The 288,358-nt window shown below is 42.4% G+C and overlaps 1 protein-coding gene across 1 annotated transcript; it reads left to right on the forward strand.

Annotated features, from left to right (window-relative positions):
- The first annotated feature begins 8,536 nt into the window (after positions 1-8,536).
- LOC126260435 (uncharacterized) lies at positions 8,537-206,514 on the forward strand. Its single transcript, XM_049957764.1, has 4 exons — positions 8,537-8,914; positions 126,432-126,536; positions 144,073-144,275; positions 206,421-206,514. The coding sequence occupies exons 1-4, from the start codon at positions 8,537-8,539 to the stop codon at positions 206,512-206,514; spliced, it is 780 nt and encodes a 259-aa protein (XP_049813721.1).
- Positions 206,515-288,358: the final 81,844 nt, after the last annotated feature.

The raw sequence follows: 288,358 nt of genomic DNA on the forward strand, positions 1-288,358 counted from the left end.
GCCAGTTAGTCTGCTGGGCAAATAGAAAAATTTATCTACTACTATCCAATATCCTAAAAAAATTCTCTCGTCGTTAACCGATTTAATTCGACTACATTAAATTAGCAACGGCGGCCGAAGTTTTCCGTTATAAGAAGTCGGCCTCATTCTGCAAACAGACTTGACAATGAGGGCAGAGGTGTGCACTGAGGTCCAGCGCATACTCTTGGCCTCGGGGTGGGAAACTGCCCGTAAAAGGCGGAAGAATCAGCAAAATTCAACGGTATGGCATGCAGAAGGCAATGTAAACCACTGCATTAAAGATACAGGACACATGACAAGTGATCTGCAACTAAAAAAGTGTCATTATGATCTCTCCATTGGCCAAAGATTCCGGACTAGTCCCACCATTCGAATCTCCGGGAGGGGACTACCAATGATGATGTGACAACGAGAAAACGATTCAATAACCTAGTAAAAGATAATGTTCTACGAGTCGGGGCGTGGAATGTCAGAAGTTTGAACATGGTAGCGAAACCAAAAAATCTGGAAAGGGAAATGCAAAGGCTCAATGTAGATGTAGTGGGCGTTAGTGAAGGAAGTGGAAAGAAGTCAAGATTTTCTGGTAAGACGGGTACAGGTTAATATCTAAAACAGCAGAAAATGGTATGACTGGAGCAGGATTCGATATGAATAGGAAGGTAGGACAGAGGATGAGTTACTGTGAACAGTTAAGCGGTAGGGTTGTTCTTATCAGAATTGACAGCAAACCAACACCGGCAATAATAGTTTAGGCATACATGATGACGTCCCAAGCCGATGATGAAGAGATAGGGAAATATGTGAGGGTACTGAACGGACTGAAGAGACATGTAATGGGGATTGGAATGCGGTTGTAGCGCAAGGAGTAGAAGAAAATGTTAGGGAGAATATGGGCTTGGAGAAAGGAATGGGACGGGAGAATGAGTATCCGTGTTCTGCTATAAATATCAATAACTAACACCAAATACTCTGTTCATCAGTCTCAAGAGGAGGATGTATACTTATAAAACGCAGGGAGTTAAAGAAGATCTCAGTTAGATTACGTCATGGTCAGGCCGACATTGCTAAATCAGATATTGGAATGTAATGCGTACCCAGGGGCAGATATAGACGCTGCTCACAATTTGGTAACGGTGAAGAGCAGACTGAAGTTTAAGAGACTAGATAGGAAGAATTAATACGCAATGAGATGGGACACGAAAGTACTAGGGAATGATACGGTTGAAATTCCGTAAGGTTATATAGATACTGCGATAACGAATAGCTGAGTTTGCAGTTCAGTTGAAGAGGAATGTACATCTCTAAAAAGGGCAGTCGCAGATTTTAGAGACAAAAACTTAGGTACAAGGAAGTTAACTGCAAAGAAACTATGAGTTGCAGAAGAAGGACTTTAGTTGATCGACGAGAGAAGGAAATACAAAAATGTTCAGGGAAATTCAGGATTACGGAAATACAGGTCACTTAGTAATGAAATAAATAAGAAGTGCCGGGAGCTATGGCGAAATTGATACACAAAAAACGTGAAGAAATTGGAAAAAATGGTTGCCAGAATATAGAAAAGTCCGAACAACTTTCGGTGAAATTAAAACCAAGAGCGCTAACATTAAGAATGCAGTGGGAATCCCACCGCTAAATACAGAGGAGGAGCGGATAGATGGAAGGCCTCTAGGAGGGGGACGACTTGTCTGATGGCGTAATAGAAGAAGAAACACCAGCCGATACGGAAGAGATAGGGGATCCACTGTTAAAATCAGGATTTAAAACAGCTTTGGGAGTCTTATAATCACATAAGACAGAAGGGATAGGTAACATTCCATCGGAAATTCTAAAATCATTGAGAGAAGTAATAGCAAAAAAATTATTCGCGTTAGTGTGTAAAATATATGAGACTCGCGATATACCATCAGACTTTCGAAAAAAAAACATCATCCTCACAATGCCCATGATTATAAGAGCCGACAGGTGCAAGAATTATCGCACGGCCAGCAGTCCATGCATCAGAGTAGCTGACAAGAATAATATACAGAGGAATGGAAAAGAAAATTGAGCATCTCTTAAATGACGTCAGTTTGGTTTTAGGAAACGTAAAGGCACCAGAGAGACAGTGTTGACCTTGCAGTTGGCAATGGAATCATGACTAAAAAGAATCAAGACACGTTCACAAAATTCTTCGACATAGAGGAAACGTTCTACAACTTCAAATATGGCGCAAAATGTTCGAAATCCCGAGAAAAATGGCGGTAAACTACTAAGAAAGATGGGTAATATACAATATATACAAGAACCAAGAGGGAACAGTAAGAGAGGAAGAGCAAAAACGAAGTGCTCAGATTAAAGGATGTAGGGTAGGGATGTAGTCTTTCACCACTATTATTCAATCTGTACATCGAAGAAGGAATGATGGAAAAAAGAAAGGTTCAAGGATAGGATGAAAATTAAAGGTGAAAAGATATCAACGTTAAGATACGATGATAACATTACTATCCGGAAGAATAATTACGGGATCTGTTGAATGGAATTAACAGTCTAATGGGTACAGAAAATCGACCGATATTAAATGGATGAAAGACGAAATCAATGAAAACTAGCAGAAATGAGGAAAGCGAGATATTTGTCATAATTGGTTGTTCAAAATGTTCAAATGTGTGTGAAATCTTATGGGACTCAACTGCTAAGGCCATCAGTCCCTAAGCTTACACACTACTTAACGTAAATTATCCTAAGGACAGACACACACACCCATGCCCAAGGGAGGACTCGAATCTCCGCTGGGATCAGCCGCACAGTTCACGACTGCAGCGCCTCAGACCGCTCGGCTAATCCCGCGCGGCCATAATTGGTGATCATGAAGTAGACAAAGTTAAGGGAATCTGGCACCTAGGCACTAAAGTAGCCCACGACGGACGGTGTAAGGAGGAGATAAAAAGCAGACTGGGACTGATAAAAAGGTCATTCCTGGCCAAGAGAAGTCTACTAGTACCAAACATAGGTCTTAATTTGAGGAAGAAATTTCTGAGAATGTAGGTTTGGAGCACAATATTGTACTGCAATGAAACACGGATTGTTGGAAAACAGAAATAGAAAAGTCTTGAATCATTTGAGACGTGGTGTTGCAGATGAAAGTTGAAAATTAGGTCGAATGATAAAGAAAGGAATGAGTAAGTTCTCTGGAGAGTCGCCGAGGAAAGGAATATATGGAAAACACTGACATGAAGAAGGGACAGGATGGTAGGACATCCGTTAAGACATCAGAGAATAACTTCCATTATATTAGAGGGTGTTGTAGAGGGTAAAAAGTGTAGAGGAAGACAGAGACTGGGATACTTCCAGCAAATAACTGAAGACCTAGCTTGGAAGTGCTACTCAGAGATGTAAAGGCTGGCACCGGAGACCAATTTGTGGAGGGCCGCATCAAACATGTAAGAAGACTACTGACTCAAAAAGCAGATTTACTTTTGTTGACGTTCATTTTGTAACTTCTTTTCAACACAGGATCCACACCTTAGAACTTATCTTCCTGGTACTTTCCTATCTCTGCAGGATTACAATTTTATCGGCAGCCCTCAATCCTAGGTCTAATAAGAAGTCATAAACCTGGCGAATCATCTGTTTACCTGCCTCCAAAGTATAGGTGAACTAGAGATGAGAAATGGAGCGAGTACGAGACCAATGTTGACGCTATTAATGAAAACATACACCACACTGGTGCAATTATCTACAACACTGTAGGATATTTACAACATTGTTGTGTGTGTTTTCATTCGTAATGTACAAAGTATCCCACCAAGAATCGATGGAACAGTCAGTCAATGCAATATTCACGGTTGCATACCTGAGAAATCAAGACACCGCTGTTACCTCAGTGCTACTCGTCGACTCGTTCCCGCTTGAATCAGTTTTACACGATGAACAAAAGTCTTCAAGAAAGATTATAGTCTATGAAGCGCTCCAAGCGTACTAGGCCCCAATTATACACTTTTACAAGATCATGTCGCAGCGTGTTTAAAAGATACACGTTAAGGGGCTCCGGAACGCCCTATACTTGCAATGTTAAAATAACGCTTATAAATTACATCTTTCCTCACAAAGTATTTGAGGTAGGAAGTTGAACTTTTTACAGATTATTTATTGGAATATGGGCTACAACTTAACACAGGGTTTTTTCAAAGTTTTAGTTCAGTTATTAAAGATGATTTTTTTTTCAATTGTAATGAAAATTCACAACATTTTTTTGCAATTTTTTATTTATATATTCAAAAATATACAGTTTTTTGGAAAAAGGCTGTGTTAAATTATGCAGAAGGTACTGTGTAACATTTACTGAAAGTTTGAAACAAATATGTTTGGAAGATCCATAGAAAACATGTAATTAGTATGAGAAAATAAAAGTTTTGGGAATCGAGCGACAAAGATTGGATTAACTTTTTAGTGCATTCCAGGTCCATAGGATGGATTATCTTCATCCTCTGCAAACTCCTCCTCCAGCTTCCTCTTGTTCCTCCTCCTGTTTACTCTTGCTTGTATTTCTAGACTCTTTACAGCCCTGTCTGCAGCCGGAAGGCGTTCCTTGTCTAAAGCAAGCATCGCTCGTACCATGTTAGAACCTATCTTCATTCCCATATTTCTAAATACCTTGCACTTTACAATGTTGCCATCATTGAAAGTCGCAACAGCATCATACACACCAAAGTGGAGTGTTTCTATTCCAACAAATACAGTCTTGGGGATTCTCGACCATATAACACTATTTACACTTTCATTGGGGTTTTGAGTTTTTCCGTGAATACACTTTTTCAACAGTTCAGGTGCTGCTAAGTCTCTGAAAATAGGTTTTATCACCTCCATTATTGCATGAGGCAGACTATGCTTATGAGTGTACACTTCACCAGTTAGCAATCCTTTGTTATACTTACACCAACTGTCTTCTTCTTTGGGACACAAGCTACACTCCTGGAAATGGAAAAAAGAACACATTGACACCGGTGTGTCAGACCCACCATACTTGCTCCGGACACTGCGAGAGGGCTGTACAAGCAATGATCACACGCACGGCACAGCGGGCACACCAGGAACCGCGGTGTTGGCCGTCGAATGGCGCTAGCTGCGCAGCATTTGTGCACCGCCGCCGTCAGTGTCAGCCAGTTTGCCGTGGCATACGGAGCTCCATCGCAGTCTTTAACACTGGTAGCATGCCGCGACAGCGTGGACGTGAACCGTATGTGCAGTTGACGGACTTTGAGCGAGGGCGTATAGTGGGCATGCGGGAGGCCGGGTGGACGTACCGCCGAATTGCTCAACACGTGGGGCGTGAGGTCTCCACAGTACATCGATGTTGTCGCCAGTGGTCGGCGGAAGGTGCACGTGCCCGTCGACCTGGGACCGGACCGCAGCGACGCACGGATGCACGCCAAGACCGTAGGATCCTACGCAGTGCCGTAGGGGACCGCACCGCCACTTCCCAGCAAATTAGGGACACTGTTGCTCCTGGGGTATCGGCGAGGACCATTCGCAACCGTCTCCATGAAGCTGGGCTACGGTCCCGCACACCGTTAGGCCGTCTTCCGCTCACGCCCCAACATCGTGCAGCCCGCCTCCAGTGGTGTCGCGACAGGCGTGAATGGAGGGACGAATGGAGACGTGTCGTCTTCAGCGATGAGAGTCGCTTCTGCCTTGGTGCCAATGATGGTCGTATGCGTGTTTGGCGCCGTGCAGGTGAGCGCCACAATCAGGACTGCATACGACCGAGGCACACAGGGCCAACACCCGGCATCATGGTGTGGGGAGCGATCTCCTACACTGGCCGTACACCACTGGTGATCGTCGAGGGGACACTGAATAGTGCACGGTACATCCAAACCGTCATCGAACCCATCGTTCTACCATTCCTAGACCGGCAAGGGAACTTGCTGTTCCAACAGGACAATGCACGTCCGCATGTATCCCGTGCCACCCAACGTGCTCTAGAAGGTGTAAGTCAACTACCCTGGCCAGCAAGATCTCCGGATCTGTCCCCCATTGAGCATGTTTGGGACTGGATGAACCGTCGTCTCACGCGGTCTGCACGTCCAGCACGAACGCTGGTCCAACTGAGGCGCCAGGTGGAAATGGCATGGCAAGCCGTTCCACAGGACTACATCCAGCATCTCTACGATCGTCTCCATGGGAGAATAGCAGCCTGCATTGCTGCGAAAGGTGGATATACACTGTACTAGTGCCGACATTGTGCATGCTCTGTTGCCTGTGTCTATGTGCCTGTGGTTCTGTCAGTGTGATCATGTGATGTATCTGACCCCAGGAATGTGTCAATAAAGTTTCCCCTTCCTGGGACAGTGAATTCACGGTGTTCTTATTTCAATTTCCAGGAGTGTATGTTGGGGATTTTCATCGTCTTTATTGTTTACAGTAATAACACATACCTTTGGCTTCCCAACATTTCTCCTTTTCTTAAAAGCCTTCAGAGGATTTCTAATAACTTTACTTTTACTCATTATTATACTTCAACAAAAAAGAGACTCAAGAAACAGAATTAATTACGAATATTTTCGAGATAACGACAGAGTAAATAAACATGAAACAATCGACAATCACACCAGCCATATATATTGAACCATCACAGGTTAGCCACAACACATACTTTATCTCACATCACTAAAATGTACCTGATGAACACGGACGTTAATAATAACACCATTTGACAGCAGTTTAACAGCGCCACAGTGGGTCACGCCCATGTAGAACACACTTCAAAAAAAATTTAAAAATAGATGTAGTCTTCGCAATTGAATAAATTATATATCTATTAAAAGGTAATAGTTTGCAGATTCAGAAAACGCAAAAAAGTAAAAATTGAACTTTTCATGATTTTGAGCCTTTCCGGAGCCCCTTAACACATTGTACCGCTACTAGCCTAACATGTCAAAGACATGATTTCGCATTAACGTATCATTAATTATGGCTCTGAGCACTATGGGACTTAACATCTATGGTCATCAGTCCCCTAGAACTTAGAACTACTTAAACCTAAGGACATCACACAACACCCAGTCATCACGAGGCAGAGAAAATCCCTGACCCCGCCGGGAATCGAACCCGGGAACCCGGGCGCGGGATATCATTAATTATATATGAAATTTACAAAGATTTAAAAACTTCCGTGAAAATATTTACGAAAATTGTAGTATACTCACTTGGTCATAAAGCTCCTTGTGATAAAGAAACGGCCGGCCCCGATGGCCGAGCGGTTCTAGGCGCTTCAGTCCGGAACCACGCGACTGCTACGGTCGCAGGTTCGAATCATGCCTCGGGCATAGATGTGTGTGATGTGCTTAGGTTAGTTAGGTTTAAGTAGTTCTATGTTCTAGGGGACTGATGACCTCAGATGTTAAGTCCCATATTGCTCAGAGCCATTTGAACCATTTTTTATAACGAAACGAAGATAAACAGAAACAAAACTCAACATACGGTAAGTGCAACAGAAAGCAATATGGCACACTCTGCACTCAGAAATGTGACCACAGCAGAGAGCTACTAGCTCGCGCATGCGCAGTGAGGCCACTAGAACTGTCCCTACACCATTATACAGAAAAAAGCACTGTCTTCAGGCCACGAGTGTTCTACCGGGACCATCCGACCGCCGTGTCATCCTCCGAGGAGGACGCCGATAGGAGGGGCGTGGTGTCAGCACACCGCTCTCCCGGTCTTGACCGAAGCCGCTACTATTCGGTCGAGTAGCTCCTCAATTGGCATCACGAGGCTGAGTGCACCCCGAAAAATGGCAACAGCGCATGGCGGCTGGATGGTCACCCATCCAAGTGCCGGCCACGCCCAGCAGCGCTTAACTTCGGTGATCTCACGGAAATCGGTATATCCACTGCGGCAAGCCCGTTGCCCTGATTTCTTTTCCTTCAGAATTATCGCGCGTCGCTACTAACGCGATCATAATAATCAGTCCGTTCACACTGTAGACATTCGCCATTCACGCAGCTGGTAGTTAATCGATTACAAGTTCGTTCATCGTGTAAAGCGGGCACTACTGAAGCATGCAGGAGTGTGTCATCAGTGGCGAGCCTTGAGTAACGTCTACGCATATTTTAACTTGCTAGCAAAATCGTAATTGCGACGGAATCCTGAAACAATGTCTTATGAAACAAATAACAGACGACTTGACAGGTCCACTGGCTTGACAAGCTTTGTATGTTAAGTGACGAGAGACGCCAAGTTTTATTAAAGCTTTTTCCTTGCTGTGATGATGAGGTGCCCCATGTAACAGCAAAGACAGTTACGACTTTATCACACTTCAATACAGGGCCTTATGATTTACTACACTCCCGTCCACTTAATTCTTTGTATTGTCAGTGTCGTAAGTTGTATTATTTTTATATCATTTTCATTTACTTTAATTGGGTATGACAGTATAACAATTAATCTCGTATCCTGAGAACTGTGTTATTGTGTATCTTTCGTGCAAACAACTTTTTTTAATGCTACTATTTTACAGTTAGCCTTCGGCAAAAGCATGGTGCAGACGGAATCGTGGCTGCCGCGCATCGTAGCAGACAGCGACCTGGGCGACATCCTACGCGTTCTCCACTTGGCGGGCACCTTGAGGCCACCAGGGACAGGAGGCGCCGCCTTCTGGACGGCCAACGTAGCCACCTTCGCCGCAGGCGCCATGTTCTTCGCGTCGCAGGCCAGCGCCATGGCCAAGATCGGCACTTCCGACTTCGACAGCTTCGTCTTGCTTCTGTGCACCATGAACACGGCTGGCGTCTATGTGCTTCGGCTCATACACTTCCACGCCCACAGTCGCATCATACACCAGCTTGCTTACCAGGTACTAGTGCGCTCAGACTTTTCTGCTTTTATTGTTCTTATAGAGGAGCGCATCTGGATGGTACTTTGTGAACAGCTACGTTAACCCCCTCCACCTCCCTCTATTGGCGTTATGTTCTGGATCCATCTGGATATAAATCAATGCTCTTCCACTAAACGTGGCAAGTGTCGAGTATATTTTCCTCTTCGCTGATGATGCAACTGTCATTGCGAAAACGTGGAACGTAATGTACATACGTCAAAGAAAGAGTTTCATCACCACGATTCCGAAAGTTTCGGAACCTGTTCAGAAAATTGGAATAGATATAAACATAAAAATCATTTCCGCCCATTTTATTGTTCGTGAAAACGATACATTGCATGTTGTACCACCATAAAGAGAAACCTTCACAAGTGGTGACCCAGATTGCTGTACACACCGGTACCTCTAATACCAGTAGCACGTCCTCTTGCATTGATGCATGCCTGTATTCGTCGTGGCATACTATCCACAAGTTCATCTAGGCATTGTTGGTCCAGATTGTCCCAGCCCTTAACGGCGATTCGGCTTATGTCCCTCAGAGTGGTTGGTGGGTCACGTCGTCCCCAGGCGTGTTCGATAGGGTTCATGCCTGGAAAACATACTGGGCTCTCTAGTCGAGCGATGTCGTTATCCTGCAGGAAGTCATTCACAAGATGTACACGGTGGGGGCGCGAATTGTCCTCTATGAAGACGAATGCCTTACTAATATGCTGCCGATATGGTTGCACCATCGGTCGGAGGATGGCTTTAACGTATGGTACAGCCGTTACGGCGCCTTCCATGACCACCAGCGGCGCATAATGCCACCCCAAAACAGCAGGGAACCTCCACCTTGCTGCACTTGCGTTCAGCCTGACCAAGTGGCCTCCAAACACGTCTGTACCGCGCCGCATGGTATCGTGGTTCCAAAGATGGACCTCACCATGGACGGCGGGAGTATAGATGTGCATCATGCAGCCTATTGCGCACAGTTTTAGTCGTAACACGACGTCCTGTGGCTGCTCGAAAAGCATTATTCAACATGGTGGCGTTGCTATCAGGGCTCTTCCGAGCCATAACCCGTAGGTAGCGGTCATCCACTGCAGTAGTAGCCCTTGGGCGGCCTGAGCGAGTATGTAACCGACAGTTCCTGTCTCTATGTACTTCGTCCATGTCCGAATAATATCGCTTTGGTTCACTCCGAGACGCCTGGACACTGCCCTTGTTGAGAGTCCTTCCTGGCACAAAGTAACAATGCGGACCCGTCGAACCTAGGCATGGTTGAACTACAGACAACACGAGCCCTGTACCTCCTTCCTGGTGGAATGACCGGAACTGATCGGCTGTCGGATACCCTCCGTCTAATAGGCGCTGCTCATGCATAGTTGTTTACATCTTTGGGAGGGTTTAGTGACATCTCTGAACAGTCAAAGCGACTGTGTCTGTGATAGAATACCGACAGTCAACATCTGTCTTCAGGAGTTCCGGTAACCGGGGAGATGAAAAACTTTTTTTGATGTCTGTAAATGCTACAACTAACAGGCTAGACAGCAACATCAGCACAGTGGCTTTCAGAGAACAGATTAACCCTTAACTGCAACATAATGCAATGCATACAATTTCTGACATGGAGCTCTTGTAAAAGTGAAACTTTACTGTCCTACGTTGATCACACACTGAATAATGTCGGTCGTATTAAATTTTTAGGTCTGAGGCTAGATGGAAGGCTTTCATGGAAATATCACGTTCAAGATCTTGTGCGTAAACTGAATGCTGTGTCTTCCTATAAGAACGCTCTCCCTGACACTGGAGCATAATTAAGTACACTCACCAATGTATGTTTTGCTAACTGTGTATTACTGTAATTGATGCATACGATAATAATAATAATAATAACCAATGTGTTCTTAGAACAGGTTGTTGAAACTGATCTGCTGTGTCAGTTCGTTAACTTCGTGTAGGCTGTTGTTCAGGTGTCTCAGAATTTTAAATCACGCATCTATGTTCATATATTCCATTATGGGATTTTTCGTTGACAATAATGACTTACTCAGAAGAAACTGCAACATCCATACAGTGAGCAATTGAAGGAAAAACGGTATGAAGCGTTGTGCAGGAAAATGTTATTATTCAGCAGGTTTTATTTTCAGTAACCTTAAAGCTGAAATGAAAAATATCATTGACGAACCCCAAGTATTCAGGTACATGTTGAAAGATTTATTTGGGGCATATGCCTTCTCTTCTGTACCTTAGTTCCACTGCAGTATTTGAGAACTTTTCTCAGTAATGTTATATTAACACACATACTTTCTCCCAATTTCTTTCTTATTCCATTAATTCTTTCTTTTTCTTATAAATTTTCTCATCAGCATCCTGGAAACTGCATATTGGCTCAGTTTAAATAAATGAAGATTAAGGATTTGAAATATATCTCTTCCCACGTATTTCGCTGAGGTCATCCTATCACGGCAAGAAAACTGTTTTTATCATCAACTAAGCGCAAACTTACTGAAGTATTTGTTACTTTGCGCTTGCAAAAATTCAAATTACAGTGTTTCAGCTGAAATTAAGAAGTTTGACAACGTTCTCGGAAACGCGTTCTACAGTACATTCTTGTGCTGTGTTGTTAAATATTTTCTTTTGTGAAACTGTTCAGCACTCATTTGCAGCAGACGTTTCGTTGAGAAACTGTAGGAGATAATATTATTTCTATCAGTATTTTTAGCTTTAGTTGACTAATTATTTTCCCACTTTCACTTTAATTTCAAAATAATCATCAAGATTTATGTTGTACACTTTTCAGGCCTGTTTCCAATTGCATTTGCTTGAACTTAATTTACTGCATTCGCATCACTGTTATTTCGTTTTAGCACCAAGACTTCGATGTTCAGATAAATAATTATAGTTTCTGGATTGAAAAGATTGAAATCCGCTGATAATCTTCGTTGCTAGAGTGCCTATTTGATCTCGATAGAAACGTTCCCTGCTAACAACCAAGATCCCTACCATGCCTATGAGAAGAAAAAAATTCGCTATACTGTAGGTTAAAGTCCATAAATGGGCTCGCAATACAACCTGTAGATGTTAAATAGTGATCTACACTAGTAAACGTGTAAAGCACCTTACTCTCCGGAAAGAGGCGGTAAGACATCCGTAACCGTGACTGCCCAATCGCTAGGGCTGATCTACAGCTCACGGCTTATTTGTTGTACCCATGTCAGGCGTAGCCTTCCGAGGATATGATAACTGATAAATGCTCTCCATGCAATGGTACGTAACAAGGTGTATCTTATATCCCATCTTGTATCGATCACTGGTCCGACGATCTTTTAACCACATTGTCATCAAATTAGACCTAACACCGATGATTTAGAATCTGTACTGGAGCGACACATTCAAGATTGATCGATGTCCTGTTTTATCAGCGTTTGGTGCCGTTTCTCGATGGATTAGTTCATGTCATAGAGAACCGAAAATCCGGGGCCCCCAACTGTTGAGAAATTACCAGTCGTCCTGTGGACCCATTATCGTTACTCTCTTGAAACAAAAAACACACCATTGAATAGTAACTGCTACTTCATAGGAAAGCCTGCTCTGTTCCCAGTTCACCGAACGAACATTTGGAAAATTCTTTTTCACAGCTAGAGGGCGCGCGAAATAAGTTGAGCTGTACTTGCTCAGTCAGCGTTGGAGGGGACAGGACAACAGTAGCGGTGAAACCTCCATTGTGACTACTACTAAGCAGTCAGGAAAGTGTAGTTCGGTAGCTGAAGCCAGTGCACAAACGTATGTCTTGCTTAACTGGTAAGCTACAGCTGTCAAGCCTGTAAAGGATGATCAAGATGACCAATAATTCGACAAATAAGGAAGTTCAAAGTCGCTAGCTTCTAGTTAGAGTATCGAAGAAGGAGTAAACAAAGGATCAAGCAAAGCAAAATAAGATCAACCACGATGGCAGCTAACTCTAAATATAGATAAATGTAAATTAATCCAGATTAATAGGAAAAATCCTGTAATGTTTGAATACTCCATTAGTAGTGTAGCGTTTGACACAGTCACGTCGATTAAATATTTGGGCGTCACATTGCAGAGCGATATGAAGTGGGACAAGCATGTAATGGCAGTTGTGGAGAAGGCGGATAGTCGTCTTCGGTTCATTGGTAGAATTTTGGGAACATGTGGTTCATCTGTAAAGGAGACCGCTTATAAAACACTAATACGATCTATTCTTGAGTACTGCTCGAGCGTTTGGGATCCCTATCAGGTCTGATTGAGGGAGGACGCAGAAGCAATTCAGAGGCGGGCTGCCAGACTTGTTGCTGGTGGGTTTGATCATCACGCGAGTGTTACGGAAATGCTTCAGGAACTCGGATGGGAGTCTCTAGAGGAAAGGAGGTGTTCTTTTCGTGAATCGCTACTGAGGAAATTTAGAGAACCAGCATTTGAGGCTGACTGCAGTGCAGTTTTACTGCCACCAACTTACATTTCGCGGAAAGACCACAAAGATAAGATAAGAGAGATTAGGGCTCGTACAGAGGTATATAGGCAGTCATTTTTCCCTCGTTCTGTTTGGGAGTGGAACAGGGAGAGAAGATGATAGTTGTGGTACGAGGTACCCTCCGCCACGCACCGTATGGTGGATTGCGGAGTATGTATGTAGATGTAGATGGCAAGGAAGATATCTCTTTAAAAAAAAGGGATAAAAACACAGTATTGCGGACGACGTACCTTACTACCCACACTCTCAGTATATTGAAGGAACGTATGTCACATGGAAGCACCCTTCTTCTTCTTTGCCCTCTTTCTGTAGTGATGAATACTCTATTGGGTGATTCGAGTGACTGGAATAATTAGATATTCCTGCGACCCTCTCAAGTACCATATAGCTCTTAGTGTGATTTTTCCTTCCTTGTTTGCCTCTTCCGACAGAAAATTAATGACAATGAATATAGTTATACGTTCTTTGTTATGAAGAACTTTCATACCTTGTGGTGTGGGAAGACTACTGTGTCATGCTATGTCCACTGTCCAACGACATTACTGTGACCACCTGTAAAAAGCCTGAATAACGTCGCTTTTCAGCGCGAACCGCTGCGAGACTTGCAGGAAGAGTCAGTGAGGTTCTTATGGAAGGTACCAGCAGGGATTTGGAACTATGCCGACTCCAGTGCCGTGCCAGCTGCGTTAGATTCCTCGGTTGTGGAACCAAGGTGCGAACAGCCCGATCGTGACGGTCCCACAAATTCTCGACTGGTTTTTAATCCGAGGAGTTTTGCGGCCAGGGGAGTACTGAAAACTCAAGCTAGTGGTCTTAGAACCAGACACGTACAATGCGAGCTGTGTGACACGTTGCATTGCCCTGCTGGTTAATGACATCTTGACGAAAAACAAGCTCTGTATCAATGGAGGTGGTCCCCAAGGGAAGATGCATACTTATGTTGATCCACTGTACCTTCCAGAATGACTAGGCCACTCAGGGAACGCCACAAAAACATTCCCAAGACCGTAACGCCCCCTCCTCCAATCTGAAACCTTCGACGACTGTCACAGGTGTTTTCCTTCAGACGTTTCGCGCCACACACGCCAACGGCCATCCGTCCCTGAGAAGCCCACCTGCATCCACGCATAGTACGTCCAGTTACGATAATGGCGTTCAAAACCCAGCCTTCGCCGCTGATGAACAGCAGTCCGTACTGGTTCATGAACAGGGCACCTGCGGCGGAGGCCCATATGGGGGAATGTATGCTGAGAGGTCGCTGGGGAGACATTGTTGATAGCCCCCCCGGCTGATCTGGCAATCAGTTGCCCAACAGTTGTACGTCTATTCGCCCGCACGCGTCCTCCTAGCTATCGTTCACTCCTGCCATCTATGGCTCGTGATGCACCACAGTTGACTCTGCATCTGTTTTGGGTAGCGCCATTTTGTCATCCGCAGTGTACTTTAACCACGGCAGCACGCACACAATTTACAAATAGCCGTTTCAGAAATACTCCCACCCTTGGTCCGGAAGCCAGTGGTCACGCCCCTTAGGATGTCGTATAAATTACTTCCTTTCCGCATTACGACGACAGCATTGTTTCCCACTTGCTCCCCACACAAATTATATATCCTCCACTGCCAGTGCTGCCACCTGCCGACTGTGAAGTCGAGCATAGGCGGTGGTCACATTCGTGTGTATTAAAGAGACAGTAACGAGAACGCTCGATGTTTGCATTTGGACAGGCGACAGTAATCTCAGGCACGGCGATATCCTATCGTCCAGTGTTTGGTAGTGTGAGCTCCACTAATCAGTGTAACACAGGAAACACTGTAGCGTGAATGCATGCACTGGTTCGTCTGAGAAGGATGTCATAAAGCTGTTGTATCCTCTCCTGAGGCTAGATGGGTCATAACTGTTGTAACTGGTCCTTGATATCCTGTATGTGGCCAATGACATGGAGTGGATGCCTGAGCTGGTCCCTCACATTTCCTATTGGGCATAGCTATATGAATACTGAAACTTCCTGGCAGATTAAAACTGTGTGCCGGACCGTGACTCGAACTGAGGACCTTTGTATTTCGCGGGCAAGTGCTCTACCAACTGAGCTACCCAAGCACGACTCACGCCAGGTCCTCACAGCTTTACTTCTGCCAGTACCTCGCCTCCTACCTTCCAAACTGAACAGAAGCTGTGAGGGTGAGTCGTGCTTGGGTAACTCAGTTGGTAGAGCACTTGCCCGCGAAAGGCAAAGGTCCCGAGTTCGAGTCTCGGTCCGGCACAAAGTTTTAATCTGCCAGGAAGTTTCATAACAGCGCACACTCCACTGCAGAGTGAAAATCTCATTCTGGAAACATCCCCCAGTCTGTGGCTAAGCCATGTCTCCGCAATATCCTTTCTTTTAGGAGCGCTGGTTCTGCAAGTTTCGCAGGAGAGCTTCTGTTAAGTTTGGAAGGTAGGACGCGAGGTACTGGCAGAAGTAAAGCTATGAGGACGGGGCGTGAGTCGTGCTTGGGTAGCTCAGTTGGTAGAGCTGGTAGAGCACTTGCCCGCGAAAGGTGAAGGTCCCGAGTTCGAGTCTCGGCCCGGCACACAGTTTTAATCTGCCAGGAAGATTCATAACAGCGCACACTCCGCTGCAGAGTGAAAATCTCATTATATGAATATTGCTGACCACAAGAGTACCTCAGCGTCACTCACATATTTCACAGAGAAACATGCGATGTGTGGACGAGCATTATCCTGTTGGAGACTAGCACCACGATACTGTCTTATGAAAGATAATACTTGAGGACGCTGGATGTCCATGGCGTAGCGGTGTGTTGTAAGACTTCTCTCAGTCACTACCAGCCATGATCTCAAGCCATGACCCAATGGCTTCCCACATTCTGGCGTCAGGAGTACACTGTGCCTCTCCAAAAGATTGACAGAATGGGATCCACAGGTCGCGGCCGAACTCGCTTACGATGGTCTCCCAAGCTAGTGCAGAAAGGCAATTAATCGCTGAGCACAATGTGGCGCGATTCCTCCATATTACATACTTCCTGGCCGTAGCACCACTTCGGAATAACATAGAATGTTCCAAGGAACCAGGGAATAGTTATTTTCTCTGGGATGGAAGGTGTGGATATGAAGGGCTTACGATGTACTCGGCGCACAATACAACGATCCTCACTGGTGATGGTCTGACGTCGTTGACCGCAACCTTGTCAACGATTATGCTTGTCATCATGTTCCCATCCATTCCAAAACTGGGCTACTGTCCCATCAGAATACACCACAAAACTGAATATCGCACGATTCGATCATCCGGCCAAATGGTGACCCACAATGATGCCCTATTCAGGTGCTTATAGCGCTGTCTCACACGAGTATGTGGCATCTTCTTCACAGTGATCACTCAACATCTGTAGCTGTTCACGTCCTCATCTATCCTAGCAAGCCTGGTAGCAACATTAAATATGAACAACACTAATGTACTCTGTTGGTAGTTTTACCTGTCACAGAGTATTGCAGCTCTTATCATCTTACCCGTGATTTCAGTGCATCTAATTGCATCCCAGGGCTTCTTTTTATCACTCTTCTTACTGGCTTCATTCTTCCCGTTACGAATACTTCTCTTGCGTCAACCTTTTCATTTCAGAAGAGTACTTACAGTTAAAGACCTAAGGTATTTGTTGGATGTATTACAATCCCTGTCGTCCCCTACAGATTTTGTCCTCTGCAGTTCCCACTAATATCATGAAAGTTATTTTCTGACGTCTTAACAGGTGTCTTATTAACCTGTTCCTTTCTCTCGTAAGTATTCTTTATATGTTCCTCTCTCCGTCAAATCTGCAGAGATCCATCTCATTCCTTACTTTGTCAGTCCATCTAACTTCCAACATTTTTCTGTAGCGCCCATCTCAGATTCTTCGATTCTGTTCTTTTCTGGTTTCCCACAGTCTATGATTCACTACCATACATCGTTGTATTCCACACGTACATTCTCAGAAGTTTCTTACTCAAGCTAAAGACTATTTCTGATGCTAGTAGATTTCGTATTAATGAGATACCATCGCAGAAACTTTTTTCGTCCCTTGCACTGGGGTCAGATACCCTTCAACGTCTTCATATAGCACATTATCATATCATGATTTAAATCACGTATTCTTTTCATACGAGCGGTATCGCGAGAAGAAATTAACTTTCTGCAACAGCCTAGGCAAACTGAACTAGCAGATTACCACTAATAGCACCAGTACCTTCACACGAGAAGATGCAACAACATACAGAATAATCATGGGTTTTCAAGCTATTATTACGTGAACATTCGAGAATAAGTGTCTATTGCCGCACAGGGTTTGTAAACCACACTGTCCATTGTCTATTGAAAATTCCAGACCTAAGTTTTGCTCAATCTGTATTTTTTGTAAGTTATTGCTTAATAAGAAGACAATGTCACAATGTCACTTAAGAACATATTAGTATCTTTGTCCTTTTCCCTCAATAATTTAAGTCAACTATTTTTAAAGTGTACTCCACACGCTCACTACATTGTAATAAAACTGTTTTTTTAAACCACGAAGAGCTGGTATTGAATAATACATTAACCTGCTGCATCTAGTACCTCAAGGGATAGTGCGCGGCTCGCAGACACATTACACGGTGTGAGATGCTAACCGAGACGGCCTTGTCAATGAAAATTAGTTTCAAACGACACTGGGATAGGTGCTGTCTGTGAATGCTGGTCTATCCTAGCTAGTTTCCGAGAGACTATTGCGAAAGGAAATGCATGCAGTTGCATGCAAAGGATCAAATGGTGTTTAGAAATGATAGGCTAAACACAGTTGTCGGTGGCGTGTTTGTTGCTGTCAGAAGTAGTTCATCTCGTACAGAAATTGAAGTGGATAGTTGCTGTGAGTTAGTATGGGCAGAGGTCATTCTTGGCAACCGGAATAAAATAATAATTGGATCATTCTACCCACCTCCCATCTCAGATGATACAACTGCTCAAAGATTCAACGAAAATTTGAGTCTAATTTCAGACACGTACCGACTGATACATTATAGTTGGTAGTGACTTCAATTTACCCTCGATATGTTGGAGAAAATAGTTGTTTATATATGGAGGACCGTATAAAACATTAAAACATCATCTGAAATTGTGCTAAACGCATTCTGTGAAAATTATTTCGAATGATTAGTTTATGAGCCCATTCGAATAGTAAACGGTTGTGAAAACACCTCTTAACAACAGCTATCCTGAGCTAACGACGAGCATCAAACTGGATATAGGAATTAGTGCACACAGGCTTGTCTTAGCGAGACTGAATACCGTAACTCCTACGTCCATAAAAATAAATGAACTGTTTCTATTCAAAAAATGACGCCTTCCTGAAAACCAATCTCCACCCCTTCCAAATCAACAGTGTAAGTATAAACCAAATGGGACTTGAATTCAAAGAAATAGTTTACAGAAATTGAGAGAGTTATACCAAATAAATTAACGAAAGACGGAGCTGATCCCCCGTGGTACACAAAACAGGTCAGAACATTGTTGCAGAAAAAAAGAAAGAAAGCATGCCAAATTCAAACGAACGCAAAATCTTCAAGATTGGTGATCTTTAACAGAAGCGGGAAATTTAGCGCTGAGTTCAGTGCAAGATGCTTATAAAAGTTTCCACAACGAAAGTTCGTGTAGAAATATGGCAGAAAATCCAAAGACACCCTTGTGGTATATAAAATATGCTACCGACAAGACCCAATCAATGCCTTCTCTGGGCGATAAATACTATCAATGACAGTGCTGCTAAAGCGGAGTTACTAAACACATCCTTCCAAAGTTCCGTCTCCAAAGAAGATGAAGTAAATAGTCCAGAATTGGAACAAGAACAGCTGCCAACATGAGTAAGTTAGAAGTATGTATCCTCGGAGCAGTGAAACAACTTAAATCACTTAAGAGAAGCAAATCTTTCGATCCATATTCTATACCAGTTAGGTTCTTTTCAGAATATGCTGATGCAATAGCTCCATACTTAACAATCATATAAAACCGCTCGTTCGGCGAAAGTTTCGTACCTGAAGAGTGGGAAGTTGGACAGGTCACACTAATTTTCAAGAAATGAAATAGGAGTAATCCACTAAATTACAGGCCCATATCCTTAACGTCGATATGCAGCAGGATTTTGGAACATATATTGTGTTCGAACATTATGAATCACGTTGAAGACAACGGTCTATTAACACGCACTCAAATTGGATTTAGGAAACATCGTTCTTTCTGAAATACAACTATCTCTTTACTGACAACAAAGTGTTGATGCCATCGACAAAGGATTTCAAATTTATTCTGTATTTCTAGATTTACTGAAGGCTTTTGACACCGTACTTCACAAGCGGCTTGAAATCAAACTGCGTGCTTATGGAATATCGTCTCAGTTATGCGACTGGATACGTGATTTCCTGTCAAAGAGGTCTCCTTTCGTAGCAACTGACGGAAAGTCGTCGAGTGAAACAGAAGTAATTTCTGACATTCCCCAAGGTAGTATTACAGGCCCTCTCCTATTGCTTATCTGTATAAAATATTTAGGAGACAATCTCAGTAGCCTTCTTAAGTTGCTTCCAAATAATGCTGTCATTAATCGTCTAGAAAAGCCATCAGAAGCTCAAAGCCAGTCGCAAAAAGATTTAGATAATATATCTGCGAAAATTGGTAACTGACCGTAAATAACGAAAAATTTAAGGTCATCCATAGGAGTGCTAAAATAGGAAGTAGAGATTAGTGTTTCACGTCCTGTCGACAACGAGGTGATTAGAGACAGAGCACAAGCTCGGATCCTGCCATTTCGAAAGAACCATCCCGTCATATTTCGTAAGCGATTTAGGAAAATCACGGAAACCTTAATCAGGGCAGCCGGACAAGAATGCATTGAAAAAGTTGAAAGAAGGGCAGCACGTTTTGCATTATCGAGAAATGGGGTAGAGAGTGTCACGGACATGTTACGGGATTTTGGGTGGAAATCATTAAAACACAGACGTTTTTCGTTGCGTTGGGCTCTTCTCACGAAATTTCCATCACAGACTTTCCCCTCCGAATGCAAAAATATTTTGTTGACGCCGACCTGTATAGGGAGAAACGATCATTATAATAAAATGAGGGAAATCAGAACACCTTAGGTTGTCTTCCTTTCCTCGGACTGTTCTAGAGTGGAATAATAGAGTATTATTAGTGTGAAGGTGGTTCGGTGAACCCTCTGCCAGGCACTTAAACGTGACTTGCTGAGCAACCATGTAGATGCAGATGTAGATTTTGTATCAGTGACCTCGCATGAGACCATAGCACATAATGAAACGTTAACCACCACGACTTCATTGTGCAAAACAACACAAAGTTGACTGTATCTGACAGGAGATGTGTAGTGTTACCCGAACAGATAAGATTTTGCCATTTTCGAAACCATGCAAGGCTTTTAGAGCACCAACAACCCAACAAGTCATTCAACCAGCAGTATGTAGAGTGTGTAATGCAGGTCGTAGGTGGTTCTGTGATGTTTTCAACGTGGTGTATTTGAAACGTCCCCTTTGAACAATTATTACAGGACTGTGCTTAAACTGACACACAATATTTTTTTTAGCGCAACGCAATCTGACTTTAAATAATCTCTACAAGAGAATGGCCCTGACTAACATTAACCTGTACTTTTCACAAATCACTTACCTCACGAAAATCTTGGTTACTCCCACTACTGCAATACAGCAAGTGCCACTACTGCCAGCTAAATAAAAGATTCAAACTATGGAAGGCACTAACTACTGATAGGGATAGTTAGCAAATGAAAGATATTAATAGAGAACAAACGTTGTATTTACCTTAATAGTCATCATATATATATATATATATATATATATATATATATATATATATATATATATATATATATATATATATATATATAGCAGTTCATGACAAATTTCAAAACTCCGCCATCTCTCTCCCCACATCCACCACTGCTGGCGGCTCACCTCCAACTGCGCAACGCTACGCGCTGTTCACAGCCAGCTACCTAACACTACAATGGCGAGTATTACAACAATGCAAAGCAGCCACAGACTGCACACAGCACAGCCAGTGATTTTCATACAGAGGTGGCGTTACCAATAAAAAAACCTAAACAGCCTACTTACATAGCCCCCATGCTACCCACAAAAAATTTTACAAATTTTTTTTGGGCACTGGCCAATACATATTTGTTAAAATTTTTTTCACAATTACAATAACAAAGAAATCAAATGCACACACTTATTGATACAATGTTGGTCAAAAGCTAAAATTTTCTCACAGTCCATAAAGACAGTCCTGATCGTTGAATTGCAGTGTTTTTCTCAAAGACTGAGCAGTAAAAGACAATGCACGCAGACGTAGTGGATTTCCATGCAGTCTTGAGGTAGTAGTGTTGTCCTTCCAACGGAAAGACAGTGCTGACTCGACATGCAGACAGGTAATGGGCCACAACAGAGTAAACCCACAGCAGAGTCAGTCGACGTTTTGAAGAACATTGGTAGGTAGGTCATCACAGAGTAGACCCACTGCAGTCCTTGTAGAGATGGCCAGCAGCCATCTGCTGCGACTGTGCAGGTGCACAATCACCATCGAAGTGTCTTGCGGATAATGTAGCAAGTCCATAACCACCACTTGTGCACTCACAAAGTTTTTGGAATTGTCCTCAGAACCAGCAATGCTGTTATCCAGTCCCTTGCTGAATTATTAACACACATGCAAACAGTGACAGTCCCTACTTCTCACATATTGTCCATATACTATGACCAACAGAAACGTGTGCAGTGAAATGTAACTTACAAGGTAATAATATGATGAACTGGTGACAATTACAATTTTATAACAGAAGAATACAATTACAAAGGTACAAAATACATCATTAAAGAGCATAACAATACAGATAACATTTGTAGTACAGGTTTAACAATAGAATAGAAATAAACATATACATCAGTGTTACAAAAATAATGACATAGTACATACATAAAGATCAGAATAAATTTTGAAACATCAACTTCACACATGAGCATTAAAACAAAACAGAATAAATAATGTCTAAACATCCTTACAAAGAAAATGACATATTATTAATGCAAATTATATTTGAGGATAACAGTATTCCTCATCATAGTGAATGTAGCTTAGTATTAGAAGAGAAAAAAAATTCTATGAAACAGTACACAGAGACAGGAAGAAAACAAATACACATGGGTACACAAACACATAGTGGGATAACACAAGGAAAGGACAGGGTTTCTTTTACTGCAGTATTTTGCAAACAAAACTTTCTTTACTTCTCGGAGATCTCCCTTCGTTCCTCATTATTTCCAAAAAGTCCTATCAATACCTGCTTTCTCTGCTCTGTTCATATTTCTTTCAAAATAATTACGGATCATTGTACAATACTCATTTTGGCCCAAAACGTTCATATAACTTCAATGCATTTCTTTCCATTCATCACAACTAGTTTCTTATATAGTCTACCCCCTCTTAAGCTAACTTAAATCTACTGAGCTCAGATTCTAAACTAAGGGACGAGGCAATGCAGCAGCACATAAAACAATTAACGCAAACAGCAATGACAAAAAAGTGCAGATTTGCAAAGGAAGCAGCATTTTAGAAATCAGCGAAGCAATTGCAATATTACGACTAATATAAGGCAATGTGCAGCAAACAAGAAAAATAAATCTGGCTTAGCAGAGTAACACAAATTAAAATTCAGTAGCACTATGCCTGGCAAACAGCATAACTTATACCTAAACATGACAAAGTTCAAGCAGAAAAAGTATTACACTAAAAATGGCCATGTCTAATACCTATGTCACATCTTAACACTAGAGTGATGCATCACAATTTATTCTACAAAAGAAATTAACAAGTACTTGAAAAGAAAACTATGATTGCAGTTCCTGTGAAGGTAAATGTCTTTTTGTGCTCCTCATTTTTTTTGAAAAAATTATTATCTACTCGATCTGTAGACAGAAAATATTTATATTAGTACATCTATAAAATTTTATTTTAACCAATGCTGCAGTGCAGCTAGAAACTAGATATCAAATGAAATAAGCAATTACGCAAACCAAAGCATAAAAATATCATAAGTTAGTAGACATTTCTCGGTTTCCAACATCCTTTTTCACAAACCATAGTCCCTAACTTCTATTCATTATTCATATACATATAAACACGTAATCACATTCCTTATATAGCATCAGCTTATTGATCATAAACATACCTCAACAGCATAATACACATCGTCGTCGTAAAAATAACATCATAACACCTCAGTCAAATCTCAAAAACGTCGTAGCTTTCTGCAATAATTTCAAAACCCTAAAACATATTCTCTGCTCATTTCAATAGTGTCATCTACCTCAAACGTACCTTAAAAATCATGATCTCATACCAAATACATCATTCAAAGCTCTCATAGTACCACAATGGCTCCGAAAAAATATGAACAGTTCACAAAGTACAGACAAAATGCAATTTCATAAGTGTGAAGTTATTCAACTGTGTAATTACGTAAACATCTGTCACTAATGCAGTAAAAAAAATGTTTATCTCTCAGTTAAATGATCAGATAGCTGTGTAATTTGTGTGTTAGAGATATATGGTACCGATGTGTAAAGTTGTATAAGCAAATACCATATTAGCTAGGGCTCCTTGTGCGTGCCAAACACATGGTACACAAAGTAGGCGTGTACCCCCCTGAGGATTAATGTATAATACCCTCAGGTGATACAGATTACAGCAATGGAATGAAATATATGACGGAAAACCCTTGTATCATTGCACTTCAAAAATCTTTAAAAATAAATATTTTAAGTACAAAATCAATCACTCAAATACGTGTCCTGTAGCGCTAAATGTGCGTCTTGTTGCAACATAATCTCTGTGGAAGTCTCGTAGTTATCGTCCTCCGAAAGCTAAGTTCTGCAGAAGTCAATGTACTTACCTCATGACAAACAAAAGTGAAATGCTTTGTGTATAGATATCGTAGTTATTACGCTTATTGTTGTGATGAAGAAAGTACTGTACTGTAACGTATTGTTGTGCCACGAAAAAGGCTGTCTCATTGTTGCTATACCACAAAAGTTACTACTAAAACATGTTTTTCTTTCCAGAAGAATTCAGAAAACTGTGCAGATATAAAACAGATACACCGCAAAAGCAACATTGTAAATTGTCACTCATTAGTAGCGTCGTGATAACATCGTGTAGCTGTCACATAAACTAACCTCTGTGTCATCTGGTATCTCTCAGAAAGCACTTTAAATCCAGAATGTATTTTCAAATATACCAAAATGTTGCATTAAAATCTCATTAACAGTACTGGTAAATGTTCTAACTATGTGAGCCTTATAGTCGTTACGTAATCGTGGAACTAACAAGCAAGAATGTACAAATACAACACTGTGTCGTCTGTTCACTATAACAACACATTCGTAATTTCTGTTTAAATAAGATCTCTTGGTTCTTGACTGGATATTTAACTTCAAACATTGTTGCTTGTTAACAGATTCTAAGTCTGACAAAGCCTACTAGAAATGTGAAGTGAAAAGTTTTATGGCAAACACAAAGTTAAAAAGCAGATTATCTCTCAATAAACGGTTTTACATGTGAAATGTGCTGTAAACTTATACTCTTCCCAGTACTCAGACTTTCAACTGAAAAGCAATTATCAAGCGGTATACGTCGGTAAAGAATACTGGAATTTTTCTCAAGGTTAGCGTCTATGTTATTTTTCTCTGAGCCAGCGGGCGCACGCAGCTGCCTGCGGAGCGCGTCATTGTCTGTCTCTTTGTTGGCGCGCGTCGTTATTGGGATTAGGAGACCGAACTTCTACAAATTCGCCTTGCCGAGAGGGCCCAGCTCTGTTATAATCCCGCCAGTTCTGATGAAATTCAGGTCTGTCGTTACGATCATATCGTCTGTCGTCATGTCGGTAGATGCCATAGTTTCTTTCTTGTCGGTCATGTGGTGGAGAATTTCTCCCTGAATCGTAACTGCGCGCTGAACTGTTGCGTCTTAAGTTATTCTGTCTCCCCTGATAATAATAGTTCTGGTTACCATATTGTCTGTTTCTATGATTGTCTCTGTCATATTCATTACTACGGAAATGTGAACTTTCTCTGTTGTTATTACTCTGCCAGTGGTTGTCATACGGGTGGTGTCTGTTTTGGTCACGATTTGTGTTGTGAGAATAGCCTTGTCGCGTCCAGTTATTATTTCTTTCATCGCGGAATTGCGACGGATGTGATCTGTAATTGTTGTGCTCCTGCGTTCCGCGATTGTCAGTGTCAATTTCCAGTTCTTGTAACAGTCCCTGAAAAGCTTCAATGTCGTCTTTGCGACGTCCTGCTAAAATAATATGTCGTAAATGTTCAGGTAATTTGATTAAGCAAATGCGGATGAGTTCTGAGGGGCTGTATGGGTTTGACAGGTACTGATTCTTGTGCAACATGTCTTCAAAATATTTCACAAGACTGGAGAATTCAGATTGTTCGAAATGTTTCATCATTATGATGCCATGTTTTACTCGGTCTTGTGTGGCTTGAGACCAATATGCTGAGAGGAAGGCATGGTAAAATTCTCCTTCACTATGGCAATCGTGAATGACCGATCGCATTCTTACAGCTGGTTCATTCTCTAAATAGCCACACATAAATTCTAACCTGTGCTCCAATGACCAGTTGGGAGGAAAACAATGAGAGAATTGATGGAGCCATGCTTGTGGATGAATGTCGTTGTCAGAATTCTTAAATGTTTTAAATTTACGTGTAGTAATGAACAGCTTATAGTCAAAATCATCATGTCGGCGAGTCGCATAGCGGTCATTGTTACGTCGTGTCGGCGGTTCCATCTCAAAATTCGGTGTGCCTTGCCAATTTCTTTCATAATTTCCGAAGTGTCTTGTGTTATTATTTTGTGGTTGTTCCGTATTTCTATGTCCCTCTTCCCGTTTTGGGGCGTGAGTGTCCTCTGAAATACGTAATTCTTGTATTACCTGTGTCAGCTGATCTTGTACTTCGCGGATTTCTCTTTGGTGTTGCGTATTAATTTGATTCAGATTTTGTTTCAGTTTCCTAATTTGTTCGCTCTCTTCTGTGTCATTAAAGACTACCGGTTTTGTGACATTCAGATTGTCATCTACCTTCGTAGATAAGTTAGTGAACTGATCCGAAAGTTCGGCTACTTTCTCCGATATTGAACACATTTCCTCAGTGTGTTTTTCTGAACCAAGTTTCAGAGTATCTACTGTGTCCTTTATGTTTTCCTGAGTTTTTGCAAGTTGCGTAACCGAATCGGTAGATGCAACTGAGTCAAATTTAGGTTGCAAGGTCTCATGATTTTCGTGAACAGTAGTTTGCAGTTCTTTTATGGCTGCTTCGTGATTCTGTAGTGCATTTTCATGCCGCGAAAAAATAGGTTGGAAATGCTCACAAATTTGTGTTTTTACGTCATTACAGACTTTTTGGCATTTCGATTCGATGTTATGTAACTCAGTAGTTAAATTTTCACGTGTTTGTTCAACCGTGGAGTCTAACTTTTGAAGATTTTGTTCCATTGTGTCTAACTTTTGAAGCATTTGCTGTGTTTGTCTCTGATTTTGTTCCATTGTGTCTAACTTTTGAAGCTTTTGTTGTGTTTGTCCCATTTGTTGTATTAATTGTAATAACAATGCACTGGTGTCTGGAACATGTTCCTCAGTGCTTTTCGGCAGTGAATTTGCACCGGAAACATTCACATTTTGACAAGCTGAAAATGTGTCTTGACTTATTTGAGAAAACAGTGAGGATCAAAAACCTGAATCTACAGTATTTGCGAGATCGTGTCGTGTCATTTCGGATTCCTGAGGCGAGCTATTGCCGACCGATCGATCGATAATACTTCCCTGTTCACCAATTGTTTCACTGCCTACGCCATTGTTTGCCGCCCGCTCCATTTCCCTATGCACAATTACCATGTTACTATGTTGAACATTAGTTAATTCATTACACAGTGGCGCTAACACAATGCTTTCGTCTTCGCTGTCATTTCTCAGTTTACATTGGAGCCTAGTGTTACGTTTTTCACACGCCATTATTGTCACAATATTTCACACGACAACACAGAAAAACACAATTTGAAGAGCAAAAATAGGAAAACACATTAACATGACACTGAAAATAATATCTAGTTAATTGCAGCTGCGAAATACTTGGTGCAAATCTACATGCATGCCACAACTGTTTTACTGTACAACAATGAAAGACTGCAACTACACAAGAGATTTTCTCTACAATTACGCGCTAGCAATAAACAAAATCTACACTAATTACACAAACTACAAGAAAAAAATCAGAAGATTCCAGTGAGGTATCCTAGGCTAAGGGTCGACATATGAAACGTCCCCTTTGAACAATTATTACAGGACTGTGCTTAAACTGACACACAATATTTTTTTTAGCGCAACGCAATCTGACTTTAAATAATCTCTACAAGAGAATGGCCCTGACTAACATTAACCTGTACTTTTCACAAATCACTTACCTCACAAAAATCTTGGTTACTCCCACTACTGCAATACAGCAAGTGCCACTACTGCCAGCTAAATAAAAGATTCAAACTATGGAAGGCACTAACTACTGATAGGGATAGTTAGCAAATGAAAGATATTAATAGAGAACAAACGTTGTATTTACCTTAATAGTCATCATGTATATATATATATATATATATATATATATATATATATATATATATATATAGCAGTTCATGACAAATTTCAAAACTCCGCCATCTCTCTCCCCACATCCACCACTGCTGGCGGCTCACCTCCAACTGCGCAACGCTACGCGCTGTTCACAGCCAGCTGCCTAACACAACAATGGCGAGTATTACAACAATGCAAAGCAGCCACAGACTGCACACAGCACAGCCAGTGATTTTCATACAGAGGTGGCGTTACCAATAAAAAAACCTAAACAGCCTACTTACATATTACGGTATCATAATTTGGGCCCACTGATTCGGGCCACCAAGAACATGAATATGGATGTTTATTTCAACAATTTCGGTGATCAAGTTTTGCCCTTTTTTTTCATTTTCATGATGAGAACGCTGAGGACTCTCACATTTTCCAAGATGACGACAGCCGTCTTCATGCATACCTTTCAAGTGTCACGAACTTTAAGGCACCATATGGCACCTAGATTGGCCTGCTAACTCATCTTTTATTAGTCCCATAGAAAATGCATGGGACTTTCGGGTCAGTTAGTGCAACGTAATAGTCGGCAACCCCACAATTTGGTTGAGCTGCAAGATCAGTGAATGACTTCAGCTTCATACAGTATAACCGATAGCACTCGTGGACTCGCTTCGTCGTCTAACTGACAAGAAACCCCTTGAATGAGAGGTCGCAAAAGGCCGACGATGTTCATAACATTCGACGCCCCACATGATGTCTACTACGCAGCCACAATACTGACTGTTAATGGCAACAGGGCGTGGCACTGGAGGTATCCAATGGTGAGCACAGCATGCAGCTACAAAGCGTAATTGAACTTCTCAGTCAAGGAGTAACTCACAACAGTGCTACAGTGGTATAGATGTTGATAGAAAGCAGAGCAATGACAACGATTAACAAAGCAAACATTGCATTATATCCACAATAACAGTTGCCGAAATTGACATTTCGTCAGAAAGGAACCCAAGGAACTTAGCAAAGTGAGAAGGAAATCTTAGCGTTCTGCAAGGTGAGTCAGTGGAATGAGTGTTGTCGTACACACTCGACTGTGCGGGAAATGTAAATGAGGAGTACAATAATGATGATACGTTGTAACCTCCCAACATAAAAATAATTATTATTATGATATTTAATGTAACCTCCCAACAGAAAAAAATCTTGTTTAAGTTCCCAAAAGAAAAATTTCTTTCCAATAATAAAATTTCAAGTTTTAATGTGAACTTCCATTAAAGACTGACTGCATATCGAGCTTAATAAGTTTTGACGTCAGCATCGCTGCTTCATGGCCCTGTGAAATCATCCTGAATAAACAGAAAAATTCTTGCCTCACAATGATGTCGCCGGATAACGCTATATATATATATATATATATATATATATATATATATATATATATGCTCCTATAAGAAATTTTTGGCACAGCCCAGTGCAATCCTGGCCATTAGATTTTCATTTTTAGGAAAACAAGTGATTTTCTTTTGCTTAATCAACATGAGCATGCTAGGGAAAAATTTGTAAAATCTTTAAACTCAGGTAAATGACTGGCAAAAGTTTTCTTCAGAACAAAAGTTATTATTGAAACATTGCTGCAAGCAATTATATGGGACTTTAACATTACAATTGTGGTTAAATCAGTTATGGCAATTAACATATGCGCGCGGCAACAAAGAACAATAATATTTTTTTTTACTTTACACCACATCGCTCGGGCACCGCCATCGTTCTGCACGACCGACCCAACACAAGTCAACCGCTGCACTGCCCTGTCCGAACTCCATAACTGAAGTGCCCTGCGCGAGCCACAAAACACGACTGCTGTCTGCGAGCTACTAAACTCGACTTACTGCCAACACTTCTCTGACCTGCGATTCTATTGTAGCATAGATATTCCATATCACAGGCAGCATGTGATCAATCCATCGAAATTACATCTGCTCAACTGCGCTAGCGAATAGTGATGAACCCCTTACAACGTGCTTAACAAGTGGAAGCGATCTTGAAACAGGTATCGAGCCATGTAGTTTATCTTATTTGACGTACAGGGATTCACAAAACCCGTCTTCAGTTTAATGTAATAAATGACAATTGTTGTCCAAGGAGCAGTTATTGTAGGGGAAGGCGGGGCAAGATGGGGAAGCTAACTTTAAACCCTTACAAAAGGGACAAAAATAACAAAATTCAAGTAGGTTTCATTATCACTTGTTTACTTAACCATTGAATTACAATAGCATGCAATGAAACCTGCAAACGTGTTACATTTAGTTAGAAATATCTCGATCTGAAACATAAACTACCAATTCCCCGTCTTGCCCCATATGCGGCGTAAGATGGGGAACTAGCATGAATTCATCTCTAAAGCTTAAATAAGGACTGGAATAACGAAATCATGTGACGATAAGGTTTCGAAACATGGTTCTGCGAATTGTAGAATCAGATATTACATTTTATATAGGCCTCCTACTTTCACATAGTACACTTTCTAACAAATCGAAAAACCGATCTACAGCAACTCGATTAAACCCCATTGCTCATGCGATTGATGTGGCCTCTGGTTTTCGTATTGTTAAGGTAGCATTTCGTGCAAGAAACCCATTTAACCAATCTCTTCCAGCAGATTTGGCTGCAGTATTAAATGGATGTTTGATGTTGTTTTGTTCAGCTAGCTGAGAAACAAGTTCACAAAGTTCTTTACGTGTTAGGCCAAAATACTGTCCTTCCATCTGTGTTAAGTAGTCTTAAGTTCTGCCTCTTGTTCTGGGGTAAACACACTAGTGATTGGTCCTAACCTTTTCACAACTGTATAGCCAGGATTAGCACTTTTCTTTGCCACACGTCGTTCAATCGTTGTCTGTGGCACGTTGAACTGTCCAGCAGCCCTGAAAGAACCCATATGACTTTCTATAACAGCATTTACAGCGCCTTCGATTGACTCCAATGACCAATCTTGCCTATACGTTTGTCGCCGATACTTGCGAACCATCTGAAATAAAACACGTGGAACGTACTATTGAGTAAGATCATGCCTGGTAATCTATATTATATAGTAAATACCATATTTCCAATCAGTCAAAAAATGGCTCTGAGCACTATGGGACTTAACATCTTAGGTCATCAGTCCCCTAGACCTTATAACTACTTAAACCTAACTGACCTAAGGACATGACACAAACATCCATGCCCAAGGCAGGATTCGAACCTGCGACCGTAGCGGTCGCGCGGTTCCCCACTGAAGCGCCTAGAACCGCTCGGCCACATAGGTCGGCTAAATATCTTAGTCGTTTACGGCAAACTATCCTGCCTCAAAAGTGTGTGACACTGCAGTTCATACCTCCTGATACAGCTGGACAAATTCAGCATCTTGATGTTAGTTTTTTCCATGTCTACAAAATATACTATCGCACTATCCGCAGCAACGCGTTTAAGGATAATCAGTTTGACGATAAGCTCCAAGACAGGATGTTTCACATTCGGTTGCGTGCCGTCACATTCATTCAGTTCTCATCACCATGTTATACCAATTTGATTCTATATGCATTCCTTAAGAATGGATATCTAGCTGAACGTCCTGCACAGTTTACATCTCCAGAGGAATTGACCTTCGATCTCGATGGTGCGAACCCTTCAGAACATTGTGGCGCTCATTTTTCCATACGATCACCATGGTGAAAGTGAACGGTTTGTTTTGAACATTTCTTGCATTTTCTGTCGCCCACTTGATGCATACGGTGAGTCATCAGCTGCTAATATTTTTCTTGTCGTAACTGTTAACATAACACTTTCAAATAATCTATACTAAAAACTGAACTTCCGACCTCGCACTCAAGGGGTTCCTTGTGAGACTGAGGCTTGTGCGCGCCTGCTTACCGAAGTGGTCAAAAAAATGGCTCTGAGCACTATGGGACTCAACTGCTGTGGTCATAAGTCCCCTAGAACTTAGAACTACTTAAACCTAACTAACCTAAGGACAGCACACAACACCCAGCCATCACGAGGCAGAGAAAAATCCCTGACCCCGCCGGGAATCGAACCCGGGAACCCGGGCGTGGGAAGCGAGAACGCTACCGCACGCCGAAGTGGTCAGCGCGGTTCACTATTATAATGGAGAACCTGGGTTGAAGTCCCGGTCTGCCACGTATTTTTTCTTGGTGGGAGGATAGGAACAGGGTGCAGTCAGCGTCGTGATGCCAGCTAAGTGTGCTCACACAGCGACCTTCCATACCACATCTGAATGACGCCACATGGCAGAGGATGACACGGCGGCCGATCGACATCACGTAGCCCTCAGGATCTGATCGCAGAGAGCTAAACTCAATTTTACACGATATTAGAGTGATGTCTTCTCGTGGTGGCTATTTTTTTTTCGGTATGCATATACAGTCATAGGAAAATGTAAGGTTCCAGTAAACATGAAATAAGGCATAGGACAACAAGCACTAAACGAGTGATAAAAAAGGTGAATTCTATCATTTCTCAGACAAAATTAAGAAAAAGAGAAAAAAAGATTATATTAACAAACAAAACAAAGCAATCTTTTATATGGAGCGGAATCATGGGAAACGATACAATACGATGAAAAAGAATTTGTGGTCTCGCAAATGGATTTTTTGAAAAATTGTAGAATTTCAAGGCGAAATAAGATTCCGAACAAAGAAATGAGGAAGTGAATGAAAATTCGCTCGTACATCACCTAGGAGATGGAGAAACGACATTTAAAGTGGTATGGACGTGTGATGAGAATGCGGGATGAAAGATCGCAGAAAGAAGTACTTTGTTGGAAACCTCTTCAAGAGAAAATGAGGAAGACTCTGTGTAGAATGGAAAAATCAAGTGAGGAGGATAAGCAGTGAAAATGTTGGAAAAAAAATTCTACAAGGATCGTGATGCTTGGATAGCTCGTTGCGGGAAACAGCCTCAAGAGGGAGGCAGAGACTACGTGGGGTAGCTGTGCTACAATATATGTCTGGAAAATACATTTTCAGTGAGAACCGTGTAACACTAACTACAATGGTAAGACAAAACATTATGAACACTGCACACCGCGACGTTGGGTGCCGCCTGGTGGTGATGGTGGCACGTGACGCGGTAACAGAAGTTCACTATGTGATCAAAAGTATCCGGACACCCCCAAAAACATACGTTTTTCATATTAGGTGCGTTGTGCGGCCACCTACTGCCAGGTACTCCATATCAGCGACCTCAGTAGTCATTAGACATCGTGAAAGAGCAGAATGGGGTGCTCCGCAGAAGACATGGACTTCGAATGTGGTCAGGTGATCGAGTGTCACTTGTATCATAAGTCTGTACGCGAGATTTCCACACCGCTAAACATCCTTAGGTCCACTGTTTCCGATGTGATAGTGAAGTGGAAAGGTATAGGGACACGTACAGCACCAAAGCGTACGGGCCTACCGCCTACCGCCAACAGTTGAAGAGGGTCGTAATGTGTAATAGGGAGACATCTATCCAGACCATCACACAGGAATTCCAAACTGCACCGGGATCAACTGTAAGTGCTATTAAAGTTAGGCGGGAGGCGAGAAAACTTGGATTTCATGGTCGAGCGGCTGCTCATAAGCCACACATCACGCTGGTAAATAACAAACGACGCCCAATTTGGTGTAAGGAGCTTAAACATTGGACGATTGAACAGTGTAAAAACGTTGTGTGGAGTGACGAATCCCGGTACACAACGTGGCGATCCGATGGCAGGGTGTGGGTATGGCGAATGCCAGCGTGTGTAGTGCCAACAGTAAAATTCGGAGGCGGTGTTATTATGGTGTGGTCCTGTTTGCCATAGAGTCGGCTTGCACCCCTTGCTGTTTGTCGTGGCACTATCACAGCAAAGGCCTACATCAATGTTTTAAGCACCTTCTTGCTACCCACTGTTGAACAGCAATTCGGGGATGGCGATTGCAACTTTCAGCATGATCGAACACCTATTCATAATGCACAGCCCGTGGCGGAGTGGCTACACTGCGATAACATCTCTGTTATGGACTGGCCTGCACACCGTCCTGACCTCAATCCTATAGAACACCATAGTGACGCTTTGGTACGCCGACTTCGTGCCAGGCCTCACCGACCGACATCGATACCTATCCTCAGTGCAGCACTCCGTGAGGAATGGGCTGCCATTCCCCAAGAAACCTTCGAGCCCCTGATTGAACGTATGCCTGAGAGAGTGGAAGCTTTCAAGCCTAAGGGTGGGCCAACAGGCCAACACCATATTGAATTCCTGCATTACCGACGGATGGCGCCCCGAACTTGGTAAGTCATTTTCAGCCAGGTGCCGGGATACTTTTCTTCACATAGTGTGTGTGTAAGCGGAACAGACACGGAAGGGTATCAGCTTGGCGAAGATATGGTCTAAAAATGGGGAAACATATTAAGTTAAGCGATTTTCGCAAAGGGCAGTTTATTATTACGCAAAGCGTGTGAACGAGCATTTCGAAAACGGCGAAGCAAGTCGAATGTTGACGTGCTATTGTCGTGTGCATCTACGGAAAGAGATAGGTTAGTGAAAACCACTTGTTGTCTCCACAAACGCCGTCATCGATGCGAACGGCGGCTCGAAACGTGCAGAGCGGCTTGGATGCACGCTGATGAGAGAAGTATTATGCTATGGAAGACATTCTCCTGCGCTTGCATGGAGCCTGCGGAAGTAACACTGCGAACCATCCCTTCATGCTTGATGTCTTCCCTGATGCCGATGTCATCTTTCAGCAAGATAACCGTCCGAGTCTCGGAGCCATAACTATGCCACAGTGGTTGGAGGAGCATTTTAGTTAACTCATGTTGATGCCTCGGCGACCAAATCCGCCCGATGTAAATCCTGTGGTACGCATGTGGGTCGCTATCGGGCACCATCACTGTGTACGCAAATCAACGGCCCGTTATTTACGCAAGCTACATGACCTGTCGTCGACATCTAATGCCGCATACCTCCAAAAACCTGCTAACAAACTGTCCCTGACACGCAGAATCAGTAGTATATTTCGTTTCAAAGACGGACAAGCATGCTATAAAGCAGGTGGTCTAAAGTTTTGACTCATCAGTGTATATAAGCAACATATTCATGGCAATGATGCTGTAGCCAAATTTCTTGGAAAGCCTCTGCTTAGAACTGTCTTCGTGCAGTAATGGCCAGAATACCAGAGTTACACACATACTGGACGAGGCAGCTAAGATATAACGAGTAAACGTGTCTCTAAGCTATAACGGAAAGTGTGACGAAATTTCTGACACATGCAAGTAATTTTTTAAGTTTAGAGCATTCGAATTTCAATTTCTCTTGAGTTAGATCATTTGATCCATGAATCTTAAACAGGGTAGCTGACACTCAACAACCTCGTCGAATCCTTTGTTGGCATGAAACCTTCGAGACAACCTATTACCTTGTTTTATTCTTTATATTGAACCATTAGACAAATTTTCAAGAGCCCTTATTAAAGTGTATTCTATGTTTGAGCTGTGTACTTTGCAGACCCTTTGTAGGGGAAGGCGGGGAAAGTGGCCACTCTCAGCGAAATTATATTTTCACCAAACTACGGCTATCAATAGAAGCTCACCGCCTACATTTTTTGAACAGACATATTACAATGTAATGAATATTAGTAAGTGAAACTAAAAATAATATATAGCAGCTATATGCATTTTTCTGAAGGCTTACTACGTGGCCAACCTTTCCCTACCTAGAGGAGTAATGTGGTCAGTTCCATGGCAATAGGTTCCCATGTTTGTTGTTCTGATTTTCGGACATACGTTCTAGGCACCTTATATCCTGGTGTCAGAGACACTACCAAGCCCCTTGGCAAGATCGTTTTCAATCGTATTTTTGTATTAGGCCACATGTTACAGAACGGAGACGGTTTAAAATTATATAAATTAATTTAGTAGATAGAATGACATGCGATAGCGTTTTATATGAAAGGGGTTGGATGTAAATCTAAGTATTATGTGTGACATATGGAAGTAACTAACCCTTGAAGTCACTTGACCAATTTTCCCGACGATTAATGTGGCCACTGTTCCGTCTCGGACACCATGCCGGCATTAGGGGTTCACAGATGAAACTATCAAACAGGAACAAACAACAATGAACTGAGTATTACTCTAAATGTGAGGTAGCAAGACTAGTACAACTTACTTACGTTACAACAGACGACTGAAAATCAGGAAAGTTTTTATTAAAATATAATGGAACAAACTTCTTTTCTCAGGCTCACTGACAACAGTGATGGGGCACATTAAACTAGTCTGACCATTTCTCGGTAGGCAGCAGCACTATTCAGCGCAAAAAATATCCAGTGGCCGCTTTTACCGTCCTGGCCATTTTACCTCACCTTCCCCCATAAGGACAGTATCCTGTGTCGTGTGAAGATCTACAAACGTAAGATGGTTTTCTTGGTTGGTGGTTGATCCATTGGTATCACTTGTTTCATACCAAGCATCCTGTCAGTGCAAGTCCTACCAGATCTGGTCACAAATTGCACTTCTTTCTCTTGATATTTATGTGCTGATTGCACCAGTTCTCTGAGAATTCTTCCAGACAAAGGATTTGTCGTACTTATTACTGAAATGCCTCAATAATTTGCACATACCAATATACAGGGCTATTACAAATGATTGAAGCGATTTCATAAATTCACTGTAGATCCATTCATTGACATATGGTCACGACACACTACAGATACGTAGAAAAACTCATAATGTTTTGTTCGGCTGAAGCCGCTTTCAGGTTTCTGCCGCCAGAGCGCTCGAGAGCGCAGTGAGACAAAATGGCGACAGGAGCCGAGAAAGCGTATGTCGTGCTTGAAATGCACTCACATCAGTCAGTCATAACAGTGCAACGACACTTCAGGACGAAGTTCAACAAAGATCCACCAACTGCTAACTCCATTCGGCGATGGTATGCGCAGTTTAAAGCTTCTGGATGCCTCTGCAAGGGAAAATCAACGGGTCGGCCTGCAGTGAGCGAAGAAACGGTTGAACGCGGGTGGGCAAGTTTCACGCGTAGCCCGTGGAAGTCGACGAATAAAGCAAGCAGGGAGCTAAACGTACCACAGCCGACGGTTTGGAAAATCCTACGGAAAAGACTAAAGCAGGAGCTTTACCGTTTACAATTGCTACAAGCCCTGACACCCGATGACAAAGTCAAACGCTTTGAATTTTCGGCGCGCTTGCAACAGCTCATGGAAGAGGATGCGTTCAGTGCGAAACTTGTTTTCAGTGATGAAGCAACATTTTTTCTTAATGGTGAAGCGAACAGACACAATGTGCGAATCTGGGCGGTAGAGAATCCTCAAGGATTCGTGCAGCAAATTCGCAATTCACCAAAAGTTAACGTGTTTTGTGCAATCTCACGGTTTAAAGTTTACGGCCCCTTTTTCTTCTGTGAAAAAAAAAGTTACAGGACACATGTATCTGGACATGCTGGAAAATTGGCTCATGCCACAACTGGAGACCGACAGCGCCGACTTCATCTTTGAACAGGATGGTGCTCCACCGCACTTCCATCATGATGTTCGGCATTTCTTAAACAGGAGATTGGAAAACCGATGGATCGGTCGTGGTGGAGATCATGATCAGCAATTCGTGTCATGGCCTCCACACTCTCCCGACTTAACCCCATGCGATTTCTTTCTGTGGGGTTATGTGAAATATTCAGTGTTTAAACCTCCTCTACCAAGAAACGTGCCAGAACAGCGAGCTCGCATCAACGATGCTTTTGAACTCATTGATGGGGACATGCTGCGCCGAGTGTGGGAGGAACTTGATTATCGTCTTGATGTCTGCCGAATCACTAAAGGGGCACATATCGAACATTTGTGAATGCCTAAAAAAACTTTTTGAGTTTTTGTATGTGTGTGTGCAAAGCATTGTGAAAATATCTCAAATAATAAAGATATTGTAGAGCTGTGAAATCGCTTCAATCATTTGTAATAACCCTGTATATCCTTTTCTGTAAATGGACGACACTCAGGCATTCTTCCACTGATCCGGTATAGGAGCGGCGTTTAAGAAATTATTTATGCATCAGATCAAGGCTTTGAATAGCTTCAGTGTTCCGTACTTGATGCGTTCTGCTGTGTTTCCTTATGGTCCTGCAGCTCGCTCACTTTTTTTTTTTTATTAGTGTACGGCTCCCTCAAGTTTGAAAAGGTCAATGTTTTTCTCTTCGCCTTCGACTGATATTCCTGTTCGTGAAATAGATTTATATTCGCCCTGTTTTCTGTCCGTAATTCCTCACAGTCTCCCTATTGCTTTTTTGATATTAATATTATACTGGTGTGATTTTCTCCTTTGGCATGACTCTTTTAACACATTACCATGGTTTAGCGTATCTTGTTCCTCCTAAACGTTTATTTATGTCATTGCACTCTCTATCCCGTATTTGTCTTTTAGCTGCTGCAGTTGCTTGTCTTGTCGTTCTCTTCAGTTCCATGTAGTTTCCTTCATCTTCCTCAGTTTTACTAGCTAACCATTTTTATAATACATCTGTTTTTGATCGACTAGTTTTTCTATTTCATTATTCCACACGGTTTCCTACTTCCGCTGCTACTCTTTGTACCAAGAGCTTTCCGTGTCGCCATTTGAGCGCTAATTATTATGTTTGGATTCACTTCGTCTACAGCCTTATCTGTTTCAGCAAGTGCCCGTTGAGTCTCTGTTGATAGAGTATTCGAGTACTGTCATGTAGCAAACTGCCTAAAAATGGCTCTGAGCACTATGGGACTTGACATGTAACGTCATCAGTCCCCTAGAACTTGGAATTACTTAAACCTAACTAACCTAAGGACATCACACACATCCATGCCCGAGGCAGGATTCGAACCTGCGACCGTAGCGGTCGCGCGGTTCCAGACTGAACCGCCTAGAACCACTAGGCCACCCCGGCCCGAAACTGCCTAAACAGCAACTCTTATTTATAATTTATTCATTGTACTCATCTGTTTGTATACTTCCCTGCTTCTGATCGTGTAAGGAACTGCTTCTTTAGCTTTGACTAGGTACTGGTCTAAGCTACTTGTAACGCCTCTATGGCTCTACTGTTATCACTACACATTTTCGTGTTCTGCTATTACGTGGTCACTGACTGATTTCCGATGTATTGTGTATTGAACCATTGCATTAGTGGGGATTTCTTTGACTGTATAGAAGCCATTCAGTAATTTAAGCTCATGACTTTGATATACACTGCTGGCCATTGAAATTGCCACACCAAGAAGAAATGCAGATGATAAACGGGTACTCATTGGACAAATATATTATACTAGAACTGACATGTGATTACATTGTCACGCAATTTGGGTGGATAGATCCTGAGAAATCTGTACCCAGAACAACCACCTCTGGCCGTAATAACGGCCTTGATACGCCTCGGCATTGAGACAAACAGAGCTTGGATGGCGGGTACAGGTACACCTGCCAATGCAGCTTCAACACGATACCACATTCCATTAAGAGTAGTGACTGGCGTATTGTGACAAGCCAGTTACTCGGCCACCATTGACCAGACGTTTTCAATTGGTGAGAGATCTGGAGAATGTGCTGGCCAGGGCAGCAGTCGAACATTGTCTGTATCCAGAGAGGCCGGTACAGGACCTGCAACATGCGGTCGTGCATTATCCTTCTGAAATGTAGGGTTACACAGGGATCGAATGAAGAGTAGAGCCACGGGTCGTAACACATCCGAAATGTAACGTCCACTGTTCAAAGTGCCGTCAATGCGAACAGGAGGTGACCGAGACGCGTAGCGAAAAAATGACATTTTGCCATTCGTGCAACCAGGTTCGTCGTTGAGTACACCATCGCAGGCGCTCCTGTCTCTGATGCAGGGTCAAGGGTAACAGCAGGGATGGTTTCCGAGCTGATAGTCCATGCTGCTGCAAACGTCGTCGAACTGTCCGTGCAGATGGGTGTTGTCTTGCAAACGTCCCCATCTGTTGACCCAGTGATCGAGACTTGGCTGCACGATCCGTTACAGCCATGCGGATAAGAAGCCTTTCATCTCGACTGCTAGTGATACGAGGCCGTTGGGATCCAGCACGGCATTCCGTATTATTCTCCTGAACCCACCGATTCCATATTCTGCTAACAGTCATTGGATCTCGACCAACGCGAGCAGCAATGTCGCGATACGATAAACCGCAGTCGCGATAGGCTACAATCCGACCTTTATCAAAGTCGGAAACGTGATGGTACGCATTCTCCTCCTTACACGAGGCATCACAACAAAGTTTCACTAGGCAACGCCGGTCAACTGCTGTTTGTGTATGAGAAATCGGTTGGAAACTATCCTCATGTCAGCACGTTGTAGGTGTCGCCACCGGTGCCAACTTTGTGTGAATGCTCTGAAAAGCTAATCATTTGCATATCATAGCATATTCTTCCTGTCGGTTAAATTTCGCGTCTGTAGCATGTCATCTTCATGGTGTAGCAATTTTAATGGCAAGTGGTGTATATCTATCAGTCTATCTCCATGTGGTCCCATTATTGTGCTGTTTGTTCTTCGACCTGCTTAACTATTTAAATCCCCGAGTATGATGATTTCTCTAGTCTTTCCAAGCTTAGTGGTTTGATCATTAACATTTTCACAGAACTCATCTTTGTTAGTAGTTCATCTTCATAGACTGCATACAAACCCAATTTTGTGACTGGAGTTTGAAATACATTCATATTGATTCGTGTGATATTTTTAATTAGAGATTCAAAATCTGTTATTCTGTGTTTATGCTTTTTATTTATCATGAAAGAGGGACCTTTTTTTCCTAACACTCTCTTACATTTGAAGTTCCACTATTGAGACTCCTGTTCCATAGCAATTTTCGTTAACAATGTTATTCATCCGAATTTGAAGGTAAATATTGAGGATTTCCAACAGGCTGTATTTGCAATTATTTAGGAGTAGAATTTGAAAGCACAGGTAAAGATGACAAGAAATTACAAAACCAATAACTCATGCTAGAATATTGATCTATAGCGTTATTGGAATCCTCTGGTGTACCGAAATAGAGAAGAAATGGAAACTGTGAAACTACAATTAATAGTTCCTTTTTATGCATAGCAGAGACATTGAGAGTTACAGAGAGTAAGAATGAAGAGGGAGCTGAGGCCACCAAATTGGATTTGTTCAGTTGGTCATTGGAAATATCCAGAAAAGAGAAAATATCTAACGAACAGGTTGTTCATTTATAAATGGGCGTAGAAGCGTCACAAACGTCTAACATCGAATGGAAGCCGTTAATGTGGTATCGTCACGTTCAGCAGCCGGCCGGTGTGGCCGAGCGGCTCTAGGCGCTACAGCCGGGAACCACGCGACAGCTACGGTCGCAGGTTCGAATCCTACGTCGGGCATGGATGTGTGTGTTGTCCTTAGGTTAGTTAGGTTTAAGTAGTTCTAAGTTCTAGGGGACTGATGACCTCAGATGTTAAGTCCCATAGTGCTCAGAGCAACTGCACCGGCACTGAAACGGAAGACAAGTCCGAAATACTGAATTCGGTCTTCCGAACTGTTTTCACCGCAGAAGATGGTAACACTGTCCCTCCTTTAAATCATCGCACGAACATCGAAATGGCAGATACTGAGATAATCGATCGCGGAATTGAAAAGCAGCTACAATCGCTTAGTAGCGGAAAGGCTTCAAGACCAGATGAGATACCTGTAAGATTCTATAATGATTATACGAAAGAACTTGTTCACCTTCTGGCAGTAATTTATCGTAGATTGCTTGAGCAACCAAATTATTTAGCGTATGGCATTTAGACACAATTGTTATTACAATCAATATGCAAAATTGTAATAATTTGGCATTAGATATTCTTACAGTTATTACAATAGTTATACAGAATTATACAAAATTACACATAATACACATGTTACAGTAGTTATACAAAGTTATAGTAGTGTGGAAGTAATTACAAACAAACATCTAATGAGTTAATATATGCTATTGATTCTGGAGTCGCCATCAGGAAATCTTCTGGGGTCCCATCATAGGCTGTCCTGGGGCAGTCTTCTATTATGTGCTGGATAGTTTGATTTTCTCCACATTGACATAGCGGCGATTCTGTCATGCCCCACTGGTAGAGGGAATAGGCGCATCTGCCATGTTTAGTTCTAATTCTGTTTAAAGTTGCCCAGGTTTTGCGTGGTAAGTCAAAACCTGAAGGCTTCTGGGAGATACATGGAAGTTTGCTGATGTTCTTTAAGGACCATTCTTGGTGCCAGGCGCTGGTTATGTTGAATTCTTCCTCTGTTGCAGATGTGGCTATTGCGGTTCTGATGGGTGACCTTCTGGAGCGGAGGCGGCTTTGGGTGGCATCTTCAATATTCTCATGGATGGGTAGATTCCGATTGCTCATTATCTTTTTGTACTCTCTTATAAGAGCGTTTGTGCGGCGTAGGTTAGGGGGTGGTATGTGGCTTAGTACTGGGAGCCATTCCACGGGTGTAGTCTTTATTACACCAGCGATCATTCTCATTGTGTTATTGAGCTGTGCATCGATTCTATGGGTGTGGGGGCTGTTTAGCCATACCGGCGCACAATATTCGGCAGCTGAGAAGACGAGACTTAAGGCTGATGTCCGTAACGTAGTAGCTGCCGCTCCCCATGTCGTTCCACAGAGCTTCTGTATAATGTTATTCCTTGTTTTTAGTTTCTCTGCTGTTTTCATTAGGTGATCTTTGAAAGAGAGTGTTCTATCGAGGGTCACACCTAGGTACTTTGGAGTTTTAGTGTGGGTAAGCCATGTGGTCTCGAATTTTATTCTGAGCTCCCTCTTAGCCGCTTTATTGTTTAGGTGAAAACATGATACTTCTGTTTTGTTGGCGTTAGGTTGCAGGTGCCATTTTCGGAAATATTCTCCCATCTTCTCCAAGTCAGCTGTTAGGGTCTCCTCTGCCCCTTCAAATGACTGACTTCTCGTTGCAAGGACCCAGTCATCGGCGTAGCCAAACTTCTTTGATCTTGTTTCCGGTATGTCTGCAATGTAGAGATTGAAGAGGAGTGGTGCAAGCACCGATCCTTGAGGTAGGCCATTTTTTAATTTCCTCGGTGAACTAATATCTGAACCCATGGTGACTTGGATCGTTCTGTCATTCAGCATGTTGTTTAGTAGGCGAGCTGTTAGTTTACATGGGATTATGCGGAGGAACTTATAAATCATGCCTTCTCTCCAGACTGTGTCGTAGGCAGCTGACAGGTCTATGAATGCTGCAGAGGTTTTAAGCTTTCTTTGGAACCCAGCTTCAATGTACGTCGTGAGTGAGAGAACTTGATCGACACAGCTGCGGTTTGGTCTGAAACCTGCTTGTTCGATTGGTATAGCATTGAGTATTTTCTGGCAGATTCTATTGTAGATGAGCCTTTCTAACAATTTATATATTACTGACAGTAGTGCTATGGGCCTGTAGCTCTTCGGTGAGTTTGTTGGTTTCCCTGGTTTTAAGATGGCTATTATTTTCGATCTTTTGAGGTCACTAGGCACATTACCGGTTTGGATGATGTCGGTGAAGAATCTCGCCAGCCAGAGTTTTGTGTATTTACCGCAGTGTATCAGGAGTTCTGGGTTAATGCTGTCGAGTCCTGGTGCTTTCCCTGGCTTGACCGCTTTGAGTGCTGTTTCTATTTCTTCGAGTGAGAAAGGGAGAGCGTATTCAGTTTCTATCGCCTTATTCCTCAGATTCCTGAGTTCTCGTTTTATCTTGATCGTGTGTGCTCTGTCACTAGGGGCTCTGGACGTGGCCACTATATGAGATGCCATGGTGTTTGGGGAGACGTTTGCTGTCTGTCTTTGAATAGGTGCTCCACTTCCTAATTTCCTTAACAGGGTCCATGCTTGTCGGCTTGAAGTCTGGAAATTCAGGCTCTCCATTGCTTCTGTCCATTTACGTTGTCTTGCAGTATCAAGACTGTGGAGAAGGTCATCGGCCAGTTCTTTGTCGCCCGTCTTGAGGAAGCGCTGGTAGAGCTCGTCACTGTTTTTGGACCACCCTGGGACATACTCTCGTCGGTATCCCCTAGGGATGTGCTTCTTGGCAGTGCTTATTAGTGCTCCGATGAATCTTCTATAGTTTTTATGGGTAGGTGGTATCCATCCTAGACATTTATCAAGGTCTCGAGAGTACTTTTCCCAATTTGCGTTCTTGAAATTCCATCTGGGGCAAGGCATGGAAGTCACCAGTGGGATTTGGCTGCCAATTTCAATAATGACTGGTCGGTGCTGGCTATGAGGAAAGTCGCACAGGACTTTACGGGTAGCTGGTAGTGGTTGGTTATTTCCGTCAGTTGAGGTGAAACATAGATCCGGGTTGTATTCCTGCTCCCAGGCAGCTGATCTGAATGTGTAACGGTCTTTCGCATCAAAGATAAGGTTAAGATTTTCATTTTCAGCCCATTTCACCAAGGTTTCACCATTAGCATCACACTCCTTATATTTCCACTGTTCGTGGTGGCTATTGAAGTCTCCCAGATAGATTGCTGGGTGAGGTTGAGCCTGAATTACTGATCTTGGCCATGGAGTGGTTGGAGGTTTATAAATATTTGTAACGGTTACGCTCCCAATTTTTACTGTGACATTATGGATTCCATCACCTGACGACGTGGAGATAAGGGAGGCATTTTCTATATCATGTCTGATGTAGGTTGCAACACCATGGGTATGGTGGTAAGTGGCACCAAGTAATTCAAATACGGGTATTTTGCCCCTTTTCCGCAGTTGTACTTCAGTACTACAATGTGTTTCCTGAATGGCGATCAGATCAATGTTGTCTTTCTTCAGTAGTTTTGATAAGTATTGGCACTTAGAATAGCTTATGCTCTCTATGTTGAGATGGCAAATTCGGACCGTAGGTCCAAGTTTCCTTGTTGGCATATCCTTAGGAGGACGTTTTTTGTGTCTTCTTGCATAGTCAGGAGAACCTTTCACGGTTTGTCTGACTGCCATTATGTGCTAGCTCATTTAGCGTTACCCGGGGTGCACCACGTGGAGGCGAGCTAGCTTTACACCCCGAGCAACCAAAGTTACCTAACAACTGGAAAAGGCAGATCCACACAATTATAGCCCTATACCGTTGACGTCAATCCGTTGTAGAATTGTGGAACATCTTTTATACTCAAGAATTGTGACATCTTTGGAAAATGAATATCTCCTCTATAAAAATCAACATGGATTCCGCAAACAGAGATTCTCCCACTGTTCCTCCATGAGATCCACAGCGCAGTGGACAATGACGCTCAGTTGTATGCCGTGTTCCTTGATTTCAGTAAGGCATTTGACACCGTCCCGCACTGCCGTTTAATGAAAAAAATACAAGCTTACGGAGTATCGGAGCAGACCTGCGTTTGGATTCAAGACTTTCATGCAGATAGAACTCAACACGTCGCTCTTAACGGAATTAAATCGACAGATGTAAAGGTAACATCCGGAGTACCACAGAGAAGTGCGATAGGACCGTTGCTGTTTACAATATATGTAAATGTTCTAGTAGAAAGCGTCGGATGCTCTTTAAGGCTATTCGTAGATGATGCAGTTGTCGATACCAAAGTAGCAACGCGAGAAGACAGTAAGAATTTGCAGAACGACCTGCAGAGAATTGATGAATGGTGCAGACTCTGGCATTTGACCCCGTACTGTACAGCTACACTATTGATGACAAACAGCTGGAGACAGCGTCTGCCGTAAAATATCTAGGCGTAACTGTACATAGCGACCTTAAGTGGCATGACCATATAGAACAGATAGTGGGAAAAGCAGACACCAGACTCAGATTCATCGGAAGAATCTTAAGGAAATGTAACTCATCCACGAAAGAAGTGGCTTATATGGCGTTTGTTCGCACGATTTTTGAGTATTGTTCATTTATATCGGATTCCAATCAGATAGAACTGATGGAGGTGATAGAGAAGATCCAACGAAGAGCGGCGGGTTTCGTCACGGGATCATTTAGCTGGTGAGAGAGCGTTATGTTTCAAATGGGTCTGAGCACTATGGGACTTAACATCTGTGGTCATCAGTCCCCTAGAACTTATAACTACTTAAACCCACCTAACCTAAGGACATCATACACATCCATGCCCGATGCAGCTTTCGAACGTGCGACCGTAGCGGTCACGCGGTTCCAAACTGAAGCGCCTAGAACCGCACCGTCACACCGGCCGGCTGAGAGAGCGTTACGGAGATGCTAAACAAACTCCATTGGCAGACGTTACAAGAGAGGCGTTGTGCATCACGGAGAGATTTACTATTGAAATTTCGGGATAGCACTTTTCAGGAAGAGTCGGACAACATATTACTCCCCCCCCACATACATCTCGCGTATTGACCACGAGGAGAAAATTCGAGAAATTAGAGTCAATACGGAGGCTTCTCGACAGTCATTCTTCGAGGGATCAGATAGTTGTACCGAAAGTACCCTCCACCACACACCATTAGGTGGCTTGTGGCGTATGATGTAGATGTAAATGTATATCCTACAATCTCCCACATATTTTGTTAAAGAGGTTTGAAGTTATCTGTGTAGAGTGGTGGGACATCAGTCATGTTGGTATGACGTGTATTTCCTTATGCACAGTGCAATGCCTTCCAAGAACTCTGCAGCATATCTTTTGGGATCTGTAAATACATCAGAACTTAGGAAAATTAATTTACCCATGACTTGTAAACTATGCTTAATTCACAAATAAAATCTTGCATAGAAACGCTGCATCAGATAGCAGTATTCGTGAACACAATATGGAAATCAGAAACCGTTTTTGAAGGACATCGCCATGAAGCTGTAGATAAAGTTCTATAGACAATGTTGATTTGGAATATAGTGTTCGAAGAACGCTCCTTTGGCTGACGCGACTCGCATATTGCACCCTTTTCGTAGTTATTTGGATTGTACGTTACCGTTGCTAAAGTGTTAGTTACGTTTCTCTTGTCGATTGCTGTTATTATTTGCTTCAGCGTATTCTTGTAACATGTCGCTACAGTAGACACTGCTCTGTTCCATATCGCTGGTAAACTCGCCCGACATCAGTCATTTGTTTTTCAAAACATCGTGTGACTGCACCGTTCGATAGGCCAGTGTGCGTTATCTTTGTGCCGTCTAGCGTGATATGTCTTCTTTTGCTTCAGGGACTTTAACCTGCTGGAGCCAGTTAGAGCCACTGTGTTGTCACAGGAAGCAGACAGTCTTGGTCTGGCGTTCATATGATAGTCACTCTCGCGCTGATTCTCACATTGTGTGGAATTGAGGTGGGAGTTCTGCTGCCTCACGATACTGCTTGATACATCTGGGTGACACCGCAACCTTCTGTAGGCTTTATTCATACATTTTGTTCACGTTCCACTTACATTTCCTGTATACTTTCAAGTAATGCTTAGTCTGAATAACATTTTGTGTCGTATGTTTGTTAGATTTACAGTGAGACTTTAATATTCTTTTGTGATCCGACTATTAATCCATCCCTAAACATCAGTGCCATTCAACATCTCTCTCTTTCTCTCTCTCTCTCTCCCTCCCACCTCCCCTCTCTCCCTCTCTCTCTCTCATAAGAGCTGGGACAAATATTCCATAGCATTCATTTTAAGTCTCCTCACATGATCATATAATATGCGACCTTGTACTACTCTGGTACTGAGGAATTGTATCTGTATATGTAGGGTTACCCATTGTGTACGAATGTTTTGAACTTTATAATATCCATTTATCACATCTCCTGAGCGCATACTCCTTGCATTAAAGAATTCTCTTCGTCAATGCGACTAAGAATGGCTTGATTTCCTCATGGGATCTAGTGCCTTTTTCCTATATTATTTGTTTCGAGTGAAGAGCACTTAATAAATTTTGCAACACATACACCAGCTACTTACCTTAGTATTTTCCATAGAACAGGTAAGGCCGTGAGCTATAGTCCTGCACATGCAGCTTGGAGTACTCACCAAATCCAATTCCACTACAACTTTTCATTGTTTATTAGGTATTCAAGTCATAAAGAGAACAGATGACAAATACGTTTGTATTGACAAGCTTATCTTATAAGGCAAGGCTCATTACATGTCTAGTTACTGGCCAGGCAGTATGTGTGATTATTATGTTAATCTGCGGCTTTCAGAAGTGTTTTACAGAAGCCTCTTTTGCTCTTGCGAAGTGCTCTACCGTCTTCAGTAAAGATTTTTTCAGGGATCAATATTTGAACATTTGTGCTCTAAATCTGGATAAATTTGTTCAGAACTTCTTGTAAACACTGAGCCTAAAATTTTTATGGCGCTGTAGGCTTTCAGTCTTTCGGCATAGAACTGCACCGCTACATTACGAGTCTAGCGACATATGCCGTAAATCAAACCATATCTACTTTTTCAACTGCTTTATACATTGTGAGAGTCTGAATATTTTCTAGAGCAAGTTGTCGGACTGCTACAATGTCAGAGCACAGCCTGATGGGCTCCAAGCACAGATTTTCGGGAGAAACCGTTCTCGTGAAAGGTTGACAGTGCTTGTCAACAAATTTCTTATTACCATTTGTTGACTTACAAACGTAATATGACGTTTGCGTAGTTGCTTTAAAATGCCGAAAAAATGAATCGGCGAACACCCCGTCCACTTCCCCAAATCACATTCCTTGGGTGCTGAGTGGGTGAGTGATCATCAAGAGGTTAAGGATAATTAAGGCTAACGCTATAATACCAAAGTGCAGAATGTTAAACGTCTGGATCTTGAGAAAATTAAAAGTCTGAAGAGAAATATAAAGAGCGGTTGAACCAAAGCGGGGTAGTGGAGCGAAATGAAAGGGAGTAAATTTATGGGTCATAAGATGCTTTTTCAATAAAAGAGCTTTATCGTATGTCATACAAAACGTGTGAAAGGTATTTGTGGAAATACAAAAGGAGTATGGCATTATACAGGAAAGCAAGACAACAAATCTGAAGCATTTATAACGCGGCTCTGCAGAAGCATTTTTGGAGAGATAAAGTACAAAATAAAATTATGAAACGTCCCCTTAGAAAAATTAATGAATTACTGTGCTGCTAAACCTCTTACGTTATTTGATTTTCAAACAGCTGAGCAAAACTGAACGTACTCAGACATTTCGCTCTTTACCTATTCTGATCAACACTAAACAGACACACAATATTTTTAGCGCAACGCAATCTGACTTTCAAAAATCCCTACAAAAGAATGGCCCTTACTAACAACAACCTATACCTTTCATGAATCACTTATCTCACAAAAATCTTCATTACTCGAACTACTGCAATACAGCGAGCGCCAATACTGCCAGCTAAATAAAAAATTCTAACTGCTTAAGTCACTAACTACTGATTGGCATAGTTAGCAAATGAAAGATTTTGATAAAGAACAAACAATGTATTTACCTTAATAGTGTTCAAAAGTCATAATATATATATCAGTTCATGACATCCAGTCTACAAATTTACTGTCTCTGATGGACACACGTCCAGATCATCCGCTCTCAAATCTCCGCCATCTCTCTCCCCACATCCACCACTGCTGGCGGCTCACCTCAAACTGCGCAACGCTACGCGCTGTTAACAGCCAACTGCCCAACACTACAATAGCAAATTCCAACAATGCCACCCAGCCACAAACTGCACACAGCACAGCCAGTGATTTTCATACAGAGCGTTACCAATATAAGAACCTAGACAGCTAACTTACTAAATGATACTATAAAGGAGAGATATTAAATGAAATATCTGGAGAACGCTTAGTAAAAGTAGGAACAAGTAAGATGGACTAGGTAGACTGCTGACCATTAAGACTTAAGGATCAGGAAGGACTTATTGTGAGTGTAGAGTGCTTCCGCTGGCTGTGACATTCGCGAAAAAAATTGTGGATTCTCTTACCAACGCTAGAGACGCTGTTGCGTGGCACAAACCTGATGTATCCTGGGGTGAAACAAATTTTTTATCCGATGTGCTTTGCTGTAGCAACAGACGTCTCTGACCCAAGGAATAAGCGTAGTTCAAATGGCTCAAATGGCTCTGAGCACTATGGGACTCAACATCTCAGATCATCAGTCCCCTAGACTTAGAACTACTTAAACCTAAGGACATCACACACAGCCATGCCCGAGGCAGGATTCGAACCTGCGACCGTAGCAGCAGCGCGGTTCCGGACTGGAGCGCCTAGAACCGCTCGGGAATAAGCGTGCCTCATGCCACAGCCTACCTAGATAGTGGGCGTAATTCCTCACTGTTTGCATGGCATCCGTCGCGTCGGTCAATGTCATAGCTTTAACACTGATAGAAGCGTCTGTTAGGCCACCCACTGCATTTTGCTTACGACATTTTGGGGTATGTGCTCCGTCGCTTCCCATTCGAAGAGCTCCTTCACCGTTAGCAATTTGTAACAGGAAAATTCTCTTCCTCCATGTCTCCAAACAGTACGGGCGTAGTATTTAATAATGGCCTCAGCTAAGATTGCTGCATTAGGACTGAGAAAGGAGTTACACACAAGAAAATACTGAATTCGAAAATGGGTTTGTCACAGTAATAAAATGGGGACAAAAAGACATTTATAAAGGAATAACATTTGAAGACCATTACCGAATGATAAATACTTGTTGAATCAGACACATGGGGCTGTTTCAGATAAATTATGAGGGCACCGTGAAAAGTAATGGTTAGCCGAGCGGCCTAAGGCGCTGTGCGGCTGGTTCCGGTGGAGGTTCGAGTCCTCCCTCGGGCATGGGTGTATGTGTTTGTCCTTAGGATAATTTAGGTTAAGTAGTGTGTAAGCCTCGGGACTGATGAACTTAGCAGTTAAGTCCCATAACATTTCACACACATTTGAACATTTGAAAAGTTATGCCTCCACATATTTTATTCTGTTCTCAATATCGGTTGGGATGTTAGATGTTATGCATACTACTCAGTCGACTCATCTGCTTCGTTGATGCAGAGGGTTCTGCCACTAGAGGGCTCCAAGCCGAAGCATTTACCACGGCGGTGTGTAACGTAACTATGTCCGCAGCCCGTGATCTTGTGGCTACGCTGTGCTACCTCTGCATCACGGGGTCCCGGGTTCGATTCCCGGCCGAGTTGGGGATTTTCTCTGCCCGAGAACTGGGTGTTTGTGTTCTCCTCATCATTTCATCGTCATTCGTAAATGTGGCTCGATTGGACTGTGTACATATTGGGAATTGATACGGGCGCTGATGACCGCGCTGTCGAGCGCCCCACAAACCAACCATCATCAAAGTAACTACGTCGGTCCGTGAGAAACAGCACGCTGTAATCGAGTTTCTAACAGCAGAAAACGTACCTCCAATTGAAATAGACTTCGCCTGCCGATAGCATGCTCTTGAACTTTTTTTTGCATCTGTGATCCTTTGTGGCGAAACGTCTTTACTGCTCTCTTGCTTTCGGGATCAAAACGGTGAGCCCAACTCCTGTCATTTGTCAAAATGGTGTTAAGGAACCTATCACTCCCACGTTAACAATGCAAAAGAAATTGTTGTGAGATGTCCAGTCTTCTCTTTCTCACGTCAGGAGTGAACTTTTGAAGCTTCCACCGTGCACATCATTTTCTGTGACGCAATTCAGCAACGATGGTCTGTACACGCTCTCGTGATATTCCACAATTAACTCGGAGCTGTGTCTGTGTTAGCCGAAGGCGTTCTCTGACAAATTTATTCACCCGATTCCGGTGAGTCTCGTCGGCTCCCGTACGCGATCGCCCACTCCGAGCTCTGCACACACGGTGAGTTTAGCACCATAGCAACACGACTATACATTAAGGTACGACATATAAAAATATCTGCACTTACACCCCTTGCGCCCTGTACAATCGTGTTTATATCATCGAAGTAAGCACCTCTGATCGAAGAATAGTTTCTTTGGTTAGTAATAAAAATGTAATTTTTTTATATATATATTTTGAAGGATTAGCCTCAGTTGCGCAACTGTACTGGTCTTTACCAGGTTTCGGCTAAATTAATCTAGCCTTCCTCAGAAGCACAAAACTACTATAACATGCCAGAGTAAGGCACAGTCGACATTAAAATTATAACCTATAGTACCGTGGTACCATGTCGAATTAAAACTACTTGACTGAAGTCCAGCCCCGGCATGTCTTCACCACGTGGTTGGTTGGCAGCAGCAAGTACGAGTGCCAACGTGGTTGCCGCTGCCAACCGACCGCGTGGTGAAGAGATGCCGGGGCTGGACTTCAGTCAAGTAGTTTTAATTCGACATGGTACCACGACTGCGCCATTCTCTGGCATGTTATAGTAGTTTTATGCTTCTGAAGAAGGCTAGATTAATTTAGCCGAAACCTGGTAATGACCAGTAAATTTGCGCAGCTGAAGCTGATCCTTCAAAATATTAGTCTTTCACAGTTGCTGACGGTGCTACAGTATGCTAAAAATTCTTAGTAAAAATGTCTTCGGTCTCGGATTGTAACCGCGCCACTGCTAAAATCTGTTTAAATAAAAATCAACTGCCGCATGTATGAAAGATAGTCACTTCAGAACGGCTCGACCGATTGGGCTACATTTTTTGTGTAACTGCCCGTACAAGGTTTCCATGAAGGAAAATTTTGGAAAATCCACCGGAATGATCGGGAATTTTGATGGTATTTTTGTATAAAGTCTCAGTGAACGAAATGTGACAGTCGGTTTGACAGTTCTGCTCTCACAAGTTCTCATAACAAAAATAAATAAATAAATGTGACGTTTAGTTTGACAGTTTTGTTGTTGCAAATTTTCGTAACAACAACAAATTTCACACTGAATCTTGATATTTTGCGAAAAAGAATACAAGTGAATGAGATATTTCAGTGTGTTATTGGTGGTGATCATATCTTAGGTGAGTTTCAAAAACTGAATTGACGTCAGTTCGTGGTAATTTGGTGTGTTGCAGACATAGAACTGATTTCAGTTTGTGGTTTATTTCTTTGGAAGAAATGACGCCAGCTCAAAGCAAGCCAACTACATGACAGTCGAGCCAATGAGACTGACAAAGAGCGTAGACAGCGTTTGTAGGCAAATCGAATGAGAACTTCTCAAGCGCGACCATTATGTCTCCAGAACAATGCAAAAAATCGAGTTCGATTCGCTCAGTTGGAACTTACGCAAAAAATAATTTGGAATGTCGACAAAACAGATGGCCAAACGCGGTAATTCTGATTAAAATTTGACGTTCAGATACAGTTCAATAGTCATTTACGCCGCGGACGTTCGTCAACATTGCAATACTGTGATGGTTTGAAACGAAGAGCCAGGATTATGTTGTGAGAGCGGGAAAGTCAAGCTACCACAACTGGCACCGCCACCAGATCGGCGGGCATCATTGCTTCCTGGCCAAGAACCTCAACTGAAAAATTTCTTGCAGAATATACAAAAGTACAAGGGTTCCTTCCAGATGGCATCATTTGCGGCGAATATTACCGCAGAACGAGGTGTAACCCAACTTTTACGGTAAATTCATTCTCCACCACATCACACATCACATAGACAATTACATCACACAAACAAATATCAACGATTCACAAAGTTTCACCGATATTCATAAATCAATATTTTTCTTCAATATTACATATTCAAGGATAAACTCACCATAGTACAGGAGCATTGTTGTCTCTCTCATAGCCTGTGTACTTATGATTCCAAACGATTTAATCATTCATTTGATTTCTATTCCCAACAAAAGTTCCGTTTACACTAACAATAAATAAGGTCAGAGGGGGGCGGGGCGAGGACAGGGAGAGGTAAGGGAGGGAGGAAATGGATGTAAAAAGAAGAAGGAGGATATAGACGGAGAGATATGGGAGGAGATGGATATGGAGAGTGTGAGATGGAATGTGTACATGGAGTGGGGAGAAGGGGATGGACAGAGATGGGGGGAGGAGGTGGAGATTAACGAAGGGAGTGAGGAGGACCCGAGGAATAGAGAGAAAGAGGGTAGGACAAGGAAATTGGGACATATATCTAATTCCCATAAACAATTAGCAATTGAAAAGCATTGCAAAGTTCTCTAGTTTTGAATAAAAATCACCAGCAATGGCAGCCAAAGACTTGCGGCATAAGAAGTCACCCTCATTCTGCCAACGGCCTTGCCAATGAGGGTGAAAGAGCAGACAGAGGCTCAAGGCATTGTCTTTCCCTTGGAAACTGCCCCTGAAAGGCGGAAGATTCAGCAATAATCAACGATGTGGAACGCACAAGGCAGAAACCACTGCAGTAGAAACACATAACGTGTACCCACGTGACGTGTGGCCTGTAACGGAAAAAGTGTCGTGACGATCCCTCATCGCCAAAAGATTCCGCACTAGTCCCCCATTAGGATCTCCTAAAGGGGAGTGCCAAGGGGGAGGTGGCCACGAGAAAAAGACTGAATAACCAACGAAAGGATATCGTTCTAAGAGTCGGAGCGTGGGATGTCAGAAGTTTGATGTGCTAGGGTAGCTGGAATATACGTATGAAGATGGAAATGCTAAAGTTGAATCTAGATATATCTCCTGCCTGTATACCAATAAAGTCGTATGGTGATATGTACTGCTGGGAGTGATACGCGCTGAAGGTGGCTGTTTGTAGCCGAAATCCGGATATGCGAGAATAATAAAAAACCAGTGGGATTGTGACTGACTGCTGTATTCCTATCCTTCCTTCCTATTTAATATAGTGGCGTCAGTGAATGGAAAGAAAAGAAGACAAGATTTCTGGTCGGACGAGTACAGAGTAATATCAATAGCAGCAGAAAATGGTACATCGGGAGCAGCATACGTTATGAATAGGAAAGCAGGACAGACAGTGAGTTACTGAGATCAATTTAGTGGTAAGGTTGTTATCACCAGAATCGACAGCAAACCAACACCTATAACATTAGTTCAGTATGCATGCCGACGTCACAAGCCGAAGATGAAAAGTTAGAGAATGTATATGATTCCAGAATGAGATTTTCACTCTGCCGCGGAGTGTGCGCTGATATGAAACTTCCTGGCAGATTAAAACTGTGTGCTGGACCGAGACTCGAACTCGGGACCTTTGCCTTTTGCGGACAAGTGCTCTACCGTTTTAGCTACCCAGGAAAGACTCACGACCCGTCCTCACAGCTTCAATTCCGCCAGTACCTCGTCTCCTACCTTCCAAACTTCACAGAAGCATAACTCTTCGCAATTACTGGTTCAAAATAAATTGTGTGTAACTGTAAAAGGCAACCACGTTCAAGAGCCTAGTCATGGAGAGCCAATACGCAAAGGTGTGGGAAGTACTAAGGAATGAAGAGATACGCTTGAAGTTCTATGAGGCTATAGATACTGTGCTAATGAATAGCTAAGTAGGCCAGTAGAAGAGCAATGGACATCTCCAGAGAGGGCAATCACAGAAGCTGGTACAAAGAAGGTAACTGCGAAGAAACAACGAGTAAAAGAAGAAATACTTCAACTGCTCAACGGAAGGAGGAAGCACAAATATGTTCATGGAAACACAGCAATACAGAAATAGCTGTAACTTAGTAATTAAACAAACAGAAGGTGTAGGAAAGCCAAGGAAAAATGGCTACTTGAAAAATGTGAAGAAATCGAAAATGAAATGGTTGTCGACTGATGCAACATAGAGAAGATTGGAAAGAACCTCCGGTAAACTAAAAGAATGGCGCTAACGTTAAGAGTGCAATGGGAATTCCATTGTTAAATGCAGAAGAGAGCGGTTGGATAAATAAATGTCGTGTGACTAGGGCCTCCGGTCTGGTAGACCGTTCGCCGGGTGCAATTCTTTCGATTTGATGCCACTTGGGCGACTTGCGCGTCGATGGGGATGAAATGATGATGATTAGGAGAACACAACGCCCAGTCCTTCAGCGGAGAAAATCTCCGACCCACCCGGGAATCGCTCCTGGGCCTTTAGGATTGACATTCTGTCGCGCTGATCACTTTTTTTTCTTTTTTTATCTAATTTTGTTCTATATTGTTGGTTTAATTTGTTCTGGGCGGACGTCCGATGACACCCATTTAGGTTCTTCGTTGATCCATTCACTCAGTTTTTTGTTACAGAGGGTAGCTAAACCTCTGACCAAACACGCTGAGCTACCAGGGCGGCAATCACTCAGTTACCGGGGGCGGACAGCGGTTGGATGGAAAGAGTATATTGAGAGTTTCTTTGACGGGAGGCCTTCTCTGATGACGTGATAGAAGAAGAACACAGTAGTCGGTGGGAAAGAGACAGGTGATCGATTAAGAGAATCAGAATTTAAAAGTGCTTTGGAAGTCTTAAAATCAAATAATGCAGAAGGGATTGATAACATACCATCAAAATTTCTAAAATGATTGGGAGAAGTGGAAACAAAACGATTATTCACATTGGTGTGTAAAATGTTCGAGATTGGCGATATGTCATCAGACTTTCGTAAAAAAATCATCGACACAGTTCCGAAGACTGCAAGAGCCGACAAGACAGAGAATTATCGCACAATTTGCTTAACAGCTTATGCATCCAAGTTGCTGACAAAGATAATATACAGAAGAATGGAAAGAAACCTGAGTATCTGTTAGATGACGCTCGGTTTGGATTTAGGAAAGGTAAAGACATCAGAGAGGCAGTTCTGAAGTTGCGTTTGGGGAGCAAGACGGCAAAAAATCGATACACGTTTATAGGACTTGTCGACTTGGAAGAAGCTTTCAGCGATGTAAACTAGTGCAAGATGTTCGAAATTCTGAGAAAATTAGAGGTAAAATATAGGGAAAGAAAGGTAATATACAGTATGTACAAGAACCAAGAGGGAACATTAAGAATGGAGAACCAAGAACGAAGTGCAGATATTAAAAAGGGTGTAAGACTAGGATGTAGTCTTTCGCCCCTGCTCTTCAAACTCTATGTCTAAAAAGCAATGACGAATAAAAAAAGTAAAGCTGTAGAGTGGGATTAAAATTCAAGGTGAATGGATATCAGTGATAAGATTCGCTGATGACATTGCTATCCTCAGCGAAAGTGAAGAAGAATTACAGGATATGTTGAACGGGGTGGTCTAATGAGTACAGAATATAGATTGAGAGTAAATCGAAGAAAGACAGAAATAATGAGAATGAGTAGAAACGGGATTAGCGATAAGCTTAATATCAAAAATTTTCAAACATGTGTGAAATCTTATGGGACTTAACTGCTAAGGTCATCAGTCCCTAAGCTTACACACTACTTAATCTAAATTAGCCTAAGGACAAACACACACACACACCCATGCCCGAGGGAGGACTCGAACCTGCGCCGGGACCAGCCGCGCTTAATATCAAAACTGGTGACGAAGAAGTACATCTACATCTACATGATTACTCTGCTATTCACAATAAAGTGCCTGGCAGAGGGTTCAATGAACCACCTTCAAGCTGTCTCTCTACGGTTCCACTATCGAACGGCACTTTGGAAAAACGAGCGCTTAAATTTTTCTGTGCGAGCCCTGATTTCTCTTATTTTGTCGTGATGATTATTTCTCCCTATGTATGTGGGTGCCAACTCAATGTTTTCGCAATCGGAGGAGAAAACTGGTGATTGAAATTTCATGAGAAGATCCCGTCGCAACGAAAAACGGCTTTGTTTTAATCATTGCCCTTTCAATTCAAGTATCATGTCTGTGACACTATCTCCCCTATTTCGCGATAATACAAAACGAGCTGCCCTTCTTTGTACTTTTTCGATGTCATCCGTCAGTCCCACCTGATACGGATCCCACACCGCACAGCAATACTCCAGAATAGGGCGGACAAGCGTGGTGTAATCAGGGTGTAAGCACCTTCTAAGTTCTGCCAATGAATCGCAGTCTTTGGTTTTCTCTACCCACTATATTATCTATGTGATCCTTCCAATTTACGTTATTTGTAATTGTAGTCCCTAAGTATTTAGTTGAATTTACAGCCTTCAGATTTGTGTGACGTATCGGTTAATCGAAATTTAGCTGATTTCTTTTAGTATTCATGTGAATTACTTCAGACTTTTCCTTATTCAGGGTCAATTGTCACTTTTCGCACCATACAGATATCTTATCTAAATCTTTTTGCAAGTCGTTTTGATCATCTGATGACTTTACAAGACAGTAAATGACAGCATCATCTGCAAACAATCTAAGACGGCTACTCAGATTGTCTCCTATGTCGTTAATATAGATCAGGAACAATAGAGGGGCCTATAACACTTTCTTGTGGAACGCCGGATATTACTTCTGTTTTACTCGATGACTGTCCGTCTGTTACTACGAACTGTTACCTTTCTGACAGGAAATCACGAATCCAGTCGCACAACTGAGGCGATATTCCGTAGCCACGCAGTTTGGTCAGAAGATGCTTGTGAGGAACGATGTCGAAAGCCTCCTGGAAATCTAAAAATATGGAATCAATTTGACATCCCCTGTCGATAGCACTTACTACTTCATGAGTATAAAGAGCTAGTTGTGTTTCACAAATGTGTCAATAAATAGTTTTCTTCTAGGTACTTCATAATGTTCGAATACAGTATATGTTCCAAAACCGTACTGCAAATCGGCGTTAGTGATATAGGCCTATAATTTAGCAGATTACTCCTACTTCCCTTTTTGGGTATTGGTGTACGGATCTTTCTGTGAGCGAGTGGTTGTATATAATTGCTAAATATGGAGCTATTTTATCAGCATACTCTGAGAGGAAACTGACTGGTATACAATCTGGACCGGAGGCCTTGCCTTTATTAAGTGATTTAAGCTGCTTCTTTACTCCGAGGATATCTACTTCTATGTTTCTCATCTTGGCAGTTGTTCTTGATTGGAACTCATGAATATTTACTTCGTCTTCTTTGGTGAAAGAGTTTCGGAAAACCGTGTTTAATAACTCTGCTTTAGTGGCACCGTCGTCAGTGACTTCACCGTTGTTATCGCGCGGTGAAGGTATTGATTGCGTCTTGCCACTGGTGTGTTTTATGTACGACCAGTATCTCTTTGGGTTTTCTGTCAGATGTCGAGACAGAATTTTGTTGTGGAAATTATTAAAAGCATCTCGCATTGAAGTACGCGCCATATTTCGAACTTCTGTAAAACTTTTCCAATCTTGGGGATTTTGCATTCCTTTAAATTTGGCATGCTTTTTTTGTTGCTTCTACAACAACGATCCTACTCCGTGACACTACGAAGCTTATATCTCGTCCACAGGTTGTTTAATAGACACAGTCAATTGTGCATTGAAGAAAATTGGCACTCGTTTGAACATCTCATTTAATTTAACATGGGGGTCAGTACCATCACTTATATATTTATGTGATGTATATCTTTCAATTGCTGTCGACACTATCTCTTTGAAAACATTCCACAACTTTTCTACACTTACATGATCAGATCGAAAGAAGTGAAGACTGTCTCTTAATAAGGTGTTAAGAGCACTTTTATCAGCTTTTTTAAATAGATATACTTTGCGTTTCTTTTTGATGGTTGTAGGTGTTACGGTATTCAGCCTAGCAGCAACTGCCTTGTGGTCACTGATCCCTGTATTCGTCACAATATTCACTATTTGTCCAGGTTTATTTGTTGCTAAAAGATCAATCATTTGCGCTTCGAGTGGGCTCATGAACTAATCTCATGAACTAATTGTTCAAAATAATTTTCTGAGAAAGCATTCAGTACAATTTTGGATGACGTTTTATGCCTGCCGCCGGCTTTAAATGTATAATTTTTCAAGCATATCGACGGTAGATTGAAGTCACCACCGACTATAATTGTGGGGGTACCTCTTTGAAATTAGACTCAAATTTTCTTTGAACTGCTCAGTAACTATATCTTATGAGTCGGGCGGTCGGTAAAACGATCCAATTAATAGTTTAGTCCGATTGTCAAGTATAACCTCTACCCATACTATTTCACGCGAACTATGTACTTCAATTTCGCCATAAGGTAAACTACCACTGACAGCAATAAATACTCCACCATCAACTGTATTTAATGTATCCTTTCTGAACACTGTTAGATCGTTTGAAAAAATTTCGGCTGAACTTATTTCCAGCTTTAGCCAGCTCTCTGTCCCTATAACTATTTGGGCTTCAGTGCTTTCTATTAGGGCTTGGAGGTCTGGTTCATTCCCAACACAGCTACGACAATTTACAACTACAATACCAACAGTTTCTACAACTACCTTACTGTGTTTTACCTGCACACTTTTAGACGGACGTCCGTTCTGTGGTTCCCTGAGATCCTCTAACCTAAAAAACCGCCCAGTCCCACACAGCCCCCGGTACCCGTGTAGCCGCCTCCTGTGTGTAGTGGACTCCTGACCTATTAAGCGCATGAAGTGAAGAAATTCTGCTACCTAGACAACATTAAGTAATCCATGACGGATGGAGCCAGGAGGACATAAAAAGCAGATTAAGCTTGGCAAAAAGGGCATTCCTGGCCAATAGAAGTCAACTACTATTAAACATAGGTCTTAAATCAATGAAGAAATTTCTGAGAATGTACGTTTGGAGCACGATATTGTGTGGCAGTGAGACATGGACTGTAGTAAAACCGGAACACAAGTGAATAGAAGTATTTGGGATGTGGTGCCACAGACGAATGTTGAAAATTAGATGGACTGATGAGGTAAGGAATGAGAAGGTTCTCCGTAGAATCAGCGCAGAAAGGAATATGTGGATAACACTAATAAGGAGAAGGGACAGGATGATAGGACATGTGTACATCTGTTAAGACATTACGGAATAAGTTCCATGGTACTAGGGGATCTGTAGACAGTAACAACTGTAGACGAAGTATATATTCCAGAATTTGAATCAAGAAAAGCTGCCAACATGAGTAACGTAGAAGTAAATATCCTCGGAGTAGTGAAGCAACTTAAATCACTTAATAAAAGCAAGTCTTCTGGTCCACACTGTATACCAATTAGGTTCCTTTCAGAGTATGCTGATGCATTAGCTTCATACTTAACAATCATATACAACCGTTGGCTCGACGAAAGATCCGTACCCAAAGATCGGAAAGTTGCACAGATCACACCAATATTCGAGAGACGTAGTAGTAATAATCCACTATATTACAGGCCCATATCATTAACGTCGATATACAGCAGGATTTTGGAACATATATTGTGTTCGTACATTACGAATTACCTCAAAGAAAACGGTCTATTGACACACAGTCAACACAATTTAGAAAACATCGTTCTTGTGATACACAACTAGCTCTATATTCGCATGAAGTATTGAGTGCTATTGACAAGAGATTTCAGATTGAATCAGTATTTCTGGATTTCTTTTCACACTGTACCCCAGAAGCGGCTTGTAGCGAAATTGCGTGCTTATGGAATATCGCCTCAGCTATGTGACTGGATTTTTGATTTCCTGTGAGAGAGGTCACAGTTCGTAGTAACTAACGGAAAGTTATCGAGTAAAATAGAAGTGATTTCTGGCGTTCCCCAAGGTATTGTTGCAGACCCTTTGCTATTCTTTATCCTTAAAAACGATTTGGGAGACCATCTGATCAGCCGTCTTAGGTTGTTTGTAGACGACGCTGTCGTATATCGAGTAATGAAGTCATCAGAAGATCAAACCAAATTGCAAAACGATTTAGAAAATATATCTGAATGGCGTGAAAATTGGCAGTTGACCCTATACAACGAAAAGTGTGAGGTCATCCACATGAGTGCTAAACTTCGGTTACACGATAAATCAGTCAAATATAAAGGCCGTAAATTCGTCTACGAGTAAATACCTAGAAATTACAATTACGAACAACTTAAATTGAAAGGAGCACATAGAAAATTTATGGGGAAGGCTAACCAGAGACTGCGTTTTATTGGCAGGACACTTTGAAAATGTCACTGATCTACTAACGAGACTGCCTACACAACGCTTGTCCGTCCTCTTTTAGAATACTGCTGAGCGGCGTGGGATCCTTACCAGATACGATTGACGGAGTACATCGGAAAATTTCAAAGAAGGGCAACACGTTTTGTATTATCGCGAAATACGGGAGAGAGTGTCACTGAAATGATACAGGATTTGGACAGGATATTATTAAAACAAAGGCGTTTTTCGTTGCGACGGAATCTTTTCACGAAATTCCAGTCACTAACTTCTTCCTCCGAATGCGAAAACATTTTGTTGACACCGACCTACATAAGGAGAAACTATCACCACGATGAAATACGGGAAATCAGTGCTCGTACAGAAAGATATAGGTGTTCGCTCTTTCCGCTCGCTGTATGGGATTGGAATAATAGAGAATTATGAAAATGGCACTTCAATCTGATTTGCAGAGTATCCATGTAGATGTAGATGTAGAAGTAAAGGTTGGCGCCGGAGTGGAATGAATGGCGGGCTGCCCAAACGAGTCAGAAGACGGATGACAAAAAAAAAAAAAAAAAAAAAAAAAAAAAAAAAAAAAAAAAAAGAGGAATCCCAGATGATTTCAAAAAACGCATCGAGGAAGTATTTCCCCCGTGACACTAGGAAGCTTATATCTCGTCTACAGGTTGTTTAGTAGACACAGTCAATTGTGCATTGAAGAAAATTGGCAACCGTTTGAACATCTCATTTAATTTAACTTTCTGCCACCAGAACATGCGCATGAAGATAGGAGTTAATTTAGAGCTTGTTGCATACGCCCATAAAACTATGATTATTTCTAGCTAACTAACTAAAATTGATGCAGATTTGATTTCAACTGATTTTACACAGTTGGTTCAAATTTATCAACTAATTTATAAAAACATATTTAATTCCTGAAATTATCTCTCGTTGCCGTAACTCTACAGAAAATAACAAAATAAACTTTTCTCATAACTCTGCAGAAATAGTAACGTTTCTTCTGTATACCTGTCTAAATAAATATCCCTTTCACTTATTATTTTGTAAGTTACATAGAAAAACACTTTATCCGAAAGACCCCATACATCTGATGGATACAGTCCCAGCTCTAGTTTCCACAACACATTGCAGTATCCTGTCACCTATGGCAAACCAACGGTTGTTTTTTAATTATTATCTGAAAACTCACGAGTCTTCGGACATTTCAGAATTTTATTGTTTTCCTAAATGTGCCCTTGGGAATACTTTTAAATTTTACTTCCCCCACCTGTCACAGCGTACTAGGGAACTACACGTGTAAGACGTCGTGGTCTCCTGACCTTCATTGCTTACATATTCCGCCCTCACAATCATATTCCGCACACCAAGACGCTTCATTCGAACCCAAACTCGATAAGATAAAGTCAGTGTTGTATGAATTCCGCTACATTGTGTGGGAGTGGCCAGCCTACTCACTCTTTACACTGTAACCTCCCCACAAAATAAAATAAATTAATATTATGAATAAGATTCTAATTTAGTGTAACCTCCCCACAAAATTCTTTCTCATTTGACCTCCCACACAAAATTCTTTCTGATTTAATCTAAGCTCAAAATTCATTCACACTTAGCGTAACCTCACAACAGTCGCCCACTTATGACTTTTCAATAATTCACTGTGAATTTAACTTGGTAAATTTTGGACGACAACAGTGCTGCGTCATGGCCCTGAAAGATCATTCTGAATAAAAAAGGAAAAATTCTTACCTCAATGAAGTCGCCGGATATATCTGCTCTTACAATAAATTTTTCCGGCACAGCTCTGTGCAATGCTGGCCGACCTATCTGTCATTTATGAAAGGAAGCAACTGATTTTTCTATTGCAATAATCGGGATGATCATGGATGGGAGAAATTAGTAAATTCTTTAAATTAAAGTGAATGGTTGTTAAAATCTACTTTTTATGAGGAAGATTATTATTACGAGAGTTTTAAAACATTTACATGCGACTTGAAATAACATTAATGCATATGCGCGAGGCTGCTTTTTTACCTTATACAATAATACTCGGGCTCCGACATAGCTGCACCGCGACCGGGCCAGCCAACACGATACACCATACCAGACCAGAGCAGACTACAGACTAGCAACAACTTACTGCTACAGCTACACAGTTCCTACTGCAGTCAACACTGCTCTCTGGTCAGAGATTCTCTTATACCTTGCCTATTGCAGGCAGCGCATGAGCAATACATCGAAATTACATCTTCTCGGACCTCTTACAACACATAGCACGCAGATTCAGAGATTTTCACAGGGAGACAGAAAACGGCAAACGCTGATGCTACAGATTTCCGGATTGGTCTCCTTAAACGAAACGTTTTTCTCCCGTTTTAGGAGAGCAATGCTGATTGGCAGACAATATTTCTGACGCCTTGAGCTGAAGGAGTAATGGAAAAGACCGAAAGATATCCCCCTACATATCTGGCATGGAGAGTGGCCGTTCAATTGTCACTCTTGGAGCGAGAACACGTAACGAGAGCGTGCGCGCTCGTACGTGTACTCAAAGAGCGTGGAACAAGTCTCTCCTCAGTATTTCACTGGGATAGCACCTCTGTCGAGAGCGAATCGAAGTGCGCCTCTATATTGAGTCCTTGCGATTAAGCGTTGTTCACTGTGTTGGCCGCCACACTTATTGTGCGGTTTGAATGGACAGAGTTATAGTTAAAGGCCTGCGAGCGAAGTTTTTAGTGGCATCGCGGTGGACTGGTTATCTGACCGGTGTACCACGCCAATAGTTAGACTAGGGGCGAATAGGAGTCCTTGCTTCATCAAGGCGTAGGGAGAATTTGATTGGTGAAGGTCAGTCCAGATAGAACGAAAGTTATCTCATTTGTCAGAGGGGAGTGGCGCAGACAGCAGTCATCGCAGCTTACAGTATTGTGCGCTACAGCTATTGCGAGCCCCATATTTCCTCCACAACAGTACCCTTCACTGCATTTCATATGCGACAGCCTCAACCGTACCTAGCAACATCCTAACGGATAATTATTCAAGTTGAGTAGGCGTGGCTCTCAGCCATTCTGCCAAGTCAATAACAATCTTAAACTTTGTATAGAAATTTCATTAGCGAATCCTTTCCTTAAGAGGTAACTTCAAATTTTGAAAAGAACTAGGAAATAACGTGTTCGGTTCATAACTAAAAGTGGCATTGTGATTTCTCAGAATTTTTGTAAAATAAATAATAATTTTCGTTAGTTTCATGTTTTTCTTACACTAACTAGCACTAATCCAGTACCCAAGTGTCCCACTAGCTACGTAAGAAATTTTGTGAATTTTTGTTGCATTTCCTTACAGCAGACAACTCCAGAAGATATCTATCGCTGAAAGTTTTTCAGGCATTTCTCTTTAGAACGTTAGGAGCGTCTGTCTGACTTCTGTAGTAGTGTGGGGGTGGAAATTACATCTTGCAGGAGCCACAGGGTAAAGGGTACATCTCATATTAATCCGTTGCGCAGAATGACAGAATAGTAACCCCACACGCTCACGGAAAATGGCGACCCTGCCAGGATAGGTAAAATAGGTAAGCTACCAGGATAGGAAAGTGTCAGGATAGTTAGGTACGGCAGGTCGCAGTAGTAGCACTTTGAAGAACTTTCTTTCATGTATGAAATAGCTATTTGCAAAGATTTGTGTCAGAATAGATACAGGTAGTGAAGAAAGCAGAATTGTAGGGAAAACGGCGTGTGTTATTGTGTTGAAACATTGTGCATTTTTTTACGAATTTTGTGTAGCTGTTAGGGCATAGGATTTTCAGGTGATAGTCCTAACGCCGAGTGACACAGCGACGCAGTGTGACGCAGCATCTTATAAGTTAGAATTAAGAAATAAAATTTTTCTCCCTTTGCAAGCGCACAGGAAGAGATTGGAGACTGTAGCAGAGCAGACAGAACATTAGCCGAGAGGTCACGACGTTGTTGTTGTTGGTTCAACCAACTGGTAAGTGGTCGTGCACTTTTGTAGATAGGGTTGTAGTGTGTTGAAAGAATTTCCAAGTTAACGATAGCACAAGCCAAAGGTTACGTGAGAGACAGCAAGTAGACAAGATGGGGGAGAATCAACCAGATAGACAGCAAGTAAACGAGCTTATTGAGAATAGGACAGAAGGTGAACCTGAGAATAGGACAGACGATGAATCAGAGAATAGGACAGTCGGGGAGCTGCAGAATCAGCAGGCTCAATTAAACTGGGATAAAATTGAGACAGATTAGACAGATAGGAATCGAAGGGACGAGAACATCGAATTTCCACAATATGAAATCCCAGGTAGGGAACATTCTGAGCCAGAAATAGACAGCCCACGTAGGAAATGGCAAAGATTACAAGCGGAACGAGCACAGTAAACGCGTTTGTTTGCCGCATATCAGGGACAGAATACGCGTCAATACAGTCAATGAACCGGCAGTTAGCTAACGTTCCAAGAGAAGTAGACAGTGAGGAAGAGGGGGAACATTTAGAATACGTCGAACCTATCGTACACATTCTAAATATGCCCCAACAGCAGACACAGAATTTTGCGGAGTTACGAGCGCCACGAAAAGGTTCCGTGACAGACGCAACTATACCTGCAAACACAAGACATACACAACAGAGAGGGCAGAATGCGGAGTTCTTTGCGCCACGTAATGGTTCAATGACAAACGCAACTAGTCCTCGACAGCACGGGTTATTGCAGTTATTAAAGTTAGAAACGCCACAGCATAGCCCAGTAGCTGGCCGGAGTGGTCGTGCGGTTCTAGGCGCTACAGTCTGGAGCCACGCGACCGCTACGGTCGCAGGTTCAAATCCTGCATCGGCCATTGATGTGTGTGACGTCCCTAGCTTAGTTAGGTTTAAGTAGTTCTAAGTTCTAGGGGACTGATGGCCTCAGAAGTTGAGTCCCATAGTGCTCAGAGCCATTTGAACCATAGCACAGTAAACGACGTAACTGACCGAGTAGTAAACAATAGATCGAGAATACATAGTTCAGCAGAAGGCAGCGTCACAGGACAGGACGCGATCATGGAGATGTTACTAAAATGAACGATGGTATAACGAAACAGAATACACAGATGACGGAACAGCATCAGGAATTGAAACAGGATAATCAGACTATGAAGACACAGATCCAACAGGTTAAAATCCAGATGGAAGAAGGGATCGCCAGGATTGATAGATCACTGAGATAAACAAAGCCGCGAAAGAATCTAGAGAAGGAACTCAGGTACTAACACAAGGTCAGCAGCAATTACGCACTGACGTGGACAAGGTCCAATTGTACATGGTAAACGTTGACAAAAAGGTGGAACGTTTTACGAAAAAAGCCACTCGAACAGCAATACAAATTTCGGAGGAACAAGCAATTCAAAGCAAGGTCGCAAAGGTTGCACAGAAAAAATATGATCAGCGGATCAATAAAACAGAACTTAAAAACAAAGATCAGTTTGTAAAACTTCGAACAGAGTTGATACAAACTATCGAAGAATAGATCGAGACCGATTACACCTGTAGCGAAACAACTGACAGGACAAGCATTAATGCAGTAAACGAACACCCGCCGTCTAAGGAAGTTCAAGTAGAACCAAGGCTAGACGTAACACTCGCGCAGAAATCGAAACAGAAAACCCGATTAATGTAATACATGAAATGCCACAGGGCCAGGTACAGTATCTAGAAAAACGGAACACATACATTCAGCCGATACCAATCGAAAGACAGGGAACTGAACCAGTAAATCCAATGACACAACATAATAGCAGCACAGGTACTATACCGCGAACGACGAGAGTAGAAACACACGAACAACACTTTTATTCACCAATGAAACGATATGACGCGGATATGAGTCAGGAAATTGAGAATAGGCAGACAGGCAGTAGATTACCAGAGAATAAACACGACGACACAAGCAGTGGCAGTTTGTTTGAGCCCATGAATCAGCCACAAACCGGATTTATGAGTAGATATGATACAGATCACTTCCTTACAGTTAGAAAATTTCAACATTTCAAGGAAGAAGGCGTTGGCTTGCATGCACGCACATTCATCGATCAGTTTCAAGTAGGCTTACCAAACCACTGGAGCGTAGCTCACAAACTTGACTTCATTTGTGCACACATGTCAGGGACAGTAGCAGAAGTGAGGCAAAAGATCGCGGCTACCTGTACGTCTTACCTACAGTTCAGAACAGCATTTCTCGAAAGATATTGGTGCAAGGGGGCGCAAAACAAAATTAAATACGAGTTACTTCAGATCACACCATATGAAAACTCAGGAGAGAAAAACGTGGTAAAATTCTTTGATACAATGGGCAAAAAGAATCAATGCCTAGACAAACCATACAGTAACGGAGAGCTGATACATCTATGTAGAATGAAATTACGGTAAAGTATCAACAGGCGACAGTAAGAAAAAATGAAAATACCCAAGATTTCAAAGAGTTTTTAAGGGAACGTGAATTTATGTTTAAAGAAGACGAGGTGAAAGAAAAGAGAAAGGAAAGGGAACAGCAAAAGTAGAAGATTAGGAACGAATATTCCAATAATAATAATCGTAATCCTAACACCAATAATTTCAGGCAATTTAACAGACAAGGACAGTGGCACAATGGAGACAATTGGTTCAGAAACGTTAACCAGAATAATTGGTACCGAAATAGGAACGGTAATGGACACTCATACAGTGGCGGATATGGGTTTAGGAATCAAAATGCCTACGGTCAAGGGTACTTTGAATGAGGTCACGATGTTAGAAACAGCAACTGGCGAGACCAGGGCTCGAATAATTACCGAGGAAATTATGGTCCTCAGAGACAAGAACAACACAGCAAAGAGAAGCCAGATGTAGAAGTTAGGCCACCGAATACTGCAAAACGTAAAGATTGAGTTGAAAAATGCGGCAGAGGTTAAGCAAATTAACGTCCACTCTATCTTATACTACCGACTAAATAAAAGTTAAATTAAGAATCAACAAAATAACACATTAATTAAAAGAAAATGAGACACAATACACACTAACAATATCTTGTAGTATCAAGTACACTACAACATGCACACAAACAATAAATGGTACACAACAATTAAAAGAATGAAGAAGTGGTAGGACATAATTAGAATAAAAAAATATATCGATCTAATAATTTTTGCCACTATCAGAAAATTTTTGCATTTTATAAAATCAGAGTCTTTTTTGTAAACAACAAATATATGTAAGACAAAAATTGTAAATATTTCTACCCGTCAAAGGGACATCGCCACCAGCTCCCTTAACACCAGATGCTTTGAGATAGCGACGGAGAGGGTACAGACATGTTGAAAAAGCACTTAGGGCATTAACAACAACATGAAGACCAACGCCACACTGGAAATGCAGGTTGCAACCAGGTTGGACTTCAGGAGGACAACGCACAGCATGGACATTTCATATGTCACGACACTGCTACACAACAGAAGAGCGTGGGGAGAATGATAATACGACGAGACGACAATGAAGGTACAAAAAAATTACTAAGATCTACAAACTCATCAAGTAACATTTGGAAAGGCAGTCAGATCCTACAAATCCTATATCACTCTTACACTAAAATTCACATATTCCTAGCCCAAGAAGAAGAAGAGAAGAATGCAAGAAAGAAGAGAAGAACAGAAGATGCAAGATGAAGAAGGGCAGAAGACAGGAAGATACCTTTCTCTCCTATCCTACGAAGCAAATTGCTACAAACGTCTTTCCATGAACTTTGTGGCATGGCAACTACTACAACCACCTCTCCAAAAATAAACCTCGAATCATCAAAAAAATACAAGCCAACGGCAAACGGCATATTAAGTAGTACTAAACAACATTATCTAGAAATAAATTCAGCAAGATGAACAGTATTCTCCCTACCACATCACCAAATTGCCATACAGAACCACGTGTGAAGTACCAAGACGTCACAGCACAGTATTGGGTGACGATCGTTGGTAGTCAACTACAATCATCGAACTGCCATACGTTCCCAGGTGTGACAGCAAAGTAGTACCAAGACATCACTGTTTATGCAGTAAACCACAGTCATCATCATCGGTTAAAAGTACCACTCCATGATGACAATGTCAACAAGTAAGACCGAGCATCGCATGCTAGAGTGCTTCTCTCACGATTTGTGACACCCATACAAATGAGTAGACGCCTTCCAGCATTTCAGTGGGGATCGTCGAGCACAGAAACTGACGCAGCCCAAAACGAAAAGACTGAAAAAAGACGAATGTAGAGTTAACAAAACGATATATTTGTAAAAATATTTTTTTTCCTTTTTTTGTAAAAGTAATTATTTTTATTACATATCTAAAGTCCATTATTTATAGATACCTTAAAACCTTTTGTAAAGAAACTTAGTATAGTTATATAAACTCACAAACTCATGGAAAGTCTATTTATTTCTTTTATATGCAAAATTAGGAGAGGATTGAAGCATGGCTTTACTTCATTAAGTTACATTCAAAAACACCTTATGGGGTAATAACATTAATACTGAGGATAGAACTAAGAGGAAACGCTTCTTCATTCGTACACCAAAAAAAAAAAAAAAAAAAAAAAAAAAACAGTGACACATAAAGAAAAAGATAATGCCTAAATAAATAAAACAAAGTAACACAACAGAGGTTTTGCAAACATTTACGCAAAGCCTAACTGAAGAAAAGAGATAACCACACCAAGACATAATACACTGTACACTTACGAGTTTAGAAAACTTAATATTGTAAAAACAATTTTGATGAAAAGGGAAAACAGACACGTACTGGCAACGACAAAGAATAACAACCTTTGTAAATATATTTGCCTAACAACAAAACATAAACTGTAGAATTAAAAAAAATAGAAACAATAGCTATAAGGAAATCATTAGAAAAAATTGTTAAGAATGGCTGAGAAAATTTTATTGAAAAATCTAAAAGAACAATTTTTGGCTGACTTTGTCAATGTTTTCCTCGTCACTGATAAACCCCAGACAAAAATTTTGTCAGAAGGAGGGAAGTATGTAAGACGTCGTGGTCTCCTGACCTCTGTTGCTTACATATTCCGCCCTCACTGTCCTATTTCACACACCAAGACGCTTCATTCGAACCCAAACTCGATAAGATAAAGTCAGTGTTATATGAATTCATGTAAGCGATATGCAAATAACAAGTAAGCGCGCCGTGGTTGAAATAATCGAGGCTGGCGTACACACACACACACATTCAAGACATGACGCTCACAAAAGCTTTTAGTTCGTGAGAGGCAAACAACGCACACCATGACGCCAGACCCTTCAGAGCTTTTCACAGGCGGCCGCCCGTGGAGCGGGCAGCGTTTGCCCAAGGGAAAGGAGGAATGACCCCGTGTTCGGCTTAAAAGCAAATTGCGCTACATTGCGTGGGGGCAGCCAGCCTACGCGTTCTTTACACATAGCATGAGGTTTCAGAGATTTTCACAGGGAGACAGAAAACGCCAAATGCTGATGCTACAGATTTCCGGATTCCTCTCTTTAAACGAAACGTCATTCTCCCGTTTTAGGAGAGCAATGCTGATTGGCAGACGATATTTATGAAGCCTTGAGCTGAAGGAGTAATGGAAGAGATCGAAAGATATACCCCTTCATGGCTGGCATAGAGATGGGCCGTTCCATTGTTCGCTCTTGGAGCAAGAACACGTAACGAGAATGTGCGCGCTTGTATGTGTACTCAAAAAGAACGAAGAACAAGTCTCTCCTCAGTACTTCACTGGGAGCACCTCTGTCGAGAGCGAATCGAAGTGCGACTCTATACTGAGTCCTTGCGATTAAGGGTTGTTCACTGTGTTGGCTGCCACACTTTATTGTGTGGTGTGAACGGACAAAGTTATAGTTAAAGGCGTGCGAGTGAATTTTTCAGTGGCATTGTGGTGGACTGGTTATCTGACAGGTGTACCACGCCAATAGTTAGACTAGGGGCGAATATGAGTCCTTGATTTCTTCAAGGCGTAGGGAGAGTTTGATTGGTGAAGGACAATCCAGATAGAACGAGAGCTATCGTATTTGTCAGAGGGGAGTGGCGCAGACAGCAGTCATCACAGCTTACAGTATTATGCGCTACAGCTATTGCAAGCCCCATATTTCCTCCACAACAATACCCTTCACTGCATTTCACACGCGACAGCCTCGACCGTACCTAGCAACATTCTAACGGATAATTATTCAAGTTGAGTAGACGTGGCTCTCAGCCATTCTGCCAAGTGAATAACAATCTTAAACTTTGTATAGAAATTTCATTAGCGAATCCTTTCCTTAAGAGGTAAGTTCACATTAAAAAAAAAAAAAAAACAGGAAATAACGTGTTCGGTTCATAACTAAAAGTGCCATTGTGATTTCTTTGAATTTTTGCAAAATACATAATAATTTTCGTTAGTTTTATGTTTTTCTTACACTAACTAGCACTAATCCAGTACCCAAGTATCCCACTAGTTACGTAAGAAATTTTGTGAATTTTTGTGTCATTTCCTTACAGCGGACGACTCCAGAAGATATTTATTGCTGAAAGTTTTTCAGGCATTTCTCTTTAGAACGTTAGGAGCGTCTGTCTGGCGTCTGTAGTAGTGTGGGGGTGGAAGTTGCATCTTGCAGGTGCCACAGGGTAAAGGGTACATCTCAGATTAATCCGTTGTGCAGAATATCAGACTAGCAACCCCACGCTCACACACTGTCCAGTCAAATTAATGTGACCACCTCCTGTGTTCGACGTCAACTTGCAATAGCCACTCACAGACGAGAAGTGGCAGCACTAGTAGTGGAGTGTACATAAAGCATGTAGAGGGGACATGGAAAGCAGTGCAACCATTGTCATAATGGAGAAAGAGGGCGGTTTATCTGACGTCTGAAAAAGCATGATGTTTGTCTTTTGGGATAAGGGTTAAAGCACTTCCAAACCGTCCAAGTATGTAAACTACTGGTACGCCGTTGTCGTCAAAAAATACCGCGACTGGCAAAATGGCGCTTTCCAAAACTGCCACAAAGGCAGCTGTAGCGCACCTGAGGCCATATATGACAGGGGCAAACGATGGCTGCGGAGATGTGTATGGGCAAAGAGACGTGCAATTCTTGAGCAGCTGACCGCCCACATGATCCCAGAGGCTACCAACAGTATCTCCTCAACGATCGTTCTGCGAATGTTGCTTTTATAAGCCATCGTCGAAGGTGTCTAGTTCATGCACCCATGCTGACTGCTGTCCATCGATGACGAAGACTAAAATTTGCACCCCAATGCCGCAACTAGATGTCGACTGAGTGCTGACAAGTGGCCTTTTCAGTTGAATGACGTTTTATACAACATCCGACCAAGTGCCGTTAGCATTTATGGTGTGAATGCCCGCCCGGTTGGCCGCACTGTCTAACGCACGGCTTTCCGGGCGGGAAGGAGCGCTGGTCCCCGGCACGAATCCGCCCCGGCGGATTTGTGTGCTGGCCAGTCTGTGGATGGTTTTTAGGTGGTTTTCCATCTGCCTTGGGGAATGCGGGCTGGTTCTCCTTATTCTGCCTCAGCTACATTATGTCGGCGATTGCTGTGCAAACAAGTTCTCTACATACGCGTACACCACCGTTACTCTACCACGTCAACATAGGGGTTACACTCGTCTGGTCTGAGACGTTCCCTGGGGGGGGGGGGGGGGGGTGTCCACCGGGGGCCGAACCGCACAGTAACCCTGGGTTCGGTGTGGGGCGGCAGAGAGGTGAAGTGGACTGCGGTAGTGGCCGTGGGGTTGCGGACCACTGCAGCTGCAGCGGGGACAGAGCCTCTCCGTCGTTTCTAGGTCCCCGGTTAACATAACATAACATGGTGTGGAACCTCTAAAAGCAGACATCCTGCAACAATCATCGGAAGGGTCCAGGCATTACATGGCAATGCGGAAGGTACAATTGATCAACACAAGTGTACATCTATCCTTGGGGACCATGCCCAGCCCAACACGCAATTTACATGCAGATTGGTTTTCCTCGGCACAGTGGCATCTACCAGCAGAACAAAGCAACATTTCACCCAACTCGCAGTGTGCGTGGGTGGTTCGAAGAGGATGAGAATGAGTTTACCGTGCTCCCCTGGTCACAAGACTCCCCAGATTAAAACTCAATCGAGAATCGGTGGTACCACCTCGATCGGGCTCATCGGGCCATGTCCCCCCAACCGGCACTTGGGTCGGCACTGGAGTCAGCATGGCTAGACACCGCTGGCGGCACCTTCCAGAACCTAACTAACACTCTTCTTGGGCGTCTCGCAGAGGTCCGCGCTGCAAAAGGTGTTCACGTTGTTGACAGGTGGTCACATTAATGTAACTGGACACTGTATTCTCCACACACAGTCGAAATTTTCTGCGAGCAATTGATCTCCCAAAACGCAATATTTATACGACTCGCTTTTATGCCTCCACAGCCAAAGTTGCCCCCCGTATAGTTCCAGAAATAGTACTTGCTGTGTCTTTCTTTCCACTTTTTTCAGCATTGGTGATTAAATAAAGATACGCTGAAAACTAAAGGACCATAGCAGCAATTATTCCACGAAGACTAGGTCAAAACGCCGGTTTCGAGAAATACAGCCAGCAGCGAGTAGTCAAATGGCGTTTTTCGTTGGTGGGAGAAGCACAACCGAATTTAACTTTTAGGAGCATGAAATAATGTGGCACTTCCACAACGATGCCTCTGAAAACTAGGCGCTCACACTTGCCGTCTCGGTGCCAGTGCATTACGCCACGAGCTGTAGCGTCACTTTAGCGAACGGGCCATAAAGCGCAGGACTGGCATACAAGAGGACGGTGGCGCAATTGGTCGTCCAACCATCCAGATTTAGGCGTCCTATTACATTCCCAAATCGCTTAATGGAATTGCCGGGAAGGTTGTTTCGAAAGGGCACGAGCATTTTCCTTCTTCGTCTTTCCCAAATCCGAGAGAATTCTCCGTCTCTAATGAATGATTTCACCGTCGACGGTACTTAAATCCCAGTTTCCTTCCCCTCCTCCTCCAAAAACTTAACATAAACTTTTCTCTTGCGCCACCATCCGCATTACCAGTCTCCCTTCTTTTTACGCTTGTGAACAATATATGTCAGTTTTTAGTAACTTTTGAATAGCTGGACCCTTTTTCTCCCTCCTTTCACGGTGTTTCACAGAATCAGTTTCCATCCAAGTACAACCAAAATCCCTGACTTTCACAGTTCTCTTCTTGTCACTATTTGTTTTTCTTTCACATGATATAACACGACTAACTCCATCGAAATCTACTGCACACGAGGCTTCATTTTCTATAGCCAGAGATAGCCACAATGACACAAAGGATCACCAAGAGAACATGGCAATTGCCATCATCCGATTTCCCACGAACTTCACACAGTGGAAGAGGAGTGAAAGTAAGCAGACAAATGTCTCGCCTTATCCATAGACACTCGACCTCGAGGTATGTTATATGACTTTTACCGCCCTATGTTCACCATTTAAATAATGGGTCAGTGATAACCATCGTGGCATTTTAATGTTGTGCCCCGTGTTCAAAGCCAGATTTTTGCTTTTTTAATTTTTTAATTTCTTTTCCTACCCACGTCCATAGAAGATTGCTACGCCAACGTTTCTTATCAAATTAGGTGATACAAGGACGTTATACTAATTGTAAAATTACAATATATTTCACAGTAAGTGTCTCGTATTTATTATTATGTAACATATGAGCACAAAAGGCTATTTACAATTTGTACAGAAATCAGATGACAATTATAAGAGTCGAGGGACATGAAAGGGAAGCATTGGTTGGGAAGGGAGTGAGACAGGGTTGTAGTCTCTCCCCGATGTTATTCAATCTGTATATTGAGCAAGTAGTAAGGCAAACAAAAGAAAAATTCGGAGTAGGTATTAAAATCCAGGGAGAAGAAATAAAAACTTTGAGGTTCGCCGATGACATTGTAATTCTGTCAGAGACAGCAGAGGACTTGGAAGAGCAGTTGAACGGAATGGACAGTGTCTTGAAAGGAGGATATAAGATGAACAGCAACAAAAGCAAAACGAAGATAATGGAATGTAGTCAAATTACGTCGGGTGATGCTGAGGGAATTAGATTAGGAAATGAGACACTTGAAGTAGTAAAGGAATTTTGCTATTTGGGGAGCAAAATAACTGATGATGGTCGAAGTAGAGAGGATATAAAATGTAGACTGGCAATGGCAAGGAAAGCGTTTCTGAAGAAGAGAAATTTGTTAACATCGAGTATAGATATAAGTGTAAGGAAGTCGTTTCTGAAAGTATTTGTATGGAGTGTAGCCATGTATGGAAGTGAAACATGGACGATAAATAGTTTGGACAAGAAGAGAATAGAAGCTTTTGAAATGTGGTGCTACAGAAGAATGCTGAAGATAAGATGGGTAGATCACATAACTAATGTGGAGGTACTGAATGGAGTTGGGGAGGAGTTTATGGCACAACTTCACAAGAAGAAGGGACCGGTTGGTATGACATGTTCTGAGGCATCAGGGGATCACAAATTTAGCATTGGAGGGCAGGGTGGAGGGTAAAAATCGTAGAGGGAGACCAAGAGATGAATACACTAAGCAGATGCAGAAGGATGTAGGTTGCAGTAAGTACTGGGAGATGAAGAAGCTTGCGCAGGATAGAGTAGCATGGAGAGCTGCATCAAACCAGTCTCAGGACTGAAGACTACAACAACAACAACATGTGCACAAACTCTTTAAATTCCCATACTACGATATTTCATTTCTATATCAATTCTTATGTTAATTCTTATATTTTATTCGTATGTTTATTCTTCAGGAAGATTTGGTTCATTTGCTTGGACGATACTGATCGTAGAAACATTTGAAAGACAGATATCCCGTACACCAAGAGCATCACGCGAAAGCAGGTTTGCCACAGTGACATTTCCTCGTATGAATCTCAATCGGAAAAGCAACGCCTTTTAAAGTTCATATTTTTATTCTCTCTGTTATTTAATGAGCGTTTTATTAATGTGATTGCGTATTATTATTAATTGATTCTTGTTCATGGTTTGGTTTAGGGATTCCTTTTTTACTGTTTGCTACTTTTATTTAAATTGAGGCCTTTTAATTATGTTTGCGGTTGTTATGAAGCCTATATTGCTTACTGTTCTCCCTAAGTTAAAGAATACGGTAATACCACATGCGTTTCGCAGCAGCTGATCTCGTTGAGTCTCCTTGCTGGGACTTCTCGTCCTGAAATGGCTAAAGACAATTTATCGCTCTACGGAAATCGATCGGTACAGACAAGAGCTGTTCTGTGTCAGGTGTATAGAATGTGGTGTCCAACTTCAGTTCGTTAAATTATTTAGGTCTTCGGAGAAATATTCTCGACGAATATCAAAACCGTGTAAAACTGCAGGTTCGCACCATCAAACCACACAACACTTCCGAACGACTTGCGTTTTTATAATCACTGAATATTTCTTTTGAAATGATTAAGGGCTATGAACTCTACACACCTGATACTGCTTTTGTGCTTTTATATGTATTTATTTTCTTCAATACTATAAAACATAAACTACTGCCTTAATGACGGCTTCTAACAATCTTCTCCCGATCCGACATTGAGCATCTCCCTTCTAATGTCCAACATGGAATAATTAGCTCTTTGTCGTAGCTTAATACAGCCTGTACATCTTTGTTAGCGAGTTCGCACAAAGATGCTTAAATTCCACAGAGTATTTATCTTTCGCGCAGATATTTTATATTTATCGTCGTATTAATAATCCTTCGCACTTCATTTATGGGTGTTTGGATCCCAAAACGCTGCAGTCGTTAACATTGGTGAAAATTTCGAGCATTGACAATAATTTCGCAGGAAACCATGCATAACGGAAACTTTTCCGAAAACTGTGTAGCAACTGATTATAAATGAAGATACACTACAGGAATTTCACCAAAAACTATTTCGAGTAGTTTTCTCATTTCTTTTTAAATTCACCCATCCGACACAGCAGACATAAGGACAACGTTATTATCAATATACACTGGAAAACATTCGCGTAGTAATCTTCTGCAGACGTGGGTGAATAAATGTAAAACAAAAAAAGGTAATAATCGGGTTTCGGCAAGGGCTGCAATATTAAGAAGCCACGACGTTTTAACCACTGTGTCATCATTTCGTCTGTAAATATTGCGAGGTAAAAGGCACATAAATTACGAGGGTTATTTGGAACTTAAGGTGCGACGGGGTGATAAATCCGATGGCTTTGCACAGATGCGTTGGGCAGTTCCTCTAGTATGCCTGTCGATTGCGTCATGTCGCTCTTCTCAGTTCTGAGCACACAGTGACCACGTAAAGGTGCTTAGAACAATAGTGTCTCCCACCAAGTATGAAGGCCTGGTGTGAGATTTCTCCTAATGTCATGCAGCCCACGTAACATAGCTGCCATGCATTTCCATGGCAATATTCTCGGCCACAGTCTGCAGGTGCGGTTAAGACGCTCCTGCAGCTTTTTCGACGGGAAGTGTTTGATCTCCCACAACAGAGACCATCATTCACTCTCCCTGAGTTTCATCTCTGCTCGCATGAATCGCTGGCTATGAAGACAATGTTCTGGCAGAGACAACGAGCTGTAGACTAGCGTAGAGAATTGGCAGGAGGCACAGGCGGCTGCCTTCTACGACGAGGGCATTGGAAAGTTGGTACAACGCTATGACAGATGTCTAAGTCGGAGCGGCGACTATGTAGAGAAGTAGCTGGAAGTGTAGATAACTGTTACAAATAAAACATTTTTGATTTTCACAGTGCTTTCCATTTTGGGACCGATCGGACATTACTTTCCAAATAGTCCTCGTAACAGGAAAATACCATGAAAACTTTTAACTGTTGTTCTTTCAGAGACAGTCGAGGATCTACGTACAAGCCGAGATACGTGTTTCACCCCTCTTCCACTGAGCGAAGTTTCTGGGAAATTGGGTTATGGCACTTGCCACGTTCTCATCGTTAACGCTCTTAAGTGGCCACGTTTCCAAAATTATCTTGCCTTGAGCGTAGCAAATTCAGTGGTGTCGTCGACGATTTTCAATGCAGTTGAAGCAATCCGTCTACTTCCTGGAAGTACAGTTCTCTTCGTTGATGTCACTCTACAACATCCCTACATTCACGACTTTCTATATGTACACACATTATATGGTCACTATGTACAACACTTGATGTCAAGGAGAGCACTAGCCGTTGCCCTTTACTTACGAACATTTCATTGTGAGAGAGAAATTTGAAGAAAAAATCTTCATGGAAGCTTCTTCAGATTATACTGAACATCAATTTTGAAGTGAAAGTGAGTAAATAGCACGAGTTTGAGTTAGTTATGTTTATTTCAGTATTAAATGATACAAAATCAGCCGGCCGCTGTGGCCGAGTGGTTCTAGGCGCTTCAGTCCGGAACCGCGCTGCTGCTACGGTCGCAGGTTCGAATCCTGCCTCGGGCATGGATGTTTCTGGTGTCCATAGGTTAGTTAGGTTTAAGTAGTTCTAAGTCTAGGGGACTGATGACCTCAGATGTTAAGTCCCATAGTGCTTAGAGCCATTTGATACAAAATCATCATCTTCATAAATATTTAGCTCTAGTTTTTTTAAAAAGGGTAATCTACATTTTTGTATAAATAACTCACTAACTAAATATGCTTTCATGTTCCAAGGTTTAGCAAAACAAATTTTAAGTGAATAATTTCTTGAGTTATGTTATGTGTTACGCATTGATAAATTTCAGTGCCATTCAGGCAGTACAAAATTATAATATTAAGAAAAAAAGAGATAACATTACATGAATGAAAATACTTGTATATCTACTTTGTGTCATAACTATGTATAGCACAAACGAAAATATATACATTAACTGGTCACAAACGTATGTAAAGGATTGGAAATGTTAAATGTCCGTATATACAGTATATACAGGTACATAGTTTGTTCAGAGATAAATTCAGAAGATGACCGCTTTCACTTCGCTGGACGTTTATACACATACTCGGGGACATCCTTTATGACAGTCCAGCAGTAATCTGCTAAAATAGTAGGGCTCCACTTTTCGGCAGACCTCTTCTCAAATGTGGCAATATCTTGATGAAATCGCTCCCCATGTTCATCACTTACTGCACCACAATCTTTGGGGCAGAAGTCAAGATGACTGTGTTGTTGTTGTTGTTGTTGTTGTTGTGGTCTTCAGTCCTGAGACTGGTTTGATGCAGTTCTCCATGCTACTCTATGCTGTGCAAGCTCCTTCATCTCCCAGTACCTACTGCAACCTACATCCTTCTGCATCTGCTTAGTGTATTCATCTCTTGGTCTCCGTCAACGATTTTTACCCTCCACCCTGCCCTCCAGTACTAAATTTGTGATCCGCTGATGCCTCAGAACATGTCCTACCAACCGATCCCTTCTTCTAGTCAAGTTGTGCCACAAACTTCTCTTCTCTCCAATCCTATTCAATACCTCCTCATTAGTTATGTGATCTACCCACCTAATCTTCAACATTCTTCTGTAGCTCCACATTTCGAAAGCTTCTATTCTCTTCTTGTCCAAACTATTTATTATCCATGTTTCACATCCATACATGGCTACACTCCTTACAAATACTTTCAGAAAAGACTTCCTGACACTTAAATCTATAGTCGATGTTAACAAATTTCTCTTCTTCAGAAACGCTTTCCTTGCCATTGCCAGTCTACATTTTATATCCTCTCTACTTTGACCATTATCAGTTATTTTGATCCCCATATGGCAAAACTCCTTTACTACTTTAAGTGTCTCATTTCCTAATCTACTTCCCTCAGCATCACCCGACTTAATTCGACTACATTCCATTATCTTCGTTTTGCTTTTGTTGCTGTTCATCTTATATCCTCCTTTCAAGACACTGTCCATTCCGTTCAACTGCTCATTCCAAGTCCTTTGCTGTCTCTGACAGAATTACAATGTCATCGGCGAACCTCAAAGTTTTTATTTCTTCTCCCTGGATTTTAATACCTACTCCGAATTTTTCTTTTGTTTCCTTTACTCCTTGTTCAATATACAGATTGAATAACATCGGGGAGAGGCTACAACCCTGTCTCACTCCCTTCCCAACCACTGCTTCCCTTTCATGCCCCTCGACTCTTATAACTACCATCTGGTTTCTGTACAAATTGTAAATAGCCTTTCGCTCCCGATATTTTACCCCTGCCACCTTCAGAATTTGAAAGAGAGTATTCCAGTCAACATTGTCAAAAGCTTTCTCTAAGTCTACAAATGCTAGAAACGTAGGTTTGCCTTTCCTTAATCTTTCTTCAAAGATGAGTCGTAAGGTCAGTATTGCCTCACGTGTTCCAACATTTCTACGGAATCCAAACTGATCTTCCCCGAGGTCGGCTTCTACCAGTTTTTCCATTCGTCTGTAAATAATTCCCGTTATTATTTTGCAGCTGTGACTTATAAAACTGATAGTTCGGTAATTTTCACATCTGTCAACACCTGCATTCTTTGGGAATGGAATTATTATATTCTTCTTGAAATCTGAGGGTATTTCGCCTGTCTCGTACATCTTGCTCACCAGATGGTAGAGTTTTGTCGGGACTGGCTCTCCCAAGGCCGTCAGTAGTTCTAATGGAATGTTGTCTACTCCCGGGGCCTTGTTTCGACTCAGGTCTTTCAGTGATCTGTCGAACTCTTCACGCAATATCGTATCTCCCATTTCATATCCATCTACATCCTCTTCCATTTCCGTAATATTGTCCTGAAGTACACCGCCCTTGTATAGACCCTCTATATACTCCTTCCACCTTTCTGCTTTCCCCTCTTTGCTTAGAACTGGGTTTCCAACTGAGCTCTTGATATTCATACAAGTGGCTCTTTTTTCTCCAAAGGTCTCCTTCATTTTCCTGTAGGCTGTATCTATCTTACCCCTAGTGAGATAAGCCTCTACATCCTTACATTTGTCCTCTAGCCATGCCTGCTTAGCCATTTTGCACTTCCTGTCGATCTCATTTTTGAGACGTTTTTATTCCTTTTTCCCTGCTTCATTTACTGCATTTTTATATTTTCTCCTTTCATCAATTAAATTCAATATTTCTTCTGTTACGCAAGGATTTCTAATAGGCCTCGTCTTTTTACCTACTTGATCCTCTGCTGCCTTCACTACTTCATCCCTCAGAGCTACCCATTCGTCTTCTACCGTATTTCTTTCCCCCATTCCTGTCAATTGTTCCTTTTTGCTGCCCCTAAAACTCCTTAAATTCCCACCTTTTTGCAATTTCTTCAGTTTTAATCTACAGTTCATAACCAATATATTGTGGTCAGAGTCCACATCTGCCCATGGAAATGTCTTACAATTTAAAACCTGGTTCCTAAATCTCTGTCTTACCATTATATAATCTATCTGATACCTTTTAGTATCTCCAGGATTCTTCCATGTATACAGCCTTCTTTTATGATTCTTGAACCAAGTGTTAGCTATGATTAAGTTATGCTCTGTGCAAAATTCTACCAGACGGCTTCCTCTTTCATTTCTTAGCCCCAATTCATATTCACCTACTATGTTTCCTTCTCTCCATTTTCCTACTGTCGAATTTCAGTCATCCATGACTATTAAATTTTCGTCTCCCTTGACTATCTGAATAATTTCTTTCATCTCATCATACATTTCTTCAATTTCATCGTCATCTGCAGGGCTAGTTGCCATATAAACTTGTACTACTGTAGTAGGCATGGGCTTCGTGTCATCTTGGCCACTATAATACGTTCACTATGCTGTTTGTAGTAGCTTACCCGCACTCCTATTTTTTTATTCATTATTAAACCTACTCCTGCATTACCCCTATTTGATTTTGTATTTATAACCCTGTATTCACCTGACCAAAAGTCTAGTTCCTCCTGCCACCGAACTTCACTAATTCCACTACATCTAACTTTAACCTATCCATTTCCCATTTAAAATTTTCAAACCTATCTGCCTGATTAAGGGACCTGACATTCCAGGCTCCAATCCATAGAATGCCAGTTTTCTTTCTCCTGATAACGACGTCCTCTTAGGTAGTCCCCGCCCGGAGATCCGAATGGGGGACTATTTTACCTCCGGAATATTTTACCCAAGAGGACGCCATCAACATTTAACCACACAGTAAACCTGCATGTCCTCGGGAAAAAATACGGCTGTAGTTTCCCCTTGCTTTCAGCCGTTCGCAGTACCAGCACAGCAAGGCCGTTTTGGTTAGTGTTGCAAGGCCAGACTGTTGCCCCTGCAACTACTGAAAAGGTTGCTGCCCCTCTTCAGGAACCACACGTTTGTCTGGCCTCTCAACAGATACCCCTCCGTTGTGGTTGCACCTACGGTACGGCTATCTGTATCGTTGAGGCACGCAAGCCTCCCCACCAACGGCAAGGTCCATGGTTCATGGGGGGGGATGACTGTGTAAGATATGCATTTTCAGTGACATGTGGCCACCAAGCTTTTCATAAGATGACAACATGTTATACAGGGTGTTACAAAAAGGTACGGCCAAACTTTCAGGAAACATTCCTCACACACAAATAAAGAAAAGATTTTATGTGGACATGTGTCCGGAAACGCTTGATTTCCATGTTAGAGCTCATTTTAATTTCGTCAGTATGTACCGTACTTCCTCGATTCACCGCCAGTTGGCTAAATTGAAGTAAGTTAATATTGACTTCGGTGCTTGTTTTGACATGCGACTCATTGCTCTACAGTACTAGCATCAAGCACATCAGTACGTGGCATCAACAGGTTAGTGTTCATCACGAACATGGTTTTGCAGTCAGTGCAATGTTTACAAATGCGGAGTAGGCACATGCCCATTTCATGTGTGGATTAGCACGGGGCAATAGCCGTGGCGCGGTATGTTTGTATCGAGACAGATTTCCAGAACGAAGGTGTCCCGACAGGAAGACGTTCGAAGCAATTGAGCGACGTGTAGGGAGCACGGAACATTCCAGCCTATGACTGGCGACTGGGGAAGACCTAAACGACGAGGACACCTGCAATGGACGAGGCAATTCTTCGTGCAGTTGACGATAACCCTAATGTCAGCGTCAGAGAAGTTGCTGCTGTACAAAGCAACGTTGACCACGTCACTGTATGGAGAGTGCTACGGGAGAACCAGTTGTTTCCGTACCATGTACAGGGTGTGCAGGCACTATCAGCAGCTGATTGGCCTCCACGGGTACACTTCTGCGAATGGTTCATCCAACAATGTGTCAATCCTCATTTCAGTGCAAATGTTCTCTTTACTGATGAGGCTTGATTCCAACGCGATCAAATTGTAAATTTTCACAATCAACATATGTGGGCTGACGAGAATCCGCACGCAGTTGTGCAATCACGTCATCAACACAGATTTTCTGTGAACGTTTGGGCAGGCATTGTTGGTGATGTCTTGATTGGGCCCCATGTTCTTCCACCTATGCTCAATGGAGCACGTTATCATGATTTCATACGGGATACTCTACATGTGCTGCTAGAACATGTGCCTTTACAAGTACGACACAACATGTGGTTCATGCACGATGGAGCTCCTGCACATTTCAGTCGAAGTGTTCGTACGCTTCTCAACAACAGATTCGGTGACCGATGGATTGGTAGAGGCGGACCAATTCCATGGCCTCCACGCTTTCCTGATCTCAACCCTCTTGACTTTCATTTATTGGGGCATTTGAAAGCTCTTGTCTACGCAACCCCGGTACCAAATGTAGAGACTCTTTGTGCTCGTATTGTGGACGGCTGTGATACAAAACGCCATTCTCCAGAGCTGCATCAGCGCATCAGGGATTCCATGCGACGGAGGGTGGATGCATGTATCCTCGCTAACGGAGGACATTTTGAACATTTCCTGTAACAAAGTGTTTGAAGTCACGCTGGTACGTTCTGTTGCTGTGTGTTTCCATTCCATGATTAATGTGATTTGAAGAGAAGTAATAAAATGAGCTCTAACATGGAAAGTAAGCGTTTCCTGACAAATGTTCACATAACATATTTTCTTTCTTTGTGTGTGAGGAATTTTTCCTGAAAGTTTGGCCGTACCTTTTTGTAACACCCTGTATACAGTCTCCTTGTAATTTATTGGTCGTTTGTTCCCTAAGAACTGTAAACAGACTGTCTTAAAACATTCCCATGCATACTTCTAGTCATCTTATATGATTCCATCAAAAGTATGGTCTTCAAAAAGCTCTCGAATCTGTGGACATACAAAGATGTCCTCCTTTATGTCGGCATTACTTAAGTAAGGGAATTTTTACTTTAAGTACTTTAACTTATCACCATCTTTGTTCATTCCCTTAACAAAGTTTTTCATGGGACCCAACTTGATGTGCAAGGGCGTGAGCAGAATCCTTTTACTGTCTACTAGAGGTTCACTCTTAATGTTCTTTATAGACGATTGAAGAGATTTTCTCGTGGGCGATTCACATTTATTGCAAGGAGATGCACGAGCTCGGTTATCCCATTCAGAGAGGAAGCAGCAATATTTAGTATACCCTAACTGCATACCTAATAGCAATGCAACCACTTTCAAGTCCCCACAAATCTGCCATTGAGAGTCATTATACTTGATGGCTTCTTGAAAAATTTTCATGCTTTGGTATGACTCTTTCATATGCACAGTATGCCCAACTGGACTAGAAGGAAGCTCATTACCAATATGTAAAAGCACTGCTTTTAAGCTCAACTTTGACGAATCAATCAAGAGTCTCCACTCATCAGGGTTGTAATTAATTCTGAGAGCTTTCATTATACCATTTATGTCTATACATGCCACAAGACTATCTTGCATGTTAAAAAAATGAATTGTTGGTCTCTTCTGCGGTAAAATGAATCATTTACATTACTTTCCAGAAAATTGCGCTGCTGCAGTTTTGATACTAAAATCTCAGCCTTAACTTTAGAGAACTCCAAATCTCTTATGAGATCACTTACCTCATTTTGAGACAATTTTTGTGGATCATCAGTTGATAATATATTTGGAAGAAACTCTGGATCTTGTGATGTACGTGGTTCAGGATATTCAGAATCCCCATCAGAAGTAATCTCGTACTCTGTCGGTGGTTCAGGTATTGACAGTCATTACCCATGTAGAACTGGACGTATGGCAGATGGAATGTTAGGATAGATCACTATCCACTGCTTCTTCTTAGATATTCTCTTCTTGATAGGAGGAACCACACGAAAGTAGTAGTCACTGACAGGATTGGCTGGTTCACGCTATTTCATGGGCACTGCAAAGGGCATTGAACATCCTTTCCCATGCATCCACTTCCTGAGGTTGCTGGCACAAGTGTTGCAGATTACATGTGGAGCCCAGGATTTATCCTGATCACCTATTTTGCACCCAAAATAACAACTGTAAGCTTTTTTTAATCACTGGAATTATTTGCTGCTTTTGTGGAGCAAATGGTATTTCTCCACACACACAGCAAAATGTGTCAGCTCTATTAACTCAAACTCGTGGAAGTTTTGTTCACTTCAGTAGCAGTCAACTTGAACTACCGGGCCGGCCGCGGTGGTCTCGCGGTTCTAGGCGCGCAGTCCGGAACCGTGGGACTGCTACGGTCGCAGGTTCGAATCCTGCCTCGGGCATGGATGTGTGTGATGTCCTTAGGTTAGTTAGGTTTAAGTAGTTCTAAGTTCTAGGGGACTGATGACCTCAGAAGTTAAGTCCCATAGTGCTCAGAGCCATTTTTTTGAACTACCGGTAGTTAATCTTGTAACAAATGTGTAAAACTTATTACGCGCATTAATAAAGTCACTGAAGTTGAAGAGGAGGGAGACAAAAAGATCACTGAAACTGGTATCAAAATGGTTACATCCAAAATATTGCACACAAGTAAGACCAGGGACAATAATATAATCCATTGTTACTAGTTATTATGACTCTGACAAACCATTATAATATTTGATTTTAAACTTAACTTACAAATCCGCATATAATTATCTCACCGTTAAAACAGTGTAAAATGAAAACTAGACCTAATTTTGAATTGTCTTTGCGATATTGGAGGTCAGCACATCAGAATTTATCGGAATTGGCTATTTTCATTTAGTTTACATTTTCATTGTTGCACAGTGTTATTTATGATTCCTGCTATTGGTTGAAGGTACGCGACGAACTCTATCAGTGGGCGACTGGTGAGTCTGATGCCGCACTGGTCGCGGATTCGTCTCGGCGCATGCGCAGTTTCACTCGTCTCTGCGCTCGCGCTGCGCTGGTGGCCTCTCTGTGCTGGTTGTGTGTTCCGCCGCTCCTTCACGGGGCCTCGTCCAAGGGTCTGCCCTTCATACTGGAGCTGCCCTTCAGCGTAGAGGGCCGGCCGTGGACCTTCCTCGCTGCCTGGACCTATTGTGCACTCGGCACATTCCACGTGGCCGTTGTCAGCGTCATCGCCGACACTCTCAACGTCAGTATCATAGTACAGCTCTGCACACAGCTGCGTATTCTGCGCAGGCACCTCGACGACTTATGTGAGCTAGGTGCGACTTCCCTTCTACTTGGACATAGTTACTGCCTTACGAAACAAGTGTTGGAAGCTTTATAATTCATCCAGATTTCGACCTGTGTCATTCGTCCAAAATATCTTTCTAGTCTGCCAGTCTCTTCGACTCTGTGTGCCAACAACCCAACAAATTGTATTAGATATTACAGTTATTTCGCCGGCCGCTGTAGCCGAGCTGTTCTAGGCGCTTCAGTCCGGAACCGCACTGCTGCTACGGTCGCGGATTTGAATCCTGTCTCGGGGGCGGATGTGTGTGATGTCCTTAGGTTAATTAGGTTTAAGTAGTTCTAAGTCTCGGAAACTGATGACCTCAGATGTTAAGTCCCATAGTGCTTGGAACCATTTGATTTTTTGAACAGTTATTTCGTCTTCCCCTGCCGTTTTCTCCCTTCATTGCTCTGTCTGTAGCTAAGGAAGTAAAAAGCGGATCACAATCCCTAAGATCTGGGATTGAAACCTCAGGTATTTCGCTTTTTTCATATCTATTCTTTAATTTGTAAAGGTAGCTGTATGTCCCCCATAAGTGGCTGGATAAGTCAGTTCATTCGTCAGTCGAAGGCTGGGCCAACAGTCTCTTCTCTGGTTTGTTACGGCCCGCCGGGAACTCCTCCCTTGTGGCAACCTTTTGCCACTTGCACCCAACGTCTTCAATTATTTGTTGAATATAGTCCAACACCTATCTGCCCGCACAGTTTTTACCATCTTCAGTTCCCTAACGTACCTTGGAAGCTGTTCCTTGATGATACAACACGTTGCCTATCAAAGTGTCCCTTATAGTTGTCAGTGTTTTCCACATATTCCTTTCTTCAGCGATTCTGCGAAGCACTTCCTCTTTCTCATCTTATCAGTCCATCTAATTTTCAACGTCTTTCTGCACCACATCTCGAACGTTTCGATTCTCTTTTCCAACGGTTTTCCAACAATCCTTTCGTACAATACTGTGCTGAAAGGGTGCATGCTCAGGAATTTCTTTCTCAAACTAACACCGATGTTTGTTGCTAGTAGACTTATTTTGTCCAGGAATTCTGTCTTTGTCTGTGGTAGTCTATTTTTTATGTCCTCCTTCGTTCGTCTGTGATTTTCTGTTTTCTTTCCAAGGAACAAGAATTCGTTAACTTCGTCTACTTTATTGTCATTTTTATGCCATGTTTATTGCTAATATTATTTCTGCTGGTCGTATTTTTTCCGTTTTTTATCAATCCATAATGTGTGCTCATAAGAATGTTCGTTCCATTCAATCTCTCCTGCATGTCTTCTTCGTGTTCACTGGGCATAGCAATGTCATCAGCGAATCTTATCGGTGATATTTTTTCACCTTGAATTTTAATCCTAATTCTGAAGTCATGTTTATTTCAATCATAACTTCTTCGATGTGTAGATCTACAACATCCTTGTCTTATACCATTTCCAATTTGAATATTTTGTTGATGGTCTTCCACTCTTAGTTTCCCTTATGGTTCCTATACATACTGTACGTTACCCCCTGCCCCTATATCATACACCTATTTTCCTGAGAAATTCCATCGTCTTGGACCATTTTACATTATCGAACGTTCGTTTTAGGTCAACAAATCCTATCAATGTCTTTATCTTTCCTAGGCCATACTTCCATTACCAAGTGAAACGTCTGAACTGTATCTCTGGTACCATCAAACTTTCATAAAGCAAAGGAATTGGAAGAGCAGTTGGACGCGATAGGTATTTTCTTGAAAAGACGTAATCAATATCAACAAAAGTAAAACAGGTGTAATGAATTGTAGTAGAATTAATTCTGGCAGTGCAGAGAGAGTTACATTACAAAATGAGACACGAAGAGTAATATATGAATTTGTCTATTCGGCATTAAAAAACTGATGATTGTCACAGTACAGAGGACATAAAATGCAGATGTACAATAGCAAGGAATGTGTCTGCGAGGAATAGGAGTTTGTTAATATTTACCAAAAATTAAATTTCCGGAAATCTTTTCACAAGATATGTCTATGGAACGTAACCTTGTACGAAAATGCGACGTGGACGATAAGCAGTTTGGACGAGTTTAGACGAAAAAAGAATAGAATCTTTTGAAACATGATGCTACTGAAGAATGTTGATAATTAGTAGGTAGATCAGACAACTAATGAGGAGGTACTGATTCGAAATTGAGTAAAAAGGAATTTGTGACACAATTTGACTGAAAGAAGGGATCGGTTAATAGGACTCATCCTCAAGCATCAAGGAATCATCAGTTTGGAAGGGAAGGACGTGGGTAGTAGTAATTATGCATGGATGAAGAGGCTTGCGGATGATAGACTAGTATGAAGAGTTGCATCAAACCAGTCTTCAGTCTGAAGTCCATAAGAACAGCCACAGTAATTTCTAACTCTCATGAGAGGAATTAAGTGAAAGAACAGCAACAGTAATTTCTAAATTTTATGAGATGTATTAAGTGTAACCTGTAAGAGGTTTATCGGTTTGTCATACTAGAAGTCGTATATATAGAATGCGTGGTTAGTTGTAAGACAGTGTGTGATAACCCTAATCATGCCAGCATAAATAAATAAATAACTCGCCATCGGCAATATAATCTTTTCTGTGAACTGAAGGTAAGGTATATAATAAAAGTAGTCATCCCGTTGATTGAGTGGTAAGTGGACCAATGTTGCAAAATCAGACCGTAGCGACTAAGTCACTGTCATGCCTACAATCTCTTGTGACTTCTACAAGTACATATAGTGGTTAATTAGCTGTACATCTCTATCTCTATGCCATTTACGATCAGGACCATAGCACTTTCTTCCTCCTTAGTGTTCTGATCGGTCGCTTTTTTAATTGTGATCCACAAAACTACTTGTGAGTAAGATAAGATCTCTGATAACTTCAGGTGCTTCGGTTGGCGACGGCACTGAGGTAGCGAGACGTCGGTTACAGTCCTGCGTGCGCCACCATAACAACATCATTAGGTGAGCTTGACATCGTTGCAGTCTTGGGAAGGATATCCAAAGACAATTGTAGCAAATAGTTCTATTTAGTCTGTTTTCAGTGGATCTTCAGTGTTTTCCATGGAGCAAAAGATTATCAAAAATCCAATGAAAAATAATGTTTAAGTTTGATCATTGAACCAGCACTTGCTGTGGTAACTAACAGACCTGTGTCCATAGGCGTCCACAAGGGGAAGACAGGAACTACACTGACCCCCTGGAATCTGGATCACAGAGTTTTTGTCCATTACAGAATTCTTACTCACGTCTAGAAGTGAGTAGATAACCAACAGGTCTCTGGGATATAAAAAGATTTTTCGGTCTCCTATAAAAAGAAGAAAGAAAACTGGCGTTCTACGGATCGGAGCGTGGAATGTCAGATCCCTTAATCGGGCAGGTAGGTTAGAAAATTTAAAAAGGGAAATACATAGGTTAAAGTTAGATATAGTGGGAATTAGTGAAGTTCGGTGGCAGGAAGAACAAGACTTTTGGTCAGGTGAATACAGGGTCATAAATACAAAATCAAATAGTGGTAGAATGTCAGATCCCTTAATCGAGCTGGTAGGTTAGAAAATTTTAAAAGGGAAATGGATAGGTTAAAGTTAGATATAGTGGGAATTAGTGAACTTAGGTGATAGAGGGAACAAGACTTTTGGTCAGGTGAATACAGGGTTATAAATACAAAATCAAATAGGGGTAATGCAGGAGCAGGTTTAATAATGAATAAAAAAATAGGAGTGCAGGTAAGCTACTACAAACAGCGCAGTGAACGCATTATTGTGCCAAAGATAGACACGAAGCCCATGCCTACTACAATAGTACAAGTTTATACGCCAACAAGCTCTGCAGATGATGAGGAAATTGATAAAATGTATGATGAGAAAAAAGAAATTATTCAGGTAGTGAAGGGAGACGAAAATTTAATAGTCATGGATGACTGGAATTCGACAGTAGGAAAAGGAGGAGAAGGAAACGTAGTAGGTGAATATTGATTGGGGCTAAGAAATGAAAGAGGAAGCCGCCTGGTAGAATTTTGCACAGAGCGTAATTTAATCATAGCTAACACATGGTTCAAGAATCATGAAATAAGTTTGTATACATAGAAGAACCCTGAAGATACTAGAAGGTTTCAGATAGTTTATGTAATGGTGAGACAGAGATTTAGGAACCAGATTTTAAATTGTAAGACATTTCCATGGGCAGATGTGGAATCTGACCACAATGCATGGGTTATGAACTGTTGATTAAAACTGAAGAAACCGCAAAAAGGTGGGAATTTAAGTAGATGGGACCTGGATAAACTGAAAGAACCAGAGGTTGTACAGAGTTTCAGAGAGAGTATAAGGGAACAATTGACAGGAATGGGGGAAAAAATACAGTAGAAGAAGAACGGGTAGCTTCAAGGATTGAAATAGTGAAGGCAGCAGAGGATCAAGTAGGTAAAAAGACGAGGGCTAGTAGAAATCCTTGGGTAACAGAAGAGATACTGAATTCAACTGATGAAAGGAGAAAATACAAAAATGTAGTAAGTGAAGCAGGGAAAAAGGAATACAAACGTCTCAAAAATTAGATCGACAGGAAGTGCAAAATGGCTAAGCAGGGATGGCTAGAGGACAAATGTAAGGATGTCGAGGATTATCTCGTGAGGGGTAAGATAGATACTGCCTACAGGAAAATTAAAGAGACCTTTGGAGAAAAGAGACCCACTTGTATGAATATAAAGAGCTCAGATGTAAACGCTCTAAACAAAGAAGGGACAGCAGAAAGCTGGATGGAGTATACAGAGGCTCTATACAAGGGCAATGTACTTGAGGACAATATTACGGAAATGGAAGAGCATGTAGATGAAAATGAAATGGGAGATATGATACTGCTTGAAGAGTTTGACAGAGCACTCAAAGATCTAAGTCGGAACAAGGGCCCGGCAGTAGACAACATTACATTAGAACTACTGATAGCCTTGGGAGAGCCAGCCACGACAAAACTCTGCCATCTGGTGAGCAGGCTGTATGAGACTGGTGGAATACACTCAGACCTCAAGTAGAATATAAAATTCCAATCCTAAAGAAAGCAGGTGTTGACCCGAACTATCAGTTTCATAAGTCACGGCTGCAAAATAATAACGGGAATTATTTACAGACGAATGGAAAAATTAGTAGATGCCAACCGCGGGGGAAGATCAGTCTGGATTCCGTAGAAATGTTGGAACACTTGAGGCAATACTGACCCTACGACTTACCTTATAAGATAGATTAAGGAAAGGCAATCATACGTTTCTAGCATCTGTAGATTTAGAGAAAGCTTTTGACAATAATGACTGGAGTACTCTCTTCCATATTCTGAAGACGGCAGGGGTCAAATACAGGGAGCGAAAGGCTATTTACAATTTGTACAGAAACCAGATGGCAGTTATAAGAGTCGAGGGACATGAAAGGAAAGAAGTGGTTGGGAAGGGAGTGAGACAGGGTTGTAGCCTCTCCGATGCTATTCAGTCTGTGTATTGAGCAAGCAATAAAGGAAACAAAAGAAAAATTCGGGGTTGGTATTAAAATCCATTGAGAAGAAATAAAAACCTTGAGGTTCGCCGATGACATTGTAATTCTGTCAGAGACAGTAAAGGACTTGGAAAAGCAGTTGAATGGAATGGACAATGTCTTGAAAGGAGGGTATAAAATGAACATCAACAAAAGCAAAACGACGATAATGGAATGTAGTTGAATTAAGTCGGGTGATGCTGAGGGAAGTAGATTAGGAAATGAGACACTTAAAGTAGTAAAGGTGTTTTGCTATTTGGGGAGCAAAATAACTGATGATGGTCGAAGTAGAGAGGATATAAAATGTAGACAGGCAATGGCAAGGAAAGCGTTTCTGAAGAAGAGAAATTTGTTAACATCGAGTATTAATTTAAGTGTCAGGAAGTCGTTTCTGAAAGTATTTGTAAGGAGTGTAGCCATGTATGGAAGTGAAACATGGACGATAAATAGTTTAGACAAGAAGAGAATAGAAGCTTTCGAAATGTGGTGCTACAGAATAATGCTAAAGATTAGATGGGTAGATCACATAACTAACCTGGAGGTACTGAATAGAATTGGGGAGAAGAGAAGTTTGTGGCACAACTTGACAAGAAGAAGGGACCGGTTGGTACGACATGTTCTGAGGCATCAGGGGATCACAAATTTAGTACTGGAGGGCAGGGTGGAGGGTAAAAATCGTTGACGGAGAACAAGAGATGAATACACTAAGCAGATTTAGAGGGATGTAGGTTGCAGTAGGTATTGGGAGATGATGAGGCTTGCACAGGATAGAGTAGCATGGAGAGCTGCATCAAACCAATCTCAGGACTGAAGACCACAACAACAACATAAAAGTGCCCAACTCATTTAAATCAAAATTGGCAGTTTAAAAGTCTTGTGTTCTTCGCCGGCCCACGGATACAATTCTGGGGACGCTCTTGGGGTGAATACATTCCTTATTTTTCATATGAGTGCTCTCTTTCGAAAGGATACTGGCAATAATCTGACGGAAAACGTAACTGCAGAGTAAGATTAGTTACTGAAGAATGCATGTTTACAGTGCTTCACATCTTGCAGAGTACGATCGGACAAGTGCGGTGAAATAAGACACTTTTGGTCGCAAACCTTGTGAAATACCTTAAAATTGGCCATGCAGTTTCGAGACCAGTGACTTTTTAGCTCAGTCAGCTAATCAAAAGTGGCCCTTGTTGTCTATCCAATGGTTGCTTCGATCTTAGCAGTTATTCCGGAGTTACTGTAGTTCATAAACATCGATTTGTGAATGGAACTCACCATAAAATTAACACCACATTAGCAGATAAAAACATAAAGTAGACTTAATTTAATAGGAAATACCTTGACACCATCATAAGTTTATGCAACAGTTTGGTCTGAATATCTAACAATCACAGTTCATGATCCATGCTAATATTATAAATGCGAAGGTACCTCCGTCTGTTCTCACGACTAAATTATTGAACACAATTCATTGATATCTGGTATGGAGAGAGTCTGAACCCTGAGGAACAACATACACCTTCCGAAAGCGTGTAGTACAAGACTTTAACTGATTTGAAGAATGTAAGGTGAATTGGTGTAAAATAATGACCCTTTGAAAAAGATATTTACTCTTTGACATTCGAACTTTATCACACTTGTGACAGTACTTTTAGTGGTTGGTGTATCCTACGTAACACGATTCAACGTACATAATAGAACGCTTATAAAACCTCAACGTGTTTCATCCATATTTCCATACTAAAATTACAAATATGTTTTCACGACTAAATCGCTGAACTGTTTTCTGAGAAACTAGTTGTCCAGCATACTCGAGCCCTGTGGAAGAACATAGTCTAGAAAGTGAAAGTAAAAGAAAAAAAACATATTCTAGAAAGTGAAAATAAAAAGAAAAGAAAAAAAATTGACTGCTAAGAGGATGAAGTTAGGAATGGAGCATATTTTCTTTTACATTGGTGGACATAAACCATATTAAAAATTACTAAATTTGTTGCATAATGTACACATTGTGTAATGTATAGATTCTCCAATAGCAGAATGAATAGATACAAGCTCTTACCCACACCCCTGTCCATCTATTGCTCAGTTGCGGCACCGCACGTGTCACAAAATCGTGCATTGTAGCAGTTGGTGAGGAGGTGGTAGTGAACCCACAACGGGAGCTATGCTTCCCAAAACTGCCGTTATTGCTTACTTACTCACTAAAAATCATCACAATAAAACTACTAGCACAAGCATAGTAGAGGGTAACAGCTGGTATAAAATAAATCTGTTTTTATTGTTAAACACATTTTTATTTAATCTGGAATGGACAGTCACCTTCTAATAATAAAGATTTAAACTACAGCGTGACATTGCACCATTGGCTTGAATGCATGTATTACTTTTTCTAATTACTGTATGCACACTTTGGAAAACACAATCACAGCTTGGATGTCTCTTGCACCTGTATCAGGTTGAGCAACCAGATCCATTTCAGAGCTAATGCGGTTGCTGTAAATAAGTTATTTTGCTTAGAAGAAAACAAAAAATCTGATTTTATGCCACTTCCGTGTATAGCAACCAGATAAGTGGTCCCCCATGAAATTTCCCACTGACAGAATATTGTGCAGATACACAGTTATGTTCAATTGTACTTGGAGGGGAACTGCCATGCCACATTCTGCAGGCATGGAAAACTATAGTCACCACGTTGAAAATATGTTAATTCGAGGTTAACACACCTTTGAGACTAGCAAAGATATTAATTAATTTTGAACTTAATTTAACCAATAATTTTATGTTTGATCTCAGGGCGAACGTAACATAATAAATAGACAGTAACGATGCACTGGTATACAGGTGCATTCCATATTTTTTTCTCATTATAGTTGGAATTAATTCATAAATTGGAAGTTCTCGCTGGGATTGCGTTTTCCACTGCGAGGGAGACCTTTGAGCGAAATATGGACGGTCATACGCCCAATAATACACCAGAGAGATTCCAGAGAAGAATTTCTGGTAGTTGGAAGAAGACAGCATCTGGCAACCTAACGCAGCTAAGCAGCCTGCCCAAAACTGTGTAAATGAGCGCAGTTAGGGTGGCTGTGGAAAGTAGTGTCCTTTGCGCCGTGCTCCATTTCTTCGAAACGTAAGATTTTAAATAGCACTCACAGCAAGAGGTGCCTCACTGGGACCTGAGTCTTTCTGCAGTCAATCCGCGTTTCTGTGGCTGATGTAGTCAGTTTTCAGACGAAATGCTCATAATGTTCAGCCCCAATATTGAAACAGTTTAATCTCGCTATATTGTTCCCTTTTACTACACAAATATATTATTTGGATCAACATTACCTGACATTAAAATACCAGAAAAAGCTTCTACCAACAAACCTTTTTCGTACAGCCGGCCGCGGTGGTCACGCGGTTCTAGGCGCGCAGTCCGGAACCGCGCGACTGCTACGGTCGCAGGTTCGAATCCTGCCTCGGACATGGATGTGTGTGATGTCCTTAGGTTAGTTAGGTTTAAGTAGTTCTAAGTTCTAGGGGACTGATGACCACAGCTGTTAAGTCCCATAGTGCTCAGAGCCATTTGAACCATTTTTTTTTTCGTGCAGTTGTTAACATCGTTATATATCAATATGTTGGTGAACAGTATAGTCTTGCCTTATTGTTCACTTGGGTCAACATGATCAAACACTAAAGTACCAGAAAAAGCTTCTGCCAACAAACCTTTTTCGTACAATTGTTGACATTGTTATACATCAATATGTTGGTGAGAATAATAATAATAATAATAGCAGAAGTAATAATAATAATAATCAAAACTTTATTTTAAATATATCTTTTACTAATAACAATAATGTACACAACTTTATTTAAGAAAATTTCTTATTTTAAAATTGACATATGATAAATTTGGAACAACAGACAGTTTTCAATAAGGCATCTTTCTTAGAAAGCATTGCACTGTTTTTCTTTTCTTACAATTTTTGGTTACTTTAATCATTGCAGTTTGGACACAAATTACCACATAAATATCGACAGAATCGTAAATATGAAACAATAGTTTTCAACACGCAATTATTAGGCCTTAACTTTTTTCTCTTCCCCCATGAACCATGGACCTTGCCGTTGGTGGGGAGGCTTGCGTGCCTCAGCGATACAGATGGCCGTACCGTAGGTGCAACCACAACGGAGGGGTATCTGTTGAGAGGCCAGACAAACATGTGGTTCCTGAAGAGGGGCAGCAGCCTTTTCAGTAGTTGCAGGGGCAACAGTCTGGATGATTGACTGATCTGGCCTTGTAACATTAACCAAAACGGCCTTGCTGTGCTGGTACTGCGAACGGCTGAAAGCAAGGGGAAACTACAGCCGTAATTTTTCCCGAGGACATGCAGCTTTACTGTATGATTAAATGATGATGGCGTCCTCTTGGGTAAAATATTCCGGAGGTAAAATAGTCCCCCATTCGGATCTCCGGGCGGGGACTACTCAAGAGGACGTCGTTATCAGGAGAAAGAATATTGGCTTTCTACGGATCGGAGCGTGGAATGTCAGATCCCTTAATCGGGCAGGTAGGTTAGAAAATTTAAAAAGGGAAATGGATAGGTTAAAGTTAGATATAGTGGGAATTAGTGAAGTTCGGTGGCAGGAGGAACAAGACTTTTGGTCAGGTGATTACAGGGTTATAAATACAAAATCAAATAGGGGTAATGCAGGAGTAGGTTTAATAATGAATAAACAAATAGGAGTGCGGGTTAGCTACTACAAACAGCATAGTGAACGCATTATTGTGGCCAAGATAGACACAAAGCCCATGCCTACTACAGTAGTACAAGTTTATATGCCAACTATCTCTGCAGATGATGAAGAAATTGATGAAATGTATGACGAGATAAAAGAAATTATTCAGGTAGTGAAGGGAGACGAAAATTTAATAGTCATGGGTGACTGGAATTCGTCAGTAGGAAAAGGGAGAGAAGGAAACATAGTAGGTGAATATGGATTGGGGGGAAGAAATGAAAGAGGAAGCCGCCTTGTAGAATTTTGCACAGAGCATAACTTAATCATAGCTAACACTTGGTTCAAGAATCATAAAAGAAGGTTGTATACCTGGAAGAATCCTGGAGATACTAATAGGTATCAGATGGATTATATAATGGTAAGACAGAGATTTAGGAACCAGGTTTTAAATTGTAAGACATTTCCAGGAGCAGATGTGGATTCTGACCACAATCTATTGGTTATGAGCTGCAGATTGAAACTGAAGAAACTGCAAAAAGGTGGGAATTTAAGGAGATGGGACCTGGATAAACTGAAAGAACCAGAGGTTGTAGAGAGATTCAGGGAGAGCATAAGGGAACAATTGACAGGAATGGGGGAAAGAAATACAGTAGAAGAAGAATGGGTAGCTCTGAGGGATGAAGTAGTGAAGGCAGCAGAGGATCAAGTAGGTAAACAGACGAGGGCTAATAGAAATCCTTGGGTAACAGAAGATATATTGAATTTAATTGATGAAAGGAGAAAATATAAAAATGCAGTAAATGAAGCAGGCAAAAGGGAATACAAACGTCTCACAAATGAGATCGACAGGAAGTGCAAAATGGTTAAGCAGGGATGGCTAAAGGACAAATGTAAGGATGTAGAGGCTTGTCTCACTAGGGGTAAGATAGATACTGCCTACAGGAAAATTAAAGAGACCTTTGGAGAGAAGAGAACCACTTGTATGAATATCAAGAGCTCAGATGGCAACCCAGTTCTAAGCAAAGAAGGGAAGGCAGAAAGGTGGAAGGAGTATATAGAGGGTTTATACAAGGGCGATGTACTTGAGGACAGTATTATGGAAATGGAAGGGGATGTAGATGAAGATGAAATGGGAGATAAGATACTGCGTGAAGAGTTTGACAGAGCACTGAAAGACCTGAGTCGAAACAAGGCCCCGGGAGTAGACAACATTCCATTAGAATTACTTTTGGCCTTGGGAGAGCCAGTCATGACAAAACTCTACCGTCTGGTGAGCAAGATGTATGAGACAGGCGAAATACCCACAGACTTCAAGAAGAATATAATAATTCCAATCCCAAAGAAAGCAGGTGTTGACAGATGTGAAAATTACCGAACTATCAGTTTAATAAGTCACAGCTGCAAAATACTAACGCGAATTCTTTACAGACGAATGGAAAAACTGGTAGAAGCGGACCTCGGGGAAGATCAGTTTGGATTCCGTAGAAATGTTGGAACACGTGAGGCAATACTAACCTTACGACTTATCTTAGAAGAAAGATTAAGAAAAGGCAAACCTACGTTTCTAGCATTTGTAGACTTAGAGAAAGCTTTTGACAACGTTAACTGGAATACTCTCTTTCAAATTCTGAAGGTGGCAGGGGTAAAATACAGAGAGCGAAAGGCTATTTACAATTTGTACAGAAACCAGATGGCAGTTATAAGAGTCGAGGGGCATGAAAGGGAAGCAGTGGTTGGGAAAGGAGTGAGACAGGGTTGTAGCCTCTCCCCGATGTTATTCAATCTGTATATTGAGCAAGCAGTAAAGGAAACAAAAGAAAAATTCGGAGTAGGTATTAAAATTCATGGAGAAGAAGTAAAAACTTTGAGGTTTGCCGATGACATTGTAATTCTGTCAGAGACAGCAAAGGACTTGGAAGAGCAGTTGAACGGAATGGACAGTGTCTTGAAAGGAGGATATAAGATGAACATCAACAAAAGCAAAACGAGGATAATGGAATGTAGTCAAATTAAATCGGGTGACGCTGAGGGGATTAGATTAGGAAATGAGACACTTAAAGTAGTAAAGGAGTTTTGCTATTTAGGGAGTAAAATAACTGATGATGGTCGAAGTAGAGAGGATATAAAATGTAGACTGGCAATGGCAAGGAAAGCGTTTCTGAAGAAGAGAAATTTGTTAACATCGAGTATAGATTTAAGTGTCAGGAAGTCGTTTCTGAAAGTATTTGTATGGAGTGTAGCCATGTATGGAAGTGAAACATGGACGATAACCAGTTTGGACAAGAAGAGAATAGAAGCTTTCGAAATGTGGTGCTACAGAAGAATGCTGAAGATAAGGTGGGTAGATCACGTAACTAATGAGGAGGTATTGAATAGGATTGGGGAGAAGAGAAGTTTGTGGCACAACTTGACTAGAAGAAGGGATCGGTTGGTAGGACATGTTTTGAGGCATCAAGGGATCACAAATTTAGCATTGGAGGGCAGCGTGGAGGGCAAAAATCGTAGAGGGAGACCAAGAGATCAATACACTAAGCAGATTCAGAAGGATGTAGGTTGCAGTAGGTACTGGGAGATGAAGAAGCTTGCACAGGATAGAGTAGCATGGAGAGCTGCATCAAACCAGTCTCAGGACTGAAGACCACAACAGCAACAACTTTTTTCTAAATTTTATTCTTGCTCATTGCGATTTGGTCACAAGTAGGTGAGACGTTTTCTGCAAACATATTTATTACATAATCCTCACAACACACTAATTTGAATGTAATTGATATCTGGACGCAGCTTACAGTATGCACGTTTAGAAGATTTCCTTGCTGTCACTGATTTTGCCACATTTGCCGGAGCTTCAGGGTTAAGTATGCACATGACAATTCTCAGAGAATCTTCTGTTCTTGTAAAGAACTATCGTGATACAGTGTGTTCTGCTACCAGTGACTTTCGAAGTTACTCCAAGAATATTTGACATCTCTATTACTTCATTTTGGAAATGTGCAAAAAATACTTTTTACGTTATTTATTGTGCTGGTTGCATACCTAGTTCCTTCCATTTGCTCCTGTTTCCGTTATTTTTTCGTTTAGGTTATATATTACTATATCTCTCCTTATATCTTGATTTCGTTTTCTAACTTCCCTTGTCTTTTCTTCCACTCTTCTCATTTTTCGAGCCTGTATTCTACTTGCTTTGTGCTTTGCTGTCGCCCATGCTTCACTTTGGCAGGTAAGGATTTGTACTGCTGTTGTTTTATAAAACTTCAGCTGTGGTTCTTTTCTTGTTTTATTCGGCAAACTTTTTACGATAACTTAACATATGGAAGCAAATGTATTTAATTTTTGGTTCACATCATGGTCATATTCGTAAGTGATGTCTCATCCCAGATATTTAAAATGTTTTACTTGTGCCAAGATTTCATTAGCCAAGACTATTATAGTTCTCTGGGTTGTCCGCCCTGAAATGCCATCACTTTCGTTTTATCCACCTACAATGTTAGATTGTAATCTGAGGCTGTCTGTTCCAACATATAAACTCTCATCTGAAGGTCATCTTCTTTCTCTGTAATCACAGTTAGGTCATCCGAACGTAAAATTGCACTACTAGCCATTAAAACTGCTACACCACGAAGATGACGTGCTACAGACGCCAAATTTAACCGACAGGAAGAAGATGCTGTGTTATGCAAATGATTAGCTTTTCAGAGCATTCACACAAGGTTGGCGCCGGTGGCGACACCTACAACGTCCTGACGTGAGGAAAGTTTACAACCGATTTCTCATACACAAACAGCAGTTGACCGGCGTTGCCTGGTGAAACGTTGTTGTGATGCCTCGTGTAAGGAGGAGAAATGCGTACCATCACGTTTCTCGTTTCCGACTTTGGTAAAGGTGGGTTGTTGTAAAACAACAAGGCCCATCGCGATTGCGGTTTATCGTATCGCGACATTGCTGCTCGCGTTGGTCGATATCCAATGACTGTTAGCATAATATGGAATCGGCGCTTCAGGAGGGTAATACGGAACGCCGTGCTGGATCCCAACAGCCTCGTATCACTAGCAGTCGAGATGACAGGCATCTTACCCGCATGGCTGTAACGTATCGTGCGCCCACGTCTCGACCCCTGAGTCAACAGATGTGAACGTTTTGCAAGACAACAACCATCTCTACGAACAGCTCGACGAAGTTTGCAGCAGGAAGGACTATCAGCTCGGAGACCATGGCTGCGGTTACCCTTGACTCTGCATCACAGACAGGAGCGCCTGCGATGGTGTACTCAACGACGAACCTGGGTGCACGAATGGCAAAACCTCATTTTTTCGGATGAATCCAGGTTCTGTTTACAGCATCATGATGGTCACATCCGTGTTTGGCGACATGGCGGTGAACGCACACTGGAACCGTGTATTCGTCATCGCCATACTGGCGTATCACCCGGCGTGATGGTATCGGGTTACACGTCTCGATCACCTCTTGTTCGCATTGACGGCACTTTGAACAGTGGACGTTACATTTCAGATGTGTTACGACCCGTGGCTCTACCCTTCAATCTATCCCTGCGAAACCCTACATTTCAGTAGGATAATGCATGACCGCATGTTGCAGGTCCTGTACGGGTCTTTCTGGATACAGAAAATGTTCGACTGCTGCCCTGGCCAGCACATTCTCCAGATCTCTCACCAATTAAAAACGCCTGGTCAATGGTGGTCGCGCAATTGACTCGTCACAATACGCCAGTCACTACTCTTGATGAACTGTGGTATCGTGTTGAAGCTGCATGGGCAGCTGTACATGTACACGCCATCCAAGCTCTGTTTGACTCAATGCGCAGGAGTATCAAGGCCGTTATTACGGCCAGAGGTGGTTGTTCTGGGTACTGATTTCTCAGGATCTATGCACCCAAATTGTGTGAAATGTAATCACATGTCAGTTCTAGTATAATATATTTGTCCAATGAATACCCGTTTATCATCTGCATTTCTTCTTGGTGTAGCAATTTTAATGGCCAATAGTGTACATTCAATCTACACTCCTGGAAATGGAAAAAAGAACACATTGACACCGGTGTGTCAGACCCACCATACTTGCTCCGGACACTGCGAGAGGGCTGTACAAGCAATGATCACACGCACGGCACAGCGGACACACCAGGAACCGCGGTGTTGGGCGTCGAATGGCGCTAGCTGCGCAGCATTTGTGCACCGCCGCCGTCAGTGTAAGCCAGTTTGCCATGGCATACGGAGCTCCATCGCAGTCTCTAACACTGGTAGCATGCCGCGACAGCGTGGGCGTGAACCGTATGTGCAGTTGACGGACTTTGAGCGAGGGCGTATAGTGGGCATGCGGGAGGCCGGGTGGACGTACCGCCGAATTGCTCAACACGTGGGGCGTGAGGTCTCCACAGTACATCGATGTTGTCGCCAGTGGTCGGCGGAAGGTGCACGTGCCCGTCGACCTGGGACCGGACCGCAGCGACGCACGGATGCACGCCAAGACCGTAGGATCCTACGCAGTGCCGTAGGGGACCGCACCGCCACTTCCCAGCAAATTAGGGACACTGTTGCTCCTGGGGTATCGGCGAGGACCATTCGCAACCGTCTCCATGAAGCTGGGCTACGGTCCCGCACACCGTTAGGCCGTCTTCCGCTCACGCCCCAACATCGTGCAGCCCGCCTCCAGTGGTGTCGCGACAGGCGTGAATGGACGGACGAATGGAGACGTGTCGTCTTCAGCGATGAGAGTCGCTTCTGCCTTGGTGCCAATGATGGTCGTATGCGTGTTTGGCGCCGTGCAGGTGAGCGCCACAATCAGGACTGCATACGACCGAGGCACACAGGGCCAACACCCGGCATCATGGTGTGGGGAGCGATCTCCTACACTGGCCGTACACCACTGGTGATCGTCGAGGGGACACTGAATAGTGCACGGTACATCCAAACCGCCATCGAACCCATCGTTCTACCATTCCTAGACCGGCAAGGGAACTTGCTGTTCCAACAGGACAATGCACGTCCGCATGTATCCCGTGCCACCCAACGTGCTCTAGAAGGTGTAAGTCAACTACCCTGGCCAGCAAGATCTCCGGATCTGTCCCCCATTGAGCATGTTTGGGACTGGATGAAGCGTCGTCTCACGCGGTCTGCACGTCCAGCACGAACGCTGGTCCAACTGAGGCGCCAGGTGGAAATGGCATGGCAAGCCGTTCCACAGGACTACATCCAGCATCTCTACGATCGTCTCCATGGGAAAATAGCAGCCTGCATTGCTGCGAAAGGTGGATATACACTGTACTAGTGCCGACATTGTGCATGCTCTGTTGCCTGCGTCTATGTGCCTGTGGTTCTGTCAGTGTGATCATGTGATGCATCTGACCCCAGGAATGTGTCAATATAGTTTCCCCTTCCTGGGACAATGAATTCACGGTGTTCTTATTTCAATTTCCAGGAGTGTAGTTTTATGATTATAAGAATTCCATTTATTATCAGCATTTTCCATTTGCTGATAGCCTCACCTGTCTCCACGGTGAGTCACGTAAAACTTTTACCCCGAATAGTGCGGAAACGGATAGTTCTGTACACAGAATGCATTGGCAGTCAGTGGTTTGTAATGTTAGCCAACATACTGATTGTACAGATTGCAATAATACTCAGAAAGTGTATCTTTGTACAGACGTACACTGCCTTAAATGGAACAATGCACATTGACATTAACAAACTAAAAGTGGAGTAAATTAGAGTGTCAGGATGTTTATTGCAGGATTCTAGTGAGAGTCGTTCACGAGATGGTGTATTGTTCCGTTGAACCTGCGTGGTTGCTAGGTACAATGTTGTTATGTTTGCTGGCAGTGAGCTTGTGTATCCCTTCAGGTCACTGCAACTTCCTTGTCGGATAATGTGTGACAGTCCAAGCAGTAGTTTGTGAATGGACGGTGGACTCGCACGAGAAAGTGGCATGAGTTAGGCAAAAGTGTCCTTCGCATTCTCCATCGACATAGGTTCCAGCCCTATCGCACCTCTTCGCCAAGAGCCGCACGGAAACGATTATGATAATCGTGTTATCTTCCGTATACGTGCATTACTACAACGTACTCCAGGTGTATCATGTATCTTGTTTTGCGATGAAGCCATATTTACCAATAAGAGCTGAAACATGCGCTATTCGTGTGTTGAAAATCGCCTTTGGCTTCCTCAGGTGGAACATCAGCGTTCGCGCCGTGTAAATGTGTGGTGTGGGATAGTGAAGCATCAGCTCGTAGGCCGTTTTTCATAGACGGAACACTGAACGCGCACAAATATCGCAGCCTCCTACCAGACCTTCTTCCACGAATGCTAGAAGACGTTCTTCTGCAGACTATGAGGAACCTGTGGTACCAACATGACGGTTATCCAGCCCATAGTGCACGAATTACTACAGTTTGTCTTCAAGAATTAGTTCCCCGGATTTGACGTCTGTGGACAAAGATAGAAGATGCCGTCTACAAGGACTTATCAACTGTACCCGATGATATGCAACGACATATTACTCCAGCCTGCTCGGACATCTCGGCTGAAATGCTAGCGCGTGCAATAGTCGTTCAATACCAGACTGGAAGCATGTATTGCCACTGGCGGTGGTTCGTTTGAACGTAACTTATGATGGTCAGTTGTATCGTTAATAATCAGAATCCAGATAACTAGTGTATTCACTTATGTTGTTCTTTAGTGTGTGCTACCACAGGTACTGTACAAGTGTCGGTGTGGGAACTTTTCAAAATTCAACATCTTGTAAACGATTCACACTAGAACCCTGCAACAAACACCACTGACATTCTAATTCACCATAATTTTAGTCTGGTAATGTCAATAGACATCATTCAATTTTAAAAATGTGTCTGCACAAAAATGCACTACCTAAGTACTATTGGCTGACAACACGAGGCCCTGACTACCAATCCATTCTGTGAAAACCGCACATCAATGTCACTTTTATTTCCACAATATTTGCGGTGAAGTTTTAGGTGATTCACCCTGTATACAGGGTGGTCCATTGATCGTGACCTGACTAAATATCTCACGAATAAGCGTCAAACGAAAAAACTACAAAGAAGGAAACTTGTCTATTTTGAAGGGGGAAACCAGACGGCGCTTTGGTTGGCCCCCTAGATGGCGCTGCCATAGGTCAAACGGATACCTACTGCATTTTTTTAAATAGGAACCCCCATTTTTATTACATATTCGTGTATTACGTAAAGAAATATGAATGTTTTAGTTGGACCACTTTTTCGCTTTGTGATAGATGGTGCTGTAATAGTCACAAACATATGGCTCACAATTTCAGACGAACAGTTGGTAACATGTAGGTTTTCTAAATTAAAATACAGAACGTAGGTACGTTTGAACATTTTATTTCGCTTGTTCCAATGTGATACATGTACCTTTGTAAACTTATCATTTCTGAGAACACATGCAGTTACAGCGTGATCACCTGTAAATACTACATTAATGCAATAAATTGTCAAAATGATGTCCGTCAACCTCAATGCATTTGGCAATACGTGTAACGCCATGGTATGTGTTTCGACGACCAATCCACCTGTCATGAAATATGCTCTTCAATACCACTTCAACCCCACGCGAGCTATGTGCCGGACATCCATCATGTTGGAAGTATATCGCCATTCTGTCATGCAGTGAAACATCTTGTAGTAACAACGGTAGAACATTACGTAGGAAATCAGCATACACTGCACCATTTGGATTGCCATCGATAAAATGGGGGCCAATTATCCTTCTTCCCATAATGCCGCACCATACATTAACCCACCAAGGTCGCTGATGTTCCACTTGTCGCAGCCATTGTGGATTTTCCGCTGTCCAATAGTGCATATTATGCCGATTTACGTTAACGCTGTTGTTGAATGACGCTTCGTCGCTAAATAGAACACGAGCAAAAAAAAAAAAGTCGTCCATACAATTCCTGGTGCATACAAATATGGTACAGGTGCAATCGATGTTGATGTAGCATTCTCGACACCGACGTTTTTTAGATTCCCGATTCTCGCGCAATTTGTCTGCTACTGATGTGCAGATTAGCCGCGACAGCAGCTAAAACACCTACTTGGGCGTGATCATTTGTTGCAGGTCGTGGTCGACGCTTCACATGTGGCTGAACACTTCCTGTTTCCTTAAATAACGTAACTATCTGGTGAACGGTCCGGACACTTGGATGATGTCGTCCAGGATACCGAACAGCGTACATAGCATACGCACGTTGGGCATTTTGATCACATTAGCCCTACAGCAACACGATATCGACCAGTTCCGCAATTGGTGAACGGTCCATTTTAACACGGGTAATGTATCACGAAGTAAATACCGTCCGCACTGGCGAAATTATACGTGATACCACGTACTTATACGTTTGTGACTATTACAGCGTCATCTATCACAAAGCGAAAAAAATGGTCCATCTAAAACATTCATATTTCTTTACGTACTACACTAGTATGTAATACAAAATGGGGGTTCCTATTTATAAAAAAACGCAATTGATATCCGTCTGACCTATGGTAGCGCCATCTAGCGGGCCAACCATAGCGCCATCTGGTTTCCCCCTTCGGACAGACGAGTTTCGTTCTTTCTAGTTTTTTTCGTTTGATGCTTATTTCGTGAGATATTTGGCCTGGTCACTATCAATGGACCACCTTGTATATTGAGGAGTGTTGGAGGAATACATCGTCCTGGTCGTATCGCATTGTTCGTGTACATCGGCTGCGTTGTTGTATTTCCCATATCTACAACAATTTCGTTTACCGTGAAGTATAAAAGGAAACTGCCGGCCGTTGTGGCCATGCGGTTCTAGGCGCTTCAGTCTGGAAGCGCGTGACCGCTACGGTCGCAGGTTCGAATCCTGCCTAGGGCATTAATGTGTGTGATGTCTTTAGGTTAGTTAGGTTTAAGTAGTTCTAAGTTCTATGGGACTGATGACCACAGATGTTAAGTCCCATAGTGCTCAGAGGCATTTGAATCATAACAGGAAACTGAAAAATATTTGACAGCAGAGCAGTGATATTTCTGTCGAGTCATTAAGATCCGAAAGTTACTCGTACATTTGTAATTATTAATGTTTATAACAAAACTGCTAAAAGTAATTTAAAATATTTTTAAACGCGTAATGCTTACACGTTTTCACAGAAATTCACTAAATTTCATAATGTTATCTTGGTCTTTAAATAACGAAAAACAAAATTTACAATCATTTCGGATCATATAGACCCACTAATGAGTGATGCAGGTACCAGAAAGGTCGATAATATATCGGTAAATGCAACAATCAGATCACCGGGATTCACGATGACAACTCGCATCCCGACGGCTGCCGCCTCCACTACAGCAGTGTGCCACGTTCTACTACCACGTGCCACATTTAGACAGTATGTCTCTCTCTCTCTGTCCCTCAATTACGTGTCTTATTTATTTTGTTTTCTCTGACTACTTACGTATTTGGTTTTCTTGACTGAGCGAGCGTCGTCCACCGGTTGAAGAAAAACGTTTTTGTACGCAGCTCTTCTTCCACCAATTCAAATGCCCTTTTACCTTACGCAAACTGTGAGCTTCATTTTTAATATGTATATATACCTGTTAAATTAGATTGAAGTCTGGTTTAAATAAAGTTGTGCTATCTCTTCCGTCCTGAATGTATCCGCTGTGATTGCGAAGACAAGATCTAATCACAACTGCAGCAGGAAATGAATTCGTTTCTTTAGGCACAGTCAGGGCAAGGAGAAAGGCGTTGGGTGCCCGTTTCCAAACCACACAGCCGAGAATGCCGTCTCACCTTCACACGGAATGCTCTGAAGTATTTCTGAAAGGACTTCCCCCAAAAAGTTCAGTTAATCGTGGCCATTTAAACTGTTTGGTAAAAAATACGTGCTATAACACAGTCAACAAAAACGTCCTCCTACACAATAACTCTCAAATTAATTCGGCACACTTGTGTGCAGGTAGCACGTACTTTAATCGAGGCTCAATGGATTTACTTGTTTTTGTAAAAAATACATTCTTCAGTGAAAGTTATCTCTTCACAAATCAACGAAGAAAAATGAAGTTCATAATTGTACTTGACCTCCGTCGAGACATATACACTTCAACAAGCACCGTCATCCAGATCTATACCGTGTTCATAACACTGCGACAATACCCTACGTGTTCGCAGACTCAAATATATAATGTATGATTCAACAAGATAATCATTCTACCAGCAAGTACTGCAGAAACGTGTTGTTTACTTATCTACACACTAATGGTGTCTAGAAGCCGTCAGTAAACGATGCGAAAGAAAAACTGCATTTTAAAAATGCGGGAGGAAATTTTTCTCCACAAGACCACGTTACTTGAAGTACATTACAATTAGATAGATCGTTACACAGATGCATGTCCGCCAATTCATGAAATGTACGCTGATTTGTTCTACTAAAGGAAATTCGCCTTACTACTCAGTGTGTACAATCGTAAAGCTACAGCTGTATGAAAGAAACAAGTTACATGGCTAAAGACAAAACCGCTGTGTGTTGAACCACTATTAAGACTTTTGCGACGTTGTTTCCAAAGCTGAGTGTATTCTACAAATAATTTGACTCCCCGTATTGGATTCAATTACAATTATTAAATCTGAATGATTATTTGTCACAATCGCTATCGTGGTGTTTTGGTGTTAAGGAATCACGACGACAGTACTACTAGTGTTTATCTGTTTAATAAGTATGATCACGTCACTTATGGGAGTGTTATTTATAGCCAAATAAACACTAGTGCATATAATGCAGGATTTGTACTTTCAGTGGCACACTCGACGAAATTAATGATGAGGGTGTACACAGACGATTGATCATAATCAGTAGTGCCTGCAATTTAAAAAAAATAACATCTATGATCTGAGCATTTGTAAACTAACATTCACATACCACATATTACATATGAAATATCATTAGAATATACTCGCAGTAAAAATAACAATCACTTTAGCAAACAGTGTAGGTTAATTGATTAGTGACTGATGATTGGCAAATTATATGTTATCAATATTCAATAATTTGTAAGAAAACTTAGCATTTTTAATCAGTCATTATCTTTAAGTATAAAGTTATTTAAAAGTTAACATACCCAACAAACGCAGCACGGAATTTACTTTATAAGTAAACTAATAATTACTGAAACAACTACTTGAACAGTTACGTTGAAGTATCTGCTTCTCAACAGTCACTTCAGTACGAATTCAGAATACCTATCTGATCTGCATCACGTAGGAGCAACATTTACCCGCTGATGGCTAGTACTATATATCATTCAGAACAGAAGGTGAATATACGAGGGCTATTCCGAAAGTAAGGTCCGATCGGTTACGAAATGGAAACGACTATGAAAATCCGATAAAGCTTTGCACAGATGTGTTGGGTAGTGTCTCTAGTATAACCCCAGTTAGCATCACGTCGCTCTTCTCATTTCTGAGCTCGCAGTGAGTGCGTAAAGATGTCTAGAAAATAGTGTCTGCCGCCAAGTACGGGGGCCTGGTGAGAAATTTCCCCTGAAGCTATGCAGCTAACATTACATAACTGTCGTGCTGTTTCGTCTTCAAGACAATTCTCAGCCGCATTCTGCAGGGGCAATGAAAATGCTCCTGCATCGTTTTCAAATGGAAATGTGAGATTACCCACAATACAGCCCGTAATTGTCTCCCTCTGAGTTTCAGCTCAGGTCACATGAACCGCTGGTTATGAAGACAACATTTCGGCACAAGACAACGAGCCGTAGGCCAGCGTAGAGAATTGGCGGAGAGCACTGGCGGCTGCCTTCTATAGCGAGGGTATGGGAAAGTTGGTACAACGCTACGATACACGTCTAAGTCGGGTCGGCGACTATGGAGATAAGTAGCTGCAAGGTGTATCTAACTGTTGCAAATAAAACATTTTTGATTTTTACCGTGGTTTCCATTTCGCGACCTATCGGACCTTACTTTCGGAATAGCCCTCGTATATTGGCATCTCTCACAATATTTTGTCTCAGCTCGCGCTAGTATTTCAAAATACATAAGGACTCTTTATTTATAGTACAAACCGACACTTTCTTAATTACTAAATAAATGCTAGTAATTAACAGCAGTTAACATAAACCTGGCGTACTGAGAGCTACCATATTCCAATAAACGCAATGAGCAGTCGGCAAACTGCAGAATCATTTAGCATCCTCGCTGCACACAAGAACTACATGTCATTATAGCGAAAGGCTATCGAAAAACAAATCTGTCGTCCAGTTCGTGTCAATAGCAGAGGTGGTTCAATCAGAGTTCACAGTTGCTCTCACACCTCGTTACAAGAAAAACTGTTTGCCTTTGGTTATTGTCAGACTGCATATTGCGCTGACGAATCTTTTTGCCAATAAATACGGTTTGTTATACAATATTTGTTTCTGATAAGTCAGCTATACATTCTGTTTACAGTTCCCACAGTAATGTTGTTATTAAAAACATGGGACATTTACAGAACTGTAGGCATAGGCTCTACATGAAGTAATTTAGTTAGTACAGTACTGATATTTACTTTGGCCGCTGTCAGGTGACATTTCTTACGATATAAACATGTTAATATTAATGTTTACTACTTCACATGAAAGGAAAGAAAACTCTGCGATCAGGCCCTGAAGACCAGGTGATAGTCGACCGACACCCATCGTATGCGGAATGGAGGGGCATTAGGTCATAACAGCCTGCTCCCGAGTTCCGGCCGTTGTCGGCGTTCCGACCTCCATCACCTCTCAATCAGGTAGTTCCTCAATTGGCGTTACGGGGCTGAGTGCAGTTTGGTGCAGTCCTTCTACCAAAGAAAAATCTCTGGTAGTACCAGGAATCGAACTCAGGTCCCCTGGAAGAAGATCTCTCGCGTTGACCACTTGGCTACAGAGGCAGACACAGCTCATCATCAGAGCGATGACCTCGCAGTTTGGTCTCTTCCCCCAAACAACCCAACCCAACAGCTCATCATCAAGTCCAGTTTAGGCATCCTTGCCTGTCCCAATCTCAAGTAGACTGCAACTCATCTTTCCACCTTTTCTTAGGACGCCGAGCATTCCTTTTCCCGTGAGGTGTATACTAATTTAGGTATTCGTTCTACTGAGATCCTTTGAATGTGTTCCTGCCATTTTTCTGTACTTTTCTGTTTTTTGATGTATGCTTTTGACACCCAATTCATTCCGTAGTTCACTATTTTTATTCGATCTATGAGTTTGTAATCAGCTAGAGGTCTTAGGAGTCTCATCTCTGCTACATCAATTCTCCTCCTTTGACTGGCGGTTAGAGTCCAAGTGTCTGATCCATACATTGGAACTGGTACTGCCATCACATTTAAAATTTTAGTGCTGTCTCTTTCATAACTGTTTTGAGTAGAGTGCGGTTTACAGTACCTACCAACTCCTGGAGCATTGCAGTTTGTATGCTTGAGCACTAGGCATAATACACTGATAAGCCAAAACTTTATGATCACTGCCCACCGCGACGTTGGATGCGCGCGCGACGCGTTAACAAAAGTATAAAGTGGAGCAGACACGGTCGGGGGATCAGTCTAATGAACACATGGGCCGCAAATGGGGATATCCATTGAGAAAAGCGAGTTTGACACAGCGCAGATTATTATTACGCAGAGCCTGTTAACGAGCATCTCGATAACGACGAAGATGGTCAAATGTTCACGAGCTGCTGTCGTGAGCATCTACGGGACAGGGAAGCTACCAGTAGTTGCTAAGGTAGTTGGACGTCCACGACTCTTCACATAACGTGGGGTTCGGAGACTTGGTGCTCTGTAAAGTAGGATAGGTGGTGATACGTGGCTTCTTTGCCGAAAGTGCACAATACTGGTCACGCACAAGTATTTCAGAGCACACCGTTGATCGTACATTGTTGAACATGGAGTTCTGCAGCAGACCATCCCTAAGTGTTCAAATTATAACGTACAATATATGCAACACGTACGTGTCTGTTCATCTGTGAAACTGGACTGGATAAGCAACCTGAGCAATCAGTAAATGGAATCTAACCTGCATAAAAAAAACTATGTGCATGTTGTATGAGTGTGAGTTTCACTGTCATTTAAGCCCTCGACAAATCGTTACATGAAAAACTTAAAACTGACAAATCGATGAGCTGTCTGATGGCGTATTTGAATATGAAAAACTACAGGAACAAATGAACGTCTAACAATGAACGCCTAAACTATCTGACTGCGTTTTCGAATAAGAATTTACAAGTGATACAGAGTCTGACTTGTGCAACGGAATTTACTGGATTACATGAGATTTGTGGTGTGTCAGTGTCTCTGATTTGGCCCTAAATTTTGCAGTCACCTCTTTAGATGACTGCCTTTTTCCATGTGGTTTACAGCAATTCGCAGCAGCATGCAGCAGCAGCGGCTAAAGCTTTTTGTTACTAAGAATGAATTTAATAGAAAGGAGTTTGCTTGGGTCCTGATAACTACTAAATAACTTGTGAGAAGGCATTTCATAAATTAGGTCTATTAAAACTTCAGAAACTAATAATAGAAAAGGACAATAATAATGGCGAAAGCCAGATTAAGAAATTATTTCAATTTCAAAGTTAAATTAACATTTAATAACCACAATATACTTAGTAATTACACGTAGAGAACAATTATTATTATTTGGAGGATAAGGAGACTTCTGTAACTGACAATCAAAACATGGTATTATTGCGAACTCGGACTAACGATCACGAGCCTAACCCTGCAATTGCATTTTACGCTGTGCTTGCGAATATTGCCTTGAATTCCATCTACAAGCGTAGTTAAGCCATCTAAATCTCTCCTGGATACATAAATGAAATCAGACCTTGAGTTTGGTAAGATCTGCCATCGCCCATGTGAGAGAATGTGACACGACTTCTGTCTCCCAGCTCTCGATCGACACTACTACTTTCACTCTCACAGACAGACCTCGTCTCACAACAATGCTTAGAATTGCGCTCCCATGTTTCGCCCTCAGATTGTTATTATCGATATCTGAGTGCTTACACGATGCAAAGAATAGCGTTGACTATATTGTTTTCAATGTAATGGAGAGTTCTGACACACTACATGCGGAAAGCACAATTACAATAGCAAGATGTCACCACTCCCAGAAAATGATTAGTGCTAAGTAATACAAGAGGGCTCAAAGGAATTCCTCTATATTGAAGTAAGTAAATGAGGGTAAGATGCCTTGAGGGCCCACCGTGGACGCCTCCAACACTAAACATTTTGTAAGAAGGTCTGTGGAACAAGCTTCGATTATTATATTATTAATAAGTCGTCATTGTTACGATTATTCTAGGCTAAGCAAACTTTTACTAATGAGTCAATGGAGTCTCACAGAAATAGTTCAGGGCATAGCTAGAGAAGAAAAAAAACGGAAATGTTGACAATGAAAATTATGAAGAAAAGTAAAACTAAAGCCGTGGAACAAGGTAACATTTGGGTTTGTCTCGCATGGTTTTCCACTGTCACTAATAAACGTAGGCAAATACAGCGTTGTAGAATTTATAATGCATATATGTATGCCACTAATGAAATCTTTTCAGATAATAATAGAAATCAAACACGAACGGAAAGGACCAGAGATGGAAGTAAATCATAATAAAGTGAAAGCAAGCGAACCACAAAGGGTTAATTAAAAAACATAAAAATAATACCTGTACTAGTAATCCTTTTGCAAGTGTCAGACGAAACTGAACTTGGCAGTCATTCAACAAAGAAGAAAACTTATTACTTGTTGTGAGACCTGAGTTTCTCCTGGCGTATACAACTTTCAACTTTCAAGCTTGTTAGCTTAGACACTAATGAATTTCTTCCTTTAGAAACCAAAATTAGTACAATAAATGTTCCAGCACCCACTGAAACGTAAACCTTGAATGTGAAAATAGGAAGTAATAATAGTTTCTCGAAATAACAGGAGCTGATGATCTCCATGAGAAGAAAGAATTTTATGTAACTTTTATACTACTGCTAGTATAAGGTCTAATCAAATTTTTTCAGATAAAATGACAAGAGAGAACTTATATTGAACAGAATTCCATAGTGAATACAACAATGAAAAAACTAACTATCCCAGTCCCCTTTACTACACCCATATCCTGTAGAAAGGTGGCTCCGATTTATGTGTAATGTAGACACCCGTATGTTTTGTGGTAGTTGTGGTGATGGTAGAATAGTACTTCCATTCCCCAACAAAAGTACACTTCTGATCACACAAATAACTATTGAATAGTACTATATTATTCAATATATGATTATTAAGACATTAAGGTTACTTATGTAAAACACTGATGTATGTCACTGTTAAGATTTTTAATCAGTATGTGCCAAGTACTGACTGTGCTGACCAATACTTTTTAGCGTTCTTGCATATAGCTGCCTCACGCAGCATATCTTACGTCCATATATACACAAAGCATTTATTATGCAGTATAATATTTTTGTGTCATTTTGTGTATGACGCTGAAATATGCAAAGCTTTTCTTATGCAGTAAGTTTTTTTGTCATTTTCTTTGTAACGCTGTACAATGCACCACATTTTGTTTGATGTTTATGTTATAAGGAAATATTGCCTGTGCAGAATTACTTAATATTCAATTTATACTTCATGAGCAGGTAACTTAATTAGCAATGAAACACTTCTCATAATGCCACACATTTGAGTTTCATGTACAATAATCTTAGATTCATGTTAATATATTTGTTTCTCATATGAAACAATTTACAAACTTTCATTCATAATAACTGCATGTGCAGTTACTTGCTTGACTATTTTCACTTATGTTTACAGGAATATGTATACAAGTTTTGTAAAATTGTTACAATAAGTATGTTCTGTTTGTAGAGTTCCAAGTAACTGGGACCTGCGAGGCCACAAACATATGCACATGCACACGTGATGTCTGCAACAACGTTTCACTTCCATTGATGGCAGCAACCAAGGAGATCTGTCATAATGAAGGATGTCTGCAATAAATATCTGTTCTTGAGTGTCAATCAGCGACCAAGGCTGAGCTTTACCTTCGAGAGCCACAATTACACAGTGCTGTCTCAGTGAAAGGACACTGATAATATAAGCAACCGTGTCACCAAAAGTGCAATTTCCCCCAGTAAAGGTGCCAGTGAACTAGACACTGTACACACCGCTGCATGATTCTGCTACACTCTACGTTGAGGTGTTAGTGATAGAGACACTAAACACACTTCCACACACAGTTAGCAACATTGCATCTCCTCTCATATTTCTACAAGTGTGCAAAGTGCAAAACAATACAAAACTCCCTGTGCAGTGAATATTCCCTTTTTACAAAAAAATAACACTCTACATGTATTTCTTGTTATTTTCCTAAACTTTACAGGTTGAAATTTTTCATGTATTAAAATGTGCCTATATACTTTTTTTTTTAAAAGGATCCCAAACTGGTCACAAGATAATTGAATCAATAATGAACAATCTGTTTAGCATTAATAGAACTTCTACATCTTTATGTATTTTGCTTAAATATTTCACCGCTTTTAGTAAGCAGGAAATGGTTCACTATATTCCTTGTAAGAACAACATTTACTCACTAACATATATATATATAATTTGAAAGGGACTTATGTACAAATACGACAAAAATCCTTAATTATCATATATATATATATATATATATATATATATATATATGTCCCATTCAAATTCTTAAAGATTCGACAGGGAGGCTGTTAAGGAGTGTGCCAGAACTCTCCATCACAATAAAACAATACAGTCAACTTAACGCTATTCTTTGCACTGTGTAAGCACTCAGATACCGAAGCGACAATCTGGGGACGAAACATAGGAGGGACTGCGAGAGTGGAAGTAGTAGTGTCGGTCGAGAGCTGGGGGACAGAAGACGTGTCACGTTGCCCTCACGCCTGATTTCATTTATATAGCCAGGAGAGATTTAGATGGCTTAACTAAGCTTGAAGATGGAATTCAAGGTAAAATTCGCAACCATATCGCAAAAGCAATTGCAAGGTTAGTCCGAGTTTGCAATAATCGTATGTTTTGCTTGTCAGTTAAAGAAGCCGCGTTATCCTCCAAATAATAACAATTATTCTCCATATCTCATTAATAAACAAATTCTGCGGTTTTTGAATGTTAATGTAACTTTGAAATTGAAATAATTTCTTAATCCGTCACTCAGCCATTATTGATACCTATGTCATTGTAATTGTCATTGTCTATTATTGATCATGGGTTACGATGATTCTGAAGTTTTAAACAGACTGAATGTATGAAATCCCTTCTCGCGAGTTATTTAGTTGTTAACAGGACACAAGCTAACTCCTTCTCATTAAATTCGTTCTTAGTAACAATAAGCATTAGCCGCTGCTGCTGCATGCCGCTGAGAACTGCTGTAAACCACATGGGAAAAGGCAGCCATCTAAATAGGCGAGTGTAAAACTTAGGGCCGAAACGGAGACACTGACACACCACAACATCTCATGAACTCTAATCCAGTAAATCGTTGCACAAGCCAGTTTCTGTATCACTTGTACATTCTTGTTCAAAAACGCAGTCAGGTAGCTTAGGTATTCATTGTTAGAGGCTCATTTGTTCCTGTGGTTTTACATATTCAAATACGCAGTCATATAGCTTATCCAAATGTAAGTTTAAGTTTTTCATGTAACACTCTGTTGAGGGCTTAAATGACAGTGAAACTGACACTCATACAACTCGCACACACGGAGATTTCGATTACTGATAGCTCAGGTTGCTTTTAGAGTCCAGTTTCACAGATGAACACAGTCACATATGAGGTGCATATACGACATATTGACCCAATTACATCGTGAGTTACGACTGCAGCGGGTTCGGGACCGTAGGGATGCGGCGGCCGATCAATGGAAATGTGTTGGCTCTTCGCGTGAATTACACTTTTACTGCACTAGGTCGATGGTCCTCTTCACAAACGCCGTCACAGTGGTGAACGTTGACTCGAAACGTGCAGCGTACCACGGACGCAGGCTGGTGGGAGCAGTATTATGCTTTGAGAGACATTGTCCTGCGCCGGCATGGGACCTGTGGCAGGAACCGAAGACACGCTGACAACTCCGAACCACATGCATCCCTTCATGCTTGATGTTCTCCCCGACGACATTGTCATCTCTCAGCGAGATAATTTTCCGTGTCTCGGAGCCAGATCCATGCTACAGTTGTTTAACGAGCATTATAATGAACTCACGTTGATGTCTTGGCGACCAAATTCACCTTATATAATTAATATGGAACCTAACTGTGTCACTTGCAAATCGGCCGGCCGGTGTGGCCGTGCGGCTCTAGGCGCCTCAGTCTGGAACCGCGCGACCGCTAAGGTCGCAGGCTCGAACCTGCCTCGGGCATGGATGTGTGTGCTGCCCTTTGGTTAGTTAGGTTTAAAGTAGTTCTAAGTTCTAGGGGACTGATAACCTCAGATGTTAAGTCCCATAGTGCTCAGAGCCATTTGAACCATTTGAACTTGAAAATCAGCGGCCCATTATTTACGCGAATTACATGACCTGTGCGCAAACATCTAATGCCACATATCCTCACAAACCTACCTACAAACTGTCCCTGATACGCACAATTGGTGATGTGTTTCGTTCCAAAGACGCACAGACAAGTTATTAAGCAGATGGTCATAATGTTTTGGCTCATCAGTTTATCTGAGACCGCACATCACAGGTAATTTAAAATTAATTATTTGTTCCGGCGGCTTATCATCAGTTATAATTTTTGCTATTAAATGCTCCTTGTCATGGAATGTCATTATCTTAGTTTTAGCTTTAGCTGTTGTCGAGCTATGATGGAGGGAGTGCCAGATCCTGGTAGGGCCACCCAGCTAGACAGGTCGTTTGGGCAGGAGTCAGACGAAGAGCAGTCCACAACATAGGGGGACAGAATTGTGTGTGAGGGGGGGGAGGGGGGAGGGTGCGTAGTGAGGCCGACCCTCCTAAAGGAGTTCAAAAATGGCTCTGAGCACTATGGGACTTAACATCTGTGGTCATCAGTCCCCTAGAACTTAGAACTACTTAAACCAAACTAACCTAAGGACATCACACGCATCCATGCCCGAGGCAGGATTCGAACCTGCGACCGTAGCAGTCGCGCGGTTCCGGACTGAGCGCCTAGAACCGCTAGACCACCGCGGCCGGCCCTAGAGGAGTCAACCTTGATTAAAAACAGGGAAGGACAGCCTAAAAATCTAACTTGACGGATAGATAACCGTAGTGAAGGTAACCACGTAAGGGGAGACAACCTCTAAAGAAAACAGGTGTGCTGGGACACTCGGAGGTGGCAGCCTCACCTCCTAGCTGCCCTGACTACAAGTCGGTGTCTTGTAACGGAGGAATTACAACATAACTCACCAAAATTAAGTTGAAAAACTGGCTGATCTTTTGACGATGACCAAATAGATGTGTGAAGGTGGACACTGCTTACCATATTAACTAAAAATACAAAAATAGACTATAAGAAAGCAATTACTTGTAACATGCTCTGCCGTTAAAAAACCTAGTATGTAAGAAAGAGCAATATTATCTACGCGCCACATATTTGTGGCAATAAGTCGTTATCGCCAAATGTCTGATCGAAATACATCTTTGTTGTATCTCATACAATAGTTCTATTTTTCTTGATACGGATTACAAATATATTTAACTACGCCTATACCTTTTAGTCGCTTCAGCTGGCGCGGTTTTGATGTACACCTTCCTCCTTTAAGAAATGTCCGCCACATTCCAGACGATCAACAACTTGTGGTGTTTCAGGAACGCCCGGCTACTAGAGGACGTGGTGAGCGGTATGCTGCTGGCACAGAGTTTCTCCATTGGCGTATCCCTCTGCTTCCAGCTGTACCAAGTGGTGACGGTAAAAAATAACTTACAACACTTTAGTAGGCTTCTAGCTTACCATGTGCTTTTGGTTCATATTGATGGTGGTGGTGGTGGTCAGTGTTTAACGTCCCATCGACAACGAGGTCATTAGAGACGGAGCGCAAGCTCGGGTTAAGGAAGGATTGGGAAGGAAATCGGCCGTGCCCTTTCAAAGGAACAATCCCGGCATTTGCCCGAAACGATTTAGAGAAATCACGGAAAACCTAAATCAGGATGGCCGGAGACGGGATTGAACCGTCGTCCTCCCGAATGCGAGTCCAGTATGCTAACCACTGCGCCACCTCGCTCGGTGGTTCATATTGACTGTTAACTACACGATCATCAGTGGAACAAAATAATTATAGAAATTCTTTAGTTCTTTCATAATATTGTTCAGGTAATGTTGTTTTTGCCGTTTTATTCGAGCCCAAGACTGGTTTGCTGAAGTACTCCACGCTTCTCTGTCTTGCGCGAGCTTCTTCGCCTCTGAGTAGCTAGAGCAGCCTGCATCCATTTGAACTTGTTTACTACGCTCCAGCCCTACAATTTTTAGTCCCCACACTTCCCTCCATTGCCAAATCGACGATTCATACATGCCTCACGTTGTGTCCCTATCAACCTATCCCCCTTTTTCCCATTTCGGTTCTGTGTCTCCTCACTGGTTACCCGATCTTCCCATCTAATCTTCAGCATTCTTCTGTAGCATTTCAACAGCTTCCTTTCTCTTCTAGTTTGAACCAGTTATTGTGCACATTAAGCTACACTACAGACAAAAATATTTAGAAAGGACTTCCTAATACACACATTTTTATTCGATATTACCACATTTCTCTTTTTCAGGAACACTTTCGCTCTCTCTACTTTGGCCAACCTCAATTATTTTGGTGTTCAAGTAGCGAAACCTACCTACTACTTTTAGTGCCTCAGATCTACTCTAATTCCATCACCGTCATTTGTTTTAAATCGACCATATCATTTTACCCATGTTTTAATTCTGTTCATACACTCCTGGAAATGGAAAAACGAACACATTGACACCGGTGTGTCAGACCCACCATACTTGCTCCGGACACTGCGAGAGGGCTGTACAAGCAATGATCACACGCACGGCACAGCGGACACACCAGGAACCGCGGTGTTGGCCGTCGAATGGCGCTAGCTGCGCAGCATTTGTGCACCGCCGCCGTCAGTGTCAGCCTGTTTGCCGTGGCATACGGAGCTCCATCGCAGTCTTTAACACTGGTAGCATGCCAGATCATGTAATTCTTCTTCACTTTCACTTAGGATAGCAATGTCATCAACGAATCGTATCCTTGATATCCTTTAAACTTGAATTTTAATACCGCTGTTGAACCTTTCTTTTATTTCCATCATTGCTTCCTCTATGTACAGATTGAACAGTAGGGTTGAAAGGCTACATCCTTGTCGTACACCCTTTTTAATACGAACGCTTCGTTCTTGGTCGTCCACTCTTATTATTTCCTCTTGGCTGTTGTACAAATTGTATATGACCCGTCTCTCCCTATAGCTTAACCCTAGTTTTCTCAGAATTTCGAACATTTTCCACCATTTTACATTGTCGAAGGCTTTCTCCAGGTCGACAAATCCTGTGAACCTGTCTTTATTTTTCTTTAGTCTTGCTTCCATTCTTAACCGCAATGTCAGAATTGCCTCTCTCGTGCCTTTTCCTTTCCTAAATCCAAACTGATCGTCATCTAGCGCATCCTCAGTTTACGTTTCCATTCTTCTGTATATTATTATTGTAATCAACTTGGATACATGAGCTGTTAAGCTGATTATGGGGTAATTCTCGCACATGTCAACTCTTGCCGTCTTCGGAATTGTGTGGATGATACTTTTCCGGAAGTCAGATGGTATGTCGACAGACTCATACATTCTACACACCTACGAGAATACTAGTTTTGTTGCCACTTCCCCCAGTGATTTTAGACATTCGGATGGAATGTTATCTATCCCTTCTGTCTTAATTGATCTTAAGCCCCCAAAGCTCTTTTAAATACTGATTCTAATACTGGATCCTATGAATTTTCTAAATCGACTCCTGTTTCTTGTTCTATCATATCATACATATCTTCCACCTCATAGAGGCTTTGAATCTATTGTTTCCATCTATCTACTCTCTCGTCTGCATTTAACAGTGGAATTCCCGTTGCACTTTTAATGTTTTCACCCTTGCTCTTAATGTCACCGAAGGTTGTTTTGACTCTTATTATGCTGAGTCTGTCCTTCCGAAAATCATTTCTTTTTCGATGTCTTCACATTTTTCCTGCTGCCATTTTGTCTTAGCTTCCCTGCACTTCCTATTTAATTCATTCCTCAGCGACTTGTATTTCTATATTCCTGAGTTTCCCGGAACATTTTTGTACTTTTTCCTTTCCTCGACCAATTGAAGTATTTTTCTGTTACCCATCATTTCTTCGCAGTTACCTTCTTTGTATCTGGTTTCCTTCCCAACTTCTGTGATGGCCCTTTCTAGAGACGTCCATTCCTCTTCAACTGTACTGCGTACTGAGCTATTCCTTATTGCTGTATCTATAGCCTTGGAGAACTTTAACCCTATCTCGTCATTCCTTAGTGCTTCCGTATCCCACTTCTTTGTGTGTTGATTCTTGCTGACTAATGTCTTAATCTTCAGCCTACTCTTCATCACTACTACATATATTGTGATCTGAGTCTAGGTCTGCTCCTGGGTAGACCTTACAATCCAGTATCTGATTTCGAAATCTCTGTCTGACCATGATGTAATCTAACTGAAACCTTCTCGTGTAACCCGGTATTTTCCAAGTATACCTTCTCCTCTTGAGATTCTTGAACAGAGTATTCGGTATTACTACCTGAAACTTGTTACAGAACTCCATTAGTCTTTTTCCTCTCTCATTCCTTGTCCCAAGCCCATATTCAGCCTTTTCTTCTACTCCTTCCCCTACAACTGCGTTCCAGTCCTCCATGACTATTAGATTTTCACCCCCCTTTACATACTCTATTACCCTTTCAGTATCCTCATACACTTTCTCTCTCTCTTCAACTTCAGCTTGCGACGTCTACATGTATACCTGAACTATCGTTATCGGTATTGGTTTGCTGTCGATTCTGATAAGAACAACCCTATCACTGAACCCTTGACAGTAACGCACTATCTGCCCTACCTTCCTATTCATAACTAATCCTACTCCCGTTGTACCATTTTCTGCTGCTGTTGATATTACCTCATCTGACCAGAAATTATTGTCTTTTTTTTCACTTCACTTCACTGGCCCCTACTATACGAACATTGAGCCTCTGCATTTCCCTTTTCAGATTTTCTAGTTTCCCTACGTCGTTCAAGCTACTGACATTCCACGCCCCGACTCGTAGTACGTTACCCTTTCGTTGATTATTCAATCTTTTTCTCGTGGGAACCTCTCCCTTGGCAGTCCCTCCCGGAGATCCGAATGGGGGACTAGTCTGGAATCTTCTGTCAATGGAGAGGTCATCATGATACTTCTTCAATTACATGCCACATGTCCTGTGGATACACGTTAGCCGGTCGGAGTGGCCGTGCGGTTCTAGGCGCTTCAGTTTGGAACCGCGTGACCGCTGCGGTCGCAGGTTCGAATCCTGTCTCGGGCATGGATGTGTGTGATGTTCTTAGGTTAGTTAGGTTTAAGTAGTTCTAAGCTCTAGGGGACTGATGACCTCAGATGTTAAGTCCCATGGTTCTTAGAGCCATTTGAACCATTTGATTTGATACACGTTGCGTTTCTTTAATGCAGTGGTTTCTATTGCCATCTGCATGCTCATGCCGTTGATCATTGGTGATTCTTCCGCCTTTAGGCGCGGTTTCCCACCCCTACGACTTTTTTTACAATTTGTTCGTTAATCTTCGTTGTATTTAGTCGTAGCGGATGTCACATGACATCCGTTGAAGTTCGTTGTTGATCACTTCACCCAGTTATTTTATTACAGAGGCCTAGACCACGGATGGTTATACGACAACAACATCCCTGTAATGGAGTGACTTGCATAGAGACCTGGCCTGCATCCTATAGACCACCTTTGGGACCCTGTGGAACGCCGACTTCGTGCCAGGCCTCACCGATCGACATCGATATGTATCCTCAATGGGCTGCCATTCCCCAAGAAACTGTGATTGAACGTATGCCTGCGATTGTGGAAGTTGTCATCAAGGTTAAGGGTGGGCCAACACCGTACTGAATTCCAGCATTAGCGATGGAGGGCGCCACGAAATTGTAAGTCATTTTCAGCCAGGTGTCCGGATACTTTTGATCACATAATGTAAGTATGTAACTCTGTGTTATTGATGTGAATATGAAAGCCACCATTCTGATTTAAATATGTGACACTACATTAATTTTATGATTAATTTCAGGGTGTTGAACGAGTATCCATAAGAAATATGTTTAATTTGCATATTCATATTTTCATGGTGCAATGATTGTTCCATAAAGTTTCGGATGCGCAGACGCATAAATTTCACTTCTTCTTGCGATACTGCTGCTGCATACCGTCCAGCCATCTTCAGAGTGAGCCGAGGTGATTGACGCTCCAGAACATGCTCCGTCCTTTTAAAAACACGGACCGCGCCACTCCGCATGCGGCCACAGGTATACAAGGCGCCAGAGACGTTGATCGGTGGCACAGAGGTATAGCTTATGCATGAAATTAGATCTAGGGGTGCGCGGTCGATCCACGTGGTGATACTGATGTATCACTGCGAGCTTTAACGTTGCGACGTGTGTGATGTCCTTAGGTTAATCAGGTGTAAGTAGTTCTAAGTCCTGGGGACTGATGACCTAAGATGTTAAGTCCCATAGTGCTTTGAGCCATTTGAACCATCTGAATTCCTGCGTTCCGTTAAAGATGACTTGGTGCTTCAGAAGCCTGGGCTTTACAAGATCCCCTGTGAGTGTGCTCGTTCATACTTCGGACAGACGACCCGTACAGTTCATGAGAGACCCACAAAGCACCGCAGGTGCACCCGGCTCTTACAACCTAACAAATAGGCGGTGGGAGAGCACTGTATTGGCACTGGGCACTCTTTGATCGAAATTTTAGCCTCGACTTTATCGTTGTGGGACTCAGTATTGAAAGAAGCAATTGATATTCGCTTGGCGACGAATTTAATTAATAGAGACGGAGGCTTCCGATTAGACGAATCTTGGAATCCGGTGCTTTCTGTAATAAACTCACAAAGAGTCGTAATCGTGCAACTTGCAGTGATATATCGATATCACCGTGTGGATCGACCGTGCATCAACAATGCTACTTTCAAGAAAATGTTGTACCCCTTTGCCACCGATCAACATTTCTGGCGCCTTATATATCTGGGGCCGCATACGGCTCTCTCTGAAGAGGGCTGGACGGTATACAGCCGAACTATCAAAAGCAGAGGTTAAATTAATGTAGCTGCATGCCTGAAATTTTATGGAACAATTTTTTATTAATAGACCAATAATGTTAACTTATTACAAAAAATTAAAAATCTGAAATAGAAGGAAAATCAGAATGATGGGAAAAATCCTGTTAGAATGCAACAAAAGTAGTCAGGAAAAATTCTTCTCCAACTGGAGAGACAGATACAACCTTAGAAAGAAACTGAATTTCCCATCGTGTCAGTGCTAAAAGTGCCGTTTAGTAGGACTGTACTCTACCGTTCCTAGTACTGCGAGAGAATATTCCAATAAATACAAAGGTTCCCGCAGGTAGCATGTAGCAGGTAGCATGTAGCAGGTAGCATGTGCCCCCTTCTTGCCTCACGTTGCGAGTGCATCTGGCTCCCTTACGTAAACCGACGGCTGTGGCGACAGGAAGAGAAGCGGGCCACAAAATGAAAAATAGAAAAATATAGATTTCTCAAACGATGTAAACAGCTGGTCGCATACAACGGGACATACACTAGGAGAGGAACGTTTGCACTCTGTAGAATACGTCTTTTATTGTGCTCAAGAATCTGGCTCTAGATGTGCGGCGGATCTCGTGTCTGATACATTATCCGTCACCGGCTCACTGCGATATTTGTTGTCCACCGTACATATCTTTACAACATCGACTCCAAACTGCAGGTAGCATGGAAAGACTCAACTGAATACAGCCGAACTATCAGAAGCAGAAGTTAAATTAATGCGGCTGCATGCCTGAAATTTTATGGAACACTTTTTTTATTAATAGACCAAGACTTAAGTTCTCTTCCTTTCTACTGCTGGTTTCATCTGGATAGTTTCGTAAACTGAACGAGTTTCTGATATAGACGTCAATGCAGCCGGTGAAGCTATTTGGAGAAATGCTGGAATATTGACGAATGAGGAACTCACTATAGCAGTGAGTGAGTTTTGCATTGCATCTAATTTTGCAGTATCAACCAACGCAGTATTATGTACTAACTGCCCGACTGTGGATTCCCTATTTCCTGGTATATACTGATATAAACTTTGTTCCTTATCATGCCAGAAACAACTTCCCAGTTTATGTCCCTATAGAGTTCTAACGATTATTAGGTACACTGGGACGTTAACTTCATCACAGTCCAAAATCTCCTCCTCTCCTCGAAACTCGTGCCGCTTCTCTTTGCTGACAATAACGTTGGCAGCCTACAGAAAGTTCTTTTGCTACGATACAGGATCAGGAAGCTCAGCATTTACTGCTTGTTTAATCCCATAACCAGGAGCTACACAAATGCATCGCGGTGAACAGCGAACTTAAGACGGCCGTGAAGCTGAATTTACAGACGTGATTACTACAGGGATCACTCAAGTTTGTATGTTTAATTCAGAGGACTCCACTTGCATGCTTTCTACAGGGTACATTACTTTTCATGATTTTATGTACAGCGCAGAGAGGAGCATACGATCATAAATCCATTCGGCATGGTAACACAACAGCACTGTTTCTCATTTCAGGCAAGAGGAAGCCTCGGCGACATTCTCAAGTACGTTGCCTACATGAGCGTTATGGTCACCGAGCTGGGCGTCTACTGCTGGTTCGGCAATGAACTCATTACAGAGGTATGCGACATTACCGTCATTCTATGATAGTACACTGAACCATAATTCTTCATTTTGTCCTCAGTATTTTACGAGGTGCATTCAGTAAGTAATGGCACACGTTTTTTCCTGAAAGCAGATTGATTTTATTCAGGATTCCAATACACCATATTATTCCACGGTCTTTTGGCTAAGAAACCCTACTTGTCAACATAATCTCCGTTCAACGCGACGGCCTTACGACACCTTACTGGGAGGGTATGCATGCTCGCGTGGTACCACTCTATACCGGCCGACGTCGGAGCCAACCTCTTGCTGCATCAGTAGCCTCCGCATCATCCAAGTATTGCTTGTCGCCTAGTGCATCCTTCATTGGACCTAACAGATGTAATTCGGTAGGTGTGATAGCAGGGCTGTAGGGTGATGAGGAAGGAGAGTGCAATGAAGACTTGTGAGTTCCTCTCGCGTGCATATACTTGTGTGAGGGCTTGCGTTGTCATGGAGAAGGAGAAGTTTGTACGCATTTTTTGTGGCAACGAACACGGTGAAATCGTTTCTTCAATTTCTGAGGGTAGCACCATGCACTTCAGAGTTATCTTTGAACAATGAGGGAGGACGTTAACTAGGCAGAATAACCACTTTATAGTCCCAGAAGACCGCAGCCATGACTTTAGCGGCTGAGGGTGCGACTTTGAAATTTTTTCGGGGGATAGATGGTGTGGCGCCACTGCATGGATTGCCGTTTTGTTTTAGATTCGAAGGGATCAACCCATGTTTCAACACCTGTGACTTCGTTCGACTAAAAATTGTGACTATCAGCTTCGTAACGTGCAAGCAATTCCGCACACACGGTCCCTCATTCCTCTTAATGGTTATGTTGCGCAGCGATAAACTCACCCCTCTGAATACCCCAACTGGCGGACGAATGTGTCAGCACTTCCAAAAGTGACGTCCAGTTGTGCAGCGAGGTGACTGATTGTGATCTATCGATCTCATAGAATGAGAGAGTCCGCATGTTCCAACATGGCGGAAGCGACAGCAAGACAGCAAGAAACAGTCACGATCGCAAAATACGATGGTAAGTCAAATGGAAACCTTAAATTTGTAATAACGAATCGAAATTTCGCGCCGTTATCCTGTGTGTTGGTAAGAGTGCTACAAACAGCTTGCAGAATGGCCTTTAGGTGGCAGCATAGTGCAGATACCGTCGCAGTATCGGTATAAAGATGGCCGCCCGACTTGCGACTTGCACAAGGGAAGAACAGCATTCTGTTATTCGGTTTTTGCGTAGTGAAGGTGTGAAACCTATTGAAATTCATCGACGAATGAAGGTTCAGTACGGTGATGCATGTTTGTCACAGCACCAAGTCTACGAATGGAGTAGGAAGTTCGCAAATGGTGTGACTTCAGTGGAAGATGCTCCTCGTTCAGGTCAGGTACAACGAGTTGTGACTCCACAGAACATTGCAGCAGTTGAAGCCATAGTGAAGGAAAACCGCAGAGTGACACTGAATGACATTGCGGCATGTTTACAGATTAGTCATGCGTCAGCACACCACATTGTGCATGATGTGCTCCAGTTTCATAAAGTGTCTGCAAGATGGGTGCGACGGCAGCTGACTCCTGAAATGAGAGAACGACGTGTTGATGCTTGTGAAGAACTTCTTCGGCGCTTTGAACGGAAAGCTGATGGCTTCCTTGGAAGAATCGTTACTGGGGATGAAACCTGGGTTCACTTCCACCAACCGGAAACGAAGAGAGCGAGCAAGGAATGGCGCCATTCCTCATCACCAAAGCCAAAGAAGTTTCGAACAGAATCATCAGCAGGGAAGGTTATGCTGACTCTCTTTTGGGACGAAAAAGGCGTCATTTTGGAGCAATATATGCCTAGAGGGACCACCGTCACCAGTGCATCATACACAGATCTCCTAAAAAATCATCTGCGGCCTGCAATCAAATCAAAGCGACTTGGATTGCCGTCAGCAGGTGTCCTTTTGGAGCATGACAATGCAGGGCCTCACACTGCCCGTACAACAGTTGCAACAATCACAGACCTGCATTTTGAGTGTCTTCCTCATCCACCATACTCACCAGACCTTGCCTCAAGTGATTTCCATATGTTTGGACCACTCATAGACGCAATGGGAGGAAAGAAGTTCCGTCCTGATGAAGAGGTACGCCGCGCGGTGGACTAGTGGTTACATGGACAGCCAAAACAATTTTTTTCTAAAGTAATTTATGCACTTTGTAAGCGCTGGAGGACTTGCATTGAGCGTGGGGGAGATTATGTTGAAAAGTGATACAGCTTTGTACCACTTCTGCACAATAAATAATATTTAAAATAATAGTTAAGATTTTCATTTGACTCACCCTCGTATCATTTAAAATGACCGGGTTCGGCACATACAGTAGGCCACACTGATTGCAGCATTTGCTGGAGCTGGTGTAGTTCTGAGCAGCTGTGTGTTACCAAGACGATAACAGATGGTGCGGCCTGCCGGCACGTTGGATATCGAACTGATTTGCAATACTTTGCTGCGATGGTGACAGACGACTAACCCAATGACTCACCGTGCTTTTGTTTACTATCAGATCTTCGTAGACATTCTGCAAGCTCCTACAAACATCTGCGATGCTCTCGTTATTAGGTCAAAAGAGAGTGACCGCTCTCTGCCTGGAACGCACCTCTTATTACAGACGCCGTTTTGAAGGCTATAGCTCCTTCACCTATTGGAAATTCATGAAATTATAGGGGCTGACACGAGAATCTTCCGCGATGTTCCATAGCAAATTCCACATTTTTTCAACTGAAACTGGCCGAGACAAGTAGGTGTTGCATTACTTATGGAACGACTTTCGAACGTATTAGATGCTTGTCTTCAAAAGGAACTTGTTCGTGTTTATTTGATGATTAGGGCGCCCAACAGTGGGTTTATCAGCACCATTCCTAAAACAATCTGATACGAATCTGTTTAAAACTCATAAAGGAACAATAACGTACGTAATGAGAATACCAGATGGAAAAACGACAATAATTACGCCACATTAAGGTTTTCCTTAGCACAAAAAGTGTTGTACAATGCTGCAAAATTGTTGATCAGTTATCTAGTGAAATAAAATCTCTGACATATGGCAAAATAGAATTAGAAAACAAAGTAAAAAAGTCTCTTCTTGATAACTCATTCGATCCTTAGATGGATTTGTATTATCGTGATGTGTAAAATTTGGGTGGAGAAGGGGATGGGCGGAGGGGAGTAGGAATTATTAACTCAAGCCCTTATATTAAATAATAATGATAATAAAGAAAAAGAAAAAAGAAAAACTTATAAATGTTCAGCCTGTAGAAATATTTACTAATTAATTTGCGATGTGAATGTGAAATGATTCGTTCCACATCATTCCGATTTCTCATGCAAATGGTCCATAGAACAAAAAAAAAAATCTCCAATATTTGTTTACCTAACCGTGTCAGTTCTTCATATGACCAGTTACGATGGTTATGGCCAGATAATTTACGTGACAACCTTCTTCATCGGCTACTCAGTGCACATCCACACCTATACCTCGCAGTAGAGATTAAATAACTCTTATTTATCTCACAGTGTCTCACATATGTAGCCCTATTTGGTATGGGTCTCACACACTTGAGCAGCATTCTAGAATGGATTGCACGAGAGATTTGTATGGAATTTCCTTTGTAGGCTGACTGCACTTCCCGAGTAATCTACCAATAGACCGAAGTGTACCACCTGCTTTACCCACAACAGAGCCTATGTGAGCATTCCATTTCGTATCCCTACAAAGTGCGACACCCAGGTATTCCAACTGTGACTCATTCATATTATAGTCACAGAATACTATGATTTTTCGTTTTGTGAAGGGTACAGTTTTACATTTCTGAACATTTAAAGCAAGTTGCCAATCTTTGCACCACTTTGAAATCTTGCAAGATCTGACTGAACATTTACGCAGCTTCTTCCAGATACTATTTCATTATAGATAACTGCGTAATCTACAAACACTCCGAGGTTACTATTAATATTGTCCGCATGGTCATTTATATACAACATGAACAACAAGCGTCCCAACGAACTTTCCTGGGGCACGCCCGAAGCTACTTCTACATCTGACGGTGACTCTCCATCCAATAAAACACGCTGTGTCCTTGCTACAAAAAGTCCTCAATCCAGTCGACAGTTTCACTTGATACCCTCCATACGACCGTACGTCTGCCGGCCGGAGTGGCCGAGCGGTTCTAGGCGCTACAGTCTCGAACCGCGCGCCCGCTACTGTCGCAGGTTCGAATCCTGCCTCGGGCATGGATGTGTGTGATGTCCTAGGTTAGTTAGGTTTAAGTAGTTCTTAGTTCAAGTGGACTGATGACCTCAGATGTTACGTCCCATAGTGCTCAGAGCCATTTGAGCCATTTGGAACGTACGCTCTCGGTATTTTATGCGTAAACCACACTGTGATGCACAACACCTCACAGTCTGGTCCCTTTCATCCCACAAACCCTCCAACCAACTACAACACCTCACCTCTCTTGCAACGTCTGAGACTCTAGCTAGCTGAGCATCTCCGTGGCGCATCCAGTGTTACTGAATGAGCCTGTAACAAAACGCGCTACTCTTCTTCCGATCACTTTTATTCTATCCAGTCTATTTGCTACAGATCCCAACCTGAAGAGATATATTCAAATACAGAACGAGAGTATGACAAGTTGACTCCTCTGGGAGTGGACCGTACTTCCTGAGGGTTCTTTCAATGAATTTGGATCTGAGGTGTGCCTTACCTGCGAACAGTTTTTTGTGGTCGTTTCGCACACATACTCCCATATATTTAATGGACGTGACTGCTTCTAGCGATTGTTCTGCAATCGGGTAAACATACAACAATAGGTCTTTCTCCCTGTTTATACTGAGCACGCTACATCTGCTTATGTCAACTGCCGAAAGCAGCGCCAAGCTACGATTCTCTGCCAGTCATCCCGTATTGCGCTCAATTTTCTACCTTACGACTTTTCCGTATACAATTGCATCATTCGTGAAGATTCTCACAGAACTTCCGATGTTATACACAAGGTCATTTATATACCGGGTGTCTCTCTTACGGGCCGTTACGCGTATTTTCTCTGGTGTTTCGATAGATACTTCCAATTTTGTATTTGCAACGTATAGCTGAAGTCAACCCAAACAAATACGGATGATTACGTGTAACATACGACACCCAATGTCGACGGAAAACCGTCGATTTGTTTCACATTACATGGTATTTTCAGCATCCATCCCATAGAGCGGCCCCAGATTTCACTTGTGCGATATTCGTTTAATTCATAAGTACACTACTGGCCATTAAAATTGCTACACCACGAAGTTGACCTGCTAGAGACGCGAAATTCAACCGACAGGAAGAAGATGCTGTGATATGCAAATGATTAACTTTTCAGTGCATTCACACAAGGCTGGCGCCGGTCGCGACACCTACAACGTGCTGACATGAGGAAAGTTTCCAACCGATTTCTCATACACAAACAGCAGTTGACCGGCGTTGACTGGTGAAACGTTGTTGGGATGCGTCGTGTAAGGAAGAGAATGCGTACCATCACGTTTCCGACTTTGATAAAGGTCGGATTGTAGCCTATCGCGATTGCGGTTTATCGTATCGCGACATTGCTACTCGCGTTGGTCGATATCCAATGACTGTTAGCAGAATATGGAATCGGTGGGTTCAGGAGGGTAATACGGAACGCCGTGCTGGATCCCAACGGCCTCGTATCACTAGCAGCCGAGATGACAGGCATCTTATCCGCATGGCTGTAACGGATCGTGCAGCCCCGTCTCGATCCCTGAGTCAAGAGATGGGAACGTTTGCAAGACAACAACCATCTGCACGAACAGATCGACGGCGGTTGCAGCAGCATGGACTATCAGCTCGAAGACCATGGCTGCGGTTACCCTTGACTCTGCATCACAGACAGGAGTGCCTGCGATGGTGTACTCAACGACGAACCTGGGTGCTTGAATGGCACAACGTCATTTTTTCGGATGAATCCAGGTTCTATTTACAGCATCATGATGGTCGCATCCGTGTTTGGCGAAATCGCGGTGAACGCACATTGGAAGCGTGTATTCGTCATCGCCATACTGGCGTATCACCCAGCGTGATGGTATGGGGTGGCATTGGTTACACGTCTCGGTCACCTCTTGCTTGCATTGACGGCACTTTGAACAGTGGACGTTACATTTCAGATGTGTTACGACCCGTGGCTCTACCCTTCATTCGATCCCTGCGAAACCCTACATTTCAGCAGGATAATGCACGACCGCATGTTGCAGGTCCTGTACGGGCCTTTCTGGATACAGAAAATGTTCGACTGCTGCCCTGGCCAGCACATTCTCCAGATCTCTCACCAACTGAAAACGTCTGGTCAATGATGACCGAGAAACTGGCTCGCCACAATACGCCAGTTACTACTCTTGATGAACTGTGGTATCGTGTTGAAGCTGCATGGGCAGCTGTACCTGTACACGCCACCCAAGCTCTGTTTGACTCAATGCCCAGGCGTATCAAAGCCGTTTTTACGGCCAGAGTTGGTTGTTCTGGGTATTGCTTTCTCAGGATCTATACACCCTCATCGCGTGAAAATGTAATTACATGTCAGTTCTAGTATAATATATTTGTCCAATGAATTCCCTTTGAGCATCTGTATTTCTTCTTGGTGTAGCAATTTTAATGTCCAGTAGTGTATTAATAGGAAGAGGAAAGCAGGAAGAATAACCAGTACTCCAACAGCGACTGAGTGGCGTTTCTGTGTGGCGGAAGCAGTCAGCGTGTGCCAGGGCGGTGCCGCCGCTGCTGGACTAGTCACGTATTCTACTGTCCCTGTTAACACACTAGACAAATCTGGGTCCGCTCTATCGGATGGCTGCGTAAAATTCCACTTTAAAAAAAAAAACATTTTGTTTGTAACGAGTAACAAACCGACGCTTTCCATCGATGTTGGGCGTCGCATGGTCCACGTGATGAACAGTATTTGTCTGGGATGACTCCAGCCAAACGCTGCAAAAACGACACTGCTGATGTCTGCCGAATCACCAAAGAAACTTCGTCTGACGAATCTCAGGAGAGACACCCTGTATGACGTGTAATGTAATAAAATAAAAATTTTATTTATTTGTGACTATTAGCGTAAATGTGGGACATAGTAGTCGAATTAAGTCGGGTGATCCTGAGGGAATTAGATTACGAAATGAGACACTTAAAGTAGTAAAGGTGTTTTTCTATTTGGGGAGCAAAATAACTGATGATGGTCGAAGTAGAGAGGATATAAAATGTAGACAGGCAATGGCAAGGAAAGCGTTTCTGAAGAAGAGAAATTTGTTAACATCGAGTATTAATTTAAGTGTCAGGAAGTCGTTTCTGAAAGTATTTGTAAGGAGTGTAGCCATGTATGGAAGTGAAACATGGACGATAAATAGTTTAGACAAGAAGAGAATAGAAGCTTTCGAAATGTGGTGCTACAGAATAATGCTAAAGATTAGATGGGTAGATCACATAACTAACCTGGAGGTACTGAATAGAATTGGGGAGAAGAGGAGTTTGTGGCACAACTTGACTAGAAGAAGGAATCGGTTGGTACGACATGTTCTGAGGCATCAAGGGATCACAAATTTAGCATTGGAGAGCAGCGTGGAGGGTAAAAATTGCAGAGGGAGACCAAGAGATGAATACACTAAGCAGATTCAGAAGGATGTAGGATGCAGTAAGTACTGGGAGATGAAGAAGCTTGCACAGGATAGAGTACCATGGAGAGCTGCATCAAACCAGTCTCAGGACTGAAGACCACAACAACATAGTGTAATGTGATAAAATAAATATGAGCCGTGACTTCTATAAAAAGAAACACACTTTAATGCAATGGCTCACTATAAAAGAGAAATAACTAATGTAGGAATATTATTAACAGTGTAATATGTTGTTTAATTTTGCCCGACGTGTATAAGCACTCAGTAACCAGCTCAGTTCTCAGGGTAGTTACGCAATCGTCGATAATTAATTGTCCTTTTCTTATTTCCCAACACTATGGATATTATTGCAGGTTCGCGAGAAGTCGTGTGCTTGTTGCACCAGAGAATATTTGCCAAGTCTGTTCGATGAACACTACTGTAGTGCGTAATTTGATGTCGTGTTTTCGTCGCGATTTCCCAATATAAGATAACAAGAGTAGCATCTACAAATGAAATCCTATAATGGAACTGGAATACTGTGACTAGACCTTTTCTGCCTGGGATGTTTTCTAGTGATATAAAGAAAATCTGTAAATATTGTTAAATTATTAGTAGCTGCCTCCGGTCTCGTGGGATCTGAGACAAAGTTAATTTTCCTAACCGACGGCAGTCTCGTAGATGAGCTAAAAGAAAAATGTTAAAGATTTTTCTAAGATGGCGCCTAAAAATGAAAATTCTTTATTAAGGCCCATATCTACTTAAGACAGTCTAGGTATCAGACTCACAACAGATTGACGACATACACAAATTCTTTTGACAAAATAACCATTATATTTTTCGGGTTTTAAGTACAACTTACATTATCAGCTGGTACAGCAAGATGAGCTTTACCCAAGAACATCCACTTAGGTTAGAATCCAAGCAGATAAGATAAGCGAATGACAAAGGAAAGATGGTTCATGGATAGAAGCGCAAGAGTCCATGGAATAACACGTCCATTGTAGTTCTATCTCTTCTTGTTTGGCGTACTTGTCAATTATTTATAAAATTTATCGTAATATTTAGTTTACATTTTTTAAACGCAAGTCCACCCAGAAGAAACAGTACAAACGCAAAGATTAATAGACCTGTAACACTCCCCTGGGGTACACCCGAAGCTGCTTATACGTCTGAATATTTCTCTCCGTTAATAACGAAACGCTGCGATCAGTTTGCTACGAACTCTTCATTCTAGTCACACAGATCATCTGATATTCCCTATGCTGTTTTTTTTCTCATTATTTGGCAGCACCGAACTATATCGAACGCCTTCTGTAGGTCGGTAAATACGGCATCAACCAGGCCGCCAGTATCTGCCGCCGTCTGGGTCCAATGGACGGTCTGGGGTAAGCTGGGTTTCATGCGATCGTTTTTTGTGGAAACCATGTTGATTCCTACACAGGACATTTTGGGTCTCCAGTAATACGTTCCAAAATTGCATAGCATACTGACCGTCAACGATATAGAACTGAAAAGACACAATCTCAGAGACTTAACTGGTCTCATACAGATATGATTTTATGTGTACAGGCTGAAGCAGCTAGTGAACAATTGTGACAAGCCTGGGAATCTAATCTGGGTCTCTTGCAATTCTCTTCGAATGTAATGGGGGAATTTTAAAAAACTACACGGAGGCGGCAGTGAGAATTTGGAACGAGGAGGAAGGCATGCCAGGGAAACCGGTGCAGTTGTGCGAATCGCTGTGCCAAGGCGGCATAGTGGCTAACTCATCTGGCTAGTAACCAGGAGACCTAATTCAGATACCGGTCTTGGTACAAATTCTCATTCGCTGCTTCAGTCTACATACATAAAAGTGAACGATATAGGCCTATTGTTTTGTCCGTGTTTCCGACGGCCCTTCTTATAAATGGGAATGACTCTCGCTCAATTTTAGGGTTGCCGTAGGTAGAAACAGAACCCTTACAGGGGCACTTTGCTGTCCCTCAATTTGTTTCTCTTTCTGTTTATCTGTCTGTCCGACTCTTGAAAATACTTTTTTCTCAGGAACGGGTAGACTTACCGAGCTGAAATTTATTTCATATGCTAAGGCCAATGGTCCCTTGGCGGTGTAATAACCGTAAGCTTCCAAGTAAATGCAGCCAGGAGTTATGGCCATTTAGGCTACATATTTTCATACTCGAAGACTCGTTCATCAAAAGGTATAGGGTACTTCCTGTTGGTCTAGAATAATGAAATTTGGCAAGAAGTAAGGCTTCACTGTAAAAGTAAAGGAAAAAATCGAAAAACTGTGAGTTTGTTATTATATTACATGAATTGTTTTCCTTTGTTATTGTCTGTCTGTCCGTCTGTCAGTTAAGCCCTGCTTTTCCCAGAAAAGATTAGACGTATCAATTTCATATTTATGTCACATACTGAGTTCTAAAGTCCTTGGGTGGTATAAATAGGATTCTAGGCCAATGAAATCAAAAGATACGGCCATTTATGCCACATATTTTGATACTCGCACACTCACTCATTAAAATCTATAGTGTACTTCCCTTTGGCCTAGAACGACGAAATTTGGCAAGAAGCGAGGTTTCACAGTACAAGCGAAACGAAATAAAGAAAGCAGAAAACTGTTAATCTGTGTATGCTACTTGGTACTGGAATTAACGAAAACGTGGGAGGGAGGACCCACCAATATAACTTTCTTTGCACACATCTTGTTTACATAACAGTATATAACCATGAATATTTTTTTTACAAAATGAACAAATTTACAAAATTCTTTTGACGTAAACCTTACGATGAATAATCTTTTGCAAAAGAAATCAAAACAGCAAACAGTATGACAATGGTAACTAGACGGCCGGACCAGTAGCCCACCCGTTATCGGGTGAGGCAGCGGTGTTTACTACCGCGCTGGACACAGTTTGTCTTATTAAATGCCCTTCTGCAACACATGGAAACTATATAAGCACCGCTGATGATAAGAGTGATTCAATGGCTCAAAACAGATGACGTAACTTTTAATTTGAAAGCTGTATGTCGAAAGGTTCGGGAGTAAAATGTGCACTTGTGCTTAAAGGTTAAACAGATTAGGAAACAATATGACAATGATAAGGCTTACTTCTTAACTTCAATCGGCAACCGAGGTGCGACTTGATCCCAACCCGTCCATTTTGACCATCTTATTTCGACTACGTCTCTGGTCACAGTTCTCTCTTAATATTTTCAAAGTTAAACTGATTGTTAGTTATTAAGAGCGCTCTGAAGGAACGTCTTAAAACATTTGTGAACACTTATTACAAGAGAACTCACTCAGCCGAACCACAAGATCTAGCTAAAATTCACCAATAATGACACGGTCTTTCAAACAAAGCAATGCACCGCTTAGTACTACAGGCTGTTGAGATTATAACTAACGACTGAGAAACGGAGCTACAATCAAAGAATTGAACCAGTTAACATATAAATCTAACGCCAAGGTCCCTCTTTTGTTTAACGGTAACCTGTGTCTTAGTACAATTGTTCCGGCTGTATTTACGACCAGGAGCTGATTCATTAGAGCAATAATGATCAGGTAAAAACCGGAAGGAAAGGCAAAAATAATAGCAGGACAAGTTTTCAAACGACATCTAGTGTCTTACTACAATACTAGGGTCTATATTTAGGACCAAAGAGCCGACCGAGTAAAACTCTGAGGGTCCGGTACAAACTATAAAATATTAAGGAGGGGCAATATAATAGCGGGACAAATTTTTAAACGACAACTAGTGTACAAAATTGTTAAGGCTTTCGTGGCCACTTGTTGACAAACTGTGTATAGGCTTCTGTCTCGGGTTCTTCGGCCGACGGTCGTATGATGATTTTATTGACGTTTCCCTAGCACGAGTGGCTGGCATTGTCAAAGCTTCACCCTCCATTGCCGGTGGTGAACTGGAGCAGAGCTCGCGGCCTGCGACGGTCGTTGGCTGCAGTACGGGAAGCCAGGATCCGTTTACCTTAAGACTTTCCTCTTTCTTGTTGAAGGTATTCGATTGTCTTTTATTTCCACAGCTTCTCTGAACAAGCCTTAAGGTAAACGGATCCTGGCCTCCCGTACTGCAGCGAACGACCGTCGCAGGTAGTATGAGGAGAACCGCATAGGATATGGCTGCGTAGAATCCCTCGGATGCAGGCGAGCCATGCATATATAGTCTACTGCCGGGATCTCTGCTCTAGTTCACCACCGGCAATGGAGGGTGAAGCTTTGACAATGCCAGCCATTCGTGCTGGCGGAACGTCAGTAAAATCATCAGACGAACGTCGGCTGAAGAACCCGAGACAGAATAGGCAGTTTGTCGACAACTTGTGTCTCAGTACAATACTACGGCCTATATTTACGACCAAAGAGCCAACCGAGTAAAACTCTGAGGGTCTGGTACAAACCAGAAAATAATAATGATTACATAAGGTTACTCCCCTTTATCAGCAAGCAGTTCCATGGATCCACAGTCCGTCGCAGCGGTTACTGAGTGGTGCGGGCAGCCAGACCAAGAGCGGTTATCCGACACGAATGTTGCCAACCAACCGATAGGATGTCGACCTGGTGCTTGTAGTCGACGCTGACCCCGGTGAAATACTCCGTTATCTTCGCTCTGCACAGGCCCTCCTTGCGCAGCTCGTGGCTTCGGCCGCTCGGACCTCGTGATCACTTGTTACGACGCCAATCCCAAAACTTTGTTCTTATCTCTCGGGCCAGCGAACCCCGTATACACAGGGTGGTCCATTGATACTGACCGGGCCAAATATCTCACGAAATAAGCATCAAAAGAAAAAACTACAAAGAACAAAACTTGTGTAGCTTGAAGGGGCAAACCAAATGGCGCTATGGTTGGACCGCTAGATGGCGCTGCCATGGATCAAACGGATATCAACTGCATTTTTTAAAGTAGAAACCCCCATTTTTATTATATATTCGTGTATTACGTAAAGAAATATGAATGTTTTAGTTGGACCACTTTTTTCGCTTTGTGACAGATGGCGCGGTAATAGTCACAATGGTATAAGTACGTGGTATCACGTAACATTCCGCCAGTGCAGACGGTATTTGCTTCGTGATACATTACCCGTGTTAAAATGGACCGTTTACCAACTGCAGAAAAGATAGATATCGTGTTGATGTATGGCTATTGTGATCAAAATGCCCAACGGGCGTGTGCTATGTATGCTGCTCGGTATCCTGGACGACATCATCCAAGTGTCCGGACCTATCGTTATATAGTTACGTTATTTAAGGAAACAGGAAGTGTTCAGCCACATATGAAACGTCAACCAAGACCTGTAACAAATGATGATGCCCAAGTAGGTGTTTTAGCTGCTGTCGCGGCTAATGCACTCATCAGTAGCAGACAAATTGCGCGAAAATGTGGAATCTCAAAAACGTCGGTGTTGAGAATGCTACATCAACATCAGTTGCACCCGTATCATATTTCTATGCATCAGGAGTTGCATGGCGACGACTTTGAACGTCGTGTACAGTTCTGCCACTGGGCACAAGATAAATTACGGGACGATGACAGATTTTTTGCACACGTTCTATTTAGCAACGAAGCGTCATTCACCAACAGCGGTAACGTAAACCAGCATAATATGCACTATTGGGCAACGGAAAATCCACGATATCTGCGACAAGTGGAACATCAGCGACCATGGCGGGTTAATGTGTGATGCGGCATTATGGGTGGAAGGATAATTGGCCACTTTTTTATCGATGGCAATCTAAATGGTGCAATGTGTGATGATTTCCTACGTAATGTTCTACCGATGTTACTACAAGATGTTTCACTGCATGACAGAATGTCGATGTACTTCCAACATGATGGATGTCCGGCACATAGCTCGAGTGCGGTTGAATCTGTATTGAATAGCATATTTCATGACAGGTGGATTGGTCGTCGAAGCACCACACCATGGCCCGCACGTTCACCAGATCTGACATCCCTTGATTTCTTTCTGTGGGGAAAGTTGAAGGATATTTGCTATCGTGATCCACCGACAACGCCTGACATGCGTCAGCGCATTGCCAATGTATATGCGAACATTACGGAAGGCAAACTACTCGCTGTTGAGAGGAATGTCGTTACACGTATTGCCAAATGCATTGAGGTTGACGGACATTATTTCGTGCAATTATTGCGTTAATGTGGTATTTACGGGTAATCACGCTGTAACAGCATGCGTTCTCAGAAATGATAAGTTCACAGAGGTACATGTATCACATTGGAACAACCGAAAAAAAAAAATGTTCAAACGTACCTACGTTCTGTATTTTTTATTTAAAAAACCTACCTGTTACCAACTGTTCGTTTAAAATTGTGAGCCATATGTTTGTGACTATTACAGCACCATCTATCACCAAGCGAAAAAAGTAGTCCAAGTAAAACATTCATATTTCTTTACGTACTACACGAATATGTAATAAAAACGGGGGTTCCTATTTTAAAAAACGCTGTTGATATCCGTTCGACCTATGGCAGCGGCTGTAGCGTGCCAACTATAGCGCCATCTGGTTTCCCCTTTTCAAGCCAGACAAGTTTCGTTCTTTGTAGTTTTTTCGTTTGACGCTTATTTATTGAGATATTTGGTCCGGACATGATCAATGGACCACCCTGTATATCGGCAAACAAAGACCTCGTAAGTACACAACCCACAGATACCAACGCTTCCTCATAAATATTGGCAATGGAGCCGTAAGAGGAATAGTCGATACTACACCTGAGTCACTGGCGCCACACAGAGCAGTCTACTAATTCAATGGCGCCAGTATTTATATCACTATTTTTTTCATTTGTTATCCGACTTCAAACGTGAAATTAAAACATTCTCGGAAGTCTTTGAATCCTGCGAGAATTAATGTCGATAACAGGCAAAAATGGTCTAGATTTTCGATTGCTGGAATGGACGAACTGTCTAGATATACCGGGTGATCAAAAAGTTAGTACAAATTTGAAAAGTGAATAAATCACGGAATAATGTAGATAGAGAGGTACAAATTGACACACATGCTTGGAATGACATAGGGTTTTATTAGAAACAAAAAATACAAAGTTCAAAAAATGTCAGACAGATGGCGCTTCATCTGATCAGTATAGCAATAATTAGCATAACAAAGTAAGACAAAGCAAAGATGATGTTCTTTACAGGAAATGCTCAATATGTCCACCGTCATTCTTCAGCAATAGCTGTAGTCGAGGAATAATGTTGTGAACAGCGCTGTAAAGCATGTCCGGAGTTATGGTGAGGCATTGACGTCGGATGTTGTCTTTCAGCATCCCTAGGGATGTCGGTCAATCACGATACACTTGCGTCTTCAGGTAACCACAAAGCCAATAGTCGCACGGACTGAGGTCTGGGGACCTGGGAGGCCAAGCATGACCAAAGTGGCGGCTGAGCACACGATCATCACCAAACGACGCGCGCAAGAGATCTTTCACGCGTCTAGCAATATGGGGCGGAGTACCATGCTGCATAAACATCGTACGTTCCAGCAGGTGTTTATCAGCCAGGCTGGGGATAATGCGATTCTGTAACATATCGGCGTACCTCTCACCCGTCACGGTAGCAGTTACAAAACCAGAATCACGCATTTCCTCGAAGAAAAAAGGCCCGATAACGGTAGATGTGGTAAATCCAACCCATACCGTGACTTTGTCGTCGTGCAATGGAATTTCCACGACAGTTCTAGGATTTTCGGTAGCCCAAATTCTGCAGGTGTGAGCGTTGACAGACCCTCGGAGCGTGAAATGAGCTTCGTTGGTCCAAAACACGTTACTCAATCAATCGGCATCTTCCGCCATCTTTTGAAACGCCCACACCGCAAATGCCCTCCACTTCACTAAATCGCCAGGTAACAGTTCATGATGCCGATGGATTTTGTACGGATAGCATCGGAGGCTACGCCTCAGTGCCAACCAAACAGTAATGTATGGAATGCCGGTACGACGTGCTTCTGCACGAGCGCTGACTTCCCCGTGCATAGACGAACCCGCTACATTCTCCATTTCTTCCTGAACCGTCTCAGCAGCATTACGCCTTGTGCTCGGTCGGCCACTACGGGGTCTATCGTCTAAACAATCCGTGGCTTCCAACTTCGAAATCATTCTGCCCACAGCTGCATTTGACAACGGACCTTTACCCGTTCGAATCCCCGTACTATGGTGATAGGATCGTAACGTTGAACTAGCACATTCCCCTTTCTGATAATACAGCTTCACTAAAAGCGCCTTTCCCGGTAACGTCAACATGCTGCGACTGCTGGCGCATCTGATTCTCTCTCTCATTACAGCTCCTTTTATACACGATTGTCATGCGCCGTCACTGACGTTTTGCTGTCCAGCGCCATCTGTCGGACATTTTGTGAACTTTGTTTTTTTTTTCTAATAAAACCCCATGTTATTCCAAGCGTGTGTGCCAATTTTTACCTCTCTATCTACATTATTCCGTGGTTTATTAGGTTTTGAAATTTATACTGACCTTTTGATCACCCGGTACATAAGTAAGACCGTACGGAACCCTCAGTGCGCGAGTCCTACTCTCGACCTGGCCAATTTTTTCCAATCAGTAAGAACGCTTTGCAGTACACTGCTGCTGTAACAGGTGCAAGTACTGCCAAGGTTGTACAGTGAACCAGAAGAACAGATTACTTCATAAGCAGCAGTGTATTGTTGGCCTTATGACTCTAAAGTTAGCAGTGCTTGAGGTTGCAATAACTTTTAATGGTGGGAACTATGAAAGACTTAAGGTTCTGTGGAAGTTAGGGGTAAGATTTGGACAGAACACAGCTAAAGGACTGCGGGAACTGGATGAGCATCGTGTACGTGAAGCAGAGTAAACTGCTCAGCAAATGACAAAGGAAACAAGAAAGAAAAGGAGGAGGCAAGCACTGGGCTGTTGTGACACTGAAGAAGACACAGACTATGGACCAGGGCCATTCTACTGCATAAAAGATGCAGAAATGTAAGTCTGTATAAGAATTTGTAATAAAAAAAACTTTAAACCTCAATATCCCTGAACTACATTTTTTGCGATAAATGATACATTTTCTAAAAAAGTACTGATGGTAGGGACGAAATTTTCGCAGCATGCCAACACATATGGAACTAGAATAATTAAAATATCAAGAGTTTTTTGTTTTTATGTTCATTTAATTACAAAATTCTGTCAAAAAAATTGAGTGTTTGAAAAAAGAGAAAGAAAAATAAAAAGAAAACATGCCCCACAATACAATTTTAATAATAATTCTAGTTCAATGTGTCTAGAAAGGTGAATTCAATAATTATGGAAAATAAGTAAGTTTCCAAGATAATGGGTCACAAAATTCAATAATTTGACATTGGTTGCATAGGACATACAATGTCCCCTTAAAGCAGGTTTTTGAAACTGTGTTAGTAGACTTTCTCGGGGTAGTTTACATCTATCTTCAAGAGTTTGCCAGTTCAGCTCTTTCAACATCTCGACGACACTCTCCCATGGGTCAACCAAAACTGAGACCATTTGTGCTGTCCTTCTCTGTATTTGTTCAATATTCGCTGTTAGTACTATCTGGTACAGGTCCTTCATAATTGAGCAATGTTCTAGAAGTAGTTGCATGAGTGCATGAGTCCATGAGTGATTGATTGCACTTCTCCAGTATTTCAACAATAAATCCGCCTACCACCTGCTTTACCCACAAGTGGACCTATGTGATCATTTCATTACTGATTTTCTTAGTGTATCTTTTCATTTGTCTTCCCAAGCACAGCCTTCAGTTACTCTGAGTACCTGTATCCGTCAGACACCTTACGTTCGCACTTGCCTGTAATTTGCAGAGCGAGGCGGTGGCTGAGAGCGCGTGCTACTGTGCGCACGGGGCGCGGCCGGTGGCCTTGCGGAGGGGCCTGCTACTGGTGGCTGTGCGCGCAGGCCGGCCGCTCAGCATCAGCGCCGGGCCCCTCTACGTCTTCTGCAGGGAGGCCTTCGTCTCGGTCAGTAGTAGCGACACTCTCTCAAGATGCCCAGCAACATTGTCTTCGTCAGTAAAAGCCAAGATTTCCCAACGTAAATCACGCTTGTCCGCCCCATTCTGGAGTATTTCTGTGCGGTGTGGGGTGCGCATCAGGTGGGACTGCCGGATGACATCGAAAAAGTACAAAGAAGGGCAGCTCGTTTTGTATTATCGCGAAATAGGGTAGGTAGTGCCACAGATATGATTCGTGAATTGGAGCGTGTGGTGTGCGTACTGTAAGACCTTTGGTACACACACCATCAGCTTATTTGACTTGTCGCTCTAACGAAGTAGGCGAGTGTCAGCAATATGTTTCGTGGTCTTATCGTGGCGTGTTTATCTTCTGCCGTTAGGTCAGACGATAGAAATGCCACTTGCACGCTTAGAGTAGCAGATTTACGTTGACCAACTTTAAACAGAACTTGATTAAGTTTCACACATATTTATTAAAATAATAAAAATCATAGACCTTACTTAACTTGATTCTGGATGCTATTTACAATTGACAATCTGAAGTTCCTTTGGTCTTGGTACGTTAATCTTATTCTCACATATCTCAGATACTTGACATTTCTTTTCATGGCTATGAACGGGAATATCATAATCTTATTAGGCGCAGACTGAAACTTGACTATAGACTAATGCAGACTGACTAATTGGAGGTCTGTACGCTCGTTATAATACCTCGCGCGTTCAGGTAACACTGCGCGAGTGTGATCCGCAAGGAGAAAAGGTTCTACGTTAGCAGCAATCTCATTGACGGCGTTACATATTAATACGCGGATCGGCGGAAGCAGAATTTGGTCCGTCTCCAAGACAGCGCCATCTCGTAGTGTGGAGACGGACGAGCGCTGCGCCTGCGCTGTTGTGCTTACCGGGGCGCGCTCTAGTGGGAAAGTTGTGTACGCACTGACTACGCGGAACTATGTACACAACAAAGTGGCAATCATTATAGCAAAGGCGTTTATCGATGCGACGGGATCTTCTCATAAAATTTCGATCACCAGTTTTCTCCTCCGATTGCGAAAACATTGTCTTGGCACCCACCTACATAGGGAGAAATGATCATCACGATAAAATAAGAGAAATCAGGGTTCGCACAGAAAAATTTAAGTGCTCGTTTTCCCCGCGCGCCGTTCGAGAGTGGAAGGGTAGAGAGACAGCTTGAAGGTGGTTCTTTGAACACTCTGCCAGGCACTTTATTGTGAATAGCAGAGTAATCACGTAGATGTCGATGTAGATCTCTTTGCGCGGCCATGGATGTAGTACATACACTGAAATGATTGCTGGGTCAGTCTTACGTGTTATATGGCTGTGTCCAAAGAAACTTTCCGGTTCCTGACGTTTCGTCCAGAGCTGCGCTGGTCTCCATCAACATCTACATCTCATTCCATACTCCACAAGCCACCTGACGGTGTGTGGCGGAGAGTACTTTGAGTACCTCTATCGGTTCTCCCTCCTGTTCCAGTCTCGAATTGTTCGTGGAAAGAAACATTGTCGGTATGCCTCTGTGTGGGCTCTAATCTCTCTGATTTTATCCTCATGATCTCTTCGCGAGATATACGTTGGATGGAGGAATATATTGCTTGACTCCTCGGTGAAGGCATGTTTTCGAAACTTTAACAAAAGCCCGTACCGAGCTACTCAGCGTTTCTCCTGCAAAGTCTTCCACTGGAGTTTGTCAATCATCTCCGTAACGCTTTCGCGATTACTAAATGATCCTGTAACGAAGCGCGCTGCTGTCCGTTGGATTTTCTCTCTCTCTTCTATCGAACCTATCTGGTACGGATCCCACACTGCTGAGCAGTATTCAAGCAGTGGGCGAACAAGTGTACTGCAACTTACTTCCTTTGTTTTCGGATTGCATTTCCTTAGGATTATTCCAATGAATCTCAGTCTGGCATCTGCTTTACCGACGATCAACTTAAAATGATCATTCCATTTTAAAACACTCCTGTTCGGAGGTGCTCTTGTGACGCTGAGCCTTGCCGACTCACCAATCGGACATGAGAGCGGCATAAATACTGTGTAAAGTGAGCGTGGTCGAGTTTACACGTGATCAGCAGAGATAAACTTCCTCAGAGATAAAACTTAACTATCTACTTCCGCCTGTGAAGGATAAGGACTTATCTATCGATTCTCCAGTCACTGTCCATAAATCATTGAGTTTCACATCTTCTCATTCTCTGTTGAAACTATCACTATCCTTATTCGCCGAAGCGCCAAAGAAACTGGTATGGGCACGCGTATTCCAATACAGAAAGATGAAAACAAGTACAATATGGCGCTGCGGTCGGTAACGTCTACATGAGACAACAAGTATCTGGCGCTGTTGTTGGATCGGTTAATGCTGCTACAATAGCAAGCTACCAAAATTTAAGTGAGTGTGAGTGTGGTGTTACAGTCGGCGCACGAGCGATGGGACACAGCATCTCCGAGGTAGCCATGAAATGGGGATTTTCTGGAAAAAATGGTTCAAATGGCTCTAAGCACTATGGGACTTAACATCTGAGGTCATCAGTCCCCTAGACTTATAACTACTTAAACCTAACTAACCTAAGGATATCATACACCTCCATGCCCGAGGAAAGATTCGAACCAGCGACCGTAGCAGCAGCGCGGTACCGGACTGAAGTGCCTAGAACCGCTCGGCCACAGCGGCCGCCTGGATTTTCTCGTACAACCACTTTATGAGTGTACCGTGAATATCAGGAACCCTTTAAAACAGCAAATCTCCGACATCGCTGTGGCCGGGAAAACATCCTTCAAGAACAGGACCAACGACGAATGAAGAGAACTGTTCAACGGGACGGAAGTGCAGCCCTTCCGCAAACTGCTAAAGATTTCAATGCTGGGAATCAACAACTGTCAGCGTGCAAACCATTCAGCGAAACATCATCGGTATTGGTTTTCGGAGCCGAAGGCCCAGCCGTGTACCCTTGATGAATGCACGACACAAAGCTTTAAGCTTACCTGGGCCCATCAACACCGACATTGGACTGTTTATGACTGGAAACATGTTGCCTGATCGGAAGAGTCTTCTTTCAGATTGTAGCGAGGGGATGGACGTGTACGGGTATGGAGACAACCTCATGAATCTGTGGACCCTGCATGTCGGTAGGGGACTGTTCAATCTAGTGGAGGCTCTGTAATGGTGTGGGGCGTGTGCAGTTGGAGTGATATGGGACCCATGGTACATCTATATACGACTCTGACTTATGAAACATACGTAAGCAACCTGTCTGATCACCTGTATGCGTTCATGTCCATTGTGAATTCCGACGGACTAGGGCAATTCCAGCAGGACAATCCGACACCCCACACGCCCACAATTGCTACAGCATGGCTCCAGGAACACTATTCTGAGTTTATACACTTCCACTGGCCACCAAACTCCCCAGATATCGACATTATTGAGCATATCTGGGATGCCTTGCAACGTGCTCTTCAGAAGAGATCTCCACCTCTCGTACTCTTACGGATTTACCGACAGCCCTGCAGCATTCAGGGTGTCAATTCTCTCCAGCACTACTTTAGACATTAGTCGAATCCATGCCACGTCGTATTGCGGCACCTCTGCTTGCTCACACGAGTCCTACACGATATGAGGTAGGTGTACCAGTTTCTTTGGCTCTTCAGTATGTCATCGTCCGTGCTTCTGTATCTGCACAGTGAATGTATCAATGTGTGCAAACTTAGCTTACCACTTAGCGTGCAAATGGACAAAACATCCGAACTGTCTTCTCAAGCCCAGGGTGTCAAACAGACATTATAAATAAATATGAACCTGGCCCTGTAAGGCAACTAATATCAAGTGCGGATCGTAACAAAAATCATTACAAATGCTGCTGTCACGTAACTAGAATGCATAAATTAATAAAAGTGAATGTTTGGGGTCTATTCCAGAAAGACAAAACAGCTATTCCCTTTTTTATTCTACACATAATTGATCAACTGTGGTTTCAGGGTTCAAGTGATACACAACAATCGTATTCAATTACTTTTGACACTCAATAACAAAACATTTAACTCTTGGACATATTGAACTAACGATTATTAAAATCGTTATCTCTATGTATGAAAAAGCTTTTATCACAGGAACGAATGATTAGAAATCTTCATCAGCTCATTTAAATGCTGTGCTAGGTAGTAGCCATGGTCGAGGTGTAGGCCCTCAGTTACAGGAAAGTTTAGGGGCAGCGTACAAGGCCACCAGTATATTCAAGCTAAATGCAGGGCAAAGTCATGTGACAGAGGACCTAGGGTCTTTATGTAAGGACTTTACGAAAGAGGACCATGTAGTGATAGTGGGCGGGGCGGGAAACAGTTTGGACAGGGATGGGGCATATGACGTAGGTGGTGAACTGGACAAGATAGCTTCCCTGACTTATGACACCAACGTACACTTTTGTTGAGCTATTGCGGCGTCATGATTGACCTCACCTTGATGGAGCTGTGAGGCGAATCAATGTGGTGTTAGGGATGGTTCTGAGGACAGCCAACTTTGCTCATGTTTCTCTGGTGCCCGTCGGGACTATCAACAGATGGGGTTTCACTAGGCATAACCTACACCTAAACAGGACTGGGAAGGGAAGATTGATACAGCTGATTCATGCAAGTATAGGGGGTGGATCTCGGGCACACGTGGTCAAATACCTGTTTTCATAGGTAGGAAAAGTAGGTTGTTTTTAGGAAAAAGCCAGACAACAGGTTCCCCTACCTAAAGAGTATCTCTAGCACTGTAATAAATACTGAAACAATCACTCACAAGACAGATTTTAACACCTCAAGTATCACATATACCAGATGTCACAAAGAAAAACAAACCATTGGAAAGAGTAACATGGGGCATTTCACAGACTTAACAATCCTCCATCAAAACATGCAATCAATAAAAAATAAAATACAACAAGTAGAAGTTGAGCTCCAATCTTTGAACTGCACAGTAGTTTGTGTTACTGAGCAGTGGTGTAGAGACACAGAAATCCAACATGTAGTATTATCATTGTATGAAAAGGCAAATTCTTACTGCAGAACTATTTCAAGGACTGGAGGATCATGCATTTATATCAGAAAAGGAACACAGTTCAAATCAAGACATAACCTCAGTACTCTAGTTGAAGGGAAACACTTTGAAATATCAGCTATTGAACTAACAGGGCTTGATATCACCAAGAAATTAATCATTTTATGTGTGTATAGATCTTCTAGTGGTAGTGTGGACACTTTTTTCAATAAGTTAATAGAATTTGTGGATAAAGTACAAAGGTCAACATAATTCTGTGTGGGGACATTAACATCAACACTAACATCATAAATGAATCCAACAGCACCTTCATAAACATCCTTCAAAGTTTTGGCATGTCCCTATTGGTCAATAGTGCAACAAGGGTTACCACAACGACTTCATCAGTAATTGACCATATGGCCACAAATACGGACAGGGAAAAATGTGATGTAGCTGTAAAAGATCTCGGACTATCAGACCATCTCCGTCAACAGTAAAGTCAGGCATCGAATCATTCCCTAAACTACAAGCCTACAAACATCATCTAGCAGAAATCAAAATAAAAGATTTTTCAAAAGAACTAGAAAAACAAAGCTGGGATGAAGTGTATAAGACAACCAATGTGAATATGAAATTCTCTAAATTCTCCACATTGTTTAAATTGAACTTTGAAAAGGCATTTCCAAAAGTATGCATGTCTGTATCAACATCTCACAAAAGCAGTTGGATAACAGCAGGTATTAAGAAGTCCTACCAAACTCTTAAACACCTCCGTTCCATGAAAAAGATTCACAGTGATCCAGAATTCTTAAATTTCCATCATATATAAAAAAGATCTATAGGAAGGTGCTGATTGCTGCAAGAAAGTCATTTAATGACAAAATAATACATAATGCAGAGAATAAAAGCAAAGCAGTCTGAGATGTTATAAATATGGAAACAGGGAGGGTCAAACAAACGCAGAATAACATACTGATAAGGGAGGAGGATAAAGTAATAAATGACCCAAAGCATTTAGTAAACTATGTAAACGAGCATTTTTAAAGTATTGCAAAGAAGGTACAGCAAAAATTCCCCCAAACAAATATAACACCTGTGAATAATGTTGCACTAAATACAATGATGTTACTTACAACCACAGAGAATGAAGTCAGTAAAACAATCCAAAAAAATAAAAAATAAAAAGTCAATAGGCTTAGATGAAGTACCAATGTGTGTACTGAAACAATGCATAGGGATTATACAAGTCCCCTTAACAAATATAACAAATGAATCCTTCATACCAGGGACATTTCCAGAACAGTTAAAACAGGCAAGAGTTGTGCGTTTGCTTAAGAAAGACAATGCAGACATAGAAAATTACCGGCCCGTTTCCCTGCTGTCAGCATTCTCAAAAATAATAGAAGCAATTATGAAAGACAGATTAATGAATTACCTGAATTAATACGCAAATCACAGTTTGGTTTCCGAAGTGGCAAAAATACCGAGTCAGCCATAGTAGAATTCACAGAAGTTGTGCTATATACTCTTGATAAAGATGAGTGTGTCACAGGCGTATTTTTGGATCTTTCTAAGGCGTTTGATACAGTCGACCACAAGATTCTATTAAATAAATATAAATCTATTGAATAATATTATACCTGTTGATTCGGCGCACCCGCTAGCGCTTAAAATGGCATTTTTTCATTCTAGTTTACATAGACCGATGTCGGTTCCTTTATCCGCGGAAGCCTTGGAACATGAACTGGTAACTCTTGAAACAATAGCCCGAAATAACGGATATTGTGAGACGGTTCTATAACAAGAAAGTAAACAATAACAGAACGATGACAGCTTCTACGTTAGGCACCGCGCCATATGTTACTCCGTCTGCCATAGTACCTATTCCTTTTATAGGCAAAGTTGCGTATAAAACCGTGCGTCTTTTGAAAAACCAGGGATTTAAGACCGTTTTTTACACTAATAATAGTCTTCAGAAGAATTTGATTCATATTTTTAAAAAGCCAAAAGATTAATTGTCATTATCCGGAGTATACAAGACCACATGTGACGAATGTCCGTAGTTTTATATTGGGCAAACAGGAAGAGCCTTATTAACAAAGTAAATGGAGCATATACCGACTAAAACTGGAGACTGCACATATGGTTCTACATTGCTGAACATTTAGTGCAATGGGCTCCCCCCTCCCCCCCCCCCTCCTCCACAATACTCAGCTCTTGCATAGTGAAGTAAAAGGTGCAAGGTTAGACGTTTTAGAGGAAATGCAAATTTTTAAACATTTACTACATGACAAAAACAACCTTCTTAACGACCAACTGCAGCTGCGAAATAGAAGCTTCTTTGAAGGTTTACAACCATTATTTCTGTGGTGTCAGCGCCAGACACCACACTTGCTAGGTGGTAGCTTAAATCGGCCGCGGTCCATTAGTACATGTCGGACCCGCGTGTCGCCACTGTCAGGATCGCAGACCGAGCGCCACCACAAGGCAGGTCTCGAGAGACGTACTAGCACTCGCCCCAGTTGTAGGGACGACATTGCTAGCGACTACACGTACGAAGCCTTTCTCTCATTTGCCGAGAGACAGAATAGCCTTCAGCTAAGTCCATGGCTACGACCTAGCAAGGCGCATTAACCATATCTGGAGAGAGTCTCACTTGTATTATCAAGAGCAATGTACAACAAGAAATTAAAGTTAAGTATACGAGAAGCTCCGTTCTTTTCTTTATAGCTTTCATCACGTATCCTGTTTCAGACTTAACGCAAGACGGCTTGAGTTGACGCGTGCCCTTTCGGCTACCTCCCTTGTGTCTAGACTGTCTTGTCTAGGCACAGCAATTTCATCCATCGTAATGTTAATGCTGGCTATGCTTTACCCTTGCCAACATATGTCTGTACTCCCGTAGGCTGAATAGCTAGGTATATTAGTTTGACACCGTAAAAAATCTTTGGATCCATCTATGAAGGTGTCTATTAGTTATATAGAAATATTCAGTTACCTAATTAATATTTCAGTATTACATAGGGTAGCAGCGTAAATGGTTAATATTTGGCGTATTGAACACGTTGAACACGCACACAGATGGACAACCGATATTCGGTATGCACGTTCTAGAGTTAAGAACGGTTTCAACACTTGATTTAATTAGCGGATAATAACTTCGTCAGTCAATAGCTTTTACGTATAGTAACCGGAATGACGATCACCAAGTCACTACCCCATTACAGAATATAGGTACTACCACATAATCCTTCAACATGACCGATTGTGGTCAATACTATATCTATATGATAGCATTGATGCCATCACCTATGCATACACAACTTTTTATTAACATAATTAATGGCAGTCATATCGATATAAGTATCATAAGAGGGTAACGTCACCTTGCCACAATGTACTGGATACGAAGTTTTGGTTCAGACTAGCCGGATCAGTTTGAATTGATCTTACTCAATGACGTTTAAAAGTGTCCTTGGAGCGTTGCTCGCCAAATCACATCATAATTTAACCATTTTCCCGTCATCCTCCCATAGTTTAGACTAGTTCTTAAAGTAAATTTTGACCTATGTCGGTCAATTATTTTAAGTATGTTGACCGGAGCGATGTTCGCTAAGTCACACTTTAGCTTTTAGCATAATTCCGCTGTCATTCGCTAAATTCTATGGCAGTGGTCACCAGGCCAGTTTTTACAGCATGTGTGTGGATCACCTCCATGAAGGCAAATTAAACACCCCATTGCCGCCACATTATCCCCTACTTTAGTGTTTTCTGTAACTCATAACCATAACTTCGTCAAGAAGTTCAATCAGGCACGTGCATTAGTTTTTGATTAGATTAGATTAGACTAGATTAGATTAGTACTTGTTCCATAGATCATGAATACGACACTTCGTAATGATGTGGAACGTGTCAGGTTAATAAAAGGTGTCTATACAAGATATTACATTAGAGAAAATATTACATGACACTCAAATTTTTTTTTTTTTTTTGTGGAGGTTGGAAAATTACCCACTTACTATATCCAAAAATTCATCTAATGAGTAGAAGGAGTTGCCATAAAGAAATTCTTTTCATTTCCTTTTAAATGCTGTCAGACTTTTCATGTTATTAGGTAAGTGACCAAAGACTTTTGTGGCAGCATAATTTACCCACTTCTGAGCCAAAGTTAGATTTAACCTTGCGTAGTGAAGATCATTATTTCTCCTAGTGTTGTAGCCATATACACTGCTGTTATTTTTGAATTCGTTCGGATTATTAATAACAAATTTCATAAGTGAATATATATATCGTGAAGCTACAGTGAAGATTTATAGCTGTTTAAATAAGTGTCTGCAGGATGATCTTGGATGAGCTCCAGCAATTATTCTGATTGCACGCTTTTGTGCAATGAACACTCTTTTACTCAATGATGAGTTACCCCAGAATATGATGCCATACGAAAGCAGAGAATGAAAATAGGCGTGGTAAGCTAATTTACTCAGATGTATATCTCCAAAATTTGCAATGACCCTAATAGCATAAGTAGCTGAACTCAAACGTTTCAGCAGATCCTCAGTGTGTTTTTTCCAGTCCAACCCCTCACCAAAGCATACACCTAGAAATTTGGAATATTCCACCTTACTACCGATTTCTGATCGAAGTCTATATTTATTAATGGGGTCATTCCATTTACTGTGTAGAACTGTATATACTGTGTTTTGTCAAAGTTTAGTGAGAGCCCATTTGCAGAGAACCACATAATGATTTTCTGAAAAACATCGTTTACAATTTCGCCAGTTAATTCTTGACTGTCGGGTGTGATAGCTATACTTGTATCATCGTCAAAAAGTACCAGCTTTGCATCTTCGTGAATACAGAATGGCAAGTCATTAATATATATTAAGAACAGCAGAGGACCCAAGACCGAACCTTGCGGCACCCCACTCTTGATTGTTCCCCAGTTTGAAGAATCATCAGTTTTTTGCATATTATGTGAACTGTTTATTTTAACTTTCTGCACTCTTCCAGTTAGGTATGATTTAAACCATTTGAGCACTGTCCCATTCATACCACAGTACTTGAGCTTATCTAGAAGTATTCCATGATTTACACAATCAAAAGCCTTTGATAGATCACAAAAAATCCCAACAGGTGACTTCCGGTTACTCAGAGCGTTTAATATTTCATTAGTGAAAGTATATATAGCATTTTCCGTTGAAAACCCCTTCTGGAAACCAAACTGACATTTTGATTCAAGACCATTTCAGGTCAAATATACTGATCTTGAATAATCACCATCTATTTCATATGGCCCATATTGCCGGGTGTTACAGATTAGATATAGATTGTTCGTAAGTTCAATCACGACCATTTGGGCAAGTGCTTAACATTTACGTCTCAAAAGTTTCTAGACCTAGTCATAATAGTGACGATGTTGGCTTTATATTATCGTTCTAAGTTCTTTTTATATGATTAAACTTCCTGCTTAAGCACAACATTTTCCTAGACAGGCCACACCTTGTAAGCACATGTCTTCCTCATGTCATGACCAATTAATACTTCATAAATGTTAAGATAGTCAATCTAAGTACCTTCTGCACAGGATAACATATACGCCCTTTTCCTCAGCTATACCTTTCATTTGACTTCACTAGTACATTCAAGGGCAGGAGTTAGGTTCGCGTCTTGTCCCAACAAGTAACTATCAGACAGTTTATGCGCAGGCGCAAGGTATTGTGTCTGCCTAGGCGGGCCTCATGACGCTACACTCAGTTCCAGTACAGCACTCGTGGCTGCCCGATCTCGGTCCCGAAGTGGGGCCGAGGCAGTTTCTGATAAGTTTTTACAGTCTGACGATAATTTATGGACTTGTAGTTGTAGCTTGACGATGTCCACTATGGACAAACGGTAGTTACTTTTATTCTGAAGAAGGTTGGGTTATCCCGTCTGAAACCTAGGTAAATCTAGGTAAACGTTGGAACTGAGGCCGTTGGTTATTAAAATTAACATTTATACAGTTGCTGACAGGACCGTGAAATGTTGAAAATATTTAATACCCACGTAGGCCACAGCTGGCAGAGTGTTTTCTGTTACTACCACAGGTCCCATGGAACTCCAGATGCAGAGTCCCCACGGCACAATAGAGCCCGCAGCAGCCAGCAGTCCTGGCGCGGTGCGTGTTTCGAGCTGCAGTTCGTCTGGAGCATCGAGAGATGGCCATCAATCTGACGTAAAAACACAGTTCATCCGACGAGGCGACACGTTTCCTTTGATACGGTCTAATTTCGATGATTCGCAATCGTATTCGACGATGATCTTAGGTCAGCTTGGGAAAATCCTGGTATTGTCTCCTACGGAGCCCCATATTCAGCAATTTACGCTGAACGGTGTACTCCGAAACACTTGCTTCTGCACCAACACTGTACTCGGTCGCCAGGTCTGCTACAGCTTGTTGCCTTTCCTACTTAGAGCAAATAAGACGTCGATCGTGAAGTCCGTAGTGCGGTATGGACGTTGAGCACCTTGTCGCCTAATCTGTGGTTCACATTCCTACCACTTTCCACGGATGCTTACGACAGTAGGAAGCGAATGGTCGACCACTTTGGCTGCTTCCGAGATGTCCATTGCCAAGCGCCGTGTCGGAATAATTTGTTCTTTCCCGAAGTTGCTTATGTTAGCGGATTTCTCCATTTCAGGGCTGTGTCGTCGCTAGAATTATTCCCGATTCGCCTCTACTGCACTTATGTAATTTCCTTACAGGCAACGGTGCAACGCCACAGATAGCATTCAATACCGCGATTGAGTGGTAAGGCTCATCAATATAATTACCCCTAGTTCCAAACTTGCACCTCCACCTAATGGCATGCCAGCAAGAGATCTGCAGACTGGTGCTGGCATTTGTTTAGCTGCCAAACAATCCTCTCTGTTGACGTCGTTAGGCTGATTTCACATTTCGGTTGTCCCTCTTGTTTTTCTCCTCTTTCCGCGACAAACAGAATTAAAATACGGCCCAAACCGCTTGACTTTCCGCGCTGGGCTATCACTTTACAGTGAGCCGTGTAACTCACAAGTAGCCCGCGAAATGTCACCTCTCTCTCTTCTGCCACGTACCATTGGTAGTTTAGGACCAACAACGTTTTAGAAATTGACGTTGCTTTTCTTATGGCATCATTATAACAGAATATATTAAACGGCTCTGACCTGCATCCTTCCCGACCCTCCACCTAACTTACGCCCTGGACGAGGCCGCTGCAACACTGCTGAAACTTAAATTATTTCAGTTTTCTCCTATGTTAAGTATTTATAAGCTGACGTGCCAGTACATTCATAAGAATTTTACTGAGACTGACTGCCTCCACGGAGGCCTGTGTATGTATTTCAGAACCAAAACAACTCAAGTGTTTTAATCTGCCATCCGGCCGGTGTAGCCAAGCGGTTCCAGGCGCTTCAGTCTGGAACCACGCGACTGCTACGGTCGCAGGTTCGAATCCTGCGTCAGGCATGGATGTGTCTGATGTCCTTAGGTTAGTTAGGTTTAAGTAGTTCTAATTTCTAGGGGACTGATGACACTCCGCCGCAGAGGGAAAATTTCATTCTGGAAATATCCACCAGGCTGTGGCTAGGCCATGTCTCCGCAATATTCTTTCTTCCAGGAGTGACAGTTCTGCAAGATCTGCAGGAGAGCTTCTGTGAAGTTTCGAAGGTAGGAGACGAGGTACTGCCGGAACTAAAAGTGTGAGGGCGGGTCGTGAGTCATGCTTGGGTAGCTCAGATGGTTGAGCACTTGACTGCGACAGGCAAAGGTCCCGAGTTCGAGTCTTGGTCCGGCAAACAGATTTAATCTGCCAGGAAGTTTCATACCAGCGCATACTCCGTTGCAGAGTGAAAATTTCATATTGAACACAAGAGTTTACTGCGTTGTACGGTTTGCATTGGAGTCCCAAAGGAAATTTGTACAGTGTGTCAACCGTAAGTTGGCCAATCTGCTGCCTATTCTTGAATTAGTAGATGTCCGTAGGAGTTAGAAGGATTCAGCAGATGTTCGTTTGTTTTAGGTCGCAGACAACATTATCTAGTTGACAGTACTGCTTGAGGTAGCCATTGTTGTTTGCTGTGTTCCTGTGTCGTACTGCATGCTATTTCGTTCTATTTCCTTTCCTCGTGGTAAGTGTACACAGCTGTTGCAGTTAGGATCTTTATCATATACACCAATATATAATATCACTACAGTTTTGATTACGAACAACATTTAAGCGATTTTTACTTCCGTACGTGATTTCTGCTTTCGCCGAAGCATGAAGCAGAGGTTGAGATAGCTGCACTGAGGGAGGTAGGTGTGGCTTGTTCCCACTGAAGTGCTCCTCACCCCATGGCGGTTGATGTGGGGACTGGGCTCGTTTGCTCCGTCCCCATCAGTCCTTTCTGTACAATTTGCCAACTTACAGCTAACACATTGTAGTTATCCTGAACTTAATTGTAACGATTTTAGGGGTGGTAGTACTGGGATCGAGGGGTGTGCATAACAGTTTGATCATAATCTTTTATTTACTTCTTAAAACAATCGTAGACACAAGTTCTCTATCAGGAGGGGCGATCTCCAGATTAGCTCTGTACTTTGTTATTAATTAAGAAACAACAAGCCATAATCGTTAAAATAGTATCAAGTTGGCCAAATATGATATAGAAATTTAAACCACTTTCTAATAATAAACAGAACAGTTTTACATCAACAATTATTATTAAAATTAACTTCAGCCAGAACTATGCCTGTAGAATACTATCTGAACAGAGCTGAACAAGAAATGAACTCGGAAGCAATGTCCCTGAGCTTGTGAGAGACCAGATGTTACTCCAAATCACCAACAGATCCTTTAGACAGCAGATAAAGCTCTTTCAGACTAAGCACTAGATATCGGCCACTACCACCAGCCTCACCAGTTAGATTACAAGATATTCTAACTTCACTTGCTCATAAATCACCAAACACAGAAAATAGTACACATACCTTTCCACTCAGTACAGCGTCCATAGTTTAGGATGGTACAGTGAAACATCTTTCAAGCAGGCAAGAGCAACTTACTCACAATACACGGTCCCGTTGCTTCTCAATAACATGTGCACAGTAGACTCAACACACCGGCCCACTATTGAATAGTACCAACGCAGAGTCAGATGTGCTCACACCGTCTTCCTCGTTCGAGTGATCTGACCAGGCTAGCCGGCCGCTGTGGCCGAGCGGTTCTAGGCGCTGCAGTCCTGAACCGCGCGATTGCTATGGTCGCATGTCCGAATCCTGCCTCGTGCGTTGATGTGTGTGATGTCCTTAGGTTAGTTAGGTTTAAGTAGTTCTAAGTTCTAGGGGACTGATGACCTCAGCTGTTAAGTCCCATAGTGCTCAGAGCCATTTGAACCATTTTGACCAGGCTGATCGCTCCACAGGATTTTTTGGCGGAGCAGTGCTGCTCCTCCAGTCTACGATGTTCCCTGTCAGGGCTTGCGGCCACCATGTGCATTACTCCAACAGCATAGCACACTCTACGCTGGACTCGCTCAGCGGGAATTCAAGTCCGCTGTTATTTGTGAGAGAAATGAACCGTCAGATTAAATCTCCATGGGCATTGGAGGTTGATGGAAAATTTCAAATACATTCGAAGAGAACAGTCACCATGTTCTGATGAAATAATACGGAGGAACTACAAGGAGATACCTTAAATCAAGAGGGTCGAATGGCTGGTTCAAATGGCTCTGAGCACTATGGGACTTAACTTCTGAGGTCATCAATCCCCTAGAACTTAGAACTACTTAAATCTTACTAACCTAAGGACATCACACCCATCCATATCCGAGGCAGGATTCGAACCTGCGAGCGTAGCGGCCGGGAGGTTCCAGACTGTAGCGCCTAGAACTGCTCGGCCACCCCGGCCGGCCAACAGGGTCGCAGACTTCTGCACCACATCTTCTGATTTGTTAATGAAAGTTTGCTGAGCTTAGTTATGCTGCGTTTTCGTATGGACTCTATGTTCCCCTCGCCATGGGTCAACGAGCTCAGCACTCAACTACCCAGGATGTGCATGTGGGCAGCAGAACAGTGTCAGAACGTAAAACAATAACGAGAAATGTAGACATGACAATAATTTATTAACTGTGGCTGACAATTAGGATTGTACATACTGCTCTGGTAATAGTCATCGGAATGGTTTAATAAAATGATTACGGACTAGAAAAATACGGGGAATTTCAAAGGAATTCGTGAAATGTCTAAAGATTATGCTTTCAGTGCTAATGAAGATAGAAATGTTGCGCCGAAACCCCTCTTAGCAGCCTTCTCAACCGTGGCCAGGCATTTCGTTGCCAGGGTGGAAATAATGCAGACTTTCCATGGTGCAAGACACCAGCCCATAGCAGTGGTGAGCGCAGTTGCCTCATGCTGCAGCCTGACGCTAAACCGCTTCAGCCCCCTATGTGACCAAAGGCGTGACCGGTCACATAATGAAACTGGGCAATTCCTCCACAAATCTCACCACCCGGTAGAAGCGGTCTCTGCCTTCGACTCTTGCCTTTGCCGAGAACTACTCCATGCCAGCTGCTAGTCCCGCGTGGCTCACTCTGTCTTACCCATAACTAGAAGCCACCTCTGCTAGCTCCTGGTCTATGGCCTGCTTCTTGACCTAATGCTGGCAGTGTCTGAATGGGCGCCATCCAGCTGCGGTCTTCTCCAGGATGTCATGTGTCAGCTCCAAGGGCATCTGCAAGGGGTCCTGGGTTTGCCAGTCCATGCCTGGGCACGTCTTTCTGTTGTGATTGTTCAGACCACATACAGTGAGAGTGCTGTCAGCCACTGTAGGAAATGTGAGAGAGTAGGTCATCACAAACGAGACTGTAGACAGAAGAAAGGATATGATGGAAAAGCACAGGACGGGAACGGTGACGCACCATTAAGCTGCAATGGGTGCACCAAGGCCATCAAAAGGTGCTCCCCTTAAATTCTGGCACAACTAAAACGTGCACAAAGGAGAAATTTTGGTTAATTGGTTTACTGGGTGGAAAGGAACACCAGTTTTCATTGGACACAGGTGTGTATACGTCTTGGCAAGTTTGGACCTCATGGGGAAGAGGCAGTTATAACCTCCACTTTGTAAGTTATCGGGAGTGGGAAGTAAAGATGTGTATTCACTGGATTCAGCCATACTGAGCTTTCCGTTGGGGGGCAAGACATTTCCAGGAATATATGGAAGTTTTGCTTCGTATAGGCGATTTTTACTTGCTGATCCTAGGGTTTGATTTCCAATACAAGCATCTCACTAAAACTGACCTGGTCAGAATATAGCAGAATTCGGTGGAATATAATCTCATCTGGGGAAAATTGTTGTCAGTGCTACTCTGCTACAAGCTTCATCTCTCATTACAATAAAATAAACCGTATCTGAAAGCACTATGGATCAATACGCACAATAAAGTGCCACAGGTACCGGGAAACTTCTGTGGGCGACAGTAGGAACGTATTTGCCAGTACCTGTTAGGTGTGCTTTATCCATTCGGAGAAAACGATGAATTAGATAAAGCACAGTGTATTGCATGCGTATGGAAAATAGGTGGTCTACAGGTAGGGCACGGCGGTGTACATAATTTTGGGAGCGAAGACATGGATTTGTGTCAGGGGTTGTTGGTTCTAAGTTTTGATATTTTATCTGAAGGTGATGTGAATGGGATGAATCTGAACCCTAGTTATAATCAAGTCATCAGTGTAACTGCATTATGGGAGAAAGTGAAACATTTAGAAGGATACATTTAGAGGAATTATTATTAGAACCAGACCGCCAATGACGTAAGACAGAATTCCAACGTAACGAATCCTCTGTATACGTAAACTGTATTGTGTACCTGATCGCCTACAACCAGAGATGAACGAGTTCATTAATCAACAATTATTGGACGGTATAACTGAGGGAAGTACCAGTCCATGTGGTCCAGCAGTTCTGATTGTACCAAAGAAATGTACAGGGCGAGTAAAAGAAGACTTTACAACTTTGGAATTGTATAGAAATTCATTGACATGACTTACAGAGTTGGTGGGTGTATCATTTTGTAACAAATAACCTCAAGTTTGATTCACGAAGTGCATCAGTGTCCCATTCCGCCATCAGGAGAGACAACATACCGTACAGTTAAAATGGCTACTTTCACTGGCACGAAGCGTGCTCGCTGTGTGTTTTGGTTTCGTGAAACGATCTCTGCAACAACCGTTAGGCGTAAATTTCGCGCTGAATGCGCTAAAGAATGTCCAAGCAGGCCTACAATGACTCATGGCAATTTACTTTGTTGAGACGGATTGTTCACAGTGACACGATAAATTACCTGGTCGCCAGTGTGTTGATGATTATGTCGAACAGATTAGGGAGAGCTTTCCCCACAGTCAACGAAAACCAATTCGACGTGCGTTTCGTCAGACTGACATTCCACAAAAGAGTCTTTGGCGAGTACTGCGTAGACGTTTACACTTGAAACCATACAGATTCACAATGTCACAGCACATTAGTAATGCAGGTAAGGCTGGCCGCTAATGGGAATTCTGTACGGAGATATTGCATTGGATAGAAGCAATGAGACATTCCTGAACATAATAATCTTCAGTGGTGAGTCAACATTTCGTATCAGTGGCATGGTGAACACCTATAACTGCAGAATATGGGGCAGCGAAAATCCATGTGCAACTCTGGAACACGTTCGTGGCAGCCCCAAAGTTAATATGTTTTGTGCCCTTAGCAAATTGAAAGTATACGTCCCTTTCTTCTTCATGGAGAAAACTGTCACTGGTGTTGTGTATCTGAATATGCATGGAATTTTTTAATTACACAGATCGATGAAGGTGACAGAGATGGGATGGTTTACTGCCAGCGAGACGGTGCACCACCTCATTTCCACAACGAAGTTCGAGGTTTCCTCGTTAATCGCTTCACATGTCGGTGGATTGGCCGTGAAGGGCCAGTCGCATGGCCATCTCGCTCCTCAGACTTGTCACCACGGGATTTCTGTCTCTGGGTTTTCATTAAAGATCGTGACCGCCCCAGGTAGCTGAGTGGTCAGCGCAACAGAATGTCAATCCAAATGGCCCGGGTTCGATTGCCGGTTGGGTCGGAGATTTTCTTCGCTCAGGGACTGGGTGCTGTGTTGTCCTACTCATCATCATTTCATCCCCATCGACGCGCAAGTCGCCGAAGTGGCGTCAAATCGAAAGACTTAAAACCGGCGAACGGTCTACCCGACGGGAGGCCCTAATCACACGACATTAAAGACCCTGTGTACATTCCTCCCCTAGCAAACAGTGTAGCAGACCTGTAAAACCGAATCTAATCTGTCGTTGCACAAGTCACGCCCGATTTGCTGCAACGTTTGTAGGAAGAAACTGATTTCTGACGGCATGTTTGTCGCATGAGAAATGGTAGTCACATTGAACCGAAATTACATTTCAAACTCGAGACTGCTTGCTACAAAGTAACACATCCGCCGAGTCTGTAAGTTATCTCAATAAACTGCGATATCATTCCAAAATTGTAATGTCCTCTTTGATTCACCCTGTGTTGATGGAACGAAGGCATATCAGTTTTACTGAAACGATAGGTATCTCAATAGTTGTTCGGATATTGCCGCATCTCTAATCGGAAACACAACGAAAACCTTGGACAATATAAGGTAGTGTAGATATTTTTCCACCACCGATCTGCAGTGACTATCACCAGCTAAATATAATAATGGCCAGAAACACCATTTGTGGTCCCTTGGGGAAATTACCAGTATTGACACATGCAGTTTGCGTTAAAGAATGCGCCAGACAAATTTCAGCGTTTGTTCGTTGGAGTTATGAGAGGGCTGAAACCGAGGCAATGTGTGGGTATTTGGTCGATATAATTGTTTTTGCAGAACATATGGAAATAGATGTGTAACGATTAAGGAAAATGTTTTAGAGGTTATGAGCAGCACACTTGACTCTCAATATAGAGACATGACACTGCATTACAGGAGATGCGTTACTTAGGATGTGTAAATAGTCATAATGGGGTATGGAAAGATCCTACAATCAAGTAGGCCATATTGAGTTTTCCAGTGCATTAGACTTGAAAGCAGTTCCAATCAATTAAAGGGGGGGTTAAGAAATTATCATAGGAAATTCTTTCTCGTAAATCTGTAAGGAATAATCCACACAGTTATCAGAGATGACGACAAGGCCTTGGTAAAGGAAAGTGAGTTGAGTACCACATAAATTTTATGTATAGGCAGCTGTAACATAAGAGGAGGTTTTAATATTAAGGAATTATAGCTTACACAAAATATGAAACAAATAAATATAAATTTTTCCTTAATAAAAGAGCAAAGAACAAAGTAAGAGGGCAGAAAGATGTACATAATTACACATTAATTTACAGTGAAATTGAACAAATAATTTCAGAAGAACAATCAGGCTTCAGAATTGGACATTTGTGTATAGATAATATATTGTATAGATAATACACCTGCAATAAAACGAATTATTAAAAAAATCAGGAATTTGGCTTAGCAAAGTATTTAGCATTTAGAAATTAAAATAAAGTCTTTGATAAGGTGAAACGACACCTTTTTTGGAAAAAATAGAAAAAAAACGTTTTCTCCAAACACCATCTTAATAGCATAAAGATTTGAGTAAATACAAGAAGTTCAGACTTGAAAATATTTGGAGAAATTTTAATAAACTGCGTTGTTTGACAAAGATGTACTCTGTCACCCACTTTATTTAATTGTCTATTGACAACCTGCTTATAAAGTAAAAAGGTGCAATACATATGGGAATTAAAATAGTGTCTAGCATACCATTAAGTTATCTATTATGTGCCGATTATCAGATAATTCTACAGGAAATAGAAGCTAATTTTCAAAGAGCAGTATATTGAATGAGCCAAAATTTAATATACTGCAATTTAATTACATCCATGAATAAGACTAAGATAATGGCTTTCAAAGGGAAGAATCAATCAAGTGTATTACCTATGGTGATATTAGTTTTAATTGTGACAAAGACATTGAGAAGAATGTTAACAAATTCCAAGCTATCTATAGAGGAATTGGAAGAATTTTGGGAAGGAAAAAAAGACAAGAAAGTAAAAACAAATAAATTTCTATATAGTTATGGCTGTATCTATTCTAATAAGGACCTATGGTTCCAATTTATTGACAATAATAAGAAAAAGAAAAATTATGTATACAGGCAGCGGAGATAATAAACGTGAGATAAGGAAATGGCTGTAATAAAATGGATAACACAAGAAATAAAACAGTGGGATCAGATACAAGAATCTTTTCAGTTCATGACAAGACGCAAGACAGCAGAATGAAATGGAGGGATCATGTTGATAAAACGATAGACAATGTATCGGCAAAATAATAACGAATTATTGGCCAACTGGAAAGAGGAAACTAGGAAAACCTCATAAGAGATGTAAGAGGTGGATGGATGATAGAGAGTGGAACATATGACTGTAACGCCTAATCCTTGGAAGAAGATGATGTTGATGGCGGTGATGACAATGATAGTAAAATTTATCGTGAAGTTTGCAGAAGTAGCATGACTTCTCACACATTTTCTGAAAGAAATATAAAGTTCCACTGGCCGTCAGAATGTGAAGGTGTGTTTGAAGAAGTGAACGAGTTGTTGACAGCTAGTCTAGTACTGGTCTTTCAGAATTGGCAAAATGGGTTCACGCTATCTCGTAACGCAAGTAATCGTGCCTCGACTACGGGTTAACCCAGGATGCAGATGTGAGAGAATATCCAGTCACCTATGCATTGTTTCAATTAAATTACACAGAGAGATACTGATCTATCACGGAGAAGAAAATGCTGAGCTCATATGTGACATGGCATACTTCTTACGTTACTTTGTATGTACATTGATGAACAAAACATTATGACCACCTGCTTAATAGCTTGTTTGTCCGTCTTTGGAGCGAAATACATCGCTGATTCTTCCTATCAGGGATCTGACAGTTTGTTGGTAGGTTTGGGGAGGTACATGTCAATAGGTGCCTACGCACAGGTCATGTAATTTGCATTAATAATGACCTGCTGATATGCTTACGCGGTGGTGGCGTTCGACAGCGACGCGCATGGGTTCCATAGGATTTACATTAGGCGAATCTGGTCGCCGAGGCATCCACCTGAGTTCTCTGTAATGCTCATCAAACCACTGTGGCATGGTTCTGGCTACGAGACACGAACAACTACACTGCTGAAAGATGATATCGCCGTCGCGGAAGACGTCAAAGTGTGCAGGTGGTTTGCAGCTGCCAGCGTGTCTTCGATTATTACCACAGTTCCCAAGCAAGCGCAGGAGATTGTCTCTCACAGCATTACGGCTCCCACCAGCAGACATCTACGGCACACTGCACGGTTCGAGCCGCCATTCACCTTGATGACAGCGTTTGTGGAGACGACCATTGACCTACCATAGCAAACACGTGATTCACCTGAAGAGCCGACACGTTTCCATTGATCGACCATCGGATAAAAGTGGTCCCGTGTCCACAGAAATCGTAATTGACGATGTCGGTGCGTGTACATGTGAGCACATATAGGTGGTCTGCTGCCGAGCTCCATGTTCAACAATGTACGATGAACAGTGTGCTGTGAAACACTTGTGTGTATATCAGCGTTGTGTTTTTCGGCAGAGATGACACAGATCACCATCTGTCCTACTACACACATCAAAATGTTTTTCATCACCTCGGTTATGAGAGTTCCGGAACCTGTACAGAAAATTGGAATAGAGATCAACAGGCACATAAGTTCCACCCTTTTTATTGCTCACGAAAACCACACATTGCATGTTGTACCACCATACAGTGAGACCTTCAGAGGTGGTGGTCTAGATCGCTGTACACACTGGTACCTCTAATACCCAGTAGCACGTCCTCTTGCATTGATGCATACCTGTTTTCGTCGTGGAATACTATCCACAAGTTCATCATGGCACTGTTGGTCTAGATTGTCCCACTCCTCAACGGCGATTCGGCGTAGATCCCTCAGATTGGTTGGTGGATCACAAACAGCCCTTTTCAAACTTTCTCAGTCGTTCCATAGGGTTCATGTCTGAAGAACGTCCTCACCACTCTAGAGTGATGTCGTTATCCTGAAGGAAGTCATTCACAAGCTGTGCACGATGGGGGCGCGAATTGTCGTCCATGAAGACGAATCCCTCACCAACGCGCTGCGCTATCAGTCAGAGGATGGCATTCACATATCGTACAGCCGTTACGGCGCCTTCCATGACGACCAGCGACATACGTTGGCCCACATAATGCTACCCCAAAACAGTGGGGAACCTCCACCTTGCAGCGCTCGCTGGACAGTGTGTCTAAGACATTAGCCTGACCGGGTTGCCTCCAAACACGTCTCCGACGATTGTCTGGTTAAAGGCATACGCAACACTCATTGGTGGAGAGAACGTGATGCCAATCCAGAGCGGTCCATTCGGCATGTTGTCGGACACATCTATACCACACTGCATGGTGTTGCGGTTGCAAAGATGGACCTCGCCGTGGATGTCAGGAGTCTAGTTGCGCGTCATGCAGCCAATTGCGCACAGTTTGAGTCATAACACAATGTCCTGTGGCTGCACAAAAAGCATTATTCAACATGTTGGTGTTGCTGTCAGGGTTCCTCCGAGCCATAATCCATAGGTAGCGGTCATCCAGTGCGGTAGTAGCCCTTGAGCGGCCTAAGCGAGGCATGTCATCGGCAGTTCCTGTCTCTCTGTATCTCCTCTATGTCTGAACAACATCGCTTTGGTTCACTCCGAGCTGCTTGGACACCTCCCTTATTGAGAGCCCTTCCTGGCACAAAGTAACAGTGCGGACGCGATCGAACTGTGGTATTTACCGTCTAGGCATGGTTGAACTACAGACAACATGAGCCTTGTACCTGCTTCCTGGTGGAATGACAGGAACTGATCGGCTGTCGTACCCCCTCCATCTAATAGGAGCTGCTCATGCTTGATTGTTTACATCTTTGAGCGGGTTTAGTGACATCTCTGAACAGTCAAAGTGACTGTCTCTATGATACAATATCCACAGTTAACGTCTGTCTTTCGGAGTTCTGGGAAGGGTGATGTAAAAAAAATTTTTGATGTGTGTATATATAGACAAGACAATCCTCCAAAACGCACGTCCTATGAATAGTGGTGGACGGCCAACTATTTAGCACCTTGTAGTAGTTTCACTGTCCTTCTACCTCTTTTTGTAGATGCTCACGACAATAGCATTTGAACATTCATTCAGCTTCGCCATTTACGAGATACTCATTCCCAGGCTCTGCACAATAATAATCAGACCTGTATCAATGTAGCTTAACTCAACGTTTTTCCCCATTTGCATCCAGTATCTTCTCTATGGTGATCCCCTGCCCGTGTCTGGTCTGCTTACAAACTTCTGTTACCGCATCAGGTGTCCACAATACCACCAGGTGGCACAAAATGTTGCAGTTGGCAGTGTCATAATGTTTTGTCTTATCAGTGTATATGGTAAGAATTTTAAGGTCTTAACACGTGAAGCAGCACTGAAATGGGTATTAGGGTTAAAGGATCCATGTATTAGACCGATGTGGTGGGCACTGAATCTAAGTGAATTCGATTTTGAAGTACTCCATACACCTGCAGATGCCCTCAGTAGGATGGTTGGTGTATTACAATGTGTCATACCACTGCAGAGTGGCAATAAGCATAAGGTACTTGTGTAAGCTACTTGCAATGCAGCCACAGTTCATTGTCTGCTGTATGCAAGGTGACAGAGCTCTGACTGTAGTTGTAGTTCCAGCAATATTAGGGGAGGAAGTGTTAAATCAGATGCATCATCATATGTTAGCTGGTCATGGAGTCAAAGAGCCACAGTTCATTGTGTGCTATATGCAAGACGACAGAGCTCTGATCGCAGTTGTAGTTCAAGCAGTGTTAGGGGAGGAAGTGTTAAATCAAGTGCATCATCCTATGTTAGCTGGTCATGGGGTCAAAGAGCCACAGTTCATACAGTTGATTGTGTGCTGTATGCAAGACGACAGAGCTCTGACTGCAGTTGTAATTCCAGCAATGTTAAGGGAGGAAGTGTTAAATCAGGTGCATCATCATATATTAACTGGTCATGGGGTCAAAGAGCCACTGAATATTACAGTGACATATGTATAAACAGAATATGGAGCAATATGTGAAATACTATGTGCAGAACTTGTTAAGCCGTCAACATATTGCACTGAAAAGGTTACCAAAAGCTAGTAAGCCTCTTTAAATGATTGATATGGACGTTTTAGAACTTTTTTGGGTACTACTTTATTTTGACAATAATAAATCTTTCTCGCGCTCTGTAGGAATGGCAGCTATTCTGAATCAGCGGGCCAACACAGTGGCACAGACAATGGTGAATACTTGATTGTTGAAGTTTAGTGTCCCAGAAATGTACATTACAGATGGGGGCATCCACTTTATGTCAGAATTAATGTAAAAGTTGTGTTGTCTACAGTGTATTCATAAGTTAAGACTTAATGTGTTGCATCTGTAGGTAAAAGGAAGAACAGAGAGGATGGATCAGACAATACGAAAAATGCAAGCCAATATGTGAATAGTTATCATGATGATTTGGATACTCTGTTGGCATACATTGTTACACCTTATAATTCTAAGATCCATGAAGGTACAGGCCTATCACCATAGGAGGTAGTACATCGCCGAAAAATGCTGTCACCTTCTGAGATAATCAAACCTATAGTGCGAAAGAATGGAGAGCATGTGCGAAATTGAGCAAGAACGTTACCAGAGGTGTGGATGCAGGTAGAGAAAGTCCATATGAAAGCCCTTGAACGTCAGTTAGGAGTAGGGCAGCACAATGCGAAGGTAGCTGAGTACTGTGGAGGGCAGTGGGTAATATTAGTAGTAGAGAAACCAATTCGTCGCCCAGTGTCAAGGTCCTTACCATGTAATCGAAATGAGCTCACCAGTGCTGGTTAAACTCACTTTCTAACTCTTGCAACAGTCATACGTGCTGTGCATGTCTGTACTTTGCATGGTTGCATGGTAAAACAGACTCGTTACCAGCACAGGCCCCAAAAAAGGGGGGCTGGGGGGGAGGGGAGGGGAGGTAGTAAGAGAGGAACAGGTCACAACCACACAGACTATTTAAACGTTACTATATGCACTAAGACTGAGGCTTAGGCCGATGCAACGATAGTTTTTATCACATGTATTCTTTCATGCTGGTTTTCTGTTTAATTTATATCTACATATCCAGAATAAATTTTCACTCTGCAGTGGAGGATGTGCTAATATGAAACTTCCTGTCAGATCAAAACTGGTTGCCAGACAGGGACTCGAAACTGTGACCTTTGCCTTTCATAGGCAAGTGCTCTACCAACTGAACTAACTGAGCGCAACTCATGACCAATCCTCACAGCAGAATTCCGCCAGTACCTATCTCTTACTACTGATCTACCAGCAACTTTAATTTCAGCACACATTCCGCTACAGAGCGAAAATTCATTCTGGAAACAATTCCCCAGGCTGTGGCTAAGCCACATCTTGCATTATGCTTTCTTCCAGGAGTGCTAGTTCCGCAAGTTTCGCAGGAGAACTCTTGTGATGTTTCGAAGGAAGAAGATAAGATCGTGAAAGGCAAAGGTCACAAGTTCGAGTTCTGGTCTAGTGGACAGTTTTGATCTGCTAGAAAATATAAGGCAGGTCCACACCGGGTATACTATTGTATTATTCAGTGGTATTTACAGCAAATGCTGTGAGCAGGGATGATATAAAGGCATGGAACATTTATAGCTGTGGAGCACCAGACTACTGACAAATGGTGCGAAGTGTGACATATTTTTGACGCCAACTTTTGAGCTTACAAAGCCTAACGTATCCACTACTGTGCTTGCCAACTTGGATCCCAACTTACTCATTTCTCTAGGCGAGTTTATAGGAGCACAGAACGGAACATTAGCACAGAAAAAATATTCTAACACATTAAACAGTAATACAGTACGTACCAGCCCTACATCATGGTAATAGTAATCTTATCTAGGAGTACCGCATTGAGTCTGTTTATCGGCTGTATTGCTTATACCAATGGCAGAGAACTGTCCACTAACACGAACTCTCCATTCTCCACATACCAACGGAGTAGATCTCTCCTAGAATCTAAGTAGTCATAGGTATGCCCATCATCATACATTGTGACTAGGAATGGACTGATAAAAACCTAGTTAGTTTGAAAAGTGTAAATAGGCAGATAGAAAGAAAAGTATAAAATGTATGGCATAATGTTTAAGTAATTCACAGATTCAGGAGCAGCCAGAGAATTGGTTGGCCATATCTTCCAAAGTGGGAGGAGTATTGCGCCATCACCCTTCTAGCAGATCTCAAGACGGGCTTGCATGCTGCCTGTGAAATCATGCTGTCAAGACTGAATGATGCCGATGTGGCATGGTGTAAGACACCAGTTAATTGCAGGGGCCAGTAGAGTTACCTCGTGGACCCCCTAACACTGCACCAGCTCAGTCCTGCATGGGACCAGAGTTGTGGCCTAGTCATAATAAAACTTGGCAAATCTGCCATAAGTACTCATTCCACGGACATAGCAGTATGTGTTTTTTACTGTTGCCTCCCCCGAGAACTACTCCATGCCAGCTGTCGGCCAAATGTGAGTTACCCAGCCTCATCTCATCTACAACTAGCCACCACTGTCGCTAGCTGGTAGTCTATGGACCGTTCCTAAACATGATACTGCCCATGTCCAAATGTGCGCCATGTGGTTGCGGTCTCTACCACACTGTCATCAGTCAGCTGCTGGGCGTTTCCAAGGGGTCACGGAGTCGCAGTCCACACCTGGGCACGACTTGCACCTGCATTCCATTAGAACTTCTGCCTGTCTGGCGAATAAATGCCTTGCTGCTGAAGGAACACCTGATGCAGCCACACACTGCAAGACCACTCATGTTGCAACCCCACCAAGGCTGACTTCCTGCCCAGCGTTCTCATGCTGAACATCGCGAAACACGCCACCTTGTGTTTTGCTGAGATGGTTTCTGCTGCCTGTACCAATAACTGCTAAATTATGATGTTCAAATCAACACGTTACTGGTTCAACCACTGCTGAGGAACTGGTTATACACATCATTCTGAGACGGCATTCTAGTAGTGTGTCAATGGTTAATGGACTATGATTGCAGCGTAACAGAAACTGAAGTGAATTTTATCTTATTCACAGATCTACAAAGTTTTCATTTTCAAAAGAACCATCAGATTTTACAAGACCACCAGCATATCTTTGACATACATGTGCATACAACTCCCAGGTAGTTTTCATAATTACAAACAGGATCAAAGTTTTCATTTACCTTTCACGAATATTCAATGAACCTACCACCACATACACACAACAAACATCCAGGAGGCAGTTAACTCATCTCAAACTTTCGAGTACATCTGGAGTTACTGCATTCTTCACTGTTGGTATGCAGCGTCTTAGCTCACTCAAAATTGTTGGAATAGGATGATCGGAAATGGAATCCTCCACAAATCTCAAGAAAAAAAAAAAACACATACATTGAAACGAGTCACACGAGAAAAACTGGTTGTGGTCCGTATGTTATAGCATGTGACAATGCACATTCCGTCCACAGTGTGGAGCGAGAAAGCCGGCCAGTGTGGCCGTGCGGTTCTAGGCGCTTAAGTCTGGAACTGCGCGACCACTACGGTCGCAGGTTCGAATCCTGCCTCGGGCATGGATGTGTGTGATGTCCTTAGGTTAGTTAGGTTTGAGTAGTTCTACGTTCTAGGGGACTGATGACCTCAGATGTTAAGTCCCATAGTGCTCAGAACCATTTGAAACATTTTGTGAGGCGAGGAACCGATTCACACCAGCATTTAAATGCATGCAAGCTCGCGATAGCATACGGTAAAATTAAGACCTTTAGTGTGTACCTTTTCGTTGGAATATTGATTTCCAGTGGGCACTGCGCGGGGCTCCATTGCGGGGCCCGTATTTCTCGTGGGCACGCGAGATCAGTATGGGACTTAGCCGTAGCTGTTGCAAATGAGTTGTAGCTGTAGAAATGGAGAAATAAAACAGCTTTTGTTGCGGTGCTGTCCCATTTCTAATCAACCCACACAGTGTGATAAACGAGCGAGCGAGATGCATCAAGCTGACTCTCTCCAGCAACCACGTGAACATGCTATTCCCAAAGGCCCCAAGATAAACTACTAATTCTGATGCATGAGATAAAATTCTCTTCAACTGTGTATCTTCTTTTATTTATTGGATGAATCTTTTCCGAAACACGCTGTGTTGTTTGGAGGAAGGAAAGCAAGCGTACAGCGTAACAACAGTGAAGAATTCTACTTGACTTCTGTGTAAATGCGTTCTTCCAACATCGAACTGGAACTAGTTTACCTTCCAACTCATTCAGAAATGTTTCACTTGCTGATAAAAAAAAAAATGCGTTACACTAGTTCAACAGCGCATAAAAAAGTGAGAGGCACGCCGAGACGGAATTAGTGCTTTTGGTACCACCAGCTCGCAGATTTTTGACAGATGATCAAAGCACAAGAGTTGAAGTGTTGTGAGCAGCACTTTATGATCTAATGTGAAGTTTTTCGTGGGAAATCAGTAAGTGGTGCGGAAGTGAGAGAGATTCGAACGGATTTGAAAGAGCAGATGCCGGATAAGATTGTGGATGTATCTGATCAAGCCATGGCGGTAGATGCTGCGGGGCGATGACTATCAGTGCATGCCTGGGGCTGCTTATACAGGGTGGTCCACTGATCGTGACAGGGCCAAATATCTCACGAAGTAATTGTCAAACGAAAAAACGGCAAAGAACGAAACTTGTCTAGCTTAAAGGGGGAAACCAGATGGCGCTATGGTTAGCCCGCTAGATGCCGCTACCATAGGTCAAACGGATATCAACTGCGTTTTTTAAAAATAGGAACCCCAATTTTTTATTACATATTCGTGTAGCACGTAAAGAGATATGAATGTTTTAGTTGGACCACTTTTTTCTCTTTGTGATAGATGGCGCTGTAATAGTCACAAACATATGGCTCACAATTTTAAACGAACAGTCTGTAACAGGTAGGTTTTTTAAATTAAAATACAGAACGTAGGTACGTTTGAACATTTTTTTTCGGTTGTTCCAATGTGATACATGTACCTTTGTGAACTTATCATTTCTGAAAAAGCATGCTGTTACAGCGTGATTACCTGTAAATACCACATTAATGCAATAAATGCTCAAAATGATGTCCGTCAACTTCATTGCATTTGGCAACACGTGTAACAACATTCCTGTCAACAGCGAGTAGTTCGCCTTCCGTAATGTTCGCATATGCGTTGACAATGCGCTGACGCATGTTGTCAGGCGTTGTCGGTGGATCACGATAGCAAATATCCTTCAACTTTCCCCACACAAAGAAATCCGGAGACGTCAGATCCGGTGAACGTGCGGGCCATGGTATGGTACTTCGACGACCAATCCACCTGTCATGAAATATGCTATTCAATACCGCTTCAACCACACGAGAGCTATGTGCCGGACATCCATCATGTTGGAAGTACATCGCCATTCTGTCATGCAGAAAAACATCTTGTAGTAACATCGGTAGAATATTACGTAGGAAATCAGCATACTGTAAGTAGCGTGAATAAAAGGACGCTATGTGCAAGAAGCATGAAGCGCCCTTTGAATGTATTCTGATAGCTAAAAGAGCCACGCGCACTTTGAATAAGAAAATGCTATTTGACACTGAAATCAATATAAAAGATAGGGTCGCCACCAACTCTAGCCACACGACAAAGAAGAGGTAGCACTGAGTCGGAAAATTACTTTATTTATTAATAAGAAAAACTCACAAAAGAACATTCATTGTAAAGTCATTGATAAAGAATGGGATGTAGTTATTAATATGATCCAGGCATTCTTCCCGTGAATCAAATATTGAGTAAAGTAAAGAGGGCGTGAACACCATGCGTAAGTGCAGCCTGCAGCAAGATTCGTGAAAACACGATCTATTCCAGAGCATTTGTTTCAGATAAAAAAAGGGACACTAATCACTACACCTGTGCACATGGAAACGCTATAGGTGGGCCAACAAGGAAAACTACAAGGTAAATGGCGAAGGTAACGGCGATGTAACATCGGTACACAAGATAAGATTGAAGGCAAAATTATTTATTCCTTAAAACATTGATGTAGTGCATCTATAGACTGCTGTTGCATGCTAACTATGTACAATTGCTTGTGAAATACTACACGTTTCATAACAGACTCGCGTGCCCACTCGGTCCGCGGAGACAATTTCTATGGACCGTGGCCAAATTTTGATCACATGGGACAAAGAAAATTCACAAATACACAAAAATTACCAAAATCCGGAAAAGATTAGAAGCATACACACACAGTTGTGGGCACATAAACATTCACACTGAACCGAGGGCACTTCAACATATGCAACTCCTTTGTGCTGCGTTCCTCTCACGGATCAAAGTCAAGACTGCATTGGGAATCAAACTGAAAGTCTACAAAAGCCTTGCATTCCCTGCTGCAAGCCAGCAAATAAATCTATATAAGACGAAATTCGAGACCAAAAGCTAAAAGCTCCCCTCTCTATGTGACAACGCGCCACGCGGTCAGTCCAACTCACCCTTCTTCGACTGGAGCACAGCTGTGTACGCTTCCCGTACCGGCGGCAGACTGCCTCCCGCTTCTCCAGCCTCTTCCACGCTCCGCGTGGACCGGAAAACCCCAGGATACCATTTCCGCCACCAACCTAACGCAGGTGGATTTCTCACAAGTAGCGGAAACCTCTTTGCCGACTTGACCACTACGAGAGTTGGCAAAGAAAGGTGGCTACAGGACCCTTTCATCACCCCAAACGTCCCGGAGAAGACTGTGCCGCGAATTTTCTCGCCATGCTAGGAGATTCGCCAACAGTCTTCGAAACAAACATACCCTAACGAGTAACAATTGCAACAGTAAACAGCAGCACAAAGTAGTTGATTAATCCCTTATATCCAAGTGAGCTTTATCTGACCTTAGTCAATAATTGTGACCTCATGCGGTCCGCAAAGCCAACAGAACAAATTAAATTAAGCGTGATATACTACGCTAACATCATGTCATCTGACCTACTACGACCACAACCATGAGATATTATTTTAAAATTGCTTTAACCAACCATCAAAAGTTAACATAGAGACATAGGTGAACAGGTACATAATATACATAAATATATAAACAAATACAATGATGCAAAATCATTATCACGAACCAAAGCAGTATCATCTGGTGCTGACATATATAAAAACATGCAAGTGAAAGTGCAAAATACAATATTCACAACAAATACAGTGATACAAAATCATTAATGAACCCAATGGTATGACAGCTGGTAAATAATCACCTATGGAAAATAAGACATGAGTACAAAAACACATCCAGAAATCAACTCGTTGACACGCTGTCATTTTTCAGTTTCGCCACATGGTCGTTTCACTGGGTATTCTCTTTAGGTGCTGGGGTGGGCGTCTCTTCTAATGGCGACTTGGAGGATAAGCTACTAGGGGAACACAACACTGAACTGGGGAGTTCGCAGCGGCGTTGATTGTAACGTCCGTTGTAACCCAGGTTGTTCATCCTAGACAGCACCCCGCGACGTTGCCTCGTGCCCGTTTCCACCCTCTGCGTCCATACTGTAGGATGGTTCGGCGTTGCAGATTTGCAGGACATCGCCACTTGTGGGCCCTCCCTCATCATCGAGAAGGCGGCTTGGCGGTCGTCGTCCGTGTGTTGTGGAGGAATGTGTTTTACCGACACACGCCCCCGTCTCCTGTCGTGTCAATGGGGAGACACGCGATCTTCTGCGTCGCATCGAGGTCGACGTAAACTCGTGCGGGTGTCGGGCTTGAGACCTGCTTATCACCTCTTTGCACCGTCTCAGCTGATGCGTCAGTGGTGGGACCCGCGTCCCTCCGGGCAGTGGGCGTTACCTCACCGCAGCAGCCGTCTGGACTAGCGGCGCTCAGGGATCGGCGGCCTCGCCTGGTGTGCGTCATACTTTCCCTTTCGCTTGTCAGATGACTAGCGCATGGGGTGGAACGCCGGCCATCAGCTGGCGCTGCCGTGGTGACACGCCTGCGGGCTCCGGTGTGAGCCTGCGCCTGGGGGAAGACCAGCATCCCCTCCCCTCTGATGGGGAAACAGCTGTGACCGCTCGCCGCATCACTGCTTCGCCATTGATACCAGGGTTCGGCAACGCCTGCCGGTGGACCAAGCCCTGTGCTTTCTGATGCGGAGGCTCCCTAGGCGGCCTTGCACCCACTTAAGAACTGTGCTCACAGGGATCGTTACAAAATATCATGTGTACAGATTTCCACAAAATCTTCGGAGTTTCTCACTCCTGATCAATACATGGAATAGTGCCCAAAATTAACTTGACAAAAAGGGCCTTCTTAACGTTACTAATAAAAAAAACAATGAAGAAAATTAAATAACCAATATTCAAACAAACAAAAAATCCTTTTTATAAAATATAGTTCCAGCATTACATCTGCTGTCAATCATTCAGGGTAGATCTTGTACAAGGTTTGGTCAGGATTTGGATAGGATTTGGCGTCGCTGCTAGCTACAGACACAAAACTCTACCTGCTCCTAACTACGCTCTCACACACAATCTACACAGCTCGTACTAGTCACCATCACCATATAGCCCGACTACAATTCCCACATATAAACAAAATATTCCTTTCAACACCAATACCCATATCGTTGTTCATTGACTGCTCCTCCAAGGTTTGCAGAACATGTTTGCTGATCTGTGAAAAATTTCCGAGACTCCTTTTCTATGGACATTGCATAATAAAAGTTATGATTAATGAGACACAGAAGGTTCATTCAAGTCACATCTGGAATGGTAAATGTTTCAACATCTATTCATCAGACTAATGCAAAAGGTCAGTGGGCATAAAAATGAAAATAAAAATCATCCTATCCTATTAGCAAACACATAAACACTTCGTCCTATAAGTACATAAGAAAATGCTGTCAAAAGAAATCCATTGTCCAGGGCCATGAGTACCCAACTTACTGCTATCATAAGATACTCTTAATGATTACACACTTACTCACCACATGTCCCCAGGGGTCCTCACCTACCGTCATGTTATTTTAGCTTGGGGGTAGTCGCACTGATTCTCTATTAAATATCAAGCTGCTTGAGTTTATAAGCTGTTTCCATATACATCTTCTGGGGTTTCACACCCTGGTATCCTCAACCGTACCTAGTAGTATGTGACGGCAAGTTACACTTTCCAAATATCTTATAAGATGGCAACTCTGAAAATCAAACACTATTAATCTCCCTTCATACACAAGTCCTTCACCTACAAGTCACCAAGTTGCTTCATTAACATCGCAGTACATTTGAAAAATCTCACTGAATCATGCTCACCTAAGGGGAATAGGAACACTAAAACTGTAATTTATCATCAAGAATTACCTTACGACCATTGACTCGCCACGCCAACACACCCGATACCTTTTTAGTCTTCAAAGAACGAAAGCCATCTTACTGTAATAGGAAACGCTTCATATGAGCCTCATAATCATTCACATTCAGATGTTTTGAAACTGCACAACACTACTCCTTTCTGCTCAGAAGAAGAAATAACTTCACATATATTGGGGAACCCTTTAAAACTAATAGAAAATATACACTTTAATTTTAATCACACCAGAGTGAATCAAAACATTGGAAAATATACACTGTAAATGTACTTAACAGACACGACTGAGTTTACCGCAAGCACACCAATACTGTGGCCCTTCTTCAACAAATCTTCCATAATAACGTCTACCTTTTTCAAATGCACATCAGTATCATCAATAGCACCCGTCATCATTAAGTTTGACGCCAACCGAGCCAGCCAACAGTCATTGATCCCTTTGATTAGAGGCATTTGTCGAATTGTGCCGCGGGTTTGCGGGACGAATTTCAACACCCAATGGCGGACCACCCGTACTGTTTACAGCACCCCTGTTGTTGCTCGTTCGATAATTATTCTGTGGTCGGTCACGACTACCGTTCCTAGGTCCGCTATAATTACTCCAATATCTCTGCTCATTACCGTATCTTCTAAACTCCCTGGGGTGTCTTTGATTTACTCTCGGCGAATGATGACGATTGGCATCGTTCGTTCCGCCCGCGTTCCGTGAGGAGTCGCGACGCTGCCAACGCTCGCGCGCCCTGTAACTCTGAGGCGACCCGTTACGTCTGGAGTGCCACCTGTCTCTACGGCTGCGGCTTCGCTCGCGCGGCCGCTGCTCGTAGGCGCTCTGACCGTAATTCTGCGTGGTGCCATTCGCATCACACTCAAGCTCTAAAAGGAAATTGCGAAACCCCTCTACGTCATCCTTACATCGCCCTGCAAGGATAACGTGCCGCAGCTGCATTGGAAACTGTCCCAGGCAAATACGAATAATTTCCGCAGGTCCATAAGGATCGTCAAGATGTTCATTCGCCTGCAGTATGTGCTCGAACATCTGCACAGGGCTGGAGAATTTTGACCTGTTTAACTCTGGTAGCATAGTGAGTCCGTGTTTTACACGACTTTGCGCTGCCACTGACCAATAGATCGACAGGAAGTGTTGTCGAAACTCCCCAACAGTGTAGCAATTGCGTGCAATTGACCTCATCCGCACCGCTGGCTCACCTTCGAGGTAGCCGCACATATACTCTATTTTGTGCGCACTGGGCCACGTAGGAGGGAGGGAGAACTCGAACTGCTGTAACGAGGCCCGCGGGTGAATCCCCGTAGCCGAGTTACGGAAGACTTCAAACTTCCTCATCGTCAGAAAATGTTTAAAGTCAAATTCGTGAGTTTCCCTTGGCGAACGTTCCTGAGGGGATCCGCGCCGTTCCCACCTGGTACGAGATCCGTGATCATGACGATGATCAAATTTGCCATCGTTCCCGGAATCATCGTCGGAATAATGGCCCTTTCGTTCATTTCTTTCAACTTCATGGGCCTTTAACCCTTTTAGGTGAAGTTCTAAATGGGCAATGCGCTCACATATTCCCTCGGTAACCCCTCTTTGTTGTATTTTTATTTCACACTGTCCACGCCGACATTTCGTTATCGACCGTATTTCGTCTGCATCCGCTGATGACGAGGTAATCGTTTCCCTATTATTGTCAGACTTACGCGCCACTGCGTCTGAGATCCTGGCTATTTCTTTTCGCATCTCTCGGTGGGCCGTGTCTTGTTTTGTTTGCGTAAGCCCTTGCTCTCGCTCGAGAGCTATTATCGCCTGGCTGAGGGTTTCTACCTGCGCGCTAAGGTGGACCGGGCACTTAGCCGCAGTGTCCTCTATTCGGGACACAAGAGCCGTGTGGTCACTCTGGCATTGTTCTGCTAACGCGTGGAGATCCCTGGCGGAATTTCGTCCTACTCGGGACTCAAGAGCCGCTTGTTCACTCTGGCATTGTTCTGCTAGTATACGTATATTCCCAGCGAACCTTTCTTCTTGCTCCATCACCTGCTTGCTAATGACTTGGTGCCCCTCTTCTAAGGTGGAGATGCGTTGGTCAATGATCGCCAGTTTCTCCCCAACACCCTGTACTATTTCACTAGTCAATCCTTTATTCGCTTCCTCGATATGCCTCCTATTTTCTTCTGTTTGTTTTTTATTCACTTCCTCGATATGTCTCCTATTACTGTCTAGTAATTGTCGTAGCATAGCCTGTAATGAATTTGCATCTATCGACTGATTCGAAATCACTACGGCGGGCTCAGGATGGACAACACTTGTACTTGCGTTTTCCGCATTTCGTTCCTGGTCGGACTCGACGTTTTGACCTCGTCCTTGTTTAGGGTTATTGTCTGGCAGGTTTTTCCGATCGCGGCTCCCTGAACAGCTACGCGTCTCCATCATAAGGATAGTTACTCTGTGCTCCAAAATACAACAAGAATAATGCCAAAGTCTCCTAATGGACTCACAGTCCCCACAAAGCACCCAAGATTTACTATATGATACCGATACACGCCACAGGACAAGAGTCAACCCACACTTGTAACACAATTGAATACTAAATCACAATATCTATACAGTAATACATATACAAGATAAAACATGTAAGAAAATGCACACCTATATCATAAATTCACGTAAATTCTGTATCACAGAAAGACAATATACCAATTAGCACATCCAACCGAAAATAACTAATCCTCACTGCGCATCAGAAGGTCTCTGGTTTACCAAAATCCGTGAGCAGGGTAAGCCATGTGTAAGTAGCGTGAATAAAAGGACGCTATGTGCAAGAAGCATGAAGCGCCCTTTGAATGTATCCTGATAGCTAAAAGAGCCACGTGCACTTTGAATAAGAAAATGCTATTTGACACTGAAATCAATATAAAAGATAGGGTCGCCACCAACTCTAGCCACACGACAAAGAAGAGGTAGCACTGAGTCGGAAAATTACTTTATTTATTAATAAGACAAACTCACAAAAGAACATTCATTGTAAAGTCATTGATAAAGAATGGGATGTAGCTATTAATATGATCCAGGCATTCTTCCCGTGAATCAAATATTGAGTAAAGGGTCATTCCATGTCAAGACACCCAGGCCTTGACACCAACCATGTCAGATTTTGATGAAACTTGGTACAATTACTTCTTTTATCATCCTGAAAGCACTTGTAAAATTTTTTTGCTCTATCTCTTATAGTTTTTTTTATAAATTTTTAAAGTTTTTAAATTTGGCGTTGTTTCAGCAGTCGGAAATTGTAACTTAACGTGTCCTCACAACTAAAAAAAATTGTATATTAAAGAATACTCAAGATATCAGTATGAAATTTTGGAATAAGTTTGTGTATTATATCTAAATGTTAAAAAATTTACCATAAAGATATATTAAAATCTTCCAAATGAAAAAAAATTTACAAGTTTCTTTTTTTAGCTAACGGATGTTTAGTTTTACAAAAACTGCAATATCTAGAGTCTCAGACCTGATAGAAAGCTCAAATTTGTTTTAAGATACTCTTAATTGTATAGACTATTAGATAAAAGTAAAATTATGTTGGCTTTTTAACCTGTTTAATAGTTATCTAAATTTTAAAATAATATTAATTATATTTTAAAAACAAAAAATACCAAGTGACTTAGACACCGAAAATAAGTTTTTGTCTTCTTGGAGTAGCAATGTACACTTGGATTTTGTTTTGTTACTCCAGTGTTTTGAAGTAAAAAATTATTACAGTGTTAAATAGTGCTTGGATAGTATTTTATTAAGTTTATTCGAACTCTCAGTAAGTACTGTTACTTAGTTTACAGAGATTCTTTTCCAATATCCTATAAAAGTAACCAGAACAGTAATCGGATCAAAAGTGAAATCAGTAAGTCAGATATTCAAACCTGTAGTGTAGGGTTATTTAAAAAATCTGACTGTTTCCAAACAACCTACACACCTTCAAAAAAGTTACAACCGGTATCAGAATTGAGTGAGGAAGAAAAAGATTTGATCCACTTACGATCTGGAATTAATCTGTGTGAATTTAAGAATATATGTTCACACCACAGTTACTACTTTTTAAATGTTTTTGAAAAGTATCAAACAACATGTGTAGACCCACTAAAAAAACACAAAAAGCCCATCAAAAAATCGTTGAGAAGTGTAGGCTTGGATCTTTCTAAACAATTACTGACAAAAAATATTAGCATAAAACCCGGACAAAAGCTTTGCTCAACATGCCGTAACTTTTGTGAGGAAAAATTAAGAGTTGAAGTCAATGAAAGTGAAACAGATGATGAAGTTATGGTTGAATTAGAATCATTGGAATCCAGAAATGAATCTCTCGTACAAACAAACATTGCTCTTGATTATTTAGGTTTAACACCGATAAAGCTTCATGGCTTGTCAGAACAAAGTAAAGGGTCTTATTTTAAAGGGAAGGTTAGCAGTATTGAAAAGACTGCAAAAAAGGCGGTTTCAAAAGCATTAAAATATGATGCACCAAGTTCTGATGATGACAAATAAGATAAAAGTGTGATTGAGAAAGCAAAGGATTTTGATGTAATGATTTCTCTTATGAAAGAGAAGATTTCATCTGTTGGGAGGTCTAGAAAAATCCGGATTCTGACCTTGGCTCCAGATTCTTGGAGTCGAAATAAAGTGATGAAAGAATTTAATGTGAGTACATGGTGCGACAAGCTAGAAAGCTAAAATCTGAAAAGGGTATTTTAGAAACTCCTGGTCCAAAAAAAGGTAAAACTCTTTCTGAAAATACAGTAAGACTTGTAACAGATTTTTATGAAAAGGATGAAAGTTCCAGAGTGCTACCTGGAACGAAAGACAAAGTAAGTGTTCAAGAAAATGTGTACATGCAAAAAAGACTCATTTTTTGTAACTTGAGAGAACTCTATTATTATTTCAAATAGGAGAATCCCGAGGTAGAAGTAGGATTTTCAAAATTTTGTTTCTTGAGACCTAAATGGTGTATCCTTGCTGGTGCTGCAGGCACACACACTGTATGTGTATGCAGTATCCGCCAGAATGTTAAACTATTACTGGATGCTGTGAAAATTTAAGAATCTTATAAAGACCTAATTAAGATGCTTGTGTGCAACACAGAAAACCAAAACTGCATGCTACATCATTGCAACAGCTGTCCTGCAAATACTGCACTAACAGAGTGCTTAACTGAAAAACTAAGTGAATATTATGATTTAGAAGAAGAAATTGTAATCAGTCAGTGGGTTAACACAGACAGGGCAGAAATGATCAAACAGTCTATCAGTGTTGAAGACTACATTTCTTTATTGGTTAGGTCATTGGAAAAGCTCACCCCGAACTCGTTTATAGCAAAATCCCAATCAGCAGCCTTTAAAAGATTGAAAGAAGACCCACCACCCAAAACAGCAATTATTGTGATGGATTTCAGTGAAAATTATTCCTTTGTTATACAAAATGAGATCCAAAGTTACCACTGGAATAGAGGTGGTTGTACTCTACACCCAGTTGGAGTTTTTCTAAGAAATGAGGAAAACAATGTTTTTGTTTCCAACCACTGTTTTATTAGTGATGACGAAGAACATGACACTGGTTTTGTTAACTTTGTACAAAAAGAAATTAAAAAGTCGCTGTCATTACATCATACTGACATTGACTCAGTTCACTACTTTACAGATGGTTGTGCTGGGCAGTACAAAAATAGAAACAGTTTTAAAAATTTGACTGAACGCTTGAGGCCCAACACTCTTTTTTTACAACAAGTCATGGGAAGTCAATTTGTGATGGCCTAGGAGGAACTATTAAAAGAATTTTAAGGAAAGCCAGTCTACAGCTTTCAGACAAAGAACAAATAATGACAGCAATCAATGTGTATAAGTTTTGTGAAAAAATATTGAAAACATTCATTTTCACTTTATTGACAAAAAAGAAGCTGATTTGCTACGGTTAAAACTAGAAAAACGTTTTTCAGCAACCCAAACCATTCCTCGAACAAGAAGTTTTCATAACTTCAAACCACTTCCAACAAACAACCTTGAAATTAGAAGGACTACAGATAGTGTAAAACCCTCCTTAGTCTTTTCTTTCCATTCTTCTTCTGATTGGGTTCGTGTTGAACCATCCATAAATAGCTATGTGGCTGCAAATTATGATGGTAACTGGTACTTTGGACTGGTAAAAACAATATTCAGTGATGAAGAAGATGTAGAAATTCTATTTCTACATCCTTCAGGACCTGCTGCATCATTTTATTGGCCTGAAAGAGAAGATTCCTGCATAGTGCCTTTGGAGCACATAGTCTGTGTAGTAGACGCACCTCAATCAAGCGGCACTGGGAGAATGTATTACTTCAAAAAAGACTGTATCAAAAGAACTGAAAGCTCTTGGATGAAGTGGAAAAACAGTTTGAATCAGCATTAATGTTTATTAAAAAGACAAAATTACTCAAAAAATTCAATGTTGCAAGCAATCGAGTGTCGTAAGTATCTTTGTACATAATTCTAATATAATCTACTATAATTAGTAAACATGTTAAAAAGCCATCATTATTTTTGTTTTATCAAATAGCCTATATGTTTAAGAGTAAATTAAAACAAAATTGAGCATTCTATCAGGTCTGAGACTCTAGATATTGCAATTCATATGAAACAAAACATCCGTTAAAAAAAAAAAAAGAAAAAAATACATATATATTTTTTTCATAGAAAATATTAATATATTTTAATAGCATCATTTTTATCTTCAAATATGTATAATAACTAAACTTGCTGCAAAAATTCATGATGTTATCTAAAAGAGTTTTTAAGATAAGGAAATTTAAAGTTTTGAATACAAATTAAATTGACCATTTCCGAAGGTTCAGAAAACGCAAAACATAAAAAATTTAAAAATTTATAAAAAAAACTGTAAGAGATACAGCAAAAAAAATTGCAGGTGTTGTCAGGATGATATTAGAACCATTTGAGCCAAATTTCATGAAAATCTCAGGAGGTGGGTGTAAAATTTATTTTTTATTGGGTGATTTGATATGGAATGACCCTAAAGTAAAGAGGGCGTGAACACCATGCGTAAGTGCAGCCTGCAGCAAGATTCGTGAAAACACGATCTATTCCAGAGCATTTGTTTCAGATAAAAAAAGGGACACTAATCACTACACCTGTGCACATGGAAACGCTATAGGTGGGCCAACAAGGAAAACTACAAGGTAAATGGCGAAGGTAACGGCGATGTAACATCGGTACACAAGATAAGATTGAAGGCAAAATTATTTATTCCTTAAAACATTGATGCAGTGCATCTATAGACTGCTGTTGCATGCTAACTATGTACAATTGCTTGTGAAATACTACACGTTTCATAACAGACTCGCGTGCCCACTCGGTCCGCGGAGACAATTTCTATGGACCGTGGCCAAATTTTGATCACATGGGACAAAGAAAATTCACAAATACACAAAAATTACCAAAATCCGGAAAAGATTAGAAGCATACACACACAGTTGTGGGCACATAAACATTCACACTGAACCGAGGGCACTTCAACATATGCAACTCCTTTGTGCTGCGTTCCTCTCACGGATCAAAGTCAAGACTGCATTGGGAATCAAACTGAAAGTCTACAAAAGCCTTGCATTCCCTGCTGCAAGCCAGCAAATAAATCTTTATAAGACGAAATTCGAGACCAAAAGCTAAAAGCTCCCCTCTCTATGTGACAACGCGCCACGCGGTCAGTCCAACTCACCCTTCTTCGACTGGAGCACAGCTGTGTACGCTTCCCGTACCGGCGGCAGACTGCCTCCCGCTTCTCCACCAGCCTCTTCCACGCTCCGCGTGGACCGGAAAACCCCAGGATGGCATTTCCGCCACCAACCTAACGCAGGTGGATTTCTCACAGGTAGCGGAAACTTCTTTGCCGACTTGACCACTACGAGAGTTGGCAATGAAAGGTGGCTACAGGACCCTTTCAATACATTGCACCATTTAGATTGCCATCGATAAAATGAGGGCCAATTATCCTTCTTCCCATAATGCCGCACCATACATTAACCCTCCAAGGTCGCTGATGTTCCACTTTTCGCAGCCATCGTAGATTTTCCGTTGCCCAATAGTGCATATTATGCTGGTTTACGTTACCGCTGTTGGTGAATGACGCTTCGTCGCTAAATAGAACGCGCGCAAAAAATCTGTCATCCTCCCGTAATTTCTCTTGTACCCAGTGGCAGAACTGTACACGACGTTCAAAGTCGTCGCCATGCAATTCCTGGTGCATATAAATATGGTACAGGTGCAATCGATGTTGATGAAGCATTCGCAACACCGACGTTTTTGAGATTCCACATTTTCGCGCAATTTGTCTGCTACTGATGTGCGGATTGGCGTGACAGCAGCTAAAACACCTACTTGGACATCATGATTTGTTTCAGATCGCGGTTGACGTTTTACATGTGGCTGAAGACTTCCTGTTTCCTTAAATAACGTAACTTGGACGATGTCGTCCAGGATACTGAGCAGCATACATAGCACACGCCCGTTGGGCATTTTGATCACAATAGCCATACATCAACTCGATATCGACCTTTTCCACAATTGGTCCATTTTAACACGGGTAATGTATCACGAAGCAAATACCGTCCGCACTAGCGGAGTGTTACGTGATACCTCATACTTATACGTTTATGACTATTACAGCGCCATCTATCACAAAGCGAAGAAGGTGGTCCAACTAAAACATTCATATTTCTTTACGTACTACACGAATATGTAATAAAAAATGGGGGTTCCTATTTTAAAAAACGCAGTTGATATCCGTTTGACCTATGGCAGAGCCATCTAGCGGGCCAACCATAGCGCCATCTGGTTTCCCCCTTCAAGCTAGACGAGTTTCGTGTTTTGTAGTTTTTTCTTTTTATGCATATTTCGGGACATATTTGGCCCGGTCACTATCAATGGACCACCCTGTATAAACGCGTTGACGTTCCGGCTCATATGAGTAATCAGTAAATAAATCTTCCGCGAGTGCGTTCTGAATGAGACGTGGTCCGAATACGTTGCAACCGGCTGTTAAGTAATATGGCGGCAGGCCATGAAATCTGTGAGAGTCATTGAGTCAAGTAGAACGATCGATCTAGGTTGCATATAGCGGATCCGTAGAATACTTCTTGAAAAGACATCTACACTCGCAACAGACTGCATACCATGGCCTCATTTGTGGGAAGCTCTTTCTCCTGTCAACGTCTCCCTGTTGGACCAGACTATTTCAAAGACAGTTGCAGTTCCGAGATTGTCCCCACTGGTTTCTGGCCGACTGTTAAAGCTTCTACTTTCGCCGGATATCTCTGCTATAAACGAACCAGAATTATTTTCTCTCCATAGTAGAGTATCGTAAAGAATTCTAGAAATTATTAGAGCGCGCAGAGAATTGTATCCATTCTGCCTCGTTGCTTCCTTTCTTCCGATGTGTGCGGGGTGGATGGTTTCCACACAGCCTCGTCAAGTAAAATGAGAAACTGCTTCATAAAATAAGCTGCAAAGTTCATATTCAAGTTGCCGTAGCGGCATCATATAAGGGGCGTTCAATGAGCGAAGCAACACATTTTTCCTCGGTCACTTTTGGTTGAAAGAGTTCGAATATTCCCGCTTCAGCCATTATACACTGAAGCGTCGAAGAAACTGATATAGGCAAGCGTATTCAAATACAGAGATATGTGAACCGGCAGAATACGGCGCTGCGATCGGGAACGCCTATATAAGAAAACAAGTGTGTGGGGCAGTTGTTGCATCGGTTATTGCTGCTACAATGGCAGGTTATCAGAATTTAAGTGACTTTGAACGTGGTGTTACAGTCAGCGCACCAGCGATGGAGCACAGCGTCTCCGAGGTAGCCACGGTAAGGATTTTCCTGCACGATCATTTCACGAACGTACAGTGAATATCAGGAATCCGGTAAAACATCAGATCTGCGACATCGCTGCTGCTAGAGAGAGATCCTGCAACAACAGGACCAACGACGACTGAAGAGAATCATTCAACGTGACAGAAGTGCTACCCTTCCGAAAATTGCAGCAGATTACAATGCTGGGCCATCAACAAGTGTCAGTGTGCGAATCATTCAACGAAACATCATCGATATGGGCCTTCAGAGGTGAAGGTACACTCGTGTACCCTTGATTACAGCACGACGCAAAGCTTTAAACCTCGCCTGGGCCCGTCAGCACCGACACTGGACTGTTGATGGCTGGAAACATGTTCCTGGTCGGACGAGTCTCATGTCAAATTGTACCGAGCGGATGGACGTGTAAGGGTACGGAAACAACCTCATGAATCCATAGACCCTGCACATCAGCAGGGGACTGTACAAGCTGGTGGAGGTTCCGTAATAGTGTGGGGCATGTGCAGTTGGAGTGATATGGTACCCCTGATACGTCTAGATACAACCCTGACAGGTAACACATACGAAAGCATCCTGTCTGATCACCTGTGTTCATTCATGTCTTGTGCATTCCTATGGACCTGGTCAATTCCAGCAGGGAAATGCGACACCCCACACGTCCAGAATTGCTGCAGAGTTGCTCCAGGATTTTTTTTTCCTTTATTGTATTTCAATTCCCCATCGTGGCAGGCTGGCAACAGCATATTCACTGCTCTTCAGCTGAAACACATAGAACAAACAATAGAAGACATTTAAAAATACAAAAAGGAGAAAATATGGTGCAAATAGATATAAAAAAGGGGGAACATCATGGAAGACAATAGACAAAAAAGTGGCGACTGTAAAATGGAGATAAAAACCGTAAAAAAGTAGTGCACACAAAAAACCACACACTGAGACAATTAAAAGAACAAAAGGCACAGTATGACCGGAGCATAAAAGTATTGACAGATGGCGTAGCACGTAACAAACACTGACAGTGACACTAAGTACAAGGCCAGCAAACAATTAAAATCACACCTCTCGACACACAGGAGATACAGCACTAAACACAACACTGACATGGCACACTGAAGATGATCAAAACGGAGGATCTGCCAGGCGCAAGGAGATGAGGGAGAACGGAAGAAGGGAGGGAGGAATGGGAAGAGAGGGAGAGATGGGCAGGGGGCGCGCTGAAGAGGGGCAGGTATGGAGAGATGTGGGAAGTAAAGAGGCAAGGATGGGGTGCAGGGTCTCGGGGGGGGGGGGGGGGAGAAGGAGGAAAATCCGCTCTGGGAGAATGAGGGGAGAGGAAAAAGGGGGCCTTGGGGAGGGGAACAAGTCCAGGTTATAGTTGGAAGAAAGGGTAGATGTCACAGCGAAGTTCATCATCCGGGAGGGGGAGGCACTGGAAATTGCCCTGTTGCAGGAGATGGAGGGTGTGGAGGTGGAGAGAGGGAGGGATACAGTGATAGTGGTGTGGCAACAGGCAGGGGGTGGAGAGGGAGGAGGAACCCAGAGGGTGGGCGGGGGGGGGAGGATCAAGCCTGCGCACAATGTAAAGGATGCAGTGATGTTGGAGGAACAGGAGGAGGTGGGGGAAAGGGATGAGTTCAGACAGGAGCCGTGTGGGGGAAGGAAGGCGTATACGGAAGTCAAGGCAGAGCACATGGCGTTCGAGGATTTGGAGGGCCTTGTAAAAGCGGTTGGGTGTGGAAATCCAGGAAACGCTGGCATAACAGAGGATAGGACAGATGAGGGATTTGTAGATGTGGAGGATGGTAGAAGGATGCAATCCCCATGTTCAGCCAGACAGGAGTTTCAGAAAGTGGAGGCAGGAATGGGCTTTCTGCTGGATGCTCTGGAGGTGAGGGGTCGAGGTGAGGTGACGGTCGAGAGTGAGGCCAAGGTATCTCAGGATGGGGGTGAGCTGGATGAGACAAACATAAAGGGTGAGGTAGAATCACGGAGACGAAAGGAGCGGGTGGTGCAGCCTATGATGATTGCCTGATTTTGGGAGGGGTTGAGACAGAGGAACCACTGGTTACACCAAGTGGTGAACTAGTTAAGGTGGGTTTGGAGGGTACGTTGGGACCGTTGAAGGGTAGGATAGAGAGCCAGGAAGGCGGTGTCATCAGCATACTGGAGAAGGTGGACAGGTGGGGGTGGCTTGCGCATATCAGCCGTATACAAGAGATAAAGGAGAGGGGAGAGGACAGAGCCCTGGGGGACGCCAGCAGTGGGATAAAAGATAGGGGAGTTGGTGTTGTGGAGGGTGACATAGGAAGGACGGTGCGAGAGGAAGGAAGCGATTAGACAGACAGCTCCAGTAACTCTCTTATGAGTTTCAACACTTACACTGGCCACCAAACTCCCCAGACATGAACATTATTGAGCATATTTGATATGCCTTCAACGTGCTTTTCAGATGAGATCTCCACCCTCTCGCACTCTTACGGATTTCTGGACAGCCTTGCAGGATTCATGGTGTCAATTCCCTCCAGCACTACTTCAGACATTAGACGAGCATGCCACGTCGTGATCCGGCACTTCTGAGTGTTCTCAGGGACCCTGGCAGGTGTACCAATTTCTTTGGCTCTTCAGTGTAGTTTCATGAAGTTCATAGGTGGCGGCTGTGTTGTCAAATCATCTTTTTAAGAGCTAACTCAGGCTTCGTTTTAATACCATTTACCTTGGAACTGAGTGATTTAGCTGGGGTCCGGAAGTGTGGCATTTTTCACAATCATTTGGCTTGCTTTCTAGTTTTTGCCTTGATAACAGGAGACGATTAACATCCATTTTAATTGTTCAAATGTGTGTGAAATCTTATGGGACTTAACTACTAAGGTCATCAGTCCCTAAGCTTACACACTACTTAACCTAAATTATCCTAAGGACAAACACACACACCCATGCCCGAGGGAGGACTCGAACCTCCGCCGGGACCAGCCGCACAGTCCATGACTGCTGCGCCTTAGACCGCTCGTCCGTGTTAATTAAAATAAATTTATTTATATTAAACGCTTCATTATTCCATGGAAATGTATTATTAGATTGAATTCAAAAAGTACAAGAAAACAAACTAAAGCTTTATTGGAGTGTGTTCTGGGCTCGTCTGCATACACATATCCCAAGCAAAAGATATAACTACGAAATATAAGCAAGTGAGGGCCTTATTGGAAACGCTGCTGCAGCATAGCATAATATCATAACTTCACAATAATGAAGGAAACTGTTCTTAGCAACGCAGCTTCTGATTTTTGAAGCATGAGTCAGGAATTCATCCGGTTTATAGTTACCATAAACACTGTGCCAATAAACGTACAAGAGGAAGGGCGAACTTCTGTTGAATGCAGTAGTTTACTAAGTGTAAGAGAGGTAATATTACAGTGCAAATATTGTGAAGTTTCCCTGTACGTAGTTAGCATAAACATTATTCATATTCTTTACACGACAAAAAGAGAGTTATTCGAAATAAACTAACATGAAAAGTTTATTTAAGCACTTTTTTTAGGTCAAAATATCGAGGTTTTCTAAAAGATCTGATTTTTATATGCTTTCCACGGAAATGATGTATCAAATTGTAATATCTTTATTCGAACCCTATTACATTTAGAAATGATTTTTCTAGTCAGATGCACAAGACACGCACCTAAATTTTTATTCGTTTTAATGTGTGTCAGGGCGCAAGCATCACACAAGCCTGTGCACCCAAGAGGAGCTCAGAAAACATCATTCGACTGTTCTTCCTCATCCACCCTATAGCTCAGATCTCTCACCTTCCGACTTCCCGTCTTATAATGCTATACGTTCACCTCATTTTGTATTTTCTTGCAATTTTTTTGCGTGTTTTCCACGTATCTTCTTTGGTGACAACGAAACGATACACAACGTTTAACGAACTTAAACAGTCCGTTGTCTGTAATAATCTAGTGGTGTCCGGAAACATGTGGGCACTCAAACTTGCGAACACCAGAGATTTGTGGACACGTTACCTAACAATATGCAAGCGTTAGTGCCTGCAAGTAATTCTGTTTGAGTTACACATAGCTGTAGTTGACGTACGTGTGCGCTGCTGAAATGATTTGAGAGGTAGCATATCTGATAATATATATGTTACAGGTCTGAAAGGAACCTCCTCATCAGGTCTGGGCGCGGGCGCCGGTCAGACTCGGGTTAGGTAACAACTGGCATCGGTTAATATCTTAGCTAACAAACACTTTTATTTATTCCTTACCCAGCACAACAAACTTTCACACATATTTAAAACAAATAAAACTTGGACCATTTTCTATCATATGAACTAACTGCAGTGGCCTCTATCATCTCATTTTAAACATCATTCTACACTTGGCCAGCTCACACGCACGTATTCGTATTAATGGCACGATAGCGAGCGCGCAAGTCAGTGCTATGTGTAACTTAAACAATACTACTTGCAGCCGCTGCCACGTGGCATACTTTTACGTAACCTTACCCCCCACCTCCGCCACCACCCCCTCGAGCACTAGTTGAAGCACAAGTCACGAATACCTGTATTTACTTTGCTTCCAAAGTTTCTAGTGTATCAGTATGGAACTGTTACAACGGCTAAGGGCAGGCCTTCTGCGATTACGCGTATCGTAAATTTAGGAAATCTGAAGAAGGTTTTCTTACATGCGTGTGCTTCTGCCAAAAGTCCGATGATTTCAAGGGGGAGATGCGTTCGAAGCATGGAGAAGCGTTATATGTAATTAACTTTTCGTAACTGGGATTCACAGTCATGTGAAAAGTTTTGAGAGACGTCATGTTTACGCCAGTTACTGTTAAACTTCTTATTTCCACTATTGCAATTTCGGTTTTTTGGCCATTATCAGGTGCAGATGTTCTGGCTTTAAGCCACACCAACTTTATACAGGCTGACACGTTTATATGTCATTATCATTTGCTGTTATATACATTCGTAACGCTGCTAAGTAGTGCGAGCACACATGTCCATACATCGTAAAACAGCATATATGGACATGTGTGCTCGCACTACTTAGCAGCGTTACGAATGTATCTAACAGCAAATGACAACGACATATAATTGTGTCAGCCTGTGTAAAGTTGACATGGCTTAAAGCCAAAACATCTGCACTTGATAAAGGCCTAAGGCCGAAATTGCAATAGTGGAAATAAAAAGTTTAACAGACACTGGCGTAAACATGATGTCTTTCATGAAAAAAGTGTTATATGTGTCCGAACATTTCTATGGACCATCTGACGAAGCAGATCTAGGAGCGAATAAGCAAATGGAGACGGCGAAGAAGAGGGCTCGAGTAGAAACTACCCATTCATCAAAGATATACGTGGTTGAAATGCAGAATGTTCATAATAATTGTTATGGTTTTATTACGGTAATGCCTCACTCAGTAAATATGAAGAGTTCACGTGGTAAGAGCCAAAGAACTCTATTGAAATAGGTCTTCATGAAGGTTCTTAAAAATTGGTGACGGCAGTAGTTTTTTTGTAGATGACGATAGATTAGAGGAGATGGTTCAAAATGGTTCAAATGGCTCTGAGCACTATGGGACTTAACAGCTATGGTCATCAGTCCCGTAGAACTTAGAACCACTTAAACCTAACTAACCTAAGGACATCACACAACACCCAGTCATCACGAGGCAGAGAAAATCCCTGAACCCGCCGGGAATCGAACCCGGGAACCCGGGCGCGGGAAGCGAGAACGCTACCGCGATTGGAGGAGAAGTTAATCATCTAAAGTTAAAGCAAATGAAAAGTAAGCTTGTCAACGTCTTCAAATGTTTTTATGGCTGAAACATTTCAGAGCTGCAGCAAGCAAGCAATTTGCGCAGATCTACACCTACGTGCAGACTTACGTGGTCCGAGTGACGAAAGAAACATACTTCCTGTTTATTTGCCCTGCTCCCTAATAAGAAGAAACGCACTTATGTTAGCCTGTTTGTCTTATTAAACAAGTAGTCTATCAGTATAGTCCAAGAAAAGTGAATGTTGATTTTGAGGCATCTGCGAAATCGGCCGTTAGTCGTGTTTTCCTCCCAAGTGAAATAAATGAATGTTATTTGCATGGTGAAAATTTCAAGATCTCGAACTGACGAGTACCGTCAGAACGAAGACTTCACGTCAGCATGGTGTGTAGCGCTGGTATTTGTAAAATCGGAGGACGTAAGTAATGCCTGGCTTGATATTCATGCGCAAGCTTCGTATAACGAAAGAATTTTTGACTACTCTGTGGATAGCTGGCTACAGAATGAGGATACTTCCGTCGCAAAGTGGAATTGCTACGGAATAAGGCAGCGAGCAACAAATGTTGTTGAAGAGTGGCACAACAAAATAAATAAAATTACACTAGCCAACAAAATTTTACTTTTTTTCTGTAACTGGCATGAAAACGGCTAATCTCGATGTTTTCGCGTGTGCTGAAAACGGAAACGCTAATGAAAATGCAACATTAGCTCTCCTTTTGAAGTTAGGCTAACTTTACTTTCTTGCCTGTATTATCTTACGCATGTATTCGCCTCGGTGTTATCCCTCGAAGCCACAGGTTCCCACCAGATCACCGAAATTAAGCGCTGTCGGGCTTGGCTGGCACTTGAATGGATGACCTTTCAAGTCTGCCGAGCGCTGTTGGCAAGTGGTGTGCTCTCAGTCTTTGTGCAGCCAACTGAGGAGCGACTTGATTGATAAGTAGTGGTTCCGGTCACGAATGCTGTCAACGGCCGGGGGAACAGTGTGCTGACTTCATGCACCTCCATATCCGCATCCAGCGACGCCTACAGGCTGAAGATGACACGGCGACCTGTTGGTAATCGGTGGGCCTTCCGAGACCTGTTCGGATGAAGTATCCTTCGGAGTAGGGTTACTGAAAGCGCAACCGTTTTGCCTGGCGCTTGTAGTTTTCCGCTGGTGAAGACCTGATTAGTGTCCTGTAGTAATCGGCTAACGCTGATACATTCCACTTTCCCTGGAATGTCATTTCAATGTCCGAACTTTTCTGATAGAACCTTTCTCCGTATCTATCGATTACAGCACCACAGCTGTCAGGAAAGAGGTCCAAGTAGGAACCTAGGGCATGTAACTTCAAGGACATGTTGTATCCCAGTCTACTTGAGGCGTAGCGCCGTATAACGATCCTGCCTTGGAGGCGGTTAAGTGGGAGATGGGTCTCAGAGCTGGATAGTGACAGATGGTGACGCGAGACTGGACGCGCACGTAGTTTATGCATCAGCCGATAGAGGACAATAATGGATAGGGCACTGATTTAGTTTAGATTGTGCCCACTAGAGTGCAATAAAGTAATAGAATGTTTTTCATAAACTGTCCTAGTACTTTCATAAAGTGTTATTATGTCTTTTTGTGTATGTAAAATGTTATGAATGTGTTTTAGCAGTATGAATGATGCAATGAGTGTGGTTTAAGGTTAATATGAAGATAATTGTTTAACGAGTTATGTAGTGGGATTTAGTGTGGGAACATTGCGAAGAAGTATGGATATGGACAAAGGGGATTTTTGTAGAATAGATTTGTAAAGTAAGTTTATGGTAAAGGGAAAGTTAATTCAGGTATAAATAACAATAGTAAATAAATTTATGTATGAGCAAAACTTCAGCACATTAGATAATTACGTCTGTAAAACGTGCAGTCGTTAGGTTTACTATTTTTCAATTGGTTATTGGTGAAAACTGACGCGGGAGAGTGTTGTTGTGCTATTGGCTGCTGAGTAAAGTGACCAGTGGTGAAGCAGTATTCTTCGCACGCCTTTCTCTGCTGTAGAGAAGACAGAATATTCTAGAGAAGAGTGGGAGCCTAGCCATGAAACAGTTCGGACGTGTGTAGTAGTAGTTCCGATGGAAACGATAAGTTGCCGGATCTGGCAGTGTTTCATACATCAAAAGTGTGGTAAAGTGACGGCATAATTATTCCGATGGGCGTGTAAAAATTTCGGAAATTGTAAGTGAATTTTGTGACGAAGAAAGACACATATTCTGCGTGCCGTATTGAGCAGGTCAGTGGCTAAAAACTGTGACTGCATTTGGTACCGACAGACTTAATATTTGGCGAGCATTAGCAATCAAAAACAATCAGTATTTTGTAGCTGTTACGTTTTCTGGAAATGCAACATCATAAACCTGCTAACGTGAGTGAAAGGGATTATGAGTGACTGTGTTAAGACTAGCACGGGCTTGGCAGTGATACTTGTTCACCTAAGTTTCAGAATATATTAATTGAGGACCAAATTTCCAACCTTTCATTTGTGTTAAAACTTTCTCCCGAAACGTAGATTAGTGACCTAAATTGCAGCCTGGTTCACGTCGAAGTACAGTAGTTCACTCAGCTTTCCTACTGATAATCTACTGAGACAATGTTCACAGGTAGGTGCAGGTCCGTCGTAAAGGGACGGAAGGAACAGCACCGCCGCATACTGTAGCAGTAACCAAGATTTTTCACAAGATTTTCACAGTTTTCTGCCCTCGTATTGTCTAGGTAGTTTTTTGATACTTGGACAAAGATATTCCAGGACAAGTTTTCCTCACTTGTCAGGATGCTGTTGAACTGCCCATCTTTTCGCCTCACTAAGACGTGGACATTTCGATCGCAAGTAGAGAAATGCATCCTCAGTTTTTTTCATGGCCTTAACGAAGTTTTTCATTAGGCCTAATTTTATAGGAAGAGAATGGAGAATTGTGTTCTTGGGTTCGACAAGTGCTTCGTGTATAACATTGTGAGATCCTAGTTCCAGCGACTGAAACTTAGGCCAATCTTTCTTTTTATAATGAAGTGCTTTGGCACGGATATTCCCAGAGGCACAGGAAGCAACAGAGTTTGGTGTAGCCGTGTTGTAGCCGAAGTAATACGCCTATGACTTTCAGATTTCCAGAAATCTGCCATTTAAACTTGTCGTAAGAATTGTTTCATGTTATACGTTTCTTTCATTTCAGGTTTATACCCATTCGAAATCGATGTCAGCGTTCCCATTATGCAGCAGCACACACTTGAGACTTACTTTGGAGGAGTCGATGAACAATATCCACTGATCACTTTTATAATCAATGCCCACAGTTGCCATTAATCCTTATACATCTTTACAAAATACCAGGCTCTTTTCACATTCGAAAAATTAAAGGAATGGCATACAGCGGTTACGAAACGCAGTTACATTTACCGTCTTATCAAGATATTTCCATTGTTGTAGTCTTAACTCTAACAGTTCAGCTTCACTTTTCGTCAATTCCAGATCTCTCACTCGGTCATTAAGTTCACTCTATTACTTTGTGAAGGTTTTCGTTGATTTACCTGAATCGGTCCTGGAAAATACTGGGATGATTCCTTTGAAAGATGTGGTGCTGTTCTCTCTATCAGCTCGATGGTAATGGGTGTCCCGGTCGAGATGACGTGGAACGGCGTCCGTCGATCACGACAACGCCAATCTTTAACTATTAGAAAAAAATCTCCTCGCGTGGTTTGGCTATTTTCGGATACTGTATCTTGAAAATTATATCACTGTCTCGATGGAGCAGCATGCCGGAGTGTGTGCGCCGCCCTTGCTTGTAATGAAAGCAGTTTTGTTCGTTGTCTGTCGATCTTCTTCCCTTATAAATGTAGCGACTTCCCCACTCGATAACGCGATGCCTTCATTGACCTGAAATAACCAAAAGTCCTTTGCGTGTTCGCGACAGACACTTTAGTTTACACGAACTTGCTGACTATAGTTCTTATGCCCGGTTTGCAAATGGTTATTCAAACAAACAAATAGTGTCTTGAATCATCATTCGATCACCCAAACCGAGGCCACATTATGAATTTTGCTACGATATTGTTGATAATTATTATTGCGTCGTCAAGGCGTCGCTACGTCGCGTATTCAACAATTGCACGACGTAACTCCATAGATAACATACCGTTGAGCAATGTTCAGTATGCGTCGTAATTTTGGTGTAAAGTTATTGCTGCTCACATTTAAACTATCACTAATTTACTTGGCACTTTCATGTTATCCGAAGATTCAGTCTATTCCACAAATGCGCTTTAAATGTTCATTAAAAGATGTAGACGACACGGAGAATTAAAGTTGAATTCAGATTTATTGTTCTTCGTAATTATTGTCTGTCCCTACGCTGAGCACACACACCGATAGGTCATTTAGGGAATTATGTCCGTTGACATCAGTAATCCTGACTTTGACGATAGCTTCTGACAATACGGTGAAATTGTGATCTCTTCGTGATTGCGTTTAGTTGTGGACTACTCAAGTCTAATAATAGAGTTTATGTCGTCGATCAGTGTCTTTCTGTGTCCTTTGATGTTCGTGACTATTAAGTATCACGAAGGCTAAGTCCCATCACAAATCGGTAATCATGCGATTCACTTTTCTGTCACATATATCAAAATCCCGTTATCTGTCCAGACGGTAAAGAAGATTCTACTTTAGTCCGACTTCTGACTGATACTTCCAGTCTGTATCGTGAAACTTTAAACTTCAGATCGGTTTTAAAATAATCTAGTAGCGCTTAACCTGATTATTACTGTTGCAGAATACAAGAGAGAAGTGGAGTTAACATCTCCATTGCCGAGTTACATTGTAGTCACAGCGAACTTACAGCTCGCTGCGGCTACAACTCTCTTCTAGGATAAATGTTGTCTTTGGTCGAGTAATGGTCTGGGCTTTAACCTTCGTAAATACTAATTTTTGAATTCTTTCTTTAAAGTTTCGGTTTTGTATCACATGGTATTCTTTCAATCAGTCCTTTCTTTCTGATAATCATTAGTATTTATATAACAGCCGGCCGGGGTGGCCGAGCGGTTCTACGCGCTACAGTCTGGAACCGCGTGACCGCTACGGTCGCAGGTTCAAATCCTGCCTCGGGCATGGATGTGTGTGGTGTCCTTAGGCTAGTTAGGTTTAAGTAGTTCTAAGTTCTAGGGGCCTGATGACCTCAGCAGTTAAGTCCCATAGTGCTCAGAGCCATTTGAACCATTTATATAACATCCCTGTTAATCAAACTGACAAGAGTGCCGTCCAGTGTGGTCGAGCGGTTCTAGGCGCTTCAGTCTGGAACCGCGAGACCGCTACTGTCGCAGGTTCGAATCCTGCCTCGGGCATGGATGTGTGTGATGTCCTTAGGTTTAAGTAGTTCTAAGTTCTAGGGGACTGATGACCTCAGATGTTAAGTCCCATAGTGCTCAGAGCCATTTGAGCCATTTGGCAAGAGTGTAAATTTTGTTGTCAGTAGCTGCCGTCACTGTCTGGATGACTAATTTTGCTATTTCTTTTCCAACAAAAAGGTTGGTTATTATGGGTTCTATGTCTGGGGTGTTACAAACAGCAAGACCGATTTCCTTCCCCATCCTTGATACAATCCGAGCTTGTGCTCCGTCTCTGATGACCTCGATGTCGACGGGGCGTCAAATCCAATCTTCCTTCCTTCCATTCCTTTTACTTTGTGAACCTCCGTACACTCGTCGTTGAATACAAAATAAGTATCTTTCGAAGAACTGGGTTTTGAAGGTGGCGATACAGCACTAGTTCTACTACCGCCCTCGTCACTACCACAGTCAGTTGGGACAGGTCGCAGAGTCGATGATATGTTTGGATATGCCAAGAGAGGCTTTTTCTTCTTGGAAACACCGAGTGCTAATGGAGTAGTCACACAAAAGTAACAATCATTTACTTGGTTTGGCAGTTCTTGCCAGATCATAGGTATAGCAAAGCCCATGGAAGATCTTTTACGATTCAGCCATGAACTGAAGACTCGAAATGAAAGATATACAACGTACATGAGGAGCCCAGGGCTTGTCCCTGTCCACGATTTCACAGCCAAAGTACAGTCTGTACGTCTTGGCCTCGTTTGCGATTTCGATGTAGCCTGTCCGCGAATGTAGCAAAAATTGTCAGGACTGTTTACGCATTTGCGGAGCATATTGAATCACAAGAATTAAAACGACCACACGCACTAACTAAATTTCAGTCCACGTTGTTCTAGCACACGAACAGAATACAGCTGACAACAGACTGAAACTACACTTAAATGAAACCTGCTCCCCTCCACCTTCCCTCTTCCCGTTCCCATTGTTGCTACGAGCCCAGGCTAAAGAAAGTGACGAAATACACACAGCTGTTGTTGCCCGAAACATCTTCATAACATCTGCGGATTTAGAAACCTATATGGGCAGGTATTGACAAGGAATGCTAATAAAATGTGATTATAATTAAATAAACCCTCCTTTCACTTGGGATCGAGAGCTAATTCGAGTTTTTCATTGTCGTTTGCGTTATTAGCGTGGTCGATACAGTTAACAAATATGTATTTCATTCCAGTTACATTTCCACGTTGGCTAGTGTTACTGGAAACCGTCACCCTGGAATCAACTATTTGCTGGAATGCCTGAAGTAAGCAGCGGAGTTCACAAACTGCATGAACATGAAGTTGGAAATGAATCTTGAAGGAAGGAAGAAGAAGAAGAAATTCTTGAAGCTAGGCGACAGGAGAGAAAAAAAATGTAAAAAATTCTGAAGACACTGGCGACTTCAGATCCAGCTAGAAAGCCATTGTCCACATTCAAAAACTAAGATCTATTCACAAGTAATTTATTAAAAAACCAATGAAAGCCACTGAGTCCACGCAGATTATTTGGTTAAAATTATTTATTATACTGAAGAGACGTTGCCAGCATTAATTTTAAATTATATTAATAAATAAACTGTAATTTAGTTCTTTTATAAAAATGATAAAGCCTGCATAAAAAAGTTTGAATTACTCGTCGCTGATATCGGTAATTTACCAGAGTAACTAAAGAGTTTTAAAAATAAATTAAATACCAAAAACGATCAGCACATCGCATTTATGCAATAACTGGTAATCTGTAATATCCAGCCGGCCGGAGTGGCCGGACGGTTCTAGGCGCTACAGTCTGGAACCGCGCAACCGCTACGGTCGCAGGTTCGAATCCTGCATCGGGCATGGATGTGTGTAATGTCCTTAGGTTAGTTAGGTTTAAGTAGTTCTAACTTCTAGGGGACTGATGACCTCAGAAGTTTAGTCCCATAGTGCTCAGAGACATTTGAACCATTTTTTTGTAAAATCCACGTCAGTCTCACGAAATTATCGCAAATGATTAGGGAATTTTGACATCATACTGTAGCAATACTTAGTTACGCGCTGATCAAAATCTAAATCTGTATACGGGGTGATTAAAACAAAACAGATTTACATTGTTTATTACAGACAAACCATAAAAGACCGAAACACACTGCTCATGTCACTGGATAGAGGAAGGTTCAAAGTTTTGACACAGCTGGGCTGTTTTTGTTCGTAGCGACATGGTAACTACACCACAAGAGGAATCATTTCGCGAGTTGGAATCTGCGCCAAGTCAAAACATTGTGCGAGCGCAGCATGCATTCGGCCATCAATTTAGAAAGAAGTAATCTCGGCTCAAGCAAAATTATGACTGCCATCCAAAGTTCTTGGAAACTGCTTGCATATGCAAAGGTAAGGCCACTGGTCTGCCACGCAAATCTCACGAGAATGTCGAGCCTATCCGTGATGCGTTCACACGGAGCCCCCGGCAGTCAACAAGACGGGCACCTACAAGACGGGCCAGGACCTAAGACTTGCTCTAACAACAGTGTAGCGTGTTCTTAAATGACACCTGTATAAGAGGCCTTACTACCTGCAGTTACGGCAGCAATTGCGTGTCGGTGACCATATTAGAACGTACGAATTTTGCATTTCAGTTCTCCGGGATATGGCAGAGGGCACTTTTTCCGAACGACTTATTTTTTCTGACGAATCGACGTTTCATCTATAGCCTAAATAGCCATAATGTAGGAATCTGGATGTCACAAAATGAGATTCATAGAAACTGAATGTGTTTTGTGCTGTTTCTGTTCACAAACTTTGTGGACCTTTCTTTTTTACGGAAAAACTTGTGACAGGAATGTCATACTTGATCAGGCTGCAAAATTGGTTGTTTACTCAACTACATGAAGTTTCCAACGATTTCCTTTTTACGCATGACGTCGCCCCGCCTCACTTAGACTTTGAGTACAGCGTTATCTTAACACTACGTGGCTCGAAGGAAGTGGACAAGAGGATCTTGTTAAATACATTTACCTCTCCCCCTGCCCAGGTCAACAGACCTCACAACTTGCGCTTTGTGTCTGTGGTGTTCATAAAAGAGAGAGCCCGTATCCCACCTATGGCTGCCACTCTTCAAGAGCTGAGAAGTAGAATTTTTGAAGCTGTCGGTTCAATAAACGAGGACCTGCTGATTCGTGTGTGAAGTGAAATGGACCACCGTTTCTATGTTTCTTGAGCAACGCATGCTACTCATGTTGAGTGTATGGTACTGTATATAATTTGTGCGAACGCAAAACGTTAAACTTTCCTGTATCCAGTAGCATGCGCATGTGCTTCTATCTTTCATAGTTTGTCTGTAATCAGTTCTTTCTTTTTGAATGACCCTGTTTATTTAAAAGCCTTTTATTCTTCATTGTTTATACAGGAGGCGGCGGAAACAGTGACCTGTTGTAAACCACTTTTCTGATTCTCTTTACCTCGGAATCTGGCAGAAAGCCCAGAGAGATTCTGGTCATACAGAAAGCACACCAGTGGCAAGACGCAAGCACTACCTTCACTGCGCGGTAACAACGGTGAAGTCACTGATGACAGTACCACAGAAACAACGTTATTAAACACGGTTTTCCAAAACTCCCTCACCAAAGAAGACGAAGTAAATATTTCTGAATTCCAATCATGAACAACTGCCAAGATGAGAAACATAGAAGTATGTATCCTCGGTGTAGCAAAGCACCTTAATAAAGGCAGGGCCTCCGGTCCAGATTCTACACCAGTCAGGTTCCTTTCAGAGTATGCTGATACAATAGCTCCATATTTAGCAATTATATACAACCGCTCGCTCACAGAAAGATCTGTACCTTAAGACCGGAAAATTGCTCCAGTCACACCAATACCCACAAAGGGAAGTAGGAGTAATCCGCTGAATTACTAACGTCGATTCGTAGTAGATTTTGGAACATATACTGTATTCGAACATTATGAAGTACCTCGAAGAAAACGATTTATTGACACATAGCACGGATTCAGAAAATATCGTTCTTGTGAAACACAACTAGTTCTTTATACCCATGAAGTAATGAGTGCTATCGACAGGGGATGTCAAATTGAGTCCATGTTTTTAGATTTCCAGAAGGCTTTCGACACTGCTCCTCACAAACGTCTTCTAACCAAACTGCGTGCCTATGGAATATCGCCTCAGTTATGCGACTGGATTCGTGATTTCCTGACAGAAATTTCACAGTTCGTAGTAATAGACGGAAAGTCAACGAGTAAAACAGTATTAACAACCGGCTATTCCCAAGGCAGTGTTGTAGGTTCTCTATTGTTCCTGATCTATATTAACGACGTAAGAGACAATCTGGGTAGCCCTCTTAGACTGTTTGCAGAGGATGCTGTCGTTTACCGTCTTGTAAAGTCATCAGATGACCAAAACGAATTACAAAATGATTTAGATTCGATATATGTATGGTGTGAAAAGTGGCGATTGACCCTGAATAAAGAAAACTGTGAAGTTATTCGCATGAGTACTAGAAGAAATCCGCTAAATTGCGATTACGCGATAACTCACACAAACCTGAGGGCTTTAGATTCAACTAAATACTTAGGAATTACAAAGAACCTAAACTGGCACCATCACATAGATAGTGTTGTGGGTAGAACAAACCAAAGACTACGATTCATTGGCAGAACACTTACAAGGTGCAACAGGTCTACTAAAGAGACTGCTTACACCACGTTTGTCCGCCCTATTCTGAAACTTCTGTGCGGTGTGGGATTCGCATCAGCTGGGACTAACATCGAAAAAGTTGAAAGAAGAGCAGCTCGTTTTGTATTATCCGGAAATAGGGGAGATATTGCTACAGATATGATACATAAATTGGAGTGGCAATTATTAAAACAAAGGCGGTTTTCGTTGCGACGGGATCTTCTCATGAAATTTCAATCACCAGTTTTCTCATCCTATTGCGAAAACATTCTGTTCAAAATGGTTCAAATGGCTCTGAGCATTATTGGACTTAACATCTGTCGTCATCAGTCCCCTAGAACTTAGAACTACTTAAACCTAAGTAACTTAAGGACATCACACACATCCATGGCCGAGGCAGGATTCGAACCTGCGACCGTAGCGGTCCCTCGGTTCCGGACTGAGCGCCTAGAACCGCTAGACCACCGCGGCCGGCAAAATATTCTGTAGGCACCCACCTACGTAGGGAGAAATGATCATCACGATAAAATAAGAGAAATTAGAGCTCGCACAGAAAAATTTAAGTGCTCGTTTTTCCCGCGTGGCGTTCGGGAGTAGAACTGTAGAGAGGCAGCTTGAAGGTGATTCATTGAACCCTGTGTTACGTACTTTACTGTGAATAGCGGTATAATCACGTAGATGCAAATGCGAGTGAATCTTCCTAAAACTGTCTACCAAAATTTCTCAAAAACGGTCACCAAACAAATCAACACCTTGCTGAAACTCGTGTACTGAGCAAAATTCTGGCTCTATTGAATTTTTTAAAGACTTGGTATCATATACTCCACACTGTCTACAAATTGAAGGTAACTGTTTCTATAAAGATGCAATTTTACCCTGAATGTAATCTGACTTGTGAAATAAATGCGCGACTGAACTCGCAAAGAAATTCCGACCTACGACCGAGCCTGTTATTATCATTCCATTTCACTTCTGTACAAATTGTTACATCGCGGTATTTGTATGCATTCACTGATTCAAATTGTTACTCACAGCTTATGTAGTCATACGGCCTAGATTTTTTCCTTTTGTGAATATTTTACCCTTTCAATACTAATATATACTCAACTTTTCAAAATATTGTAAAATTGCGTTTCTTAGAATTTTAAAATTCTGAAAAAATATCAAATTTTTAGTTAATTCTTCAACAAGATTCCGTAAATGTTATAAATTTTTCAATTAAACTTGACCCATATATTTAAATCTTAGTAGCAGATGTCTCTTTCCACAATGAATGACATATTCAATATTTTCAGGTTCTGGATCTTACTCACACATCGATACCACTTCAAAAAGTATCTTATGAGTAAAGGTGAACAATAGTTATCGACGACTGCATTTTTTTTTTGTGGTGGTCTTAAAGCACACTGCTAAGATTATGCTAATAGATACTTTCAGTTTCTGGACCCTTCTTACACATCAGTACTTCTTTAAAAAGTTCGTTTTTCATTTAATTCAACAATAATTAACGATTTTTTCTTTTTTTTTAAGTATTTGTTATGATGGGCGTAAAGTGCTCTCCCCACCCCCCCCCCCCACCCCCCACCCCCGGCCCCCGCATATATTAATTGCTAAAGTTAAAGCAAGATGCCAACCTATGCAACACTTAAATCTTATTGAAATCTAACTCAATGGCTCTCAGCACTTTGGGACTTAACTTCTGAGGTCATCAGTCTCCTAGAACTTAGAACTACTTAAACCTAACTAACCTAAGGACATCACATACATCCATGCCCGAGGAAGGATTCGAACCTGCGACCGTAGCGGTCGCGTGGTTCCAGACTGAAGCGCCTAGAACCGCTCGGCCACTCCGGCCGGCTACCATTTTTCACTTATAATGGTAAGTATACCAATGGAAAGAACGGATATAAATACATCTTTAGTAATTAATCTCGAACTACATGAGAAGACCAAAACTCTCCAATCATCTACACAGGCAGATACTATCTGTCAGAAGCCTCCGTCTGCAGATACCTCGAGAAGTTACCAAAACGAAATATTGTCTGATTTCTCTAAACTGATCTATCGGTACAACCGAAAACTGTAGATTCTACTCTTTTATTGGTAACCCGTCGTAAGTTCCTTTCAGCAGCTGTTCGATGTGAATGCGGGAATGATTTTTTTCATTGTATTCGTTGCTAGATGGTTAATACGAGTCACAGCCCGAGTCGTTCCATACTCCACTGACTTCACAGTCACTGAATGAGATGCTTAGGACGAGCTGGAACGGCGACATGTTTGACTCAGGCGCCCTCGCCTCAGTGCGTTCATTAGACTCCGTGTAAGGCGAGCACCGCGCATTCGCCAGACGGGAAACAGGACGGTTACGCAGAGTCAAAGGCTTGCCTCGCAGGTGCTCGTCTGAGAGCTCTCGTTTGGCGCAACCCAGTGAGAAAGGATGTCCCTGCCTAGCTGAATGCGGATCTCTGCTGCTCGTGTAAAAGGACATTGACAGAATGGTGTTCGTTAATTAACACTCACATGCAGAGCTTAGCAATCACGCTTTGAAATATCAGGGTCAATTAGAAAGATTGGTAATAACATTTACTTTAATTAAGTACTGTCAACAAAACTGGGTATTTTCATTGTGGTTCCTGCCACTGTGTTCGAATACGGCGCTGATTGGAAAACTGTACACGTGCAGCTCACTACGCATTTCCATTGAATACGTTAAGTCAACGACCGATGTAAAAAAAATAGTAAAAAACTTCGTACCCTACGTATATTTTGTGGAAAATCGTATAAATCCACCCACGTAGCTTCGCATAAGTAAAACTAGTATCTTTTTCCAGCGTTTCCCTTCACACCTCTTAAACATTAACCCTACACCAAAAAAGCTAATCTTATGAACTTAATATCTGATATGTCTTGCATTTCAGGTCACTGAAGAAGTCACCGGTAGCTCGCACCAGCCAGGCGCTGCAGTCGGGCGGCCTTACACCCGCCTTCTGTGCTCACAGTCCTTTCTCATGAATCAGTCATCAGTTAGTGAAAACAGTATCAAAATCCGTAGAGTAGTTCTTGAGATTAGCCTTTACATTTAAACAGAATAACACGGTGGACAACTTTAAATTAAAATACATATTGATGATTCCAAGGAGATCTGTCATTCACCACTAGATGGCAATGGCATCGGTTTCACAGAGACAGAAGGCGGAGGGAGGCCGATATCGATGAGAACACGGATTTACGTCAAACTTTGTTAAAAAAAAGTTCAAATGTGTGTGAAATCTTAACACACCCATGCCCGACGGAGGACTCGAACTTCCGCCGGGACCAGCCGCACAGTCCGTGACTGCAACGCCTTAGACTTTTTTTTCGACTAATCCCGCGCGGCAAACATTGTTCACCTTTAATGGTTGGCTCTGAGCAGTATGGGACTTAACATCTGAGGTCATCAGTCCCCTAGAACTTAGAACTACTTAAAACTAACTAACCTAAGGACATCACACATATCCATGCCCGAGGCAGGATTCGAACCTGCGACCGTAGCAGTCGCGCGGTTCCGGACGGAAGCGCCTAGAACCGCTCGGGCACCGAGGCCGGCTGTTCACCTTTAGTAGCGCATTTAAACAACATAACGTGCAGTTTCGGGAAAATCGCAGGAGAAGTTTTACGCGTCTTTTATGTAACTGATGTATTAGTGCGTAGAAGACGTACGTTTTATTTCATGATGGTTAGCCGGCACGGTAGCTCAGTGTGTTCAGTCAGAAAGGTGGCTGGTCTATGTAATAAAAAAACTGAGTGGAGGTATCAACAACGAACCTTAACGGATGTGCGTCTTCCGCTACAACCAAATACAACGAGCAATGAAACCGGAATTTGGTTGCAATAATTATTTGAAACTTATATAAAATATTTTATTCAAAATAATCTCCAATGCTGTTTATTCATTTGTCCCACCTCTCCATCAGACTATGAATGCCACTCCCAAAAAAAAAAAAAAAAAAAAAAAAAAAATCTTCTTTTGAAACGAATCATTTACGTACATTTTCATTACTTCTCAAATGTCATATACATTAAATAATATGACCAGAAATGAAAAACATATAGAATAAGAATTAGGTATGGACGGGAATAGAACCGTCAATTCATATATTTTCGGCTTCCGTTGCTCGAACGGCAATGACTTGACCATCATGAATGTTAACATTCAGTCCTTACGCACAAATACAACCGTAACATAATGGACACGTGAAATTTCTCTTGCGATTTCTTCGGAATTGCCAGAGTACTGCACCTTAATGCTTGCACATTATGTTGTTTTAATGGCCTACTAAAGGTGTGCAAAGTGTGCAGTAAATCAGTGATCCCAACGTCGTGGTCTTCCCTTGTTAATTAGCACGAAATATTTTCTAGATTAGATACACCAACCAGCCTCATGGATCTGTCTAACTCTATCAGCGAAAACCATATCACAATCCCTACAGCTATTCCTGAAATTAGCCTGAACATACAGACAGAAACGGCAGTGGGGACTTTAATAGACGTACAATGTACTAGCGACCCGGCGCGGCTTGGCACAGTTGTCGTTGAGGGGAACCATCAGTGTAACGGCCTAAAAAAGCTTTTTCTTGGTAGCTTTTTCGGGCGAAAGGACAGAGAAATAATACTTGGCCTAGTTACTGAGCGTATATGGAAGTTTATTACAAAAGAACTGTCGATAAATATTATGAAATGGCGACACTACAGCAATTCTCGCAAGGCACGATAAATTTGAAGCGATCTGCGGCACCCAATATAACTGCTGCCAATATGAAATTGGAAAACAGAACAAAAAATTTATGTAATCTGTAAGATTTCAGAAATATTGATTTTTGTGTTATTGGCGAGTTTTTTAATAAAATCGTTCAATTCTCACCAAAAAAGGACAGTCATTTGTTAATAAATATAATTTAAATTAACTAACCGAAAACCCCCTACGGGGTTCACTTTTAAAAGTTGTTGTTAAATTTTCAAATAAAAAGACAAAATTGTTACGAGTTATGCTGCGCGCCATTTTGGAAACTTATATTCCGAGAAAAATGCGTAGAATTTTTGAAATATACACGTGAACAAATGAAAAGATTTTACTTTTAGAAAACTCTTACCGTTAATCTGCTTTCCTAGGACTGACCTGTCATACTGTTGCGTTACAGTCGAAATTATATACACCAGTTTATCGTAGAACGATTAAACTATCGGTCGCGGCAATTCCGTGACCGCACCCAACTTTACAATTCCAGTTAGTCCTACCTCAGGCAAGCACAGAGCTAGGATGATTCAACAGTGGGTTTCATGTGCGTTCCGTACAAATTTACTACGTGTGATGATACAGCTTTTGGACAGTGCGGGCAAGCAATTATTATTGCGAAGACTAAGCCTCGAGGGCGTTGTTCTTGCAACGTGATGCCTGCATTGCATGTTTCAAGTTTCGCGTGTTGAGAAATAATAGAGAAAACGGCAAGAATCTTTATGCTACTATAGGTCAATCCGTAATTCACGTTGAAATCCTGGTCACTGTCTTTCAGTTTCTTAGCAAAGCACTGACTCTTCAGAAGTGCTCTCAGTCTCATATCTATTCTTTTATTACTTCATTACTTTACTTTATTACTAGATCTGCGTCGTTTATCCGTCATGACTGGACAGACCACGTCAAGTTTATGTACATGCATATTAGTTATTTACAATTTTTATATTATATTATATTCACAGTATGTATAAAAGATGAACCAATATTTTTTTGTCTATTGACTTTGGTCACTATTAAAGAATTCTCCAATGGAGTATGATGGGTATTCTTTCAGGTCCTGTGCAGTCCTTTTGAATGGCCCTCGTGGTAGGGATTGCACTTCTCGAGACAAATAATTGAAAATTTTTAAAGCAGCCATTCCGAACACTGTCTTGTGTTCCAGACAGGCGACAGCTTGGTATATTAATGTTCCTGTTGTTGCGGATGTCACGGGTATGTGTGTTTTGGCTCATACAGAAAACTCCTTGGTCTTCCTTTACAATGATGAGGCATAAAAAAACGTGTGTCATGATTATGTATGTTTTGCTTCATGCTCAAAACTTTTTCCTTTACAATGATGAGGCATAAAAACACATACTGGCTGAAGATTGTTATTATTCCTGATCAGGTGAATATAGGACTGCAGTGCTGCAGTCTTTTGCTTGATGAAATGATGCTGACTGCTTTCTTTTGTAACATTAATACATCCTTGCAACCTGTAAAGTGTCCCCATAACATCAGGCAATAATTTATGTGGCTATGAAAATAATACACCTTTCAGTCTCCTCAAAAGTTATATTACATGAGAGAGCTTGGAGCACACATACACTGGGTGTTGTAGCTGGTTTTTCCTTACAGATTTCAGCTAGAATACGGATTATGAAAATTGGTTTGAAACTGGACACTTCACATGGGCCACCTTTTTTGGAGTCTGTTACTCTGTGTGTCAGTTTCAGGAATTCTGGGAAGACACCGAAGGATAAATATTTGTTGATTACTATTGCTAGTGATTGAGAAATCTCTGGAATAATCTTCTTCAGCACATTGTAGGACATGCCATAAATATCTGCACTCTCTAAATTTTTATATGTATTTATTACTTTTACTGTGTCCTTGGGCTGCACCGCCTTTCAGTTTTTACTGGTGCAACAGCTTACATTTTTTCATACGAACTGTGGAATTTAAGCCTGATTTTGGAATTTCATTTATAGTATTTCTTACTATCCTTAAAAGGACTGATCGAACGCTTCAGGAGTACAGGAATTTAAGCAAGAGGTGGTCATTTACCAGATACCAAGCTGTTTTACGTGGATTATGAGCCTCTTTAATTATTTTTTCATTGTATTTCTTCTTTGCAAACTCCACTCCGTTTATGTAAATCCTCTTGGCTCTTAAGCAGTTACAGTGATGCAGGTCTGGCTGGATGGTGTAAATAACTGTTGTAAATAAAACAGTTTTGATTTTCACAGTGTTCCCATTTCACGACTGATCGGATCTTATTTTCGGAATAGCCCTCGTATCGGTGAAAATTGGATCAAAATCCCTGCATCAATTCCTGAGATTAGCCTACAAGCATAGACGGATAGGAGGAATCGACTTGAATTCATGTGTAGAGAGATAGAGATATCAGATAGAAGATTCGACAAAACTCTGTTTACATACGAAGGACATCCGTGCCACCCCATTACATAATCGAAAACTAAGAAGAAGCTTGGCATTATGTTGGGTGAATAGAGGTTCACATTTTCTAACCTGTTGCCTTGGAGCCCGCAGCACAACAATTTAAAACAAGAAAGTCTTTGTTTTAATACTTCCTTGCAGGCCCTCTTATAGGCGTTAAAGGCGTGGCTGTAATTGTTTTTATGCGCCTATTCGGCCGAATTTTTCTGTGGACGGACGATGCGGGTTAATTCAGCACTGAATTCTGAAGCCACATTCTCTCTCGCACCAAATTCCTAGTAGTGTCCGACCAAATGCGTGGCACATCGGTCGCTGAAATCAGTAATACCTTTAACAGAACGTGTAATGGAATTTTGACAGTTTTAAGTGAGCTTGGTTTCGCAGAAAGCCGTTTTTTTTTCTATTTCATCCAAAACGGGACCCATAACATTGTTTTTCTTCCTGCTCCAGATACAAATTCTTCTTGTCTTAATGCTGGGGAAAATAGTTTTCGGATTATTTTATTTGTTAACGAGATACTGCGTGAAATTTACAAGCTGTCTTAATATCCATAGTGTCTGACAAGATAGCATACAGACTCTTGGCGTCATTGATACGTCACGGGGCCACAGTGACCGTTTTACTGGGAATTTCAAAGTCAAATAAACATTACTGTTATTTTAAAAAGCGTATTTTTTACTGTAACAATTATATTATTATCAACTGGAAACAACCCCAGAAATTTTTCGACATCCTTATTACAGCATTATGAGGATTGTACCACAAATTGTAGAGGAATCAATGGAAGCTCCAGATTGGAATACAGAACAGGTATCGCTGTTGTACCCGTCATTATGGGCGAATAACAACAGCTTAATAACAAAATAAAGTGATTACTGCAATAAGACGTTTTTTATATTTTTCCATGTAATCTGTATTCAAGAACCGACCTGAAAAGTAAACTATCGGCTGCAAAAATATTAAAATCGTATACACTACAAGAAATGGTTTTTCGATTTTTTTTGGATGAGTGGCTCTAGGCGCTTCAGTCCGGAACCGCGCTGCTGCTACGGTCGCAGGTTCGAATCCTGCCTCGGGCATGGATGTGTGTGATGTACTTAGGTTATTAGGCGACTGATGACCTCAGATGGTAAGTCTCATAGTGCTCAGAGCCATTTGAACCATTTTTTCGATTATTTTAATTTCAGCAGTTTATTTAATATTCAAGCAGTAAAAGGTGAAAAAACAGTCACCTCAGTTGCAATAGTATAAGGTTTACTAAAAACCACTTGACCTCGGTTTCAACGTCTTTAAAAGCGTCTTCTTTAGAAGCAAACAAAAAAATGGTTCAAATGGCTCTGAGCACTATGGGACTTAACATCTGAGGTCATCAGTCCCCTAGAACTTAGAACTACTTAAACCTAACTAACCTAAGGACATCGCACACATCCATTCCCGAGGCAGGATTCGAACCTGCGACCGTAGCGATCGCGCGGTTCCAGACTGTAGCACCTAGAACCGCTCGGCCACTTGGGCTGGCTTTAGAAGCAACACTGCTTAACTTTTTTCTACAGCGAGAGTATATTACAGTTACTGCCTGCAGACATGTTTAATATTTTAAAATTAATTTAATCATAAATTATATATCAGAATTCTATATAATTATATAATGAACCTTAACTACTGCGTTATAGCCTTTTAATTCGAAAATGGTCGTAAAATGCTATTTTTATGGAATAATTGTTATAATACCTTTCATGGAAGAGCTCAACCCACAGGTTGAGCCTAGAGGTCTGTAGATCCTAAATACAGTCCTGGGTTTGAGAGGCACAGTATGAAAAAATCTCTCTTGTCCAATCGGATGTCAAAAATTCAGAAAAAAACTTATACCTAATATAAAAGGAAATTCTCTCATGTCATTAGTTCTGCAAATTACCTCTTTGGGTGTTGTTGTCTCGAGACAGTCGTAAATGCATTAGATATGTATCTAACATTCGGTTGTTTCGTCATATTACCCCTTCTTCATTTAAAATGGGTCTAATACGCTAGGCAACACGATTCTCTGCGTTATTCATCGTTTTCTTAATCAATGAATTCCTTAATAAAATTCTGATTGCACATCGAATATCAGCAACAATTTCATAACTGCAATACAAAATCGGACGCAAACAGCATCTCCGCATAGTAGTTTTTGTTATTTATTTTCGCCATACTACTTTGAAACAATTCGCTTGTATCTGATCCAAGATTCAACCCTTTCCTGTTATAGAAGGGAGATTCAATAACTAATGCAACTCATTTTTTCGGAAAGCATTGGTTTTATTCAGGATTCCAATAAACCATATTATTGACATCTTGGGTTGTCGGGTGTTCTGCCGGATATCAGCGTCGTACTTGCACGATATTTCGGTCACGTAGCTCGTAACCTTCATCAGGTGCGACCTGAGACTGCTCCTCGAGTGGACCTGATCCAGTATTTATGCCTATGGCCTTCCCCCTCCACCAACGGCTGCAGGCGCTTCCTCTGTGGTCCGCGCCCATTCCCTGCGACCTGCTGGAGCGTTGCTGCTCCGTTTTCCGTCCGCTGCGGTTCTAGGTGTTCCCTCTGCGGTCCGCGCCCACCAACCCCGCTCCTGGGGGTTTCATCTACGTTCTGGGGTACCAAGCGTTCCCCCTGCGGTCCGCGCCCGCTCACCACGACCTGATGGAGCGTTGCCGCTCCGTTTTTCGTCCACTGCGGCTCTGGATACAGAAAATGTTCGACTGCTGCCCTGACCAGCACCGTTTCCAGATGTCTCACCAATTGAAAACGTCTGGTCAATGGTGGCCTAGCAACTGGCTCGTCACAATACGCCAGTCACCACTCTTGATGAACTGTGGTATCGTGTTGAAGCTGCATGGGCAGCTGTACCTGTACACGGCATCCAAGCTCTGTTTGACTCAATGGCCAGGGGTATCAAGGCCGTTATTACTGCCAGAGGTGGTTGTTCTGGGTATTGATTTCTCAGGATCTATGCACTCAAACTGCGTGAAAATGTAATGACATGTCAGTTCTAGTATAATATATTTTTCCAATTAATACCCCTTATCATTTGCATTTCTTCACGGTGTAGCAATTTTAATGTCCAGTACTGTATATTGACACTACTCTGTTTCGAATGCACCTCCGTTACAGACGCCATTTTTAAGGCTACGTGTAGCGCTGCCACCTACTAGAACTTCGTGAAACTATAAGGCCTCAAGTGGGAATGTCCGCAATGCGCCACGATAAATTACGCGTCTTCTGAACCGAAATTTACCCAGAAAAAAAGTGTTGCATTACTTATTGAACATCCGTCGTAGCTGGCGTTGCTTCTCTCTAAATAAATTCAACCTGTATACTTGCTAACAAGTATTTCTCCCTAATGTCAGAGAGAGATTAAAAATGAGATATATTAATCCAGTGGATTGATACATTAACTGTCTGGCCACCCCCCTTTGTTACGTATCCATACAAAATCAAAAGACAGGTGAATGATACCTATGCCTGCGCCAATGTTCACATACCAGAACACACATTCAGGGACTAGGCGCACTACCAATATGCGGAGGGTAATAGTGACGTTCGGTCCCAAAGCGTGCCGACCTGGCGCATCTTGGATGATAGGCTGCAGCCGGAGTACCCAGGAAGGCCAAGGAAGACTTCACTAGCCGCCGCCGTGGCCGAGCGGTTCTAGGCGCTTCAGTCTGGAACCGCGCGTCCGCTACGCTCACAGGTTCGAATCCTGCCTCGGGCATGGATGTGTGTGATGTCCTTAGGTTAGTTAGGTTTAAGTAGTTCTACGTTATAGGGGACTGATGACCTCAGAAGTTGAGTCCCATAGTGCTCAGAACCATTTGAACCATTTTGAACACTTCACTACGCATTCCAGGAAAGACGTTAATTTGAATTCTTGCGTACTCTTGAATTTAACGACAACAAAATTCATCATAGCAGCTGGGAAGCCACTTTAGTCTTCCCCTTCGCCCAAAGGCGCAAATGAGTAGCTACAGTTCGATAATACTGCCTTATGACCATTCGCTAGAGAAATTCTTTTAAAGAAACGCCTGAAAACAGCTGTATCTAGCAGAATCTGGCTCTGACAAGGCATTAACCTACAGTTATACTATTAGCACGCCGATTCAATGAATACATCCGAAGTTCACCTTTACGAATGCAGCGGAGCGACTTCTGCAGCGTGCTTAGATTAGTCCCAAAATCTGTGCCAGTCATGAACGGCCTACGTACTCCAGATCGTGGATGCTGTCAAATTATTGAACTCGGGGCCGGGTCACCCTGTGAAGGTAGTAGCCTGTCGAACTTTACCACCACATCTGACAGACTTGTGGCAACTCTGACGAAAATCGTCACTGCGACACTTACAGACATAGGATGCCGGTGCGGCACAGCTAACCACATGCTGACACACTAATAACGTTATAGATATAAGTGGTGTCATCTGTCGGACATGGCCAGCAGAACGAACACCACCCGCCATGCAGTAGCTGGGACAGATTTTTTTTTCGTTTTTTTGCCAGTACTAGTTTGCTTTTGATGCGCTCCCTGCTCCGTCCGTCATTCGTTATTTTGCTGCCGAGATAGTAGAAAGTCTTAACTTTATCTTCTTCGTGACCATAGATCCTGATGTTAAATTTCTCGCTGATCTTATTTCTGCCAATTCTCATTACTTTCGTCTTTCTTCGATTTACTTTCAATGCATATACTGTACTCATTAGTCTGTTCACTCCATTCAAGAAAGCCTGTAATTCTTCTCCACTTTCACTCAGGATAGGAAATGTCATCACCGATCTTATGATTCTTTTCCTTTCACCTCTCGTGAACCTTTCTATTTTTCTATCGATAAAAAAATGGAAAGGTTCACGAGAAGAATTGAACAATAGGGGCGAAATGCTACACACCTATCTTACACCCTTTTTAATTCCAGCCAGTCGTTGTTGGTTTTCCACTCTCATTGTTCCCTCTTGGTTCTTGTACATATTGTATATTACCCGTCTTTCCTTACAGCTTATCCCTATTTTTCTCAGAATTTCGATCACCTTGCACCATTTTTCATTACTGAACACTTTTTCCGTGTCGACAAATACTGTGAACGTGTCTTGATTAATCCTCGCACATGTCAGCTCCTGCCGTGTTCGGAATTGGATGGATGATGTTTCTCCGAAAGTCTGATGGTATATCGACAGTTTCAAACATTCTACGCACCAAAGTGAATAGTCGTTTTGTTGCCACTTCGCTCATTATTTTAGAAATTCTGATGGAATGTTATCTATCCCTTCTGACTTATTTGATCTTAGGTCTTCCAAAGCTCTTTTAAGTTTTGATTCTAATACCAGATCCCCTTTCTTTTCCCTGTTGACTCTTGTTTCTTGCCGCGCGGGATTAGCCGAGCGGTCTAGGGCGCTGCAGTCACGGACTGTGCGGCTGGTTCCGGCGGAGGTTCGAGTCCTCCCTCGGGTATGGGTGTGTGTGTTTGTCCTTAGGATAATTTAAGTTAAGTAGTGTGTAAGCTTAGGTACTGATGACCTTAGCAGTTAAGTCCCACAAGATTTCGCACACATTTGAACATTTTTTTCTTGTTTCTTCTTCCATCACGTCATCAGACAAAAACACCCGTCATAGAGACATTAAATGTACTCTTTCCACTTATCCACTCTCCACTCTGCATTTTACAATGGAAATCTCGTTTCACTCTTAACGTTAACACCCTTGCTTGTAGTTTCACCTAAGGTTGTTTTGACTTTTCTCTGTGCTGAGACATTCCTTCAGACAGACATTTCTTCTTCGATTTCTTCACATTTTTCATTTTGCAGTCATTTCGCCTTACCTTCCCTGCACTTCCTCTTTATTCCATTTCCTAAGTGACTTTTACTTCTGTATTCCTGAATTTCCCCAGAACGTTTTTGTACTTCATTCTTTCATAGATCAACTGAAGTATTTCTTCTGTTACCCATAGTTTCTTCGCTGTTAACCTTCTTTATGCATGTGTTTTTCTTTCCAACCTCTGTGATTGCCCTTTTTAAATATGTCCATTCCTTTTCAACTGAACTGTCTACTGCACTATTAATTGCTGCAGGATCTATAGCCATCGTGAACTTCGAGCCTTTCTCTTCATTCCTTTGTACTTCCGTATCCAATTTCTTTACACATTGATTCGTCCTGACTAGGCTCTTGAACTTACTGGTCATTATTACTAAATTGTGATCTGAGTCTTTATCACATCTGTTCCCGAGTACGCCTTACAGTCCATTACCCGATTTTGAAATCTCTGAGGCCATGATGTAATCGCACTGAAATGTTCCCGAATCTCCCAGCCATTTTCATGTATACCTCTTCCTACTGTGATTCTTGAACAGTGTATTCGATATTAGTAGCCTGAGCCGGCCGGTGTGGCCGAGCGGTTTTAGGTGCTTCAGTCTGGAACCGCGCCACCGCTACGGTCTCAGGTTCGAATGCTGCCTCGGACATGGATGTGTGTGCTACCCTTAGGTTAGTTAGGTTTAAGTAGTTCTAAGTTATAGGGGACTGATGACTTCAGATGTTAAGTCCCATAGTGCTCAGAGCCATTAGTAGCCTCAAATTTTTGCCACAACTGTATTAGTCGTTCTCCTCTCACGTTTCTAGAACCAAGCACATGTTCTCCCTTAACTCTTTCATTTGTTCCTTCCCTTAGAATCGCATTCCAATCGACCGCGACTTTTTTTCATCTGCCTTTACGTACTGAATTACCCGTACCCCCATGTACTTACCCTATCTCTTTATCTTCTACATGTGACGTTGTCGGTGTTGGTTTGCTGTTTATTCTGATGAGGGCAACTCTGTCGCTGAACTGTACACAGCTATTCGTTCTCTGCCCAGCATTCATATTCATAACGAATCCTACTCCCGTTATACCCTTTTTTGCTGCTTTTGATATTATCCTATGCTCACCTGACCACAAATCCTTGTCTTGTTCTATTTCACTTGACTGACCGCCCCTATATCTAGATTGATCATTACTATTTCCTTTTTCAGATTTTCTAGCTTCCCTAGCACTTTCAAACTTCTGACATTCCACACCCCGACTCTTAGAGCGTTACCCTTTTGTTGATTATTCAGTCTTCTCTCATAGTCACCACCCCACTTGGCAGTTCAATCCCGGACATCTGAATGGGGCACTAATAGGGCATCTTTTGCCAATGGAGAGATCAGCATAACACTTTTTTCACTTACAGACCACATGCCCTGTGGACACATTATGTGTCTTTAAAGCAGTGGTCTCCATTGCCTTCTGTACTTCCATGCCGTTGATCATTTCTGACCCTTCCACCTTTTATGGGCTGTTTCCCATCCTGAGGGCAAAGAATGCCCTGAACCTTTGCCCGCTCCTCTGCTGTATTTGACAAGGCCATTGTCAGAATGAGGGTGACTTCATATGCTGGAAGTCTTCGCCCGCCATTGTTGATTATTTTTACTGTCGGATGTGTCTCAGCTGCTTCATCGCAAATGGTGTCTCTTCTGTCGGACGTGTCTGACAAAACAGATACCAGAATGAGATTTTCACTCTGCAGTGCAGTGTGTGCTGATATGAAACTTCCTGGCAATTAAATCTGTGTGCCAGACCGAGACTCGAACTCGGGACCTTTGCCTTTCTCGGGCAAGTGCTCTAGCGACTGAGCTACCCAAGCACGACACACGCTCCATCCTCACAGCTTTACTTCTGCCAGTACCTCGAACCTTCGCAGGAGAACTTCTGTAATGTTTAGAAGGTAGGAGACGAGGTACTGGCAGAAGTAAAGCTGTGAGGACGGGGCGTGAGTCGTGCGTGGGTAGCTCAGTTGGTAGCGCACTTGCCCGCGAAAGGCAAAGGTCCCGAGTTCGAGTCTCGGTCCGGCACACAGTTTTAATCTGCCAGGAAGTTTCAAAACAGATACCACTCATTTCAATAATTCCTTGGGCGTGACGGCTGTTTGACGAGAAAGTTTCAGTGAGGATGTACAGCCAACGTCTGAACTCCTACCGGAAGTAGAAGTCCGCAAGCAGGGGGTTAATGGGCGGGGGCGTTGCGGTTCTGCGAACGGGGAGTTTGGAATCTGGGACTGACGCAGAGCATGTCCGGATGGCCGAGGCGTGTAAGGCAACCGTCCTAGAGAAGCGGAACACCCGAGTTGCACCCCCGGTGCGGCACTAGCTTTCATTTCTCATTGTTTCTCTGCCGCAATGCCCTGTGTGACTGGAAGTCTTTGTTTCGTTCATACCTCTTTCCCGCCCCGTTTCCTTTCCATTCCTATCTCCTCAGTTATTCGTGTAAGCAAATAACAGTATTACGTCGCTGCGACTTCGGTATCTGACTGACTGGCGGCCGAGGGTGAAAGAGACCGCGAGGCCGCCGGTCACACCGAATTACTGTTTATCTTCATAACGCCACCGCCACGCCACCTAGGCGGGCGCTGCAGCGGATGGTGGTCGGCGATAACGGCCAAAATTGATGACATCCGATCCATCGCACTGGAGAGAGTACCGTACAGACTCAGAACGATCGATGCTGGGTAATTCCACTCTGCCTGTCTTGATTCCAGCACTCTGTCCTTTCCAGTACCGCTTCGAAAAAACCCTGGCTATACCGCAGCAGGGGGCAGGGCTGCCCGTCAATGATCACCGACGTGGTTTAGGCGATTTCTGGCGGTATTCCCACGGCCGTCTCACGTCGTCTTGAATCGCGGTACCAGGATCTTGTCCCACATCAAGTTTCTTGGCTGCTAACGCGTATTTTCTTTAGATGTGGGTGTCGATACCTCCAAGTGTACGTTCTCTGCATTCATGAGTAACCAAGAAGATTGCAGCTTAACAGCAATCCGTTTGTTTACAATGGGAACGACTTTAAATGCCAACAAAAGGATCCTAGGAAACAACGTCCTTCAGTTTTCAATGACGTTCAACCGGGTCAGTCCATTCAGAGAGAAGCGCAAAACTTGTAAACCGCACCTGTCCGTCGTCTGTGGCTTGGGGAAACTCTCAGAATAACAGGGTGCACTTTAACTGGGACCTTTTTCTACAAAGCGCCGGGCTGCAAATAATTACAGTGCCGAAAGCATAGTCTACTGAGAAACTGAAGTCGGTGTTTGCCCCGTAGATAAACACCTGAAATGCCCAGAGCTGGAAACTAAAGCTCGATGTGAGTATATGTGGTCAAAGCTAAGCAACAAGGGCGGGCACAATTTGCAATTGGGTCCTTCAGACGACCACCAAGCTCACCCCTGCTCCCCCCCCCCTGCTACCCCCTCGCCCCTGCCCCCCCCCCCCCCCATCAACCCCCGCGCCCGATACAGGGTGTTTCAAATCTTTTGTGTCAAACTGAAACAGGTGATAGAAGGTCCACAACCGATCATATTGAGATAGGGAACCAGTGACAGGAAATGCACATTTATTGTGTTATGAACATACAAAAGGTATGTCATATAACAACAACGTAGCTCATAGTAATTGTTCAAAGGTACTATCGCCAGTCTTAATGTATGTATTGCAACGGCGAATGCATTTCTTCCGCACTTTCGCAAAGCTCCCAGGCGTCTATGTACATTGGAACAGGCAGCGGGTGATGAATAGCATACACCTCTGACGACCAAACAGATATACTGTACACAACCGAGCTCATAAGACGTCTGTCATGTGACGACCGCATGCATCACACTGGTGCATTAACCTGTGCCGCATGCACACCACTATCCCTGTCCACTGTCTGGTACCGCGCGCCGCGAAATTTGAATTCCCGCCAGTCTTTATGGACGTCGAAGACACATAGAGGTCTCTGTACCACAGCGCCGTAAGCTGTGGCGGCGCGCGCCTCCTGGCCCGCATTTAGAGTGAGGGCGCCACAGTGGAACACCTTGTTCCAGCGGCCAATAGCGACGTTCCCGATCGAGTACTTAAGCGCCTGCCTGTCGCTCAGCCTGCCAGTCTAACATCTCAGGACATATCGCCTCGCATAAGACAGCGTATTGACTTTCGTGTTGCTTTACGAGTGGACGTGGTTGTCTTGTTCGGTTCGTGACTCGGTTGTCTCTTCTTGTTTTGTGTCGAAAAGGTCCTTCGTTGGTCGTGTCCGTCCTCTCCCGTTGTGTCGCTGTTCGCGGGCCGCTCCGCGGATCCGTCCGCGTTTCCGTCATTACAGCCCCGCGACAGTTCCAGTCGCCGTTACAACACATTGCATCAGACAGCTTGTGATGTGTCCATGGTGAGGTGTGTTACTGCGTACAGTGCATGATGCTGCGGCAGGATGTACTGTACGTAAAGCAGCACGAATGCACAGAGAACAGTATCCCAACGGGCGTCACCCAAGCTGGAAGAAGTTTATCTCCATGGATACCAATTTACGAAAGACAGAGAGACGTCCAAGGTTCCCGCCATAGACATGCCCGAACAACCAATCTTGAGAAGATGGTGTTGGGCTGTGTGGCCGACCATCCAGCAATAAGCACCAGTCAAGTGGTCCGACAAACGCACACTTCGAAGGATGCAGTATGGAGAATACCTGTGGAACAGGTATTACACCCTTATCGTAGAGGACGTGTGCAAGCACTGATACCGACGGATTTTGAACCTCACATTCACTTCTGTCAGTGGATATCCACTAAAGAGCCGTAGGCCGAACTTCGAACAGTTTGTATTGTTCATGGATGATGCCTGTTTTCAACAGCCGCTACAACCATCTCTGGAGTGAGATCAATCGCCACGCCACCCACCCTGGTATTCCTGCGAGATGTGTCGCCGTAGTTCTTGCAGAATGTACCCCTTGTTGTCCGCGAAGGGATGTGGTTTCAACACAATGGTGCAGCAGCCACTTCGATGTTAATGTCCACGAGCACCCGAACATGAACCATCATCATTGGACTGGAAGGGAAGATCCTGTCCCATGGTCAGCGCGATCGCAGGATTTCACCCCTCTGGGGTTACGTCAAGAAATTGGTGCATGAAGCCCCTGTACAAACGGATGAAGATTTGCTTACTGGAGTCCAAGCTGCCTCTCTCCTGATACAACAGACCCCATGGACCTTTGAGGGAGTGCAGCAGGACTTCATGCGCCGTTGACATGCATGCACTGAGACTGGTGGTCATCAATTTAAACAATAATTGTGAGCCACGTTGCTGTTAAGCTGTGTATGCTGTGTACGTCCATAACACCATAAATGTACATTTCCGACCATTGGTTTTCTATCTTAATATCATCGGTTGTGAACCAACTGTCACCTATTTCAAAATGACCCAAAAGGTTTGAGACACCGTGTACAGCTAAAAACCATGGAGAATGCCTCAACTCGCTAATCATAGTGTAATTGTTGGAAATATCTGACTGAGGTAATTATGAGCCCAGTCTCAGTGGCCGCTGCAAGCGGACTGTTTTGCTAGTGCTCCAACCTTGTGTGGGCAAGCAGACGGGGGAAGGAGGGGGGGATATGGAGAGGCGGCATAACAGGGTCGAGCAAGCTATGAAGTCGCAGAAGTGGGAGTAAGTAAGCTGGAAGATGAAACATCCTGACAGGTTAAAACTGTGTGACGCACTGAGACTCGAACTCGGTACCTTTGCCTTTCGCAGTAAGTGGCAGAGTACGTGCGCGCGAAAGGCGAGGGTCCTGAGTTAGAATCTCGGTCCGGCACACAGTTTTAATCAGCCACGAAGTTTCATATCAGTGCACACTTCAAAGCAGAGTAGAAACTTTACTCTGGTAACATCATCCAGGCTGTAGCTAAGCCATGTCTCCGCAATGTCCTTTCTTCCAGGAGTGCTAGTTCTGCAAGTTTCGCAGGAGAGCTTCTGTGAAGTTTGGAAGGTAGGAGACAAGGTACTGGCAGAGTTGAAGCTGTGAGGACGGGTCGTTAGTCGAGCTTGGATAGCTCAGATGATAGAGCACTTGCCCGATTTTTAAAAGCAAAAGTCCCGTGTACGAGTCTTGGTCCGGCACACAGTTTATGCCATGAACTTTCATATCAGCGCGCATTCCGCTGCAAAGTGAAAACTAAATTCAGGAAGGAGGAAGATGATAATCGAAATTGCAGGTGCTGAACTACCATTATGGTCACAGAAGTTCGACGATGTAGTCAGCACCTTGTCTTCATGCTCAGCAACGAACGCTCCACAATCCTGGAAATTGGTCAGTGGTTAAGATACATCGTTAAGTTATGTGAGCACGAAGTGATGGCCTGCAGTACAATATCCTAGGCAACGGAATTTACGTTAAAATAATATCCGAGAAATATCTGACAGTATTGTCAGAGAATGTAGTGGGGTTGTGGATTTCAAACTACCTCGGGAGAAATCAACAGATTTCCGTTACCCAAGCGAGTCTAGATCTGCGCACTGCGCGCTTACATAATATCCCATTCGAGGTAAGTAGCCATACCACTCCATCATAGCCAATTTAGGCGCGGCTCTACAGATTTAAACTGACAAATAGCAAACAAACACACATTTCAACGCTGATAATGGAGTTCGAATTGTCCTTACGGGTTTAAAAAAGCGCATTCGTTCGTATTGGGACATCCAAGGTTACTAATGGTTCAAATGGCTCTGAGCACTATGGGACTCAACTTCTGAGGTCATTAGTCCCCTAGAACTTAGAACTAGTTAAACCTAACTAACCTAAAGACATCACACACATCCATGCCCGAGGCAGGATTCGAACCTGCGACCGTAGCGGTCTCGCGGTTCCAGACTGCAGCGCCAGAACCGCACGGCCACTTCGGCCGGCCCAAGGTTACAAGGCGTTATTAATATACGAAGGGCAGCCGCGATGGGCAGTTCGTGAACTAATGGTACACCTGCGAGTCCAGTGCCCACAGGTCTCTGGTTCATACCAAATCATACGAAAATTCTAGTATGGCTCCCAACTACTGTACACATAACACCTTCACAAATAGCAATCTTCAGTCTACATCCTCAGGTGCAAGTGTTTTGTCCTCAACGCCAATATACGACTACGAATCGGTCACAATCGGCACCAAACAAGAGAGCGCTCTCTCATGAGTGGAAACTATGTTAGAGGTATAAAATAGAAACGAATCTCAAAACTCCGCGCGCTCTGCTACTGCACACAGTCGCTTGAACATGTAGCATTCGCACAAGAGTACATTCGGCCGATAGTCAGCAGACCTAAACGATCACTCAAGCCGCGAGAGGATACGGAAGGTAAAGAACGCGAACGTAAATAACCAGGCACGAGAAGATTGGACAGGTTTGTGCCACCTCGTTGCGATGATGACAGATGCCTCGACCAACGACTCACCGTGCTTTTGTTCGCTGCCAGGTTTCCGTAGACATTCTGCAAACGCCTATGAATGTCTGCGATGCTCTGGTTTTGCACCAAAAGAGACTCAATGGCAGCTGTCTGCTTGCAGGTCACCTTTGTTACAGACACCATTTTGAAAACAGCATATAGCGCCACCAATGATCGGAACTTTATCAAACTATTTTACAATGGCGGGTCAAATATACCAAACCAGCTTTAAAATCGTTTATAGAAGCATGCGCAAGAGAAAAGACAACATAGCAAAGACGCACTAGAGTAATTTATTTCTTAGCATTAAGTCATTATACCATGAACCCTCTCATTTTCAGGGTAACACATCTCACATAAGCTGCATTAAATCAAAAAGTATTGCACATTACTTGATAACTTGTAAAAGGCCTTTTAAGCCGTGCTAGTCAAGAAGTTACACACCACTTGGTATGTGGGGCAACCACAGCTGTAGAAATCCGTTTAAACTAATAAAACCGCTATTTCTGCCAGAAATTTATTTATTAATCAGTCACAACTAGTTTCATGGCACATACGCTGTGTATAGCAATTTGCATTTGTGTTAAGTGTATTGCTTTAAGGACCGGCTACCCTGAATTTAGATCTTGTGTCACTGTATTCCATTTTAGGACATATATCCTACATACCTTTTTTCAGGTGTCTGTCGTTTAGCCTCTGTTTTTTGGTTTCCGTATCTCAATCGGTAAATTCGGAACCCTTACAGGATCTCTTTGTTATCCGTTAGTCAGTCTGTCTGCCTGTCCGATTGTTAAAAATCCTTTTTCTCGGGAACAGGCTGAAGTATCAGGTTGAAATTTAGCTCACACATGAACGTCTACGGTCCCTTGGCGGTGTAATAAATTGAAGTTTCTAAGACCGTGCAATTCAAAGATACGGCTATTAATGTCACACATTTTCATACTCGCAAACGCACTCATTAAACCTGTCGACCTAGAATAATCAGATTTGGCAGGAAGAAGGTTTCATAGTACTACAAAAGAAAGCTTCTGATATCTGTTAATCTGTAATTGCATCACTCATAAAAAAAAATTTATCATTTGTAATTGACTGTCTATTCGTCCGCCCGTCCTTTTCTCAGGAACAGATGGGCGTATCAAGTTGAAATTTACGTCACGTAATAAGATTTATAGTCCCTTGGCGGTGTACAAATCTGAAGCGTCTAATTCATTGCAATCAGAAGATGCGGCCATTTACGTCACATGTTTTGACTCTCGCAAACTCACTCTGCAAAACCTGTAGAGTACTTCCCGTTGACCTAGAGTCATGAAATTTGGGTGAAACACGATTTCACAGTACAAGTAAAGAAAAAGGTCAGAGAATTGTTAATCTGTAGTTGTGTCTAACGAAAAAACCTTTTTTTGTCATTTGTTTTATCTAACTTCAATCTTAATCCGTTCTAGAAAGTCTGGAATGTCCAGGGACCGATATTTTGGCAGTATAAGTGTCGATAACAGGAAAAAATCGTCGAGTTCCTTGATTCCCATAAATATTTCTTTTTTTGAAACAACCGGTTTCGACTGACTTTGCTGTTATCTTCAGGTCTTAAAAAATCTTTTGTTATGAAAGTTGTTCATTTTACGCTGAACCTCACGCCAAGTTGACGTGCGGATAAAAATCGGCATATTATAAAAGGTTTGTCGTGACTAAAACATTTAGAAGCATAAAGCACCTTGTGCAAATGGCGTTGTCCGTGTACATATCACTCACAGATGCTTGTTAAGTCAGAAAAACGCAGTACAAAATAGCACGTCTGTTTACATAAACTGGACATATTCGGAACATTGAAAATCCATCTTAAACTGTGTATAAGAATACGCTCAGCTTATTTAAACAGGTGTGTTACTGTGTATTTTGTTTTTGTGGTGTAGCAAGTATCTGTGAGCGATATATAGGGATGGTCATGGCCATCTGCGCAAGGTGGTTTATGTTTTTAAGTATTTTAGTTAGACCTCTTTTGATTTGCTGATTTTTATCCACATGACGTAAAATGAACGCGTTTCACAACAGAACATTTTTTAAGACCTCAAGATGATAGTAAAGTCTGTCAGAACCGATTTTTTACATAAATAAATATTTATGCGATCTTGACTATTGAACGTCGCTCCTTCGGTCTTCTCAAAATGAGAAAATTCAAGAAAGCGTTAAGATTGGGGACGTCTGTTAGAGATATAGTCACATTTTCAGGACCCGTAGTCCTGACCTGGTAAATGACACGGCAGCACTTTTATACAGTCAAATTAAGTTTAGTTCTAATTGTAAACTTTGTATCTTCTTTAGATTCACCTGTTTTTCATCTAAATATGTGATTTTATCGTCACGAAATTAGTTGTGGTAAAGATACCAATAAATCAATTTCTGGCAGCTGTTGCGGTTTATTAGTTGAAGCAAAAAGTGTTGGTATAACGAGGAAACATACATTCATAATTAGAGCGAGAGACACAAGCATATAGGGAGAGGTCGCCAATACATATCACCAAGTGCAGGAACTGAGAATGCACTTAGGCACCTAACAGAGAACTATCAGTCAAATGATCGCGCTCAACGGGTCACACAAGCTAGCATCAGTCAAGCTATTAAAGGAATATTTCATCAAATTGTATTCCAGCGAACTTCACTGGTATAGAAGAAAGACTGAGTGAGGTAGGCAAAGAGAGTGCGATTACAGGGGCGCAGAATAACAAACCCATGACTGTTTTCAAAAGAGCAAATACTCATTCTACTTAAAGCGGCCTCGTGGAATAAGTGAACAGGACCCGACTGTGGGTTTGTAGAGTTTTACTCTAAATTTTGGTATTCACTGGCTGAGACAATGGAGATCATATGCCATGTAGTTATGCGGCCATAATTTTAATCCCAAAAAAGGCCAAATTCACTTGCTCTTTAGATATGAGGCCAATCGCCGTAGTCAATGAAGATTTTAAATTGTTTGCAAGAACAACGAATCCCTGATTCAAAATTAAGTTGCAAGAGATATTATCACCGCATCGAAATTTCGTTAAGCAATAACCCCAGTTGCTGTTTTCTGTATATGTAGATCTCCATTTCCTCCAACAGGTACTATAATTGCCCTTTCGATGCCCTATGCAGCACTTCCAAATTATACTAAATAAATTAAACTATTGAATTTATAATGCCGATCACTTACGTACCTCAACATTAGCGGCCCCTACTGGTTATGTTTATGCTTATATAAGTACAGGACGCTCCCAGGCGATCGCCAGAATTTGGTATGTAGCTACGTGTACAGACGGCTTGACTTCGACACTTGTAAAAATTGGCACAAACTGTTTCGACGGCAAAAATATTTATTTTGTTGGTAACCGGTTTCGGTCAGTTTTTGACCATGCACAGACCCTCATATCATAACTGCTGTTGACGTTCGAGGGCCGAGCGAGGTGGCGGAGTGGTTAGCACACACTGGACTCGCATTCTGGAGAACGACGATTCAATCCCGCATCTGGCCATCCTGGTTTACGTTTTCCGTGATTTCCATAAACCGCTTAAGGCGAATGCCGGGATGGTTCCTTTGAAAGAGCGCGGCCGACTTCCTTCCACATCCTTCCCTAATCCTGTGAGACCGGTGGCCTTGCAGTTTGATCTCCTCCTCCAAATCAACCGAAGTTCGTGGAATTACAACACCAGCTTCCTTCACCGCCACCGCCTACCATGATGGTATGATGACCAAACCGGTTACCATAAAAACAAATATTTTTGCGACCGAGACTATTTTTGTCCATTTTTAAAGTACTTTTTGCCAAAACGCTCTTCTGCAAGAAAAATGTTCTCTAAAGTTGTTTATACTCGTATCAAAATACTTTTAATGGTATGTGTGGCTGTTACCTGTGTAATTTTTCCTTTGTATTTCTAGATTTTCTATGTATTTAGGCCTCAGCGAATTCCACATCTTTTGTCAAATTAGAGCAGTAGCCCGAAACCATTGATTTTGATTGTATAGCATATGTGATCAAGACGGCCAATTATAAATAAACGTTCAGGGGAGCGACTGTATAAGATACCTAGAACATTTGCGGCTTCGGCATTGGACTCTCAAGAAGAAAACTGCAGGCAACTACAAAAAACGTTTTCGTAATTACTCAAATGTTGTTATTTATGAGGACTTCGTTATAGAACAAGGAATATGGACTTCGGAAGTTCTTGGTACCTTAATTACCTGTTGTTGTTGTTGTTGTTGTTGTGGTCTTGAGTCCTGAGACTGGTTTGATGCAGCTCTCCACGCTACTCTATCCTGTGCCAGCTTCTTCATCTCCCACTACCTACTGCAACCTACATCCTTCTGAATCTGCTTAGTGTATTCATCTCTTGGTCTCCCTCTACGATTTTTACCCTCCACGCTGCCCTCCAATACTAAATTTGTGATCCCTTGATGCCTCAGAACATGCCCTACCAACCGATCCCTTCTTCTGGTCAAGTTGTGCCACAAACTCCTCTTCTCCCCACTCCTATTCAGTACCTCCTCATTAGTTATGTGATATACCCATCTAATCTTCAACATTCTTCTGAAGCACCACATTTCGAAAGCTTCTATTCTCTTTTTGTCCAAACTATTTACCATCCATGTTTCACTTCCATACATGGCTACACTCCATACAAATACTTTCAGAAATGACTTCCTGACACTTAAATCTATACACGATGTTAACAAATTTCTCTTCTTCAGAAACGCTTTCCTTGCCATTGCCAGTCTACATTTTATATCCTCTCTACTTCGACCATCATCAGTTATTTTGCTCCCCAAATAGCAAAACTCCTTTACTGCTTTAAGTGTCTCATTTCCTAATCTAATACCCTCAGCATCACCCAACTTAATTCGACTACATTCCATTATCCTCGTTTTGCTTTTGTTGATGTTCATCTTATATCCTCCCTTCAACACACCATCCATTCCGTTCAACTGCTCTTCCAAGTCCTTTGCTGTCTCCGACAGAATTACAATGTCATCGGCGAACCTCAAAGTTTTTATTTCTTCTCCATGGATTTTAATACCTACTCCGAATTTTTCATTTGTTTCCTTTACTGCTTGCTCAATATACAGATTGAATAACATCGGGGAGAGGCTACAACCCTGTCTTACTCCCTTCCCAACCACTGCTTCCCTTTCATGTCCCTCGACTCTTATAACTGCCATCTGGTTTCTGTACAAATTGTAAATAGCCTTTCGCTCCCTGTATTTTACCCCTGCCACCTTTAGAATTTGAAAGAGAGTATTCCAGTCTACATTGTCAAAAGCTTTCTCTAAGTCTACAAATGCTAGAAACGTAGGTTTGCCTTTCCTTAATCTTTCTTCTAAGATAAGTCGTAAGGTCAGTATTGCCTCACGTGTTCCAGTATTTCTACGGAATCCAAACTGATCTTCCCCGAGGTCGGCTTCTACTAGTTTTTCCATTCGACTGTAAATAATTCGCGTTAGTATTTTGCAGCTGTGGCTTATTAAACTAATTGTTCGGTAATTTTCACATCTGTCAACACCTGCTTTCTTTGGGATTGGAATTATTATATTCTTCTTGAAGTCTGTGGGTATTTCGCCTGTCTCATACATCTTGCTCACCAGATGGTAGAGTTTTGTCATGACTGGCTCTCCCAAGGCTATCAGTAGTTCTAATGGAATGTTGTCTACTCCCGGGGCCTTGTTTCGACTCAGGTCTTTCAGTGCTCTGTCAGACTCTTCACGCAGTATCGTATCTCCCATTTCATCTTCACCTACATCCTCTTCCATTTCCATAATATTGTCCTGAAATACATCGCCCTTGTATAGACCCTCTATATACTCCTTCCACCTTTCTGCTTTCCCTTCTTTGCTTAGAACTGGGTTGCCATCTGAGCTCTTGATGTTCATGCAAGTGGTTCTCTTTTCTCCAAAGGTCTCTTTAATTTTCCTGTAGGCAGTATCTATCTTACCCCTAGTGAGATAAGCCTCTACATCCTTACATTTGTCCTCTAGCCATCCCTGCTTAGCCATTTTGCATTTCCTGTCGATCTCATTTTTGAGACGTTTGTATTCCTTTTTGCCTGCTTCATTTACTGCATTTTTATATTTTCTCCTTTCATCAATTAAATTCAATATTTCTTCTGTTACCCAAGGATTTCTACTAGCCCTTGTCTTTTTACCTGCTTGATCCTCTGCTGCCTTCACTACTTCATCCCTCAAAGCTACCCATTCTTCTTCTACTGTATTTCTTTCCCCCATTCCTGTCAATTGTTCCCTTATGCTCTCCATGAATCTCTGTACAACCTCTGGTTCCTTCAGTTTATCCAGGTCCCATCTCCTTAAATTCCCACCTTTTTGCAGTTTCTTCAGTTTTAATCTACAGGTCATAACCAATAGATTGTGGTCAGAGTCCACATCTGCCCCTGGAAATGTCTTACAATTTAAAACCTGGTTCCTAAATCTCTGTCTTACCATTATATAATCTATCTGATACCTTTTAGTATCTCCAGGGTTCTTCCATGTATACAACCTTCTATCATGATTCTTAAACTAAGTGTTAGCTATGATTAAGTTGTGCTCTGTGCAAAATTCTACCAGGCGGCTTCCTCTTTCATTTCTTAGCCCCAATCCATATTCTCCTACTGCGTTTCCTTCTCTCCCTTTTCCTACACTCGAATTCCAGTCACCCATGACTATTAAATTTTCGTCTCCCTTCACTATCTCAATAATTTCTTTTATTTCATCATACATTTCTTCAATTTCTTCGTCATCTGCAGAGCTAGTTGGCATATAAACTTGTACTACTGTATAGTCTGTCGGTAAACTGAAGAGCGAGCGCCCGAGTCCCCACTGTGCCTACCCTCCTACGTCACAGGGCGCTTCTACAGGCTGTTTCACAACTTAGTACCGTCCCTGCCGCGGCGCGCGCTTTAAATCTGTGAGGACGCTGTGTGCAGATACGTCCCGTCTGCGTTTATTTTTAGACAAATGCGTTAAGATTATAAGGAAAACAAAAGACGATAGCTTCTTCGAAACAAAACATTATGGAGTAAATAATATTAACATAAGAACGGAAGTCAGGATTCTACTAAAAACATAGAACCGAATGCCTATTCATATGAATGTATGTTCCTCTATTCGTAAGACGAACCAGATTTAGTGCAATCAGTCTGTAGAATTTAAGGCTTGTTCTTACTTTGTGTTTCTACTAAAAGGTAGAAGTTTTCTTTGAAGGGCTGCATTAAAACTTAACAATTCTTGCAACACGAAGAGTGTTTAAAAAGTAACCAGAAATTAATAATTACGTGTGTTGTATTAGTTCGATTCGCACTGCTTTTTTTGTCATTGTCTTCGTAAACATGTCTGAAAAGTATTTCCAGGTAAATCCCATTTCACGCAGTGTCTTGTGTAAAACATCTTTTTGCAACGAAAATGTATTTTTTGTTTCACGCCAGTGAGTAATTTCCGTAATGTGGGCATTATTTTTTGGTTTATGTAAAAGACCTCCATCGTTTGTCGAATGACCGATTTTGTGAAACTGTCTATAACGATGGGTTTCCTCCCTAAATTATTCGTTTTCCTTCGCGGCGATTCCAGTAAACCATGCGCCTTGTTTTCGCGTCCCTTCCTTATGCGTCCTATTTTGGCGAGGCTGACGTTTGCATAAACTGCAGCCCTTTGATTGGGACTGGTAATATTAGCCAACAGTTCTTTTTGTGTCGCCTCCTTAACACACGCTGTAATAACGTTAGAGACGATCGAACGCTCGTTCTGCGCAAGTATCTTCTTGGTATTCTGCACATTTTCTTGCAATGTAGGGCGATTATTCATCACTTCCGGATATTGAAGTACGTCAGTGAGTACACAGAGTCAACCAGAGTCAACTGACTGAGATCGGCAACTAAGATCCCACGAACAGAAACGACGTACATCACTGCACGCCGAACTACACCGCTACATAGGTAACGGGCAACTGATTTTGGGTTGCCCTGTAGGCCAGTGGCAGGGTTCTTCTGGGAAAGGCCACTTCCCCCACCAAAAGCGCTGCTCGCTCTTGAGTTTACAGACAGACTATAGTAGGTGTGGGCTTCGTATCTATCTTGGCCACAATAATGCGTTCACTAAGCTGTTTGTAGTAGCTTACCCGCGTTCCTATTTTCCTATTCATTATTAAACCTACTCCTGCATTACCCCTATTTGATTTTGTATTTATAACCCTGTAGTCACCTGACCAGAAGTCTTGTTCCTCCTGCCACCGAACTTCACTAATTCACACTATATCTAACTTTAACCTATCCATTTCCCTTTTCAAATTTTCTAACCTACCTGCCCGATTAAGGGACGTGACATTCCACGCTCTGATCCGTAGAACGCCAGTTTTCTTTCTCCTGATAACGACATCCTCTTGAGTAGTCCCCGCCCGGAGATCCGAATGGGGGACTATTTTACCTCCGGAATATTTTACCCAAGAGGACGCCATCATCATTTAATCACACAGTAAGGCTGCATGCCCTCGGGAAAAATTACGGCCGTAGTTTCCCCTTGCTTTCAGCCGTTCGCAGTACCAGCACAGCAAGGCCGTTTTGGTTATTGTTACAAGGCCAGATCAGTCAATCATCCAGACTGTTGCCCTTGCAACTACTGAAAAGGCTGCTGCCCCTCTTCAGGAACCACACGTTTGTCTGGCCTCTCAACAGATACCCCTCCGTTGTGGTTGTACCTACGGTACGGCTATCTGTATCGCTGAGGCACGCAAGCCTCCCCACCAACGGCAAGGTCCGTGGTTCATGGGGGGGGGCCTTAATTACCTAACAATAGTAAAATTAATTATGTAATTAAATCAAAAGTCACATACTACTAAAGCTAGGAAGACGCAAGGTGTGGCCATCATTGAAGGCGTTCCGAATGCCCAATTAAGATTTGAAAAACACCGCAATTTGTCATTAACGTCCAACAAGGTCATTTTCCCCTAAGGCATTTCTAATCAAGAAGACTTAAGTTTTCCAAATATTTAGTTGTCAAGGGAATTTCATCGGAATTATCTCTCAAGGGGGAAAAATTCTGGAGAATAATTTTAAATTTAAAGACCGTTTCAGCGATGTGACTTGGACTAGCTCTTTTGACAGATATTTTTGGAAAACTTAATGAATTAAATCTGCCTTTACAAGGAAAACAAACAACAATTTTCAATACTAATAACAAAATAGTGCATTAAAAATAACAGATTTTTAGCATGTTTGTGTTGGCAAGATAGAACTAGAGCTGATTGACAACGAATAAGTTCGTTGGCGAGACAGTAGAATTACGAAATGAAATGTCTGAAGAATTGATACAGTATCTTCATTTTCGTGAAGTGCGAAATACAAAACTGAAAATGAATTCATGGATTCAAAATCTTCTTCTACTGAATTTGTGTAATTCAGGAAATATGTAAATGAAACCTACGAATTCTTTTTACATGTGACATCACACTCAAGCATGTACTCGCTATTAAAAAAACTTCACTTGATGATTTTAGGCGCAGGGTTTGTGATGAATATCCACAACTTGCCACACAGGCTCTGACTGTTCTTCACAACAACACGCTTATGTGAAAAGGATTCTCAGCATATGCCGCTACAAAGACAAAATGCTGCAGTAAACTGGATGCTGAACCTGACTTGCGTTTCCAACTCTGTTCTGTCAAGCCTGACGTTAAACAGTTGATCGGAAATGAGAAAAAGAACAGCTTCATACTTCCTACCAAATGGAAACAATTTTATCAATTTACGATGAAATCAGTATGGTGTTATTTTGTGTATTGCATTGTTTTGTATGCTGTTGTAGAAGTTAGTAGTGCAATAATGTACCTATTTTTGTGTGGTTTTCATCAAATGATTGTAATTAAAGAATGAAGATAAAACTAGGTTTTGCTTATTTCAGGGATTTGTTAAATATATAGTACGAGGGTCACTCCAAAAGAAATGCACACTATTTTTTTTAATCCATCTCTTGTTCTACACGTTTGAAAGTTTTACAGTGTGTAGATACATCCTTTAGGAACAGTATTTTCATTTCTCCACATAATTTCAATCCCTCTAAACTGCCTTACGCCATCTTGGAACCAGTACCTGTATACCCGCACGGTAAAATTCTGGACCAACCTGTCGGAGCCACTGTTTGGCAGAGTGCACAAGGGAGTCATCATCTTCAAACCTTGTTCCACGAAGAGAGTCTTTCAGTTTCCCAAAGAGATGATAGTCACGTGGAGCCAGGACAGAACTGTAAACCGGGTGTTTCAGTGTTGTCCATTCGAGTTTTGTGATCGCTTCCATGGTTTTTTGACTGACATGTGGCAGTGCATTGTCAAATGGTTCAAATGGCTCTGAGCGCTATGGGACTTAAATTCTGAGGTCATCAGTCCCCGAGAACTTAGAACTGCTTAAACCTAACTAACCTAAGGACATCACACACATCCATGCCCGAGGCAGGATTCGAACCTGCGATCGTAGAGGTCGCGCGGTTCCAGGCTGTAGCGCCTAGAACTGCTCGGCCGCCTCGGCCGGCCGTGCATTGTCATGCAACAGCAAAACATCCTGCTTTTGCCGATGTGGTCAAACACGACTCGGTCGAGCTTGAAGTTTCTTCAGTGTCGTCACATATGCATCAGAATTTATGGTGGTTCCACTTGGCATGATGTCCACAAGCAAGAGTCCTTCGGAATCGAAAAACACCGTTTTCCAGGAGAGGGTGTGGTTTTGATTTTTTTTCTTGGGTGAATTTGCATGATGCCACTCCATTGATTGCTTCTAAGTCTCTGGTGAAAAATGATGGAGCCATGTATCATCACCTGCCACAATTCTTCCAAAAAATTCATCTCCACCATTCTCGTACTGTTCCAAAAGTTCGGTGCATACCGTTTTTCTTATTTCTTTGTGAGGTGGGAACCCACCTGACACAAAACTTTTTTAACGCCAACACTTTCAGTATTCTGCAAACGCTTTCTTCCCCTATCCCAACGTAGCGTGACAATTCGTTCACTGTGATGCGTCTGTCAGCAGTCACCAACTCGTTAACTCTCTGCACATTGTTTGGATTGTGTGCAGTACGAGGCCTGCCGTTGCGAGGACAATCCTCAATACTGCCTTGCCCGCTTTCATCACGTAACCTGCTTGCCCGCGGACTAACTGTACTGCGATAGACAGCAGCATCTCCATACACCTTTTTCAACCTCTTGTGGATGTTTCCCACTGTCTCGTTTTCACAGCACAGGAATTCTATGACAGCACGTTGCTTCTTACGAACGTCAAGTGTAGAAGGCATCTCGAAGACATACTGTGACGCTACCACTCACGGGAACACGTTGAACTAAGTTTGAAACCAAGCGGGAAGGATGTATCTACACACTGTAACACTTTCCAACATGCAGAATGAAAACTGTATTTTTACAAAAATAGTGTGCATTTATTTTGGAGTGACCCTCGTATTTCAAAAGGATTTCGTCGCCGAAAACATTTGAGAACCGCTGATCTAGAGTATGGCATTGCATAGAAGTGAAATACTGCCTTAAGGGTAAATTAAATAACAAGTATTTGGAATGTGGTGCTACAAGAGGAAGATAAAAATCGAGTCATAAAAGGATGAACAAAGTAAAGAATACTAGTAATGATAGGTCTAGAAAAGAATTCAATAGAAAGTCCTTGCCAGAAGAAGAAGCAGGTCAAAACGAAACGTGCTACAGCGTTAAAGAGTACTTAACATGTTACTGAAACGATTATATTGGAATTATTATAAAGAGACACGAATATAAGAACATCTGAAAAGGTTTCTCAGAAATATTGGTTGTAGTGGGTTAAGAGAAATGATTATATGACACTATTTGATTAGATGGAGGACAATATTCAACTGGCTCTGATGCGTTATGCACACATTGCTGCTCCCCTCAGCTCGCTCATGCTTTTGCTTCGCATAGTACATCAGATGAATAATTACTTGCACTTCAATCGCATTAGATCTTTGTTGATTAGTAATTTGTTCTTCCATTTACCCATAGTTCTAAGATACTCATTAGTTACTGGATTATTAATCCTATTTCTATGATTGAACAATGGTTTTTCGTGAATGTCTCATGGAGAAATATGATGTTTGGGGAGATGGTTATTCTTAATTGATCACCCGGTGGAACATTCAAATAGTGTCATTGTTGCACAATAAATACATTCTGGATGTGTCTTTCTTTTACAGATAGCCAACGCATCCTACTCTTTCTGCGCCATCCTGCGAAACTTTAAGGACGAATGAAGATGATGAGCCACCTGTGTGCTACTGCTCTACTGTAGGCCACATTCATTCACTCTCCACTGCAACTGTCAGGCTTCCTATCACCTTCTTCATTGTCCTGGAAGATACGTTCAGATCCACTTTGGAATCACTTTTGAAACTGTGTGATACCGTAACGGAAACAGCCATTTCAACAGTATTTGGTACCAAACATCAGTACTATCGAGCCACCTGTAAATTAATTTAGCAATTTGAGTTTTACAACATGGTACTTTCTCCAACTCATCTTCCTCCTTCATAAAACTAATTTTTGTCTTTATTTTTTATAAACTGCTATTAATTTGTAGTCACGTTATAAAAGCACAAAAAACTGCACTTAGCCCATGAAAGGAAACAAAGTACTGTATGCAGTAAATATTTGAGAAATCGGTCGCCAGGATACCGAAACAAAAACCAACAGCCGAAGATAGATAAGGAGAGTCTTCTGTTACTAATGTAATGAGCAGTGGACTTAAGATCCGTATTTTACGAGGGGGACTCTTTTTCCTTGTTTTAATATAGCTGTGTCAGCTTTAAAATGTAATCATCAGCAGTCCACAGACTGCAGAAAAAGTATGTATCGACTTATTTTCAAAAATTATGTTACGTCTCCTGCTTCCAATTCTGACAGGCCAGAATTACCACAGATATATCATCACTGTCACAATGTACTGACTGTCGAATCTTGCAAACGTTTTTTAAAAATTTTTACTTATGGTACTTTGAAGATAAAATGACAAGCTACGTTGCCCTTCGGATGAAAGTCTTAATCTACCAACACGTGAGTACAATGTTTAATAATTAATCACATACAGAAATAATAAACTCCACACATTGTTCTCTCTTCCAAAGCTGTAAGTAATTGTATGATCGAAAAAAAGAGTAACTGGGCTACAATCTCGATAAGGAAAAATTTAAGCATTTTTAATTACTTACGCTGTACACCAGTAACCAACAAATAAACAACATATTTCTCTCTTCACATCAAACGATCATTTCTGCATCATATCTCCTTTTTAACATTTCATTGTCTACGAAATCATTTCAATGTGCGTATCCTATTATCTCATCATCACGCCAGAAAAATCCTCCTCCCCAAAAACATACCAGAAAATCTCTCACAGCAAACTTACATAGCTACAGCAAAGAACATTTTCGACCATAATTACAGAGATTCTACACGTTTAAAAACTACTAGCCCTGTTCCACGTTTTTGTCACTCACTCACAGATGCCTCTCGCGTTGTTTATCACTGTTTTTCCTTCAAGTCTTCATGACTCACAGCAGATGGCACTCGCATCATTTTTTCCTGAGCATTGCATGAAAAAAAAAATTTGGTACTCCCTGTTTTTCTACCTTTCTTTAGAGAAAATTTTATTTAGATTGTAATTTTATCTGCATACTGAGAAACGCATCTGCATTTTTCACAGGACAACAACACGCAGTTTTTGAATGGAATTTGCTAATCCTACTCGTGAAAATACTCAAAAAATTGTTTTGCTTTACAAAGTTGTAAACTTTGTAAAAAGTATATATGTATAAGCTATAGAAGTTTGTTCGGATTGTTATCTATTACCTAACAATAAAAAACTTTCAATATGCCTGTAGTTCTATGTAATTCTAAGAAAATTAGTCACATATACTATGCTGACTGCTTGTTTTATAGCAATGCTTTATCTGGGTTAAAGCTAGAAATGTTAGACTTCACATTTATTACGAAAAACTAGGTGATTACGGACTGCAGCTGATATTCTAACACTCTTATATAATAAAGACATTACTGTACAACTAATAAAGATAATATTTACACAGCATTTCTGATTACAGCTGGTTCATGTTCATTCTTGCACATATTGTTGTACAATGATGGAACCTTTCTTCAAATTTATAATTGCAGTGCCTCAATCAATAAAATTTAGCACACACCAAAGTGTATTCAATTCAAGTGACATCAGAACTAAACAATTACTCAACTTGCTAGTATTAGCATTAGAAACGAACTTACACCCACAAAGACTATAATTACTGTTGTTTCTCACATTGCATGTGTATTGTTTACTTTCCCACAGAGAGGATGATTGCTCAACTGGCGCTTCTCTTTCAAGCATTACAAACTTTGTAATCACTACACAGTTGTGATCTTTATAGATCACAATTGTTCTTTACAGAACAATTTTAAATTTAACTGTTTTTTGTTAATTTTCGAAGATAGAATATCTGACCCAAAATGTACGAACCGGTAAATTAACCACAGATTATTCCATGTTCTTTAGGTACCTAAGGGCAGTATTAACACTAGCAAAAATTCATTCGCTAATGGAATTGTCAGTAACGGAAATTAGTGCGATGGATGTATGTTGTGCCGTGACCGACACGTATAAAGATGCTGATCACTTCTGGGGAGGTGGTGGTTGTTACTACCATAACCCCACTATCACTACACAGTACTGGAAAAATGAGTCGAAATCTTGAAACTTCAGACTGATTTGGTGATTTGGTGGCTCCACAGAATGATTTGGCACAATCATAAGTTGCAGTAATTTTGTAGACAAATCAGATAAATGTATTGTGGTCAAGCAGGTCAAATCAGCAATATGATCCAGCAGTATTGGAAGGCTAATTTCTTCAGTGACCTCAGGTTGTAGACAAAAGCATTCAAATAACCTAAGAAGTAGTGGAGCAGTCTGACAGAAGACAGCATAAGATAGTTCGCTAAAGATACGTTTACATGGGCCATAAAAATTGCGTATCGCCGACAATGTATCTTGAAAAAGTTATCAGGCAACATTGCGGCCACACGAAGTGCAGCCCCATGTACTACTACATTACCAGCGACTGTTGCCCAGCAATATTTGCGGTAATGCGTTTCCGGGCCAGAAGTGTTTACAGTGGGCCACTCCATCGCCACAAAATGTATGAACGCGACCTAGTAGAAGTGAATACGACTCTTTTGCTTTTACATCACTCATGTATCACGTTAGAAAGAACAAGCTAAATCAACCTTCATGGATGCGTTCTTTTTTAAGTATCCGGAATCGTTCAGAAAGCTTAACTAGTGAACAGATGCTGGACGCAATACATTTTCTACAATTTTAATAGGATGTCGAAACCTAATTTCGAATATCCCTTACAAGTAATTGATCAGAGAACTGTTAAAATCTGAGTATCAGAGACGTTATACCAATTATAATCGCATTGGCGATTACCTTTCTGTTTTCAGTTACTGGTGATTCGTACAGAAGTTTATAGTAGCCTACCTCTTTAAAGTATTGTATTCATCAGTATGCCACCCGGCACATGAAGTGTGCAACGCTTTGGTAGGACTGAAGGTTTGCATTAAGTGGAGTCTGAAATAAGAGTACATTTTTTTTTCACCAGCACACATCACTGTTTACACTAACAAGTCCTGCTTCAGGTACGTCTGGAGATGGTATGAAACTCATGGGATTAAATCCAAACCATCTGCGCTTCCTCTCTTCCTTACCAATTCTGTTGTCTTGCATTTTGTATAGGTTCGAAGACTTAGGAATTTTTTGTGTGCTTCGTCAAACGTGATTCCGAGCTCATCAGCAACAGCTATGATCATTGTATACATTAGCTCGAATACCCTATGGCTCTTATTGCAGATGAATCACATTTATAAAATTCATAGTAATCTCGTTTCTCCATTTTTTTCACTAGTAAACGCAAAAAATTCACAAGTGACGACAACAAACAACTACAAAACAGGTAGCTATATGAACATGCACAAACTTTCGAACAAAAACAAATGATATTGTTTCCGCTCAGACATGTGACACCTGCGCTGTCTGTAGGAAACATTGGTGAGGGCGAGAGGAGGAACATTTACAGACATGAATAGAAATAGATATTCCCCTGACACACGAAATATGGTCCACGCTTGATGGAAAATACTGGCAACGCCTCAGCAAAATGTCCGCAACTACCTGCAGTAGCCTGCAACATCAGCAATACTAAAATGAAATTTTCACTCTACAGCGGAGTGTACGCTATATGAAACTTCCTGGCAGATTAAAACTGTGAGACTCGAGCTCGGGACCTTTGCCTTTCGCGGACAAGGTAGGAGACGAGGTACTGGCGGAATTAAAGCTGTGAGGACGGAGCGTGAGTCGTGCTTGGGTAGTTCGTTTTGTAGAGCACTTGCTCGCGAAAGGCAAAGGTCCCGAGTTCGAGTCTCGGTCCGGCACACAGTTTCAATCTGCCAGGAAGTTTCATATCACCGCACACTCCGCTGTAGAGTGAAAATTTCATTCTAGAAACATCCCCCAGTCTGTGGCTAAGCCATGTCTCCGCAATATCCTTTCTTCCAGGAGTGCTAGTTCTGCAAGGTTTGCAGGAGAGCTTCTGTGAAGTTGGGAAGGTAGGAGAGGTGGTACTGGCAGAATTAAAGCTGTGAGGACGGGGCGTGAGTCGTGCTTGAGTAGCTCATTTGGTAGAGCACTTGCCCCCAAAAGGCAAAGGTCCCGAAATTCGAGTCTCGGTCCTGCACACAGTTTTAATCTGCCAGGAAGTTTCAACAGCAATACTGCCCAACCATATTGCAAAATTGCCGTCTCATGTAGCCTCATGGGAGCAGTGTTGATGGTAACGCTATAGCGAGCAAATATTGGCGCAAAATATGGTCCATCTAAACGCATTGGAAACATGTTCGCTAGATGGGTATGCCACAGGGTAGTCATGGTGGTGGTGCTTACATCGGATCAACTTGTGTCATTTGATGTCTGTCCTATCTGTCTGACCTGGTTCTAGCCCCATTCAGATGTGTGTGGATGCTAGAGTAACATGGTTGAGTACACGTTTATAGAATACACTGACATGATCCGTCTGTGTGGCGAAGCTCACGGCAATGGAAGAGCGGTTCGTCGCCTTTATCAACATTGTTATTCACAGCGTTCGACGCCATTGTATACCCTTTTCATCACAATTACGCAACGGCTTCGAGGAAGGGGCATCTTCATCGTCAGCTGGCGTGATTGCGGCGCTGCAAGGAGACGCCGCATACGTGAACTGGAAGAGGCCATAATGCGCGACGTTGAAGAGAATCTGTCAACGAGTAAGAGCAAATGCACGTGTAATGGCTGTTGCTGCCAGCACTGTTTGCATGATCAGCAACTGCTTCATACCACCTCCAGAGGATACAGTCGCTAATCCCAGCCGATTTTTCACCAAGCGTTGAGTGTTTGTGAAAACTGATAAAGTTTTTTTTTGTCTCTTTTTGTTATTGCTGGGTAACGCATAATAAATTACTTGTGAAAGTGGTTGCGTTACCAGCATGTTTTCAAATGGTTGTAGGAGGGAAACAATACATTTCCAGATATGAATACCAACTCAAAATATTATCTACTCAGTCCCCTCTACATGTCCTAGAAGTCTGTAAAGGGAGTTTCAGAGCTCCCTGTAGAACAGACAGGGGCAATCTTTGGTGACCTATAGGACTGATTAAAAACTCAAGTTAATGGGTTGTGTCGCAACAGCAGCGCTGCATAAAAGACAAAATTATAGTGTCCGTGACAATGTTTATAAGGTAACGCACCTGTAAGAGCGGCACGATATTCCCGATAAGTCACACTAAGAAATGAAGCCTCAACACAAGCACCTTTGAAAGTAAATTCATTTTATGTTCAGCCCATCTTCAGATGTCTACGTTTATTTACGCGTTGTTAACATTCCTTCTTTACTTACGATGTTTCACACTGACTGTCTTAAAAAGGTCCACTGTAGAATTCTGTAACGCCGTTGGTAAATTAATAAATGTAAACGCCTGAAGATGGATTCTCAGGCGTCTTGAACTGTCATGGAAAAATAAAAACCTACAAAAATAATTGATTGCAGTGCCTTCAGTGTCCTAATACATCTATAATGGACAAGAATTATTTACTGACGTTAATATGAGAAACGACACGAAAACAAAATACGACGATGACATAGGCAGTACCAGTCGATAAACGATTAACAATAAATTTGCAGATTTCTACCACAGCAAGGCCTGAAACCAACCGCGGGCTGGATCTGGCCTATGGGCAGCCGATTGCCCACCTGTCATACGGAACATAGGTGATATATTCAGCAGCAAAAGTCAGTGTGGTCAAGTAGGTATTTGGCTGTCAATAGGAGATATGACAGCTATTTAATGTAACTGAGGGAACAGCAACATCTCAAAATAAACAAATCCCTAACTTTAGCTCTTAAATTTAACTTGGGTAAGAACACATAGTGTATCAACAACAGACAATTAATAAATCAGGTTCAAATAATAGAAATATTCATTGTAATGTAACAGACTGTGATTCACCAATTGTAGTACACAATACGTCTGATTACCAAACATCGCAATACACTGGAATTGCGTTACCTAAACATATGGATATGATCACGTCTTGAATTTCAACTTACACTAATCGTTGTACAATGGGCCTAAGAATAATGCTGTGTCCAGAAAAGAAAGTAATTGAACACCGTACTAAATAATGACATAACAGATTGTTCATAACATAAACAACTTTCAGTTATTAGTCTTTGAGATGTATAAGAACAGTGTTTTTTTGTATAGAATGATAAAGATTTAGTTTTTGAGTTAGCACTGTTATGGGACTTAAGTACTAATTTATTTTTAATGAAAACTTACATATTCTAATATTGATTCTTAAAGGAATTTATTTCATAAAATATAAAAACTGACAAAACTTAACTGAAAAATGGTTGTATTTATTCTTGACCGTTATGTCACATGTGAAACTATTTGTATTTATTTTTTCACTGTATTTTACATAAAACGTTAATCGTAATAATAATGAAAATACAACTTATTTTCAAAATTCCTTATAAGGGTCAGTGTTAGGCCAAAGAAGTCAGTTACTGTTATCAAGGCAGCTCTGTTCAGTTAGCTGTTACTCAGCTGTTGTTTTCAATATGTTAGACTTCTTTCGTGCACCAGATGTTAAAGATAGTTCAAAACAGTAGTATTTAGATAGCCATATAATGAAAAAGTGCGAAATGAAAAAAAATATACATAAATGAACACTGTGACATTTCGTTTGTGGAAAGATTATTAATTATTACGTAATAAGTGTCATTCAGAACTTTCAGCACCGAATGAAAATGATTTTATAGGTCAGTCAACAATCAAGGGCACCATATATAGATCAAGTTAAAGTGTTAATACGTTTTCTGCAAAAACACCTTTCTTATCACTTGTAGAAACTCATTATTATTGAGTACGATGTAATGTTTAAACTAAAATATATAATTAATTTGCCTCATATATATGAGCAGGGACGTTTCAATTGGAGGGGCTTAGCTGGGATTAAGTAAGAAACTTTTATTGTAACATACGCAGTATTTTTTGAATTTTCAACTGGAACAAGTGAATACAGCGATTTAAGTGTAGAGGTGTGATTTATAGTGCCAAATATTGGAAATTAACCGAACATATGGATATCATCATGATCAGATTCTCTGTTAGATAATTACTATTAAAAACAGTCTTGATCACGATTTATTTAACAAGGTGACCGGTTTCAACCACTACTGTGGTCATCTTCAGACCATTGAGTAGGAACCTCTTTCTGTTGATTCTTCAACAGAAAGAGGTTCCTACTCAATGGTCTGAAGATGACCACAGTAGTGGTTGAAACCGGTCACCTTGTTAAATAAATCGTGATCAAGACTGTTTTTAATAGTAATTATCTATAAGACATTGATCACTGCTGTGCCCATAATGTATTAAAAAGTAAGATTCTCTGTTGTCTGACTGCACGCTACCGTCTACGACTACAACCACTCGCCAACACAGCCGATACTGGCGGGTTGCCGCACTATAAAACCACAAAACTGACTTACGTATGGTGAATATAAATAAATACAACGATCTGTGTACACACAGCCACCGGCCAAAGTGTTTACAACCCAGCCTGCAGCAGAATCCACAGAAATTAATGGCACCGGTATCACCAACAGCGGCGCTCGGATTGCCGCCAGCAGTAACGCATTTGCGGCACTATCTTACCTACACTTATCAAGTGTCCGCCAAATGTGGCGCACGTATCAACTGCATACCATTTTCTGCGTTAGGAATAAAGTGTATGTTGTTGAACTACCTGGGCATAATTATTTGCCTGTGTAATCGTACTCTGATTGGTATCACAGTTAATGGCATGGATGTTGACTCTAGTGTTTTCGTATATTCCCAGTGTAGTTGGTTCATACAAAGACATTTTTAGACTTTAGGTGCAAATTGGCTGCATAGTTTACAGCTACATCACTCAGGTTTTTCTCGTTCCCTACGGCAACCCATATACTGGACATGTTGACTAAGCTGCTGCTTCCCTACCAGGAAGTTCAGCAGAAACATCAGTTTCTTCTCAAAAAAACTTGGGCCACACAGGTATTGACTGCCCTACCACAGGCGATGACGCCACCATCTCCACCATTTCAAAAAAGCAGTAAAGGGTTTGAGCCTTCGTTAGCCTTCATCACAAGAATGGAACAGAACTTCGTGGCCTCTGTAAGTCAAGGTGACACTCGATGATCAGCGTTTCTCCTTAGCTTACTCTGGAGCTCATGTGTGTGTAATTCTTCACAGGCCAAATTCTGGTGTACATCGCAGTACCTGTCATATGCTCAGTTAAATGGCCAACTAAATGCCTATTACGCTTCGTGCAAGATTCTCAGTGCTCATATGTACAATAATCAGTTCATGACATGACCCATGACGCTACAGGACATGCTACACGACGTTCATACTTGTCAACATACTCGTAGCGCGAAGCGCTTCAGACGTCGCAGGAGCAATACCCGCCATCTGAGCACAAACAATGCTTCAAGTTCCAACTGAAATAGTCTCATGCATTTCTCGCTTGAAACATTTCCTTTTCCCTGAGGCACCATTACAGGAAACAAATCCCTTACTAGAAGGTTCGTCTAACAATCGTAATGAATAATTTCCTGTATCATTTTTATATACCAAGCCTAATGATTCATTTTCTGTGTACCTTACAAATTTGCCAAGAGTGTCCAATACACACACTAACCAAGTGGAGTCCTCGACCCCATACATAAGGAGTGTCGTTCCACTAGCAGTGGTAGCACACTGGACTCGCATTCGGGAGGACGACGGTTCAATCCCGCGTCCGGCCATCCTGATTTAGGTTTTCCGTGATTTCCCTAAATCGCTCCAGGCAAATGCTGGGGTGGTTCCTTTGAAAGGGCACGGCCGACTTCCTTCCCCATCCTTCCCTTATCCGATGAGACCGATGACGTCGCTGTTTGGTGTCTTCCCCCAAACAACCCAACCCAATCGTTCCACTGTCTGATGGCTCACCTGACCACTTGTCACGCGTCAGTGAGTTGGGGCCCGGGTTTTCGACTGCAGAAAGAACGATCATGGTAGCGCCATCATTTCCATCTGCAGACGACGTTCCGACCACATCTCTGAGTTACCAATTTTACGGGACTCTGCGATTCTGAATGTGGGACAAGCAACTCCCAAGTGGTACACGTCATGCTCCCTTAGCCTCCTGGGCCTACATAGTATGCAATTCCTGGACATTTCTCAGGATTCTTAGGCCTCGCCGACGTCAGTTTCAGTGTTGAGTGCTGACGACGACACGAATTCAAGTCTTGATACTACAGTGCGTTATGTTCTTCAGGTGCCAGAGCATGTGCTTCACAATACTGAAGGGGAGGAGGAAGATTCTTCGACAGCATTGCCAGACGCCGCGCGGGATTAACCGAGCGGTCTGAGGCACTGCAGTCTTGGACTGTGCGGCTGGTCCCGGCGGAGGTTCGAGTCCTCCCTCGGGCATGGGTGTGTGTGTTTGTGCTTAGGATAATTTAGGTTAAGTAGTGTGTAAGCTTAGGTTCAAATGGCTCTGAGCACTATGGGACTCAACTGCTGTGGTTATCAGTCCCCTAGAACTTAGAACTACTTAAACCTAACTAACCTAAGGACATCACACACATCCATGCCCGAGGCAGGATTCGAACCTGCGACCGTAGCAGACCCACGGTTCCGGACTGCGCGCCTAGAACCGCGAGACCACCGCGGCCGGCTGTAAGCTTAGGGACTGACGACCTTAGCAGTTAAGTCCCATAAGATTTCACACACATTTGAACAATTAACATGGATGTTAATCATCTCTTGTTATCAAGGCAAAAACTAGAAAACAAGCCAAATGATTGTGAAAAATGCCACGGGCATTCAGCTGCTCGCGGGCGTTGATATATATCAACGGGGACAACTGAAAATGTGTGCCCTGACCGGGACTCGAAGGCGGGATATCTTGCTTACATGGCAGACGCTCTATACATCTGAGCCATCGAGGACACAGAGGATAGTGCGTCTGCAGGGAGTATTTCGCGCACGCTTCCCGCGAGACCCACATTCTCACCTTATATGTCCACACACTACATTCATAGTGTCCCTACCCAACGCACTCACTACTCGTGGAAGACATTCTTACTAATTCTCGTAAGAGTTCGAGTAATATGTGTGCATCCGCACAGAAGAAGAAGGTCATGGCCGGTATTGCCAGAACTATATGCTTATACGGATATGGACACAAGCTGTCAACAAGACACTGTGCAAGCTGCTGGTGGCTCCGTATTGATGTGGACTGTGTTTTTGTGGAATGGACTGGCTCCTCTGGTTTAATTGAAACGATCATTAACTGGAAATGGTAATGTTACTTGGAGGACGGCCAATGACCTCTTCAGTACGGATGCACACCAGGTCGGAATTCTTCCGGGAATCCGCGCACTGCATCAGTAGTATGTTGATAAATTAGGAATAGGGTCCGCCGGGAGGCGTGCTACGGTAGTCCGTGCAAGTAGGATGGCCACTGCTTCCGGATGGCTTAGTCGTCAATGCATCTGCCTAGCAAGCAGGCGACCAGGCTCCAATCCCAGTCTGCCACAAATTTTCAACTTTCTCTATTGATTTCAAGTAATGCCTACTCGCAGCCGATGTCCGCAACTCCTTTGCATATTACTCGGAGGCCATTTACACCTGCAACACTTTCGCAATGAAAATAATGAAATTATCGTATGGCACAGTTGGCCGGGATGTCGCATTGGGTTTCGACCGTCAATTGGAAGTCTTATTTCATTGTGTTTTTGTCCTTAGGTTAATTTAGGTTAAGTATGTATGAGCTTAGGGACTGATGACCTTAGCAGTTAAGTCCCAGAAGATTTCACACACATTTGAACATTTTTGAGCATTGCCAGATCTCCCACCGCTTCATCAGCACAGACCATGTATCTTCCCTCACTTCTTCATTTGACGTCCACCGTATGGACCAAGAACACTGTGTTCGAATCAGTTCAGTTGAGGCAGATTTATTCAAGGACACCCTCCAAGCCGAAGGATCCTCTAAAGCACAAATGAATGGAAAGCTCTTCCACGACTCTCCTTCCCTTAGCTCCAGGCCTAATTACCGCAGGTCACACAGTGCTTGATGAGTGACCGTATCTCATGTACTTGCGCTATTTGCAAGAACAGGAATCTACCAGAGGCAGCACGCACTCTGACGACAAGAGCTCGCAATTATGATCCACGGAACACGCAGTAACAAATCACTGAATTCCCAGATTTCTCACTAACAAATAAACATTTTTTTAACAAACAGGCTGATCAAAAAGAAGGTAAAAAGTTGGGGCACCTGGGAGTAGAACTTCCAGAAATGAGTTACAAAAATGTACCATATAGAAAACAAACTAAGTTGAAAGGTTATGGAGTAAGAAAAAATAAGCCGTGCATATAAGGAAAATCAAGACTCACAATGTGTGAAACCACATGCCTCTACCCAAGTGAACTCTTAGCACTTAATAGGCCAAAAATAACTCAAACTGAAATCGTATTTGCCTGACAAATTACTCCATATAAAGAGAGTGAACGTAGTTAAGTAAACATGTACGCAAGTAGAAACTAAATGTGCTAATCATATTAATCGTCAGTATTTTTTCGCTTATAAAATGACACTGTAACGAGCAGCCAGCCAACCAAATACAATTCAACACACAAAATTATGTAAAAGAACTGAAAATTATTAGATTCCTTGCACATACTAATGCAAATTCTATGTTAACAGTAGTAGTGCTTAACCAAGAGAAATAGCGTAGGAGGCAAAAAGATAATAATCACGGGATCACTCTCAAACCTATCCTTAAGGATACAGCAAGCAACGTATATTGTAAAACACCATACATAGGAAATATTTCTGACAATGTGGGCAAATGGTTGGAAAAAAGCCGGTATAATTCCTGCGTTTTACGTACCAACCCAAGTGGACTTACAGTTTAGACGGCACGAAACTCGTAAGCACAAACCACGCCCTGTTAGGTGTCTGTCGGATTAATTGTAACAACTGTCAATGCCCTTATGCTGGACAAACAGGGCGTGCTTTCGCAATTCGGTTCAAAGAACATCAAGACTTAAGTAATTTGAGATCTGCCTTAGTTACCAACCAACAAGCACACAAGGCCTATCACTGACATTGGTAATAACTATAGTATCCTCCATATACAGCCGAAAGGTAGAGTCCTTAAATTATTGCTAGAGATTGAAATTTTACGACGTTTGAACTAGAATCCACTATGTCCACTATGTACCCTAAAGGAGCATACGGTTCTGTTGAATAACTACAAGTTTCTAAAACAATATGTCACAGTTTCAAGCCTATTTCTCTAAATTCTCATTCATTTATTAATTGATTCGCCTCTATCATCTTTCCATAGTAGTATTATTTCGTCTAATAAAGTGCGTTCAGTCCAATCATGGTGATTTGTACTTCCGCTCCTAGCGTCGCGACACTTGCATTTTAGAATTTTTATGACGGTTTTTATATTTACAAATTTTTACATATATCACTTGAGCCCATAATGTATCCTACGTATATGATAACTCACTTTGCACAGTTTATCAAAATGTTCAAATGTGTGTGAATTCCTAAGGGACCAAACTGCTGAGAACATCGGTCCCCAGGCTTACACGCTATGTAAACTAACTTAAACTAACTTATGCTGAGAACAACACACACACCCATGCCCGAGGGAGGACTCGAACCTCCGGAGGGAGGGGCCGCCCAATCCGTGACATTGCGCCACAAACCGCTAGGTCACTCCGCGCGGCTGTACAGTTTATCTTACACTATTTTTTATCATGGCTTTTACTGTACTCTCCCCTCTTCACTCATCTGGCTATCAACCACTGACTTGTTGCCTATTACGGCACATATTTTTGGTAGTCCGTGACGTTCATACTTATTTTTCTCCCATTCGTTTTGATTCTTCCCCTTATTGCTTTGCATAATGTCTTGCACCCAGCCTAATCAATTTTGTGTGTTATTTCGCTGCTTCTATTAATATACCCATTCTTAAATTTTTGATGGTTTTTATATATTTTATTTTATTTTCCGTCACTCGAGCCCATAATGCATCATATATGTGACGATTTACTTGGCATTGTCTGTATTACCTTCAATTTTTATTACTGTTGCTACTGTTTTTATCCCTTGTTCATTCATTTTACCTGCGTAGCATTGCCTTGCTCGAGAGTTGCTTAGCCTATCGGCATACCACAGCCCATTCATATTCTATTGTGTTCTTAAATGAAGTATTACAAGTGCTCGGACCCGTCATTTCAGCTTTTCTATAGCCTCGCTGGTAACGTCAGTTTACTTGCTCATACACCACGGGCGCCTCCACCGCACTACGCTTCATGGCCGCCGGCCCACCCTCTACTCACTTGTCAGTCGTGGTTGGCGTTCCTGCCGTGCGGTTGCCCAGCGGCGGATTGTGTGAGAACAGTGTTTGTTCTCGGTTTCTGTTTCCTTCATCCCACCCGCCTGGACGTTACATTTTTAGATCAGTTTGATTATTAGGCCCTGCCCTTTTTTTGCGTTTCCGCCGACGTACAGTGACTGGAGCTTATACACTCAGTGACCAGACTGCATGTTATGTGTTACCAAATATAATAAGTAAGTCGCCTTGTTTCGGCTGTCTGTCCTTTTATTTTTTGCGCATATGTTGCATTATATTTCTTCCGTTCTCTCCTTTGTTCATTAGAGTTTCACATACCTGGAGATGGGGATTCAAAATCCCGAATCCGATCGTGGTTTGAGTAAGTAATTAGCACAACGGAAGCGGATTTCTCTAGATTAATTATCAAGCCTCTCTGCTGCGGATATCCTACATACCAAATCTTGTGAAACTGCAATTGTTAAAAATCCGACAGCGAATATGCAGGTTGACTAATCTCCATCGGATTTCCAGATGGCCCTGGAGCAGCATAGTCACGTCGTTGCTCACAAACTACGATTACAGCATCATCGGCCAATCTGTCTAAACACGTTAAGCATTGTGTGAATCTATATTAGTTTCAGTTATATAGCTGGTCTCAAGGAAATGGGAACGCCAGATCGTCCGATACCTCCCGTCAACTTTCAACTATGACGTAATCAATCTTCGTATATCACCACTTAGTGGTTACACAATGTGCAGACCACGACGTCATACAATAAACATGCGATGAAACAACAGCGTCATATAATCTATGTAACCTATAATCCAATTAATTTGCAAAAGGATATCAGCCCATCTGAAAAACTGTGGGGAGAAACAAACTAAACAATTGACTGGCGACTCCATAGAGTGCTGTGTGCACAACGACCATATATGTTAAATTAAAAGGAAGGTCAGCGTTGGCCGTAATATTGATGTTTTATTGATAGCAGAATCAATTTTCGATCACAGAGTGATCATCTTCAGTGCTGTGGTGTACAAATTAAACTCAGTGTCTGAGTTTAATTTGTACACCACAGCACTGAAGATGATCACTCTGTGATCGAAAATCGTTTCTACTATCAATAAAACATCAGTATTACGGCCAACGTTGACTTTTCTTTCTAATTAAACTAAACCATATTCCTTATACTAAATACACAGCAAAACAAACACTTATGTAAAAAAATACAAGTAGCGAAATCCACAAATATCTGGTATCGAAAATTTCACTTGACTTTTAACTCAACTAAAGTCTAAGATACCAATAAGCCACGACTGACAGATCTATTATCGAACACCAAACCTGACCAAAATAACTCAAAAACACTCCACAATACCCACCATTATCAACTAATCATTATAAGCTTCAACTAAAAACCTGGTACATGAATACATAAAAAAACTACTTCAACCTCAGTTTCGATTCCCATATCTCAAAGAAAATTACGCTCATGTAGATACACCACACTACTTATAATAAACAAAAGAACAACATAAAAACTTATTTAACAACCGAGTCGTCTGACAAATCCATCTACGAGTAGGCTAACAATCCAGTCATTAAAAAGAACCACACACACACACACACACACACACACACACACACACACACACACCTAATGCCCGTTCCAGCGAAATACCCAAATAAAAAGGTAATAAACAGAAACTAATACTGGTATCATACTAAAATTCAGAAGAAAGTAATAAAACACAATCCAAACAAAACTACTAATATAACCTTAATTGCGCACAAGGTACATATTCCGCCACATACACTCGTCCTTTCTTCGATACGCAGTAACTTTGGTAATTTTCGTTAATTCACCATACTGCTGACACTTGACTCTTTCCGCCACAAGGTTATATAACTGCAGAAGGTTAGTTGTAGTGGCTAAATCGGCGCCCGTAGCGGCAACTGTGCTACGACTCATAAATTAGCTAATAAGATCCACAACTAATAATAAACGAAAATTAGACGTTAAATTTTCAGACATTACCAACATGGTGAACCAACAATTTCAAAACCGAAAACTTGCCAATAATTATCGACGGGCCTCACATACGAGCGACTGATTGCAGCGATCTGTCGCATGAGCAGTCAATCGGTCACTAATCTTGTGGAGATCTCAGACAAGTTGGGGGGCACCACACATGAGCGACCGTTCGGAACCATCCGTCGCATAAGCAATCGATCGGTCGGTAATCGCTTGGTGATCTCATGCAATCTGAAGGGCTTCACACCCGAGCGATGAATCGCAGCGATCTGTCGCATAAGCAATCATCAGTCGATAATCACGTGGAGATCTCAAGCAATCTGAAGGGCCTTACACACGAGCGATGAATCGCAACGATCCGTCTCATGTAGTATCACCTGCAATCGGTCGTCCTCCTAAACACTCCACAAGCAAACGATTTGCGAAGCAATTTAAATCAGTATTACGAAAACCATTGTGACGGGATATGCTACAGAAAATGAACTACTGTGTTAAGCAACAATTGCAACTGATTTCTGTGTCCCCAGGAATACTAGAAAAACTTAAATTTAAAATAAATGAGAATTATAATTTCTTAAACTTATTTTGTAATGCTTTTATTGGGATCTGTAGGTTACTCTACAAAATACATTACTTCGTCACTACCACCAAGTGGATTATGTATATCTTTGCAGTGTGCAAATACAATGTTTCTTTTTTTCTTTTAGTAAACCTTAATTCCTTTTTTATTTGGTAGTCTTATAGTTTAACTGCCAGTATTTACGAAAATTTTTTGCAGTTCCTATGTGTTTATAGAGATGATGTAAATATCCTTTTCGGTTTTGCCGTCGGGTGATACGAGTGTTTACTACAGATCCGTCGAAAAGACCTGAAAAGACACATATAGAGATGTTGTGGCAACTGCAGCGCTACTGTTGTTGTAAACTGCATAAGGCAGAGATAGATTATAGGAAATGACAACTAAATGGTTCAATGGCTCTGAGCACTATGGGACTTAACATCTATGGTCATCAGTCCCCTAGAACTTAGAACTACTTAAACCTAACTAAGCTAAGGACAACACACAACACCCAGCCATCACGAGGCAGAGAAAATCCCTGACCCCGCCGGGAATCGAACCTGGGAACCCGGGCGTGGGAGAAATGACAACTGATTTGACTATAGTTGTTAGTAGATTTGCCCCGAACATTTAAATTAAAACGGCTTCTTAATATTACGGTACTTGTGTCATACTATTTAGAAGTTAAAAAATTTAATAGTAATTATTTCATAAATCAAATCATAAGAAGGAGCCCACAATATTGCGACTATTACTAGGAACACCCCATCAATTCTAATTCTATAGCACAAACTTCAAAATGCTAAACACTACAAAATTGGAGGGTATATTTTGTGCATTGAGTTGACAAATGTCATGGGATAGCAACGTGCACATACACAGATGGCTGTAGGATCGCGCGCGCAAAGTGTAAAAGAACAGTGCAATGTCGGATCTGTCATTTGTACTCAAGTGATTCATGTGAAAAGATTTCCGGCGTGATTATGGCTTCACGACGGGTATTACCAGACTTCAAACGCGGAACAGTAGTTGGAGCTAGATCCACGGGTTTTCCATTTAAGAAATGGTTAGGGAACCCAATATTCTGAGACCCGCAGTGTAAAGAATGAGTCGAGAATACCAAATTTCAGGCATTACCTATCACCTGTCACCACGGACAAGACAGTGGCCGAAGAAGACCGAAAGAAACGGCGTTTGTATAGATTTGTCAGTGCTAACAGGCAAGCAACACTGCGTGAAATAATCACATAAATAAAAGTGGGACGTATATGCTACGGAAGTGGTGCTAAATATGACGTTAATGGGCTTCTGAAGCAGATGACCGACGCGAGCGCATTTGCTAACGTAGTGGACTGTTAAGGCAGCCAGTCCACAGTGAAGTAGCCGAAAGGGCACGCGTCAACTCACGCCGTCTGGCGTTAAGTCTGGAACAGGATTCGTAATGAATGTGATAAAGAAAAGAACGTAGCTACTAGAACACTTAACTTTTATATTGTCCTTTGGTATACAGCATTCTGGATGATACAAGTGAGACTCTATCTTGAGGTACATGCAACGTTACAAATGGTTAATGGCGCCTTGCAAGGTCGTAGCCATTAACTTAGCTTAAGGCTATTCTAACTGTCTCTCGGCAAATGAGAGAAAGGCTTCGTCAGTGTAGTCGCTAGCAATGTCGTCCGTACAACTGGGCGAGTGCTCGTACGTCTCTCGAGACCTGCCGTGTGGTGGCGCTCGGTCTGCGATCACTGCCAGTGGCGACACGCGGGTCCGACATGTACTAATGGACCGCGGCCGATTTAAGCTACCACCTAGCAAGTGTGGTGTCTGGCTGTGACACCACAGCTAACAGCACAACACGCCTGCAACTCCTCTGCTGGTCTCGAGACCATATCATTTGGCACTAGACGACTGGAAAACCGTGCCCTGGTCATATGACTCCCGATTTCGGTTGGTAAGAGCTGATGTTAGGGTGCGAGTGTGGCGCTGACCCCAGGAAACCATGGACACAAGTTAGAACGAAAGCCGGCCGAAGTGGCCGTGCGGTTAAAGGCGCTGCAGTCTGGAACCGCAAGACCGCTACGGTCGCAGGTTCGAATCCTGCCTCGGGCATGGATGTTTGTGATGTCCTTAGGTTAGTGAGGTTTAACTAGTTCTAAGTTCTAGGGGACTAATGACCTCAGCAGTTGAGTCCCATAGTGCTCAGAGCCATTTGAACCATTTTTAGAACGAAATTAGAATTATATATTAATACCTTCAGCTGCTGAAGGCCGTTGATATATAGCATCAAGAACAGGTGAAAATCTGTGCCCCGACCGAGACTCGAAAGCGGAATCTCCTGCTTACATGGCAGACGCTCTATCCATCTGAGACACCGAGGGCACAGAGGATAGTGCGACTGCTGGGAGTATCTCGCGCACGCTTCCCGCGAGACCCACATTCTCACCTTATATGTCCACACACTACATTCGTAGTGTCCCTACCCAACACACTCATTATTGGTGGAAAACATTCTTACCGAGTCCCGTAAGAGTTCGGTTAATATGTGTGCATCCTCACAGAAGAAGGTCATGGCCGGTATTGCAAGAACTACAGGGTGCTCCATTGATAGTAAATGGGCCAAATACCACACGAAATAAGCATCAACGAAAAAACTACAAAGAACGAAACTTGTCTAGCTTGAAGGAGGAAAACAGATGGCGCTATGGTTGGCCCGCTACATGTTGCTGCCATAGGTCAAACGGGTATCAACTGCGTTTTGTTTTTTTGTTTTTTTCTCTTACGTAGTAACCCCCATTTCTTATTACATATTCGTGTAGTACGTAAAGAAATATGAATTTTTTAGTTGGACCACTTTTTTCGCTTTGTGATAGATGGCGCTGTAATAGTCACAAACGTATAAGTACGTGGTATCACGTAACATTCCGCCAGTGCGGACGGTATTTGCTTCGTGATACATTACCCCTGTTAAAATGGACCGTTTACCAATTGCGGAAAAGGTCGATATCATGTTGATGTAGGGCTATTGTGATCAAAATGCCCAACAGGCGTGTGCTATGTATGCTGCACGGTATCCTGGACGACATCATCCAAGTGTCCTGACCGTTCGCCGAATATTTACGTCATTTAAGGAAACAGGAAGTGTTCAGGCACATATGAAACATCAATCACGACCTGCAACAAATGTAGATGCCCAAGTAGGTGTTTTAGCTGCTGTCGCGGCTAATGCGCACATCAGTAGCAGCCAAACTGCGCGAGAATCTGGAATCTCAAAACCGTCGGTGTTGAGAATGCTACATCAACATTGATTGCACCCGCACCATATTTCTATGCACCAGGAATTGCATGGTGACGACTTTGAACGTCGTGTACAGTTCTGCCGCTGGGCACAAGAGAAATTACGGGACGATGAGAGATTTTTTGCACGCGTTCTATTTAGCGACGAAGCGTCATTCACCAACAGCGGTAACGTAAACGGGCATAATATACACTATTGGGCAACGGAAAATCTACGATGGCTGCGACAAGTGGAACATCAGCGACCTTGCCGGGTTAAGGTATGGTGCGGCATTATGGGAGGAAGGATTATTGGCCCCAATCTAATTGGTGCAATGAATGCTGATTTCCTACATAATGTTCTACCGATGTTACTACAAGATATTTCACTGCATGACACAATGGTGATTTACTTCCAACATGAAGGATGTCCGGCACATAGCTCGCGTGCGGTTGAATCGGTATTGAATAGCATATTTCATGACAGGTAGATTGGTCGTCGCACCTTCGCCGGATCTGACGACAGATGTTAAGTCCCATAGTGCTCAGAACCATTTGAACCACTTTTTTTTTATCTGACGTCCCGGAATTTCTTTCTGTGGAGAAAGTTGAAGGATATTTGCTATCGTGATCCACCGACAACGCCTGACAACATGCGTTAGCGCATTGTCAATGCATGTGCGAACATTACGGAAGGCGAACTACTAGCTGTTGAGATGAATGTCGTTACACGTATTGCCAAACGCACTGAGGTTGACGGACATAAAAAAATGGTTAAAATGGCTCTGAGCACTACGGGATTTAACTTCTGAGGTCATCAGTCCCCTAGAAACTTAGAACTACTTAAACCTAACTAAACTAAGGACATCACACACATCCATGCCCGAGGCAGGATTCGAGCCTGCGATCGTATCTGTCGCTCGGTTCCAGACTGTAGCACCTAGAACCGCTCGGCCACTCCGGCCGGCCAAGATGGACATCATTTTGAGCAATTATTGCATTAATGTGGTAGTTACAGGTAATCACGCTGTAACAGCATGCGTTCTCAGAAATGATAATTTCACAAAGGTACACGTACCACATTGGAACAACCGCAATAAAATGTACAAACGTACCTACATTCTGTATTTTAATTTTAGAAACCTACCTGTTACCAACTGTTCGTCTAAAATTGTCAGTCAGATGTTTGTGACTATTACAGCGCCATCTATCACAAAGCGAAATAAGTGGTCCATATAAAACGCTCATATTTCTTTACGTACTACACGAATATGTAATAAAAATTCGGGTTCCTATTTTTAAAAAAAACGCAGTTGATGTCCGTTTGACCTATGGCAGCGCCATCTAGCGGGCCAACCAATGCGCCATCTGGTTTCGCCCTTCATGCTAGACAAGTTTCGTTCTTTGTACACTCCTGGAAATTGAAATAAGAACACCGTGAATTCATTGTCCCAGGAAGGGGAAACTTTATTGACACATTCCTGGGGTCAGATACATCACATGATCACACTGACAGAACCACAGGCACATAGACACAGGCAACAGAGCATGCACAATGTCGGCACTAGTACAGTGTATATCCACCTTTCGCAGCAATGCAGGCTGCTATTCTCCCATGGAGACGATCGTAGAGATGCTGGATGTAGTCCTGTGGAACGGCTTGCCATGCCATTTCCACCTGGCGCCTCAGTTGGACCAGCGTTCGTGCTGGACGTGCAGACCGCGTGAGACGACGCTTCATCCAGTCCCAAACATGCTCAATGGGGGACAGATCCGGAGATCTTGCTGGCCAGGGTAGTTGACTTACACCTTCTAGAGCACGTTGGGTGGCACGGGATACATGCGGACGTGCATTGTCCTGTTGGAACAGCAAGTTCCCTTGCCGGTCTAGGAATGGTAGAACGATGGGTTCGATGACGGTTTGGATGTACCGTGCACTAATCAGTGTCCCCTCGACGATCACCAGTGGTGTACGGCCAGTGTAGGAGATCGCTCCCCACACCATGATGCCGGGTGTTGGCCCTGTGTGCCTCGGTCGTATGCAGTCCTGATTGTGGCGCTCACCTGCACGGCGCCAAACACGCATACGACCATCATTGGCACCAAGGCAGAAGCGACTCTCATCGCTGAAGACGACACGTCTCCATTCGTCCCTCCATTCACGCCTGTCGCGACACCACTGGAGGCGGGCTGCACGATGTTGGGGCGTGAGCGGAAGACGGCCTAACGGTGTGCGGGACCGTAGCCCAGCTTTATGGAGACGGTTGCGAATGGTCCTCGCCGATACCCCAGGAGCAACAGTGTCCCTAATTTGCTGGGAAGTGGCGGTGCGGTCCCCTACGGCACTGCGTAAGATCCTACGGTCTTGGCGTGCATCCGTGCGTCGCTGCGGTCCGGTCCCAGGTCGACGGGCACGTGCACCTTCCGCCGACCACTGGCGACAACATCGATGTACTGTGGAGACCTCACGCCCCACGTGTTGAGCAATTCGGCGGTACGTCCACCCGGCCTCCCGCATGCCCACTATACGCCCTCGCTCAAAGTCCGTCAACTGCACATACGGTTCACGTCCACGCTGTCGCGGCATGCTACCAGTGTTAAAGACTGCGATGGAGCTCCGTATGCCACGGTAAACTGGCTGACACTGACGGCGGCGGTGCACAAATGCTGCGCAGCTAGCGCCATTCGACGGCCAACACCGCGGTTCCTGGTGTGTCCGCTGTGCCGTGCGTGTCATCATTGCTTGTACAGCCCTCTCGCAGTGTCCGGAGCAAGTATGGTGGGTCTGACACACCGGTGTCAATGTGTTCTTTTTTCCATTTCCAGGAGTGTAGTTTTTTCGTTTGACGCTTACTTCGTGACATATTTGGCCCGATCACGATCAATGGACCACCCTGTATATGGATATGGACACAGGTTGTCAACAAGACACTGTACAAGCTGGTGGTGGCTCCATATTGACGTGGACTGTGTTTTTGTGGAACGGACTGCGTCCTTTGGTCTAATTAAACCGATCATTAACTGGAAATGGTAATGTTATTTGGACGATGGCCAATGATCCCTTCAGTACGGATGCACACCAGGTACAATTCTTCCGGGAATCAGCGCACTGCATTAGTAGTGAGATGATAAATTAGGAATTGGGTCCTCCGGGAAGTGTGCTACGGTAGTCCGTGCAACTTTGAAGGCCACTGCGTCCGGATGGCTTAGTCGTCAGTGTATCTGCCTAGCAAGCAGGCGACCGGGTTCTAATCCCAGTCTGCCACAAATTTTCAACTTTCTCTATTGATTTAAAGCAATGCCTACTCGCAGCCGATGTCCGCAACTCCTTTGTATATTACTCGGAGGCCATTTACATTCTGGTTCGACCATCAAGTGCAAGTCTTTTTTTATTCGGCACCACGAGGACAACACAAGGCCCAGTCCACGAGCATAGAAAATCTCCGATCCGGCAGGAAATCGAACCCGGGCCCAGTGCATGGGAGGCAAGCACGTTACCACCCAGTTTTTTTGTGTTTGTTCGTTGCGGACGTCACATGACTTCCGTTCAAGTTCGTTGTTGATCCTTTCACTCAGTTTTGTTATTACAAAGGCCAACCAGCTCTCTGACCGAACACGCTGAGCTACCGTGCCGGCAAAATGCTAACCATTACACCACAGAAATATATGATGATTATTAGAACAACACACCACCCAGTCCCATCCAGCTAAGCAGACGGACACTTTCGCAATAACAGACGGCTGTAGAGGCGGCATGGCTGAATATTTCTGCAGGGAACTTCCAACGACATGTTGAATTCGTGCCATGTCGAGTTGCTACACTGCACTGGGCAAAAGAAGGTCTCACACGATATTAGGTGGTATCCCATGACCTTTGTCACTTGAGTGTATTCCTTCTAAATATAAGTGGCAACTCTGGACTCCACTTGTCTTCTCAGACTAGTTCGTGGTAACTAAATAGCTACAAATTTTAAGGCAAATGCCTTAGTCAAAGAGGGAAAAGCCAAACGAAACAAAACTGCACAACCAGGCTTAATAAGTACAGAGACGAGTCGCCGGCCGGTGTGGCCGTGCGGTTCTAGGCGCTTCAGTTTGGAACCGCGTGACCGCTACAGTCGCAGGTTCGCACCGATCGGTCGCTGAACGCATTGAAATCCCACGCAAACTGATGGATAGCACATGTGATTCGTGTTTACTGTATGGCTGTCTGGTTGGTTAGTATAGACACAGATTTGTGACAATATGGCTGCGACTCGTCTCTGTTCAAAAAATGGTTCAAATGCCTCTGAGCACTATGGGACTTAACATCTGTGGTCATCAGTCCCCTAGAACTTAGAACTACTTAAACCTACCTAACCTAAGGACACCACACACATCCATGCCCGAGGCAGGATTCGAACCTGCGACCGTAGCAGTCCCGCGGTTCCGAACTGAAGCGCCTAGAACCGCACGGCCACCGCGGCCGGCGAGTTATTAGGGTTTCTGCCCGTTCCATTCACATATGGGACGTTGGAAGCATGATTGTCTCTGCGCATGCTGTTATTATTCTGATCTTGGCCTCATGGTCCCTTTAAGAGCGATACTTACGGGATTGTAGTATATTTCTAGAGTCATCAAATATTGGTTTCTTTCGTTTTGTGAAGTTTACAATTTTCTTTTTTGGACATTTAAAGAAAGATGCCTACCTTTGCACCATTCTGAAATCTCATCAAGAGAAGACTGAATACTTATGCAACTTCTTTCAGACCCTACATTATAGATAACTGCATCTTCTGGAAAAGCTGATGTTACTATCAAAATTATCCGCAAGGACATCAATATACACTACTGGCCATTAAAATTCCTACACCATGAAGATGACGTGTTACAGACGCGAAATTTAACCGACAGGAAGAAGATGCTGTGTTATGCAAATGTTCAGCTTTTCAGAGCATTCACACAAGGTTGGTGCCGGTGGCGACACCTACAACGTGCTGACATGAGGAAAGTTTCCAACCGATTTCGCATACACCAACAGCAGTTGACTGGCGTTGCCTCGAGAAACGTAGTTGTGAAGCCTCGAGTAAGGAAGAGAAGTGCGTACCATCATGTTTCCGACTTTGATAAATGTCGGAGTGTAACCTATAGCGATTGCGGTTTATCGTATCGCGACATTGCTGCTCGCGTTGGTCGAGATCCAATGACTGTTAGTGTAATATGGAATCGGTGGGTTCAGGACGGTAATACGGAACGCCGTGCTGGATCCCAACGGCCTCGTATCACTAGCAGCCGAGATGACAGGTATCTTACCCGCAAGGCTGTAACGGATCGTGCAGCCACGTCTCGATCCCTGAGTCAACAGATGGGGACGTTTGCAAGGCAACAACCATCTGCACGAACCGTTCGACGACGTTTGCAGCAGCATGGACTATCAGCCCGGAGACCATGCTTGCGGTTACCCTTGGCGCTGCATCACATAGGGGTGTAATCAACGACGAACCTGGGTGCACGAATGGCAAAACGTCATTTTTTCGGATGAATGCAGGTTCTGTTTACAGCATCATGATGGTCGCAACCGTGTTTGGCGACATCGCGGTGAACGCACATTGGAAGCGTGTATTCGTCATCGCCATATTGGCGTATCAACCGACGTGATGGTATAGGTTGCCATTGGTTACACGGCTCGGTCACCTCTTGTTCGCATTGACGGCACTTTGAACAGTGGATGTTACATTTCAGATGTGTTAGGACCCGTGGCTCTACCCTTAATTCGATCCCTGCGAAACCCTACATTTCAACAGGATAATGCACGACCGCATGTTGTAGGTCTTGTACGGGGCTTTCTGGATACAGAAAATGTTCGACTGCTGCCCTGGCCAGCACATTTTCCAGATCTCTCACCAGCTGAAAACATCTGGTCAATGGTGGCCGAGCAACTGGCTCGTCACAATACGCCAGTCACGACTCTTGATGAACTGTGGTATCGTGTTGAAGCTGCATGGGCAGCTGTACCTGTACACGCCATCCTAGCTCTGTTTTACTCAATGCCCAGGCGTATCAAGGCCGTTATTACGGCCAGAGATGGTTGTTCTGGGTACTGATTTCTCAGGATCTATGCACCCAAATTGCGTGAAAATGTAATCACATGTCAGTTCTAATATAATATATTTGTCCAATGAATACCCGTTTATCATCTGCATTTCTTCTTGTTGTAGCAATTTTAATGGCCAGTAGTGTAAAACATGAACGGCAGGAGTCCCAGTACACTTCCCTGGGGCACACCATAAGCTACTTGATCTAAAGATGACCCTCCGTCCAGTTACAAATTTCACTTGATACACCGTATGATGGCACTTTTCACAATAGGGTAGATGTGGTACTGAGTCAAATGCTTTTCGAAAATCAAGAAATACTACATCTATTTGGCTGCCTTAATCGAAAGCTTTCGTTATGTCCTGTGAGAAAAGTTTGAGTTGGGCTTCACATGGCCGATGTTTTTGGAAGATGTGCTGCTTGGCATGGAGGAGGTCATACCTCATTCTGTTTGATCTCAGAATATGTTCCAAGATTCTGCAACAAATCGATGTCAAGACTGCTGGACGGTAGTTTTGTGGATCACTTCTGCTACCCTTCTGGTAGACGGTTGTGATCTGTACTTTCTTCCAACTACTGGGCACGGTTTCTTGTTCGAGGGTTCTACAACAGATTGTAGTTAGAAGAGGGGCTAACTCAGCAGCAAATTGATTGTAGGGATTCCATCGCGCTCTCGAGCTTTGTTCAGTGTTAACGATTTCAACTGTTTCTTAACACCACTGACACTAATACTTATTTCACTTATCTTGCTTGTGGTACGAGAATGAGATTGGAACAATCCTCTTGGGTTTTCCTTTCTTAAGAAATATATGAAAATAGAGTGACGCATTTCAGATTCACGTCACGTAATATAACGTATATGTGTCATAGGTCAAAGCCAACAATTGGTACCATACACTTCGGTTGTAACATGATGCATCTGCCAAGTAACAAATGATGTAACTTACCTTACCAATTAACCAATACCTCCTTGAGAATATCAGTTTTCTGCATTTATAAATGACAGAGCGCAGCAAACAGTCGTCTTTTTTTTTTTTTTTTGCACGTTTTATTGCGGAAATCCAGATTTCGGCTACTGCCTAGCCATTATCAATGCATATTTTTTAATCTCGATCAGTGTTAGTTCCCTGTTGTTCGGGCGTCAGTCATTACTAGTATTCAAATAACTGTGACTGATGCCCGAACAACAGGAGACTAACATGCATCGAGATTAAAAAATAGTGCATTGGTAATGGCTAGGCGCTAGCCAAAATCTGTATTAGCGTTACAAAAGCTGCAAAAAAAGGACAACTGATTGCTGCGCTCTCTCGTTTATAAATTACATAACAGTAGCTGAGTGCACCCACTTTCCCAATGGAAGGTAACCTGATATTAGTTTTCTTTCGAAACATCTCGTCCATTCTTTTTTTTAGAGATAAAGGCCTTTCTCCCTCTTTCCGAATTGTTTCTTATCTACAACTCCCTTGAAGGTTCTCAAGAGGCGATACTAATTTTTGTCATACTGTCCTGGGGTAAAATATCTCCCTATTCTGATATTTACGTGGATCGACATTACTTCCCACAACGGCTGTCTCCTTCGCTTTTACCCAATCGGGTGCTATGAATTCTGTAAAATTCAATAATTGCTAATTTGGGTTCCTGCGGGGAAGATGGGTGGTAGAATGGATGGTAGACTAGAAACTGTGATATTGCGCCGAAGTCTGAAAATAGGTAATACTATAGAGAAAATGTCCATATTTGCTGCCAAAAATAACCGATGTACAAAATACCACAGAAACCCTTTTTTGAAATCACTTGACTTAACTACCTTACCTTGTAACACGTCATCGCCACATGAGTAATAATTGCGGTTGCTGCATATAATCACTTCAGTCGTTCAATGTTTCCAAGAGGCTTGAAATTCCGAGTGGAAACGGAACGAGAAACGTTCCGGCAGCACTGGCCATAAGGCCGTCCAAACACGGGATGAGTCAACTGCCGTTGATGCGGAGGTGTACGAGTTTTATGACGTCACTTCCTGTTGTTCAATGTTGAGAAGACACTGCCATACGTGAAACAAAAAATAGCTTCTGCGATATTTCGGCAACGTGCAATGAAACGCTTAATCAGTAAGAGGCAAGAACGCTTTATACGTCACAAACAAAACTTGGGACACACCATGTTTCATTTCATTGTTTTCATTTGAAGCACATATTTTCTAGGTTTTATATTATAATTTATGTCATGACTATGTTGTTGATGTGGTCTTCAGTCCTGAGACTGGTTTGAAGCAGCTCTCCATGCCACTCTATCCTGTGCAAGCTTCTTCATCTCCCAGTACTTACTGCAACCTACATCCGTCTGAATCTGCTTAGTGTATTCAATTCATCTCTTGGTCTCCCTCTGTGGTTTTTACCCTCCACGCTGCCCTCCAATGCTAAATTTATGTTCCCTTGGTGCCTCAGAACATGTCCTACCAACCGATCCCTTCTTCTAGTCAAGTTGTGCCACAAACTCCTCTTCTCCCCATTTCTATTTAATACCTCCTCATTAGTTATGTGATTTACCCATCTAATCTTCGGCATTCTTCTGTAGCACCACATTTCTAAAGCTTCTATTCTCTTCTTCTCCAAACTATTTACCGTCCATGTTTCACTTCCTTACATGGCTACACTCCATACAAATACTTTCAGAAACGACTTCCTGACACTTAAAGCTATACTCGCTGTTAACAAATTTCTCTTCTTCAGAAACGCTTTCCTTGCGATTGCCAGTCTACATTTTATATTCTATCTACCTCGACCATCATCAGTTATTTTGCTCCCTAAATAGCAAAACTCCTTTATTACTTTAAGTGTCTCATTTCCTAATCTAATTCCCTCAGCATCAACCGAATTAATTCGACTACATTCCATTATCCTCGTTTTCCTTTTGTTGATGTTCATCTTATATCATCCTTTCAAGACACTGTCCATTCCGTTCAACTGCTCTTCCAAGTCCTTTGCTGTCTCGGACAGAATTACAATGTCATCGGCGAACCTGAAAGTTTTTATTTCTTCTCCATGGATTTTAATACCTAATCCGAATTTTTCTTTTGCTTCCTTTACTGCTTGCTTAATATACAGACTCAATAACATCGTGGAGAGGCTACAACCCTGTCTCACTCCCTTCCCAACCACTGCTTCCCTTTCATGTTACTCGACTCTTGTAACTGGTTTCTATACAAATTGTAAATAGCCTTTCGCTCCCTGTATTTTACCCCTGCCACCTTCAGAATTTGAAAGAGATTATTCCAGTCAACATTGTCAAAAGCTTTCTCTACGAATGCTAGAAACGTAGGTTTGCCTTTTCTCTACTCACGAGGACGTTGTTATCAGGAGAAAGATAACTGGCTTTCTACGAATCGTAGCGTGGAATTTCAGATCCCTTAATCGGGCAGGTAGGTTAGAAAACTTGGATATAGTGGGAATTAGTGGCAGGAGGCAGAAGACTTCTGGTCAGGTGAATACAGGGTTATAAATACAAAATCAAATACGGGTAATGCAGGAGTAGGTTTAATAATGAATAGGAAAATAGGAATGAGGGTAAGCTACTACAAACAGCATAGTGAACGCATTATTGTGGCCAAGATAGATAGAAGCCCACGCCTACCACAGTAGTAAAAGTTTATATGCCAACTAGCTCCGCAGATGACGAAGAGATTGATGAAATGTATGATGAGATAAAAGAAATTATTCAGATAGTGAAGGGAGACGAAAATGTAATACTCATGGGTGACTGGAACTCGACATTAGGAAAAGGAAGAGAAGGAAATGTAGTTGGTGAATATGGAATGGGAGTAAGGAATGAAAGAGGAAGCCGCCTGGTAGAGTTTTGCACAGAGCGTAACTTAATCACAGCTAACACTTGGTTCAAGAATCATGAAAGAAGGTTGTATACATGGAAGAAGCCTGGAGATACTGGAAGGTATCCGGTAGATTATATAATGGTAAGACAGGAACCAGGTTTTAAATTGTAAGACATTTCCAGGGGCAGATGTGGACTCTGACCACAATCTGTTGGTTTTGGACTGTAGATTAAAACTGAAGAAACTGCAAAAAGGGGGGAAATTGAGTAGATGGGACCTGGATAACCTGAAAGAGCCAGAGGTTGTAGAGAGCTTCAGGGAGAGCATTAGGGAACGATTGACAAGAATGGGGGAAAGAAATACAGTAGAAGAAGAATGGGTAGCTTTGAGGGACGAAATAGTGCAGGTAACAGAGGATCAAGTGGGCAAAAAGACGAGGGGTAATAGAAATCCATGGCTAACAGAAGAGATACTCCATTTAATTGATGAAAGGAGATAATACAAAAATGCAGTAAATGAAGCAGGCAAAAAGGAATACAAACGTCTCAAAAATGAGATCGACAGGAAATGCAAAATGGCTAAGCAGGGATGGCTAGAGGACAAATGTAAGGATGTAGAGGCTTATCTCACTAGGGGTAAGATAGATACTGCCTACAGGAAAATTAAAGAGACCTTTGGAGAAAAGAGAACCACTTGTATGAATATCAAGAGCTCAGATGGAAACCCAGTTCTAAGCAAAGAAGGGAAAGCAAAAAGGTGGAAGGAGTATATAGAGGGTCTATACAAGGCCGATGTTCTTGAGGACAATATTATAGAAATGGAAGAGAAAGTAGGTGCAGATGAAATAGGAGATACGATGCTGCGTGAAGAGTTTGATGGAGCACCGAATGACGTAAGTCGAAACAAGGCCCTGGGAGTAGACAAGCTCCCATTAGAGCTAATGACAGCCTTGGGAGAGCAAGGCCTAACAAAACTCTACCATCTGGTGAGCAAGATGTATGAGACAGGCGAAATACTCTCAGACTTCAAGAAGAATATAATAATTCCAATCCAAAAGAAAGCAGGTGTTGACAGATGTGAAAATTACCGCTCTATCAGTTTAATCAACCACGGCTGCAAAATACTAACACGAATTCTTTACAGACGAATGGAAAAACAGGTAGAAGCCGACCTCGGGGAAGATCAGTTTGGATTCCGTAGAAATGTTGGAACACGTGAGACAATACTGACCCTACGACGTATCTTAGAAAATAGATTAAGGAAAGGCAAACCTACGTTTCTAGCATTTGTAGACTTAGAGAAAGCTTTTGACAATGTTGACTGGAATACTCTCTTTCAAATTCTGAAGGTGGTACGGGTAAAATACAGGGAGAGACAAGCTATTTACAATTTGTACAGAATCCAGATGGCAGTTATAAGAGTCGAGGGGCACGAAAGGGAAGCAGTGGTTGGGAAGGGAGAGAGACAGGGTTGTAGCCTATCCACGATGTTATTCAATCTTTATATTGTCAAGCAGTAAAGGAAACAAAAGAAAAATTCGGAGTAGGTATTAAAATTCATGGAGAAGAAATAAAAACTTTGAGGTTCGCCGATGACATTGTAATTCTGTCAGAGACAGCAAAGGACCTGGAAGAGCAGTTGAACGGAAAGGACAGTGTCTTGAAAGGAGGATGTAAGATGCACATCAACAAAAGCAAAACGAGGGTAATGGAATGTAGTCGAATTAGATCGGGACTCGCTAGATGAATTAGATTAGGAAATGAGACACTTAAAGCAGTAAAGGTGTTTTACTATTTGGGGAGCAAAATAATTGATGATGGTCGAAGTAGAGAGGAAAGCGTTACCGAAGGAGAGAAATTTGTTAACATCGAGTATAGATTTAAGTGTCAGGAAGTCGTTTCTGAAAGTATTTGTATGGGGTGTAGCCATGTATGGAAGTGAAACATGGATGATAAATAGCTTGTACAAGAAGAGAATAGAAGCTTTCGAAATGTGGTGCTACAGAAGAATGCTGAAGATTAGATGGGTAGATAACATACGGTAGCGTTCTCGCTTCCCACGCCCGGGTTCCCGGGTTCGATTCCCGGCGGGGTCAGGGATTTTCTCTGCCTCGTGATGGCTGGGTGTTGTGTGCTGTCCTTAGGTTAGTTAGGTTTAAGTAGTTCTAAGTTCTAGGGGACTTATGACCACAGCAGTTGTGTTGAGTGGTACTTAAGTAAATAAATCAGTGAAATCAAAGTGAACTAGAAATTAGGATATAAATGAAAAACTTGGTTTAGTTTAGAGTTACATACTCGCAAACAGCGGGCCGAACAGCAGAACAGAAGAGACAATGACCCTGAAGTCAGCAACTTCCACATAAGCGGGCGCTGTCGATTCAGCCGTCAGGGCATCGCCCGACCGGCTCACGTGTTTCTCAGTTGTCGTATGTGAGCAAAGGCCCTCGCCTACATCCCAAGAGCCAACGACCGACGTTAAGAAGATTCTTCGAGAAGCTTTTCAACGTGACAGACGAGGCAATGACCGTGAAGTCGTTCACCTCCAGTAAACTGAAGTGAATAAATACGCGAGACGCAGTGGGCCAGACGGAGGAAGTCAGATGAAGACGGAGACGGAGACGAAGACGGAGACGGAGAGAAGAGACGAAGAAGACGAAGAAGTTTTCAGTCAGTTTCGGTGCTGAAGACCGTCATGCAAGAAGAGACTGCATCATGCACAGACGCACCAAGTCCGCCGCTGTAATGGAATAGCAAGCAGCAGCCGCGGCGCCAGAAGACAGAAGTTAAAAGTCATTTGAAGTCTGATTTTTACGTACCCGGGTGACTCGTGAGGACGGGAAGGAGACGGCCTCACATCAGCAGTCACCTGTGAGCTGGGAAGAAGACCTGACAGCCGAAGACTGGCAAGCGGGAGTCCGTGGTTCGAGTCCGGGACACTGGCCTTCCCCCGCCGCGCCGCTCCGCTGGTCGACGCACAACACACGCGGCCGCATAGAGAAGAGAAACACTGGGACGCCACTCCCAAGGTATCATCCGACGCACGACTTCGCTCGCAATAATTAAACCGGCCACCTCGCGCTGCGCGTCTCCCGTCAGCTGGGCGAGACAGCGACACGAGATACACACCGCTACGCGTAATCAGACGCCGCCGCCGCCGCCGCCGCCGCCGCCGCCGCCGCCGCTGCCGCAGCAGAAGACTTCACAAACGACACAGTTGCCGCTCTCCGAACCAGAACATCCCGTAAGATACAGTTGTACAAATCTTCAATAAAAGTTATCTTATGTAAAAATGATGTTTCATTCGACCTCATACCCGAGCCAAGGAAGAACCCACCCTGCCCACATGTTGTTAAGAGAGAAAAGTTAATTTATTTAATATTTTCACCCTGACAGAATGCTTTAGAATGCTCATCCTGACAATTGACTTGCATCAAAAGAGAAAACCCAGTTACATTTAGTGACAGAAGTGTCACATTTAGTAACACAACTGTTACATTTGGTAGCAGAAGCCGTTATAGTTGTTACAGTTGAGTCCCATAGTGCTCAGAGCCATTTGAGCCATTTGATCACATAACTAATGAGAAGGTATTGAATAGAATTGGGGAGAAGAGGAGTTTATGACACAACTTGACTAGAAGAAGGGATCGGTTGGTAGGGCATATTATGAGGCGTCAAGGGATCACCAATTTAGCATTGGAGGGCAGCGTGGAGGATAAAAATCGTAGAGGGAGACCAAGAGATGAATACACTAAACAGATTCAGAAGGATGTAGGTTGCTGTAGGTACTGGGAGATGAAGAAGCTTGCACAGGATAGAGTAGCATGGAGAGCTGCATCAAACCAATCTCTGGACTGAAGACGACAACAACAACAACAACAACAATAGACAAAGGAATATGAATAGCATTTTATCCATGGAGGAAATGTGCGTTTTAACAGATCTAACGCAGGAATTTTACGCGTGTCCATATGCTAAACAAATTCTGTGGTTTGCGAGCCAGATGCAGGTGAGGGAAGACGTCAGAGTGTGCTGCACCCGAAAATCACTTCAGCCAGCACTTCCCATTCTGAGACAGGCGCTGATCTCGTGAGGTTTGATTAATTTCCGCGTCCACGTCAACGTCAGCTGCCTTGTCCCGCATGATGATTGCTTAGGCACGGGTTTCGTATATCACCATTGTTGCGCATGCGCCGTAACGCCAGTTTTGTCACTCATGACGAAAGCTCTCTGACCGCTGCGCAAAGAAATCTAATGGCTTCGTTCGAAGAAAAGCGACGTTTCAAAAACTAGCATCGATACGGACCGGCCGGTCTGAGAGACCGACGTCATTAACGTTACCAGTATGATGTCATGGACGTTAGCCATACCAGTATGATGTCATAAACGTTAGTCAATCAGCAAAATCCAGCTTATTGCCCCCCCTGAGACGAAGTAGCAACAGCCACCATTAGTGCTGTGCTGGAACACGACTCGAACTGTTTGATAAATCCTGGGCTTTCGTTGAGTTTTCGATTGCCACATGATCTAGCGATTTCGTCTAAAGTTATGCTGTGAAAACCACTGTGAAGTGCATGCCAGAGCGTATGTCCTATTGTACCACTTATTAAGGCATTATCCCATACCATTTACGTATGGAACACACGAAGAATGACTACTTACATGTCTTTCTCTGAGCTATAATTAGTCTAATCGTGTCTTGGCGATCCCTGTGAGAGTCATACCTAGGGAGTTGGAATATATTCCTATATTAATCACTCAAAGTTGGATCTAGAAACGATGGAAAAGTTTGCGGCTATCTTCAAGCGTCTGTCAGCTCAGTTCTTTCAGCATCTTAGAGACCCTCCCATGAGTAGAACGAACGAGTGACCATTCGTGCTGTCCTTCCTATTCACTATCCGCTGTCTGTCCTATATGGTACATGTCCTGTAAATGTGGGCAATATTCTAGGACGGGTCACACGAGTGTTTAGTATGCTGTCCCTTTTGTAGACTGACTGCGCTTCCCTAGTACACTACTAATGAACCGCAGTATCCCAACTACTTTACCTACGACTGAGCTTAAGTGACAATTTAATTTCATATCCTTGCAAATTACTACATCCAGGTATTTGTATGAGTTGATGCAACTCACTGAAATGATTGTCAATGGATAATATGTTGTTTCTTTCGATTTGTGAGACGCACAATTTTACGTTTCTGAATATTTAAACTAAGTTTCCAATCTCTGTACCACTTAGAAATCTTAGCTGTAAATTTGTGCAGCTTCTTTCAGACATTACTTCAATAAAGATAACTGCACCATCAGCAAAAATTCTGAGGTTAATATTAACATTTTCTGCGAGGTCATTAATACACTAGATGAAAAGCAAGGGTCTGAACACACTTCCCTGGGGCACAACCAAAGTCTCTTCTGTTGGCATTATTTCCATGATATATCATAGTGTTATTAACATACACTGCAGCAAAAAAGTTAGTACACCTGGAAACGTGACGTAGATTTTGATCCGATGACAGCATATACCACCTGGGAGATAGCAGACGTACTGACAATGGTTTCAACGTCGTCCGCCAACAGACAGCGTATTGGAGTAGCTACCAGAGGGCATCTGTGTCTACCCTTTAATAAGCAATTCTCACAGCGAGAAGGCACAGTGTGGTGCAGGCTTGCGAAGCAAGCAGGCAGCCAAACCACAGAGAAGTACTTGTGCTTCCTACAGCAAAGTGGGCGACTTAGATTAGATTAGATTAGTTTTTTGTTCCATAGATCCGTACTGAGGAGATCCTCGTGGATGTGGAACATGTCGATTTTTTTAAGCTGAAATAACAATACTAATACTATGAATATATACAATACATGATTTGTTCCTATTAAAAAATTCGTCAACAGAGTAGTAGGAGTTGGCCACTATTAAGTCTTTCAGGCTCCTTTTAAAGTGATCTTTGTTTGTAACAAAATTTTTTATGTTTGCTGGCAAATTATTGAAGATGAGTGTTCCTGAGTAGTGGACCCCTTTCTGAACTAAAGTAAGTGCTTTTAAGTCCTTGTGCAGATCATTTTTGTTCCTGGTATTGTATGAATGAAACGTGCTATTTGTTGGAAAAAGAGATATATTATTTAGGACAAATTTCATTAAGGAGTAAATATACTGAGAGGCAGCAGTTAGTATACCCAGTTCTTTCAAGAGGTTTCTACAGGACGTCCGTGAATTTACTCCACAAATAATACGTATTACACGCTTTTGGACTCTGAAAACTTTTGTTTGACTTGAAGAGTTACCCCAAAATTTTATACCATATGACATTATGGAATGAAAGTAGGCAAAGTATGCAAGCTTTTTCATTTTTATGTCACCTATGTCTGCTAACACTCGAATTGCAAATACATATTTGTTAAGGCGTTTCTGCAGTTCTGTGGTGTGCTCCTCCCAACTGAATTTATTATCAAGTTGTAATTGCAAGTTGTTATTGCAATACTTGTGTCATCTGCAAACAAAACGAACTCTGCTTCTGGCAGTGTAACTGATGAGAGATCATTAATGTACACTAGAAAAAGCAATGGCTAAGATGGATCCTTGTGGAACGCCGCATGTAATTTCTTCCCATTCTGGTGATGACTGATGACTTAATTCACTAGTCCCTTGCACGGACACCCTTTGTTTCCCGTTAGTGAGGGATGACCTGAACCATTTTGCAGCACTGCCCGTGACACCATATAATTCTAATTTATTTAAAAGGATGTGTGGTTCACATTGGAATCGATCAAATTGTGGCCTTTCGAGTGGCAGGATGGTCCTTTCAGAGAACTGCCACACACGTTGGACGGGCTGCGTCAGTTGTGCAATGATGCTGGTATCAGTGGTCGTGTGAACATCCTCACACCTGTAGATGTGGTTTTGGACGTCCACCAAGTACAGAAGACAAGCAGGATCGTTGAATTGTAAGGGAAGCAGTGGAAGATCGTACAACTAGAGGGCTTGTGAACACAGACGTGTCAACACGAACTGTTGCGAACCGGTTGTTGCAGTGGAACTACGGGCACGTCCGTCTTCCACTTCCACTCACACCACAGCATCGACGGGCAAGGCTCGACTGGTGCCGCCTGAGGACCACTCGGAAGAAGGAATGGCGGGCCCTGGTCTTCAGCGACTGGAAACCAGATTCTGTCTGCAAGCAAGTGGTAGTCGCTTGAGCGTACGACATAGACCTGGCGAATGCTGTCTCGTAGTGTGCATTCGTCCAAGACACACTCGCTCCACCCCAGGCCTTATGGTCTGAATGCAAACTCTCGTGGTTCTAGGCGCTACAGTCTGGAACCGCGTGACTGCTACGGTCGCAGGTTCGAATCCTGCCTCCAGCATGGATGTGTGTTATGTCCTTAGGTTAGTTATGTTTAAGTAGTTCTAAGTTCTAGGGGACTGATGAGCTCAGAAGTTAAGTCCCATAGTGCTCAAAGCCATTTGAACCATTTGCAAAACTCTCGTTCACCTTTGGTGTCTCTGGACAGGATGCTTACCAGAGCACGGTACGTGCAGAATGTTCTGTTGCTAGTCCTGTAAACAGGAGCGTGATATGTTGTTCCAACAGGATAACGCTCGTCCCCACCCTGCCTGTGAAACTCAGCGTACTCTGCAAGACGCGCAGCAACTTCCCTGGCCATTAAGATCTCAGAACTGGTCTCCATTCGAGCACATGTGGGATGTGATGTCGCGAGAAGTGACTCGAGTGACTCGTCAACCAACAACTGACATAACAACACGAACAGGACGAGAAGGCGTGGCGTAACGTGTCCAGGCCCGTAACCGCCAACTGTACGATAGACTGGATACCGGAGTCAGCACCTGCATTGCCACCCGTGGAAGCTACACCACGTAGTAATAAGCGTCTTTCAGCATGGACCGACACCTGGTGTCTCACAAGGGAACCTCCCCATCGCACCCCCGTCAGATTTAGTTATAAGTTGGCACAGTGGATAGGCCTTGAAAAACTGAACACAGATCAATCGAGAAAATAGGAAGAAGTTGTGTGGAACTATGAAAAAAATAAGCAAAATATACAGACTGAGTAGTCCATGCGCAAGATAGGCAACATCAAGGACAGTGCGAGCTCAGGAGCGCCGTGGTCCCGAGGTTAGCGTGAGCTACTGCAGAACGTGAGGTCCTTGGTTCCAGTCTTCCTCGAGTGAAAAGTTTACTTCCTTTATTTTCGCAAAGTTATGATCTGTCCGTTCGTTCATTGACGTCTCTGTTCACTGTAATAACTTTAGTGTCTGTGTTTTGCGACCGCACCGCAAAACCGTGCGATTAGTAGACGAAAGGACGTGCCTCTCCAATGGGAACCGATAACATTTGATCGCAAAGTCGTAGGTCAACCGATTCCTCCACAGGAAAACACGTCTGATATATTCTATACGACACTGGTGACGGCATGTGCATCACATGACAGGAATATGTTGTCGACCCACCTAACTTGTACACTTGGCGAATGGGTAAAAAGATTCTTCTACCTTGCCCGATTTAGGTTTTCTTGTGGATGTGATAATCACTCCCAAAAAAGTGATGAAAACATAAGAGTTTGTCACATAAACTGCAACAAATGAATTCAACAGTTTCACAGTTTTCCCTGTGCTCTGTCAAAAGATATGTTTTTCACGTTTTCAAATTTTTCCGTATGTAGACCGTCAAATCCTGCATATGTCCAAGAAAATCTGAACATGTCCGGGAATTTTGGAGAGCGAAGTTGATTATGTGTGAGTGCCTGAACATTGATAATTAACACACGATCACGTAAACAATGCTGCTCTGTGTACCTGCGCAGCTTCTCAAAATAATTTTATGAAAATAAAAAATTAAACTTTTCACTCGAGGGAAGACTTGAACCAAGGACCTCTCATTTCGTAGTTGCTCACTCTAACCACGGGACCATGGCACTCCTGAGCTCGTACACTCCTTGATGTTGCCTATCTTGCGCATGGACTACTCAGTTTGTATATTTTGCTTATTTTTTTCATAGTTCCACATAACTTCTTCCTGTTTTCTCGAGTGATCTGTGTTCAGTTTTTCAAGGCCTATCCACTGTGCTGACTTATAACTAAATCTGAGGGGGGTGCGATGGGGAGGTTCCCCTGTCAGAACTGCTTGTCCTATTGATCTGTGAATGTAATCATTTCATGTGCTCCATATCCACTATTGCAACAATAAATCTGAGTGGATTGGAAACCTCTTAAAGAGTGTACTATGTTGTTTCCGACAGTGTATTTTGGATGTGAACTGTGTAATATATACTACAGTATCTTATAGTATATAGATGACTTGAAAACCCAGCCTTTAATATTTAGGTAAATGATCACAATCATGATTCAGTGTAATTCACGAGCTTTAGTTGATCCTGCGATATAGTGATATATGCTCTATCGCCACAGCAGGTCTTGTCACTGTTATTTATTCTCGCGGTAGCAGTCACATTCAATTTAATTTATTTCGTTTATTAGGCCTACACATTCCAATTTTCTTTCTTATTTTATCTGAATTTTACTATTCTGTTTTAAATCTGATCAAAAACTGATAACTTTTTACACTTTATACTAACGTGTGAACAGGAATCAAAATGCTCACTTGTAAATTATTATGGCCTCTAATAACCGAATAAAACACTACACTGGGTTCAAAATCGAGCTCTGTTTCTGAAGAACTATACCTTCGCATTTGGCTGTTAGCTTTACATGAAAAAGAAAAATCATCATTAATGTTCAGGCCTCAATATAGCTTCCAGAAATGCCGTATCAAAACCGTTACTGTGTATTATTTCAAATACAACAGTTGTTTGTACGGGAGACTTACTAGCATTTCCACCTGTGTTTCACGGTATTTTCAAATTACAAGCAGAGCTATAGCTTGTTATCGTGGCAATCTTTTAGCTTCTTGCCATCGCTTGCTCTCGTTTCGCGTGAGTCAAATGTCATTTGGTTATTCGAACAACACTCGATACTGTATCGATCACTGCAACATATGTGGAAATCTCGAGCACATTCGGAAGCGAGTGTAGTTGGTCCGGCCCTAGTCTCCAGCTGGTGGTGTCGATTGATCGTGTTCTGGAGATATTTACGATATTACGCCGTTTGTGACATCACCTCCTTCCTCTACCGTGTGCGAATCGATTACACATCGCCGACAGTGAACTAGTTGTTAGCACGGAGTTGTGTGTTTATAACAGACATCCGGTGGGTAACAAACACGGGAAACAGTTTAGAGCACTGTCTTCACAGCTTCGAAGGTAAGTGCTTCAAATTCCTCTGCAGTTTCTGCTATTTATAATCTCATGTTTACGTTACATATGATACTAAATTTTTACATGACTGACTTCGGAATAACAAAGAATTTTAACGCCACAAAGCCCTTTATTTCCTGAATGACGTTCGGGCGCTGCTCTAGCAGTTAACTAAGATGTTCCGTGCGCCATTACTATTGACATCAATCATTCTTTTTATTTTACACAAAAGTTAAAAATGATTTCCAGCACGTCATTTAAATTATAATGTGGTAGTAATTCGCAATTATATTATATAATAATTCTTCCACATTTGTCGTCAACCTTCAGTGGAAATAACACTCGACATCGTCTGCTGTTGCTATTATATGTACTTTTTCTACCTAGACTTGTTCACTCATACCACCTTCTAAATGTAGAAAGATCTCTCGCCATAAAAGTTAATAGTCCGTTTCATTGCCTTTCTGACGCGTAGTCATAGAAAATTATATTCGTGTCGCCTTTCTAGCCCGGTTCTCGGCTATATCGGCTAGAATAGTGCGGTGGAGTATCATGCACAAATATGGAGGAAATACAGATGGACCCCAATACGTCAACTATTGCTTGTGATATTTTAGTGTTTTCGTATTGGCGGTTATCTGTTGCCAACATCGGTGGACTATCTGTGAGAAAAAAGAAATGCCCAGGTTTGGAAATAACAGCTTGAAGCGAGAACTGGTAACCTGCTCCTGGTGTTCGGAAATGTCGAGTTGCTGATATACACTTTATGAAATATCAAAGTCATCGATTTGGGTTTCCGTGTTAACAAAAATGTAGCCTTACAAATTCCCTGGGAGAGACAGTGTATGGTCGGTGAAGAGATGAAATTAAACACCGTAGGTCCAGTTGTATCTAAAGATTTTATTCCTTAATAGACTAGTAGGAAAGTGAAGTTAATATGTGAACCAAAATGTTTCCAAAAATCTTGCTTGGCATATATCTGAAAAGTGCACCAATTTTATGGTATTTGTTCAGTTTGAACCAACATGACACTTAACTTCTTCAAAGGAACTGCTAGACTGTTGCAATTTAAGAGAACATACTTTCAAAATCCCACGAAACTGTTTTGAGACTGGAGTCAACGAATATTCATTTCGTTCCATAATGCTCCTTTAATGCTTATGAAGATCAAATTACCCAAACCACCACCTCAAACAGAATTGCGTAGATTTATTTATCTCCCTATTCGAGTGAAAAAGCAGACTGATCGAAAGACAACAGTAAGGGTAAGAAGTGATGGAAATAGGTTATGAGGACTGGACATTTGTAGAAACGCAACCAAAAAGGAAGAATTGCACTATATCTCCCTTTTATAGTAATGGGTATAAAAATGAGTCTTCTGTTCCGGAATATTTGTTGCGTGCCAGTGCTTCTCGAATAGTCAGAATAAGCGTACAATGTAGGCTTTCACGGCCGGTGTTGTCTTCAGTTGAAACTTCCGGGCTTAGAGGCCGTGGTCTATGTATAAAATTTTCGCCCAACGTTTCGTCTCAATCTGCGGGAGACATCTGAGGTCGTTCGGCTACTTGGTCAGTAGCCGGACGACCTCAGATGATGTCTCCCGCCGATGGAGACGAAACGTTGGGTGAAAAGTTTATACATAGACCACGATCTCTCAGCCCTGAGGTTTCAACTGAAGAATCAGATTAAAGCTACTCTTTAAAACGTGCACGCGAACGTGTCATGAAGTCAGTGTTCTTTCTAAATTGAAACCACCGTACATTAGAATTGTTATTAATCTGAGATACGTTATTGAACAACTGGTTCCTGTGTCTGTGAATCAGCATTTTATGAGTTTTAAATGATTTGCCTCTTGCCACTTTCACTTAGACCCTAATTCTATTCACTGCATCTTACGTAACTACGGCAGTTCTTTGCTGCATGATCTGAAATAGTACTTAATTCACTAATAAATAGGCTGTTACGCATTGCGTCACATTCCTATACTCTTAAAACCTCGTGAATATTCACTTTCGTTGGGCAGCAGGCGTGTCGTAAAGGTATGATATATCTGCCTGTGACGTCACACACACGCTTACAGATCATAGGTTAGAGACGTATGATTACGAATCGTCGAACTGATTTCTACTGTGAAGATGAGCATTAATGCCCTGCAAACGAACAGCACCGTAGTCCAAATGTCTCGTTGAACGCTTCTCTGCTTCGACTAATGGGGGCGGGGAGGGGGGGAGGGGGTTCAGATATAGTAGAGTACATGAAGATAAACTAAGTCGCAATTGGAAGAGAAACGCGGCAATTTCTAATAACGACCTGCATGTTTGTTTCTTATGTAAGTCTCCAGAGTATTCAGATTTTCATTGGTTTTCTTCCGTTGTTAATGCGATATTTCGTCTGTACTAGCAAAGTTAAAGGCGTGGTGATTGTAGCAACACCGTTGTTTACCATCGGGGGGAAGAGGGGTAGTAAAAGAGCATGCTCATAGATTCACACGTTATTTGGCCATATCACAGTCTTGTATAACAATTAAACTTCTGATCAGCAGCTTTATTCGCCAATGCCATAGTCCTGTCACTATCACTTCGCCAGCATTTATTCACAGTGTAATATCCACCTTTAGCCTAAATATCCACTGGCCATTTCAATACTTAGCCCTCATTTTTTGCGTGTGAATCTAATGTAGCTTGTATTTTTAGAAACTGTAGTCTTTCGTACATAGCTAGTTTGTTCTGGCATCTTTCTTTTTTTTTTTTTTTTTTTTTTTTTAAAGAATCGGTCGACCCAAGGATAAGAGACAAATTTACAGTACTTACTGTCCACTCAAATGGCTCTAATTACATAGCGGCAGAACGTAGATAGTAGACTGCTACATTTGAGGTTTTCGGTTCGATGCAATTGAGATATTACTTCGTCGGCATCGAAAGGCGATGGTGTGTACGACTGAAAATAAGACCTACGAATTTGTTAAATGCTGGTTTAAGACTGCAAAATTATGTTCGTACCTTCGGTCTGAAGACACGTTTGTCACAGCTATCCACGCTTGTCTATGTTTTGGAAGATTCTTCATCTCCACATAACTTTTGAAACCGCAAAGATTTTTACCCTCCACGAGTCCTTCTTACCATATTGTCGGTTCGTTGACACTTCAGGATGTGTCCTGTCAAGTCAAGCTGTGACATAACTTTTCTCCTCAGTTCGCTTCAGTACGTGAAGTGTGTATCGCCCAGGCTTCGCTTGTGTAAAAGTCTACACTCCAGACAAATACCTATACAAAAGCCTCTCTAACCTTGGATTTTTGTTAACCCATTTTTTTCCGTAATGAATTATTGCCTGTCTGCGTTGTATATCCTCTTCTTCGACCATCAGTTATTTTGCTCCCAAAATAACAAAATTCAATTAATTTTTCTCATTTCTTCATCAAATTCCCTCAGAATCACCTAATTTACTTAGACTACATTCCATTATTCCTGTTTGACGTGTTGATGTTCATCCTACAACCTCCCTCCCTCCCTTCCTGACTTCCAAATACCTTTGCAGTCTGACAAAATTACAATGTCATTGGCAAACCTCAAAACTTTGTTCTTTACCATAAATTACAGTTGCCTTTGCAAATTTCTCCCTCGTTTCCTTTAATTTTTGCTCAGTGTACAGATTAACACAAAGGGTAGGATATAACCCTGTTTCACCCTTTTCTCAACTACTTCCTTAGACTCTATTTTATCATAATATGATGAAAACAACTGCAAATACACATTAGTGGACAACTGTGTACCACCACAACTTCGAACAGTCTTACATATCCAGAACTAGTTCAGCAATACGTTAGATTGATTCATCCGATTCTTGGTGAATGACCATTATTTTCCCTTCTTTACGTTCGAAAAGAACAGTCGGTAGTCGTATATAGATTGACTGTTACAATTATCAGAACTATCCCATCCCCGCTTGTGCAGTAGATAACATCCACCTTCTCTGGTTCGAATCACCTTCATGATCCTCCACTGACATCTAGGAGGTCGAATTATTGTATCTGCATCTAAGGATTTTGATGTTCATTGACTACTGATTGCCTCCACTGGATTTTCCATAAGTGCTTGACGCAAAGTGGACTCAACAAGGTTGTTTGCTGTACGCTACGAGTTTTTCCTTGGTTACAAGCTTTGTTCTGCTTGTTCAGTATATGTGAGTAGCTTAGACTGTTGTTCCAGATCTTCAGGGAAGCTCCTGATAGCCGGCCGGAGTGGCCGAGCGGTTCTCGGCGCTACAGTCTGGAACTGCGCGACCCCTACGGTCGCAGGTTCGAATCCTGCTTCAGGCATGGATGTGTGTGATGTCCTTAGGTTAGTTAAGTTGAATTAGTTCTAAGTTCTAGGGGACTGACGACGACAGCAGTTAAGTCCGATAGTGCTCAGAGCCATTTGAACCATTTTTGAAGCTCCTGATCTTAGAACAGGAGGTGGTATATTGCTGAGAACACGCAGCCATTAAGTGTTCGCACTCCGAATACGTTGCTCACGTCCGCAGGCATGACCTTTGCCATACACCTGACCCCGTGTGGTGCTATGAAAGCAAGTGACTAGACCAAACTACCTGAAAAGACCTCTTGGTGAAAGGACATACAAGAAGTTGGAAGGTCGTTTTCAGGAGCGAAAAGTCCGTACAACTGGGCCTTCGACTCGTGTAATTGCAGTTAACAAGACATACGAAAAACCAACACAGCAGAACATTAAAACGGTAAGTTTTGCCTTAAATTTACTAATAATTAAATGCCGCTATGGCAAGGTGTCCTTCATGTAATACTCATGGTGGAATAACAAATCATTTTACAAATATTAGTGACAAATCGCTCAAAATTTTGAAAAAATGACACATTATTGGAAATTGAGATGGACTCCTATTCTTCATATTCTTTCTGGTCACAATTAGCATTTTACAGTGCCGTAACCACTTTTGACCAGTCAGTGGTCATTTTCGGAGAACGCAAGAGAAATAGCTTGCAGTACGTGCAAGCTGATGCTGGCTCATGTAAACTGTTTGTCATGAAGGAAGCTCATGTGCTTGTCATAAAAAAATTAGACCCTAAATATTTTGTTAGCCAATACGTAAGTTTGTATGTGCTTGGTGCATATTAGATATAAAATAGATGGTATTGTATTTCTTGTCTATTTTGCAACCAACATGAAGGCGGCTATCAGCTGTTATCAAGTGACGGTGAAGCAAGAATAGAGAAAAAAAGTCCGCCTTAGAATAGGCTAGAACCCACGCCCTTCAGCGTATCCGACATAGTCCTTCAGCACATGATCACGCTGTTTTGTAAACGGATGGTAAATTCATATAGCCATCTCTTATACGAAGACTACCATTAAAAAAAAAAAATTTGGGCAAGATACCGGGCCCATTAAGGCCTTATCCCTCTTCGAACGCGGGACGTGTGTGTGATTTTTCAAGTAAACTAAGGATTAATGCTAATAGCTTTATTACTTACAATTTCGTCTTTAAGAAATTATTTTTGTGGTCATGCTGGACGATCCCAGTAATTGCTGCACCAAGTGGAAGAATCGCTCGAGGTGAGTGGTATCGGTGCAGATTCCCCTAGTCCTCCTGTAGCGCCTGCAGCAAAGTAATTTTGCGTAAATTATTTTGAATACATCTTCCCAGCATACATAGGAAATATGAAAAATATTAAGTTCTCACAAAATACGGACGTACTGAATAAATATTTTCTTGGTCCAAAACAGACAAAACATGAGTTAAAATCGACTTGAAGATATCGCAAAACGGTTACGGGCGCCAATAGAGAATTTAGATATCCGGTATCAAATGCCGATCAAAATCGTATGAATCGTTCTCAAATTACATTTCCCACCTATTTGAAAAATACAGCTTCCAGAAAAATCTTTTAAATCTTCGGGTTATATTTTCGTAGTTAAACGTACCTCTAGTCAGCTATCACTAGACAATAGAACAATCCATTCAGATCCAAAAGCAGGTAACGTCGCTGCCTCTGGATCACGGGGTCCCGGGTTCGATTCCCGGCCGCTTCGGGGATTTTCTCCGCCCGGGGACTAGGTGTTTGTGTTTTCATCATCATTCGGGAAGCGGCTAGAATGGAAATGGAAGGATTGGGAACTTGTACGGGTGCTGATGACAACGATGTTGAGCGCCCCACAAAGCAACATCATCCAAAAGCAGATCCTCTATGTTCGTGGCCATGGTGGTCCTGCGGGTCTCTTTGGTAGCTTCTGTCATCCCATACTCTGCTCGCTCGATACGCCTTTTGTCTGCTCAAATTCGAGTACATTCGTAATTCCCATAATGCCTGTTAAGCCGTCGTTGAAATTACGCGTAGACTATTTTTTCCCCATCTGTGACTGGTTTTCGGAGAAACTTCCACAAATCGCCTTGTAACTAGGTAAGAGATCCTGGTGACCTTTCAATGAATAGCAGACATCCCAGAGAACATTTTAAGCAAAGACAAACAGATTTCTCGAAATTTTCATAGATGAATACACCTTGAACCACATAACCAGTCAGTTCTCAGATTATCTAGCCCTACCCTTTACTGGCCTTGAAGTCGAGTTCAGTGCGACATAAGCAGTGAAGGTCTCGTGAAGTTGGTATTACTTTCTACTGGTCACAATATTGTACAAATTGCTGCCTAGTAACGCATTTATTCACCTTTCCAATGTCATATTTTGTTGCGTGAAATTTGGCACTACTTCTTTGAAACAAACACTTAAATTCCACTCACTTCGGCATCGTGTCCCTCCTGCTGTAATTTGCACGCAGGGGACTTAATCAGCTGTGACAAATCACCTTCCGTTATATTTTACGTCTGTACTTTCTCCTTCTCATTGCCAATAAATTTAATTTTGATAATAGCAAGCTTCCATTGTTAGATTACGACGAGCATTAACTGTTAATTGCAGTCGGCAAAAATATTGTCTTCTAGATAGAATCTGTCTGATTGTAAAGATACTGGACGCACGTAACAGTTCTAGGTGAACTCAATTATCGGCCACCCAATTCCGCCGTGAAATTTTTAGAATCATTCAAAGTAATCCTACACTCGGTAGCGCGGGAATAACTAGGTCGCACAATAAAAGAGGCGACTTCTACCTATAGACTATAGTGTTGACTGGAACCTCTGTGGATGCATTGTAGTTGCACACAGAGGCGGTTTTGAAGTAGTTTGGAACTCAGTTTACTGAAAAATGTAATGAGGTAGTTACACAACCCTAACACAATGGAAATATTTTGTACAGTTCAGCTTCAAACATGCCTGACCTTACTGAATGTGTCAGTATAAAGATATGGATTAGTGATCATGAAGTCAGCGTTGCGAGGATGGTTAACAGTTATTTTTGCTATAAAAAGCATCCCACTTAGAAAATCGACATCACTTAGTTCCAATGTGACGGACGTTGAGGGATTACGGGCCAAGTTCCAACTGACAGAAAATCGCCCCCTGTGGAAGTACGCGCCGAGTAAGTGGATTAAGGACGGAAGACCCATCGTGTTTCAATTACAAAATTTGAAAAGTGACGAGAAATCAGTTACTTAACGTCCGAAAAGGATGTGCATCTGATAGGCAAAAGATAGTAGAAATTTGTGTTTTTAAAAGATAGATGCGCGGAGCATTCAGCTACCACCGTCATACCTTAGCAAAAGATCTTGGCAAGATTCCGGAAAAATTCGGTTCCTACGAAAAATCGTTTGGCTGGTCGAAGGCTTCTAGCCAGTCATTCGTTGACCAGTCTGAGGTGGCAGTAGAAGACACTAAAAGGAAAACTGAAATTTTAAATCTCCCATTTAAGAAATCATTCACGAAGGACTATAGTAGGAAGATACGTCGCACAGACTCCCGTGTAAGCGACATATTGATGCGCATCCCTGGCGTACAGAAGCAGCTGAAAGAGTTGGACACAAATAAGTCGTGACGTCCTGATGTATTCCAAGTTCGGTTTTACTCTACGGCATTGGCGCCTTACGTAGCTAGCATTTATCGCTTATCTATCGCCCAGAGCGAAGGCCCAAGCGACTGGCAAAAAGCACAGGTGAGTTGTGTATGTAAGGCGGGTAAAAGAACGTACCCCCAAACTTAGACCAGTATCCTCAACGTCGGTTTGCTGCAGAATTGTTGAATATATTCTCTGTTCGAATATAATTTACTTGGGACGGAAGAGCTTCTGTCAGTATCAGTATGGATTTATAAAGCATCGCTCGTGCGAAACCCAACCTGTCCTGGTCTTGCGTAATAATCGAACCATGTATGAAGGGCCACAGGCACATGCCATTTTCCTATACTTACGGAGAAAGTGTGATGAAGTGAAATGTCCCACTCCAGATGATCAACAAAGGTCAGAGTACACGGAATAGGTGCCCTGCAATGTGAGTGGCTCGAAGACTTCTTAAGTAATAGAACCCTTTACGTTGTCCTCGACATGTCAGCGGTGCCTCATATTAAATGTGAGAGGACCGCTCTTAGTCTCTGTGTACATAAATATGATACACAGGGTGAGCAGCTATCTGCGGCTGTTTGCTGGCGGTGATCTGGCGTACGGGAAGGCGTTGTCATCGAGTGACTGTATGAGCATACAGGAAGACTTGGACAGAATTTCTAGTTGGCTTGATGAGCGTCGGTTTGTTCTAAAAGTGTACAAATGTAAATTAATTCAGATAAAGTTACTCTCGCGTACATTGGTAATGTGCTAAGTCACGTCGATGAAATATCTAGGTGTAAAGTTGCAAAGTCATATGAAATAAAAGAACACGTAAATACGGTAGTTTACTGGGAGAAATTTAGGAAAACTTCGTCCAGCTGTTAAGGAGACGGTGTATTCATGACTAGTGGCACCCATTCTTTGGTGGTGCTAGTGTATTGTTTACCCACCAGGTCGGATCACAGGAATACATCAAAGCAATTCAAAGTAAGCCTACGCTCGGTAGCGCGGGAATAACCAGGTCGTACAATAAAAGTTAGAGGCGGCTTCAATATGCTGCTAGATTTGTCACCACTGGGTTTGATCGACAAGCTAGTACTACGGAAATTCCTTGCGAACTCAAATGAGAATACCCGGAGGGAACATAAGTTTCTGTTTGCTGTACACAACTGAGAAAATTTTGAGAACCGTCGTCAGAACCAGACAGCAGGAAGTTTCCACCGCCGCTAACTTAGATTTTGCGTAACGACCACGAAGATAAGAGAAATTAGGGTTCTTGTGGTGGCGTATAGTCAGTTTTTCCTCGTTCTATGTGCTAATGAACAGGAATGGAATTGTTTAGTAATGGTGCAGGGTACCATCCACCACGCACCACACGATGGCTTGTTGAATATGTATGAAGACGTAGAACTGTGCCGTGGCTGTATAAACACGTAAAGCTATCCAAGGGATGCACTTAAATTTCTATCGGCCATAAATATGTTGTTGTGTAGAGTAAAGTAAGGCATATTTTTGAAACATGCCCATACTGCCGTTAAGGGAGACGCACACCCTTGAAGAAACCGAGTTTAATATTTATGAATGAATAACGTTGAAACGGATATTTTTAAAAAAACTTTAAGTACTATGGTTTATCTAGGTTGAACCCATATTTGTCGAAAATTTTTTTTCGAAATCGTCTCTCCCAAATTATTTTGTTTTTCATTTCCGTTCGTAATTCCCGTCAAAACTTCTACTTACAGAGCGGAAAGAGTACATAATATTTTGAATAGGAACCCTTGTCCGACAACGTCATCCAACGACGTTAAAGATCGTCAAATTTATGGGCACCGGCGCCCGTATGTCATTGTATACACATTCCGTTTAGATGTTACAAATTTACATGGATGACTGAGAAGGATAAATGTATCAATTTGCTGTAAGAGCCCCTATACCGGAAACGTACGAGTCGAAAGTTATAAGCGAAAACCGTTATGGTACCTCTGACAGTGGAATACGTGTACCGGTACTACTGTTGCTAAGATTGTACGGCAGCAACTTTCAGAGGTGGTAGTATGGAGCAAAACAAGAAAAAACGACCAGTAAATATAGGCTCTAAAATGCCTGAGGAGTTAAGAGGACTTGTTCACCTTCGCTAGTGTGAAACACATCTCCTCTATTGAACAAGTGCTCATGGCTCTTAAGGTATGCATTTAAGAGCTCATGTTTACAACACATTTTTTCTTGTATTGCTCCATACTGCTACCTCTGTCGGTAGCCTAACCTACATTCTTACCAACAACAGTACCGGTACATATAATCAATTGTCAGAGGTATCAAAATGATTTTCGCTTGTAACTTGAGACTCGTTAGTTTCCACTTTTTCCACAAACATGGGGATTATTCTAGAATACATTAGAGACCAAACAATTTTTATTAGAATTTTTCTATCTGTTATAGTTTCAGTGCTTTTCATTCAGAAATATCAATTCAGGTTTTTCGAGGGAATATTTTCACCACATAACAGCTGCTTGAGCATGTATGAAAAAAGGTTTATTTAGTTAAACACAACAACACATTCACAGTCGATCAAAATAGAAGTGTATACCTTGGCTAGGTTTATTTGTAAGTCACGTGACCCTGTTAGTTACTGCTACTGCCAAACTTTCAGTCGACTTCGTCGGTTAACACCTTCCCGTGAACTCAGCAGCCGTGCGGGGCGACTTTGATGTATGTAATTTACTGAGAACGTTTATGTAAACTGGCTAGTTCATTCTGTAAAGAGAAACATGTTTGCTACCTCGACAGAAAGTAAATAAGCAATTTTTTGTCGTGGTGTTCTAGCGCGCTAATGTTTCAAGACCTTTAACTACACTCCCGGAAATTGAAATAAGAACACCGTGAATTCATTGTCCCAGGAAGGGGAAACTTTATTGACAAATTCCTGGGGTCAGATACATCACATGATCACACTGACAGAACCACAGGCACATAGACACAGGCAACAGAGCATGCACAATGTCGGCACTAGTACAGTGTATATCCACCTTTCGCAGCAATGCAGGCTGCTATTCTCCCATGGAGATGATCGTAGAGATGCTGGATGTAGTCCTGTGGAACGGTTTGCCATGCCATTTCCACCTGGCGCCTCAGTTGGACCAGCGTTCGTGCTGGACGTGCAGACCGCGTGAGACGACGCTTCATCCAGTCCCAAACATGCTCAATGGGGGACAGATCCGGAGATCTTGCTGGCCAGGGTAGTTGACTTACACCTTCTAGAGCACGTTGGGTGGCACGGGATACATGCGGACGTGCATTGTCCTGTTGGAACAGCAAGTTCCCTTGCCGGTCTAGGAATGGTAGAACGATGGGTTCGATGACGGTTTGGATGTACCGTGCACTATTCAGTGTCCCCTCGACGATCACCAGTGGTGTACGGCCAGTGTAGGAGATCGCTCCCCACACCATGATGCCGGGTGTTGGCCCTGTGTGCCTCGGTCGTATGCAGTCCTGATTGTGGCGCTCACCTGCACGGCGCCAAACACGCATACGACCATCATTGGCACCAAGGCAGAAGCGACTCTCATCGCTGAAGACGACACGTCTCCATTCGTCCCTCCATTCACGCCTGTCGCGACACCACTGGAGGCGGGCAGCACGATGTTGGGACGTGAGCGGAAGACGGCCTAACGGTGTGCGGGACCGTAGCCCAGCTTCATGGAGACGGTTGCGAATGGTCCTCGCCGATACCCCAGGAGCAACAGTGTCCCTAATGTGCTGGGAAGTGGCGGTGCGGTCCCCTACGGCACTGCGTAGGATCCTACGGTCTTGGCGTGCATCCGTGCGTCGCTGCGGTCCGGTCCCAGGTCGACGGGCACGTGCACCTTCCGCCGACCACTGGCGACAACATCGATGTACTGTGGAGACCTCACGCCCCACGTGTTGAGCAATTCGGCGGTACGTCCACCCGGCCTCCCGCATGCCCACTATACGCCCTCGCTCAAAGTCCGTCAACTGCACATACGGTTCACGGCCACGCTATCGCGGCATGCTACCAGTGTTAAAGACTGCGATGGAGCTCCGTATGCCACGGCAAACTGGCTGACACTGACGGCGGCGGTGCACAAATGCTGCGCAGCTAGCGCCATTCGACGGCCAACACCGCGGTTCCTGGTGTGTCCGCTGTGCCGTGCGTGTGATCATTGCTTGTACAGCCCTCTCGCAGTGTCCGGAGCAAGTATGGTGGGTCTGACACACCGGTGTCAATGTGTTCTTTTTTCCATTTCCAGGAGTGTATATACAGGGGTGGTCCATTCATAGTGACCGGGCCACATATCTCACGAAATAAGCATCAAACGAAAAAACTACGAAGAAGGAAACTTGTCTAGCT

The sequence above is a fragment of the Schistocerca nitens genome, chromosome 5 (genome assembly GCF_023898315.1).
Source record: "Schistocerca nitens isolate TAMUIC-IGC-003100 chromosome 5, iqSchNite1.1, whole genome shotgun sequence".
Taxonomy (NCBI): domain Eukaryota; kingdom Metazoa; phylum Arthropoda; class Insecta; order Orthoptera; family Acrididae; genus Schistocerca; species Schistocerca nitens.

What these genes read in the sequence shown, in the direction of transcription:
- LOC126260435 (XM_049957764.1), top strand. Translation starts at nt 8,537, where the DNA reads ATGGTGCAGACGGAATCGTGGCTGCCGCGCATCGTAGCAGACAGCGAC. An exon ending in TAGAGGAGCGCATCTGGATG is followed by an intron (nt 8,915 to 126,431) that starts GTACTTTGTGAA and finishes TTCTCATTTCAG; the next exon opens with GCAAGAGGAAGCCTCGGCGA. An exon ending in TGCCCAGCAACATTGTCTTC is followed by an intron (nt 144,276 to 206,420) that starts GTCAGTAAAAGC and finishes CTTGCATTTCAG; the next exon opens with GTCACTGAAGAAGTCACCGG.